Source organism: Pinus tabuliformis, chromosome 2_2 (assembly GCF_031772625.1).
Source record: "Pinus tabuliformis cultivar Carrire ecotype Pingquan chromosome 2_2, CPIR1, whole genome shotgun sequence".
NCBI lineage: Eukaryota > Viridiplantae > Streptophyta > Pinopsida > Pinales > Pinaceae > Pinus > Pinus tabuliformis.
Window position 1 is genome coordinate 1,140,376,430 of NC_142300.1, and position 288,358 is coordinate 1,140,664,787.

Sequence of the window (288,358 nt, forward strand, 5' to 3'; positions counted from 1 at the left end):
TTATCCCTAGCGGAGTTGCCAATTTTGTTACGAGAATAAGTACCTTAGGGATTTGGGTTAGAACCCCAACAGAGCAGGAGAAAAATACAACAAGAAACACTCATTCAACTAAGGGAAAATGCTTATAAACAAACTACGTAAGAGCGCCCGTCCCTGGATTTCCTTTGTTGGAGTAGCTCTCATAGGGTTCAGACCCTCTACAACTCCCGATGTTCTTGAAACTTGAAAATTTATTCAATTCGAACATACATAGCAGTATAGAATTAAAGCATATTCACGAAATTTGGCTTTATATCATATAAGAAAATGATTGATCATACATCAAAACAATGTTCATATATGAATTACAACATAATTTGATGCATAAACAAAGTTAATTTTGGAAACAAGACAACATTTATTTTATTGTTGTAAGTTATAAATAACATGGAGAGAATTCACTTGAGTCTTCTTCTTCTGGCTCCAAGCATAATCGTCCTATGGATTCATCCTATCGCAGCCTTCAACAATCTTCTTCCATAACCAACACCATGATATCTCAAGTAGGAGGGAGAATATTTATAATCAAGGCAACAGTTTCCTGAAGCTTGGGGAAGTGCATGAGGCACAGGGATTCATCAGACTCGGTCAGGAATAATCTCAATATAATAACTCTATCTCTTCTCCCCCTTAAGGCCTTCCCATAGAAGTCTATTTATACTTCTCCCAATTATTTTTTTAGTTGCAAAATAGTTGGGAAATAGTTGGGCCATGGGCAATAGGAGGTAATCAATAGGTAAAACCCGTGAACTCTACCCATAATTAAGGAAATTTATTTTTTTTTATGTGTTTTAACACATATATGCGGGTTGGGTATTGACTAACCCACGTGTACACGCTTTTATCTCAGGGAAAAGTAGCGTAGAGGGAATAAAACACTACTTTTAATATATTTGGACCAAGCTTGGAAGGAGGGGTTGCCGTAGGCCATAAACCAAGCATCACAAATACCAAGGGTGATAAATGGTGCTATAACAATATGTTAGATCAGGTGGTTGTTCATGTCTCTTTACTTCTCTCATACCATTATTGTTATAATGATTGACTTGATTTATGGAAGTCAAGTAAGAGAATGTGGCTAGGTCCTAGAGTGATTTGGTTGAAAAATTTAGTATGGTAGATATTTGGAAGTTAGGGAAGAGATTGTAATTGTCCTTTAAATATATATTCAGTTCACTAGTACAAAATGGCTAATTACTTACTAAGAAAAGACTCAAATTTGCATATAAACAACCATTTTTCAGTCGGTGGCCAGTAGTAGCTAATTTACAGTCTCTTATAACGTGACCAAATTTTAGTCTTTTGTAACTTAGTTATTAATTGGTTGTATCAATTTTATCATCTAGTAGTATATTTAGTCATAAATTTGGTCATTAATTTAGTAATTTATTTATTCATTAATTGTCACAATTAATGACCAAATATATAACAAAATATATTACTATATGATCATCCGAGGAAACCAATTAATGACCAAAGAAATATGACCAAAATGTTGGTCATGTTATAAGGTATTGTAAATTAGCTACTAATAGTCATATATATGCAAATTTTAGTCATCATTTGAAACCAATTAATGACCAAAAAAATATGACTAATTTTACATCGTGTTATAAGATACTGTAAATTAGCTACTAATAGTCGTATACATGTAAAATTTAATCGTCATTTGTAATCACAAATTTATCATATGCAATATTCATTTTTTTTTTGAAGTTAATCATGTTCATTATATAAACAACTAATTTAGTAGTTTATATTCATTTCATTTACTTTCATTAATAATTATTATAAATGACTAATTTAGTCATATATTCATTTTATTTGTGTTCATCATTAGTCAATATGAACTATTACTTTAGCAGTTTTAAATTGATTTTATGTGTTCATTATTAGTCAACATAAATTAATTAGTATGATTTTGTGACTAAATTAAAAAAAATGTCGTACAATGCACATGTTCATCTAATGTGAAAACACAAAGTTACATATGTTTATTACAATACTAAATAATATCAAATACAACTATAAATAATTACAGCCACGTAAATTACATTATATGAAATTTCAAGTATTACAATACTAGTTTTCAACTTAATATTGGTTGGAATACAATTCACACATGAAATAGTGTTTCATCAGTTCAAAACATTATCATTATTTTTCCAATGCATTGTAGGTGTTTTCACCAAATCTAAATACTTGACCATCAGTCTGTATGTGTGTGTCTCATGCGAGATATTGGATTTAAGGGCATCACTATACTGGTTCTCTTCTCTTCCTTTGTGCATTTTTCACTCTAGTTTCATTGTTCTCTTTCTTCAATTCCTGCTTCTTACCATCAATATTGAGTTCATCTTCTAGAAATAAAAGAAGATACAATGCAGAGTATAATACATCAAAGACAATGAACATTAGAATATAAACTAAAGTAAACTATAAAGGATTTATACAACATATACCTCAACATCAATAATTTCAATGCCATTTTTTCCCTAGAAAAGTAAGAAACTCAAACAAGTTTTCTTCAGTTGGGTGATAGTGTTTAGTTGGGCGATAATGGCCACTATGCGGCTAGATGACCTATATAAACAAAGCAAATAAACCTTTACCATAGAAAATAACACCTTAGGAACTTAGTATTCAACCTTTAAGAAAAGCTTAGGCACAATCGTACCAACTAAGTTACATGCTAAGAATATGAGACAATAATCTATAACTTGTGAAAACAAATGGAAAAAAAAAATCAGTGTAAAAATATCCATATTGGTTGTCCTAAAACAGTCATGTTCCTTAAATTTGGATATGTTTTTTCCCACGGTAAAATTTCTTGTCTATTATGACTATGCTTGTAGGATCATGACATTGACAAAACATCATCTTGGATTGTGGAGAAAAAATGATTCAACATTCCAAGATGAGTACCACACTTGGTCGAATGAAGGTGCTAGCTATGAGTAGTGTCAAAACCTTAGGGCAACATAACACTAAGGCCCAAGAAAATATATCACCACGATCCACTAAAAGAAAAAATTTCAATCCCACAATGACCTCTGGTAGTACATTTTGTTGGACGGATATCACACTCTAAGAGATTATTGTCTAATATAATGAAAAGTGTACATATGTTGTCATAATGCCCCTCACAGTCAGAGTTTATGTTGGGTCCCTATAATACTAGTGATTACCCCATTACTATTGTAGTTATACCCCTTATTAATGTTATTGTGTCCCTATTGCCCCCATATTGTTATTACTGTGCCCCATAGAATCCCTCTATTGCTATTTTTGTGGCTTTATATTATTACTGTTAGGTCGGTTGGATTATATTGTGATTCCTTAGACTCCTATATATAGAGAGGAGGTTTTTTCATTTGAATCATCCAAGAATTGTTCATTTATGTAATGTAAAGGAGGTTTCCCCCTCTAAGAGGCTGAATTCTAAGGCGTTGATCTATCTTTTCTATCTTTTTTTGAGCTGGTTTCATAACATTTGGTATCAGAGCTTTGGATTATAGGGTTTCGCTACTCCAAATAGGTCATCGTGGAATTTTCGCTATAACTTTTCTTCTGTGATGTTTTAGAAGTTGAAAAACAAACCCATTTGAGAAGAAATCACGCTGAACCTTGGGTCTTAATTTCGTAACTTTTCGCGCTACATTTGCGGAGATATGATCTGAGGAAGTTGGTCTTTTTGCAGACTCCTGAATTACATTCCAAACAGGTGACCTGGGGAAAATCATCATAACTGTCTCTCTGAGGATCGGATTGAAATTTTGTAAGAAGGCACATAAAGAGGATGGACTGTAGTTTCTTGTATGCATTTTTCAGATCCAAAGGTCGAAACAGTGACTCATGGCATGTTGTACAAGTTTGCTCTACTGAACTAGTCTATAATCAACTCACTGTGGGAGATTTCGCATAACTCTTCCTTGGAGAATCCAATTTGGGTCAGACTTGTGGCATTGGAAAGAGGACATAGAGGGATACTCCAGATCAAAAATTCAGAACTAGATGATTGGAAAGTACAGAGATACAGCAGAGGCAATATCGAGCTCCTACAAAGTGAAAAAAGGTGTGTAGATTTTCTTAAATTTTTGCTTAAGCATGGTTTGAAAAGTTATTGTTATCACTCAGGTTGTCCCTTTTGACTCCTAAAGGGATACGGCTGAGGTAACCACAAACCAACTTTGGACTGCAGGTCCTAGCCTACCTGCAGTCAGAGAGGGCTCTCTCTTTATGATTTAGCTTTGTTGAAAGGGATGATTTTAGGCTAGATATGATGCACAGGGGTTTTGATTGAGTTTTGGTGGGAAAACTGACAATTTCAGGTAGAGAGGCAGTGTATAGTCTAAATGTTTCAAACCATTGGGCGTGGAGTCGAGGAGGGGAACTGCCGGTGTAATTCCTTAATAACAGCGAGGGAACATGGAGCAAGATAGCTGAGGTTGAAGCAATTTTCAAGTTTAAGGGGTGAACTGAATGCTAAAGAAAGAGAGGAAGTTAAGAATCTCTCCAACAGATTAGTAGAGAAAAAACAAGGCGCTACCTAGGGGCAGTTAAGAATCCCTAGATAATTGGCCAATCACAGGTGAATTGGGGTAAACATGAGCCAGAAGGAATTCAATGTTCATAACCAATTATTTTAGAGGAAAACATCAAGAAACAACAGAAATTGAGCATAGAGAGTATTTAAACTAATTCTAGGCTATTCTTTTTTTCTACTATTTAGATAATGGAAAACACATAAACAGAGATAAGAGGCACTTATTGCTTCAGGCCGCAGCACATGAATTCCATCTTCAACTCTTCAAACATTCATGAAAAACGGACAGTTCGCTCTCCAAGCTTTAAAGAAATCTTTGATTACAGAAAAGTTCAGGTATACACAGCGAGTCTCTGGTGAAAATTCTCAATTAACCAACCCTTAAAACTATACAGAGGGTGGTATATATAGGGCAAAACTCTCTGCAGAGTTCTTCTATTACATCTTGACCTAATTAGGTCATAGAAAATGACTACTTGACCTAATCCTATCCTGAAATAAATGCAAAAATATCTTTTGAGCGGTGCTGAGGGCCGCTGTATCAAAACTGAATAAATGATGCTGTCCTTGGTGGCTTGCTGCAGTGTTTTTGCAATAAATGAGTATGGGTTTCTGCCTCCTTGCTGTCCTAGTGCTTTGAATGCCTTAATGATGATTTGAAGGCAAGGATGGGCTGATGCTTATTGATTGTGACTTTCTGGGGGCTTCATCAATGTTCAGGTGCCTCGAGCCCCTAAAAAAACTTACCTAATACTCTCTGACAAAATCTGGACTGCCGATCTGATGTGTTGTAGGTCTAATCACTAATAAATGGCCGCTGCTCGGCCTCTGCATCTTCCAAAATGGTCTTCTGATTCTTTTGGTATGCTCTGTGAAGAAAACGGATCATTTATGCGCCTTTTCGCGCTTCCTGGGGCCGCATGGTGAAAAGATTCCTTAAAGATTCCCTGAAGATTCTCCATTTTGGCCTAAAAAATCCTGCAATGGCGCAAATCGCTCATCAAAAACTACCTCAGAATTCGATTCTGGGGCTCCGAAGTGCGACTTTCGCGCCTCTGCACCAAAAAAAGTGCTGATGACATTAGCATGACGTCAGCATTGTACGGCGGGTGACGTCAGCATGATGTCAGCAGGGCGATGTGGCTGGATGACGTCATCATGTACGGATGATGACATGGCAGGTACGGTGGCGGGACACGTGGCAGTGACGTGGAAGGAGGCCATGCACGCAGGTGACTGGGCAGGGGGGTGACGTGGGTGGTGACGTCACAGGGCGGTAAGCGGTATTGTGGCGCACCGCTCATGGGCATAGGTGGTTTCAGGGGAGGGGGCTCCGCCATGCCTCAGAGCCTGACTCGTGGCGGGAGTACGGTGACAAAACGCCGAACTCCCGGACGGTAAAGCCCGGGCGCGTCGAGGATGAGGATGCCCGCCAACCGTTGATCTGCGGGGCAGGGGATCCAACGGTCGGCGGCGACGATGAGGTAATGGTGGGTTAGGGCGAGGAATATTCGCAGCATATTCCTTTTTTAATATGCACACGGGTGAGGGTTTAGACTTAGGGAAAGGGGTTTTGGGGTTAAAACGGGGCACAGGTTAATATTTTGTACATAGAAGGGTGCCGAAAGTGGGTTTTTCAGGGTTTTTGGGGCTAGGGAAAAGGTTACTAGTTGACCAGGTGTCAAACTAGCTCCTTGATGACTCGGATGGGCTAAAGACAGTCCCAGATGGACTGAGATTTCCCAGACTTAGTTAATAATATGGCTATAATGCCAGGGAGGGGATATTTACATAGGGGAATTTATATACATGGTTTTTAGTAGGGAAATGGGAAAATTGTTAGGGAGTTATACAATAAAGTTAATAGTTAATATGGAGATGAAAAGAGGGCGCTAAGGTATGAGACCTTAGGCCATTTTGGGGAAAAGAAGACTCACAGACACTGAGTGAGCAATCCTTGAGTGAAGGAGATCCTCACCAAGGCACATGTCATGGAAATGGTGAAACTGAGAGGCTCAAGCAGATCTTGACCTCTTGGGGGATGTTAGTAAGTGACTTTGGGGTGATGATAAGAAGGGGGAGGTTAGTGAATTCCTGCCTGAGTACCTCCAACTGAAAAACTGCCTTAAACAAAAATGGATCGCTTATCAAAATTGGAACACAGCAGTGGCACTTAGACTAGCACACTCTTACGGACACTTCTTTGGCCATCTGTAGCAAATATGGAGCATTGCAGCCTGCATAGTACGACATATTTGGCATGTGAAAATGTAGATCATGAAAGATGATTAACCTGGTGCAGCAGGAGGCTAACAGTGGCTCCACTTGGGGATGGCTTTTCCTTGTGAAAAGTCAAGAACAGCAGGTCAGACTGCCTTGTATTCAATTGTTGCTGTGTTCTGCAAGTTTCCCTTGGCTGGCTGCCTTATTGATGTTATCTACCTACCTACCCTAACCAGTACTTACTTTGCTGTTAGGTGAAGTGAAATAGCCAATGCAGCCACTTAAGCAATAATAACATGAGTGGGCTTTGCTGCTTGTGCTTGCTGGTGAGACCAACTGAGATTTTGAAATTTGTTATGGCTTTGTCAATTTTTTAGAAGATCAGGAAGATATTGACCCCCTTTGCAGTGTCTAAGTACTGTACAAAACTATCCTGCAACATATATACACGATTTCTAGGCTGAATTAAAGAACTGTACAAAGGTTCAGGATCGCTACCATGCCTTGGAGACGGGAGATCATCGACAACTCGATACTGAGCCTTGCAGCCTTTTACTGGATAAGAGCACTGATCTCTTTCATCATTCTGCCTGCCAGCGGATAGGTCATTCGGAACTTGCAGAGGTGCTTGCAATTTATTACAATCTGGCTTAAATAGGACTTGACTAATCTCTGCAGGCTGCTGGTCTTCTTCTTCTTTGAACAACTCAGATGGCTGAAAACAAAGAGGCAAGGGATCCACATGGATCATTTGGTCGTATGCTGTTGCTTCTGGGTCCTCCTCAATCTGATATTCAATGGCTCTTTGGGGCTGCAAAACTAGAGGCAATACCTTTGGAATAACATCTTGATTACCCTCTGGACGGTTAATGGCCACACGCGGTGACACTTGATCATATATAGTATGATAGTTATCCTTGATAAATTGAAAAGATTCAAAACAAAAGGGTAAAGTTCCTTCACTGAAATCAACACACTCTGCGTTTTCTTCCTTTTCTTCATAGCTGAGATGGGCATGCTGATCATTGTGTTCAGGTTGCTGAACCTGAACACTGCTTCCTGCCAAAATAAGATTTGATTCCTTTGTAAGGCTGATATGGTCGTAAGGTTCATAATCATCACCATACAGATCATATTTGGGCAGACCGTTGAAAGAAGAGAAGCTATTATATTCACACAGTATATCAGGAGACTGCTCCATCATGTATGGCTGAGTGAATATGTCATCTGTTTTGTGGCAGGTTTGTTCGTGAATGTCACTACTTTCCTGTTGCAAAACAGATCTGTTCTGGTGCTCTGAACATTCCACTTTCATTGTGATCAGCTGCATCATTTCCTCTGTCTTTTGTAACACACTATGAAATCTTTCTTTTTACTCTGCTTTGCACTGTTCTTCCCTCCTTCTTAGATTTTCCTCCACGTCCACAGCTATGTCCTGCATCTGTTTCAAAGTGGACGGGCATCTTTCTCTTAAACAGAATTCCATCTCTATGTCAAATGCTCTAGGATATTGCAATAGAGCTAAATCGAGGGGAGGTCTTATATTTAAAGGCATGGATTGATAAACTTGATTGAATCTGTCTGAAAACTGCTGAACAAATTCACCTGGATGCCTTTCTAAATGATTGTACTCTTCGATGAGCACGAAGAGTTTACCTTTGATCATCCATCTATCAAGGAAAAGTTTGGCACATCGCTGAAAGCGAAAATAGTCTAAGACTGACATATTCATCTTCCACTTCAAATGTATTAAGATAATCTTCAAAAGCCTAGATATGTTTCTGGGCAGTAATACCATTCTCTCCATCAAATCTAGGGAGATATTCGGGATGATTTGCAGGCAGAGGACCAAGCACCGAAGGCACAATGAGCGGCTTATATCTTTCAGGAACTTTACGACGCAGGGGAATATGTACAGGAACTAGAAGAGTGGGCTCTATTTTTGGTTCCTCCTTGACTGTATGATGATCTTCAACAGCATTTGAAAGCTGCTGCCCTGATGTGCAAGGAGGCTTTTCAACAACCTTTTCCAAAGAAAAAACACGAAAATCTGACATAAAATCGTCTTTAAAGTACAATATGCACAACAAAATCTGGTGCAAGAGAAAGAACATGATCTCTTGGATGATAGTCCAAGTCAAGAGCCTGATCTGCTTATATAATTCCTTCGGGTTCATTTCTCCAGCGGAGTCTTTATTATGAGGATGATGTGGAGTCGCCAGGTGGACGAATTAATCTTGAAGTGCCTGATCTCTGTCCACCGTCACAGATCAGAACTGATCATGAAAAACCCTGAAGAAAAGGAACACTTTCTCCAGAAAACGAGGCGAACTGGTCAAAATTGAGGATTTACACTAATAAACACATGATTCATTCCCCAGTGGAGTCGCCATTATGTTATCACTCAGGTTGTCCCTTTTGACTCCTAAAGGGATACGGTCGAGGTAACCACAAACCAACTTTGGACTGCAGGTCCTAGCCTACCTGCAGTCAGAGAGGGCTCTCTCTTTATGATTTAGCTTTGTTGAAAGGGATGATTTTAGGCTAGATATGATGCACATGGGTTTTGATTGAGTTTTGGTGGGAAAACTGACAATTTCAGGTAGAGAGGCAGTGTATAGTCTGAATGTTTCAAACCATTGGGCGTGGAGTCGAGGAGAGGAACTGCTGGTGTAATTCCTTAATAACAGCGAGGGAACATGGAGCAAGATAGCTGAGGTTGAAGCAATTTTCAAGTTTAAGGGGTGAACTGAATGCTAAAGAAAGAGAGGCAGTTAAGAATCTCTCCAACAAATTAGCAGAGAAAAAACAAGGCGCTACCTAGGGGCAGTTAAGAATCCCTAGATAATTGGCCAATCACAGGTGAATTGGGGTAAACATGAGCCAGAAGGAATTCAATGTTCATAACCAATTCTTTTAGAGGAAAACATCAAGAAACAACAGAAATTGAGCATAGAGAGTATTTAAACTAATTCTAGGCTATTCTTTTTTTCTGCTATTTAGATAATGGCAAACACATAAACAGAGATAAGAGGCACTTATTGCTTCAGGCCGCAGCGCATGAATTCCATCTTCAACTCTTCAAACATTCATGAACAACGGACAGTTCGCTCTCCAAGCTTTAAAGCAATCTTTGATTATAGAAAAGTTCAGGTATACACAGCGAGTCTCTAGTGAAAATTCTCAATTAACCAACCCTTAAAACTATACAGAGGGTGGTATATATAGGGAAAAACTCTCTGCAGAGTTCTTTTATTACATCTTGACCTAATTAGGTCATAAAAAATGACTACTTGACCTAATCCTATCCTGAAATAAATGCAAAAATATCTTTTGAGCGGTGTTGAGGGCCGCTGTATCAAAACTGAATAAATGATGTTGTCCTTGGTGGCTCGCTGCAGTGTTTTTGCAATAAATGAGTATGGGTTTCTGCCTCCTTGCTGTCCTGGTGCTTTGAATGCCTTAATGGTGATTTGAAGGCAAGGATGGGCTGATTCTTATTGATTGTGACTTTATCGGGGCTTCATCAATGTTTAGGTGCCTCGAACCCCTAAAAAAACTTGCCTGATACTCTCTGACAAAATCTGGACTGCCGATCTGATGTGTTGCAGGTCTAATCACTAATAAATGGCCACTGCTCGGCCTCTGCATCTTCCGAAATGGTCTTCTGATCCTTTTGGTATGCTCTGTGAAGAAAACGAATCATTTCTGCGCCTTTTCGGGCTTCCTGGGGCCGCATGGTGAAAAGATTCCTTAAAGATTCCCTGAAGATTCTCCATTTTGGCCTAAAAGGCGCAAATCGCTCATCAAAAACTGCCTCAGAATTTGATTCCGGGGCTCTGAAGTGCAACTTTCACGCCTCTATGCCAAAAAAAGTGCTGATGACGTGAGCATGACGTCAGCATTATACGGCGGGTGATGTCAGCAGGGCGATGTGGCTGGATGACGTCAACATGACGTCATCATGTACAGACGATGACGTCAGCATTGTACGGCAGGTGACGTCAACATGACGTCAGCAGGGCGATGTGGCTGGATGACGTCATCATGTACGGACGTTGACGTGGTAGGTACAGTGGCGGGACATGTGGCAGTGACGTGGCAGGAGGCCACGCAGGCAGGTGACTGGGCAGGGGGGTGACGTGGGTGGTGACGTCACAGGGCGGTAAGCGGTATTGTGGCGCACCGCTCATGGGCATAGGTGGTTTCGGGGGAGGGGGCTCCGCCATGCCTCAGAGCCTAATGCGTGGCGGGAGTACGGCGGCAAAATCGCCGAACTCCCGGACGCTAAAGCCCAGGCGCGTCGGGGATGAGGATGCCCGCCAGCCATTGATCTGCGGGGCGGGGGATCCAACGGTCGGCGACGACGACGAGGTAATGGCGGGTTAGGGCGAGGAATATTCGCAGGAATATTCCTTTTTTAATATGCGCGCGGGTGAGGATTTAGACTTAGGGAAAGGGGTTTTGGGGTTAAAACGGGGCGCGGGTTAATGTTTTGTACATAGAAGGGTACCGAAAGTGGGTTTTTCAGGGTTTTTGGGGCTAGGGAAAAGGTTACTAGTTGATCAGGTGTCAAACTAGCTCCTTGATGACTCGGATGGGCTAAAGACAGTCCCAGGTGGACTGAGATTTCCCGGACTTAGTTAATAATATGGCTATAATGCCAGGGAGGGGATATTTACATAGGGGAATTTATGTACATGTTTTTTAGTAGGGAAATGGGAAAATTGTTAGGGAGTTATACAATAAATTCAATAGTTAATATGGAGATGAAAAGAGGGCACTAAGGTATGAGACCTTAGGCCATTTTGGGGAAAAGAAGACTCACAGACACTGAGTGAGCAATCCTTGAGTGAAGGAGATCCTCACCAAGGCACATGTCATGGAAATGGTGAAACTGAGAGGCTCAAGCAGACCTTGACCTCTTGGGGGATGTTAGTAAGTGACTTTGGGGTGATGATAAGAAGGGGGAGGTTAGTGAATTCCTGCCTGAGTACCTCCAAATGAAAAACTGCCTTAAACAAAAATGGATCGCTTATCAAAATTTGAACACAACAGTGGCACTTAGACTAGCACACTCTTACGGACACTTCTTTGGCCATCTGTAGCAAATATGGAGCATTGCAGGCTGCATAGTACGACATATTTGGCATGTGAAAATGTAGATCATGAAAGATGATTAACCTGCTGCAGCAGGAGGCTAACAGTTATTTTGAAGGAATTCAAAGGGCATAGTAGAGCATTATTATCGGTAACTCATGCCCTGAGGAAAGAAAATGCAAACACCTAGTAAGGAACCTGAAAGCTCTAGCATGACTCATGAAGAAGAGGAAGAAATGCAACATGATATATCAAAATTACAAGACCAAGTGCAACAACTGTCCCTTGCACAAAAAGGAACAGAATCTAAGATGGATGATTTAAAGAAAGATGTAGAAGCTAAGATGGATGGTTTAAAGAAAGGTGTAGAAGCTAAGATGGATTGTTTAAAGAAAGGCGTAGAAGCTAAGATGATTGACGTGGAAGCTAAGATGGATGATTTGAAGATAGATTTGAAGACAGACATGGACGAATTGAAGATAAATATGAATAAGTTGCTACAAGAAATGGTCACTAAGGGTGAAAGGGTACTAAAGGAAACTCATGATGAGAACAAAAGAGATGTTAATCATGATTCCATAGACGCCAATCTTGGATCGAAGACTCACCATATTCCAAAAATCGATATGAGGAAGTTTGATGGCAAGGATCCTGCCACATGGCTATTACAGATGGAGCAATTCTTCGATCTCAATAATGTGCAAAACACACAAAAGGTATGTATGAAAACTTTATATTTGGAACCAAATCGGTTTGTATGGTATCAATGGCTTTGCTCTCGTAAACAATTTATCACTTGGGCAATTTTTACGGAAGAATTGATAGCACATTATGAGGATACAAAAAGCAACACTTTTTTTAGCCAATTGATAAGTCTCAAACAAAAGGGTTCAATAATGGAGCACATTGAGGAGTTCCAAAAATTGAACATAAGGGTAAAAGATATTCCAGAGGAGCATAGGATTGATGTGTTCATAGGGTCTTTAAAGGATCATATCCAACATGATGTTTTCCTTTGGGAACCTGATTCATTAGAGAAGGCATTCAGGTTAGCAAGAAAAATGGAAAGCAAAATTATGGCAACCAGGAAGGATACCACTCACAACTATAAAGACAGAAGTGTTGTTGCCCCTAGTCTTCCACAACCTATAAGGTTGACACCACAACAATTGGAAGAAAAAAGAGCAAAAGGGCTTTATTACAGTTGTGATAGCAAATACACTAAAGGTCATAAGTGTGCTGAGAAGAAATTATTCTACATAGATTGTGAAGAGGAAGAAGAAAAGGAGCAAGAAAGGTCAAAAGAAGAGGATATACTCCAGGAACAAAGCCTAGATGAAGAACAAATAAATCCAACCATATCTTTTAATGCATTGGCGGGAATTACCACTCCTCAAACCATCAAGATAGAAGGACAAATCAAGAAGAAAAAGGTAATAGTGTTGATTGATTCAGTGAGCACCCACAATTTTATTCATTGTAAGGTAGCAAAAGAATTGAATTGCTTCCTATATCCAGCACCAGAGTGTCAATTGGTGATTTCAAATGGAGGAACAATAAATTGCTCTGGAAAGTGCCATAATATCAAGCTATCCATGGGAGAATATGTATTGACTAGCCCAATACTTTCCATTCCAATGGCTACAATCCCTGGGTACAATAGCTTGTAATTTTCAAGAACTTTTCATCAAATTTTCTATGGAAGGAAAGGAAGTTGAATTAAGAGGTATTGCAGGGAAACCAGGAAAGATAATCAACTCTAATGGTATGACAAAGCTTCTAAAAAAGGAGCAAAGAGGTGTAATTGCACAATTATGCTCGCTAGATGTTTCCACATCGGAATCATCTATTTCTCCAGATCTCCAAAAAGTCCTGGACAATCATTCCAAGGTATTTGAGACTCCCAAAGGTCTCCCACCTATGCATGATCATGATCATGCTATTCATCTGATTCCAGGAAGTGTTCCTCCAAACATCAGGCCATACAGATATCCCTATGTCCAAAAGAGTGAAATTGAACGTATGGTTGCAGAAATGCTAGAGGTTGGTATAATTCAACCGAGTCAAAGCTCTTTCTCTGCTCCAGTAGTATTGGTGCACAAGAAGGATGGATCATGGCGCATGTGTCCAGATTATAGGGAGCTCAACAAGCTCACTATTAAAGATAAGTTCCCCATTCCTGTCATTGATGAATTACTGGATGAATTTCATTGATCAATTTACTTCACCAAATTGGATCTTCATTCAAGATATCATCAAATCATAATGAAGACTGAAGACATTCCGAAAACAACATTTAGAACTCATGAGGGTCATCATGAATTTTTGGTCATGCCTTTTGGCCTTACCAATGCACCTTGAACATTTCAAGGTTTGATGAATTCAATTTTCAAACCATTCCTTAGAAAATTTGTGTTAGTATTTTTTGATGACATACTAATCTACAGCGAGTCTTGGAAGGATCATCTTGAACATGTTGACAGGGTGCTACAACTATTGAAGGAGAAACAATTATATGCAAAAAGATCTAAATGTTTCTTTGGAGTCCAGGAGGTGGAATATTTGGGTCATATTGTATCTCATGAAGGAGTTAAGGTAGACCCTAGCAAAATTAAAGCCATTAAGGAATGGAAAATCCCCACATCCATAAAGCATCTAAGAGGATTTCTCGGGTTGACAAGGTATTATCACAAGTGTGTTAAGAATTATGGGAGAATAGCAGCACCTTTAACAACATTATTGATGAAAGATGCATTTTCATGGACTCCGGAAGCAACAAAGGCCTTTGAACATCTTAAAGAGGCAATGTGCCAAGCACCAGTCTTAGCTACACCTGACTTCACAAAAACCTTTATTGTGGAATGTGATGCTTCAGGAAATGGAATTGGTGTTGTTCTAACGCAAGATGAAAGACCCATTGCTTTTGAAAGTCGTCCAATCAAGGGAAATTTTTTAAGAAAAGCTATTTATGATAAGGAAATGTTGGCAATACCCCATGCACTTAAGAAATGGCGACCCTACTTAATGGGAAGACACTTCAAGGTAAAAACGGATCATGATAGCCTTAAATACTTTTTAGAACAAAGATTATCCTTTGAAGAGCAACAAAAGTGGGTCACAAAGATGTTGGGTTATGACTTTGAAATCATCTACAAAAAAGGGAAGCAAAATGTGGTGGTAGATGCACTCTCAAGAAAGGATGAGGATGTGGAATCATTGTTGTGCGCCATTTCTATTATCCAACCAGATTGGATAAACGAAGCAAGGGAGGAATGGAAGAATGACGAAGAAGTGTGGGCACTTATTCGAAAGTTACAACAAGATTCCAGTACGTCTGATACATTTAGCTGGAAAAATGATTCGTTATGGTACAAAGATCGCTTATACCTCTGTAAGAATTCCCAGCTAAAACAAAAGATTCTTATGGAATTGCACACTTCTCCCTTAGGAGGGCACTCAGGAATTTTTAAAAACTTACCACAGGGTTAAGAAAGAATTTTTTTGGGATGGCCTTAAATCAGGTATTCAAAAGTTTGTGGTAGAATCTTTGGTTTGCCAACAAAATAAAGTTGAAACAATTAAGACACCAGGTCTATTACAACCTTTATCCATTCCAAGCCAACGTTGGGAGGAGGTTTCAATGAATTTTATCACAAGTTTACCCAAGTCTGAGGGAAAGAGTGTCATCATGGTGGTAGTTGACAGACTTACCAAGTATGCACATTTTTGTGCCTTATCACATCCATTTAAAGCCAGTACAGTTTCTACTGCATTTATGGAAACAATTCAAAAGCTACATGGAAACCCAAAGATTATTGTAAGTGATAGAGATCCCATTTTCACTGGAAATTTTTGGACAGAATTATTTTCTTGTCTTCGTACTCAGTTAGCTCATAGCTCATCTTATCATCCTCAATCTGATGGGCAAACTGAGATAGTAAACAAATGTTTGGAAGGATATCTTCGTTGCTTTGTATCTGATAAACAAACACAATGGGTCAAATGGTTGCCTCTGGCTTAATGGTGGTATAACAATTCCTTCCATACAACAACAAAAATGACCCCATTTATGGCACTTTATGGGTATCAACCATCGTCCATCACATCATATTTAAGAGAAAATTCTAAGGTTCAGGCAGTGGAACATCACATCAAACATCAACAACTAGTCCTCCAACTCTTAAAGGATAACCTCGTGTTGGCACATAATAGAATGAAACAACAGGCAGATCAACATCGCAGTGAAAGAAGTTTTGATGTAGGTGATTGGGTATTCCTATGGCTACAACCATATAAGCAAATGTCCCTCAAGCAAGCTAAGAAGGATAATAAATTATCACCAAAGTATTATGGTCTGTAAAAGGTGTTGCAAAAGATTGGTACTATGGCATACGAATTGGAGCTTCCTGCAGCTTCTCGATTGCACCTAGTTTTCCATGTTTCATGTTTAAAGAAGGTTATAGGTGACAAGCTCCCAGTTCAAACAATATTGCCAGAACTTGACACGGAAGGAAAAGTTATATTGGAACTGGAAGCAGTCATAGAAACAAGAACTCGACAGCTACGAAATCATTCAATTTCAGAGTATCTTATCAAGTGGAAGAACTTACCCGCTGAAGATTCCACATGGGAGGATGAGAATTTTATGCAGAAGTATCCAGAACTACTCAAGTGTTGAGGACAACACTTTTTTGAAGGAGAGGGGCATGTTGGGTCCCTATAATACTAGTGATTACCCCATTACTATTGTAGTTATACCCCTTATTAATATTGTTGTGCCCCTATTGCCCCCATATTGTTATTACTGTGCCCCATAGAATCCCTCTATTGTTATTTTTGTGGCTTTATATTATTACTGTTAGGTCGGATGGATTATATTGTGACTCCTTGGACTCCTATATATAGAGAGGAGGTTTTTTCATTTGAATCATCCAAGAATTGTTCATTTATGTAATGTAAAGGCGGTTGCCCCCTCGAAGAGGCTGAATTCTAAGGCGTTGATCTATCTTTTCTATCTTTTTTTGAGCTGGTTTCATAACAATTTATAATTGTGTCCTATAATATTAATCATAACATACTATTTAATTTTAAAATTATGACTATCACATACTTATTAGTTGTAATAATTATTCTAAAATTTCATTTTGAGTATTTATGTATACATGAAAATATTAAAAAAAAAAACTTTTTGTGACTAGTTAATTTCGAGTGAATTTAAATGCACAAGAAATTATGGTGCCTCGATGTTTCTCTAGTGGTTATCCCCTCATTGTACCAATTTATGCCATGTCCTCTACTACTTTTGGTGAAGTCCTCTTTGATGATTTCCAATTCCAATGCAATGGAAATTTATCTTGGATGTTTTTCTGAGCCAAAGGGAAGCTCCACAAGTAACAACAAATAAGTAGCCTCAAATATATTATTGGGGGCCAAAATGTAGTAATTATATGACAAGCCAAGAAACACTTCACGTCAATCATCTTCCCTTTAATATTGATTAATAATTTCTTTGCATGATCATTTAATACTAGAGTGTCAAGGACATCTAAAGTTAGTCATCCATCAATATCACCTTTGAGAGTTCTTAATAGTTAATACATCCTATTACACACAAAGTAGACCATGAACATCAAGGATAGAAATATAAATATGACAAAAATGAAATTGAAAGGAATGCTAGGAAGTCAAACGCGACTAATCTTGAGTCAAGAAATTACCAAGCCCTTCACATTATTGAGGCATTCTTAGGCACTAAAACAGAAAATCCTTCTGTTGCATCATTTTCACATTTTCTTTAATTTCCTTAATTGAGAACACAACATTCAGAAGAAACAAATTCATTGAAAAAGATCTCAAAATCCTAACAAATGCTGGAGTGATTGTCGTATCAATTAAATAGAAAGGCAATTGTTCGATATGATTATAAATTGTCGAAGAGATCGAATAATATGAAGCATTATCATCCTTTGGTGCTAATCAAATTGTAATCTGTGGGTTCCAATCAAGTAATCACTTTCCCTCCAAGATAGTTAAGAGATCACTTTAGAGCAGGGCTTTTAGAAGCACTGGGATAGTAGAAAGGGAATTAACTAGGAGGAAAATGAAGCACTTTAGTGGGTGCTCCAAAATATTTAAAGGCAACTGAAAATGATTTTATACTCCCTCCACAAATTTTAAAACATAACCCTTCCGTTGCATCTAATATATTTTCCACCTTTCTGTAGTATGTAATTTTTTGAGCAAGAATAGAGCATTCATAAATATTCTCATGAAAGAGGACTCTTCATAATCCTAATAGGTTGGGCTCTAACAAATCAAAAATCTCATGTAGTGAATAAATCTTACAAGGTAGATTCGAGTGATTGAAATGACAACTTTATTCTTAATCTCACTACAACAAAAAAAAATTCAACCCTAACTAGTTGGGATCTAACAAATCAAGAATTTCATGTAGTAAAGAAAACTTACATGGTAGATCCCAATTCTTTGCAATGAAAACTTTATTCTTGATCTTATTACAACATAGATAAATTCAAGAGTACATACATATTTCCTTATCTGAGACAAACTTTGAACACATTCTGAGGTTTCCTAGAAGGTATAATGATACGATTTACTTGTAGGACATGAGAAAACTATCTACATCTACCACTTGACACCAGACAATAGTGTTATTGAAACACCATATCATGGTAGTAAAATCATGTAGGTAGATAGTGTTATACAGAGACCTTGCAATACAGCTTGAGTGGGCCTAATACAACTTGAGTGGGCGTAATGGTTAAGAGCACGTGTTTCCTCCTGAGAGGTCACAGGTTCAAAACCAAAGGGGGGTATAGTATGTATGCCTTTGTAGAATTAGCAGTCAAATCGCTGCATGGAGGTGGGTCCCTTGTCCCACAAATAAGGGGGTCTCATACACCAATTTGGTGTCTGGCTTGGCTGTGACTTTAAAATTGGATATTATTATTATTATTATTATTATTAACACTACCTTCAAGCTTCAAACTCATTAATTGATTTACTTCAATAGAAAATTCTAGTGACATTTCATTAAATACAACCTGAAAAAACAGATTTATGATAGTTGTCGTTGCCTTCTCTGGATCTATCCCCCTATGGATATAGAATAACTAATCTTCCCCAAATTTTGAGGTACTTGCTTCATGTTCAATGCTGGATGTTGGGTTATTCACCTGCAAAAAGTTGCAAATATTAGATGCATAATGGAAACAAGCATGCAATTCAAGATTGCTCCTAAAGTCTCTTGCCTAAATTATAAAACACCATCTAGTTAAAACTACCTACCCAAGATCCCACTTAAGATTTCAAAATGTTGCAAATAGGATATGTCTTAAACAATATTGACTATTTAATTGCATAATCACACTAAACTTGATAAACCTTTAAGATGTTGAAAAGTGTGAAAAAAATGGAATTGGAATATTATAGTTATGTCAGGGTATATATAACTACTTGAAATGTAACTTCTATATAAGATTCGAAATAACCTTTTTCAATAATTTAAGAGACTAACATTTTTTATGTTGGGTTAATAACTTAATACTCCACCAAAAATAGCAATAGTTATGAATTGGTTTTATTCACCAACCAAGGGGAAATTTTAAACCAATGTGAAAATTCTTACTCATTCTCCTGCCATATTTCTAATATTTTATTTGTGTGTGGATCTAAGCTACCAGTAAAGTAACTTCTACATATTTGACAAATTTAAATGTAAGAAATTACCCACACTAAAGTTATATGATTAACATATGCACAATAAGATACAATACACATCAGTTGTAAGTAATATGAAGTTTATATGTTATATTAAGACAAACTTTTTCTCATCTAAGCTACATCTAATGTAACTTCTACATATTTGACAATTTTAAATGTAAAAAATTACCTACACATATTTGACAATTTTAAATGTAAAAAATTACCCACATTGAAGTTTTATGATTAACATATGCATAATAAGATACAATATGCATCAAATGTAAGTAATATGAAGTTTACATGTTATATTAAGACAAACTTTTTCTCATCTAAGCTACGTGTAATGTAACTTCTACATATTTGACAATTTATAAATGTAAAGAATTAACCAGACTGAAGTTATATGATTAACATATGCACAATAAGATACAATATGCATCAACTGTAAGTAATATGAAGTTTACATGTTATATTAAGACAAATGTTTTCTCATCTAAGCTACGTGTAATGCAACTTCTACATATTTGACAATTTTAAATGTAAAAGTTTATCGAAACTAAAGTTATACAATTAACATATGCACAATAGGATACAATAGCATAGTTGTAAGTAATATGAAGTTTACATGTTATATTAAGACAATTTTTTGTCATCTAAGCTACGTGAAAAGGAACTTCTACATATTTGACAATTTTGAATGTAAAAAATTACTCAGATTGAAGTTATACAATTAACATATGTATAGGAAACTGAAAACTTAACCAAAGCACTTACAAGAACTCCACATATTTTCACATGTTTAATCCACTACCATTTAAATCAAGTTGAGTGCCCATTGCTTTTGGTTGAGTCGACCTGTTGTTGGGAAAAGTATCTATTCAGAACGCCCCTATCCCACTCTAAGGTATGACAGTGCCTTAGCAACAAACAAGGACAACTACTTGAGTATTCTTCTTTATGAAATGTAAACGAAGAGGAAGGATAAACTAACCTGTGTCTTGCGCTAGTTTGTTGATCCAATCACTCCTCTCTTCAATAGCTCCCAACTCCCTGCTCCCTTACCGGTCCAGCTTCACCAAATTCCTGCAAGATCAGAGAAGAGAGAAACTACACGAAGATATAGATTTACATTCATAAAAAGATTAGGATCAGATTAAGCTAAACATGCAAATATAACAAAACATCATTGATACACAGGAGAAACTCAATTAGTTTTATTGATATGATAAGAAAGTCCAAGAGGAGATACAACCAAGTGAGTCCCGATCCAGCATCTACCTCCCAGCAAAGGAATCCCTTCCTCACCTCCAACAAAGAATAAATCACCCAATGTACTAATCCCAATCTCAAACCAACAACAATTCTCTGTAAAGTACAAAATTCCAGCTTCCGTATCTCTGGGATGAGGGATCCATATATAGATGTTTGCAGAGAGGATGATTCAGCTTGTCATCTGACTAGTGTCCTTTCTCTCTGTCAGTTCTTGCTTCCACTTGGAGGCTAAGAGCCTCTTACTCATCCCTGGTCGAACTCAGTGAGGCAAGTGTCATGGAGGAAGATTCTGGAAGCTTCCATTATCTTTACACCTCGCAGAATGGCACTGCCATTTGTCATTTCTCGCTCAGCGCACCCTGGTAGTGCATTTAGGTGCGTTGCAACGCACCTAGCTAGTGTACTGGCAGGTGGCTAGTGGAGCCACTAAAATAATCCTGATTTGACTTTTTCTGAGTAGTTTCTGGTGGAGAACTTTTGGGAGAAGCTGTAGTTTGCTGGTCTTGTTCCTTTAGGGGCAGGAACAACACTTTTAGGGACTTTGGATCCCTTGGTTTATGGGCATTTCATGCTCAGAGCTGTAAGGCACAAAAATGTCTATAACAGTTGCCCCCTAAAGTATGAGGCCGTTTATCGGGTGAAATGCTTTATTAGGAGGATCCGAAGTTCTTTCAATGCTGGGAGGAGACCTGTAATAAGATACAATACAATACATTATTTTCATACTGTTTTCATGATCTAGCTGAGGCGGGCATTCCCATGCTCAGCTTTATAAATTCATTTTTATGTACACAGGACAGACAATCGTCTGATGGTAGACTGATGATTTTGATGAAGTCATCATCCTTTTGGTAGGATGATTATCTGTGCTGCAGTGCTGTACATTTCCATGTCTTTATTTTTCTGAATATATATCGCAGCCTGGATGGGTGAAACTAGATCCGGGGTCTTCAATCTCGTCCGATCTTCACTCTAAGTACAAGTCAATCCATGTGAGAAATGTTTTGAAGTCGAACATGGAAAGACATCGCTTGATTACCAGTCGATGATGTAAATTGTTAACAAGCGCGAGAGGAATCATCGATAAGGATGATGACCCTCAAGGTACTGCAGTACAATTCACGTGGTGTGAATAAAGGACTTGGCGTCGAACACCACGCAAAATCTTTCGGTCGAAGGTCATTGATGTATACTTGTTGCCAGAAGTGAGAAACTTGCCATTGAGGCATGCAAGCTTCAAAGTACTGAAGGGGGTGTTCGTAGATCAACTTCTTGGATAATGAGCTGATGTCGAAAAGAAGCGGTCCGTCAAAGGAGGGCCTTGATGTATCCCACATCAATGACATGGAACGGAGTAAATGATTTTGATGGAGGTGAAAACGATTTGATGATATATGGTTCAGGGTGGCGGTCATGAAAGAATGAAGTATAATGTATGGTAGTGGATGGGACACGGGTGACTTCTCTGGATGACTTCTCTTGAACATATCGGCGACACTTATGTGATGGATCGGTAGCATTTACCCCAAAGGTGGATGGTATGGCGAGACCATGGTGATGTGACCGGTGAATGAAACAACCCAACCCGACTCAGGCACGGAGTGGAAGTGTCATGTTCAAGAGTGACTTGCTACCAATAAAGGTTCTTTGAGTTTCTTCCCAATTTTTCCCCAGTCATTGCTGACCAGTACCTCTTTATTTTTGTCAAGCTTGAAGAGGATAACATATTCTTGTTCTATAATTTGCCCTTCGGGCAAACCCATCGCTATGTTTTAACGAGCCTAGCGATAGTGAAACTCGTTCTCGTCTAAAGACAAGTTTTTCGCTATTAATCTTTTTAACGAGTCTAACGAAAAAGATAACTCGGTCCTTTTCATTTTTAGAGAGTCTGAAAAGGTACGTAAAGTTAACTCCGGAATTCCTTTTTCGTCATCTAATCCCTTAAGTCCGAAAAAGTATAAAACAATACAGAAGGGATGAATTTTCGATAGTTTTAACAAGCCGAACAAAACAAGCGCTCGATCTTTTTGTGCAATAATCCCTCAGGTCCAAAAAGATTAAAATCTAGAGGAGGGATAGCTCTTCCTGTCGCTTTAACGAGCTGGAAGGCCAAAACTCGGAAATCTTTTCATTTTTTACGAGTCAGATGAAAAGAGCTTAAAGAAGACTCGTCTTTTAAGGAACGAGTGATAAAACAGGTAGCAGCTGATTCCAGGTAAGGGTTGGAATTTTCCAATCACGGCAGTGTCACAAGGATGGATAGTGAAATCACTCTTCGCAGCTGTTCCTCAAAATGGGTAAACAATCATATGGAGGTGAATGATCGGCCAATGGAAAAGTGGAGGTGACGGTGCAAACATGACCAAGGCTTTAATGGTTGATAATGTTACATTCACGGTGGTTATTTACCGGAGGTTAGTTCATTTTTTAACGAGCTTAAACGCGGGTTGAAACACTTGCTCGATCTTATGTTTATTTTTTAACGAGCATGAACTATGTGCTAAAACTGCTCGATTATCCAGTCATATGATAAGAATGTCTCATGTTAGATGCCATTTTTTCTGGAGCTTGCGCCTTACAAAGCTATGCCCAGCATCCTTTCTTTATGCAAGTTCGGAAATGACTAATCCTACGAGTTTAAAGGGTTAGAGGTCCTAAAAATTTAAAAAATAAATAGCCGCCCCTTGCTTGCACTCCAAAAGGTTTGCATGCCCCTAGGTATAAAGTACGATTTCAAGGTTACCCCTCGATTTGCAGATAAAATATTTGTTCTACCAGGAAAGGCCTACCTCTTTCAGGTTACCAAAGATTGTCTCATTTGCGCAGCAAACAAAACACTTCTTCGGCGATGTCTACTGAGATAAACAAAGGTGAATGACAACGCCCGCCGATTCACATAACTTTGACAAAAGAATCTTATTCTAGAAAAACCCCTCTTCCAATCACGGACGGGGTATGGACTAGTCATATTCTCCCGCGGAAACCTACTCTATACCCAAAGTTTTCCTACCGAAGCAGACCAGGACGCATGCCCCCTGGGTTCCAGTCATATCCTTCCGAATTACTCGCGCTCATCGGGAGGATGGACCGTGGGTTGAGACATTTCTTGCGTGAAGAGACCATTTAGGGATGGTATATGACTATTTGCGATGCGTGATCCAGGAAATGAAAGCTGGTCTACGAGCTTGACCACTCTTCCTTCGTGTGGAAAACACATTACTCTAAAGAGTGAGGAGACGATGGCTCCCATGCAATATATATAGTCTCGTCCAAGGAGTAGGCTATAATCCAAGGGTCCTTGAATGACCATCACGTTCATTTGAGCGGTCTTCCCTTTCAATGCTATGGGCACATTGGGGAGGATCCCTAAAGGTCGACTGGTTCCTTTATCAAAGCCTGTCAGATTTCTCATTTCAGGCAAAAGCGATGGCGAACCAAGCGCTTTCCAAGCAATAGAGGAAAGGATACTCACAGATGCCCCCTCATCAATGATGGTGCCAGCCATGACCATTCTGTATATTTGAACGATAATTTGGAATGGTATGCTTGCTGGCAAACAGGGTCTGCCTAGTTGGTTCTAGTCGAAGGATACAACTAGGTTGCTTGGTGGTGGGACCGAGTAGACGGCCGGGTATGGCTCTGATGAACTTCCTTCCTACGATAAAGGAATGGGTAGGTTGCCCCCGTGTTCGTCGGAGTCTGTGTTGATGAAGAGAATTTGGACAGTTTCATCCTTATTCTCCTCAGTGATTGTATCATTCGAAGATAAAACCTCTGAAGGCAAGACCGGTCAACTTCCGCCTCGACCTTTTGACTTTCGTCGAGTATGGATTCAGCGGGTTCATCTTCAATGACCGGCACTTCAGCTGACCATTTGAGCGGGCCAGCTGGATTTTCAACTAACGAAGGACTCGGCAAGACTTTTTTATATCCAGGAGTAAGTCGTAACGGTGAAACCGGACGATCATCCAAAACTCTTTTAGCTTCATCTAAGAAGGGACAACGGTGGATGGCGTGATTGCCTTTGCACAGTTTACAAGGAGATATAGCTCTCCCTTTTTATCCTGGGACTTCACTTTCGCTAGTTGACGGTGTGCTTTCAACATGGCTATCAGAGGTTGACACCACCGGATTGTGCAAACGGGGAGACCAGTCCCTTAGTATCCGAGGGATGCAGGGACAATCTCTGTGAAAGTGGTCTCCCTTGCAAATGACACATGGTGATTTAGGCCTGGTTAGTGCAGTGTGTGGATTTTCGTTAGACGACACTCGTTTGCCCCCAGTCGCTTTTGGCTCCTTCTTCTTCTTCTCTTTCTTCTTCTTTTCTTTCTTCTCCTTAGCAACTTGACTTTTGGCTTTGCCAGCCCCATCAAGCGAAGAGGAAGGAGGAGAGGAAGAATTAGAGGAAGTGGAAGGTTGGTGGGTAACTCTGGACTGGTCTAACTGCTGATTCGATTGTTCAGGAATAGTGGTGTTCTGAATGAGATTGGTTGAGAAGAGCCAGACCGGCAAGCCAATTGTCAGTCCTGGAAGCGACAATGTGGCCATATGGGGCGCACCAACATCTCCCCAAGAGGAGAAGGGACTAGGATTTCCACCAAGGGGAATTCCTTGGTTGGTAGGCTCCATTTTCTCAACCTAAAGATCAACGCAGGAAAAAGGGTATGAATATTCCGTTTAAAATAAATTTTAACGACGCTTGGACATAACTTGCTTTTTCAATTTTAAAGAGTCGAGAAAAAGCAAAAGATGACTCTAGTCTCCTTCGATTTTTAATGAGCCTGCAGTGACAAGTGCTCAGATGGACCTTTTCCGTTAAGGAGTCTGAAAAGGAACGAAAGGGACTGCTCTGGAGTTCTAGGTAGAGGGTGTGCCAAACCAATCGCAAAACTGCAGAATACTTTTTAGGGTACGGGCGGTCAATCTTCCCGAATGATGTGTTCAGTGCATTGCGATCAGTAGGGCGGCTGACACGGCTTCCTATGGATAAAGGTTTTATGCCTATAGGGGTCTCCCAATATATACTCGACGGTACGTGGGAGCACAATCCGTACTGGCACTTATCGTCTCTCAGGAGGAATCACCCAACCATCAGTGAGGCCGACAGTCACCAGGTTTTACGACGTCGGAACACGTCTCTAGCCTAGACCTCTATGTTGTGCGTTAAGTTACAAAGCGTTGTTAAGTTCATTCAATTTATTTTAGGTTGATCTTTCTTAGAAGTTTGCCTTTTTGGATCACCACGAGATGTAGATATAATTCCTAAATGCAGTCTAAAGATGATAAGCAAGCTTTTATCCCTTTTCAACAATGAAAATCCTGGCTACAAGGGGAAAAGAAAGACACAATCTTTTCTCAAAGAGCAAAGAGCACACTGTAAATGCACTTTCCCTAAATCAAACCATACAAACTGTCAAAATGCAAATGCACTTGTGCATGTATTTGTTTTCACTTTCTTAATATTGATGCCTAAAAAGAAAGTTGTTGTACAAATTTGAATTCGATTTCAAGTAAAAAACACAAACAAGCTTCTTTTCGAAATCAAAAAGACGATTACGAAACTTTATGATTTTGAAGTAAACACTTGTTTCGACACTAGAAATTCACAAATTCAATCCAAAAGACAAAAGTAAAAGTGCAATCAACTGTCAACAACAAACACACTTACTCCTAAGATCAAAACGACACTTACGATAGGTCTAGATCTAAGGGCGACAGTATGACTAGTTTACTTTTGTAATGGGAAACTGCAAATGATGTAACAAATACACAAAAACAAATACAGTTTCTTTTATATAACTGAGGTGGAATTAAGGCAAAGAAAAGGGGTTTTCAGATAGGTACACACACTGATAACAGGCTGCAAAAATCAGAGATAAAACTGAATAAAAAGAAGCAAAGAACCTCAGCTGCACAGGGCAAGGGCTGATCAGCGCACCTGTTGCACAGAGAAACTGAATTGCAGCGCAGGTAGCCCTCTCGGGACCTGCGTTGAAATGCAGAACCTCTTCACAGAGCCTGCGCTGAAGCAAAAACGAGAATTTTCTCTGGGTTCTGGGTCACGATTTGCAGTTTAATCTATGGTTTTTGGTCGGATAAAAGCTATCAGTAAGGTACAATTATAGGGATGATTTAAAGGAGGACCAAGAGCTATCACAAAGGGAAATTAGAGCATTTGTGGATCAGCTGTTCAGATCATAAACAGGCCCAGTGAATGGACTAGAGTAGCAGATCTCTACTTTGCATTTGTAAATGGCAAATGCAGTTCGATTCGCCACTCCTAAGTTTATGAGAAGAACAACAATAGAAACACAAATAAACTAACTAGATACGCTCCCCAGCGGAGTCGCCATTCTGTTGTTGGGAAAAGTATCTATTTAGAACGCCCCTATCCCACTCTAAGGTGTGACAGTGCCTTAGCAACAAACAAGGACAACTACTTGAGTATTCTTCTTTATGAAATGTAAACGAAGAGGAAGGATAAACTAACCTGTGTCTTGCGCTAGTTTGTTGATCCAATCACTCCTCTCTTCAATAGCTCCCAACTCCCTGCTCCCTTACCGGTCCAGCTTCACCAAATTCCTGCAAGATCACAGAAGAGAGAAACTACACGAAGATATAGATTTACATTCATAAAAAGCTTAGGATCAGATTAAGCTAAACATGCAAATATAACAAAACATCATTGATACACAACATGTAGGAGAAACTCAAATAGTTTTATTGATATGATAAGAAAGTCCAAGAGGAGATACAATCAAGTGAGTCCCGATCCAACATCTACCTCCCAGCAAAGGAATCCCTTCCTCACCTCCAACAAAGCATAAATCACCCAATGTACTAATCCCAATCTCAAACCAACAACAATTCTCTGCAAAGTACAAAATTCCAGCTTCCGAATCTCTGGGATGAGGGATCCATATATAGATGTTTGCAGAGAGGATGAGTCAGCTTGTCATCTGACTAGTGTCCTTTCTCTCTGTCAGTTCTTGCTTCCACTTGGAGGCTAAGAGCCTCTTACTCATCCCTGGTCGAACTCAGTGAGGCAAGTGTCATGGAGGAAGATTCTGGAAGCTTCCATTATCTTTACACCTTGCGGAATGGCACTGCCATTTGTCATTTCCCGCTCAGCGCACCCTGGTAGTGCATTTAGGTGCGTTGCAACGCACCTAGCTAGTGTACTGGGGTGCTTTGCAACGCAGGTGGCTAGTGGAGCCACTGAAATGATCCTGATTTGACTGTTTCTGAGTAGTTTCTGGTGGAGAACTTTTGGGAGAAGCTTTAGTTTGCTGGTCTTGTTCGTTTAGGGGCAGGAACAACACTTTTAGGGACTTTGGATCCCTTGGTTTATGGACATTTCATGCTCAGAGCTGTAAGGCACAAAAATGTCTATAACACGACCAAAGTTTATAAAGGCATACAGTTAACTGTAGATCTGCAACTACAAAAATGTGATCTATCAAAATGGGAATATTCATGCTAACGAAGACCCATCTCTCCACACATAAATTGTTTAAGCACACTAAAACAAGAAAATTGCATAAGGGTGATGGATCTGGGGTTTTGAGTGAGAGATCCAGCGTAGGGAGGAAACCTCCAAGAAAGGACTTCATGAAGTTCGATCCAGATTGCCTTTATCCCATCGCTGCAGATCTATCTCCAAATATCCACATGGTTTGGACTTTAGTGGCCTTTCACCAATTACCTCATTACCAGAAAGTTGTTCGTAGCTCCCAAAATTTGTGAACATTTGAACCCTACCGAGATACTTCCTAACCAAATCAAGATAGTCGTAACTTGTGAACATTTTATTTGAACCCAACGCTAAACTTGAAATATATATATATATATATATATATATATATATATATATATATATATATATATATATATATATATATATATATATATATATATATATATATATATATATATATATATATATATATAGATATAGATATATATATGCCATTTCCACGCAATATCTACACAGCTGAGCAAAATGCAGTGCTAAAATGTGATGTTGTAACTTGTGAACATTTTATTTGAACCCAACACTAAACTTGAAATGAAAAAGAAAAGAAATATTTATAATGGAAAAAATAAAAGAAATATTTATAATAGAAAAATAAAAGATATAAATTGTAATTGGGTTAAATGATTTATTTTTAATAAGATTTTTTTTTTTTTTGTGTGTTAGAGGCTAAATTAAAAAGAAGAAGAAGAAGTTAAAAGTGATATTGGGGATGAGTGTAAACATTTAAATATTGACTCAATTAATAATAAAAAGTTAAATTAATAAAAATAATAAAATTCAATTTATTATATTTTGATTTTGTTATTAACTTGTGAATAGGCTTTGTTACAATACCGTGGCTTATCAATACTACAAGCCCAAAAACCATGACATATTTCACAACGAAAATATTTTATAACAATATGACAATATTCTTAATCATGGATATTCACCCCCCACATTACTGTAGATATTATTAACTTGTAAAAAATAGGCTTTGTTACAATACCATGGGTCAATACCATGGATTATCAATACCACATGCCCTAAAAACATAAATTATTTCATAATCAAAATATTTTATAACAATATGATAAGATTCTTAACCATAGATATTCACCCTCACTTTACCATGGATATTAGCTTGTAAATAGTCTTTGTTACAATATCATGGCTTATCAATACCACATGCCAAAAAACCATAACTTACTTCATAGTAAAAATATTTTATTTTAATTTAATTTAATAACAATTTTTTAATTGAAGCTAAAAGGGAAAATGTTACAATTTGAGATATATCTAAACCCTCTATCCTCATGACTACTAAAAATATTTCCATAGAAATTAAATTAAGGTTTTAATAAAATTAATCTAAGATGGATCTATGCTAGTTAAAGAACCATATAGATGCATCTTATCTAAATATATTTATAGAACCAACATATATCCATCTTAGCTAAGGATCCAAGTGATGGGAGCAAACAAAGTGACTAGCAATAATAGATTAAATATAGTGTATGATTTTTTTAAGTTTTTCATTATTTATTTTGTTTGACTTTATTGATCCAAAATATAGCTTCAATGTTTTACAAACAATTAAGTATTTATTTTAATTTAGATAATTTCTTGAACACAATACAATGTGATAAAATTTAAGAGAGAGTTGGGAGTTGGGGGGAGGGAAAGGGAGGGAGGGATATAGTGAAAAATTTTGAGGGAAGAGAGAGAGAGAGAGAGAGAGAGAGAGAGAGAGAGAGAGAGAGATGGGGGAGAGATAGAGTGAGGTGGGAGAGAGGGAGCAAGAGGAAGGAAGAGAGAGAAGGATAGATGGAGACGGAGAGAGAGAGAGAGATGGAGTTGGAAGGAGGGAGAGATTGAGGAAGGAACAAAGACATAGAGAGATAGAGGTTGATATAGAGAGATAGAGAGTGATAAGGGAGAGATGGAGAGAGAGTGAGGGAGAGAAGAGAGTACGGAAGAGAGAGATGAGGAGAGGAGATAGATAGGGAGAGAAGGGGAAGGGAGAGAGATGGAGGCATAGAGATGGAGGGGAGAGAGAAGGAGAGGGGGAGGGAGATAGTGATAGAGTTGGACAAAAGAGACAGAAAGAGAGGGAGAGTGATTGGGGGGAGAGATAGAGGGATGTGGGAGAGAAGGGAGAGAGAGGAAGGAAGAGAGAGATGAGGAGATAGATATGGAATTGAAGGGGGTAGGAGAGGGAAGGAACAATAAAAGCATAGAGGGAGGAAGGTGGAGAGAGATGGGGGTGACAAGGGAGCCATGGAGAGAAAGTGAGGGAGAGAGGAGAGTAGGAGGAAATATAGGAAGGAGAGAGATAGAGAGGGAGATACTAGGGAAGATACTTTTGTCCGAAATCATAAATCTCATATAACACATACCTTTTAAAGAATACGAGTACAAAGATGCTTGCATAGGTTCTCATCTTAGTCACAAATTCAGATCTTTGTTTATAGGAGATACTTCAGGCTTGACCTACTAGATACAATACTTTTGTTTCTCATTTGCATGCCTAGTACATATTCTCATCAACTCATCCAGACTTTTATCAACTCAATCTTCTCTTCAAACTACCCTTCAACCCAACTCTGAAACCATGTTGATTTTCTAGGGAAAAAGCTAGAAATAAAAAAATTTCTTCAACATATAACTACTTCCAATGATCAGTTAGCATTAGTTTCACATTGGATTTAAACAATATCATTAAGGATTTATACAAAAGAAAACATCACCCAATAGAAATCGAAGTGCAATAAAATGACCATGAGAGCATGAAAAAATGACACATAAATTGGGCTTGAGGTTAGGGAAAAACCCATAAAACTTTCCGTATCTCAGAGAGGGAGAGAGAGAATTCAATTTCCATAAAAATGTCCATAAATAGAAAAACAAGTACAATAGTTGACTATAATCAAGTGTATCCATAAATTCCAAGCCTCCCTGTGATTTTTGTCTTCTTCTTTTTGTATATTCGTTGGAACAAAGCTCATGATAATGTAATTTGATGTCTCACAATGAGGAGAGTCTCTCCTATAAATAGTATTCTAATGAGGTCGATCGAGTGCCTCTAAAGGGGCCCAACTGACATGTGATAAAAGGAGGCCGACTTGTGTATCTTTTAGGAGACAAAATACAATTTCCAATTTCGAATTTCTTTACGATGAAAATACCAACCATAGCTACCTCAAAGTCCAACCCATTCAACTATTCTACCAAATATATTGTCTTAACCCACACAAATAGTACAAGATTTTATGTTTATTTGCAAACATCAAGTCAAGTTGGACCCATTAAAGTGTGGACTTATGGGGGCTTGCAAGATAATGGTGATAGCGACCATACTTTGAGCTTCGTTTGGAGCTTTTCCAAGAAAATATAGATATATTGGTAGAGGATTTGACACATTGCAATCAAGTTTAACCCGATCACCTTCTCTAAATGAACACTTATCGACAAAAGAAATAGTAATGTCACAGATCAAAATGAATTTGATTGCTAGTCTAAACATCCATGACTAACCCAATATCTAGAATTTACTAGATCTAGCATCTAAATTTATGTGCACACAAAATGACCATGCACTTGTAAATCTAAAATTCTCAATGTATAATAAAATTTGCACAATATTATATCTATAAATTTGAATATCTTGGTGAATAATTTTTTTTTCACATTATTATATTTCCAGTGTTAGTGGATCATATAAAGTAAATCCATAGATTATCATGATGTAAATGTGAGTTGTTTTAGTTTGATAGAGTTGAATTATGATGTGATTTGATGTTATATGCTCCATTATAATGTGAAATTGTGTATATAATTTCATTTATATCATGCATTGTATTTTTTGACTTCTTGAATGAAAGGAATTTTTTGATGTGTGGGGGCTCATTTTGTATCTTGACATCTCTAGCCCATTGTTGATTTTTGACATTTTTCTAGTTTTGGAGATAACATAACAAACCAATGAAAGCCTGAGAAAAAATTGGGATTAAGGATAGAGATGAATAATGACAATAGTATCTATAATACAACATTTAACATAATAAAATGAGAAACCACAAATTCATGATGTGTTATTTCTAATATATCAAAAAGTAAAGTGTGGCATATCGTTTGGCTAAAAGAAATGAAATGAACTTAAATCATAAAGGTTAAAAAGGGGAAACATACTTGAAATCCCATGCTTTAAAGTCCAAGATTATGCTAGCTATGATCTTTTAGGAGTTCTCTATCAGCCTTGAATATTCTTAAAATTAGATAGACTATCTATGGAATAAAAATTCATAATATTCAAAATAAAGAGTGTTTGTCCAAACGGATTGGGATGGGGCTCGTATGGACCATATATGGAGATAGAAAAACATGGGAAAAATAAGAAAATATAGTCCAAAATTGACCTTTACTACTCAAAAGACTTCGTAATGAAAGGTTGGTTTTCTAACTAAATGGAATATATGGAAGTTTTTTAAAGAAAAATTATTTACTTACTACAATGGGAAAGGTGTCCATTTATTTACTTGTTGGAGTCTCTCTTAAATATTAATATTTTGAAAAAACTCTAATTGTTGTAACTTCTTCCTTGATCTTTGAAAGTAATTTTGGATCAATTATTTTTTGCAAAGCATCTTTGAAACAATCCTTGATATTCTCATAACAAAACTATTGTTATTCCATACTTGACTTGAGCAACAAATAATTCCACTTCAATTTCTTTTAATTTGAAACCTATTTGGTGCATAATAATTGTTTGATATCCATTCTTATTCAAGATATTTACTAAACATCATTCAATTTCTTCTTTAAAAAAATCAGTGAGATTATTAAAATCACTGGCTCAAGAGATCCTAAATGTATCCAATTGGTCTTGAATTTGATCCTTAGTTAGAAATTTGAAATCCCTGAGCAAAGGTGGGCCATTGATTTGAAGTTGGATTAGGTGATTTCTTCCCCTTTTCCAAAATCAAATAAAACAAAACTTAGGAGTGCGTCAATGCTTTGCAAGGTTAAAAATGGGTTTTGAAACAATAGATTTTTCAAATGTTCTTCTTTTCATGAATTAGTCATCATTTGTAATTTAACATAATTATCATAACAACACATAATCCATGCGGGCATAAAGGAGAGAAAAACAAAAGGTTTTTGAAAGGAGTTCACCCCTCCTGGGCTACATGTCCGAGTCTGTCAACATGACTAGACCACTCATATATTCAGTATCAATGAAGTACATAAGCATTTGTTATAGGTAAATATGTGGCTATTACCCCTACATGGTATTTTTCTCCTACAAATAACTCTCACAAAAGAAGCAAATCAAAGCATCTCCTACAGAGATGACATGCTCCAACTAAAATGAGCTAAAAACATCATGTGAACCCCTTCAATTCCACATTGAAGCATATAATCAAAACTTCATGTTAAGGGAATTTGAACCTAAGTTGAACGTTGTTAGTTATCACTATTGTAGTAGCCTTTCGGAAGTGAGAATACCCCTACAAGGTCTTCTCCATGCCCAAATACCTCCCATAATTGTTTCAAAACCTTGACTGATCCATACGCCTTTAGTCTAAAAACTGCAAAAAGGCTCTATATATGTGTTCAAATAAAAAATTAGAGGTTACCAATGGAATCAAAACATCCAAAAACCCTTAATTAGCCTCTTTTTGAGCTCAATTTGGATAAAAACACAAAAATTTATGAGCTTCCAAGCTCTCTCATGAATTTGACTATTAACCTTCCTACAAATTTGATCTTCTATCAAACTGTTCTACAGATCTGCTATGAAAACCGCTAATGGAGTGACAATTTATCTCACTATTGGTGCATTTTTTTGGAAGACTAATTTGGCCTTTTACCCCTGGAGACTGAAAATCAAGGCCATATGACCACATAGGGTCGAGGATTGGGCCTTAACACCCAATGTGATAAAGGCAAGTGTTCCCTCTATGAACAAAGGCAACCCTTCTAGCCCTAGAGTGGGTCTAGTCACAACAAAGACAAAATAACAATTGATTCCCTTAAATCATGATTGTTGGAGGCCTACCTCAAACCAACGATTGATGGAGTTTCCATTGCGCTGCTCTAGCTTCTGTTTCTCTCTCCTCAATGAGCAATCAACCTGAAACACCACAAGAAAACAAAAAAACATGTAACCGAGAACAACAATGATCCATTTACTTATAAAGTCAAGAAATCATAAGTTATCAAGTAAATTGTGCACAAGGTATAGGAAATCATCATTGATTCTATTAAAATGAATCAAAAGCAAAGCTTACAACCAAATCTTGACGTCGCAAGCCTTCTCAGAGGGTCCAGCCAGTATGTTTCTTCAAGCATTCACTCTCAAGAATAGATCTCCCAAATAGATGATATCTCTCTCTCACTCACAAGCTCTAATACAAGGTTAAGGCACTCCACAACCTCTTACCAAACTATTAGCAATCCCACACTTGTCACACTCACACCAAAGCTATCTACTTAGTTTCAAAGCAAACTCAAAATAACTAGCCAGCACTGCCCAACTAAAGAACTAGCAGATCATAGCAATGGTGAGTGATTTTATAGGAGAAGGATTCTCCATGAAATGAGGGAGAGGGAGCTTATCCTCAAGGGAGGTTGCACAAGAGGCAGAACCACCATCCCAGAGGAGGAAAAGCAACCTAAATTGACCCAACAACCAGCTCTAGAAACACCCAGAAGGCCGACTGTTTTAACAAATTCGCCAAATCTGGATCGTCGCAAGTCATGAACTAAGGATCAGAGCCAACATCGCAAGGAGGCAATGCATGCAGACCAATCGTTGCAACAAATAGCTGGGAGCCTCGCGCTGCGCCCTAAAATTCAACCATCATGGGAAACATGTGTACACCTACGATGGTGTCGCAACAAGATATTTCATGACAAGGGATCATCGCATCTTTTAATGTCTTATTAGCGACGATGTAGAAACTTAGGAAAAAGGGTTAGTTCTTCAGCATCAAAGGGCACTATTTAATCTTTTTCCATAAGTGGGAAGATATGGACATGTATATTTGATACATGACACAGCAGAGGGACTATGATGATGACAGTGATAAATTACTATGTAACAAATGGCCCCTAAAGCATGAAGCCAGAGAGAGTGGGAGGGGTGAAATGCTTTACAAAACCATGACCGAACTGGAAGACCACCTTAAAGAACCTGTAGGTGCAAGTACAATTGATATCTTTGATAGTGAAATACATGTAGTCTAGGCATGGTGCAACCATCCAAAAGACATATGAAACTTGGTTTGTGGTATGGACGTAACCACCTAGTTGATAAGAACATATAGAATGATAAAGGTATGTTCGCAACCATCCATGAAGACTTAGGTATGGGTGCAGCCATGCAATCAAAGAGTCATGTATGTAATCACGAATCAATCCGCGTAGCTCGAACATATGTAATCTTAGTTTGGGGTCTTGAAACCCTAACAGATCTTAGTGCAAATTCTTGCATGCGAATAGATGTGCTGAAGTCGGGGATGATAGAAAGTCGCTTAATTACTGGTCCATAATGAAAACCGTTAAAAAGCGCAAGAGAAACCATCAATAAGGCAAATGGCTCTCAAGGTACTGCTAGTACAATTCACTAAGTGTGAAAAAATGGGCTGAAGTCAAACACTCGTGGAATCACCCAATCGAAGACCAATGATGAAAGTCTGTCGTCAGGCGCGAAGAACTTGCCGTTGAGGCAAGCAAGCTCCAAGGTACCGAAGTGGATCTCTAGAATTTTCCCTTGGATAATGAGCTGTTGTCGACAGGAGGTGATCCGTCGCAGGAGGGCCATAAGGTTTTCCCCATGAACAACACGAGATAAGGAACAAGTGGTAGATGGTGAAACAGAGCATCAGACGAGGAGGTAAGGGTGTGAACTATAAAAGGATTATACTCTTGAACATATCAGTGACACGACTCTGGTATGTGGCAGCATTTTGGTACCAAGGGATCGGAGGTCTGACGGACACAACATGGATCAAATGGAATGAGGCAAAATGGCAACCCAAAAAACCCTGGAAGGCCAATGACAATGTGAGGATATCCCAACCCAATAAGAAGCAAAAGTGTCGATTGTTCAAGAGTGACTAGCTACTGTAGGTAACCAATGACGACTTCCAAATTTTCCCCCACCATTGCTGGCGAGTACCCTAATTATTTTTGAAAAATAAGCTTGAAGGGGATAGCATATGCTTGTGATATAAGTTTGACCTTTGGACAAATCCAACCTAGTAATAGTTTAACAAGCCCTATGGAGGAGAAGCTTGAGTCTCGTCATGGTGACGAGTCCAATGTCGTCAGGGTTTAACGAGACATAGGGAAAACTCGGTGTCTTTTTCATGTTTGGAGATTTTGAAAAAGACACGGAAAAGAAAACTCTAGGGGGGTCATTTTTCGTAAATTTGTGTCCCTCGAGCTCGAAAAAGTAGAAAATAATACCCAAGAGAATCACTTGACCTATTATGACCAAGGAGTACTTTTCGTAATTAGTGGCTTCGATCTGAAAAAGTAAAAAAGTGATCGAAGACACGTCGTTTCATAACCAGTCTCGAACTCGAAATGATAAAATTCCGGTGATGTTTTCATGTTTATACGGTCAGAAAAGAGTTGAAAGTGGATCACCTTTTATTCCATTTAACGAGTTAAAAGGGAAAGCTCGGCAATCTTTTCGTCTTTTGTAAGTCAGAAAAGGGCTTAAATAAGACTTGTAGAAAATATGGACCAAGCATATATTAATCATTAAACGTATCTGCTATCCTGCTTCTGCACAGAAAAAACCACAGTATAAGATCCATTCGACAAAAATGCACTATACATTTGAAAATTAGGTTAAAAACCATAAAACCATGGGCAAAGCCCCAAGGCCTATAGTTTAAAACCCTAAAATTTGGAAAAAAATGACTATAAAAGGGCTTATGGTAATTCATTTTCACATTTTCACTTTGAGTTTTTACCCTTGGTAATTTTTGAGTGCATACCTGTGCGGTCTTCAGAGCTTGAATTCAGCATCGGTGATCCACCATTCCACCCAACACTCCTACCAAGTACACCATCCTTGGCACTGCATTTTCATCATTTTTAAGTTCAATTTCATGTTCCATAGGTGAGTTTTAGCGAATTTTTTGTTTCAAATCCACTCCTCGGTCGTTGCGGAAATCCCTAATGGGTTAGCGACGACCGAGCATATTAACACACACCACCATTGAGGACGTCACTAAAGACAGGTGTACTATTGCGACGATTGAGGAAAAAATGAACTATGATTTTGAGCCATTGCTGCTGTTTAAAAAATAGTAGCAACGACGCCGTAAAGTTTGATTTTTTTATAAATCGCACATTTTAGCCCACAAAACTGATTCTAATTGCATTTTTTCTTCAATGAAAGCAGTAATGGAGTTTGTATGGCAAGAGAGAACCCACGATGTCGATGACGAATGACCAATGAATGACCCTGAGTGTAGAAGAGCCTACGTGACTGTGGATTATTGGAATTCTTCCTTACACCACACCTTTGGGCACAACCAGACTTGCTCGAGCTACTAATCCGCTCTTGAAACCTGACAGAGGGCAAGTTCATCATCCATGGTTAGGACATCAAGTTTGACACAACGGACATATATTTCTTAATAGGCTTATCTTTTTGCGGTGAGAGACCAAACATGGAGGTTGTATGGGTTACCGACGAGACTCTTGATATGTTGATAGCGCGGGTGTGCCTAGGGCCGCACAAATCATCCACTGGCGGGAAACTGTAGATCCTATTAGTGGGGGATTTGACCCTTCGTTCATTATTGTTTATGGTTGCAAGAGTAGCGGGCTTTCATGCACAGTATGAGGCAACGAAGACCCAACTGTGGTTGGCCCTTGAGTGTCTCACTTCGACCATGTACAACTGGGCTGACACATTGTCTCTTAGCATGAAGAGGCAACTAACTAAGTGCCGACGGGGGGAGACCAAACAGTTTGGATATGGATCCATTCTGATATCGCTCTTGCTGGAGTGGGTACCATCACTTTAGCGATAGGATATGGACTTGTATGTGCTAGGACCGCGAGATACTCGCATCACCTAATGGGCACACATGATGCCACGAGGAGGTGGTGGTCAACCAGTATCATGGGGGGTACTATTTCGGGAGTGGATGGATCTCCAGAAGATCAACATTGAGGATTGGCCTTACGCAAGCACAAACTTCCGAGGAGATCCTGACATGCTGCTCCCACCTGGTGGGCGGTGGGAAGAGGGAGGTAAAACACTTGGTCAAACACCACACTATTTATGTGTTTTGTTTTCTATAATGTTTTTGGATTTTCACATGCATGTGTCTTAATTTTCGTTTTTATGTTATTTACAGATGTGGGACTGGAGAGACCCATGGGGCTGGCTCTTGTGGTATAGAGGGAGGGCAATAGAGAGTTTGCTCTAGCTTGTCCGAGCAGTAATGAAAAGGAGGAGATTTCCAAAAACCTCGAGGGCCTGACTGATGCCATCGCAGATTAGAGGAGGATCGAGGAGGTCCTAGTGCAGTGTCAGAGACATACTATCGGTGTGACACCTAGGATGCACAAACTCTTGAGACAAGTACTGTGGGTAGTGGTCTGCTATAGGGAGCAGAACCCACCACAGTAAACACCTAGGCTTAATTTCTTGCTACTTTTGAGAGGCATGTGTCTCAGATGTATTGTGAATACAAACTCTATTTTTGACATACACACTTATTTTCGAGCACCTCAATGCGCCACGCAATATTTATATATGCCATCTATGGTTTTTTATTGTGTCTAAATGCTTGCATACAATGTTTGATTATATATTGCGTGAATGTCTGTCTAATACATGATTTTACAATGCATCAGTTAATGTGTTTAATCGTCTTGGAATGTGTTGATATGTGATAAAATCAAAATTTCTTTCCAATAATCTGACACGTAAATACAACCTTAAAATCTGAGGATTTCTGACAGAGTAATGCCTGTTAAGTTGGAGGACAGCAAGTTGAGAATATAGATTCACAACCAATGCACGAATATCGAGGTTAACAGCCTTGGTCAATAATTCAGTGACAATGTTATATTCAGCGAAATTGTTTGTGGTACAACCTAGAAAAACACCTTGAAGGTCTACTAACTCACCGTAAGGATCTTAGATCACCCATGTCGCGGAGGAAAGATTTCAGGTGCCACGGCAAGCGCTATTAACGAAACCAATGTATGGTGTACCAGAAATCTACATAAGAAGTAAAAAGACATAATAAGTGGCAATTATGCCTACACACCAACCCACACATGCACACACACACACTGAAAACACACGTATGTACATAGCAGATGCATGAAGTTTATGTATAATATTTCTTAAGGTAAAGCCCATTTTGGGGCTTATCTAGAGGATTCCCTTCGTAATTGATCAGGTCACATGCCCCTTTGTAGAACATGTTTCACAATGTAAGGCCCATGCCATATAGGCTCGAATTTTCCTGCCCCCATCTTATCATTTGCTTGATCGTAGAGCAGGACTAGGTCTCCTTCAATGAAAGAATGAGGGGTAACAGTTTGGTCGAAGTGAGTTTTCACTCTCTTCTTTTATGCTTTAATGACTAAAGAGGCTAGTCGGTGGGTCTCATCCAATCGCTCTAGGTAAAGAATACGTTCTTCTACCGGAGTAGTGTTTGGGAGAAATTCGACAGCTAGTTTAAGAGAAGGGATCTAACATTCAATCGGGAGGGTAGCCTGTAGACCGTAAGCCAGTTGAAATAGAGTGAATCTGGTGGCATCCTTGATTGAAGTACAGTAGGCCTATAAGGTAGAAAACAACATCAAATTCCAGTTAGACTTGTGCATACCAATGGTACATTGAAGCATTGTGACCAAAACCTTGTTGACAGCTTCTACTTGGCCATTGGCCTGAGGATAATATGGCATCGAACTATCATGACGCAAGCCTAGCTGGGTTGTTAACTTAGTCATCATATGACCACAGAAATGAGAACCATGATCAGTGACAATAGCCTGAGGGACTCTGAACCGAGAAATTACATGATTGAATAAAAATTGAGCCACTGTCTTACCATCATCAAATAATGTAGGCATCGCCTCGGCCCATTTCGTAAAACAATTGACGACAACAATGATATACCCATGCCTCCCGGTTGAGCGAAGGTTACAGGTCATATAATCAACAACCCATTTGGCAAAAGGGCCGACGGTAATGACAGGGTGTAAAGGAGAGGCAAGCACATGCATCTTCCGTTGGTAGAATTGGCACGCATGACAAGAGCAGATGACGAGAATGCAATCCTTAAAAATAGATGGCCAAAAATAACTAGCGCAGAGGATCTTTTGGGCAGTAGCATACTCGGACATATGACCACCACATGCACCAGAGTGGCAGTCATTCAAAACTCGTTCGGCTTCCTTAGACATCAAACAATGACGAAGAACAGAGTCAATGCCAAGATGGTATAGGGTGTCCCCTATAATACGATAAGGCTGAGAATTATGGTGAATACGTCGCCAAGCATCCTTGGAAAAATCAAGACGAAAGGAAGATGTCCGAAGGTAGACAATAATATCCTCGTACCAAGAGGGTGTGGTAGTGGATGGTAGCGAGCAGAAAAATTCAGCAAAAATGAGAGATTTCTTAGACTTGGCCGTAGTAAAATCCAAATCAAACTCTTGAAGGTTGACAATTCATTTCGAGTATTTTCCCCCCAAAAACTGACGTGACAATATGTATGTCATCGGGTTGCAGTCAGAAATCACCGTCGTTGTATGAAATAGTATATAATGACGGAAATGTTGGACAACATGAACGGTTGCCAACACAAGCTTCTCAACATAGGCATATCGAGTTTCCGTGTCAAGTAAATTGCAACTAAGATAATAGACAACATGCTCAACACCAACATCATCGTCTTGAACCAAAACCATGCTGATGGTGCTATCGGCGGTGGCTAGATAAAGAGTATAGTCACAGCGATAATCAGGTGGACGTAACAATGGAGCAGAAACAAGGAACGCCTTGAGTTGCTCAAATTACTCTTGTGCGGCGACATCTCAAATAAAGGAGGTATCTTGTTTTAATAACTATGTATAGCCCTTGGAAACTTCAGGATAGTTCGGAATAAACGGCGTAAAAAATTTGCTTTACCCTGCAAACTCTGCAATTGTTGCAAAGAAGCAGGGGGAGGAAGATTCAAAATGGCTTCAAACTTGAGGGGATCCAAGCGGATGCCCTCTTTGGAGACACCAAACCCAATAAGTCTACTGGATTCGATGCAGAAAACACATTTATGTGGATTAAGACGGATACAGTAGTGTTGACAGCGAAGAAAATTTTCGCAGAGGTGATTTGGATGGTCATGGCACTTTTTTTAATGGGCCAGAAGGTCATCTAGGTAAGGTTGCACAATGTGACGAATATCATGAAACGTATAAGAAATTGCACGTTGGAAGGTAGCACCGGCATTTTTAAGACTGGAAGGGAGCTTCTTATAGGCGAAGGTGCCCCACGGGTAGGTGAAGGCAGTTTTCTGTTGATCCGTAGGCGATATATGGATCTGGTTGTAACCAAAAAAGTTGTCCATAAACGAATAAATCTCACTTCTAGCACAATCGTTAATGAGCTGGTTAGTGAAATGCGTAGAATAGTTATCTTTGGAACAGGCACATTAATGTCGTGGTAGTCAACACAAAACCTAATAGTGCCCTGCTTCTTGGTCACAGGGACAATATTAGAAACCCAATCAGTGAGTGGGATAGGGTAAATAAACCCAACTTTAAGAAGTTTTTCAACTTCTCCTTTAATGGCCACAGCCTTTCGGGGGTGCATGGGGCATAAATGCTACCGAATAGGTTTGGCACCCGGATATGTAGGTATTTCATGCACCATGATACTAGGATCAATTCCGAGCATCTCTTCATACGACCAAGCAAAAACGTCATGAAATTCTCTAAAAAGATCGGTATAAAGTTGAATCTCCTTTGGAGTACAGGTTACTCCGATGTGAATATTCTCGACAACCCCCAGTTTAACAGAGATGTTGATAGGTATGGTTTGCGTAATGTTCCCCATGTTTCCTCCAGAGAAAACATGATAGATTTAAATAGGTGTCTGAAGGGGTTGGGAGGGTACACAGGAAGAAAAATGCTCAAGACAAGTAATCATAACCCTGTGGCTAGGGAGAAATGAGGAGCGATGGTGATGATCAAACCAAGGAGGTTCCTCGAAATACATAGTCTCGATAATCGCTTCATCAGAAGGAAAGGTTTCCTATAAGGGATTCGAAGAAACGCTATCTCTGAGCCAAGGGGATTGTATATGTGTCGAGAGCCATACTCGAAGGAGCAGGTTCAGAAGATGAAGCCGAGGCAGAAACAATTTCGACATAGTTGAGCTTAGTAGGAGTCAACGGCATGACATCGCCCCAAGATTCTACCTGATCAATGGGAGGAAGGACCCAGGGATCAGAACAGATAGAAATCATATTGATGGCAGCGATGTTGGGAAGTGGGAGTGAAAAAACACCCATGAGGGCAAGATCTTTAAAAATTCCATCACCCACACTCTCATATGGAACGGAGGTATGCTCCACAAAAGGCACATTTCCATCGGAAGAAGAAGAAGCGAAGAAGGATAATTGGTCTACCGTGACAATCTTCCCTTGATGGGGAAAACGAAGGACACAAAATAAAGATGAAGCCATGGCTCGCATGGCATATGTCCAGCTTCGTCCTAAGAAGAAGTTGTAAGTTAAATTCGCATTGACAAATTCAACCTCAACTTCAACTGTCTTCCCTTCCAAGGTAATAGGCAGACACGGGAGGACACCATAAGGATGGGAATCTCTCCCATCGAAGGCTTCCAAGGTATTGGGATACTGACTCAGGGTTGGTGAACCAATATCATTCCAACAAGCAACAGACATGATGCAAGTGGAAGCGCCCTCATCAGTAATAGTGCGGTGAATATTCTTAGAGTTGATGATGACTTGAATGAGGAAGGCGATCTGGTGAGGTAGTCTCAGTACATGATTATCTAGATCAAAAGTGATCAAATCGAAGTCGGCGGGTCAATGCCACTAATGGCTGATAGCAGAGACTTCCTCAGGGAGGGACAACTCTGGAGGACTTCTAATGCAGACATAGCTGAAGGAGCTTGGGCTAAGTCCTCAAAAATTCTATAGTGCTATGCAGCATGAGCATTAGGGTTGTAGGAAGACATCTGAAGCACTCCTTTGGGAGGAGGTTGAATGACTGACTCGGTACTAGGCTGCTTGATATGGAGGGGACCAGTACTAGACGAAGGAACACTGGAGGGGACTTCAGTTTCCTTCCTGGCGGGTGAAGGATATTCTTTTGATTGCGTACTAATATGGATGGGAATTGTCCCAGCCATGAAGACTTGAGAGCCAAAGGTGGAAGAAGATTGTTGTTGATCAACCATCATTTGAGTCTGTTTCGAGGGAAAAGGATCTTTGAGCACAGCTGGAGTCCTAGGGGTTCCTTTTAGCAAACGACTAACCTCAGATCATCTAGGGCAGTCTTTAGTATAGTGATCCTCGTCACAAATGAGACAAGGGTACTTAGGCTTGTGCTTGGCACCTTCTTCAGTTGGAGGCTTAGGGGGATCCTGCTGTGGTTGATTAGCTTTATTCTTCCCTTTTCCCTTTTTCTTACCTTTTGAAGTTTTATCCACTGCTGTGGACTGGACGGTGATAACTTTGGAAGTTTTACTAGGATTGGGTGGGGCCTGAGAAGCATTTTCGGTTGGAGCAACAAACTTTTGCTTCGCAGGGTTCACAGAAGATTTTCTGGAGGATGCATTAACGGAACCAATGACACCATCAATAGATGCCATTAACAAAGATTTGGAAGTTCCGGGTTGTGGAGCATCAGGAAAATAATCATATAGAATACCACACTGGCAGTAAACCAAGTCAAGATACTGAGCACGCGCAATATCTTTCTCTTTAGTTACACACGCCCCCATGGCAATTTCTCAGGCTATCGGACCGATGAACGAGGTTGTAAACCAGTCAGTCAGAAGCTAATCAGGGATCCAGAACTTAATTAGATGACGACACCTCCTCCATTCATGGATATGATCAAAGATATGCGTGGCCATGTCCTGTTTCAAGGATGTCAGGAGGTGTGTTCCCATTTCATATCGAATTAGTAACTGAAAATGAGTTAAGAATGCCATAGCAAGTAGGTTAAAGTCCTGAAAAGTTTAGCGAGCTAGCTCAATATACCATTTCACGGCAGAGCTAGTGAGAGTTCGTTGGGATAGACAGAGCTAGATGGAATCGTCAAGTCATGAATTAGAAGAACACCATAGGTGATAGATCATGACATGAGCTTGGGGATCTTCTCTAAACTTACCATCGAATTTGGGACAATCATCGGGAATCTTGGTTGGAATCAGTGGCCAATATGGATTATTAAGAATAGGATCATTTTTCAATTTGGACACATCTGGTAGTTCCAAAGTCGCCAAGAAAGGTAATTGAGGATTGAAGGACATCTGAGGCCACGGGTAAGAAACATCATTAGAGTTCTATCCAGTTCCCGGTTGTCCCCATTGATTTTGCCCAGACGGATTTTTCCCATAAGGTTTTTGTCCGTAAGGGTTTTGTCCATAGGGATTATAAGTGTAACCGGATGGTTGAACCTGGTTTTGACCACTAGCGGCCCACTGATTACCAACCTGACCAACAGGAGTAACATACGGTTGTTGAAAATTCCGATGAGGATTAACTTATGGCTGTTCATAATTTTGATAGGGGCAATTTGAGGTTGTCCTTGGGGTTGCTGGAGGTTTTGAAAACCATATGGCGGCTGAGCTCCAAACTTTGTCTGGGGTCTAGGCTACATTTGATAAGTAGGTTGTGTTTGAAAGCTAACTTGAGTTTGGAGACCAGATTGGGTCTGGATCCTAGACTAGGTCTAGAAACTCGGTGGAGCTTGAGAAACCACAAGCATTTGAGTGCCCGGTTGAACGGGCCCAGACGGATGTCGTTGCAAGAACTGAGGCTGACCCATCTGGCTAGAAGGTTGGCCTGGTTGAGACTGAGGTTGACCCATTTGCCCAGAAGGTTGAGCTTGTTGGGTAATGGGTTGACCTTGCAAAACTGAAGGCTGACTTGAATGACGAGATGGTTGAGTTGGCTGAACAATCGGTTGGCCTTGCTGGATTTGAGGCTAACATACTCGTCCAGAAGATGGACCAGACTAGACAATAGGTTGGCCTTGCTGTATTTGAGGCTGACCCACTTATCTAGAGGATGGAACACACTGGACAGTAGGTTGGCCTTACTGAATTTGAGACTGACCTACTTTTCTAGAGGGGTGACCTTGCTAGGCACCAGGTTGGCCTTGTTGGATGTAAGGTTGTCTTGGTTGACCAAAACATTGCCCGAAGTAAGTAAAAGAGGAACCACTGAAGGCCGAAGGTTGTCCCTATAAGGGTTGTCCTTGTGAGCCAACAGGTTGCCCCAGATAAGGTTGCTCGTAATACGGCTAACCTTGATAGGGCGGACCTTGAAAAGTTGAAGGTTGCACTTGGCCACCATGATAACTGGTCGAGCCTCAAGCAACAGATAACGGAACGGAAACCTCAACTGCAGGCTGAGATGGAATGGATCTAGGGTGATAAATATGGGCTCCTTGAGAATCATAGTAGTGAAACGGATTCTGCGGATCCGAATTCTAAAGAGCATGCATGTACTGGTCATACGTCCACCCTGCCAGAATGGAACCGGAAGAAGGTGGGACACTATCGGTGGGATTAACAACTCCAGATGTCGATCCCGATGGACCACCACCAGTAGGACCAACTGAAGGTCTGACAATACTGGTCACTACTGAAGATGTAGCGATGACACTAACAATGGGAGCTGAAGAAGCCAGACAAATAGTCGGAATAGTCGGGACAGCTGTGATAGTCACATTATGAATCTGGGGTGTGAAAGGTTCCGAGGTTGGAGTGATGGTACGAGACTGCATGGAACTTGTAAGGGGAGATCTGGAACTCATGATATCAGCCAAAGAATGGTAGCGTAAAGGCAATGTGATACCAAGAGGGGTGACATGGAAGGGTGAAGTTTTCGTAGGTATAGGCATTTCACCACTTGCCATAAAAGTCTCTTCACTAGAGACGGGGTTTTTCTCATCCATGTTAGAGGAAGACATCGGGACCGAAACACCAGAAGGAGTAACGGGGAAATCTTCTTCGGAAGGTTCCCAAATGAGGTTCCAATGAATATCGTAAAACTCATCTTCCGAAGCGCGAAAGTTAAGTGGTTGAATACTCAGAATAACAGGAAGAGTATCACTAACAACCGGTATCTCAAAAGCGACAGAAGATGCAGAGCCTTGGTCACTTGGTACAGGAGACGGGATCGGTAATTCGGCAAGGATGATTTAACTCAAAAGTTCTAGGGAAAAATAAACGAATAGGGAAAATAATCCTATGCAAACTGAAATGTGCTCAAGACTTAACAAGGAAAATGCGAATGTGGTCGAATAAATTTTATGACACAGGAACAAAGTTGACCTTTTCATTTTTAAAGAGTCGAGAAAAGAACAAAAGATGACTCTAGTCGCCTTCGAATATTTAATGAGCCTGAAAGGAGAAGTGCTCAAATGATCTTTTTCTTTTAGGGAGTCGAAAAGGAACGAAAGTGACTACTCTAGAGAACTAGGCAAAAGGTTTACCAGAAAAACCGTAAAACTGCATATACACCTTGGTGATCAAATGAAGGAGAAATGACAAAGAACTTTCCGTATGATAGTCAATCTTCTTGAATGTTGTGTTTGGTGCGTTGCGGTTCACAAGGTGGCAGACACAACTTCCTATAGATGTAAGATGATAACCTAGTGGAGTCTCCCGATATATACTCGATGGTACTGGAGGACAAGTCCATACTAGGCAGCTATTGAGTCACAGAAGGAGGAATCACCTAACCTTAAGTGAAAGAGATAGTGACTAGGTTTAATGACGCCGAGCACGTCTCTAGCCTAGACCTTTAAATAATGTGCGTTAAGTTCCAATGTGTTGTTAAGTTCATTCAGTTAATTTTAGAGTTGATCTTTAATTAGGTTTCAATTTCCAAGCTCTACCATATGTATATCAAAAACCCTAGGATGCAAATAGAATGAGTAAAGCATCTTTCATTTCGATGAACACCTACTTATACAAATGTACAAAGTTCATTCCCAAACCAAGACAAAACCAAGACAAGAAAATGCAAGCGCTAAGAAATACAATGCATTAACACACCAATCCAATAGTTCATCGATACTACTAATGATAGATTTAAAGTTCGCTTTCTAATTTCTCAAACATGAAAATTTGAAATGCAAATGTACTTTCACTTTCGTATACTAAATGAATGCAATCTTTTGATTTCAATTTTTGTTTTTTGAATTTAAAGAGTCAAATTAGCGAGTTTAAACTGATCAACCCAAACAATTGTAATCTATGCTTGGTAGTGAAGAAACCAAATCAATCATAAGAAATTGCCTCAAGAATCGACACCAAAAATTGACTAGCAAGAAACAAGCAATGAAAAAGCCTCAAGAAAATCAATAAGACGGTTGTGGATGAACCTTGGATAGACAAGTAACCCAGAAAAATGGTTCAAAAACTTGAAAGAGCTAGGTCACAGCGCCTAAAAACACAAGACTCACTCAATGAAACCAAAGAGACAGTACCCTAACCAAAAGCAATTAAAACAAGCTGATGGGAGAGAGGAAAACAATAGGGGATAAACAAGACTGGTGAATTCAGGAGATGAAGTTGTAAAAACAACTTCCACAAGAATCATCATGTGTATATAACCAGCAACTTGTGATGATAAGCGAATCGTTGCAAGGGTGACGGCAGCAACAGAGCGACGTCGTCGTAGGAGTACACCTATCTTCCACGACGTGCCGATTTTAGGAATCGTCATGACTGTACGACAAGGAATTAGTGATGCACAGGTTTACAAAACAAGGACAAGGTGATGTCGTCATGACTGTCAAGCTTTTTTCAAAGACGAGCTTAAAAATAATGGAAAACGAATGCAAACTCCCAAACAAACACAAGGCTATCCTTCCAAATAGTAAGGGGAATTCCCAGATAAACCTAGGTAACCCAAAAAACTGATGGTTTAACTCCAAAATTCAAGAAATACTAAATCAAAAGACAAAATAAAAGTAAACAAGAAGAAAACATACAAAGGACTCCCCAGTGGAGTTGCCAACTTGTGATAAAGGCAAGTGTTCCCTCTACGGATAGAGGAAACCCCTCTAGCCCTAGAGTGGGTCTAGTCACAGCAAAGACAAAACAACAATCGATTCCCTTAAATAGTCATTGTTGGAGGCCTACTGTTAACACCCAGGTTGTTCCCTTTGACTCCCAAGGGAATACGGCCTGGGTAACCACTAACCAATCTTTGGATTACAGCTTCTAGCCAAACTGTAATCAGAGAGGGCTCTCTCTTTAAGGTTTGTCTCTGTTTTGTGAAGATTTTAGGCTAGTTATGAGTTCATGGTTTGGTTTTATGTTTTGGTTGAGGGATGTCTTCTGTAGCTAAGGTGGAAATCTTCAGATAGTCTTAGTCCATTGGGAAATGGAGTCTGTGGCTATAGGTTGTCTGAGATATTAAGTTGAGTTGCTGAAACTACAGGGCCATTCAAATACATCATGAAACAATTTTTAAAGTGTGATTATGAGCTGTGATTAACCAGTGAAAAGCAATTAAGAGTTTTCCACTAAGCTGGGGTGTAAGAAAGAGATATATTGCACAGGAGCAAACTTGAATTCCTGAAGCAACAATCACTGTGAAAGATATAGCTTGGAGGTGCAGCAATTAAGAATTACACCTTATGACTATAACTGAAGAAAAACATTTATGATAGCTTAGATTGAGTTCAAGGTATTCTGTGAATAAATCCTGGAACTATTCTTTTTCTTTGCCATTAACTTATGAAACACAGAAACATGAATGAGCTATGAAAAGATAACAAAACACATAATGAAGAGTTTTTAAGGAGAACTTATTGTGTCATGAAGTACGCAGGGATCTTGTAACTTTCAGAAAAACACCAGAATGCCTCAGATAACACAGAGCTTTGGAAATTCCATCACTTTTGTATTAATAATATGGAAATTTACAGCATAAGAAAATCTAGAAGAGAGATCAACAACAACCCCTGCAAACTTATGTGAGGGGGGTATATATACAAATGGTCATACAAAATATCTGAGGTGTTGAGTCATCTGAGAAATAAATATGTTCACCAACTTGTACAGAACAACAGATAAGAAGTTATTACAGCTTTGAATACAACATAAATGCTCTTCAATTCTGTCAGAAGACTTTTTGACCTTTGGAGGCCACTGAGTCGGTTGAATGTTCTGTTATAAATGTTGGATGACGTGTCTTTGTGGCTCTGTCCTCCTGTATCTTTTCGGCCCTGTCACCTATGACTGTCAGTGCTGCTTTAGTGGCCGAATAGTTTTGCTGAGTTGGCTCAGCCCATTCTTCTCCATGCATGCTGATTTTATCAAAATTTTCCTGTGCATGATAATTTATAAAAAAGAAAAACTTAAATACAGGCTCTGGTTTACAGTATTGTTTGTATCATTTTGGTCCAGAATTCCTGTGTGGGCAATTGATGTCTCAGGATTGCCTCTAGTGCCTCATCTGCCTCTGTGTATTTGTAGAAATTTGGAAGCACTTCAAACAAATGTTGGATCTCATTCATAATGAAAAATAAATTCTCAACCCTGTTGTAAAGACTCTTCCCTGATGCTGGCCCTGATTCTTCTGAAGTGGTGGGCCTTTCTGTAATCTGATTTGTAGCAAATGTGTTGACCCTTTTGGCATAATGTTCATGGGAAAGTAGTCTTCCTGCGCTGTTCAGTAAGCTAGGAAGACCTCTGTTTTGCAATGCCACAAATTTGTCCGTGAACTTATTAACCTCTGTCTGCATGTCCTGGCTTCTTCTTTCCAGTGTTTGCACCAGGTTTCTTAGTGTGAGGACCCTCTTTATCAGCTGGATGGCTTCAGTTCTACTGGAGATTCCCATTTCTGCCAGCTGAGCACTTGTTCTGTTATTAAGCACATTAATCATTCTATTGGCAACCTCAGGCATATTGCCTAGAGATGCCCTTGATCTCTGGATTTCTCTCTGTGCTTTTCCTATGAGCTCTATTTGCTCATGAATTGTCTCAATGTATTGCCATTGATCAGTGATTGATTGGCCAATGTTGGCCCATAAAAATGTCTTAAGCTCAGCTGTCACTTTGTCAAGTGTGAGCTCCTTCTCCAGCTCCTTTATCTTATCCTTAAGGGCCTTTATTTCCCTGCCTTTTTCTGCTACAGTCTGCTTGGATTTATCATATCTTTCATTGAGCTTGGCTAGACTCTCCCTGGCCTCATTTAGCTCTGCCATTTGGGCTTCTAGGGCTTGGATTTCATTCTTGAGTTTCTGCATATCCAGGCTTGGAGCCTGCTCTGTTGTTGGTGCAGTTGCTGATGTAGATGGTGCTGTCTGTTCAGTAGGAGGAGCCGTAGTCTGAGGAGGTTCCTCCAGGTTAATTATTTCTGGAGGAGGCTGAGAGGTCTGTCCTCCTTCTTTTTGTTGTAATGCTGCCTGCAGTGCAGCCTGTGCAGCCTCTGATTCTCCCAATTTCTCTTGTGTTTGGATCAGCTGTTTGTATAGGGACACTAGCATAGCCGATGCATCTTGGTCATGTCTCAGCTAGGCAACTTCTCCAGTTTGTGGGTGAATGGTTGCTGGGACTTTTACCATTTTCCTTAGTGCTGCCAAATCTGCATCCCTTAACTTCAATAATGCTTGTACAGCCTTGATGTCCTTGGGATCATGCCCAAGTTCTATGATTATCTCCTCCAAGGCTTTGATTCTGTTGTCCTTTGCTTGAGAGGATGCTCTCTCCAACTCAAGTTTGGCAGCTGTATTATTTAGGCTATTTTCTAGCCTGTAGTTCTCCAATGTCTTATCTGCCAAGGAGGCATACACCATCTCACCCGTTTTCTTATGTAATTCGATTTTATCCATTGGGTGGATGTCCTTGGCAAGGACCTCAAGGTTGGTCCTTATGTAATCTGCAGCTGACTGCGGCTGCAACACGACTGGCATAAAGTGGCTCATGATCATATTGCCCTCCTGGACATCAAATGCAGACATTAGTCTTTGCTGGTTAGTGGGAGCCATTTTCAACAAATGATTATATAGTTGTACTCTTATGGGCTCATTCCTCTTCTTTATGTCAATGAACTGCTGCTTGATGCCCACCTCAGCTCCTCTTTGCTGGCTTGAGGAGCTGACTTCTCCTCCTACTGTCCTCTCTTATTCCTGCTGGAAGGAACTTGCAGATGCCTCCATGCTAGGTGGGCCCATGCCCAAAGATTGCCCTATAGGAATTTCTTCCTCTGAGAGGGGATTCATTCTATGTCTTTTCTCCCCATGAGTTGTTGATGTTGTGAGGGGAGTCTCTCTGTCCCTCTTTCTGCTTATGTCTTCTTTTTGTGGGGTTTGGAGGACTGAGGCCTCCACTGTTGTCTCCTGCCTAGGAGGTAGGGTGTCCTGAGCTTGCTGCCCGGTGGATTCTGGGGCCTGTGATGTTTGCTCTTGCTGCACTGGCTGTTCTTTTTCTTGCTGCCCCCCTTGTTGCTGTTGTTGCTGCACTTCCTGCTGCTGTACCTGTTCATGAGGTGGCTGCTCTGGCTCCATCTCTTTCTCTTTGCCTTTGCTAGAGATTTGATCAGTAGCTTTGGCTGCTTGCTGATGTGCTGTGGAGGATGAGGTAGCTGCTCCCACTTGAGTGCCTGTAAGAGCAAATACCTGTGCACAAAGCTCTAAGTCAGCCATCTTTTGGAGATTTTTAACTGCTCTTTGATTTAATTCTTCTTGTGTAACAGCTTCCTCTAAGGTGCCTCTCCTCCACTTTATTTGATTTGCATATTTTTCTATATGAGGCAGCCTTACATGGTCATAATTGGCCAGCCTATACTTGACCCTTCTTAAAGTTATGAAGTGATTGGGGTCATAAGGTTTCCAAAGGAAACTGGTCTGTAGGCCAAGGGACTCTAGCATTCTGTCTGCTTCTTGCCAACCTTCCTCCCTTTTGTTGTAAATGAAGTGGCCTAATTGGTTTCTTACTTTGAGTTGTGCCTTCTTGCCTTTCCCTGAAAAATGTAGTATATCAGCATTCCCAAACTGCCTGAAGTATTCAAGGGCAAATAATCTCATGGGCACATATCTGGGCAATCTGTATGGGGGCAACTCACACCCATATATTCTAATGACTGTGTGGTGTTGGTAATAGTACCAATCCCCAATACTGTATGCCTTGGACAGCTGAAGAATCCTCTGCATCTCATCAGTTAGTCTAGGAGGAGGTGAGATCATAAGCAGAGACATGGCTGGGTGGATGAAGAGGTCTATAAACTCACAATAAGTATATGGAGAGCAAGATCTGTAGTGGAAGGCAGAGGACCAATAAACCACTGACCTTGGATTTCCTTGTGCATCCACTCTCTTCATAGCAAAGTGAAACTTCTCATGTTGATAATACAAAATTAAGTGGTAGATGTAAGAGGTGTATCTGAACACCCTTTCTCTTGCCAAGTTCATTAATTTCTCATGTATTTTATCAGATATGTAGGTGGCATAGTCATAGCAGATTGGAGACTTGCCAGGGGAAAACATGAGCATCATCACTAGCACAGTTTCATCAACAAATTCAATTGAATTATAGCCCAGAATGGGACTGATCATGTCTACAAGGTCCCTGCCCAATTGGTTGAGGTAAACATGAGAAATGGGAGGGTACTTCATAGTGTCAGAGTCAATGTATAATTGATTTAGTTTGGTGACCTGAGCATCTGTCAATTTAGCTCCTTTCTTTATCAGATCAGCCAGTGATAAAGCGACTAATTTCTTCACAGTTTTGAAGTGCAGCATTTCTCTGATGGCTTCAGGGGTGACATAGAAAACAACTGAGCCCGAAGGGTCAATCACAGCCCTCTGAGTGGCGTCGTAGGATTCAGCACATAGGTGGATTAGGTCAGGAAACTGGTTGACCTGAGGGAGCTTGAAGAGAGGGAGGAAAGAATCCCAAATGCCCAATACATCTGTTCTAGTCTCATGTTTAATCTTCAATTCGTTTAACAAGTGGATGTGGTACTTGCTGTGCATTAGCATTTCTTCTGATATCTGATAATCCAGGTCTGCTAATGGTTGCCATTCTAATTCTCTCTGAGGGGAATTTAATGGAGCAATTTTCAAGGCTACAGGAGCTACTAGTGCATCCATGGTTACTTTAGGCTTATGTTTGTATGCACTGGTGTTACTATGCAGAGCAACACAGAGGAGTATTTTTGCAATATAGAGGTGAATTGCAAGGAAGAGAGGGTAAATTGTAACAGCAGCAATTGGAATACTGCACAGAGCACTGATAGGGCAAATGCTTGGCTTTAGAAACTCTCTATACGGTGAATTGGTGCAGCTTGGGTTCTCAGTTCACGAATGCGTGAACCGACTGTATGTTTTGTGCAAACTCGGGTAAACAAGGCTTTGCAGGCGAATTTCGACTTAACAGTTGAGAATGGAGGCTTGCCACAGGGGATTAGCCGGTAAATTATAAGCTTGCCCACTCTTTTAATTTTGTTTTAGACAATTACGGACACAACCGAGTGCAAGGGAGGTAAATTTGATAAATACCTGGTGAATTGCTTGGCAAAGTTTGCAAATGCAGGTGGGAAGGAAGCGCCAGCGGTCTCCTGGTTGATTTCAGCTGGTTGGCTACGGATTTGGACGTAAAATGCATGAAGGGGGAGTAACAGTCTTTTTTGCAAAAGTAACGAAAAACATGAATTTTGGCCAAAATATAGACTTTTGGGTTATTTGGTGCTTTTTTTGGATGACGTCAGCATGACGTCATCCGGTGGGGTCAAGGTCGGATGACGTCAGCATGACGTCATCGAGACACGTGGCGGCTTAAGAGTGGTCCACGAGGATGGTGAGGTGGCAGGCAGGTTAGAGCAGTGGCGGACGGGGGCGTTGACGTGGTGGTGATGCAGCAATGACGTGGTAATGATGCTGGCATAGCGGGTTAACGGAAACCAGAAACAGTAAGTGGTTTGATATCGCACCGCCTTATATACGGAAGCGGAATTGTCAGAGGGTGTTCCGATATGATATGGGGGTGACGCGTGGCAGAGGCCTGATGTCACCCTCTGACAAATTTCGGAAGCTATCCTTCGGACGTCGGAGCCGCTCCGATATGCATGTGGGCCGTCGGATGAAAAAGGCAAGATCTGACGGTTGACGGATCGTTGAGATGCCAGGTCAATACGGATGTGGGCGGGGTTTAAAATAATATATTTTTTGGAAGATGCGCCCGGCGGGAACCTTTGGAGTTTGGCAAACTTATATGGTTTTCAATGTATTTTTATAAAAAACGCGCATAGCGCCCAAACTTTGGGTAAAATGAAAAAGTGGGTTTTTCATGTGTTTATTCAAATGAGCGGGTTAGGGGTGAAAATGGGTTTATTTACAAGGTTCTTTAGCAAATGAAGGGGTTAATGATTTAGATAACTTCTGAAGGGGGAAACGTGGTAGGGTTTGGGTTCTTAAACTGACCAGATGTCAATTTAACCCCTGACTGTGAACATATGGCTATAATGCCAGGGGGGAAGGGATATTTATAGAATTCTTGGGCTTTATACACCATAGTGTTTATAATAATAGGGAAAGGGCAACATAGGGGATTTAGATACTAAGAAGTTAGGGGTTAATATGAATGGAAGAGGTGAATGAGGAGTGATGTCACTAAGTTTATATACAAACAACTTAGCTTAGGGAGTAGATCAAAATGAAAAGAATTTTAGACAAGAAATGTGGCTTTTTAAAGGAATAAGAACCAACATAAAACTTGGATTCTCTTTCATGAACACAACTGATGAAGGGATGTTAGTAATGAATGTGAAAAGGGGGGAAAGGGAGTTAGTCATGCTCCTTCGCTTTGCTGCAACATGATGGAGAAGAGGAGCTTTTCTATCCACTGATGTTCCTTTATGCCAGACCAGCAGATTCATTTGAAATGATTGACATTTCTGCAACCCCATCTACCTACCCATCTACTTGCCTAGCATTTTTTTTGTTTCTTCATAGAGGGTGCACTTAGACTTGCAGACTCTTTTGTGCCTTTTCTTTTCTTTTGGCTTTTTTCTTTTAACTTTCTATCTAAGGCTACCCTTATTGCTTCCAAGGTCCCAGATTAAGCAGTTGGGAACCTTAATTCTCTAGCTAACTACTGGTCTGCCAAGATTAAACAGTTTGGACATACTTCTTTCTCTATTCTACAACAGAAAATTGAAACATGGCATGATCCAGATTAGGCTGTTGGACCATCCATCAAAATTGAGACAAGATCAAGCTTATGTACACACCTTGCCTTCTCATGGAAATATGGGATCTTTGAATCACCAAAGCAGAGCATATTTGGAACTTTTATCTATCAATCATGAAATATGAAACCTATTGGTATAGGTAGCTAACACCTACCTCAAATCGGTGGTTGATGGAGTTTCTGTTGCACTACTCCAGCTTCTGTTTCTCTCTCCTCAATTAGCAATCAACCTGAAACACTATAAGAAAACAACAGAACATGTAACCAAGAACAACAATGATCTATTTACTTATGAAGTCAAGAAATCATAAGCTATCAAGTAAATTGTGCACAAGATATAGGAAATCATCATTGATTGTATTAAAATGAATCAAAAGAAAAGCTTACAACCAAGTCTTGACGTCTTAAGCCTTCTCGGAGGGTCCAACTAGTATGTTTCTTCAAGCATTCACTCTCAAGAACGGGCCTCCCAAATAGATGATATCTCTCTCTCACTCACAAGCTATAATACAAGGTTAAGGCACTCCACAACCTCTTACCAAACTATTAGCAATTCCACACTTGTCACACTCACACCAAAGATATCTACTTAGTTTCAAAGCAAACTCAAAACAACTAGCCAACACTGCCCAACTAAAGAACTAGCATATCATAACAATGGTGAGTGATTTTATAGGAGAAGGAGTCTCCATGAAATGAGGGAGAGGGAGCTTATCCTCAAGGCAGGTTGAATAAGAGACGGAACCACCATCCCAGAGGAGGAAAAGTGACCCAAACTGACCCAACAACCAGCTCTAGAAACACCCAGAAGGCCAATTGTTTGAACAAATTCACCAAATCTAGATCGTCGCAAGTCATGAACTAAAGATCAGCGATGACATCGCAAGGAGGCAATGCATGCAGACGAAGCATTGCGACAAATAGCTGGGAGCCTCGCGCCAAGCCCCAAAATTAGACTGTCATGGTAAGCATGTCTACACCTGCGATGATGTTGCGACGAGACAGTTCATTATAAGGGATCGTCGCACCTTTTAATGTCTTATTAGCAACGATGTAGAAACTTAGGAAAGAGGGTCAGTTCTTCAGCATCAGAGAGCATTTTTTAATCTTTTTGCATAAGTGAGAAGATATGGACATGTGTATTTGATACGTGACATATCAGAGGGACTGAGATGAGGGCAGTGACAAATTACTGGGTAACACCCACCCCTGCTGGTTAAGCCCCTTGAACATTGAGTGAAAGAACATATAGGCACCATGGGTCCAAGGGCTGGACTAACCGCCTACCCCTCCCTCCGAGCCCCTTTACACTTTTCATCGGGTCACATTAGTTCGCATAAGACTCGGGGATGGCCCCCTTCCTTGGAACCTTCCACTGAGAACCCCAATGTCTGTGCTTATGATCATATGAACAACCATATCTCCTTGGGACTAGCCTTCCACCTTCCATCATGGGTCATGTGCAATGGCCATGTGACTGGGGCTAGGGCTACGACCCAACCCCCCTCTCCTGTAGCACCAAACTCTATTGCCAAGATTATATGGCATATGTCGTGTGGTTATTACCTTGGGCTAGGGCTAAGCCCCAAGCCCTCAAGTCCTGTGCCTATGGTCTCATAGGTGTGGGGTGACCATGGGCTAGGTTTTTTCACCAACCCCTTCTCCCAACTCCACTCAACATAAACATTATATAGTGATTTGGTTGTACATATAACAAGGACCACCATATAGCCTAATGGTAAGGTGTTATATTTCTAATTTGGAGGTCAGGTGTTTGATCCTTATGAGAAAAGTTTGACCCATAACATAAATTTTACACCAACATTAGGAGGCCACATGGCATCCATCCATTGGCCCACATGGCTTCCATCCATTGGACCACTTAAAATCCACTTTGACCATAAAAAACACAGCAAAATTCGAACCAATTCAGAGAGGACAAGTGGAAACCTATTATTGGTACGAGAAACCCAGTTAACATGTCTAGTCACACTACCCATTCAGCATACAGACTTCCCAGTCAGTAGTCTTGCAACCAATCTATATTTTTTTTACCTGTTTGGGAAAACAATCAGAACTCGATATCAGGAGCATACAATATCGGTTTTTAGCGATTCAATTTGTGTTGGATTCAGATCACAGAGATATTCAATTTGGCATTAGTTTCAAGTACTTCTGGTCACTTTTATTTTTTTATCTTAAAATTGATCACCTGATCACACCTTCCCACTCGAAACTTCTGGACTCCAAAATTTTTCTTCCCTAGTCAATATAAATAAGAAAAAATAAAAAAAAAACCCAAAAACTCACTCCAAATTGAAAAATTTTCAATCGGTTCCCTTCATGCCCCAATCAGGGCACTCCAATTATCAGCCTCATGAAGACATGTAGTCTTCTTAAGATTTGAGTCATCATTATTATCACTGTTGCAGGAACAAAATATTGATGAGTGGAATCTGAACATTCTCTCTACACTCATCTTTCCACAACTCCAAAAATACTTCATCTTGAAGTTTAATCTGTTGAAGAAAAACTTGACCCCATCTTGGAAATCAGAAACAAAATAAACTTGCTTTAACGTCTTCAAGCTGAGCTTGTACATAAGAAGCACAAAGCTGCAGAATTTTCCATGATATGATTGGCCTTGCCTACAATACATAGTCATCTTATACAATCTTAAAAAAAAAGATTCAATTCACACAAGTTTCAAATTGAATACTTGTATCAGTGAATGTATGGCAATTTGTAGACAACTTTGAACGAAAAATTTGTACATTCACAAAAGTCTTTAACATGTGGACTATAACAAGTCAAAACATGCATCAATGAAAAAAATCTACTTGTTTAACATAGTGACAATAAATGTTCACTTTTCAAAAGTACCTAAATAGGTAATGACAACAAGTATTTACAAAATTTTAGAAAACAACTTCACAATAAGTGTACCCAAACTTTGCCTCTCCTAGGCTTGTGGGTTCTCTTCTTGCACCATCTCATCTTGAAGGTAGCTTAGGATTGTGAAGAGTCCTATTTTCCACCTTTTGTTTCCCTTTCATTATGAAACATAATCTCTTTACCTTTCTTTGAACAAAGTTTCAGATGAAACTTCCAACATCATTCAGTGTCATGCCCATGCACTTTGCAATGAGCATAGAAAAACTTCTTCTTGTTTGCTGACATAGAAGTTCTCTCATGTGAAAGAAAGTCATTATGATTGATGCCCAAAATTTGGTTCATTTGTGTAACCATTATCATACGTTTCTCACATATAACCACACAATGGTCAAAATCATAACAAAATGTATAAGGGTACTAATTCCACAAATATTCAAAATTTCCATGCATTGGAAAACACTATTGAGAGTTATACTTGTCTTTAGATTCGTAGCTTTGACAATTGTCACAAGGTGGTGACATCTCATGCTCAGATGTTTGATGTACCTCAAGCTATTTGGAGCATTCTCCAAACTCCTTTCAGCTATATCCCAATCCCTGGTACTTCGGTCTTTCATCAACCATAATTGTTTTGGTAATACCTTGACCATCTTTGTCAAGACCTCCACCTTCATATCCCATCTTGGAAATAAACTTATACCTATTCCCTCAGTATGTTGTTTGAACAATGCAAAAGAGTTTTTATGCATATAAATAGGAGTGGAACTTGAGATGCTAATTACCTCCATAAACTTGTCATTCATCCTTTCAACTTTTGATGATGATGATGATGGTCAACTTGTAGATGACTCTAGCCACACACTTTTATCCACTAGCATATGGTGTGCTTATTGAAGATGTTTGCAAAATGTACATGCAACATCTTCCACATATGGTCCAAAACTACTATTTTAACCATGACCACATACTAGCCCCATTCTGGAGGTTTCCCTGGCTGGTGCAAGAGTTGAACTTTCTGCAACTTGATCATTAAGAAATTGTTACAATAGAAAGTGCATGTGTCTCTTCTCCTCTTCATCTATCTCCAACATTCTTCTCAAATCTATGTTCTCCATCCGAAAAGCCAATTTATGCTCCCCTAGCTCTTGGAGATCTTTTTGTTGCCCATTCTTGCAACTTAGTCAATTGGTATTTTGATACCAAACTTATCTGAAATTGGATTATGAGATTTCTTCCTCTTTTCCAAAATCAAATAAAACAAAACTTAGGACTTTATTAACACTTTGCAAGTTAAAAATGGGTTTTGAAACAACAAGTTTTCTAAATGTCTTGTCTCGTCATGAATCAGTCTTCATATGTAATTTAACATAATGAACATAAAAACACATAATCCATGCAGGCATAAAGGAGAGTAAAACAAAAGGTTTGTTAATAGAAATCACCCCTCCTGGGCTACATCTCTGGGCTTGTCAACATGACTAGACCACTAATATATTTAGTATCAATGAAGTACATAAACATTTTCTGTAGGTAAATATGTGGCTATTACACCTACAATGTAATGTTCCCCTACAAATAACTCAAACAACAATAGCAACTCAAATCATCTCCTACAAAGATGACATACTCCAACTGAAACGAGCTAAAAACATCATGTGAACCCCTTCAATTCCACATTGAAGCACATAATAAAAAATTTATGTTAATGGAAGTTGAACCTGAGATAGACCTTGTTGGTTACAACTGTTGAAGTAACCTTCTGGAAGTGAGAATACCCCTACAAGGTCTTCTCCATGGCAAAATACCTTCCAGAACTACTTCCAAACCCTGACTGATCCATACACCTTTAGTCTCAAACCTGCAAAAAGACTCTGTATATGTGCGCAAATTAGAAATTAGAGGATACCAATGGATTTGTAGGCTTTAACCCCATACAGAAATTACCTACATACGAATTCTAAAACACAGAAAAATAAACAATGCGAGAGCATAACACATAACACACATATACGCAGAGATTTTCCCACTGGATCCCAAAACTGGGACTAACAGCTTGACTTTTCGTTATGTTCCTTTCAATGTTACAATACATATTTATACATGCCGAAGAATCCAATACCATGGACCTAAAATCATCGCGTACAATACCATGGACCGAAAACCATCACGTCCAAAAAATATGTGCGAAAATCATGCACAAAACCATAGGTGGGTCGGCCCAACCTAACATAGGGTCCAAAAACAAAATTTTCTGGGGCACTGCTCTGGACCCCATATAGTGGGGTTACAGGTGCCCTTCAAACCCCCTGTTAACTATGTGGAAAGAATATAACACAATTCAACATTCTCCCACTTGTTGTTTTCTTTCCACAGGGGGCCACAAGAGAGCTTAGTCATTTTCCCAGCCCTGAAATGCCCATTGTCTCTTTACACCAAGAGAACTTCTCAGAGCTCATAAATTTTGTCAATGCATCTGTAGTATTCTTCAAAGTGTCCACCTCTACCAGCAACACCTTTTTGTCTTCTATCATATCCCTCACGAAGTGATATTGAACATCACTGTGCTTTGTCTTTGAATGATATGCAGGGGTCTTCGCCAATAAAATTTCACTTTGGTTGTCATTGTCTATCCATATAGCTTCATGTACTAACCCCATACTTGAACACAATCTTTGCAACCAAACTACTTCCTTGCTTGCATGAGTGGCTGCCATGTATTCTTCCTCTGTAGTTGATAGTGCCACTACAAATTATTTCTTACTCATCCAACTGACTACACCTCCAAATAGGTTAAACACACACCCACTTGTAGATCTTCTCTGATCCAGATCTCCAGCCTAGTCTGCATCAACAAAGCCACGAATATCCAACACTCTATCCAATCCTAGTCTTCCTTTGTAGCACAGACCATAATCACTAGTGCCACGCAAATACCTAAAAACCTGCTTCACTGTTGTCCAATTCTCCTTTCCTGGTTTTGACATAAACTTGCTCAATACTCCCACTACATGTGAAAAGTCTAGTCTAGTATAGACCATTACATACATCAAGCTACTAACTGCACTTGTATATGGAACACAAGACATGTCCTTTCCTCTTCTTGTGTCTTGGGACATTGTTCAGCAGATAACCTCACACCTAGAGGAATAGGAACCTTCACCGATTTACTATCCTGCATATTAAACCTCTGCAGTATTGTATCAACATACTTCCTCTGGTTTAACCAGAGCTTCCTCTTTACCCAATATATTTTAATTTCCATGCCCAAAATATAGTTTGTAGCACCAAGATCTTCCATGTTGAATTTGGAGGACAATTGGGTCTTCAAATCCTGAATAATTTCTGTCATTTCCAACCAACAACATATCATCCACATACAAGACTAGATAAATAACACAGTTACAAATTAATTTAAAATACACACAGTGATCTACTTTGCTTCTGGTGAAGCCAAGTCCCCATATAAATGTATCAAATTTCTGATACCACATCCTTGGTGACTGTTTTAACCCATACAGAGACTTCTTTAACTTGCATACTAGTTCTTTCTTACCCTTCACTGCAAAGCCTTCAGGTTGCTTCATGTATATTTCCTCTTCCAAATCCCCGTGAAGAAATGTGGTATTCACATCAATCTGTTATACCTCAAAATCAAAAGCAACAGCAACAGATAAAAGTAATCTAATAGAAGTTACCTTGGCAACGAGAGAAGAAATATCACCAAAATCAATTCCTGGCACCTAGGAATAACCTTTTGCTACCAATCGAGCTTTGTATTTCTCCAATTTTCCTTCTGCATGTGTCTTCTTTTTGAACAGCCATTTACTGCCAATGGGTTTCCTTCCATCCGGCAACTCCACCAGATCCCAAGCCTCATTTTTGTGCAAAGATGCCATTTCATCAACCATGGCCTCTTTCTAGAGTTTTCCATCCTCTGAATCTATTGCTTCCTTCACAGTTCTAGGATCATCGTCAGTAATAGATAAAGAAAAATTCGAAAAAAAAGTAGATGGACATACCTTTCAGGCTATCTTCTTTCTCGAACTGATCTTCTCACAGTCGGAGTTTGTGGCTCTTCATCTTCTGATTCCTCCTCTACTGTAGAGTCTGATTCTTCCTCCTTCAAATCATACTCTATCTTCTCAGGTTCCTTTTGTTGGACTTCATGTTTAATAACATCTTTCACCTCTCTGAACACCACATCTCGGCTGTACACAACATTCCGTGTGACTGGGTTCCAAAGCTTATAACCCTTTAAACCATCCTTATACCCAATAAAGATGCACTTTTCAGATTTACTATCCAACTTGGTCCATTTCTCCTTTGGAACATGTACATATGCATCACATCGAAAAACCCTCAGATGTGAAAGAGATGGTTTCTTACCAGTCCATACCTCTTATGGAGTCTTATCCTCCAACGCTGATGAAGGTGACCTGTTGACCAGGTAACATGTAGTATCCACTGCCTCTACCCAGAATTCATGTCCTAACCCGACACCACTAAGTATGCTTCTTGCCCTTTCCATCAACGTCTTCTTCATTCTTTCTGAAACTCCATTTTTCTAAGGTGTGTATGGAGTAGTCTTCTACTGTGCTATACCACACTTCTTACAGAATTCTTCAAATTCCTTACTGCAAAACTCTCCACCATTATCTGTCCTTAGCACCTTTATCTTCTTCTCTTTCTAGTTTTCCACCAAAGCCTTGAATTCTTTAAACCTGTCAAAGACTTTAGATTTCTTCTTAAGGAAATATATCCATGTATTCCTTGAGAAGTCATCTATAAATGATACATAGTACACAAACTTACCTAGTGATGGAACCTTCACAGGTCCAAACACATCACTGTGCACAAGCTTTAATATCTGTTTCGCCCTCTTACTTCCAGAGGGGAAACTCACTCGATTCTGCTTCCCATATACACAATTTTCACATAAATCAAAATCCATAGAGCTATTACTCATGGCTTCTACCATACCTTGAGCATGAAGTATTTGAAGGCCCTTCTCTCCAATATGTCCAAGCCATTGATGCCACAACATGGTGCTCTCTCTAGAGATGACTAGATTTTCTGCTCCACTTTCAGGAACCACAGAACTGTTGCACCCATCAACAACAGTGATACCTCGCAGCTTGTACAGAGTTCCAGTCCGAACTCCCCGCATCAATACCAGTGCTCCTTGAACCATCTTGCAGCTATCCTTCTTGAACACCATTTTTACACCTGTATCATCCAACTTGCTTACAAAAATCAAATTTCTGGCCAATGCAGAAATATGTAGAACACCCGGAAGTGTTCTAACCCTTCCACCTTGCAACTTCAACTTTACTTTTCCACGACCAATGATTCTAGCCTTCCTGTCATCCCCCAAGAAGACATCACCAACATCATATTTCTCATACTCGCAGAACCACTCTCTATGGGGAGTGAAGTGAAAGGATGCACCTGAGTCAATCAACCATGCCTCATGATATACATGTGTACTTGAAGCCAAGTACACATCCACACCTTCATCTGAGGTGGTTTTGACATCTGTAGAAGGAGCATCATCAAATCCCTTTCCTTTATCAAGAGCTTTAGATTTACAGTCCCTTTTGAAGTGCCCTTCCTTTGCACATTCCCAGCACACCACCTTTACAGGTTTTCCTCGAGATTTAGATCTCCCTCTAGATTTAGATCTCCCACTCGATGACTTTTTTTTTTTGTTCTAGGACCATCCTCGTATAGACAAGGCATCACCATTATGGCTTTTTTTTTTTCTGTTCTGTTCTAGGACCATCCTCGTATAGACAAGGCATCACCATTATGGCTCTCCAAATTTTTCCGTCTCATCTCCTCCGCCAGCAACGATGACACTATTTCATGAAAATGAAAGGGAGTTGCATTGCTACCTATTGCAATAACCAGACTATCCCACAAATCTGGTAGAGAACACAAAAAAATGGTGCATTTATCTTCATCTGAAATTTTAATATCAATAGATGCTAACTAACTTACCACAGTATTAAACGCATTCAGATGCTTTGTCACCGAGTCCCCATCTTTCATCCTTAGGTTATACAGCTTTTTCTGCAGGAACAGTTTATTCACCAGAGGCTTAGATTGGTACAAAGTCCCTAACTTGTCCCACAAAGCCTTTTCCATAACTTCCCCTGATACATTCAACAATACTGAATTTGAGACACGCAATCGTATTGTGCTCTTTGCCTTCCGATCCAAATTCTTCCATTCTTCATCGGTCACTCCCATTGGTTTAGTACCTAGATCTACCACGATCCACTAATCTTTAGACACCAACAGATCCTCCATCTTGAGTTTCCACAACTTAAAACTCTAACCACTAAATTTCTCGATCTCTATCTTTCCACCACTCACCATCTTCTTTCACCACTAAAATCGATCTCGTAGATCTCCCACTGAACAGCGTCTACCACAAGCCCGAGCAAAACCCCTCAGTAACAAAGGCGTCCCCTTGAAGCCAAAAATATCTCTGATACCAAATGTAGGTTTTAACCCCATAAAAGAATTACGTGCATACGAACTCTAAAACACAAAAAATAAACAATGCGAGAGCATAACACATAAAACACATATACAAAGAGATTTTCCTACTCGATCCCAAAACCGGGACTACTAGCTTGATTTTTCATTATGTTCCTTTCAATGTTACAATACATATTTATACATGCCAAAGCATCCAATACCATGGACTGAAAACCATTGCGTCCAATACCATGGACCGAAAACCATCGCGTCCAAAAAACATGTGTGAAAATCATGCACAAAACCATAGGTGGGTCTGCCCAACCTAACATAGGGTCCAAAACCAAAATTTTCCAGGGCATTACCCTGGACCCCATAAAGTGGGGTTACGAGTGCCCTTCAAATCCCCTATTAACTACGCAGAAAGAATATAACTCAACCCAATAGGATTCAGAACATCCAAAAACCCCTACGCAACCTTTTTCTGAGCTCAATTTGGATAAAAACTCAAAATGTTATGACCTTCAAAGCTCTTTCATGAAATTGACTGTTAACCATCCTACAAATTCGACCTTCTGTCAAATTGTTCTACAAATATGCCCTGAAAATCACAAATAGAGCAAAAATTTAGATAATCACCAGTGCATTTTGTTGAACAATCAATTTAGCCTCTGACCCTTGGAGACTGAAAATCAAGTCCATATGGCCACATAAGGTCGAGGGCTAGGACTTAGCGCTCGCCCCCACTGGTTAAGCCCCTTAAACATTAGGTGAGAGGTCATATAGGTGCCATGCGTCCAAGGGTCGGGCTAACCACCAGCCCTTCGCACCGGGTCACATTAGGTCGCATAAGACTTGGGGTTGGCCCCCTTCCTTGGCACCTTCCTCCAAGCGCCCCAATGTCGACGTCTGCGATCATTTGAATGGCCATATGGCCTTGTAGTTAGCCCCTTTCTGGGTACCTGTGGGCTAGCGCCTTCCACCTTTCGGCGTTGGTCATATGCGATGGCCATGTGACTGGGGCTAGGGCTATGACCCAACCCCCCTCTCCTGTAGCGCCAAAAGTTGTTGTCGAGGTTATATGGTGTATGCCATGTGGTTATGACCTTGGGCCAGGGCTAAACCCCGGGACCTCAGGTCCTCCAATTGTGGTCTCATAGGTGCAAGGTGACTGGGGGCTAGGGTTTAGCCCCGACCCCTTCCTTGACCTTTGGTTAACATAAACTTTATATAGTGGTTCGGTTATATGTAGAACAAGGACCACTATATAACCTAGTGGTAAGGCATTGTATTGCTAAGTTGGAGGTTGGTTGTTTGATCCTTTTGAGAGCAATTCGACCCATAACATAAATTTTACCCCATTTTTGGGAGGCCACGTGGTAGCCATCCATTAGCCTACATGGCCTCCATCCATTGTACCACTTAAAATCCACTTCGACTAATAAAACACAACAAATTTTGAACCAATCCAAAGAGGGAAAGTGGAAGCTTTCCATTGGTCTGACAAACCCAATCAACATGTCTAGTCACCCTGCCCATTCAACATACAGACTACCCAGTCAATATTTCTTCAACCAATTTGCAATTTTTTTCCATGTTTAGGAAAACAATCAAAACGCGATATCAGGAGCATACAATATCAGTTTTGAGCGATTCAAGTTATGATGGATTCATATCGATGAGATATTTGATTTGGAATTGGTGTCAAGAAGTTCTAGGAAATTTCATTTTTGAGCTTAAATTTGATCACCTGATCAACCATAAAGCTCCTTTACCATGTCGAAGGTGAGTCATCAAGATCTTTTACCATGTCATCCAATTTAAAACATAATTCACTTATTTTCATGGTGTCACATTTAAAAACAATTGACAAAGTGCGTTGACTCTCTCTAGCCAACATGCTTGTAATTGTTTAAATCTATTTTTTATTGGAAGATTTTGTTATTTCATGTTAATTTCATTCATATATGAAACTATAGAAAAAAAAGTACTCACAACATTTTTATAAAAGTGGTAAGACAAATTGAATTTCCAACCAATTCTTAAGTTTCTGTACGAATTTACAGGGTAAGTTCCTCAGATAGAACACCAAAGGACACCGCTCACAAATAGATCACAGATCAATACACCAATATTCTTGACGTAGTTAAAACCATCAAAGAGGGAAACAGTCCATGACTTGAGCCAACGCGGCCACTTCAGGAAATTTATTAATAAAAGAATGAAAATTTACATAAGCTTCTCTCATGAATGGTTACCCTACAAATGACCCTCCATGCTCTTTAAATAGAGATCATGGACCAATTGGGTGTTAAGCCACGGATCAAGTGTCGGTAATACCGAGGAGAGAATGAACCATCGGATCACTACATATCATGACCGTTGGATTGTAAGTTACAAAAGTACATAGTAAAGAAACACACACTTTACCTAACTCTACACTAGACCAAGTTATACTTAACTATTCCCTATGTGTCAGAATATCCTAACATCCCCCCTTAAGAACAGCTTGGGATACGATTGAAGGATGTACAAATATGACACAATAGGAGAAGGAAGGAGGAATTAGAGCCTATTCCCCCCTTAGTGACAACTTCCTGAACTCCAACCATAAATCGAATTTTAGTAAGCTTCGCCTTTGTGAGAGCCTTTGTAAAGATGTCTGCAACTTGATCATCTGTTGAACAATATTGCACTTCAAGAACATGGTCATGAATGAGCTTTCTAATGAAGTGCATGTGTAGTTCAATGTGTTTGTTGCGCTGATGTTGGACTGGATGTTTGCATAGTTGAATGGCACTTTGATTATCACACCAAAGTGTCGTCGGATGCTGTTGCTGAAAGCCAAACTTTGACAGGATTTGATGAAGCCACAGGGATTCCATACTAGCTTCTACGGCACCACGATACTCTGTTTTTTGCTGAAGAAAGAGAAATGACACTTTTTTTCTTGCAAGCCCATGTAATAGGTCCTGAACCAGGAGTGAACACATAACCTACAATAGACTTTCGATCATCAAGGTCACCAGCCCAATCACAATCAATGAAACCAACCAATAGAGGAGATGCTTCTGCACTGTAATGAATCCCAAACTAAACTGTACCTTTCACATAATGAAGTATTCTTTTAACTAATTTCCAATAACTTTCATGTGGGTTTTGCATAAACAAAGCAATAAGGCAAACAACAAAGGAAAGGTCAGGATGAGTATGGGTTAGATATAAAAGTTTTCCTACAAGTTGACAGTATAAGGTAGCATCAACTTCAGGGAAAGTACATGTGACTGAAAGTTTGGCTCTAGAATGAAAGGGAGAAGGGGATGGCTTACAGTCTTCCATGTGAAAATGGCGTAGAAGATCACAGGCATACTTGGACTAGGAAAGGGAAATACCTTCCTTTGGTTCCAAGACTTAAAGACCAAGAAAATAATTCAAGTGTCCTAAGTCTGTCATTTCAAACTTATTTTTAAGGCTGGACTTCACATGGTTTATAAGGTTGGGATCACTACCAATAAGGATAAGATCATCAACATAAAGAACAATAATGATAAGAGACTTGCCCACTTTCTTAGTGTAGACAGTATTGTTAAAATGACACCTAGAAAAGCCAGTTTCTAAAAGAAAGCTATCCATTTTGGCATACCAAACCCGAAGGGCTTGCTTGAGACCACAAATGGATTTCTTAAGTTGATATATAGGGCTACAGTTTGTTTGTATAAAGCCAGTAGGCTATTCCATATATATTTCTTCATGAAATTCCCCATGCAAGAAGGAAGATTTAACATCCATTTGATGGACTTCCCATTTGAAAGAAGCAACAAGGGAAAGAACAAGATGGATAGAGTTAATTTTGGCAATAGGGGAGAAGGCTTCAGTATAGTCAATTCCTTCAACTTGTGAAAAACCCTTAGAAATAAGACGAGCTTTATGTTTATCAACTTTTCCATCTAGTCCATACTTGGTTCTGTAAACCCATTTGCATCTAACAAGTTTTCGTCCCTTTGGAAGAGCAACAAGGTCCCATGTATCATTTGCCAATAATGAACGATATTCCTCATTCATTGCTGCATCCCAATCTGGATCGCCTGAAGCTTCTGTAAAGGTGTGAGGATCATAATTCGATGAAGCTTGATCCAGTAAAGAAGAGAATCTATCGAACTGACGTGTACGTTGTTGATCTGTAGGATCACCGACAAGAGCACTTGCTGCATACTGGGTAGCATGAACATATTTTGGAAGCAGAGGAGCCGAAGGAGGATCCTGAGAATTCGGGGGAGGATTGTCATCCTCACTATCATCATTTGAAGAATAAATATTTTCAGAAGTAGAAGGGATAGAGAGAGGTGGCACATTCGCCGAACTAGGCCTGTAGACCGATATATTTTCAGAAAACTTTACATCTCTTCTAATGATAACATTTTTGGACTTAAGTGGAATAAGTCTATATCCTTTGACATCTTCAGAATGTCCAACAAAAATACATTTTTCACTCTTAGGTTCTAAAGCTTTATGTTTCTCATTTGGAATATAGGCCCATGCTTCACTTCCAAAAACATGAAAGTGACTTACATCTGGTTTAATTGAGCTCCATGCTTCTTCTGGCGTGATATTCTTTAAAACATTAGTAGGAGTGCGATTTACTATGTAATTTGCACAGTTAATTGCTTCTGCCTAAAAATTAAGACTAAGTCCTTTAGATTGAAGCATACAATTAGCCATTTCCTTTAAGGTGTGATTCTTCCTTTCAGCTACACCATTTTGTTGCGGAGTATATGGAACAACATGTTTCATTTGAATTCCATTCTCAGTGCAAAAGTTGCTGAATTTGTGGTTAACATATTCTCTGCCATTATCAGATCTTAGCTTAAGAATTTGATGTCCAGATTATTTTTCAACAAATTCCGTAAAGGCAAAGAACAAGTTAAATACTTCACTCTTGAGTTTTAAGAAGTATACCCAAGTGCGTCTGGAGAAATCGTCAATGAAAGTTAAGAAATACTTGTAGCCAGAGAATGAAACAACTGGAAGTGGACCACATAAATCACTATGCACAATTTGTAAAGGGGTTGAGGCGTGCCAAGAGGCACATTTTTCAAAACTATCCTGATGATGTTTTCCGAGTACATAGTTGGAACAAACACCATCTCTGCAAGATACCATTGGAAGACTTATCACCATATTTTCTTTACATAGGTTCTGAAGCGAGCGATAGTTTAAGTGACCAGATCGCTCATGCCAAAGTTTGCTCACTTCATCATTATGAGCAACAAATTCCGTGGGAAGATTTTATGACCCAAAGTTGTTAAACTTATACAACCTTGTAGAATCATCAATAATGCTAGTAGATAAAATCTGTCTAGGATCTCTTAGGTCCTTAATTACAACATTGTGAGGTGAAAATTCAACGATTTTACCTTCACCTGAATGAGTTATCTGATATACAGATAGAAGGTTGCAGGATAAGCTTGGAACACATAATAAATCATTAAATTGACCATTGTCTAGATGAACAGTTCTAGTCCCTACAAGACTAAGAGATCTATCATCACCAACATATATTTTTGGTGTTACAATCTTTTAAAGAAGAAAACATGGCTTTGTTTTTGGCCATGTGATAAGAAGCTCTAGAATCAATGAGCCACTCATGAGAATGAGAATAAGAAGATAAACTTAGTGCATAACCATACCAAGATGCTTGACAACCACATGTAGAAAGTGCTATTCCTGAAGATGAAGTTGAAGTTGAAGAGTGCTCCAAATGGATGTTATGCTTCTTCATTGCTACTTCCAAGGCTTCCATCTTTTTAAAGCATTTGGATTCTAGGTGGCCATCTCGATTAAAAAGGTGGCAATGCCTATCAGTCTTCTTCCCTTTTTTTTTTTTTTTTTCCTTATCATTTTGTTGAAATGATTATTCATTTTGAGGCTGAAATTGCTTAGGACCCTTGTTTGGTTTAGGACCATTCTTTTTAGGATACTGCTTGTTAGGATTCTTTGAATTTATTTTCTGCTGGGTGGCTAAGGCTTTCTTAGAAGAGTTTCCAAGATTAATAAGACCAAGATATAAGAGATTTTCTTGTTCTCTTATTAAAGAATAACAAAAGGCATCAAAAGAGGGGGACTTGTAGTCTTGTCCTTGAGAAATAAAGGCTTCTCTAGTAGAATGGAAGGTGGAAACAAACACAGAGTATGATGGTCCCAACTTAGTAAGAATGGAATAGATAAGGCTACCATCTTCTTTCTTAACCTTAACACCTTCCAAGAGAAGTCTAAGGGTCTTGAACTTAGACAAAAAATATTCAATGGAAGAAAAATTATTGGGGTCCAATGTAAGCAACTGATTTTCGAGTTGATGGGCTCTAATTTCATTTTTAATTCCAAAAACTTTACTGAGTTGTTTCATTGCTTCATTAGGAGTATCAAGTTCTGCGATATGGAATCTAAGGTCTGGAGAAATAGACATCCTTATCAACCCACGTGCTTGATCTTGCCTATTTTCCAATTTGACTGCCTTATTTTCATCTTGAGGTTTGGTTTCTTGGACTGAGGATATTCTGTAAAGACTTTTACTTCTAAGTAAATCCACAATGTAGGACCACCAATGGAAGTAGTTGGTGCTGTCAATAATAACTTGGTGTGGACTTTCCATTTTAATAGAAACTAAAGCTGAAAGCTGTTTATGCTAAAACTAAGTGTTCCAATGAAAAGATCTCAAAAAAATAGGCTGATTAAAAAAAAAACAGCTTTGAAACGGCTTCTGGATGAAGAAGTTATAGCTTTTTTGAAGAAAAGTTGTTGAATATGCCGACGAAGTGCGTGAATGTGCGGAAATGAATGATAATGTTATATTTAAAAAAAAATCCCCCCTTTCCAAACATAAATTTAATTAGCTCACTTAAAAATAAATAAATTATATGGCTCACTTTTATAAATAAGTGAAAGTCATTTTTACAATGCTACTTTATGAGCTACCCACTAAGCTGTAACTTAAATGAAAGATAAAGACTTTAGAATTACAAGTGATTCACTTTTTATAATGGGTGAGAACACTTTTACATAAAGTAACTTTAAAACATAAGCTACATGTGCTTTTTGAAAAAGTAACTCAACAAAAATAAAGACTTGAACCCAAGACCGTTATTCTCATAAAGTAACTTTAGACCAAGTGAGCTAGTTTAAAAGGTTAGTAATTTTTGGAAAAGAGGAAGGGTTTTTTTTTTTTTTTTAAGTCACTGAAGCTTTGGGGTGTGTGCTTACTTGAGAAAGCTCTTTGTTTGCCTACAAAACAAAAACCACAAAACTCAACACGGACATACAAAAAAAAAAACAAACCTTATGGTTTGAAGTTAGCTTTACTACCTGGAAACTAAAAATTGTCCTCAATGTTTTTGATTTTCTAAGATCACACTAAGGCGCGGCAGGAAAGAGCATATGCATGAGAAAAATCCTTCATTTCTATTTTTGATTTGCCTAGATCGCACAGAGTTGTGGGACAAAGAGCATATACAGAAATGAAATGTATAAATCTGGTAATAGAAAAAAAAGAGAGAAATAAACCGAAATAAACAGAGAGAACATAACTAAAAACTGCAAATAAACATTGTATACCTCCACATCTTATAGCTAGGGCTACTAGAAACCTTTTCACGTGAAACGAAAGGGGTTCCTCACTGGAACAGATGCTCCTAACACAATAGAGCAGTCCCCTCGGCCCGAAAGCAGTAAAAAACAATAGATCTAGGAAATGACAGACAGATGCAGTTCTACCGACTTCTAATTTCGATCACCAATGGATGCAACCCTCAAATAGCTCTGATACCATGTAGGAATTTACATGGTAAGTTCCTCAGATAGAAAACCAAAGGACACTGCTCACAAACAAACCACAGATCAATACACTAGTATTCTTGACGTGGTTAAAATCCTCAAAGAGGGAAATAGTCCACGGCCTAAGCCAATGTAGCCACTTCAGGCAATCTATTAATAAAAGAATGAAAATTTACATAAGCTTATCTCATGAATGGTTACCCTACAAATGAGCCTCCATGTTCTTTAAATAGAGATCATTGACCAATCGGGTGTTAAGACATGGATCAAGTGTCGGTAATATCGAGGAGAGAATGAACCGCTCGATCACTACATATCGTGACCGTTGGATTGTAAGTTACAAAAGTACATAGTAAAGGAACACACTTTACTTAACTCTACACTAGACCAAGTTATACTTAACTATTTCCTATGTGTCAGAATATCCTAACAGTTTAAAAAATCAAAGTGAGTCATTTGTTGATGTTGTTCACAAAATACTTCTTTATTGCAACTAATAAGCTTGAATTTCCTTTTATTCTTGAACTTGAATCAATTTCTTCTTTAGAAAAATCATTAGGTCTCATAGTTGATAGTGGTTCTGCAAATAATAATCTTGAAAACAAGGCAACCTCTAACTCATTTATCCTCCTCTTTTATCTTATATTCTCTTCCACTTGTTCACTTATTCAATATGCTAAAGCATCCCTAAAGCCTTGGTGAAATTTCAGCACTCTTGAGGTTTAACCCCTTTAATTTCTATTTTCAAATTCCATTTTAAATAACATTTCTTACGAATTTGTAATTTATTTTGACTCATCATATTTAGCATGATGTAGACTGACCAATTCTTCTTCAAAGACAATTGATTCATCACAAACCATCTCTTTAGCGACAAACTTGCTTTCAATAAGTTGCATTTCTTCCCATTTAGACACTCATTTTACAACATCAATTTCCATGTCTTTAGAATTTATCTCACATTATTTAATATCTTGAACATTTCTCTCTATAGTGTTTCTTTTTGTAGAACATGCTAAATTAGTATGTGATATTTTGAGTTGTTATTAGGAGAATCTCCATCACCAACACTTCCAATTGTAGTTTAATTTTATTTATTAATATTACTACAGCTCTTACAAGAAACTAGAGAACTTTTTTAGAACAATGAGGGAAACCAGTGCCATTATTGGTTGTAAACTATTCCCTTTGTCTGCATTGTTTATTTGAATATATCAATGTGTTAATATCATCTTTAAATGATTTGTTTCTGAACTTTAGCATCATGAAATACTTCAATTTTTTTCAAATTATTGTCATGACTTATTGAAAGCTAAACCATAACCAAGAGAGATTATGTACATTGAAAATGTACATTTTGGATCAAATCCCTCATAAAGTTGAACCTCCTTCATTTTGAAAGAATCAAAATATGAAGCAATTTCATTCAAGTGAGATATTCCTTTTACCATAATGTCCACAATTTTGAATGGCATTAAGATGAATTGTCTCTTCCTCTTTTTATCAAAAAAATAAGCCAAAGATTTGTAGTCTATATGGAGTTTACTAAAAAAAATTATCACGAGAAAAACAAGGGAGAATGAAAGGCTTTCTATCAAATCCAAACAATCTAATTTAAGAGAATTCTTCCTAATATTCAAATATTCTCTTCCCAAGGAGAAAATTACGAGTTTCTTGAAAGACTCTATTTTTTATGGAACTAATAATCATATTTCTAAATGTTGTGACAAAGGCATTCTAAACTTAATAGAAATAAAATAGGCAGTTGTGCTTCCATAATAACATATACCAAAACTAGACTAGGTCTTAATTAAAGTCAAAATTCTATGATCAAGGAAAATCCTTGAATATGTTACAATATACCAAAGCATAAACTAGATAAGAGGTCATGAAGAATCCCTTTGTTTGATGAAAATTTCTTAATTGGTAGAAAATTTTATTTGAAATAACGTGAGCCCAATTGAAAATGGTTCCTTCATCTATAGAATAATGGAGTAAGACATGAAGTCTTAACCAAAAATTCATGCAAACAACGGTGTGAACTCTCTGTATAGGTTTTCTTGTGAGCATACTGTGAAAAATCGATAAAAATGTTGTTTATTGCAATCAACTAATAATTATCTATTATGCAACCAGCTCACACAATAGGAGAAAAGACAGATCAACAACTTCAAAATTATCCTCTTCGAGGGGGCAACCTCATTTACATTACACAAATGAACAATCCTTGGATGATACAAATGACAAGACCTCCTTTCTATATATAGGAGTCTAAGGGGCCACAATATAATCAGATCCGACATAACAATAATAATGTAAGGGAAAAACAATAACAATAGTGGGCTTCTATGGGGCACAATAATAACAATATGGGGACAACATGGGCACAACAATAACAATAATAATAAGGGAATACACTAGTATGATAGGGACCTAACATACTCCTTTCCTTCAAAAAAGTGTTGTCCTTAATGCTTGAGTAGTTATGGATGCTTCTGTATAAAATTATCATCCTCCCATGTGGAATCTTCAACAGGTAAGTTCCTCCACTTGATGAGATACTCTAAAATTGATCTATTTGTAGCTAGCGAGTTCCTGTTTCAGTGACTGCTTTAGGTTCCAATATGATTTTTCCTTCCTCGTTAAGTTCTAGCAATATTGTTTGAATTGGGAGCTTGTCACCTATAACCTTCTTTAAGCATGAAACATGGAAATTTGGGTGCACTCGGGAAGATGCAAGAAGTTCCAATTTGTATGCCATAGTACTAATCTTTTGCAACACCTTGTATGGACCATAATACTTTGGTGATAATTTATTATCCTTCTGAGCTTGCTTGAGGGACATTCTTTTGTATGTTTGTAGTCATAGAAATACCCAGTCACCTACATCAAAACTTCTTTCGCTGCGATGTTGATCGACCTGTTGTTTCATTCTACTCTGCGCCAAAGTCAAGTTATCCTTTAAGAGTTGGAGAAATTTTTTGTTGATGCTCGATGTGATCTTCCACTACTTGAACCTTCAATTTTTTTCTTAAATACGATGTGATGGATGGTGGATGATATCCATAAAGTGCCATAAATGGGGTCATTTTTGCTGTAGTATGAAAGGAAGTGTTATACCACCATTTAGCCAGAGGCAACCATTTGACCCATTGTGTTTGTTTATCAGATACAAAGAAAAGAAGATATCCTTCCAAAAATTTGTTCACTATCTCAGTTTTCCCATTAGATTGAGGATGATAAGATGAGCTATGAGCTAACTGAGTACCGAGACAAGAAAATAACTCAGTCCAAAAATTTCTAGTGAAAATAGGATCTATGTTGCTTACAATAATCTTTGGGTTTCCATGTAGCTTTTAAATTGTTTCCATAAATGCAGTAGCAACTATACTTGCTTTAAATGGATGAGATAATGCACAAAATTGTGCATACTTGGTAATTCTATCAACTACCACCATGATGACACTCTTTCCTTCAGACTTGGGTAAACCTGTGATAAAATCCATTGAAAGCTCCTCCCAATGTTGACTTGGAATGGATAAAGGTTATAATGGACCTGGGTTCTTTATTTCCTCAACTTTATTTTGTTGGCAAACCAAACATTCCACCACAAACTTTCGAATATCATATTTAAGGCCATCCCCAAAAAATTCACTTTTAACCCTGTGGTAAGTTTTTAAAAATCTTGAATGCCCTCCTAAGAGATGGGTGTGCAATTCCAGAAGAATATTTTGTTTGCGTTGGGAATTCTTACAAAGGTATAAGCAATCTTTGTACCGTAACAAATCATTTTTCTAGCTGAATATATCAGATCTACTAGGATCTTGCTGCAACTTTTGAGTGAGTTCCCACACTTCTTCATCATTCTTCCATTGATTGCTTGCTTCATTTATCCAATCTTGTTGGATAATAGAGATGGCACAAAGCAATGCTTCTACATCCTCATCCTCTCTTGAGAGTGCATCTGCAACAACATTTTGCTTCCCATTTTTGTAGATGATTTCAAAGTCATCACCCAACATCTTTGTGACCTATTTTTACTGCTCTTCTAAAGATAATCTTTGTTCTAAAAATTATTTAAGACTATCATGATCTGGTTTTACCTTGAAGTGTCTTCCCATTAGGTAAGGTCGCAATCTCTTAAGTGCGTGTAGTATTGCCAAAATTTCATTCTCATAAACAGCTTTGTGTAAATATTTTTCTTTGATTGGACGACTTTATAAAACAATGGGTTTTTCTTCTTGCATTAAAGTAGCACCAATTCCATTTCTTGAGGCATCACATTCCACAATAAATGTTTTTGTGAAGTTTGGCGTAGATAAGACCAGTGCTTGGAACATTGCCTCTTTAAGATGTTAAAAGGTTTTTGTTGCTTCTAGAGTCCAAGAAAATGCATCTTTCTTTAGTAAAGTTGTTAGAGGTACTGATATTCTCGCATAACTCTTAACAAACTACTAAAGACTCTACATAAATGTTATCATCTCTTGGTATTTTCTTGGAAATAATTTTCTACAAAATCCCATACCTCATTTCAGTAAGATATAAGCCTAGGATGTTTTTCTCAGTGTAGATTCCTTACTTGTTTTACAATTAATTCTGAGTCACTGAAAACACTTAAATTTTGAACTTTTAGACTTTTATCTAACTCAAGGTCTAGAAGTAAGGCTTCATATTCTACTACATCATTAGTAACATAAAAGTCTAACTTAAAGGAATGGGTTATGTTTTCTTTATCTAGATAAGTTAACACAATTCCTACTCCAACCCTATTTTTAGAAAAAGCCCCATCAAAGTATAACTTCTGCACATTAGTTTGTATACATTTAGGTTTGTTCAAAATCTATTAAATGCTAAGCTGAGAAATTTTGAGATCATTATATGACAATGTGAAGCATCCAAAATCTTGATCAATAGCATAAATCAGATGATTTATTTCTTGATCATCCATACAAATAATATTAATGAATCTTACCTCTCTGTATAACCTAAGATGTTCACCCCCATATAGAGGGATAGAAGCATAGGACATGTCCATTTGCGGATTTCCCCCTAATTTGGCACATCATGATCTTGATAACAACATTCTAAATTTGGGAGAGATGTTTGTGACTATAATGTCTAGTACTAGACTTTTTACATGGATTTATGCTAAAGTTATAGCTAGGTCTTTTATCAATCTCAGACAAGGAACTTTCTTGGAGTCAAAGGTGTACAAATCATGGTAAGGTCTAATAATTTGCAATTTCAGTTGGTCCATGATTACTTTAGGCATCAAATTGTGAGAGGCCCAAGAGTCTATCATATAGTTGCACAGAAAAAATTCATGAACTTTGAGAGTGACATAAAAGGGAGGAACATTCTCATCAATCATTTCAGAACTAGGACCAAAAACGACTAATGGTTTTTCATCTTGTAAACTAACAACTTCCCACTTAGCATCTATACTCAAGGATTGGATCCACTTTGATACTTGGTTTTTGTATCCTGGGCTTTGGGAGAGTTCAGACAGTGGAATGGGGATTTTGACTCTCTCTAACACTTTTTCTACATTGAAAGTGGTTGGAACAATTTTTTCAAAAGTATTATGTTCATTGGGTTGAGTTAATGGTTGCATTACAGTTGTTTGGGTTTCAGTAGTTTTTACTGGAGGCTCAATGATTGTAACATTCTTGGTTAGCCTATCAGGGCCTGGTCTAGGCCTCAAAACATACCTTTTGTTAATTTAGCTATTAGGAAGTCTGTGAAGGCTTGATATTTAGAAACTTGTGAAGTTTCTTGATTTTGAATTAAAGCTTGATCGTTGGAAACTAGAATTATAGCATTTTGTTGTGATTGATCATCAAAATAATTTATTTCATTAGTAACTAATGGTCCAGTTTCTTCGAGTTCTTGATCATAAATCATCAACAATGGTTGAATTTATTGATCGGGATTGGGCCTTTGTAAAATGTGGGGTTGAAAAGTCCTTTTTTACTGAGCTTGAGATCTATTTGATGTATGTTGAATAGTTCTAGGTTGCATTTCTATCTTTCAAATCCTATTTGAAAGATTTATAAGTAAGGAAGTAATTTCATCAATTTTGTGATCCTCAGTTTTACTTTTAGAAGAATAACCTCCTTATTCCCTAACTTTTATTTTCCTTTCAGCTTTTCCATCCTTGCTTTGAGTTTCGTTGAGGCTGATCTATTTGCCTCAACCTCAATAACATTAGTCTGCATGTCTGCTACGGTTACAAAATTTCTTTCTCTGAGCATAACTATAAAGTTATCATCAAATCCTTTAGACAACCTAAATTTGGCAGCAGCTACTGGTGGCTTACAATCAGGTGGAATTTTATTGTAAACTTTGTTAAATCGTTTTGTCAAAGCAACCACAGGTTCACCAAGGTTTCTTTTTAGGTCATCAAATTCATTCAAATAGTAAACTGAATCCTTTTTAACACCCAATTGGTTTTTAAAAATAGTAACTAATTTGTTCCAAGAATCCATTGAATTAGCTCGTAATTGTCTAAACCAAATCGTAACATTGCCTTCAAGAGATTTAACAAACAATCTCATGTAGACATATTCATGCTGTATATTCATATTATCATCAAAGTCTAATAAAGTTGCCAGAAGATCTTCGACACACAAAACCGTTTCACCATTGAATCTAGGTAAGTGCTTCAGATATCCATCTGGGAAATTATTTAGCTGGTTGGGAAGAACTAAGGCTGCATAACGAGCCTAAATGATGGGTCGAATACCAGCCATTTGATTAGATGAAGATGAGGAATATGAGGATGAGCTTTGAGAAGATGAAGATGATGAAGGGGATGAGGATGATCTTTTTGGAGTTGTATGGGGTGAAGATAAGTTAGAATAATTTATGGAATTTTTTATTTTTCTTGGTATTTGTATTATTAATTTCTGTTCTTCAGGACCAAACTTTCCTTCCCTATCAAAAAAAGGATTTGTGTAAATAGAAAAGTTATCCTCAAAGATAAAATAAGTAGATGGGTAAGTATGAATTACTAAAGAAATAATATCACTAGGTTTTAATTCTAGTAATTCTAGACCTAATTCATTTTCTGATCTAGTAGATTCTGAAAGAGGCTCAGGGATCTAATAAGCTTCTAACTAATAAACAAGGAGAGCTGACTGCAAATCAACTCCTTTAAATCGAAGTTCTAACACTTTTGGTGGTAGATCTGATAGTTCAGGAGGAATTGGAATAGGTCTAAAAGGATCAGTTTCATAAACAATTTCATATGGATATATTACAGAAGAAAAATTAGAGGCCTCTATCTTACAAAGGAAATTCTTACTAGTCCTTCAAGATATGATAGTGGAGAATAAATTTGTGGATCTGAGAGAGACCTAATGTGTCTACATGAAGCAAGTTTATTTTTGTGGAATCGGAAGGTAAATGGCTTTAACCTACTACCCTTTTATTCATCATTAAAAGGTAAGCTTTAATTATTGTCCCAGGGAAAACAATTTAAGCATTTCATTCCCTAGCAATGGCGCCATTCTGATATTTTATCTCTGTAGATAATTATAGGTTAGGAATTATGCCAGAGCATCTAAAATGTTTTGTTGGTTTTTAAAGTTTTTTGGATGACCAAAGCTTGAAGCTGTATAGGTGCAATTCTTAATTACTTATGATTAAATATAAGGGTTGATTCTTCACCTCTAAACAATAACTTAGCTTTGATTTAGATGTGTAAGGTTGAAAGTTTAGAAACTATATGATTTGTTAAGCCTCAAACAGATTATCTAACTATCATATACAATGGATGCATGTAAAATACTTTTACAGCCAAACAATATATTTTAAGAAACTTAAGGGAGGATGACAATTTTTTGATGTAGAGGATTTAAATAAAACAAACAATTTAATCAACTAATATCTATAATAGATTATAACTTCATGGGGGATTTCAGATAAATTGAAACTCAATATTATCTTACCCATAAATCCCATAAACTTCAAAACATATGCAGATAAAACAGAGTGAAAATAATAACAAAGAAATACTTACAGGAATAGAATATGTTTTGAAATGAATCCAAAATCCTTTTATTATTTCAGAAATAACTTGAAAGGATACAAGTCTACTCAAAATTTTATCACAATGGTTCAACCATTTCTAAGTCTTATTTCTAAGTATTTATAGAAAAATATTACATCTAAGATTGGATTCCAAATTAAATACATTTACAAAATAATACATGTTTTGAAAACACAGATATTTCTAAATATAGAGGAAAATAGGAAAAATTGTTGGAAAATGTTGCACTATTGAGGCTATGTAGAAATCATCTAATGATTGTTGTTGCTTTGCTGGAAATGTTGTTCCTTTTATGCTAAAAATCCTGAACTGCAATTACATTTCATTCGACCAATTCTAGCAGCTGGTTTGACCTCTCTTCACTTGGGATAGAAAAGCCAATCATATTACTGAATGTTTCATCCACCTCAGTGTAAGTGTCAAAAGTAGGTTTATTTACAGAAAGGTCGTGGACTTCATGCTGGATATTAAAATCAATTCGTATTCCCTGTATGGAAGCTTCACCACTGATAACACTTGTCTTTTGCAAACTTGGAAGCATCAGCACCTATGTTACACAACTGTTCTTGATAGTTTTCTAATGGGATCAATATGCCATTAGAATTCCTGAGTGTGGGCATTCCCTTTTTTGGCAACAAAGTGAATTTCCTGTTGAATCTCTTAACCTGCAACTCAAGATCCTTGGATTTGTTTTCCAATTGTATCATTAATTTTTTCTTTTTCAATACCCTCTTGACCTCCATGACTGTTGTTGTGCTTTCTAGAATATTAAGATCTTCAAGTTCCTCCTTAGTTTTAGAATTCAGTAGCTCGATGATCTTTTTTTCTTCTTCGACCACTGATCTAAATCCACCTTTACATTTTCTATAGTTTCCTTAACTCTGTGTACAAGCTCTTCTTGTTCAAAGATAATTTGTATGGAAGGCCACATATCTGTTATACTGGCATTTATATTATGCCAAATATTGTTTTTAGCCTCAACCCACATTTGCATTACAAAGGATTTATCTTCATATTTCTACACCTACTGCATGAGTTTATAATTTTTCTGCAATTTTGACAGATATGCGTTGTTAGTTTTGAGTTTACTCTCCTTCATCTTAGCTAAAATTGCTAACAGATTATCCTTTTCTGATTGAACAAATGATAATTCATCTAGAGCTCTAGTAAGCTCTTCTGTTGAGTCTGAAGTTATAGTCCTCACTGAAGTTTCTTCCTCTATACCTGTGCCTGATGTAGATATTCCTGTTACTTCCCATCGTTGTTTTTATTTCAACAGTGCTTCCATGCCCTGCTCCATCTTTTGAATCTATGCATTTTACTCAATTACTATAGTAAATAACTTCTCTTTTTTTATCTCTATGTTGGAAACCTCTTTACCTTGAGAACGATCTTTAGGGGCAGCTTCAGTTTCTTCCTCAATGCTTGGATATCTACTTCCTTGTTTCTGATGAGCTCCTCTACCGCTTTAACGTATTTAGGACCATATCCTATCTTTATGAAAAAATTCTCCAGGTATTTTATTTTTTTATCTTTAGTAAATGATGACATATTTTCAATAATTCAGCTGAGAATTCATATTATTTAAAAATGACTACAATTTAGAAACAATCATTGTTGAACTAGTGAGTGATGAAAAGATCAACTCCCTTGTTTGTTTATGTAAATCGATTTGATCGATTTCATGTATTTTCTTTGTGTCAATGGAAAAGATGGAGGCTTTATAGTATTCAGCACTTCTGGGGGCTGATACTAGAGGTTCCATGAAAGCCATCTAGAACTGTCCCTTTTCTAAATCAAATGCAGAAAGTAATTTGTGTTGGGTCTTAGTTGTTTTCTTCCAAAACTGTGAGTAATTAGAATCCTTCAGAGCTTCGTTCTTCAACTTTATTTCTCTGTATCTGGAAAAGATACTTTGCTGAGTAAAAACTTGTGAACTAGTGGATACTAGAGATTGGATTGTGGCTTCCACAGTCGGTGATTGTACTATTTCTTTTACTTGAGTAGAAGGAGTAATAGGTGTGTCTGATAAGATCACTATGGTTGGTTTCTCTGTGTTTCCTTCATCTACGGTTTCATCTTGAATAGTTATTATTTGAGATCTAAACAGAGGATTAATTGGAGAATCTGATTTTTCAGTAGCATTAGGGTCTTTCTTCCTTTTAAAAACAATAAACTCTGCATCTAGATTATCATAGTCTGTAGGAGACATTGCTTCTCTTTCTCTTTTCTTCTCCTTCTCTTTATAAATAGGTGTCTGCATGGATGACTGATCTCAAGCCTCAGTGTGTGTGCATAAGAGGTGCTTTTCTGCTCCAACCTGAGCTTAGAATAATACCCTGAGGATCATATGACCAGAAGAAGTTGAGCTTGAACTTCATCCAACTTAAGATTGTATCTATTTCTTTTGCAACAGCTCTAGTGTTGATGATGTATGGTCCTATATGTGTTTTGAGTTTGAATATGTCTTCTTCTTATAAGAAAATAAGTGTACTTCATCCATGTTTAACATCTGCCTACTATACTCCAATGCAAAAATCATAATAGGTACAAAAACTGGCAACCTGTAGGGAGGCAATTTTGATCCATAAACTCTGATTTCAGTATGATTTTGGTACAATTACTAGTCTCCCACTTTGGCTTGCTCTGATAAGTGAAAAATTTTCTTCATCTCAAGAGATATCCTTGGGATTACATCGTTTCTTAACAAAAATAGTGAGATATATAAGAATTTGTCAATAAAATCAGTATAGGAATACTCCTCTGAGTTATTTCTAACAAGAGAAGTACAGTGAGTGATTGGCCAAGAGTTACCTTTGCTATCAATTTTTTGTAAAGGGAACTTGAATTTGTTTTCCTGATAATATAGCATAAGGTAAACTAGGACAGACTGGTATTTGAAGACACATTCTACCTTGAAATTAACAAATTTTTCATTGATTTCATTGGCCAAAAAGTGATTGTAATTGAAAAGGAGAGAGGGTTGTTTACCAACTACAAAACTAGACATAAATCCTAACACTAACTCATCTAACCATTGATCTGTATAGCACCCAACCAATCGAGCTACTATGGAAATGACCTGCTTGGAAATTTAAGGGAAAATGGAAGTTGGGTATGGGAAAATGGTCCTGGGCAACCTAGCATTCTCGAGAAGGAAATATTCAAAAATCTAGGCTCCTTGAGGGAATGTGAGTTTGTTTTACAATTCCATTAGGATTTCAGCAGAAAAAGGGTGATGAGAATGTTGATATTTAGGAGATGGCAGATGATTTTAGGAGAAACAAAGAAAATGACTTCATTACTTCAGGAAATGATGACCTTTTAACCATGTAAATACCTAAAGTGGCACTAGACAGAGAATTCAGGGAAGAAGTGAGTCTAGGGGAAAACGAATGGTTGGAGAAAGGATTCCCAGATGCTCAATTTATCACTCTTGTCTAAATATTTTTGCTTAGCCCAATTATGTAGCTCATAGAGGTCAAACTGCGACAAGGTTTCTACAACTTTATGAAGAAAATTTTAATAGAAGAAGGTTTAAGCACGGGGTTACTGACGAAAGCTATCGATTGTACGCAGGGAGAAACACAGTTGAAATGTTGATAGTTGGCGGAAAAGAGTTCTTCATTCAGCAGAATCAATGGCGAGAATAGAAAATGAATAATTGGCGTTAAAGGTTTTTTTATAACAAGTGAATTGGTTGTATAATGGCCAATTGAACATTTATGGCGTGGGGGTTTTAATTGATTAAGCGGATATGTGGCGGGAGTAAATGATATAATGTTCATAATATTTCATGGGATATTTGAACGCTAATGGATGGGTGACGCAGAGGGATAATGATGTGGTAGGATAGGTAGCTGGAGTGGAGTGTTGAATGGTAACATCTATGTGGCAGAAGATGAATGGCAGAGGGAGAGACACTTAGCGGGAGATGAATGGTAAAGGAGATAATCATTGGCGGGAGCAAAGGTGGTATTTCCGGGGCGGGCGGGGCGGGGAATGTTGGCGTTTCTAGTATTGGGAGGTACTACTTTTCACACCCCCCCCCCCCGTGTTAACTGTCGGGAGCGTGAAGGGGGTGAAATTCCTCACCCGCCCTAGATCTCGCTAGAATAAATCTTAATTGTTGTTTGCAGCACTTTGTTTATTCACAAGTGACAAAATCATTTTATTGTATTACAACTTTACCAAATGCATATAAAAATCAAATAAATCAAATATCCAAAGTTTTAACTTTACAAAAATTTAACTTTTCTGAATCTGATAGCGGCATTTAAATGTGCATCACTAATTTTATTCTTTTCCTAGGGATTACATTTCTTTTTTTTATTTTCTCAATATTTTTATTTTTTTCAATTTTATTTTTTATCTCTATTATTTTTTCTTTCTTTCTTTCTTTGTCTTTCTTTTTCATTTTTTGACATATAAATGTAAAAATGCATAATAATGTTACAACACATTACATATAAGTGAAGTTTTGTGGACTATGCGTGAATTTCCATATTTGATATGTTTTCTACAGCCATATGAAATCACCTAACAATGGCATAACAATCAATTTGCAAGCATATCTTATCATTGACAAATCATTAACATTGTTTAGGGCTGCATCACTTATCATTTCTTTAAGGTTGTCATAAAATTCAGGTCTGATATATTCTACATAAGGTCTAATATAAACTTTACAGTGGTTTCAAAAGTGGTTGGCAGTCATCTAATTTCATTTATAATTTTTTCATTGCATCTTGTTTATCTTGAATAAGTGTCTTCTAGTGGAATTGGGTGTTTTTCTTACTACTGAAATCATCATCTTCTTGGTTGCTCCATCTTGCATTGTTGGGTAATTTAATTGATGGTTAAATTACTTCATTAATTGTCAACGAAGGTTCATGTACTTATGAAGTGCATGTGCATAATATATGCTAGGAGTTCTATATTTTGTTTTCAAGGATGGAATTTTTCTAGATATGAATGAAGTTAAATTAACTCAAACTATTCCTATGCACATGTTTTTTCCATTAAAATTACTCTTTCCAAAGAAAAATAAACTTCAAGGCAAGATGAAATCAAAATTCTAATTACTGGGTTGAACTGAAACTTTAATCTATTGCAACATGAATTTAAAATTGTTCTATCTAAACTACTTGCAAAAATAGCAACTTACTCTAATTCGTACTAAATTGAGATATTGCAGAATGGATATTCTAGTTCTAACTACAAGGAATCAAAACATTTTAACTACTTTTGTAGATTTGAAATTCTACTTTGCTTGAAAAAATAAATTGAAACTAGACTTATTCAACAAAATATCAAATCGAATTGTAACTTCAAAGGATTACTAGTGTGCATTATTGTATTGAGTCTTTCTATCCATCATTCATGAAATTAATGAAAAAGTTAATTGATTTACCAAATGAAAGTGTTTAATGGAATAAACTATGGGAAGAAAATATTTTTATATTTTTATGAGCACTAGACCAGTTGAAAGCAATTAAAATTAAACTAGGAATTGATGAACAAAATACTAGTTAAATGCATCAACAGACTACAGTAAGTAAAGTGTTATGTATTAAGTAAATTGCAATGAACATAATAAAAAACTATTCTACTCTTACAGCTCTCTAGGGGAAACTCTTGTTGAGTGCAAGTACCATTCAAATCTCAAATCACTTATCCACACATTGATCACAAGGAAACAATGTATTTATATAAATTGTAGAAGTCTCCAAGATAAATGATAGCAAGAATTAAAAACGATAATGGTTATTTATTGCCTTGCCTCAGGGATTTGTATACTCTTTTATTAACTTACTATCAAAAGAGTCATAATCTAAGAGGTAACTATGCTAATTCAACAACTAAGAAGTGAAATTGAAATAAAATACTTATGTCTCGTGATTTTCTACCAAAAGAGAAAATCATGAGGGATTCACTAGGAAACATAAGCTTCGAACTCTGCTTGACCATTTCCATGATTGCTTGATCTTTCCATGAACCGCCTTCAAATTTTTCTCATCGTTGGAGTGTCATAACCAAAGTTGAATTTTGGTTTGACTTCTATATCGTTTGAACCGTGTAACTTTCCATATCACCAAGACAAGTCGATATCCATGTATTGACCATTTTCCATCTACATGTACCTTTTATTCATTATTTAATGCACTATAACTGGTTTAACCATCAAGATAGTTGCAGAATTCTAGGTTAGCTAAAGAATGAAAGTGATTTGGTAGTTGTAGGAATGTTTAAAATAAATTTCATAAAGAAACAAAAAATTATAAAGCATGGATGATTAATACCTTTTTGGTTGTTTGAGTATGTACAAGATGACCTTTTGGCTTGAGGTTGCAACAAAAATACTATGGAAAAATATGGAAAGGAAGGAAAAAAGGGTTTTCAAAAAGAGGACAATTTCAGACTTCAACATTCCCCCACACTGAATTTTTTGCAAGTCCTCATCGATCAAAATTTCAAAATTTTCCAAATCCTTTATTCAATGTACTATTTCTAAGGCTTGGGCCAGGACATCCAAAGTAGTGATTCTCTTTCATTTCTTAATACCAAATATTTTCCTTGTCTTCTTCATTACAATATCTCCCTGTAACCCTCTAACTTGGTTTTTGAGGAATCTGTTGTTAGCTTTGAGTTTCTTGTTCTTCTTGTACCAATGGCACAAAATCAAGAGCATATTATCATTTTGAGTCCTCAAAATTTCATTCTGTACCTTTATTGGATCATGTTGTTGCTTGAGATGTTTTTTCAGTACTTCCAACTCAAATATGTCTTGTTTTAAAGCAACTTCAATTCTATGTTCTTTTTTAGGAATGCCATCTGACAGAGGAATTTCTTCATTGAAAGTATCTCCTTGATTTATGGGAGGAGAGTTTACCTTTTTTTGTGCTCTTTTCTCCAAGGATTTCACATAATCAAAAAATTTGTTGTTGGACTGGATCAATCTCTGGTGTCTTCCTTGTTGGAATTGTATTCTGATGACGACTTGACCTTATGGCTCCTTAAATTCTAATATGATCTTCCTCTTCAAGATAAACTACTTCGAGAGACTGTATACTTAAATGTTTAGAAATTAACCTGCTTCTTCTCAATTTGACCTTTGATCCTTATGTGTCTTAGATGCTTTTTCTTTTGTTCCTTTTACTTTGTTCCTGATCCACTAGTTCTTCTTCTTTTTCTTGAGGTGGCTTGACACTTGGGTTGGATTTATTTCTTCTAAAACTTTGTTTTCCATTTTTTTGTTTAATCTTTTCCAAAAACTGAGAAAGAAAAGTGTTATCTTTAGGCATTCCTAACTCAGTTTCTAGTTCCTCTATTTCATTAAGAGCCAAAACCTCTTCTTTATTAATGTCTTCAGGGTTATAGTTTGAGAGTATTCTACATCAACTCCTAATTTTTATACTTTTTTCCTCCTATTGAGCTTTTAGAAAATGATTACGGACTAGAAAACTTTGCCAATTATCGCCCTTGGCTCTTAGGTGTGCTTCGATGAGAATTTTAATGAGTCCATGATGATGGAGAGCACTTTTGATGGTTTTTTATTCTCACTGCACACTAGAGGCCATCTTCTTAAGGCTAAACGGTAGGAAGGAGGGTAAATTTATCTTATTCCCATCAATGAAATGCATCACAATTCAGACATGGTAAAATAACATGGTCCCAAACCTCCCTTCACACATTAATAACCTTTGGATGACTAATAAAAAATTCCTCCATTTAGTTTTCAATGTTGTTACTAGGATTCCCCTTTTGGAAATAGAAATGTCCATACTTTGGTTTTTGAGGAACACTTTCCACTCTTTCTCATTGGTTTTCCTATTTTTGAACAAGCTCTCTCTATTTCTAGGAAATTCTTTAGCTTCTACCACTATAGACTCTATAAGTAAGAGTTTGATGTTGCCAATTTCTGCCTCTACCCCATCAAAATCTCGTGCAAAAGATTTTGTGACCTGTTTTTTGTGACCATAAAACTTCTCAAAAGATTTGAGCCAACCCACCTACCGCAACTGTTCTCTGACTCATGGATATGCCTGAAGAAATTTTACTCCATTGGGTTCTGATCAAATAATGACACCCATGGTGGCGAGAAGCATCAGTCCTAGACTATTTCTTTTCAAAAATAGTGGTGAAGGCAATAGGAAGAATGGTTGACAAAGTTGGATGGTGAAGGGTATGGAACACAGGTTGTGTAATGGTGAAATAAGTTGCTCACGGGGTGTTCAATTCATAATAGGATTGGTTTATTATTCACATGATTGCCACAATTTTAAGATCCAATTCCATAGGATCATTAAAATTTAGTCGATTTTGAAGATATTTGATGTGGCAGGTTGGGGTATTATGATACCGTAAGGTTATAATGGTTATGATTTAGAGGTATAATAGTAGAAAATGCTACAAGGTCTTTTAATTACTCAAGATCTATATTACAATCATCCAATGAATGTAAAACATAATGTTCCTTAAATTAAAAGTAATTCAACATCCTACATATCTCATCATATTTGTAATTTCCTTTGTTAGAGGTTTTGGAGACTTTCTCAGTGTAGATTGGTCTAGATATAGAATTTGAAGTCAGCTGCAGAATTTAAGATTAGCGGCAAAATGTCACTAATTCTGTAGCTGAAAAACTTTTGTTGATGAATGGAAAAGAATCTTTAATGCTTTTGCTTCTTGATGGAAATTGAAGAAGGTTGGTCCTTAGAAGTGTTTCTTGAGAATTGTAAAATTATTAGAAAAAGAGGGATAATAGGGAAATGGGAAAACAATAGGGAGTTGCGAAAATCTAGACTACCAAGAACTTTTGGTTTTCAGTTAAGTTTTTTTGTATAAGCAAACCAACAATGTTGGTTTTCATGCTTCTACCTTTTTTTTTTCTTTTTTTTTAATCAATAAGAAAATAATATTTGATTTGCAGGATGAGAAGAAGGATCTCCTTTTCCAACCAACTTCAAATAAGAGTTATCTTGCAAATACTTGATAAATTATTCCCTTGTTAGTGGTTAATATATATATATATATATATATATATATATATATATATATATAGATAAAGTTAATTTTTAATTTAACAATATTGTTTATAATAATTTTTCATTTTATTACTTTTTAATAACATTACTAATTAGTTGTAGAATAATATTTGCTAATCCACCTAACTAAATTGTTTATAATATTCTAAAATTAGTTATATATTAGTTAATAATTGGGGTTATGAATAGGTTTAAACATATTAATAATAATAGTTATATATACATACATACATATATATATATATATATATATATATATATATATATATATATATATATATATATATATATATAATTATTTTATTAATAAGGATAAAGTTTACATATTATAGCTACATGTTTTATGATACTAATTATTAATAATAATATCACCTAAAAAAAAAAATATTAATAAGAATTTAATTTAATAATATTTTTATAAATTTTAATTCTTTAGTTAGATTCCCTTACCCTTCTTAGTCAAATCCTAATTACTAATTTATGCCTTTAGTCAAACTAGTTGTTACTCCCAAATGGCTAGTTAGCTGCTCTCTACATCTATTTATTGCATTTCTTGGATCTGGTTCCTCATCTGGTCTTGAAGATGAACCACACTGGCAGGTTCGAAATGTGTCGACGAGATTATCTCTTATGTGATTTTTATCGAAAGATGTTGTTATAATTATTATGGATCATGGAAGTCTAAATTCAAAAAATTCAACCCTTCACGAGAGATTCATTGTAATCAAGATCAATATTTTCGAGAAGGCATGTTTGCAGGTATCAAAGATGAAATCAGATCTAGTGTTCCTTAAGAGGTGTAGAGACTTATCCATTGTTCCTGTGTTCCCTAAGATTAAGCATCACCTTAATAATTCTAAGAACAATCATATATTCTTAGTTGCTAGCATGGCCCTTATTAGTTCTGAGATTTCTCGGGTGAGAAAAGGTCTTGATCTAGTCTCAATAAGGTCGCTCGCTCTTCATTTGGAGCTCTCCAATTTAATTTATGCTGCTCTTTGGTCAAGTAATGATGTTTTTTTAGCATTAAAGACACTGTGCTCAGAGGATTTTTGGAAGAGGAAGTAATCTTCTAAGTTTCTCAGGTTGTCCAATTCCTCTAGTCTTAGAAGTTTTCATGTTCCCTCATCGAACTAAGTTGGTAAATCTCCTGTCCCCTCCAGTAGCAGATTAGGTAGAGGTCAGATCTCTACTCTTCCCACTTGTATTATCAACTCGACGTATCCATTAGAAGTGAATTTTTCAGCCCTAGAGAACATTGTTCCTTATTTTTGGTGTTTGATTATTGGGCCTTATGAAGATTCATAAGGTGGTGCTCAGCTACAGTCTTCTCCTTGAATTCTTTCTCATTGTTGGAAATAATACTGAGAGGGGGGGTGAATCAGTATTATCTATCAATTTAACAAATCTTCCTTATTTGATCTTTTGAATTATTCTTGCATATCAGTACCATAAAATAATGAGCATGAACAAAGAAAATAGACAGTCACACCAAAGAACACAAGATGTAAGGTGGAAACCCAATGTGGGAGAAAACCACCTGCTGCAATATGTCTCTATCTTCTTTCAAGAAATTCTTTTTACAATGATTTTGTACTGGTGCAGTCCTTTACCAGTACGCAGGCTGCAACCTGCAGAGAGCTACAACTCTCTCTCGTTTTCCAGTCTCTCCTGGAAGGGAGCTACAACCCCCTACTTCTTTTCATGAAGAATCAAATGATCAACAAGTATACAACAGATACAGTCCACTACAGATATCAGATCAGTAATCACAGGAACAACCCAGAACACCTTATGAACAGAAATATACACTTAACAGATCATCTTAAGACAGGGACGCAATTTTTCTTTCTGTGGCCTGCGACTGGACGCAGTTTACCTTCTGCTGTTCTGCGTGCAGACGCACTGTTCCTTTAAGCTTCTTTGCGTACCGGCGCACCCAGTAACACTATCGCGCCGCGTCTTTTGCTTCAGAGACGCACCCAATAACACAGTCGCGCCGCGTCTTTCGCTTCAGAGACGCACCTGAGCCCGGTCTTCCCTGCGTCTCGGCGCACTTGTCCTTCACTGAACCTGCGTCCCTTCAGATATAAAAGATATGAGGACTTCAGAACTGACCCAACCACTCAGATCTACAGATTTGATCATGCGCCAAAGAGATCACAGTCCATTAGAAGATTCGCCCTCATAGATCTGGACTAGATCTCACCAAAAGATATTCAACCAAGATGATACATAATCCAAATGAACTCCTTTGCTTTATATAGGCAAGCTCCTCCCCAAAACATGGAACAATACCATGAGCCGACACCATAGAAACACAAAAACCGTCGGCTAGATACCACACAAGAAACCCCCACGTGCTTTTCTCTGCCTTGAAATGTGTGCACTGGGTGGACGCACCTCCTGAACGGCTGGCCTGCGTCCCTGGACGCGGGTTCTGCATGGTATACCTGCGGGGACGCACTTGCTGAACATATTTCCTGTGTCCTTCTTAAAAATAGAGAGCTGATCATCAAGAATAGTGATCTATCACCTGAATGGGTTGCCATCAAGGACAACACCTGAATCATAATGCCAACACTCATTGTTCGCTCTCTACAGGAATTTCCTCATGCGTTTCTCCTAGTGATTTGGTGGCTTCTTCAAGTTCTTATCCTTCAGACCTTCATTCCTCATGTTTGACCTCATTGGTTAGCATTCATTATAATCCCTAATCCTTATCTAATTCCCATTGATATGATCCTTCATCCGATCCTTCTGCTGAGATTCGGTCCCATCCCTCCCCTTCACTCCATGGCGGTGAAGTCTCCTCCTCCCTCTTGATGAATTCTTATTGTCTGAGCGATGAGATCCAAACCTTGTCCCCTCTCCTCACCTGTTTGACTTAGTTTCCCTTGTGTTTGTTGGTTAGGAAAACAACCCTATTCTTTGTGATTGAGTTTTGAGTCTCTCGGTTTCTACCATGGTGGATGGTCAACCATCATCATTGAGTGGAATAGATAGATTTCCCTGTAGTAATCCTAATCTCTCATCTGTCCAGCGTCCTCATGTCTTGAGCACTCTTTGTGTCCCTCTTTTTCTCTCAAATCCTTCCTCTTCCAATCCTAATCTTCCCTCACTTTTTAGTGATCAACTTTTGGTTGATTCAGATGTCTCAAATATTAGGGTTTCGAATTCTTCCACGCTCCTTTCCAATTCTTCTAAATTTGATAATTCTAATAACTATTATTTTAATAATAATATAATTGAATTTAATAATAATAATAATAATAATAATAATAATAATAATAATAATAATAATAATCTTTATTATTATTTTAATAATAATAATAACTATAACTATTATTATATTAATAATAAAATTAAATTTTTTAATAATAATAATAATAATCTTTCTTCCATTTCATTTTATTTAGAAAATATAACTAAGGATAAAAAGGCTTTTTTTTTTCAAGCAATAAGGTTGTTAATATTTCCAATTTCTCTTTTGATTCCCATGTTTTTAGTCTTTTAGAAAAAGGATTGTGTGGTTATCCTTAGAATGCCTAAACCCCCTAAGAGCAACCTTAGCAAGCCTCAGTTTGAAGCTCTCAAGGCCTTGAACAATAACAAGGACATAGTTGTTCTAAAAGCTAATAAAGGGTGCGGTTGTCTTTCTTAATAAGGAGGATTACCATGACAAGATGCTAAATCACCTTTGCAATAGTGGGAGCTACAGAAAGCTTGTTAAGAACCCCCTAAAAATGATTTCTAAAACAGTTGCTCTAGCCATAAAGTCTAGTAGCACTGTTAGCTCCCTTAGCAAGAAACTTATTGAGAGAAACCCTCTCACCCCTAGGATCTATGGTCTCCCCAAGATCCATAAGGATGGGGTCCCCCTTCACCCCATTATCAATACTATTGGAGATCCAACTTATCTTCTAGTGAAATTTCTTGTCAATAAGCTCAAACCTCTCGTTGCTCGGACTGAATCCTTTGTTAAAGATTTGTCTTCATTCATTAACGAATTAAAGGATTTTATATTTGATCATGATGATCAGCTGGTGAGTTTTGATGTGGTCTCCTTATTCACTAATATCCCTATTAATGAGACCATTGATGTCATCAATCGCATCACTGATCCTGATGTTGCTTTTTTAGTTAAAATTTGTCTCACCTCTACTTTCTTTAGTTTTGAGGGTGAATTCTATGAGAAAACCTACGGTTTGGCTATGGGTTCTCCCCTTTCCCTCGTTGTGGCTAATATCTTCATGGAGGACTTTGAATCTAAGGCCTTGTCTTATTCTCGTTACCAACCCAAACTTTGGAAAAGGTTGGTGGATGACACTTGTGTTGTCTTGTCTCATGGTAAAGAAAAGTTGGATCTATTTCACCATCATCTTAATAATCAATCGAGCTACATAAAGTTCACCATGGAATTTGAAGTTGATGGTAGCCTACGTTTTTTTGATGTTATTATTTCAAATAAGGATGACGTTTCTTTCTCTCATCAAGTTTTTCAGAAGAAAACTCACATAGAGAAATATCTTCATGCTAGTTCTCATCATTTCCTTGCTCAAAATATAGGTGTTTTCAACACCTTATCCACTCGGATGTTATGAGTTTCTGATAAAAATCACCTCGAAGATGAAAAAATCCACCTACTTAAATATTTTAATAAGAATGGTTATATTAAGTCCTAATGTCTTAGGGCTTTCCTAAATGCTGAAAAAGGTCCTAAGAATAAGATTGATCCCAAGGATTGGTATTCTAGAGTTCATCTTCCTTTTATTCAGGGGACCACTAATAAAATCGCTAAGATCTTGAAGAAACATAAGGTTCATTTTTCTTTTTGACCCCTTAACACTATTTAGAGTTCTCTTCATTCTGTTAAGGACCTAGTTAACCCCAAGGACGGGAAGGGTGTTTACATCATTCCCTGTTCATGTGGAACTCCCTATATTGGTGAGACCAGTTGATCAATAAAACAAAGGATTTGTGAACATGCTACGGAAATCAAGCATGGGAGGTCTCGCTCCCCTACTTTGGCAGAGCATGTAGAAAAAACCAATCATCACATTTGCTTTGAAGAGGCTAGGGTCATTGCTAGGATTGACCATTTTCATCATTGTAAATTTAGGGAGGGTTTCGAAATTGAAAATAGGTCTATTAATTTAAATATAGATGGTGGCTGGAGTATCAGCAGATGTTGGATCCGTGCTCTTTCATCATATATATATATATATATATATATATATATATATATATATATATATATATATATATATATATATATATATATATATATATATATATATATATATAGATATAGATATATATATAGATATATAGATATATATACATATATATACATATATACATATATATATATATATATATATATATATATATATATATATATATATATATATATATATATATATAGATATATATATATATATATATATATATATATTATATATATATATATATATATATAATTTTTAATTTAATAATATTGTTTATGATATTCTAAAATTAGCTATATATTAGTTAATAATTAGGGTTATGGATAGGTTTAAATGTATTAATAATGATAGTTATTAATATATTATATATAATTATATATAATAATAGGGTTATAAGGGGCTAAAAAATAATTATTTTATTAATAAGGATAAAGTTTATATATTATAACTACATGGTTTATAATACTAATTATTAATAATATTATTACCTAATTTTTTTTAATATTAATAAGATTTTAATTTAATAATATTTTTATAAATTTAAATTATTTAGTTAGATTCCCTTACCCTTCTTGGTGAAATCGTAATTACTAATTTCTGCCTTTAGTCAAACTAGTTGTTACTCCCAAACGACTAGTTAGCTACTCTCTACATCTATTTATTACATTGCCTAGATCTGGTTCCTCATCTGGTCCTTAAGATGAACCACACTGGCTGGTTCGAAACATGTCGGTGAGATTATCTCTTATGTGATTTTTATCGAAAGATGTTGTTATAAGGAAAGTAACATTTTCATCATCTATAGTTTTGATTTTGACTGCTCCATTATTGTTTTGGGCAAATTTAGTGTTTTATCAAACGCCTAACCCTCTAGACTTAGTAGCTAGTCTAGAAACAACAGACAAAGTAATTCACTACCTTTTATTTAATCAACAAATAAGAGAGGTAAGAAGAGAAACCATCCTGTAGCTTTCGCTTGCTCCCTCTCTCCTTTGGCCGATTTCATCACTCCTTTCCATACTTAACTCACTTGGAAAGTACCTGCACACAAACCGAGACAGAAACCCATCAAACAATACAATAAAGATATGTTAATTAAACATATCGCAGAATCCAGAATACGACACACATCATATAATAAAATGAATGGAAAAATCTTTGAATTCTTTATTGATAAAAGGAAAGATTACAACCCATGAATGTTCATGCTTGATTCAGTGTCTTCCTTCCAGTTTCGATCCCTTCTATCCTCATGAAGCAACAATTCGAAATCATTACAATACTCTTACTAATCTCATTCAAACAGCATCTCCTTAGCTCAAGAAATTCCAACCTACACTAGCCTTTGAATGCTTGGTCAATTTATAGCTGAATGAAGGAGGTTAAGCCATTATTGGCCCTCATGAATGTTCTGCCAAAATTGGGAGGTGGTTCCATGGAGGAAGGGATAATGGATTGAGGTTCATTCATCCTCTTCCTCATCCAAATGCGAGCTCAATCAACCTGGAAACTTCCAGAAGTATCCATTGGATGAGGAATCCAATGGACTCATTTAAAAAAATTGATGAATCTCGCTCAGCGTAGGTGAAACAAAGGCTAAGTGCGCTGCAGTGCACCCAGTCAGTGCAGTTTCTGCATTGTAATGCAGCCTGATAAAAGGCTACCTGTGATGATCTCCTTAGGGACACTTTTTGGATGAATGGTTCCATGGAAAATCTTATGAGGCAAGCATGATGTAGGTCGACCTCATTAGGGAATGAAAACAACTGAATTAGGGATTGATGGACCCCAATAAGACAGATCTAGAAGTTGGGGTTGTTTTTCCCATATTGACCTGTAACAATTGCCCCCTAAAGCATGAAGTCGAACATAAACATGTCGAGTGAGATGCTTTACCATTTGGAGAGAAGGTTTCAAAGTGGAAGGTGACCTGCATCAGTTACAATACAAATATCATGATAATTTGATTTTTTTCTTACGAACTAGCTAAAGGAAGGCATACCCATGCTCAGCTTATAAACTTTCATTACATGTACAAATATAGTCGTCTACAGATATAGACCCATGAATGTAAGGATATTTGTACATTTGATATAGTACTCTTGAAAACATATCGCAGCCTGGATGGATGAAACTAGATCTAGGGTCTTCAGTCTCATTAAATCTTCACTCAATGTACAAGTATAACCATGTGAATCGATGTTCTAAAGTCAAACATAGGAAGACATTGTCTGATTACCAACCAATGATGTAAGTCGTTAACAGAGGTGAGAGGAATCATAGATAATGATAATGATCGTACTATAGTACATTTCACATGGTGTGAATAAATGATTTGATGTCAAACACCATACAAAGACTTTCGGTTGAAGGCCATTGGTGTCAACCTATCACCAGAAGCGAGAAACCTTCCATTGATGTATGCAAGCTTCAAGGTACTGAAAGGGTGTTTGTAAGTAAACTTCTTGGATGATGTGCTGATGTCAACAAGAAGCGACCCATCGCAGGAGGGCCTTGACGTATGCCACATTAACGACATGAAACGAGGTAAATGATTTTGGAGATGAAACATCGACTGACGACACAAGGTTCAGGAATGGCGAGCATGAAAATGAAGGTTTACTGTATTGTAAAGGATGAAGTTTTTAACTGAATGACTTCTCTTGAACATATCAGCGACACTGAAGTGAATTGGTAGCATTGACCCAAGAAAAAGTGATGGATGGTATGATAGACCAACAGTGTGATAACCATCAAGCTGAATGACCCAACCCACATAGTCACGGTGATGAGGTGAAAGTGTCATGTTCAAGAGCGACCTGCTACCATAAAGTGTTCTCAACTTTTTCCCATTTTCCAGAGTCATTTCTGACCAGTACCACTTTATTTTTATCAAGCTTGAGGAGGATAACATATGCTTGTTGTATAATTCCACCCTTCAAGTGAATCTATTGCTATTTGATGTTTTAACAGGTCTAGTGAAGGTGAAACCCGGTCTTGTCTAGATCGACAAGTTTTTCGCTACTTAATGTTTTTAACAAGTTTAATGACAAAGATAACTCAGTCCTTTTCACATTTAGAGAGTCTGAAAAGGGACTAAAAGGAAACTCCACAAGTTCTTTTTCTTAAAATAATCTCTCAAGTCCGAAAAAGCATAAAATAATACAAGAGAGATATCATTTCCAATCTGTTAACGAGATTGAAATAACAAGTGCTCGGAAACCTTTTCATGTTTAGAGAGTCTAAAAAGAGCTTAAAGAGGACTCCATTTTTGAGGAACGAGTGGTGTCTAGGATAGCAATTGGTTTCGGCGATGTTGGAACTTCTCAAAACATGTTGATTCATGTGAAGAGGCTTCCTAATAAGACCACTTGTTTTAGTTGTTCCTCAAAAAAGGGTAAAACAACCAAGTGAAAGCGTATGGTTGGCCAAAGAGATGGTGGCGATGTAATGAAACAACCAAGGCTCATCTGATAGAAAAGGCTGATAGAATGGAAATCACAAGGGTTAAAATGGAGATGGGTTTATTTTTACACAAGCTTGAACCGTAGGGAACTATGCTTGGATTCGGTTTCATGTTTACACAAGCTTGAAACGAACAAACTATGCTTGGTTTCAGTTTCATTTTTACACAAGCTTGAAATGAAAAACTATGCTTGGATTCAGTTTACATGCCCCCAGCATGATGAAAGGGAGAGTTCTCCTGTAACCAGATGGAAGTCATTGCGGTGAAGCAGGATGGTTGTCCAACACCTATTTGGCTTCGTCCAGATAGGGACAAAGGTGAATGGAGTGATTGCCTTCACATAACCTATAGGGAAACTTAATTTTACCATTAGGTGCATGCCCCCTAAGCTTCATTACATTTACCTAACTAGACTACTCATGGCTATTAAGTGGATGGAATGATTGTTCTTTTATGATATCAAGTGAAAGACTCGACTAGGATTTTACAAGATCTAATCAAAGACTCGACTTGGAACTTTGCTCCAGGGGACCTTGTTTCATTTTTTAATGAGCTTGACACAAGACAAGGAACTATGCTCATATTCCTTGTTTCATTTTTTAACGAGCTTGACTCAGGACAAGGAACTATGCTTATGGGAGCTGTTTCATTTTTTAATGAGGTTGACACAATAAAAGAACTATCCTCAGAGGCCCTTGTTTCATTTTTTAACGAGGTTGACACAAGACCAAGTACTGTCCTCATACCCTTGGTTTCATTTTTTAACGAGGTTGACACAAGACAAAGAACTATCCTCATATTCTTGGTTTCATTTTTTAACGAGGTTGACACTAGACAAAGAACTATCCTCGGAGCCTGTTTCATTTTTTTAATGAGGTTGACACAGTAAAAGAACTATTCTCATAGGAGCTGTTTCATTTTTTAATGAGGTTGACACAGTAAAAGAACTATCCTCATACTCCTTGGGATCACAACTCATAAGTGGTCATGAAGGAGAGTTTTGGTTCCAATGCCCACAGTACATGTTGTACAACATCACTGAATTGATCATTAGTTGATGTAGGTATGGAACAAGTTGCCACATAATTAACCTGTGGCGGGGATGATACCATTGGTACAAAAGGACAATTTAGGGAAGATGGTTTACTAGGATCCATATTTGGAATGGGAAATGAAAGCTGGTCAACGGTGACAATTATGCCTTCATGCGGGAAACAAATCACTCGAAAGAGTGTGGAAACAATAGCTCCCATGCCATAAACATAGTCATGCCCAAGTAACAAGCTATAATCTAAAGGGCCTGGGACTACCATCATGTTCATATAAACAGTTTTTCCTCCCAAAGTAATAGGTAACAGAGGGAGGATCCCTAATGGTTCACTCATTCCTCTGTTAAAACCCAACAGATTCTAGGTAACTGGTACAAGCAGCGGCGAACCGAGCGCTTGCAAAGCAGTTGAGGAAAGCATGCTTACTGATGCACCTTCATCTATAATAGTGCCCGATACAATCATATTACAAATTTGTAAGTTATGATTTTGAAAGGCACATAAGAAGGAAGGCAGAATCTTGCCATTCGATTCCAATCCAAGGAAGTGACTAGACTAAATGGAGGGGGTACCGTAGAAATGTGAGGATTAACCCCTTGAGTTAAGAGAGTGGTAGGATTTTCCTCCTATCTTTATGGAACAGGAGGATGCTCCCAATCAATTTAGAATCTGAAGAAACAAAAAGGACTTGAGTGGTATCATGCTCACTCTCTTTGGGAAAGGTATGATTTATTGAAGGTGAAATCAGGTCAACTATTACCTTGACCTGCTAATTTGGGTCGGGTATAGACTCATAGGATTCACTTTCAGAGAGAGAGAGTTTGATTGACGGTTGATTTGGCTCAATCAATTCATCAACTAGTGAATGATTTAGGGATAGTTTCGTGTAACCAGATGGAAGTCGCTGCGGTGAAGTAGGACGGTTATCCAACACCTTTTTGGCTTCATCCAGATAGGGACAAAGGTGAATGGGGTGATTCCCTTCACATAACCTATAGGGAAACTTGACTTTTCCCTTCTTTCCATGAACTTTACTATCACTAGTTGATGGTGTGTCACCAACATGATCTCTAGAAGTTGATGACACAAGATGATCTAAATGAGAAGACCATTCTTCTAAGATCTGAGGAATATCAGGACAATTTTGAAGAAGATGGTATCCCGCACAAAGTTTGCATGGATATCGAACTGTGAGGCTTAATGGACGGTTTCTCATATGATGTTGCATTCAAAGCAATGGTTGCTTGGTTTCCCCTTTGGTGAATTTGCTTCTTCTTCTTCTTCTTCCTTTCTTCTTCTTCTTAGCCACCTGGTTACTAGAACCAATACTTTCATCGGGCGAAGAGGAAGAAGGGAAGGAAGAAACAACTGAGGAAGAAGGAAAAGGGTCAACTTTATGATCAACTGGAGGTTGATTTTTTCCAATTGGAGCAGTACTCGATTGTGGAGAAATCATGACATTTTGAACCAAGGAGGCTGAAAACAACCATACTGGCAAACCAATGGTAAATCCTAGAAGGGACAGTGTAGCCATATAAGGAGCACCAAAATTTTTGAAAGGAGAAAGAGGACTAGGATTCCCATCAAAAGAAATTCCTTAATCGGTGGACTCTGGATTTGTCGCCATAAGTTCAAACCTAAGTTCAACTTAAGGAGTGAGCGTGGAGGATGTTATCCGCAGTCAATTAATTTTTACAACACTGGAACACAAATTTGCTTTTTCATTTTTAAAGAGCCCAAAAAAATCAAAAGATGACTCTAATCGCTTTCGATGTTTAATGAGCCTGAAAGGACAAGTGCTTAGATGATCCTTTTACTTTTAAAGAGTCGAAAAGGAATGAAAGTGACTGCTATGGAGATTCTAGACAAAAGGGTTTACCAGACAAATCACAAAACTGCAATATACACCTTGGTGATAAATGAAAGAGAAATTACCAACGACTTTACGTACAGCAATCAATCTTCACGAATGTTGTGTTCGGTGCGTTGCGATCGGTAAGGCAGTGGACTCAGCTTCCTAGGGATAAAGGATTTCAATCTATTGGGGTCTCCCACCATATACTCAATAGTACAGGGAGCACAAGTCCGTACTAGCACTTATCGAATCAGAGAGGAGGAATCACCCAACCTCAATGAAAATGACACCACTAGGTTTAAAGATGCCAAAACACGTCTCTAGCCTAGACCTCTAGATGTTTTTCGTTAAGTTCCAACGCATTATTAGATTAATTGATGTAAATTTTAGGTTGATCTTACTTAAAATTTGCCTTTGAGGGTTCACAACGAGATGTTTTCCGAAATTCCTAAGAATGCAACTAGATTGAGAAGCACTCTTTCCATTCATTTTCAGTAATGAAAATCCTAGCTATGAGGGATAGAGCATACAAGTACTTTTTGAACAAGCAACAAAGAGCACAAACTAGATGAAATTCCCAAAACCATTCCTTTCAAGCATTCACAAACTTTAATATGCACAATGCATGTTTTTCTTTTCAATTTCTCTTAATGTGAATGATGCAATAAGAAAAACTAATGCATAAATGATTCAGAACTCTTTTCATAAAAAATGATGATTTGCGACAATTTCTTTTAAAGGGGAAGGAAGACTGTACAACACTTTTTATTTTAAAGAAATGAATATTTTGACACTTTAAATGAAAATACAAATCAAATGCACACATCAGTCAATCAATCTTTCATGAATGAATACTTTACGACAATTCAACTTTCGAAATAAAAGATGATTTTACGACACTTTCTTTCGATAAAGATCAATCAACTATATTCTAACTTTGACTATAGATTGATAATGACAAAGAAAACGTTAAAGAAATATTAATCAATCCAATCAAAGTAGGTCCGGCTGGCTAAGGAGATGAAAAGACTATTTTGAGAGATAAGACATCACTAATATTTAGCAAGCAAGCAATCAAAATAATTTTGGCAAAAACTCAATCCAAAGGTGGAAATTTAATCTAAGTTTGATTAGCGCAGGTCACATAGGAGCTAACTGCATTGCAAAGCACTGGCTCTCACTGAAGACTGCGTTGATTTCAACGATTTCAAAACTAATCAGTGTAGGTCAAAGAGGGCCAATCTGCATTGATCAGTGCAGGTCAAAGAGGGCCAATCTACACTGATCAACACACGTCAAAGAGGGCCAATCTGCACTAATCAAAATATTCCAAGCTTAATCAGTGTAGGTCAAAGAAGGCCGAACTACACTGCAGCACACTATCTCTAAGGCTAGCCTGCACTGATTCCTATGCGGCCACTCAAGAGTCATCTAACCTCAAATTTTGACCAAAATTCAATGCAAAAGGCTTAAATACAATCAACGACCACAAGTACAGTATGTAGAAATGTCTTAGGAGGCTGATAAGCTACTAAAAGGGTTAAAACGATCCCTAGTGAAGTCGCCAATTTGTTTTGGGCAAATTTAGTGTTTTATCAAATGCCTAACGCTCTAGACTTAGTAGCTAGTCTAGAAACAATAGACAAAGTAATTCGCTACCTTTTCTTTAATCCATAAATAAGAGAGATAAGAAGAGAAACCAACTTGTAGCTTTCACATTCTCCCTCTCTCCTTTGATCAATTCCGTTGCTCCTTTCCGTACTTAACTTGCTTGGAAAGTAGCTGCACACAAGCCGAGACAGAAACCCATCAAAGCATACAATAAAGATATGTTAATTAAACATATCATACAATCCAGAATATGATATACAACATATAAGAACATGAATGGAAAAAGCTTTGAATTCTTTATTTATAAAAGGAAAGATTACAACCCATGAATGTTCATGCTTGATTCAATGTCTTCCTTCCAATTTTTATCCCTTCTCTCCTCATGAAGCAACAATTCGACATCATTACAATACTCTTACTAATCTCATTCAAACAACATCTCCTTAGCTCAAGAAATTCCAACCTAGACCAACCTTTGAATTCCTAGTCAATTTATAGTTGAATGGAGGAGCTTAAGCCATTAATGGCCCTCATGAATGCTCTACTAAAATTGGGAGGTGGTTCCATGGAGGAAGGGATAATGGATTGAGGTTCATTCATCCTCTTCCTCATCCAAATGCAAGTTCAATGATAACTCGGTTCTTTTCACATTTAGAGAGTATGAAAAGGGACTAAAAGGAAACTCAACAAGTTAATTTTCATAAAATAATCTCGCAAGTCCGAAAAATCATAAAATAATACAAGAGAGATATCATTTCCAATCCGTTAACGAGCTGGAAAGGACAAGCACTTGGAAACCTTTTCATGTTTAGAGAGTCTGAAGAGAGCTTAAGTGGACTCCATTTTGAGGAACAAGTGGTGTCTAGGATAGCGGTTGGTTCCGCGCGAAGTTGGAACTTCTCAAAACAGGTTGATTTATGTGAAGAGGCTGGCTAATAAGACTACTCATTGCAATTGTTCCTCAAAAAAGGGTAAAACAACCTAGTGAAAGTGTATGATCGACCAAAGAGATGGTGGTGATGGAATGAAACAACCAAGACTCATCTGATAGAAAAGGCTGATAGAATGGAAATCACAAGGGTTAAAATGGAGATGGGTTTATTTTTACACAAGCTTGAACCGTAGGGAACTATGCTTGGATTCGGTTTCATGTTTACACAAGCTTGAAACGAACAAACTATGCTTGGTTTCACTTTCATTTTTACACAAGCTTGAAACGAAAAACTATGCTTGGATTCAGTTTACATGCCCCCAGCATGATGAAAGGGAGAGTCTCCTGTAACCAGATGGAAGTCACTATGGTGAAGCAAGACAGTTATCCAACACCTATTTGTCTTCGTCCAGATAGGGACAAAGGTGAATGGAGTGACTCCCTTCACATAACCTACAGGGAAACTTAACTTTACCATTAGGTGCATGCCCCCTAAGCTTCATTACATTTACCTAATTAGACTACTGATGACTATTAAGTGGATGGAATGAAGGTTCTTTTACGAGATGAAGTGAAAGAATCTTGCTCAGCGCAGGTGAAACAAAGGCTAAGTGCGTTGCAGTGCACCGAGTCAGCGTAGTTTATGAATTGCAATGCAGCCTGATAGAAGGCTACCTGTGTTGATCTCCTTAGGGACACTTTTCGGATGAATGGTGTCATGGAAACTCTTGGGAGGCAAGCATGATGTAGGTTGACCTCATTATGGAATTAAAACAACTGAATTAGGGATTGATGGACCTTAATAATACAGACCTGGAAGTCACGGTTGATGTGCCCAAATTGGCTTGTAACAATTATCAAATAAAATACCTATCTCATAAGGGACAAGCCAGTGAGTTTGAAATTTCCCTTGAAAATATTTGCATTTGGAATAAAAAAGAAAATCCCAATCACCTTGCCTGAACCTTTTAGCCTTAATGAATATATCATGCCATTTTGATCTTTGTTGTTGAATTATGTTGGTTCTTTGGATAACATCTTGTCAAATTTCATATAGTTCATTCGTTTGTGCTAACCTTTGTTTTTGAGCTTTAGATAGATCAAGGCCCAATTTAGTTCTTGTTCTGAAGGTCTCCACTTGGAACTCAATTGGAAGAAAAACCAACTTTCCATAGACAAGCTCATAAGAAGTATGTCTAGTTGTATTTCTCCATGTGGTTCGATATGCCCATAGTGCCTCTAGAAGATTTCCTTCACAATCTCTCTATGCAAGTGCACATTCTTGGTTAGAATTGCTTCAAGTAGCTTATTGGTGGATTCCACTTGTTCATTGGCTTGTGGATGATATGGAGTAGACTTTCGATGTTTGATCTTATATTGCTTCATTATCTTCTGTGCCAACTTAGATGTGAATTGAGTACCTTGATCTGTCACATTTTCACTTGGGACACCAAGACGAGTAAAAATATTCTTAAAAACAAATGTAACTACAACATTTCCAGTTGCAAATGGAAGAGGTTTAGCTTCTACCCATTTGTAACATAATATGTACAAACGAGGATATACCTTTTTTGTTTACATGGAGGATTGATTGATCCAATAAAATCTAGAGACAATTTTTCAAAAGGCTCTACAAGCACCAGTGGTTGTAGAGAGATCTCATCTGATGGAATAGGCTTTCTCATTCTTTGACAACTATCACATCTTTTTACATATTCTTTGGCATCCTTGAAAAGAGAGGGCCAATAATATTCCAAGAGAAGGATCTTGTAAGCAGTTCTTCTATCACCAAAGTGTTGTCCACATAGTTCATCATGACAAGATTTCATGATTTTTGGTACTTCATCTTCTCAAACACACCTTCAAATGATTAGACCAGGTACAAATTTGTATAGTTCTCCATCTATCCAACGATAAGGTGCAATAGATTTGATAAATTTTTTCTTCTCTTTGACTGATAATTGTGGGGGTAAATTTCCTGTAGTCAAATAATTAACAATATCTACAAACCAAGGAGTTTTAGTAGATACTTCAAAATCTGTATTCATCGGGAAAATTATCCTTTACCGTAATGACATTATTACTATTTTGCATTCTAGAAAGAAAATCGGCAACTGTGTTTTCTTTTCCTAGACTATCAAGAATAGTGATATTGAATTCTTGCAATAAGAACAACCATATTGTAATTATACCATTAGTAATTGGCTTATTCATTAGATATATAATAGCAGAATGATCTATATGAATGAAAGTTTCATAGCCAATGATATAATGGCGAAACTTATTACCGGCATGCACAAAAACTAGAAACTCCTTTTTGTTACAATATAATTTAACTTTGTTGGAGTCCATGTTTTTATTTTTTAATAAATAGCTTAAGGAGTTAGATCTTAATGTCACAATAGAGCTCCTAAAGTTGTATTTGAAGCATCAGTTGAAATGTGAAAAGGAAGAGACCAATTAGGTCATGTTAAAAGTGGTGCTTCAGTGATTTTCTGCTTCAATGTCTGAAATGTTTTCTGGTAATCAGAATTCCAAACAAATTCACAATATTTTGTAAGAAGTTTGAAAAGTGGAGAGGTCATTTTTGTGAATTTTTCTTCGAATCTTCTATAATAACTAGTGAAACCAAGAAAACTTCTAACATCTATTTGACAAACAGGAATTGAAATTTTAGAAATACTTCTACCTTATATGTATCCACTTTAATTCCATCACATGGAATATGGTGGCCTAAAAAAATTCCCTCATTAAACATTATAAAACACTTCTCATAATGTAATGAAATATTTGTTTCTTTACACCTAATGAGAAATTTTTCTAACTTTTCAAGGGCTTATTCAAAATTATTTGCATAGAAAGTAAATTGATCCATGTAAACTTCCACAAAATCATGAACTAGATCAGAAAGGATATCCAAAACTACTCTTTAAAATGTTGTAGGTGCATAACATAATTTGAAAGGAAGTATATTATAGGCATACGTTCCCCATGGACATGTTAAAGTTTTTTTATCTTGATATTCTAGTCCTAATTGGATTTCATTATACCCACTGAAACCATCAAGAAATGAAAAATATTTCTTCCCTGCTAAGTTATCTAATACTTTATCGATAACAGGTTGTGGAAAATGATATTTCAACCTAGCTTTATTCAATTCCCTATAATTAATGCACACTCTCCATTTATCATTCTTCTTTGGAACAATCACCAAAGGTGAGACCCATTGACTATCTGATATCGGATAAATAAGATTCACATTGAGTAACTTTTGTAATTCCTCCTTAACATTTTTTCTTGAATATAAATATGATGCATACAAATTTTAGGATTAATTCCTTTCATACCAATATATTCCCATGCATAAGAAGAGGAATGTCTTTGTAGCATCTTTATCAATTTTCTCTTTTGAAACTATTCCAAGTCATTATTTATGTTTAATGTTTTGCCTCGAAAGATCTCTACTGGAGAATTGTCAAAATTTTCCATATAATGCAAAGCCATTTGATTAGATGAAAGATATTGAATATTACATTGTTCTTGAAAACTCTGATCTTATGCATAGTATGAAGAAGAATCATTATTATTCATTAGATTTATTAATTGATCTTCTACATCCATTTGTGAAAGAGTAAAATTGGTTGAATATCATCAAAGTCTTCATTATCATCATCTATCTAGATTTCACTTTCTACTCCAGTTATTGTTTTTGCAGGTAGATACAATGTGAATTTATTAGTAGAGTTTCCATGAAAAATATATATATCACAAGATCTGAACCTTATGAATGCATCTGTTATTCTAGGTTGTCATTGGTTTCAATATAGCAGTGTTTGTGATGGCAAATTCTTTGATACAATAATTGCCCAGTAATGCCCATTGATCATAATGCTCATAGTGATGAAAATTTGATATATGATCTATAATGACGTGGGAGGTCGATTGAACAACAATTGAACAACAAATGACACAAGAGGTCGATTGAACAACAATTGAACAGAAATTGAACAACAAATGACGTAGGAGGTCGATTGAACAACAAATGATGCAAGTGGTCGATTGAACAACAATTGAACAACAAATGATGCAGGAGGTTGATTGAACAGCAATTGAATAGCAAATAACACAGGAAGTCCATTGAAAAGAAATTGAACAACAATTGACGCGGGAGGTCAATTGACTTCTATTTACTAGCAATTGAACAGAAGCAATTGAATAGCAATTGAACAATGATAACAAAGGAGTATTGTAGAGTATCAGAGTTGTTAACATATCAGAAGAGTGGGGGTAGGAAAGCACGGACTTCCTTGATCATGGCTGAACTCCCGCATCCAATCCTAGTTGTCAATCTCATAGTCAACCCTTAGATCACAGTCAACTGCGAGGGTTAAGGCCAGTTTTTAATGCATGTGGTAGTCGAAGTCACACAAACTATCGACTGAGATAACATTGTGGACCTGCTACACCATTATAATATATCTTAAAGAAATATCGCATCTGCCATACTGTAAGTGTTTAAAGTCTTTTCATGTTAAAACCTCTGAACACGATATTATTACGAACCCGATTGCTCCATTATAACATGCCATATTGAATATCGCATCCGTTGTGTCAGAATTTTCATATCGCAATTCATAAATGGATGTCACGGTAAACACTACGACTACGATATTATGGTGGACCTGACTGCACCATTATGACATAACTTATCGGAATATCGCATCCGTCACATATCGCAAGTCTTGAAGAAATGTAATGATGGTAAACTGCTGATTGTGATTAAGGTGATTACATGGCATGTGGGATCTCCATATGGGTAATGTATCTCAGGCATCTATCACAAAGAAGAGGTAACAGTTCATGAACTTGAAGGAACAGAGGAAGCCGAAAGGTTAAGCGAATGAAAGAAGAAGTTGAAAGGTCGAGAAACCAAAGGTCTAGCAGACGATGAAGGTACAAAAGAAGCCAAATATTGAGAGAGAGATAAGTGAGTAGGAGGACAGAAGCAAGTCATAGGTCCAGCAGGGTTGGGAGCAGAGAATGACTACCAAACATATCTAGACAATATACAGCAGAAGGACAGGTGTCCTTGGAGTTGGTGCTCCTAAATACAAGGTTTGTGCCTTGACAAGACAAGGTTGGTGCCCTGGAGTTTGGAGCCGCACAAAATGTCCAATTTGGTGCTTGGTAACTGTTTGAAGCCCTATATACATTGTACTTGATCTATTGTAAATAGTATATTAATAAAACCATTTATTCCTATTGTTCATTGTGTGTTTTTAAATATAAATGATTTAGCTGATAAAAATAACAATTGAAAAAGAATACTGATTCACCCCCCAAGTATTTCCAACAATTGGTGTCAGAGCCAAGTTCTTCATATCAGCCTAACAACTAGAAGAAGAATTCTTAGCCACAATGATAAATCAAGAAGTGTCAGGAAGACCTCCTCTGTTCGATGGCACAAATTTTTCTTTTTGGAAAAAAAAAATGTCCTACTACTTAATGTCCCATGGACTTGAAGTTTGGCATTTAGTTTTAAATAAATACATAGCTCCTTCCACTATTCCAACAGATCAAGATGAAAGGAAAGCTTACATTGCAAATGCAAAAGCCTTAAATTCCATCACTAGTGGAATCACTGATTCTGAATTTACAAAAGTCATGAATTTTGACTCGGCCAAAGAAGTATGGGATAAGCTAGTTAGCTTATACAATGGGGACTCAAAAGTTAAGAAGGGAAAGTTTCAAACTCATATAAGGCAATTTGAAAGTCTGAAAATTGATGATGATGAAGATATTGCATCATACTTTCTCCGAGTAGTTGAAGTGGTCAACTCTCTTAAACGATTGGAAGAAAACATTGAAGAAAGCACTATTGTTCAAAAGGTCTTAAGATCTCTCCCAGATAGATTTGACTCGAAAGTAAGTGCTATAAAAGAAATGAAGGACCTAGATACTCTCAAGATGGATGAACTTCATGGAATCCTCATTGCCTATGAGATGAGAAAAGGAACCCCAAGTTCCAAAGATGCAGCATTCAAGGCCTCAAAATCAAAAAAGGGGAAATAATCGAATACCAATAGTGATGACTCTAACGTTGAATCTCAATTGGAATAATTTGTATGAAAACTAAATAAAGGATCTAAGCTAAAAGGTAAGTACCCTCTTATTTGTTTCAAATGTGGAAGAATAGGTCATTATGCTGCAAAATGTCCTCATAAGCACGATAGTGATGGTGAGGAAAATTCTAAAAGGATGATATACAAAAAGAAATGGTTCAATAAGAAGAATTTCTTCTCTAAGCAAGATTAGTTTGATGAAGGTGAATTTGTAGTCATAAAAAAGAAATCAATTAATCAGTTCCCTCACCGCGAAGGAGGTAATGAAGAATCAGATGAAGAAAATGACCGTGTTGGAAGCCAAGAAGTATTATTCATGGCATTCACAAATGATGATGATTCAAGTCTATAAGGAAATGTAGATGAATTTTTAATAGGTTCCATTGAAGAAAATGAGAAATTACGAAATAAAATCATCTCTCTCAAGGTAGAAAACGAGGAAACAAAAAGAAGGGAAGACCTCTTGGAAAATAAGCTAAAATAAAAGGAAGAAATTTGTGAAGAACGTGAAGCTGAAATAGTATCTCTGAGGAAGGAATTGGAGCAAGTCAAAAAGGGTTGGGAAAGCTCTCAAATACTTGACTCTATCCTAAATAATCAAAAACCTCAACATGAAAAATCTGGGATAGGTTTTAAAGGAGAATCATCAAGTACTAAGAATAATGCGAAAAGCTATGCCGAAATACTTTCCAGCAACCCAAAAGAAGAAAGATATTTCATCAAAGGCCCATCTCAAATCCGAAGTATGAAGAGAGAGTAACTCCAAGGAAGAATGTTGACTCAAATCATGGCTATTACAATAGGTACAAAACTATCTTTTTTGGGGATTGTTTTTGTTGTAAAAATTTTGGTCATCAAGTTAAACATTGCATGGCCTCTAAGAATGAAACACCAAGATTGAAGGATCAAACAAACAAACCATATGGCCTCATACAGCAAGGACAAATCAAGACCTACAACTCTTTTGATCCCTTGGACAAATTTGATCCAATTTTCTCATTATGCAATGATAATGGACATAACGAACAAAATTGTCCCCTCAAAAGAAGAAAAGAAAAAAATGAGAATCCGAACATGGATAAATGTGGCCTAGATCTGTGTTCTCATAGTGATGAAAATCATTGGATTGTGGATAGTGGGTGCTCCAGACATATGACAGGGGACAAAAGGAAGTTTGTCTCATTGAACAAAAAGGAAGGAAATGTATCCTTTAGAAGTGGATCTGCCAAAATTGTTGGAAAAAGAACTGTTACCCTTATTAATGGAAATGGAAAGGCTCAAAATGCTTTGCTATTAAATAGGCTCAAACATAATCTCCCGAGTGTTAGCCAAATCTGTGACCAAGGACATAATGTTGTCTTTAGCACTAAAGATTGTGAAATAAGAAACTCTTCCTCAGGGGAACTTGTGGAAAAAGGAGTTAGAACATCAGATAATGTCTACATTTTGAACAAAATTCAAGAAGATAAAGGTTACTTAAGTAAAACAGATGAAAGTTGGTTGTGGCACAAGTGACTTGGACATACAAGTTTCGATAAATTGATCAATATCAACAAGATTAATGCAGTACGAGACATCCCAAAGTTATTCAAGCCAAATCAAGGAGTATGTGGTCCATGTCAACATGGAAAACAAACTAGAACCAACCACAAGACCAAGGAGTTCTCTACATCAAAACCTTTGGAGATCATCCATGTTGATTTATGTGGACCAACTAGAAGTCCGGCACTCCAAGGAGAAAGGTACTTTGCATTATTTGTTGATGACTATACTAGAATGATGTGGGTATATTTCATAAAATATAAATCCAAATTTTGAATGTTTTAAGAATCTTAAAGCTTTTGTAGAAAACGAAAAGGATTCTAAGATTAAATGTCTTAGAACGGATATTGTGGGAGAATTCACACAAAAGAATTTGATGAATTTTGTAAAGTACATGGAATCGAAAGAGAAATCTCTGTTCCGAGAACACCCAAGAAAAATGGGGTAGTTGAAAGAAGAAACCGAACAGTTCAAGAAATGGCAAGAACAATGTTAATAGCAGTTGACTTACAGTCAAAATTCTGGAGAGAAGTAGTTGGGATAGCTGTTTATACCTTGAATCAAACTCAACTAAGACAAAATAATGAGAAGACTCCTTATGAATTACGGAAAGGAAGACCTGCTTCAGTAAAATACTTGATGATTTTTGGAAGCAAGTGTTTCATAAAAATTGATGATGGCTCACCAGGAAAATTTGATTCTGGGGTTGACGAAGGGATAATCCTTGGATATTCTACAAGGAGAAAAGCCTACAAGTGCTACAACAATCGACTACGGAAAATAGTGGAAAGCATTGATGCGAAGATTTATGAATACCTTCCAGAAAAAAAAATTGAAGAGGATGAAGTTGACCCTCTCATTGAAGAAGAACTTGAAAAAGAGAAAAAGATCAAGAAAAACACAAGGAAAAAGAACCATCTCAATCCCCTTCAAAGATGAAGTTTCTCCAAAAACATCACCCAGAAGAGAAAATTATTGGCAATATAGATGAAGGGATGCAAACCCAAAGAAGGATTACAAGTACACCAAATAAAAATGATGTTGCTCTTCTATCCACGATAGAACCATAAACACTTACTCAAGTAGGTAAGGATCCTCATTGGGTAAAATCCATGGAAGAATAAATGTAGCAAATCAAGAAGAATGAAACATGGGAGTTGGTACCTCAACCAAAGGATAAAAATATAATTGGAACCAAGTGGGTTTCCAAAAACAAAATGAATGAAGATGGACAAATCATCAGAAAAAAGGCAAGGCTTGTTTGTAAAGGTTATTCGCAAATTGAAGGAATTGACTTTGAAGAAACTTTTGCACCAGTAACTCATGTGGAAGCTATAAGGATGTTCTTGGTAATTTCTTGCTAAAAAGGATTTAAAATCTATCAAATGGATGTAAAATCAGCATTTCTAAATGGGGAACTCAAGGAAGAAGTCTACATAGAGCAACTAGAAGGGTTTAATCTAGTAGGAGGAAAAGACTTTGTTTGTAAGTTGAAAAAGGAATTATATGGGTTGAAACAAGCTCCTAGAGCTTGGTATGCAAGATTGCATCACTATTTACAACAACATGGCTTCAAGAAAGGTGTGGCGGGAAGTAATCCCTACATAAAGACGAATGAGGATAAGTTACTAGTCACACTTGTCTATGTCGATGATCTGATTTTTTCTAGTAATAATGATGAGATGAGCCATGATTTTGATCAAAATATGTCAAAAGAGTTTGAGATGTTGATGATAGGAGAGTTATATTACTTCCTTGGACTACAAGTATCTCAAACCATGGTAGGTGTTATAGATCTAACCCAAGAATATTATAGATCTGATATGAAAATATAAGACAATGCAAATAAACCCAGAAATAATATGAAATTATTCTTTATTGATCAAACCCTTAAGGTAGGGCAACACCATACATTCACTCCTTAAGGAAGGAGAACACTCCACAAGCCATATGCCTGTTCATACAATAATCATTGACGCCCTTCACATGGAGTCTCTAGCCTCTATATAGGCCTCATGCATACAATACCATGGATCATTACCATGGTTCCCTCATACCATCAACTAATACCATGGGCCCATTAATTATTACTAACTACTTGTGGTCCCTTACATGATATGGGTTAACCACTTTATTTATTACTATGGCCCATCTCATTATTACATTATTACCTTGGGTACCTCCCTTGGTACCCCATATTATCCCCCCTAGGTATATAACCCTAGGTATATAACGTGCCACCCCCCTTAGCATGTTTTGTCCCCGAAACATTGGAAGAACAGAAATAATAAGATCTACTCAAAAGACTAGTCCACTGGTACCATGCACGTGCATATAGCCATCCAAGAGAAAGGTGAACCCTAGATCTCGCTGGTGCCTCGCTCGCTTGAGATGGAAGTTGATCGTGGTAGCTCTTCTGTGCTGATGTGTAGTAGGTGGATCTTCGCTCCTCGCTATTTGTCATACGGGGGTTGTTGTCCTTGTGGCTAATTGGTTGCCATCTTGTTGGTTGTTTTCTTGCGGGGTGATGTGGGTGATGATATGTTGAAGTTTTAACCCACGGTGTCTTTTTCTTTAATTCACCCTGCTGTGGTGCCTGTTGTGGTGTCTCCTTTTCCAATATGACTTCAACCACTGAGCCCTCATCTGATGTACCTATAACCTTTTCTGCTTCAGCCTCTGTTTCTGTTTGATTTTTGATCAGCAAAGGCTCATCATCTAATATGTCAGTCCCTAGAACATCTTCTGCTTCAATGTTCGTGAACTTTACCTGTTTATTGATGGAAATATCCTGTAATGTAATTTTCTTCTTTTTATACCATAGCTTCAGGAATTTCTTCTACACATTAATATTGATAGTACCCACCTCTTCCATCCAAGGGTAGCCCAAAACAACATATCTCAAGAAAAATATCTTAAAGACATGCTTAAAAGATATGGAATGGAAGAATGTGCACCCATGAGCACACCTATGACCATAGATTCAAAATTAAGCAAAGATGATGATTCTCCTCCAGTAGATGCAACTCATTACAGGTTAATAATTGGAGCCCTTCTATACTTAACTGCTACAAGACCTGACATTATGAAAGCAGTAGGAATGGTGGGAAGATTTAAATCAGATCCTAAGCAATCCCATTTGTTGGCTATAAAAAAAATTCTTAGATACTTCAAAGGAACTCTCGATTTCGGTCTTTGGTACCCTAAGAGCTCAACTCTTATTGTGACTACATACACCAATGTTGATTGGGCCAGAAGTGTCGATGATTGGAAAAGTACTAGTGGAAATGCATTCTTCCTGGGAGATTGTCTAGTATCTTGGCTCAGCAAAAACAAAACATCCAAATTACTATCTACAGCTGAAGCTGAGTATATAGCTACCGCAGATTGTTGTACTCAAATATTAATGGATGAAGGAAGCTATGAAAGATGTCATCATAGGTACAAATCAACCAATCACCATCTATTGTGATAACGCAAGTGCTATCAGCCTCAACAAAAAGCCAGAGATGCACTCAAAGACCAAACATATACCAATCAAGTATCATTTCCTTCGTGAACAAGTAGCTAAATAAAACATCATCTTGGAATATATCAATACTAAGGAGCAGATAGCTGATATTTTCACAAAACCTCTTCCTCGAGAAGAATTTGAACATCTTTGTCAAAAGATGGGGGTTATTTCTTTAGAATCACATTAAGTTGATTCAGAAAGATGTTGCATGACAAGGGGAGCAGTTCGACAGGGGGAGTCCTTGTGCACTCCTTTTCCATTGATGTCAAAGGGGGAGAGAAGAGGAATATCGCCATCAATGACAAAGGGGGAGATTGTTATTCTAGGTTGTCATTGATGTCAATATAGCAGTGTTTGTGATGGAAAATTCTTTGATACAATGATTGCCCATTGATGCCCATTGATCATAATGCTCATAGTGATGAAAGTTTGATGTATGATGATATAATGACGTGGGAGGTCGATTGAACAACAATTGAACACCAAATGATGCAGGAGGTCAATTGAACAACAATTGAACAACAATTAAACAGCAAATGATGCAGGAGGTCGATTGAACAACAATTGAACAACAAATGGTGCAGGAGGTAGATTGAACAGTAATTGAACAACAAATGATGCAGGAGGTCGATTGAACAACAGTTGAACAGAAAATGACACAGGAGGTCGATTGAACAACAAATGACACAGGAGGTCAATTAACAACAATTGAATAGCAATTGAATAGGAATTCACACAGGAGGCCAATTGACTTCTATTGACCATCAATTGAACAAGAGCAATTGAACAACAACTGAAGAACAATAATAGAGGAGTATTTCAGAGTATCAGAGGACTTAACATATCGAAAGAGCGGGGTAGGAAAGTACAAACTTCCTTGATCATGGCTGAAGTCCCACACCCAATCCTAGTCATTGATCTCATATTTAACCCTTAGATCACGGTCAACTACAGGGGTTAAGGTCATTTTTAATCCATGTGGCATTCAAAGTCCCGCAAACCATCAATTGAGATAACATTGTGGACTCGCTACAACATTATAACACATCTTAAAAAAATATCGTATCCGCCATACCACAAGTGTTTAAAGTATTGTAACGTTAAAACCTCCGAACACGATATTATTACGGACCCAATTGCTCGTTATAACACGCCCTATTGAATATCGCAACTACTGTGTCAGAACTTTCATATCGCAATTCATAAATGGATGTCACAGTAAAAACTGCGATTGCGATATTATGGTGGACCTGACTATGACATAACTTATTGGAATATCATATCCGTTGCATATCGCAAGTATTGAAGAAATGTAACGATGGTAAACCACCGATTTTGATTAAGGTGATGATGTTGCACGTGGGATCTCCATATGGGTAATGTATCTTGGGCATCTATCACAGAGAAGAGGTAACAGTTCGTGAACTTGAAGGAATAGAGGAAGCCGGAAGGTCAAGCGAAAGAAAGCAGAAGTCAAAGGGTTGATAAACCAAAGGTCTGGTAGACGATGAAGTTACAAAATAAGCCGACGATCAAGAGAGAGATAAGTGAGCAGGAGGACAGAAGTAAGTCATAGGTCCAGTAGGGTTGGGAGCAGAGAAAAACTACCAAATATATATAGACAATATACAATAGAAGGATAGGTGTCCTTGGAGTTGGTGCTCCTAAATCCAAGGTTGGTTCCTTGACAAGACAAGGTTGGTGCCCTGGAGGTTGGAGCCTCACAAAAATTCCAAGTTGGTTCTTGGAAACTGGTTGAAGCCCTATATACATTGTACTTGATCTATTGTAAATATTATATTAATAAAAGAATTTATTCATGTTGTTCATTGTGTGTTTTTAAATATAAATGATTTAACTGGTAAAAATAACAATTGAAAAGGAACACTAATTCAACCGCCCCCCAAGCACCCCCCCCCCCCACCTCTCAATATTTCCAACAACATCAATTGTAGCTGGCCAAGGTCTACCAAGAATCAATGGATGGCCTCCTACGTTGTTCTTTGGAACTAAAATCATAAAATCAACATGATATTCCCATGAATATAAAGAGATGGATACATCTTCTAATATGTCATCTGGTTTGATAATAGGTCTATCTGCTAATTGTAATAATGTAGGGGGTATATTGAAGATTGGGAAAATTTAATTGATCCATAGTTTGTTTTCTCATGATATTGATGGTTGCTCCTAAATTAATTAAGGTGTCTAGAATATTGATACCTGTTGGGTCCATATAATACTAGTGATTACCCCATTACTATTGTAGTTATACCCCTTATTTATATTGTTGTGCCCCTATTACCCCCATATTGTTATTTCTGTGCCCCATAGAATCCCTCTATTGTTATTTTTGTGGCTTTATATTATTATTGTTAGGTCGGCTGGATTATATTGTGACTCCTTAGACTCCTATATATAGAAAGGAGGTTTTTTCATTTGTATCATCCAAGAATTTTTCATTTATGTAATGTAAAGGAGGTTGCCCCCTCGAAGAGGCTGAATTCTAAGGTGTTGATCTATCTTTTCTATCTTTTCTTGAGCTAGTTTCATAACATTTGGTATCAGAGCTTTGGATTCTAGGGTTTCGCTGCTCCAAACAGGTCATCGTGGCATTTTCACTATAACTTTTTTTCTGTGACGTTTCAAAAGTCGCAAAAAAATCCCATTTGAGAAGAAATCATGCTGAACCTTGGGTCCAAATTTCAGAGCTTTGCGCGCGATATTTGCGGAGATATGATCTGAGGAAGTTGGTCTTTTTGCAGACTCCTGAATTACATTCAAAACAGGTGACCTGGGGAAAATCGTCATAACTTTCTCTTTGGGGATCGGATTGAAATTTCGTAAGAAGGTACAGAAAGAGGACGGACTTTAGTTTCTTGTTTGTGTGTTTCAGATTCAAAGGTTGAAACAGTGACTCGTGGCACGTCGTACAAATTCGCTCTACTGAACCAGTCTAAAAGCAAGTCACTGTGGGAGATTTCACATAACTCTTCCTTGGAGAATCCAATTTGGCTCAGACGTGTGGCATTGGAAAGAGGATGCAGAAGGCTACTACAGGTAGCAATTTTAGAACTAGATGATCCGAAATTACAGAGATACATCAGATTCAATATCAGGCTTCTATAAAGTGAAAAAAGGTGTGTAGTTTTTTTTTAAATTTTTGTGTAAGCTTGGTTTAACGGAATTCAAAGGGCATAGTAAAGCATTATTATCGGTAACTGATGCCCCGAGGAAAGAAAATGCAAGCACCTAGTAAGGAACCTGAAAGCTCTAGCATGACTCATGAAGAAGAGGAAGAAATGCTACATGATATATCAAAATTACAAGAACAAGTGCAACAAATGTCATGCTCACAAAAGCTAACAGAAGCTAAGATAAGTGGTGTGGAATCTAAGGTAAATCACGTGGAATCTAAGATAAAGGGCATGGAAGCTAAGATGGATGATTTGAAGATAGATTTGAAGATAGACATGGAACAATTGAAGAAGTTGCTACAAGAAAGGGTCACTAATGGTGAAAAGGTAGTAAAGGAAACTCATGATGAGAACAAAAGAAATGTTAATCATGATTCCATAGACGCTAATGTTGGATCGAAGAATCACCATATTCCAAAAATCGATATGAGGAAGTTTGATGGCAAGGATCCCGCCACATGGATATTACAGATGGAGCAATTCTTCGATCTCAATAATGTGCAAAACGCACAAAAGGTACGTATGGCAACTGTATATTTAGAACCAAATCAGTTTGTATGGTATCAATGGCTTTGCTCTCGTAAACAATTTATCACTTGGGCAATTTTTACGGAAGAATTGATAGCACATTATGAAGATACAAAAAGCAACACTTTTTTTAGCCAATTGATAAGTCTCAAACAAAAGGGTTGAATAATGGAGCACATTAAGGAGTTCCAAAAATTGAACATAAGGGTAAAAGATATTCCAGAGGAGCATAGGATTGATGTGTTCATAAGGTCTTTAAAGGATAATATCCAACATGATGTTCGCCTTTGGGAACCTGATTCATTAGAGAAGGCATTCAGGTTAGCAAGAAAAATGGAAAGCAAAATTATGGCAACCAGGAAGCATACCACTCACAACTATAAAGACGGAAGTGTTGTTGCCCCTAGTCTTCCACAACCTATAAGGTTGACACCACAACAATTGGAAGAAAAAAGAGAAAAAGGGCTTTGTTACAGTTGTGATAGCAAATACACTAAAGGTCATAAGTGTGCTGAGAAGAAATTATTCTACATAGATTGTGAAGAGGAAGAAGAAAAGGAGCAAGAAAGGTCAAAAGAAGAAGATATACTCCAGGAACAAAGCCTAGATGAAGAACAAATAAATCCTACCATATCTTGTAATGCATTGGCGGGAATTACCACTCCTCAAACCATCAAGATAGAAGGAAAAATCAAGAAGAAAAAGGTAATAGTGTTGATTGATTCAGGAAGCACCCACAATTTTATTCATTGTAGGGTAGCAAAAGAATTGAATTGCTTCCTATATCCAGCACCAGAGTGTCAAGTGATGATTGCAAATGGAGGAACAATAAATTGCTCTGGAAAGTGCCATAATATCAAGCTATCCATGGGAGAATATGTATTGACTAGCCCAATGCTTTCCATTCCAATGGGAGGTGCTGATGTTGTACTAGGAGTCCAATGGCTACAATCCTTGGGTACAATAGCTTTTAATTTTCAAGAACTTTTCATCAAATTTTCTACGGAAGGAAAGGAAGTTGAATTAAGGGGTATTGCAGGGAAACCAGGAAAGATAATCAGCTCTAATGGCATGACAAAGCTTCTAAAAAAGGAGCAAAGAGGTGTAATTGCACAATTATGTTCGCTAGATGTTTCCACATTGGAATCATCTATTTCTCCAGATCTCCAAAAAGTCCTGGACAATCATTCCAAGGTATTTGAGACTCCAAAAGGTCTCCCACCTATGCGTAGTCATGATCATGCTATTCATCTGATTCCAGGAAGTGTTCCTCCAAACATCAGGCCGTACAGATATCCCTATGTCCAAAAAAGTGAAATTGAATGTATGGTTGCAGAAATGCTAGAGGCTGGTATAATTCAACCAAGTCAAAGTTCTTTCTCAGCTCCAGTAGTATTGGTGCACAAGAAGGATGGATCATGGCGCATGTGTCCGGATTATAGGGAGCTCAACAAGCTCACTATTAAAGATAAGTTCCCCATTCCTGTTATTGATGAATTACAGGATGAATTGCATGGATCAATTTACTTCACAAGTTGGATCTTCGTTCGGGATATCATCAAATCAGAATGAAGATTGAAGACATTCCGAAAACGGCATTTAAAACTCATGAGGGTCATTATGAATTTTTGGTCATGCCTTTTGGCCTTACCAATGCACCTTCAACATTTCAAGGTTTGATGAATTCAATTTTCAAACCATTCCTTAGAAAATTTGTGTTAGTATTTTTTGATGATATACTAATCTACAACAAGTCTTGGAAGGATCATGTTGAACATGTTGACAGGGTGCTACAACTATTGGAGGAGAAACAATTATATGCAAAAAGATCCAAATGTTTCTTTGGAGTTCAGGAGGTGGAATATTTGGGTCATATTGTATCTCATGAAGGAGTTAAGGTAGACCCTAGAAAAATTAAAGCCATTAAGGAATGGAAAATCCCCACATCCATAAAGCATCTGCGAGGATTTCTTGGGTTGACAGGGTATTATCACAAGTTTGTTAAGAATTATGGGAGAATAGCAGCACCTCTAACAACATTATTGAAGAAAGATTCATTTTCATGGACTCCGAAAGCAACAAAGGCCTTTGAACATCTTAAAGAGGCAATGTGCCAAGCACCGGTCTTAGCTACACCGGACTTCACAAAAACCTTTATTGTGGAATGTGATGCTTCAGGAAATGGAATTGGTGCTGTTCTAATGCAAGATGAAAGACCCATTGCTTTTGAAAGTCGTCCAATCAAGGGAAAGTTTTTAAGCAAAGCTATTTATGAGAAGGAAATGTTGGAAATACTCCATGCACTTAAGAAATGGCGACCCTACCTAATGGGAAGACACTTCAAGGTAAAAACGGATCATGATAGCCTTAAATACTTTTTAGAACAAAGATTATCCTCTGAAGAGAAACAAAAGTGGGTCACAAAGATGTTGGGTTATGACTTTGAAATCATCTACAAAAAAGGGAAGCAAAATGTGGTGGCAGATGCACTCTCAAGAAAGGATGAGGATGTGGAAGCATTGTTGTGTGCATTTTCTATTATCCAACCAGATTGGATAAACGAAGCAAGGGAGGAATGGAAGAATGACGAAGAAGTGTGGGCACTTATTCGAAAACTACAACAAGATTCCAGTACTTCTAATACATTTAGCTGGCAAAATGATTCGTTATGGTACAAAGATCGCTTATACCTCTGTAAGAATTCCCAGCTAAAACAAAAGATTCTTATGGAATTGCACACTTCTCCCTTAGGAGGGCACTCAGGATTTTTAAAAACTTACCACAGGGTTAAGAAGGATTTTTTTTGGATTGCCTTAAATCAGATATTCAAAAGTTTGTGGCGGAATGTTTGGTTTGCCAGAAAAATAAAGTTGAAACAATTAAGACACCAGGTCTATTACAACCTTTATCCATTCCAAGCCAACATTGGGAGGAGGTTTCAATGGATTTTATCACAGGTTTACCTAAGTCTGAGGGAAAGAGTGTCATCGTGGTGGTAGTTGACAGACTTACCAAGTATGCACACTTTTGTGCATTATCACATCCATTTAAAGCTAGTACAGTTTCTACTGCATTTATGGAAACAGTTCAAAAGCTACATGGAAACCCAAAGATTATTGTAAGTGACAGAGATCCCATTTTCACTGGAAATTTTTGGACAGAATTATTTTCTTGTCTTGGTACTCAGTTAGCTCATAGCTCATCTTATCATCCTCAATCTGATGGGCAAACTGAGATAGTAAACAAATGTTTGGAAGGATATCTTCATTGCTTTGTATCTGATAAACAGACACAATGGGTCAAATGGTTGCCTCTGGCTGAATGGTGGTATAACACTTCCTTCCATACAGCAACAAAAATGACCCCATTTACGGAACTTTATGGGTATCAACCACCATCCATCACATCATATTTAAGAGAAAATTCTAAGGTTTAGGTAGTGGAACATCACATCGAACATCAACAACAATTCCTCCAACTCTTAAAGGATAACCTCATGTTGGCACAAAATAGAATGAAACAACAGGCAGATCAACATCGCAGTGAAAGAAGTTTTGATGTAGGTGATTGGGTATTCCTTCGGCTACAACCATATAAGCAAATGTCCCTAAAGCAAGCTAAGAAGGATAATAAATTATCACCAAAGTATTATGGTCCGTACAAGGTGTTGCAAAAGATTGGTACTATGGCATACAAATTGGAGCTTCTTGCAGCTTCTCGATTGCACCTAGTTTTCCATGTTTCATGTTTAAAGAAGGTTATAGGTGACAAGCTCCCAATTCAAACAATATTGCCAGAACTTGATGAGGAAGGAAAAATTATATTGGAACCGGAAGCAGTCACAGAAACAAGAACTCGACAGCTACGAAATCGATCAATTTCAGAGTATCTTATCAAGTGGAAGAACTTATCCGCTGAATATTCCACATGGGAGGATGAGAATTTTATGCAGAAGTATCCAGAACTACTCAAGCGTTGAGGACAACACTTTTTTGAAGGAGAGGGGCATGTTGGGTCCCTATAATACTAGTGATTACCCCATTACTATTGTAGTTATACCCCTTATTTATATTGTTGTGCCCCTATTACCCCCATATTGTTATTTATGTGCCCCATAGAATCCCTCTATTGTTATTTTTGTGGCTTTATATTGTTATTGTTACGTCGGCTAGATTATATTGTGACCCCTTAGTCTCCTATATATAGAAAGGAGGTTTTGTCATTTGTATCATCCAAGAATTGTTCATTTATGTAATGTAAAGGAGGTTGCCCCCTCGAAGAGGCTGAATTCTAAGGCATTGATCTATCTTTTCTATCTTTTCTTGAGCTGGTTTCATAACAATACCATTAATGTGAATTTTTACAATAGGGCTACCTAGATCTAGATATTTTTGAACTATTGGTTTCCCCATCATAATATCAAAAAAATTCCTACCAATTGGATTTTCTTGACATCCTTTCTTTTCCTTCCTGGTTTCCTAATGCGCAACTCTTTAGTGTTTTTTTCAAATATTGGTATTTCCTTTATATCTTGGAGCAAAGGAATTTTCATGAAAACATTTTTAGTTCATCTAGCATATCATATTCTGGTAAAATAATTTTCCTTTTTAATCATTTATCAATTTTAAGCCTTTCAAGAAAAGGTGGTTCTTGTAAGGAAATAGAAGGTTGTCTACTAGAGGAACTGTAGGAGCTGGGTTTATTATGTCATCCTTAAAATGTACAGGTACATCTTCCTTTAGAGGAGTCTTTTCTTGATCAAGAAGTGTTTCTTTTTCAAGAAACTTGTCCTCTTTATATTTTTGGATGATAATTAATGGTGACTTCATTTACAAAACCCTACCAAATCTAAGTTGAACATCATTTAGACCTAATGGGACTATCATACAAGATTAAAAATTTTGGCCTTCTATATTGTAGACAACTTGATGATTTTTATTATTTGGATTTGGGAGTGGCTGAGCAAGTAGTTAATTGGGTTCTTGGGGAAATGGAGTGGATGTTAATGAAATTGGTTATTTTGGCGGTTGAGATTAGAATTCAGGAGATTGATCTAGTTGAGGAGGGTAATATTGAGGTGGGTAAGAGGGATAAGGTTGTTGGAATTATGGTTATTGAGGATTCCTGCCATAACAATTTTTCCAACCTTGCACCCAAGATGGATTTTGGGGTTGAGGAGGCTAAGGTTTCCATGGCATAGGTGCAGTCTAATTATTATGTGGTTGCACATATGGTTGATATTGAGTGTTCAAACCTTATGTCATGCTTGGTTATTAGGTTTTTCATGGTATTTTAGCAACAAAACAAATAGATCTAGCTTGGCTTATTCCTGCTTAATCCTAAAAAACAACTTTAAGACCAGGTATTGAGGTACATTCCCTTGTATCATGATTTTCATCACATATGACACAAATTTCTACATTATCAATAGGAAATTCTCTCAGAGCATGTTTCTTGCTACACCTAGGATAGAAGATAGATAATACAACATTTTCATATTTTTGCTTGTTTTGTATTTTGAGAGCATATATTTTTCACTAAGATTCCCAAGGGTATATGTTTTAAATTTACCAAGCAAATTGCCTAATTCTTCTCTACCTATCGTTCAAGTTGCAGATTTACTAACTCTTGACATAGCTGGGTCTCGTGGATTCTTACCAGATCTAGCCTCACCTCTTGAAATATGTTTACATAACTAAATATTTTCTCCAAATGAAAGCTGGGAAACATCTCCTTTACCTATTAAGTTTAGGAGGTTGACCCATTCGTCTCTTATGGCTTTTAGGAAAACAGATTTCAATGTATCCTCATCTAATTCATGCATCCTAGCCCTTTTAACATTGTAGGAAAATATTTCTACTAATTCTTCAAGTATTTCATCCTCCTTTTGTATCATCTCAAATACTTCATCCTTAAGGTTACGGGGCATACAATAATATTTATATTTTTCTAGGAACACTCTTTTCATTCCTTCCCATGTTATGATACTATGTGTTTCTAGGCCCATAAACCATTTAAGGGCTCCATCTTTTAGAGTAGCTAGAAATAGTTTTAACTTTTGGGTATCAAGTAAGTAGTCATAAGACCTACACAATACTTCCTACTCAAACATGAATGTTTTTGGATCCTCAATTCTTAGGCTAATAAGATTAGGAGTAATAGAAGGTGAGATAATTTTTATTTTGGTTGTGGTATCTTCATCAAAGATAGGAAATTCATAAGGATTTGGTTCTCCCATACCTCCTCTACCACCTCTTCCTCCACCTCATCCTCTATTTCCTTCTTTGCCTCTCCCACCTCTAGTCCTAAGTTCACCCATTTACATTATGTACTTATCCTTCCCCTTCCCCTTCCCCTACCATTGTAGATTCTTCAAAGATAATATAAGGTTCAATGATAGGATTATCTATCTCTTCCTCTAGTTCCTCTACTAATGGTATTTCACAATAAGCTTCCTCTTCTTCACTATGTACCTCTAACTCTTGTCGTAAGATTTGTTTCTCCTATTTAAGACATAAATATTACTCGTTCAGTTGGGGATGTAGGTTTTTCAACTATAGCTTCAGTAAAAGAAGTTCACAAATCCCTAGGTTGGATTTCAGATCTATACACCTTAGGAAGTTTGTGTCTACCTTCTAAGGATGGAATGTGAGTGTGAGTGGATGGTGTCGCACTACGTGGTCTAGCAAAAGCAAGTAGTGATGTTGGTATTGAAATTTTTCCTCTACCTCTACTTACAAATATATCCCTAGAATCATTTTCTCTATTCATGCATTATAAATGATTTTTATCATGCTTTAATTATGCATATATAAGATTGAATGCATCTAAGATGATATGAAAACCAAAATTAAATCATCTATTCACTTCCCCGACAACGATGCCAAAATGTTGGGTAATTTAATTGATGGTTAAATTACTTCATTAATTGTCAACCAAGGTTCACATACTTATGAAGTGCATGTGCACAATATATGCTAGGAGTTCTATTTTTGGTTTTAAAAGATGGAATTGATCTAGATATGAATGAAGTTAAATTAACTCAAACTATTCCTACGCACATGTTCTTTCCATTAAAATTACTCTTTTCAAAGAAAATTAAACTTCAAGGCAAGATGAAATCAAAATTCTAATTACTGGGTTGAACTGAAACTTTAATCTATTGCAACATGAATTCAAAATTGTTCTATTTGAACTACTTGCAAAAATCACAACTTATTCTAATTGGTACTAAATTGAGAAATTGCAGAATGGAAATTCTAGTTCTAATTGCAAGGAATCAAAACATTTTAACTACTTTTGCAAATTCAAAATTCTACTCTACTTGAAAGAAATAAATTGAAACCAGAATTCTTCAACAAAATATCAAATCGAATTGTAACTTCAAAGGATTACTAGTGTGTGGAGTTGTACCGAGCCTTCTATCCATCATTCAGAAAATTAATGACAAACTTAATTGATTTACCAAATGAAAGTGTTGAATGGAATAAACTATGGGAAGAAAATATTTTTGTATTTTTTTGAGTGCTTGACCAGTTGAAGTAATGAAAATTAAACTAGGAATTGATGAGAAAAAATACCAGTTAAATGCATCAACAAGCTACAGTAAGGAAAGTGTTATGTATTAAGTAAATTGCAATTAACATAATAAAAAACTATTCTACTCTTAAAAACTTTCTAGGGGGCCTCTGATTGAGTGCAAGTACCAGTCAGATCTCAAATCACTTAGCCACACATTGATCACAATGAAACATAGTATTTATATAAATTCTAGAAGTCTCCAAGATAAATGATAGAAAGAATTAAAAATGATAATGGTTCTCTATTGCCTTGCCTCAAGGTTTTTAATACTCTTTTATTAAATAATTGTATTAAGGGTCATAAGCTGAGAGGTAATTGTGCTAATTTAACAACTAAGAATTGAAATCGAAATAAAAGACTTTATTCTCATGATTTTCTACTGAAAGAGAAAACCATGAGGGATTCACTAGAATACATATCGAACTCTACTTGATCATTTCCACGCTTTCTTGATCTTGCCACAAACCACCTTCAAAGTCTGCTCATCGTTGGAGTGTCATAACAAGAGTTGACTTCTGGTTTCACTTCTAGATCTTTCGAACCATGTAACTTGCTAGATTGCTAAGACAGGTGGATATCCATGTATTGACCATTTTCCATCTACTTGTATCTTTTATTCATTCTCTAATGCACTATAAGTTGTCTAAACATGAAGATAGCTACAGAATTCTAGGTTAGCTATAGAATGAATGTGATTCAGTAGCTATAGGAATGTTTAAATTAAAATTCATAAAGAAAGAACAGATTATAAATCATGGATGATTAATACATTTTTGGGCGTTTGAGTATGTCCAAGATGAACTTTTAGCATGAGGTTGCAACAAAACTACTATGGAAAAAGATGGAAAGGAAGGAAAAAGGGTTGTTAAAAAGAAAACGATTTTAGACTAAAATTTTGAGGTTTGATATATGCTACATAAGGTCTAATATAAACTTTACAGTGGTGTCAAAAGTGGTTGGAAATCATCTAATTTCATTTGGCATTTGTTCTTTGCATCTTGTTCATCTTGAATAGGTATCTTCTAGTGGAATTGGATGCTTTTCTTACTATTGCAATCATCATCTTCTTGGTTTCTCCATCTTTCTTCTCAGTGCTTTTTGCATACATTTTGCATACTCAAAGCATATCATTGTTTGCATTCTAACTAAGAACATAATTTCTCTATAGGGATAATTGAGTAGGCTAATTTAATTTCTAGGATTGGCTAATTGTTCTAAGAAATAACATTATGAAATAATGATCTCTTTCTCTCATCGATAGCTAGCATCATTGTGATATTGGTCTAAGGAGTATCTTTCATTTTTCATTTCTATTATTGAAAATGGTTATTGGATAATTGGTTAGATTACTTATGGATCTATTTTGGTAATAAACATACTATCATTGTGTATTGCAGGCGAGCTTCATATCTAAGCTTATAATCTTTTTTTTTAAGTCACTTTTAAAAGAACTTGTCTAATCATAATTGGGTTAAGAGAAATCTTGAAGTAATCTAATCGTGTTCATAAGAAATTCAATTTTTCTCTTTTACATCTAATTGGCACATTGACATTCTATTGTTATAATCTAAATAATCTCAGAAGTTGATAATTATGTTAAGAAACATTGGACTTGTTGATTTATTGTCATTTCAAGGCTAATTGTCCATTGTGATAACTGGTAATCTTGGCAACATTTTCTGGTGCCATATATTTGGTTTATTGAGAACTTTTATTTGATTAAGATTGTCCTTATATAATGTTAAGTACCTATTGGCTTGAGAGTGCCTGACCCAGTTTCAGCATTAATTAGCCAAAAAAATCCCTACACTACTAGCCCTTTCAGCATCAACCTGCAGAGCGCGCACTGAAGTCTCACCCAAAGTAGTATGGGGGGATGTTAGAACCAAGTTTCCGCACCCTGAGATGGTCGTGATTTCGGTTTATTCCTCTTATTCCTGCCTTCATGTAGGTCACTTCACTCTAGGGCTTGCAAGACGAGCCCTCTATTCTGTCTTTCAATGCCTCCACGAAAGGGTAAGATCGACCTTCATACAACCCTAACTTGCTACGTAGGTACTTTCGCGCTGCTATGGCAGCTTACCATGCAGATTCCCAAATTATTCTAAGTGTCTTACTTATCTTATTAGATAATTATAGTTAACACCGCGTAAAAAATATCTTTGATTGCGTTCAGTTATCCAATGTAATTGCATTCATTCACTCATCATATAATAAAGGAAATTAATACATAACGTATCCATATGCATCAACAAAACAACGACACAGAAGTTGAAGAATATTTCTCTTTATTGATATCTTCCAAGTGTTTACAAACCCCTGCGCACACAACTGCAGGGGTCCGCGCACTCAGCTGCGGACTTCTACCCTAGGCCTTTGGGCACTTAGCTGCAGAGCCTCTACCTACACTACAACCCAAGACTTAGACTTCTTACTTCAGAACTACGACTCCTTTACATTCTATGTCTCTAAAACTACTTAGAGCCACTACAAAAAAAAGGACATTGGTGAGGGGCGAAAAATGTCACCATAAGCTCATTGGTGATGATTAAAAGAGCATTCGTCACCAAAAACTGAACATCACCAAAGGTGGCATCGCCAAAAGTATAGGTGTTGTAGTGACATAAAATGTTCATCACCAATAATGATTTATAATGACGGATAGCGACGATCACCATTTCATATGAGAAATGGTGATGGACCATAGCCTCTGTCACCAAAAACTGAACATCACCAAAATTGGCGTCGCGAAAACTATAGGTTTTGTAGTGACAACAAAGTCTGTCACCAATAATGATTTATAATGGCAAATAATGACTGTCACCATTTCATATGAGCAATGTTGATGGACCATAGCCTCTGTCACCAAAAGTTGAACGTCACCAAAGGTGGCATCGCCAAAAGTATAGATGTTGTAGTGACATTCAAGGTTCATCACCAATAATGATTTATAATGATGGATAGTGACAGTCACCATTTCATATGAGCAATGGTGACAAACCATAGCCTCCGTCATGGAAAACTGGATGTCACCAAAGGTGTTATGGTGACATTTAAGTTACGTCACGAATATTGATTATAATGATCGATAGTGAGTGTCACTATTTCATATGAACAACAATGATTTATTGTGATGGATCTTTAATGGCCATCACTATTGGTGCATATATATGGTGATGTTCATTGACCGTCACCAAAAGCTGCATTGCCAGAAGTCTATGTGTTGTGGTGACATTCAAGGTCCATCACGAATAATGACTATATTGATGGACAATGACTGTCACCATTTCATATCAATAGCAATGATTTATGGTTACAGGCCTTTGAGGGTCGTCACTATTGATGCGTATATATGGTGGCGTTCATTGACCGTCACCATTTCATATTTTTGGTGAGGGTCGAAAAATGTCACCAAAGCTCAATTGTGATGGTCAAAAGAGCCTCCATCACCAAAAATTGATTGTTTCCATTCCATATGGATGTTAGGGCACGATGGAATCAAACCACTAACCTCCTGCTTGTAAAGCAAGCGCTCTTCCATTGAGCTAGTAACCTTTAAATAATTATACTTTTAAAAAGTATACCTCGAAACTTCATAAATTGTAAATTCTACACCTTTCAATAAATTAAAGTCTCGGCAATATTTTACTAAACAAGCAAAGCAGCATCGAAGTTGTAGGTCCCTACCTAATGGTTATTGAAGTTAGGAAAAGTGGGTGGAGGGAAAAATAGTTATGTATAAGAGAACCAATATGTTTAGTTGAATAATCAATTAGAAGTGAAACTTTGAAGACATTTATAACCTATAAATGACCTATAACTAGCAAATGCACCAAATATTGCAAAGGAAATGTCATAAGTGGATAGCATATGGAAGAAGAGGAGGCAGGGACTTGGAACCCTTATACATCTTGGCATGCCTTAGCACTTGGCACATCTTAGCTTGTTTGATATGTATTTGTACTATCTAGCACATGTTAACATGCCCTAGAATTCCCTAACACACCTTGGCAGTCATGACCTCACAACTAGCATTACATTTTTCCATGACTTGGGAACCTTACATTCACTAGAACACCTTGGCACTCCCTAGTTGTCATGCCCTCTGTTATCCTCCACAATTTCCCAGGCTGATGAGGAGATCGACGAAGGTAACCACAGACCAAGATTTTAGTTTGGTAGCTAGCCCTACCAAAACATAGAGGGCTCTCTCTATGAAATCACAACCAGGAGATGACTGGAATGTAAAGGATTTTAGGCTAGATAGCTAGGCTCAGGTGGGTTTTTCGAAACTTTAGGGACTTGGAACTCTATCCACCGATGTCTTTTCTGGAAAGGACTTTGTCAAGGAGGCATGGACTTGGAACTTTGTCTAGGATAAAGCACCTAACATGCATGACACAAGCTCCCTAGAATAGAGTACCTCCTACCTAGAAGAGTGTCCCCTACTCAAAATATACAACCCTTCTCTACTCTGCACTTTTCTTAAAGATAAATCTGTGCATAAAATAGTACTAAGAAAAACACCTAAATTAAGAAAAGGGAGAATCTAATTCAAACTATAAAAGTATACTAAATATGTGTTTATATAAGTTTGGGAAACACTAGACAAGCATGATTGCATACAAAAACCATAAGATGCCTAAAATCGATGTGCTTCTTTCATCATTTCTATACCCTCATAGCAAAACTAGAATCTGTAGCATGTACCCCAAGGCTCTATGCATTTGTTGAAGGTGTATATTGAAAGGATCTGTTGAGATGAAATACTATTGAAGGAGAAACGCCTTCAAAACAACAGATAAAGTCTATTGTGAATTCAACCCATTTGCACATAGACCAAGGCTGCTACTGGGTACACTTCTCTGCTGAATGGAAACTGCAATGAGTTGTAGTGTTGTTAAAGAAAAAACACCTTTAGTGCAACACGAATAAAATTCTAACAGATATTGTCACTGTGGCCTCAGTTGTAGATGATCTCATCAATATAGGTAACAACTTCGACAATTGAAAGACCAAAAGATGAGTTGCAGAGATCATTTGAAATGACATATTTGGGCATACTTTATTATTTTTTAGGAGTGTTAGTATAGAAAATTCAAGGTAGCCTATTGTGTCTTTATGTCACATTCCAAGGATGCGAAGAAATAGATAAAATATTAAATATCATGGTATAAGTCGACTGCAGGTTTTTTTGAAACGAGAATGGAATTCTCCTTGTGCGAGTTCTAATCTAGTGGGTATAACCTTAAATAAGAAACTATAGTCATGGGGTTGGAATTGTCTCACAATTGATGAAAAGTCCCAAATTTGTTCACTAGAAAGAAGCAGAGGAAGTCATCAGGTTTATGGAAGGGAACACCCTATTCACAGGAAGATAACTTGAAATTAGTCAGGCATATTATTTCTTGTCTTCTTATATGTGTGTGCTTTGAAAAGATAACCACATCCAAAGATTCAATAAGAGCTCTGGTACAGTTTATAGATGTGAAGCACTTCAATGCACTTTATTACATTGTTCAATGAATGAATTTCTTTTGAGGTTGTTGGATTCTGCAATAAGACGTGGAAGTGTTCAAAGAATATGTCTAATGACAAGTTAATATTTTGATAGTTTATATTGACAAGGGAGCATGAACCACACCAATAATAATAAACATGTTGGCATTATGAGACAAGCATTGTCCTTGATGGAAAATCACACAGATGATAAATTATAGTGCAGCAAAGTTATTTTCAAGTTCACGCACTTTCATGCAAAGAAAAGTTTCTTTCATGTAAAGAAAAGTTCACGCACTTTCATGCAGAGAAAAGTTTCTTTCATGTAGAGAAAAGTTCACGCACTTTCATGCAGAGAAAAGTTTCTTTCATGTAGAGAAACGTTCACACACTTTCATGCAGAGAAAAGTTCACGCACTTTCATGCAGAGAAACGTTCCTTTCATGAAGAGAAAAGTTCACGCACTTTCATGCAGAGAAAAGTTCCTTTCATGCAGAGAAAAGTTCACGCACTTTCATGGTTGGCTCATGGTATTAGTCCGACAGTTTTTGATCCTATGGCTTTGGTCCGTGGTATTGCATCCAAACGTTTTGATCCCAAGTATTGGGTCCATCATATTGAATTGTTATGGTTTTTGGTCCGTGGTATTGTGAAAGGCATAAGGCTATAAAAGAGGAAGGAGATCATTTGGCAAGGCATCTTCTGAATAATTGAATATCTGATAAAGTGCTAGATCTAGAATACGGTGATTGGGTTATGGTGCAGATCTAGATCTGAATAAAGAAGGAACCTGAGTGCAAGGAGAAGGATAAGTTCTATTGATGGGTCAAAATCTCAAGGCTGGAAGAGTGGTATCTCTATATGATTTTGATCTGTGATATGTGGCGCACGCTTGATCTATAAATCTGATAATCTGGATTGGCTAATATCTGAATGTTTGAAAGAATGAATTTATAGATCTGTACGCAGGTTTCTGTTGGTGAAGTTGCAGACTTTACTTGAAATATGTTTTAGTTGTTTTTATCTATTACTACAGTGTTCAAGGTTCTGATTTGATATCTGGTTGTTGTGTGCTGAGAAAGTATTAATTCAATTTATGCACAAGGAAGTTGGTTGATTGCAGATCTATTTGATACTTGATGGATCGGGATCTTAAGGATTGTAATGTTTATCATTATCTGGTTTGATAGACTAGATCTGAATTATTGACGTATGTTTTATGAATGGTATGATCTGGGTATGTCTGATGTATGGAACAGCTGCAAAGTTATAAGGAAATATTTGCAGATCTGTATGCGGGTTGGCTTTGGTGAAAGCATTGATTCAGTATTGGGTAATTCAGAGATTGATGATGCTAGTATTGATTGATTATGAGCTTCAATGATATTAATGGGTCCAGTATGAAAATTGGATGAAACGTGGCCTTTCAGATTATGATGTTGTGCTTCAGTGTATCCAGTCTGAAAATTGATGAAACGTGGTACCTGGAGGAAGAAAGAGAAGGTTGTAGCCTTCGATAGGTTGGCACCTACGTACTAGTACGTCAGCTAGTACAAGAGCCAAGGGGGTGGTAGCTCCCTTCTAGCAGAAGCTGCAAAACAAGTAAAGGTTGGAGCATTTCAGCAGGTAGCAGCCTGCGTAATAGTAAATGGATCGGCTAGTACAAGAGCAAAGGGGGTTGTAGCTCCCTTCCAAGAGAGTCTGGAGAACGAGAGAAGGTTGTAGCCTTCTGCAGGTAGAAGCTTGTGTACTGGTATAAGTCTGCACCAGTACAGAACTATTGTAAAAGGTATTTCTTATTAAAGAAGATTAAGACGACTTGCAGTAGGTGGTTTTTACTGCTCCGGTTTACTACTCATATGGTTAATAAAGTTCTGATGCACTCATTAGAGATCAACTAACTGAATCATATGTTTATTGGATATATACTTGTTGCATCACATATGAATCTTAATATGGAAAGTGAAAAGTTATATTGATCTGATAATACTGATTCACCCCCCCCTCTCAGTATTATTTCCAGCAATTGGTATCAGAGCAGGTCCTTTTGTAGAAGCTTGATTGCTTGAAGGAGATCCGTGGAACAATGGGAAAGAAGTTTAAGAAGAAAGCGCCTAAGCAGAAGAAGACATCTCAGAAGAACTATGACAGTGGGAGAATCGATTGGGGATTATGCAGAAGCACTTCAAATTCCGAATCAGATTCAGAATCATTTCAGAATGAAGATGAACTATCAGAAGGATATCAAATAGAGGCAGAATTTAAGAGGTTGATGAACAAAATTAGAGATCAAGAAGATCTATTGAACATAAAGGATGGTGCCTTCAAAGAAGTAGCTAGCAGACTAAAGGCTCAACAAGAGGAAGGAAGCAAGGTAAGGAAGTTATTCAAGGACAAATATCAAAATTTGCAGGATGAAATAACATCTCTAAGAAATGAAGTCAATGAAAAGAGCACAAAAATCAAGAAACACAGAGATAGATCTAGTTATTATGAAAGGCTTGAAGCTACAATCCTCTCACTAAAAGAAGATCTTGAAGAATCAAAGAAGCAAAATAAAGATCTACTCCAAGCTATTGAAAAACAGGAAAACGAAGTTATCAGCTTAAAATCTCAGCTGGAATGTGCCTTCAGAATTCGTCAAATGCAACAGGATCTGAATGAAGAACAAGAAAAGGAGATTCTCAAACTAAGGCAACAAATGGAAGAAGGAAGAAAGTCTGAAGAAATTTTGAAGAAGCAATGCCTGGAAAAGGAAGAACAACTTCAGATTGAGGTAAATATCTTAAAAGAAGAAAAGGAGAAACTGTTATGATTTCAAGATAGTACTAAAGTCTTGGATGATATTCTTAGTAGTCAAAGGTCTCCTGCTATCAAAACTGGTCTTGGTTTTCATGAATCTGCTGAAGGTGAATCTAGTTCACAAGGTGAGGCAAGGAACTCTAAAGAGAAATCTAAAATGATCAACAAGGAGAGGAGAGGTCAACCCCATCAACAATCAAGGAAAGAGATTCTTCAAAGAAAATCTTTTACTCCTAACTATGGAAGTAATAGTCAGCCATTTACTCAGATGAATAATATTGAATGTTATGAATGTCATAATCTTGGACATGTTGCAGCTAGATGCAGACGAAGAATGGCTCAAGATCATCACACAGAAAGATCATCACATTCCAGGTATTTTAATGGATATTGTTTTTCTTGTAATATGTTCAGTCACAAAGCTATTGATTGCTACAGAAGAAATATGAAACATGTAAGATGTTATGCATGCAACAAGCTTGGACATATAGCCAGGGAATGCAGGAACAAGGTACAGGCACCACACCAAAAGGAGAAAACATCATCACACTTGAAGATATGGAAGAAAAAGGAAGTACAGTCAGAAAAATGTGGCACAACACAATGTACAGGCACAACAGACTCAGAAGGAGATGAAAGTGTGAAACTTCAGCATCCTGAATTTCATACGCAAGTTTCATAAAGGAAAGTTGCGTATATACGTGAGTTGGTCATTGCACAGTCGTGTATATGATTGTTTGAGGAAAAGGAGTAGGGACAGGCTCAGGAAAGAGGGTCTGATATGATTCAGTCCATTATTTAACATGTTTGATAATGGTTACAATATGTTAATGATGTGTGGAAATGTCTTGATCCTAACTTGATGATGATGATGTCTTGGTACTTCTTGTTGATATATGTGTGATCAGATTTGACAGTAAACAGATGGCACAGGTTCAGGGGGAGCAGATGCTTTTAATAATGCATTGTTGGCATTATGGTTAGTGGTCCTTGGTGATGATGCTTACGATACATCTTGCTATGATATGATTATGAGTTGTCCATGACAAAATGTCATATGATGTTTGGGGTTACATAGTTGATGATCAGATCATATTTGTGGTTGATTCTCTGATATAGTTCTTACATGCTGATCTTTATAAGGATAAGGAAAAGTACAAATCTTGTATACACATATTCATTACTTGATGATGAGTCTATCATATGCTGCTGTCCTCATATGCATAATGATCATATAATATAGTTGATGCAAGTCTCCTATGTGGATGAGGATTGATGCGGTTGATGATCTTGAGCTAAAGATACACAATACTATATACAGTATGCTGGATACATGAATGATTACTCAAAATTGGATTGTTGGAGTCATGATGATGATAAAATGACAGATTGATACTTACATATGTTGATTGATACAGATGTCTCCGATTGATGATACATGGATGATATATAAGATCATGCAGATCTTGATGTTGATGAGATGGCTATGATGTCTTTCAAGAGGATGAGTTGATATCTATAGGCAAAAATACCTTGCTACAAGACATTTACAGGTTGTTGATCTGAATAGTGATTGACAGATGTTGCTGATATTAGTTATTGATAGCTTTCATAGTCTTGCTCTAGATATTTCGTCTCTATGTCATATATGTCTTTTGTTATCAAGGTCATGTAACGGCCTTTTTTTGGTTTCCCCACTATGCCTGGAATGAATTATGTAATGTACTTGTTTACCATGAGTAAAATTATGTTGTAAGCCCACTTGGATGGGTGGATGAGTCAATATTTGTATATCCTCACTTGGTTGGGTGATGGATGTATGTATTGAGTCTTTTTGTGGTAGGAAGGTCTTTTATGATGTATAAGTCATCGTTCTTCTTGAAGAACATATTTTTGCAGATCTTGCCTATAGTCAGGGGGAGCATGAATAGCACAATTCAGAAGTGCAGAGACTCAGCATGTACTCAAGGGAAGCATGCACAGATTCGTACACCTTGGCATATACAAAGGGGGAGCTCATTCAGAAATTTTAGCAGGCACTCAGGGGGAGTATGGACAACAAAGGAAGAGAATATCTTGGTCCGCCCTTTGCCCTTGATGTCAAAGGGGGAGAGTGATTGGTATTGTTGCCATCAAGTCCATAGAGGGAGATTGTTGGCATTATGATGCATGTGTTGTACTTGATGGAAACCAACTTGTAGAAGATCAACCCACTTATATATATCTAGATGAATTTGCGGAAGAGATATCAGATTTGACAAAATACATAGGATGCAAGACAACTCAAAGGAATCAAATGAAAATTCTCAGTATGACAAGTTAGCTTTGCCATCAAGTCCAAATGGGGAGATTGTTGGCATTATGAGACAAGTGTTGTCCTTGATGGCAAATCACACAGATGATAAATTATAGTGCAGCAAAGTTATTTTCAAGTTCATGCACTTTCATGCAAAGAAAACTTTCTTTCATGTAGAGAAAAGTTCATGAACTTTCATGCAGAGAAAAGTTTCTTTCATGTAGAGAAAAGTTCACGCACTTTCATGCAGAGAAAAGTTTCTTTCATGTAGAGAAAAGTTCACACACTTTCATGCAAACAAAAGTTTCTTTCATGTAAAGAAACGTTCACGCACTTTCATGCAGATAAAAGTTCCTTTCATGAAGAGAAAAGTTCACGCACTTTCATGCAGAGAAAATTTCCTTTCATGCAGAGAAAAGTTCATGCACTTTCATGGTTGGCTCATGGTATTAGTCCGACAGTTTTCGATCCTATGGTTTTGGTCCGTGGTATTGCATCCAAAAGTGTTGATCCCAAGTATTGGGTCCATGGTATTGAATTGTTATGGTTTTTGGTCCGTGGTATTGTGAAAGGCCTAAGGCTATAAAAGAGGAAGGAGATCATTTGGAAAGGCATCTTCTGAATAATTGAATATCTGATAAAGTGCTAGATCTAGAATATGGTGATTGGGTTATGGTGCAGATCTAGATCTGAATAAAGAAGGAACCTGAGTGCAAGGAGAAGGATAAGTTCTATTGATGGGTCAAAATCTCAAGGCTGGAATAGTGGTATCTCTATATGATTTTGATCTGTGATATGTGGCGCAAGCTTGATCTATAAATCTGATAATCTAGGTTAACTAATATCTGAATGTTTGAAAGAATGAATTTATACATTTGTACGCAGGTTTCTGTTGGTGAAGTTGCGGACTTTACTTGAAATATGTTTTAGCTGTTTTTATCTATTATTGCGGTGTTCAAGGTTCTGATTTGATATCTGGTTGCTGTGTGCTGAGAAAGTATTAATTCAGTTTATGCACAAGGAAGTTGGTTGATTGCAGATCTATTCGATACTTGATGGATCGAGATCTTAAGGATTGTAATGTTTATCATTATCTGGTTTGATAGACTAGATCTAAATTATTGATGTATGTTGTATGAATGGTATGATCTGGGTATGTCTGATGTATGGAACAGCTGCAAAGTTATAAGGAATTATTTGCAGATCTGTATGTGGGTTGACTTTGGTGAAAGCATTGATTCAGTATTGGGTAATTCAGAGATTGATGATGCTAGTATTGATTGATTATGAGCTTTAATGATATTAATGGGTCCAGTATGAAAATTGGATGAAATGTGGCCTTTCAGATTATGATGTTGTGCTTCAGTGTATCCAGTCTGAAAATTGATGAAACGTGGTACCTGGAGGAAGAAAGAGAAGGTTGTAGCCTTCGATAGGTCGACACCTACGTACTAGTACATCAGCTAGTAAGAGAGCCAAGGGGGTGGTATCTCCCTTCTAGTAGCAGCTGGAAAAAAAGTAAAGGTTGGAGCATTTCAGCAAGTAGCAGCTTGCGTACTAGTAAATGGATCGGCTAGTACAAGAGCAAAGGGGGTTGTAGCTCCCTTCCGGGAGAGTCTGGAGAACGAGAGAAGGTTGTAACCTTCTGCAGGTAGAAGCCTGTGTACTAGTATAAGTCTACACCAGTACCAAACTATTGTAAAAGGTATTTCTTATTAAAGAAGATTGAGATGACTTGAATCAGGTGGTTTTCACCCACATTGGGTTTCCACCTTACATCGTGGTGTTCATGTGTGCTTCTTGTGTGTGATGATTTTTTCTATTTTACTGCTCCAGTTTACTACTCATATGGTTAATAATGTTCTAATGCACTCATTAGAGATCAACTAACTGAATCATATGTTTACTGGATATATACTTGTTGCATCACATATGAATCTTAATATGGAAAGTGAAAAGTTATATTGATATGATAATACTAATTCACCCCCCCCCCCCCCTCTCAGTATTATTTCCAACAAAACATACCAGTGACCCAACATGATCTCCTCCTTCTTTGCTATGTCTTCCAATGCTTTCCTTTAATGCTTGAGATATGCCTTCAACAAAGGCACAAGTGGAAATTTTTCTACAAGTCCAAATACAATGACAAACCATAAAGCATCAATTTGGCTTTGACTGCACAATTTTTCTACAACATCTACAAGAAACAAGACCAAACATGTCATGCAAGACCACGATCAACCAATTAGAAGCCCATAAAGTCTTGAAACAACTTGTATAAACCACAACTTTGTAGGCAATTTTAAAATAATTTAGAGCACAAGAGTCAGCAAATTCAAGAAACCTTTATGTTGAAGGCATACTAAGCATAATAATCATCTATGTCTAAAGAATTAAATCATCAGCCAACTACTAAACAAACCTTTCTGCATAGTTTGTTTTGCAACCCACGGCTACATAGTTTGTTTTGCAACCAACAGTCACAGAAGAAGGCTAAACAAATGGCATGTGCCTAAGAAATTTGTATTTTCTAGGTTCTTTTAAGCAAGTAAATTTTAGGGCTTTGGTCCAATAATAATATAGAAAATTCTCATTTCAATCTTAAAATATATATAAAAATACAGAAGTTACAAAAACTTTTCACATATCAAATTTTTATGTGTTCAATCTGACAAGATTAATCGTGCAAGACGAAAACAATAGTCTCTGTTATAGGAAGGGACTAAAAGCAAATCTACTAAATGGGTCTAAAAATTTTTATAGATAAGACACAAAAGAATCTCTCTTCATAACCAAATATCAATTTTGGAGTTCTCGAAACAAAATAGCACAATCGATATCTTTTATTTCTTAATATTCAACGATATTCCTTCACAATCTGAACAGACATAATTTGCGTTCACATCAACATTGACATCGACATCATTGATATGTTATTCACTTACACATTTTGTTTCTTGAAAGTCTAGAACCTGTGACAAATCTCCATACTCGGGTTCATATGATGTATTATTTCCCAATCCTTTTGGAGGACATGTTAACACTACATACCAATCAGTCTCAACTGGATCTTGTACATAGAATACTTGTTTAGCTTGCGATGCTAGAATAAATCGATCATCTTTCCAATGATTTTGACTTAAGCATTTCTTTATATTCACCATTTTAAAACCCAAATCATCATTTTTGATCCCTCTCTTATTGTATACATCAATCCAATTACATTTGAACAATGTGTACTACATACAAAAATAGTCCAATGTAATTATTTCTTCTACCACCCCATAAAATATTTTCTTTTGAAGTACAACGTTTGAATCTTTGGAACTTGACCTCATCATTGTTTGAGCTTCCACTCTCTATGCTTTTTGTATGGAATCTATAACCATGGATTAGGAATCCCTTATACTTATTCATGAATTTCCTGGGGCCATGCACTAGCCATTTAGGTGTATTAGACACCTTTCCATCTCCTTCCACCTGTATAGTTTTAGATTTTTAAATGTAGTTAGAATTCATACATTAAACCTCTGAAAAGATATTTAATTTCCTAAATGACAATATTTGCATATACTGATTTTTAAGTACACTTATAATATAAATAATATTGTTACATGTTGTTTTAACCAACTAGTAAAATTATGGGTGTGGAGTTTCTGCAATAGAGCTTCATCTTTTTTCATTTGGGTAATTGAGTTGGCAATCTCAATTTTGTGCATCTTAGTTCAACAATTATGGAAAATAGATATGGTGGTTAATGTGTTTTGATAAAATATAAATAAAATATTTTTAAAGGTCAAATATGTTAATCTACCCATGGATCTATGTTTTGTTAAACAATAAACAAACAAACAAAAAAACAATAGGCCAAATATGTTACTCTATCCATGGATCAACATAGTTTGTGTGAAATAGAACCCACCTATGGGCTTATTCCCAACTAATGTCATCATGTTCTAAAGGAATTGGAGCAGATAATGGCTTTCCATCAAGGATAACTTCTTCAACTTCCTCATCCCACTCCTCATTTCGACCATGTGTGGATCCAATAGCTTCCATACCTTTCAAGTATCCTCCACAAAACATTATTGATTCCTCCACAGTATAGCTTTCAATGATGCATCCTTCAGGCCTATTTTTGTTCTTAACATAACTCTTATATACTTTCATGTTCCTACAAAATGAAAGAAAGAGAATTAAGTAATGTCAAAAGCTTTCAAAAAAAATAATCTTGTTGTTGTGCTTGATAAAAAGTAAAGTTTCACGTACCTCTCAAAGGGGTACATCCATCTATATGCAACCGAGCCACAATATCGAAGCTCACATACCAAATGTACATTAAAATGCAACATTATATGAAAGAATGAAGGAGTAAAGTACTTTTCAAGAAAGAACATTGTCTCCAAAATATCATTTTTCAACTTGTCAAGACACTCTACGGAAACTGATTTTGCATAGATTTGCCTATAAAAGTAACAAAGCTTACAAAGCGTCTTTCAGACAACAATTGGCAACACATGATGCAAAGCAATTGGGAGGATTTGTTGCATTAGAACATGGAAATCATGTGCTTTCATACCATGGAACTTAAGATATTCCATAGAGATATGATTTTTTGGATTAAAGTTGTAACCATCTAGCACCTTTAACATGAAAAGAACATGACATAGGGTCTGTTTCTCTTTCTTTGAAAGAGTATGTGGTACCAGTGGAATGAATATTTTGTGTCCTTTAACTTCTAGCCATAGTGATTTCCTCAAACCCATTTTTTGCAAGTCATCACATGATTTTTTTCCATCTTTGGACATCCCTTTTATATCCAAAAGAGTTCCACAAATGCTTTCACACACGTTATTCTCCACATGAATTACATCTAAATTGTGGGGTATTAGGAGTTTCTGCATTCCAACACATCAAGAATATCATAACAATATTTAATATGGACAAATAGATAAACAATAAATTCAACCAAGAAATCTAATCACAATGAGGTCAACTAAGCAAGTTGCATCCAATAATTAGGCATGGTTGATGGGTCTACATACCTCCCAATATGGTAGATTGAATAGAATTGATTATTTATTCCACACCACAACATTAGTCTTTTCACCTATTTTATTTTTTCTTTTCCTTTTATTTGATTCAATCTTCCCCCAAATTGCTTCCTTTCCTTTTTTTTCCTTCAAAATATATGATACTTTTACAATTGGAGGGGCATAATGATGCTCCTCCTTCCCATTAAATGGTGTCTTTTGTGAGAAAATGTTATGATGTTGAGGAAGAAATCTCCTATGTCCCATGTACACACATTTCCTACTACAACTGAGGTACTTTGATTCTGTGTTCCTCCCACATATGGGACATGCATTATAGCCTTTTGTTGTGCAACCAGCCATATTCCCATAAGCAGGAAAATCATGGATCACCCACATAAGAATTTCCTTCATGTTAAATCATGTCTTACTATAAGAATCATATGTCAATATCCCTTGGTCCCATAATTTCTTTAGTTCATCTACCAAGGGTTCCAAATACACATCAATGTCATTCCCAGTTGCTTGGGACCAGGTATTAACAATGTTAGTATACAAAAATTCCTTTTTGTGCACAACCATGGTGGAAGGTTGTATGTAACTAACACTACAGGCCAAACACTATATGTGCTAATCAATTCTCCAAAAGGATTAAATCCATCTAGTACCATTGCAAGTCATACATTGTGAGGTTCCCTATAAAAACTAGGCCAATTGTCATCAATAGTTTTCCATGTTGGGCTATCAACAAGGTGGCGCATTTGGCCATCATTGCTTGCATTCTTATGATGCATTTTTGTGACATGTATGCAGAGTTATAATGAAAAATATTTTTATCATTTATATAATATATTATCATATAATAACACTACGACAAATGGTTAAAATAATACAGGAAGGGGAAATTTGAATAAAATTATAGTGTTGAAGGTCATACTTATACATTCTTTTTAGCCTTGTTTCTATAGGAAAATATCCTAACACCTTGGCTGGAACACCTTTCCAAATCTTTTGAGATTGAGCATCCACCTTCCATCGAGATTTTCCACATGTTGGGCATTGATATTTACTTTCATAACTTCCTCGATATAAAATGAAATCATTTGGACATGCGTGTATCATATCATAGTTTAATCCCAATGATTTTATCAACTTTTTTGCAGCATATGCAGAATCTGGAAGTGTGTTATCTTTAGGAAGCACATATTTTTGCAATTTTAACATTTGGTCAAAACTTGTATCAGACCATCCACTCTTCACTTTCAGATTGTAGAATTCTACAGTGGCTGATAGTTTTGTGAAGTCAACACAACATGGGTACAATGGCCTCTTGGCATCTTCAATAAGCTTCTTATATTCATTAAGTTCATGTAGTATATTTGTTGATGCCAAACCCTCATTATCACAACTCTCATTGATGTTTTGATTAAGACATCGATTGGCTTCATTCACCATTTCAAGCGTTTGATCACCGACAATGGTTGCATCATCATCATCTTTTAGAGGTTCATTTTCGTTCTTAGATAATGTTTCATGCTTATCAACCTGATTATCATAATCATGTTCCAAAACATGTTCATAGCCCTATTAATAAGAATATTAAAATTTATCTTAATAATTTTATGGTTATTATGAAAATTAAAATCAATAGCTTTTGGTCGACCTAGTTAAATAGGGTCCTTGACTAATATGAAATGGCTTACCAGTTGAGATGAAATATGCTCAAGAACTTCATGTGGCTCATTTTCAGAATGTTGTCTGTCCTTATCAATAATAGATGGAATCTAAAGGAGACAAAGAAAAAAATTGGAGTTTGCACATATAAAAATAAGTGATATCTTTACTGTAAAACATATAAGGTTGAAACTAGATCAATTCAAAAAAATTTCAAGATACCTGACTGGGAATGCTCTCTCCATGCAAATACCAAATGTTATACTGTTCTATTATACCATCACAAATCAAGTTCTCTCGTACTTTATCAAATGTTTATACTTTCACTATGCCACATTTATTACATGGACATTTTGTGGACCTCTTATTCCTTGAATGCTCCTCGGAAAACTTTAAGAATTCCTCAACCCCATCTCTATACTCTTTTAGTGTCCTACACATAACCAGTATCATGTCATATAAATTTTATTGAGCATGAGTTACCACTGATACATCTTTTGCATATCACAATGAATAATCAAATACACAAACTATACCTATTTTTCAATTTCATCCAATTTCTTTTGTCCATTTGATAAAATGTTCCAAGCTCCTTTGAAATTGGGTCTACAAAGAACTATGTAAGTTAGTTGATACTAAAGATAGATCACAAGTAAATTAAAGATAGATGTTGCTGAAAATAAGCCTAGATTTGTAACAAAAAATTAACAGCCCTATATAATGACACATTAGATGCAATAGAACCTTCTAATGGTGTATTTATGTTGGTGCAATCCACTGTTTTGCTGGTATATGACTGCAACGACAACATTTATTCTAGACCTACTCAAGGTTATGGTGTATTATTTATCAGTCCTTTGGTATGATGTTGACCACTTATTAGACGAACCTGAAAATCTAGAGACAATCTAGCAAAGCCTGAAGTTAAACTGTTTTTGTTTCCACAAAACTGAATGGATAGCTCCCCAAATGTGTGGTTTTGAGGGCAAAGTATATAAGAATTTGATTGAAGGTTAACATTAAAAAGGCATTGCTGAATTGCGGTAATGGACTTGAAAGAGGAATTGGCATTCACTTTTAACCTTGGAAAGTATGGGTTCACTTCAGGCATCATTTTATTTCCTCAAAAGCAAGCTACAAGCATCACTATATTTGGCATCATTGTATTAGCAATGCCTCGTTATACCTTTGTCCACGATATATTCAGCATATTCATTCTTCTATGGTCTATGGCTCATCAAAATGGATCTATAATGGTGTGGCAGTGACTCACTATGACTACATATTGCCTCTATATGCACCTTCTCAAGTAGTTTGTTCAAACCTAGATGTGATTCTTTAAGGCTCGTATTTTTCTAAGGTATGGCTTATTTAAATCTTGTATGTATTCTCTAGACCTACACTCTAGACTTTGTTAATGGCAATTCTTGGTCATCCTATATTAGCCATGACACAATGAATAAGGTATAAGCAATGTATATGTCATACTATATGATATGAAAGGTGAGAACTGAGGGAAGCACTAAGGGAACATCTCAGCCAAAGTGAAAAGTGCCCTTTCAATCATATAAAATTCTTCCTCAACTTCTAAAACTGTTAGCTAAAGTAAATGTGAATCAAATTTATTTATCACAAACTTGACTTCATCTAATCTAGGAACCAAGTTGGCCAATTCCTCGATAGATAGGTTTGACATCTTGGTCAGCTAAGGTAATCTCCTGTTAAAATTCACAATGAAGTTCTAAAATCTTACTGATATACCCAACAATTTGAGGTCGTCATAGAATGGCAAAGAATGTCGCATAATAGTCTACAAGAAGATTCACCAAATAAATCCTAATGCCATATAAGCAGTGCAAGCAATTTCTAACTTTGTTTCATGATACTCAACACAGTAGATATCCTCTTGGCACTGATTTGATTATCATAGAGACACTGATTTAAGGAAGCTATTATGTGCTGACTTGGCCTAATAAAATTATTATTACTCTTATATATTCCTGAGAAAATGATTGTCACACCTTAGTTATTCTTCTCTTTCAACTATTGTTAAGTTTCCTCTACATACAATAATCTAGTAAAGAACTGAAAAATTGGCATTATTGAGGCATGGTGTCGTCTCATTGAAAACTAGCAACACTGCAAGATGCTATATATGAGTTGCAATTACCTGATCATTTTTTTTAGCATGATGATATTTTTTTGAGAATAACCACATGTATCCATTATTGTTATTTGGAGTTCAGTAGCTGGAGCCCCAAATTTTTATCCAAGATTGTAACCATAGTTGTTTTAATCCTCTCATTACATGTCCCAATATACCAATCTCATGCAAGGCATAGGTCTACTTTGCCTACTAACAAATGAAACTAAAAAGGGTAGAAGTAATCAAAAGCAGTGTGTCGTTTTTCTTGACAATCACTTAATATGTCATCTAAATGACCATTTCAATATATCTAAGTAATCAAGTTTCATGTGTGCAAGAACAGGGATTGTCATTTTTGAAATCAGGGAGAGTAGGGATGCACGAGACAACATAACATACATGTGTATGAAAAATGTAAAGTTTTAAAATCATATAAATATTGAAAAAAGCTAATAAAAAAAGGAAAATTTAATAGTGCTAAAACATGAGACGTTGTGATCCAAACTGTGAAACAAATTTTGTACCATTGGATAGTAGTAGCAGCACATTGCAATTTATATGGTTGTGCTGAAACACAGGGCAAGGGTACATAGTTGTGGGAAGTAAGGGTACATAGTTGTGGGAAGTACAAATATTCAGGAACGTTCGCTGGTGTTCACAAGTATATTTGGGCATTAGACACAATGGTCAGGTCTCTGTAATGGTTTACTAGGCAAAATAAAACACATATCCAAACTTTGTATGGCTATTGGACATAAAATAGACATATTAAACCTATATATAAGCTAGAGAGGCATGAAATATGGAGGTCAGGTGCTTAGGTTAGTTTACAGGATGGAGTCACATAGCAGATCACGGGGAATAAAACATGTAAATCAGGTTGTTTGGTATGGAGAACACAAATCAAATCTTAAAAAACAAAATTTGGGCATGGGATTAGACCATACAAATGAAAATTTCATACTATTTTAAGCGGGGCATCCCTCGATATTCTCCAAGGACATCTTCCCACACTTGAGCATAGGAGGGATGGAGATATGTGTCCCTGCAATGGCAAGACACAAGATCACATCTTCATGGGGATGAAACCTTGGTAACACAAGTACATATAGATGATATCAGAGCATTGTTTAAATTTAATTCGAAAAATGACTAGTATTTAGTATTTACACAAAAGGGAGTTATCTCATGTGAAATTGGTCCCGATAGATTTTCCCTTTCTATAGAGCCATGGTACCAAGGGAATTTTGTAATTTTTCCTTACATGAATGACTCAAGTCTATCATAGCTTTGAACAATATCTAGATAGATTTAATCAGTTTCACACCAAAACAATGAAAGACATCAGAAAGAAGATTCCCAAGTCCACCCTGGAAGAATGATTACATGATCAACAAAACCATATACACCCCTCAATTTCCTTCTAAAAAAAATCACATACAATAAATTGTAGGAAGGTGACATGTTTCTCATTTTCCAATTATCCAAAAACATTCACACGTAGAAATCAAGCTAGGGGGATAAACATACAGGAAATTATGTCTTGCATAAATATCTATTTCTAATCATAAACAAAAACTAGCTAACAAGGCAAATTCCTAGTACCAACAGTTATTAGAATATTCTAACAAACCTTCTGGGATGAAGTTACCATTTGTTTGCAGGACAGTCCCAAAATAAATGTACACTTTATTCAATTTTACCTAATATAAGTATTAAGAACAGAAAGTACATGTGTTCCCAGTTTCAAATAAGTGTCCAATGTGAATATGCAAAGGATATATATTTCTCACCAGGGTAAAAATTAATCTGTCCTTTCGAGCCTAGGGTAATTGTTTTGTGACTAAGTGTTTCAATTAGAGGTTTTATTAAGTGGTAAAGATGATTTAACACCTTATCCACAACCCCAGCTTAGATACCAAAGACTAAGAACAAGGGGAAACAAAGTAGAAGAAGAAATCACGACCACAAAAAGGAATGTGTTTGGCATTAGGTTTGGGGTTCAATATCTCTCACAACAAAATTAGAGGAAGTGATATTGGAGTTCAAGTAACTTGATTAAGATATGTGCATCTATAAGCATTCAATGTTGTCTATGGATAGTACTTTGGAAAAACTAATCAGACTTCATGCTTCTTGTTGTTGCATAGACTATTTGTTATATACCACATTGTTCAAAGTAGGGATGAGTAATATTCTCAGGTCAAAATTGTAATTTCATGTTTAGTATACTAATTTAAACCTACAAGTTACTTCCACCCACCCTAATCTGAGCATAATATCGGCAATTGAAGAAAGACACCTGCAGATTAAAAAAACACAAGAGAGCTAATACACAAGCATGAGAGAAGATTGTTGGAAATATGCCCATGCTGTACACTCCTTTGTGTTTATGCAGGATACAAATTTGTGAGGAAAGTGATCAGAGATCACCAAATCTCTAATAAAATACAATAAAGTGGGTGAGCGATTAGTTAAGATTCGCTCACCCAAAAGAGATAAGGATCAAGTACAAAGTATGAAAAATCCAATACAGTACATGTTTGCTAGACTAAGTCTCACCAATTTATTCCTATCGATAAGTTGTTGTCCTCAAATTATGTTGAAGATGAGGAAATTACTGCTCAAATGCAGATTAGGAAACCCACTTTTCTTGAGTGGCCAAACTTCCTTTGCAGCCCACCAAGTAAGTGGTGATTTGACAACACCCAGTAGGTATGGTGTGGGCATCAAAAGGTGTATCTTTATATAGAGAACACTAAAAATCTTGAATTGTGGCCTCCCAATTTGCAATTGGAATTTAGAACAAGTTCCTCCAAGTGAGGTGGTTCATACAGCTTCAACCTGTTAACATTCACTAGACCATGGATGTAAGGACTTGCGGTCCAAAGGCATCAACACCTTGCGAAGTGAAACTTGTTGGAACGAACAATTTAAGCAAGCGAGTAGCTTAATGAAGATGCGCGAAGTTACATGGGTATGCGCATGAGGAAGTTGAGCGATGGCTTGTTTATAGCATGGGGCGCATGATAACATAACCCACGGGCCAACCCTTGAATGCATAGCAGCTTGGTTGAAGATTGTTGGCCGACCAACAATCGAAGAGAAGTTGGTCATGGTAGAAGGGGCGTTTGGAACATAATGGGTGAGTCGGCCTGGGTAGCGACTTGCCCCACCATTGGTATAAGTAAACGATGCATTAAGGCATTTGAAGGCAAGCAATTCGAATGCATTCACTCAAGGTTCAAGAAGGAAGTGCGAAGAGGTGTAGGTCATAAAGAAGGCGCAGAGCTGATGTGCCCACTCTTGGGCGAACACACACGGTGAAGGCACGGTCTTGGAATATCGGGTGAGGGCGCGGGTGAAGGCACTCGCCATTCGGACGAAGGCACAAGTAAGCCTCGGGTGAGGGCACCCGCCGGGCAGAAGCAAACGACGTGGGTGGAACTCGGGTAAGGGAGTTCGACATTCGGTTGGTGGACGTGGGTGACTCTCGGGTGAAGGCGTCGGTTCGTTTGGTGAACATGGGTGGAGACTCGAGTGAGGTCGCCCACCCGCTGTGTGAAGGTGTATGCGGTGGAGACTTGGGTGAGGTCGCCACCGGTTGAAATGATACGAAGGTGTCTTGGGTGACTCGGGTGGGTCGCCTGCCCGTCATGCAAGAAGAGGGAAGGTTTGGTTGAGGAGTGCAGTTGGCAGCTCATGTGAGGGTGCGCCTGCCCAACTCGAGCAATGAACTTTGTTTGGCACACGAAGGTGTGGCCTTTGTAAAATTGGCTAAGTATGAAACTTGGTGTTTCCCAGTATACTTGTAAAGCTTTGTAAACATTGTAAAGTTGAATGATATATTCTATTTAGGCAGACTCATTGTTTAGGGAGTTTTCCCTCCCTTTATACTGTGCAATTGTGTTCTTCATGTATAATTGTTGATGATAATGAATGTGTATGGGTGTTCATTGGTATAAAGGAAACATAATAATTACTTGGTTGAGGAACACAAACTAACTAGTACAAGTGGTTAGGTGCAATCCATGAACATAAGTATTGGTGAAAAGAAAGTGTTTGGTGGTGCCGCACCTCGCCAAGTACAGTTGAAAGACTACTGTAGGCCTGGTGGCGTGACAGTTGGTATCAGAGCAGGATTGCTTGTGACGAAGTGCAGATGGTATTGAAGCTGATTTAGGGTTTAAGAAGCTTGACAGTTGATGACAGTGGAAGCAGGTACTTACAGGTGAAGGAAGATAGTTTCACATACAAGTGGAACAAGGGCTGGTTCATGATTGTAGGGAACTTGGTGAAGCTGGCGAATGGTGAAACAGGCTTAGCAAAGGTGAAGCTTAGTGCGTGGGCCAAGCTGAACGATAAGACATGGCAGTTTTGGAAGAATGTGAAGGGAAGCTCTTGCTCACCTTATACAGGTTGAAGCGGATGAAAGAGGAGAACCCCAGATTCGAGATAAGATTGAAGTCTTGGAAAAGAATGTTGAAGATGAACTTCTTCAACTTGGTTGGACAATGGAGCAGGATGAAGTTACAGATTGTGCTAGCCAGGAAGAGGAAGCCGTGATGATGAGGATGTTGCAGATGTGACAGCAATGGAGGATGAGCTTGAGATTGATCAAGTTGAACCAGGATCGTGCAATTTGCAGACATGGATGGGTGAGGACACTCCTATGGAGGAACCTCATGACGATGATGTAAGTACTATTGATACTTGTGTTTCATTTGAGCTTTTGGGAGATGAACCATATGCAAGAAAGGGAAAAATCAGTTTTCCAAGGCAAGGGAGCATCTTACCATGGATGTCTATGACGAGACCTTATATGGAGAAGCAAGGATTGTTGATTGTTGCAGGACTTGTTGGGGTTGTTTGTGACCTTATGGTAGAAGGTACAAAGGCCCATGACAAGGGAGGAACATGATGATCATTGCGGAGGAATGGGTCATGCTTTAGCCACATGGAGAATTGGCTAAGTGCCCGACATGACTCATGGACAGATTGGAGGAGGGCACACACTTGAGGTATGATGATACTTGGGTGGACTTCTCATGGCCGAGACCAAGAGCAAGTCTTGGAGGAATATTTAGTGGGGGAGCTATGATAGAAGGGATTCGTGATGATGATGATATGGTTGGGTGATCGAGTTCACTAGACCGAAGATTACAGGCTTAGATGCGGATGACCGATTGTTTGATGGGTCTACTTAGTTGGACTACACGGGAAACTTAGTCATGGAAATGAAGTTGGAAACATGGAGCATGGCAGTCTTATGCAGGGACATTATGCAGGAGCACTTATAAAGGTGTCATTCATGGGCATCCAATGAGGAGTGCCAAGGCAAGGATGTTATGCAGGTGGATTTTCTGGTGTGACATGGAGATGTTTTATGAGCCGATGGAGAGGTTGTGCACTCTTGTACAACAAGGCCATGGACTTGGATGGAGTTGTGAGCAAAATATGGAGCATTCCTACTACATGGAGAGCTGAGGCATCTTGCAGAGACCTTTGGGCTGAGACATGTATGCTTGCTGGATGTCTGTTGGAGATGACTTATGGAACTCATGATGACATGGGATTGTTGTGACTTTTGGGGACTTCATATATGGTGGGCTTGGAGGATCTAATGCATTGAGGAGCTGAGGTTAGAGACTTTGATGCAGGATGGGGTGCATACTTTTGAGTACATGTATGGGTGTGGCTTGGAAGAGTGACTTGATGAGGAGGATCAATATGAGACACTTTGGAGTGATGGAGTTACAGTGATGATGATGCCTTGGTGGCAACACTTGGGCATGGGTTAAGCCGAGACTTAACCACTTTTGACACATGGGAGCTAATTGATCTATGATCATGGGAAGCACATGGATAGATGAGACAGGTGTATACTTGTTTCTATGGTAGTGTTGAGGGATGGCACATTACAGATGTGATGGAGAGTTGATTCATGAACCTGGATGTGGCACATTGAGAGTTGGAGTTTGAGGATCTCTTCACCTTGAGGAGATGGATGTTTTGTAGATGGTTGATGTTGGGATAGATGCGGATAATTTCATGCAGCACATTGACACCAAACATCATGGACAACATGTTGCAGATGAGATGGAGACTACTTCATGGACCTAAGCATGGCTTACTTGTATGGAGATGGATTCTTGATCGAGTTGAGGATGTGATGGGATGTTCTGAGAAATGACTGATGGTGGCATGAGGATGTGAATTCTCATGGTTTGAGCGTGATAGTTGGACTGATCACCCGACTAGTTCAAACATGAGGGAGCTCAATGTGCGGAGATGTGTTAGCATTGTGTTGGAGTATCATGGCAGTAGTTCACACAAGGATGACACATGATGAGGTCATCACGAGATGTTGTAGGAAGCATGTAGCTTAAGATGGAGGGGCCAACCTTCCACGATGAGGAACAACATGTGGAGATTGTGACAGGGTGGTTGATGATCATGGATTGAGATGATATTCGATGTATGCCATACCGATGGGGTGTATACCCTGGTATGGTGATCTTGGTGATAGATGGTTGCCAGGACGAGATATTGTCGAGGAAGACAATGATTTTAAGTGGGGGAGGATGTAAGGAGATGCAGTCCGAAGGCATCCCCGTCGTGCGAAGTGCGACTTGTTGGAACGAACAAGTTAACCAAGAGAGCAGCTTAATGAAGATGTGTGAAGTTACATGGGTAAAATGCGCATGAGGAAGTTGAGCGATGGCTTATTTATAGCATGGGGAGCATGATAACATAACCCACAGGACGAACCTTAAACACATAGCAACTTGAGCGAAGATTGTTGGCCGACCAACAATCGAACAGAAGTTGGCGACGGTAGAAGGGGCGTTTGGCACATAATGGGCGAGTCGGCCTGGGCAGCGACTTGCCCCACCATTGGTGTAAGTAAACGATGCATTGAGGCATTTGGAGGCAAGCAATTCAAACACATTCACTCAACGTTCAAGAAGGAGGTGCGAAGAGGTGTAGGTCATAAAGAAGGTGCAGAGTTGATGCACCCACTCTTGGGCGAACACACACGGTGAAGGTACGGTCTTGGCATATCGGGTGAGGGCGTGGGTGAAGGCACCCGCCGTTCAGACGAAGGCGCGGGTAAGCCTCGGGTGAGGGCGGCCGTCGGGTAGAAACAAATGATGCGGGTGGAACTCGGGTAAGGGCATTCGGTGTTCGGTTGGTGAACGCGGGTGACTCTCAGGTGAAGACGTTTGTTTGTTTGGTGAAGACAGGTGGAGACTCGGGTGAGGTCGCCCGCCCGTCGTGCGAAGGTGAATGTGGTGGAGACTTGGGTGAGGTCGCCACCAGTTGAAACGATACGAAGGTGTCTCACGTGACTCGGGTGGGTCGCCCGCCCACCGTGCAAGAAGAAACAAGGTTCGGTTGAGGAGAGCGGTTGGCAGCTCATGTGAGGGCACGCCTGCCCAACTCGGGCAAGGAACTTTGGTTGGCACACGAAGGTGTGGCCTGTGTAAAATTGACTGTATGAAATGTGGTGTTTCCCAATATACCTATAAAGCTTTGTAAACATTGTAAAGTTGAATGATATATTATATTCGGGTAGACTCATTGTTCAGGGAGTTGCCCCTCCCTTTCTATTGTGTAATTGTGTTCTTCATGTATAATTGTTGATGATAATGAATGTGTATGGGTGTTCATTGGTATAAAGGAAACATAATAATTACTTGGCTGAGAGACACAAACTAAGTAGGACAAGTGGTTAGGAGTAGTCCATGAACATAAGTATTAGGGAAAAGAAAGTGTTCGGTGGTGCCACACCTCACCAAGTACAGTTGAAAGACTACCGTAGGCCTGGGGGCGTGACAATGGATGCCAAGGTAAGGTGGGAGATACAACTTGAAGGTATTAGGACCGATGTACTGTATGATGACATATATACCACACTGAATGGTCTTGAGCTTGTGACGCTGCTCATTTTTTATATTGGTGCTTATTCAAATGCAACATAACTCAGTCACAAACCTAAAAAGGTGGAGAAACTTAATGCCAATTATAAAGTATATTATACTTAGCCTGTGTCCAATGAAGGATGCATGAACCTTGCTATGGATCATGGACAAGTTCTACATGAAAATTAATATACAATAATTAAATTAAAACCAAAAATAAAATATGTGACTAGCTCATTCTGATGGTGGGATGTGGTTGGAACTGGAAGAACAACTTGAATCTCGCAAAGAGCAAGACCAAAAAAGACAAAGCATAGATCAAAATGAGAGTATCCTGGAGAGGCATAAGTGGCTACATAGTTGTTGTGCTACAAAAATATCCAACTACTGATACCACTATCTGTTCTGCTAATGAGAAAGTTTGTTAAAGACATGAGCCCTTTTTTGGTAGTTGTGCTACAAAATATGCAAGTGATAATTCCACTCTTTCTTTTGCTATTGGTAGATGTAAAGAGGATGAACCAAGGTTTTGTTCACTGCCTTGATTTGACCATTAGTCTATGGTTGAAATGGAGTGGAAAATAAAAGCTAACAACCTAAAAGCTTCCCAAAGATTTCCAAAAGTGACTGAAAATCTGGATTCATAATAAAAAATGATGGTCAATGGTAATCCAAAATGGTTCCAAACACATTGGAAGATAAGTACTACAATTGTAGATGAAAAAATAGTTTTGTTGAATGCTATGAAAAGTTAAAACTATCATCCTGGAAAATATGCATATTGCCACAAACATGCAATTGTGTTTCCATTGAATAGCTGGTAAAACACTGATGAAATCCATGGCAAAGGATTCTTAAGCCCCGATCTCAAAAATTTTGGATGTAATTTTCCACTTGTTTCCACGTGAAAAGCCAATAGAAGTACCTCTGCAAATGAAATAGAGTATTTTGCACACCAAAAATCCCTCAATAAGATGAGGGGCACAATCTTAATAAGAAGATAATAATCAAGATGATCCAGCTAGAACACTCATTTGATTCAGCTTGTAAACAATGCCACTGTGGACTGTGTAGTCTAGGAAGAGTGTCTAGTTAACCATGGTAGACTTTTGGATGGAATCTATCACTGGAATAAAGCCCATAAAATACTGGGATTTTCAAACTCCGTAGATGGAAAAATCTAAAGCCTAAAATGGAAAGAACCTTGGAAGGGATGTACAAAGCCCATTTTTAGTGTCATGTTAATCTAAAAACAGAAGAGGTTTAAAATAGTTTTTTTACCAAATTTGTTGTGTCACCATTTCTCAAGTACTCGGACGGTGCACATATCATTCCCGGGAAAAAGTGTTGTGGTTGGGCTTATAATGAATGCCATTGTGGACTACATAGTCAAGGAAGAGTGTTTGGTTAGCCAAGGTAAAATGTTAGATGGACTCTATCACTGCACTAAAGCCCATAGAATATTGGGAGTTTCAATCCCCATAGGTGGCACATCTATAGCCTAGAATGGAAAGAAACTTGGCAGGGATGTACAAAACCCATTTTTAGTGTCTTTTGAATAAAAAATTAGAAGAGGTTAATGATCAGTGTTGAAGTAGCCATAATATTGTGCATGTCTAGTAGAATGATATGGCCTACCCTGGATCAAGTTAGAACCACTAAGATAAGTGACATTAAACTCTGCTATTCCACAAAGAAATCCAATAACAAAAGTGATGGAAAACTTCCAAGTGATAAGGCTAGGTTGTTTGCACTCCTCAACCCACCCTAGAAAATATGACATAGTACAAGGTGTTGTTTGTAGCTTTATGTCTACAATCAACTCTTAGGCTACCAAAATGTTTTCACTAATAGTGTTCATGATGATGGACACTGACCAACCTTTGATCTAACAGTTTTGAGTGAACAGAGCTTCTTCATCATTTTTCTATAATTTGTGGCCATCAACACTACATATATGTCTCTAGAGAATTGGTGTTATTCATTGAGAAATGATTGAGCCTTCTTAGTGATCCTTCCCTAGAAAACCTTGCACTCATAATTTGAATTCCCATACCTTTTGTGGTGAGAGTTCCTCCTGCTTTGTGTCCTAACAAAAGGGGTTGCACAAGAAGACTCCAAGTTTTATCCACTAATATTCAGTTCACCCTTGGAAGTGATAATGGGTTGAGAAGAGAAAACATAAGTTTGTTGGCTAATAATATTGGTTTAGGGAAACTTAACATCTATTTTGGAAGCAAGCTGGAAGGTCTAATTCTTGACTTTCTGAGAACGACTAGGAGTCATGGAGAGACCCTCTCCTGAGGGTCCTGTATGATATGGATATTGAGCTCTGGGAGCTCCAGGGCACTTGGGGTACTTCTTGGAGCAATTAGCAACCATAGGGTTAGTAGTTCAGCCTTCCGCTAGTGGTTTACTATGTAGGAAAGATGGGTGGTTCATCCTTCTCCAGCTGAGACACAATCATAGGTTAAGTGGTTCAGCCTTCCCCTGGTGATTTGTTATGTATAGGGTGAGTGGTTTAGCCTTCCACTGGGATACCCCTAGTGACATGTAGGCAGGATGAGTGGTTCATCCTTCTCCTACTGAGAAATCCTACCCATGGAGTTTGGGACTCGTGGGAAGTACCTCTCATCTGGCCAATGAGCATGGAAATGAGGATAGGGACAATAGTACTATCTATCGACACATCGTGTACTACCATACTCCCTATGGTAGGATGATATTGATCTGGGACCAATTGGAACTAATTTCATATCAGTAAGAGTGGTATGAGACACTCTCTTTATATGGGATTGACTTTGGATCAGTAGAGAATGGTATGATACATTCTTGATCACTTCTTCTTCTTCATAGTTCAATAGAGCATAGCAGTGTAGGGCATTGCATTGACGGTAGAGAATACAGACAGACAGATGGATTACCAGATGGAGTTCTCCCTAGTTGAGAGGAAGTGTTAAAATTGGAAACTAGGGACAAACTCCATGTGGGTCTTCTTATCTATAGCAGCTGATATTTTTCTTGGAGTCCTCTCATTGAGAAGTGTAGGATTGATCTAAAGATCATCCGATTCTGACATGTATTCATGGAGATATGAATTTATTTATGTTATTTGACAATTTGTCAAGGTCGGCCAACAACCAAATTACCCCAACTTATCCTCAACAATTTATTATAAATAGAAGAGGACTTCAAGTCATTTTGTACACACACTTCTCCTAAGATCTCACTCCACTCGTTTGGGTTTGGTGGCTAGAGAGATCAAGAGGGAGAATCCCTAGACGCAGTGAAGAAAGGGTCTTCTAAGAGAGCCCTAGACATAGAACTAAAGAGCCCTAGTCACAGTCTTATGAGGAGATATTTTTGCACGTAAGAAGAGATCAATACATTGTCAAGAGGGAGTTATATTCGCAACTCAAGGAGGAAATCTAGCAGTTGTAATAAGATTCCCTAGCAGCAGTCGAAACAAGAAGTTCAAGTTGTTGTTCAGTTGTGCCCTAATCCGTTGTCAAGGAAGGACTAATGTTGCCCTAGCCATAGTCCTAAAGGAGGTGATCTTAGCCGCAGTTGAAGAGGCCCTAACCAACAACATGTGAAGGCCTAAATATGCAGTTAGAGAAGCCCTTATCACAGCATGAAAGGGACCCTTAAACGTAGCAAGAAAAGTGAACCTAGCCGTAGCAAAAAGGAAATATCTCATTAGCATGAAGGGTCACACTGTTGTAGGTCAAAACATGGACCGTTTTGGGCATGATCAAGATGTTCATGAATTCGGTATGCTAGGTAGGAGAATTCGCACAAAGGAGGAGCTAGGGGTTGTTGTGTAAGAACTATTTGAATACTTGTTTGAAGGGACCTAAGCTTCAGTCCACTGTTGGGCTAGGTCGCAGGCCATAGCCAGCAGTTGGAGGTCTTTAAGTGTTGCGTTCAAAAAGATAGCAGCCTTATAAGGCAGCATGTGGTTGGATGGATTGTATGAAAGCTAGCCACAGTCAATAAGTGGACTATGGGGTGTGTTTAGGGTGTTGTAGCACACTGAGTTTGTGCCCTAACCAGTGACTAGGTCTGCCATGAAATACATCAGTCCTTGTTGCATATGAAAGGTGCCAGATTAGCAACCTTGTCATGATCAGTGAAGCAGCGAAGGAAGGAGAATCTTATTGAAGGAAAGCCTCAGTATTTTTGGGTAATTGGTTGAGTTGTTCTAAGCCTATCATCTGTTGCATATCTTCAGTCCTTGGTATCAGATTTGCAACCTCATTGTGTCATCGTTACGGAGAAGATCTTTGATCTCCTATTTAGCAAGTCAAGTATTGACTTCAAATCATTGTACTCTCTCTCTCTCTCTATTGAACTATTGAAGAATATAAGAAGAATTGATCAAGGGTTTCCCCACATTATGGTTTGTCCCTGGCTGGTGCCACATTTTGTGTCCTCTTATCTTGTCTTGTCTTCTACTATTTATGTATATGTTCTATCAGCACTTTAATGTCATGTTGATGTGATTGCTAATCTGAATATTGTCATTGAGATAAAATGAAAAATTGAAGTAAATTTATCTAAGCATAAAACATACCTAAATTTAACACAGGTTAAGTCTGTCATCTAAGCGAAGGATCAAAGTCTATTCTAAGACAATGGCATCTATAGTTAAGGGCTATATCATGCATTGAATGGTGATAGAAGAAGACCGAAGATAGAGAGGCTATCTTGGACCGAAATAAGAGATCAGTGAAGGTCAAGAAATGTGTGTAGGGTTGAAAAAGAAAAACAAGGAGAAAGAGACTCTCCTAGAGATAGTGTAATAACAGTGCGAAGAAGGACTAAAGTGATACAATGCGAAGGAGGAAGATTGTGAAGGTCAAAGAGTGCAAGAGATAGTGACAAGTGTCTTGAAGAAGAATTGAGTCAAGAATTTTTTCAAGGGTCTTGGTATTTGTCAATAAAAGAATCTATAAAAAGAGATTAAATGGTTTTCCTCTTAAGGGGAGAGGTTTTGGCCCTGGCAGAAAACCAACATCATGTGTTCTTGTCTCTTTGTTTTAGTAGCTATTTGATGAAGTAAGAAATACACATACTAACGATATCAAGAAAAGATTGTGCTAATAAGATAAAGATAAAATACCTCACAAATAGTTATCATGCTAACAAGAATCACATAAACTACATTTGCCTTATATTCTTCAACAGCCCTAACTAGGCCAAAGTTGATAGCAGAGAAATAGACACTTAAATAGTCAACGAAGGTATGTACTTTGTTACGTTCTTATAGGTGTTAGATCCTTGTTATTGGATCAGTTTTGGATCATTTTGACTAGAAACCTGTGGGAGAGATTTGGAGGACTTTTCTTGATGGTTGAAAGTTCCTCCCAGGAGAAAATCTTGCAGTTATTGGATTGGTTGCTATTGGAAAAACAGAGGGAAGCTTGTTGGCTACCCAAAGTAGTCTGTGACTGGCAGTCGTAAAAAGAGTTTGACCACTGAAGTTTGGGGACCCTATGTGTAGCTCTTTGATGGACAAAAGAGACTACTAGAAGGTAGATTTGAGCTCAGGGATTGGCAAACCTAGAAGAGCAGATTGGATCAGCCTGTGTTCATTGAAGCAGAAGTGACTTGTAGCAATGATAGGTTTTAGCCCTCATGGAGATTCTAAGATTCTATCCTATAACCAAGATCATGGAAATTCAACAGTATTCCTAGAAAAATTGTCTGTTAAATCCCTATCATTTACTTTCTCAACCGAGGGCTTTCGTAAATTTAGAATCAAACATAAATATATGGGACCTCAGATGAAAAAAATGTAGGAAGTTTTTTTAGAATGGAAACGCATATTACAAATGTTTGATCAATGGAATTAGTTTACTTTATAATATAGAGAAGAGTCTCTTGTTCAAGAGTCCTGATTGTCCTTCTACAATATTTCTATAATAACATTGTTAAACACCTAAGAAAGCAGGAAATAAATCATATAAATGAAAGGAAGTAAATATTGTTTTCAATTCAGTTCTTAGCTCATGAAGAAGAGTCTCCTAACTGATGAGATCCTAGTAGTCCTTCTCACATAAAAACTAGCTACTGAAAGGAAATTAATCTTCACATAAATGTAATCTAGGAAATCATATAAGAAAGTAAATCTTGTTTTATTTCAGTCTAGCTCATGGACAAGAGGCTCCTAATTGAGGAGATCCTAGTTGTCCTTTTCACATAAAAACTAGCTACTGAAAGGAAATCAACCTTCACACAAAAAAACATGGCCATAACATGAATTCATATTGAAATTATCTACAAGTATTTACAACAAAGAAATAAGATGATCATCAGAATTAAAATTAATATATTCACAACATTGCTCTACAACAAAGTGTACTTATCTCGGTATGGGGATCCTTCCATTCCTCAATGAGCACACATGAGCAACTATCACACCTTAAGAATCAAACAACACTCATAACTCATGATTTGGAGGAAATGATATTATTCATGTTGAATGAACATAAATCTGATGCTAATTAATAACTGATAATTGTTCTCCCTTCCTTTGAAGGATGCTTCTCTTATTTATACATGAATTAGGGATATCTACTCAATAAATGTAGATCCCTTAAATATCTACTAGATCCATACTTATCTCAACTTATTCCTAAATATTAGATACAAATCCCATGACACATCAAGATCTCCATGATCTTTCTCCTTGGAATATGGTCCACCTCTTTAGTTGAAATTCGAATTTGATCTTGGGAGGTCACATAAGGGTGCCTTGGAAGCTTCCAAATGATCTACACATGTCATCAAACTCAAGCCACTTTTAGGTATAAGAAAATACATGTTATTTCTCTAACTTTTAATCATAAATTCACTCTAAATACATGAAATTAATAACTTTGGAAAATGTAAATGTGAACTCATGTAGTAATGATAATGTAGGTTTATGTAATGATAATGTGATGGAATGAGGTGACAAAATGAGGATAAAGGTGAAAACTAGAGTGAAAGTGAATCTTAATTTGGCAGTCCAGCATACCCCCCAAGTTAAGTTATTGCATGTCCTCATGCAATCTATTGCATTGATTCACTTACTCATGATTTAATATTTTAGCATTGTCTTGCTTTTATATGGACTTTCGCTAATATCAATTTTTTAACTTCGCATAATTTTCTTTTTGACAACTTTGTTCCTTTTTGCAAAGTCTTCTTTCTGAAAAACATTTGATTGCAACATATTATTTTGGTTGGTTCTTGTGTTACGACCAAAATTTTATTAGTATTGGTTCTTGTGTAGCAATAATTTTGTTGTTTGTGTTTTGCATCAAAAGACTTTGAAAACATTTAAACAACCATTCATTCTTCAATCATTATTTGCAAAACATGTAATGTTTGAATCATAATGCAATAGTACTTGTTTGGAAAAAGTATGTTGGTTAGAATGACATGTGTATAAAGGACATATATGACATATGAAAGGCGATAATGGAGTATGAATGTGAATATGAGGTATGAAAATGAACATGGTGAAACATTTTCCAAAAATTATAATTTCAATATTAACAAAATTGTATGATAAAAATCTAGAAAAGAACATACCTTTACTTACCTAAGTGGACAAACTCTGTATATGTAGAAAAGTGTAGCTCCTATTACTGAATCATGGAATGAAGAATACAAGAATGTGATCTGTGTCTTGGTTGCATACATGATGGATGAAGTCATGAATGTGGATCATTTATTACTGCTACTGAATATGTTCCAAAGTATAGAATATTGTTGAATCTAGCACTGAATCATATAGTCTTCATGTCGTCCCATATCTTGGCACAATTCTTTCCATGTGAATAAATGTGTCGATGTCGAACATGGAAAGAATTCATTGGATTATCGGCCATTGATGAATGTCGTTAACCAATGTGAGACAAACTCACCACTAATGTCAATGAATGCCAAGGTACCCAAGTACATCTTGCGAAGTGCGAATAAATGAGTCAATGTCGAGCCACTTGCAAGATCCAACAAATAAGGGACATTAATGTATTCCTATTGTTCGTTGGCGAGTAGACTTATCGTTAGGGCATGCAAGCCTCAAGGTACTAATAATGACTCTAGTATTTATCCCAGATAAGGTGCTGAGGTTGATGGGTCAAGACTTATTGAAAGGTGGGCCTTAAGGAATCCAGCATGAGTCAATGTGAGTTCATACAAAATGATTGGTAGGACTATAGATACAAGATGTTATGGTCAAACAATTTTTATGGCAAGGAAAACAAGGCAATGTAGAGAGATGGATGGTTTATTCATGAGGCAAAAAGATGAACTCAAAGGAAGGCAAAAATGTATGCAACTCAGAAAAGTAGACATATATGAAGTCATGATGGATAAGACAATGAATCAGTGGACTTTAACATGGATGCCTGATGAGGATTTGAAGGAGAAGTGTAGGTAAATATATCATGACACAAAATATTTATGTTTAGCGACAAACGTCACGACATATGTAATTAGCTCCTTCAAGCTTTCAATGATGTATGTGATTTATGGAGATCGCATCTGCATGAATTTGGTTCGCCTACACACCTATAAAATCTTAGTACAAATCCTACATGAACACTGTATGAATGATTAGCAATCAAAATAAAATGAAATGAAAAAAAAAAATTACCCATTACCTTTGCGTGCAAGCTCCTTTGAAATAACTCCAGGAAAGCAAGTTAACATAAATTGTTTTCAAAAGTTATGAAATGACCATTTGAGAAATTTTTAATTTTTATTTATTTGTTTGTTTTTTTTTAATTGTTTTGATGTTTGTTTGTTTGTTTGTTTTTTTAATTGAAAAAACTAAAACACATATATATAGAGTGGCAATTCCTATTTCATAGACTATTGAATAGTTAATGCGGCCTGACATGCAGGCATTTTAACTTTCGCCCTCCCTCTCGAGGCTGCTACTGCTATCTCGATGGGCGTGCTTTCACTGAAAGGGTGAAAGTTAAATGCCTGCATGTCATGCCACATTAACTATTTAATATTCTATGAAATAGGAATTGCCTATATAGAGCATAAAACAATAATGTATTTTAAGCTGAAAAACTAATGATTATCACCTGTCAAGCCATATTTTATGAAGTGTGTGGATACCTCACCACATGCTCTCAATCACGATTCACAACTTCACATTATTGTTATACAACTACAAATAACAATTATTGCAACTTTCTTCATATTGTTTTTTACCACGTCACGCAATGCCAGGGACATATCGTTTTTTCTCAGATTAAGCTACCTGCGATGAATGTTTTTTTTAATTCGATGGTCCAAGCTTTCTTGGTTCTACTCAACATCTCCTAGAGGGTTTCCAAGCAACATCCAAGCCATCATCCAAATCCGAACCCCGCTAGTCAAAGCACGAGAAGTCCAGGAGCTGTTTCAAGGATTCGACAACAATCCTGATTCTGATTCTGCTTCTGATTTTGAATAAATTAGAGAGTGGCCTGCAATAGCTTGTTTGAATAAATTAATGGAGTAGCCATCCAATAGCTTTGTAAGTTAGGTCAGTTCACTTGGATTTTAGAATCCGATCCCTGAGGTTTTTCTTTCTAAATCAATAGAAAGATCAGAATTTATAATTTAATTCAAAGAACAATAAAATTCTGAAACATATTCTATTTTCTTATGATCAAACTTGTCTTCATAAGCACAAACCTAAAAAAAAATCTCTAACAGAGTCTCACAACCGACTGATTTAACTAACGAAGTTTAATATCACGTACTTTTTGAAAACGTTTAAAAAATTCATGTATACTAAACCTGGGATTTCTGAAAATTAAAAAAAAAAAAAAAACAAACTTACACTAAACATGGGATTTATTTTTAAAAGATGTGCCATCAAACAATTGTTACTTTAACATATAATGACATTCTTATTGAGTTTTGTTTTATTTTGCATTTTTTATTATTATTACAATATTTTTTATTTTTTATGGTGTATTAAAAATTAAAATCTTGAATTTTATTCCTAATTTTTATTTATAATTTTTTTTCCAATTAAAATCTTTTAAAAAAATTTGAATTTGATTTTTTTTTTTTATTTTTATGTTCTTTTATTTTTTAAATCAATTTTTTTTAAATAAATTTTATTCTAACTCTAAAACAATCTAGAATTTTTTTATTGATTTAGGATGAAGAAAAATAGATTTTAGCAAATGGAGACAAGAATATTGCAAACCCTGAAAATATTTATAGACGTCTTACTTCCGGATCCTCGAGATCATGCAAAGATGCAGGAGGAGAGAATACTTATTTGAAACATAAAATATCATCCTACCTACTCTATGTTATTTGAAAATTATAAACTATTAAGTGTAATTAAACTTTCAATATAACCATTATAGCAATAGTAGTAAAAATATATTCATTTTCAATTTCGCAATTTTAAAATGAAAATATACAAGGATGATTGAATCTAGTTTCTGTGAGTATGATTTAATGAAATAAAAACGAAATTGATCTAACCTCGTACTTGTTTGAAACTATCGAAACCACCTTTCTATAAGGCTTTCATAGGCATGATTTCCACTCTGATTCAGATCATGTTGCAATTTCTCTTCGTCGTCCTCAATGTCTGTTCAAATAATTGTTCATCATTAGATATACAAGATTCTTCAAATGTTAACTCATTGTTTTCTTCTAGAGGAGTAGTTAAGCTTTTGGCTCCTGTCAAGATCGCTTCTTCACAAGAAGAGGAGATCCTGACACTTGCTAGGATCTGAGTGAGTTGTTCCAAACTTATACTCATCGTTCTTCCATATATACATATGGATTTTTGTTGTATTTTTGTTCTTTTTTTTAGTAAATAGGGTTTTTTGATTTGTGTTCTATTTCTATGTTTTCTATATGAGAATAAACTTAAATGAAAACACCTAAATGCAATTAACCCTAAATAAAAATGATTCCTAAATAAAAATGCTTCCTAAACAATCCTCCTAACTAGCTCACATCTAAGTTTGCCTCCCTAGAAATGGGGTCAAAATTTTGGGCGATTTAATTGTCTGTTAAATCTCTGTCATTTAATTTGTCAATCAAGGGGTTTCGTAAACTTAGAAGAAAACCAAAATATATGGGACCTTAGATGAAACAATTGTAGGAAGTTTGTTTAGAATGGAACGCATATTACAAATGTTTGATCAATGGAATTAGTTTACTTTAGAAGATAGAGAAGAGTCTCTTGTTCAAGAGTTATGATTGTCCTTCTACAATCTTTCTATAATAACATTGCCAAACACCTAAATAAGCAGGAAATAAAGCATATAAAAGAAAGCAAGTAAATATAGTTTTCAGTTCAGTTATTAGCACATGGAGAAGAGTCTCCTAGTTGAGGAGATCCTGGTTGTTCTTCTCACATAAAAAATAGCTACTAAAAGGAAATCAATCTTCACATAAATGTAATCTAGGAAAGCATATAAGAAAGTAAATCTTGTTTCAGTTCAGTCTGGCTCATTGAAAAGAGGCTCCTAACTGAGGAGATCCGTTGTCCTTATCACATAAAAACTAGCTACTGAAAGGAGATCAACCTTCACACAACAAAACATGGACATAACATGAATTCATATTGAAATTATCTACAAGTATTTACAACAAAGAAATGAGATGAACATCAGAATTAAAATTAGTATATTCACAACATTACTCTACAACAAAGTTTACTTATCTCAATATGGGGATCCTTCCATTGCTCAATGAGCACACATGGAAAACTATCACACCTTAAGAATCAAGCAACACTCATAACTCATGATTTGGAGGAAATGATATTATTCATGTTGAATGAACATAAAGCTGATGCTAATAAATAACTGATAATTGTTATCCCTTCTTTTGAAATATGCTTCTCTTATTTATACATGAATTAAGGATAGCTACTCAATACTTAAATATATACTACATACATACTTATCTCAACTTATCCCTAAATACTAGATATAAATCCCATGACACATCAAGGTCTCCATGATCTTTTTCCTTGAAATATCGTCCACCTCTTGAGTTGAAATTCGAATTTGATCTTGGGAGGCCACATAAGGGTGCTTTGAAAGCTTCCAAATGATGTACACATGTCATCAAACTAAAGCCACTTTTAGGTATAAACAGATAAGTGTTATTTCTCTAACTTTTAATCATAAATTCACTCTAAATACATGAAATTAATAACTTTGGAAAATGTAAATTTGAATTCATGTAGTAATAATAATGTAGGTTTATGTAATGATAATGTGATGGAATGAGGTGACAAAGTGAGGATAAAGGTGAAAAATAGAGTGAAAGTGAATGTTAATTTGGTGGTCAAACACTTTTATTTAATTATGTTTTATTCTGCTGCAATTAGAAATTATGTGTCTTGGTGTTACAATTTAGTTTTAGAATTGTTCACTACAGCAATGCAGCATTTTCAAAGATTTTTTAAATGGTATTAGAGCAAGGAACATAGTAAAGACCAGCATAAGTAGATCCATATATCACAAGAAGCAACGCAATCATAGGAGAACTTCTGAAGCAATCGTAGCCTCTTGATCAATCCACATCACCATTGAATTTCCCAAAAAGTTTTAAGATCATAATTCCACAGGAGTGGCTGGTCTTGCTAATCACAAAATTTTTTTATTGAATTTATAAACTCTAGTTGACCCTAACCCTTCCTTCTTCTCCATAATTCGGTATACAAGTTTAAATCATTTGAAATTTTAACAATAAAAATCATAGAAATGAGATCAGAAAAATACCTTTCAAAGGTATCTATACACCTCGGAGTTCTCGAAGGTTGCAATTTTATCTTCATATGCGGACGACATGTTTTCTGCTCCAAATTGCAGCGAAAACCTCCAAATCCAAATCCATGGAAGAATATCTCAATTAAAGCTCGAGCGAACCCAGATCCGATATAATAAATACATTTTAAAAATCTAGTCTAATCGATAGGGCAGCAAATAATTAAATATCATAGCAGGGTATGGAATTTGCTACGAAAACATAAATATTATGACCAGAGAAAGAGCGAACTCAGTCCCAAACCTGGCAAAGGAGAATATCCGCATCCAAAACCTGCAAAAAGAGAATAGAATCTAGTCTAATCGATAGGGCAGGGAATAATTTAATATCATAGCAGGGTATGGAATCTTCTGCGAAATCATAAATATTATGAGCAGAGAAAGAGTGAACTCAGTCCCAAACTTGGCAAAGGAGAATAGCCGCATCCCAAACCTGGCAAAAGAGAATAGCGACGGGAAAATAATTTTTGATAGGACATTTAGATTTTAGAATAGCGGCCAAATTAAATTTTAATTGGTAGTAAAATCTTATAAAGCAATTTCTATGGTCCCTTAGTTTTTCATTAAGTTTTATTTCTATTTGAGCAAAAGGAGGTCATCTCGTAGAAGTTATATCTAATGATGTTGAAGATAAGTGATAATGTTAGTTTGATGAAGATATCAATAAAAATTATATGAGGCTTAGAATAAAAATTATATGAGGATTAAGTATGTTTATATAAGGAGGGAAAATGGACCAGCTTTACAGATAAGGGAAATATTTATCAATTTTTAAAGAGGTGAAAAATATGTTTAAGTTTGTAAATAATGTTATCAATAAAATTAAATAGTTATAGATAGTTCATTATTTTTTAGGAAGTTTACTTAGAGTTTAAAAATACCTTATTAGAAGCTAGCTATAGCTTAGAAGGCCTTCACATGTGTTTCTAAGAGATACATAGAATAAATTTTGACTGAAGCAAATAAGGGGTACAATAAGATCAATGTATAGCACCTACTCAAATCACCAAGAATATACCCAAACCATTAAGATGACACACATCTATGAGAAAAATTATGAAACACCATGGAACAACTCATATTAAAACTTACAACCAAAGCATCAAGAGTTAGAACAAACTATTTAAGTGAACACAATAACAATAGTACACATTGGACATAATATCATATACACATGGATCATACATATCTAGCTAAATGTGGTAGCTAAAGGAACCTCTTCCTACACTTAGTGTCTTAGATGGTTAAGGCAAGGTGTGATCAAACCAATCATACATACATGAATTACATATAGATTTGTATACCTTAGATGGAAAATTATCAATGTGACAGGAATCGTAGGGGTTGTTATGAAAATCTGTTAATTTTAGTTAACAATGGTATGTTCTATGCTTAGCACATTTACTTCAATGTTCCTTCAGCAACCCAATAACAATTTCTATCTAGATTTCTAGTAGCAATCACATTAACCATTAATCACATTAAAAGTAAAAACAGATAGAACATAAAAAAATATTGTTGGGTCCCTATAATACTAGTGATTACCCCATTACTATTGTAGTTATACCCCTTATTAATATTGTTGTGCCCCTATTGCCCCATATTGTTATTACCGTGCCCCATAGAATCCCTCTATTGTTATTTTTGTGGCTTTATATTATTATTGTTAGGTCGACTGGGTTATATTGTGACTCCTTAGACTCCTATATATAGAAAGGAGGTTTTGTCATTTGAATCATCGAAGAATTGTTCATTTATGTAATGTAAAGGAGGTGGCCCCCTCGAAGACGCTAAATTCTAAGTCGTTGATCTATCTTTCCTATCTTTTCTTGAGCTGGTTTCATAACATTTGGTATCAGAGCTTAGGATTCTAGTGTTTCGCTGCTCCAAACAGGTCATCATGGCATTTTCGCTATAAATTTTTTCTGCGATGTTTCAGAAGCTTAAAAAAAAAACCATTTGAGAAGACATCGCGCTGAATCTCGGATCCAAATTTCAGAGCTTTTTGCACTATATTTGTGGAGATATGATCTGAGGAAGTTGGTCTTTTTGCAGACTCTGGAATTACATTCCAAACAGGTGACCTGGGGAAAATCATCATAACTTTTTCCCTGAGCATTGGATTGAAATTTCATAAGAAGTTGCAGAAATAGGACGGACTGTAGTTTCTTGTATATATTTTTCAGAGCCAAAGGACGAAACAGTGACTCATGGCACATCATACAAGTTCGCTCTACTGAACTAGTCTATAATCAGGTCACTGTGGGAGATTTCGCATAACTCTTCCTTGGAGAATCAAAATTGGACCAGACTGGTGGCATTGGAAAGAGGACACAAAGGGCTACCACGGGTTGCAATTTTAGAACTGGATGATCTGAAAGTACAGAGATACATCAGAGGCAATATCGAGCTCCTACAAAGTGAAAAAAAAGGTGTGTAGATTCTTTTAAATTTTTGCTTAAGAGTGGTTTGAAAATTTATTTTGAAGAAATTCAAAGGGCTAGTAGATCATTATTATCGGTAACTGATGCCCCGAGGAAGGAAAATGCAAACACCTAGTAAGGAACCTGAAAGCTCTAGCATGACTCATGAAGAAGAAGAAGAAATGTTTTATGATATATCAAAATTACAAGAACAAGTGCAACAAGTGTCACTTGCACAAAAAGCAACAGAATCTAAGATGGATGGTTTAAGGAAAGATGTAGAAGCTAAGATGGATGGTTTAAAGAAAGGTGTAGAAGCTAAGATGGATTGTTTAAAGAAAGGCGTAGAAGCTAAGATGGATGGCATGGAAGCTAAGGTGAATGGCATGGATGCTAAAATTGATGGCATGGATGATAAGATGGAAGAATTGAAGATAAATATGAATAAGTTGCTACAAGAAATGGTCACTAATGGTGAAAGGGTACAAAAGGAAACTCATGATTAGAACAAAAGAAATGTTAATCATGATTCCATAGACTCTAATGGTGGATCGAAGACTCACCATATTCCAAAAATCGATATGAGGAAGTTTTATGGCAAGGATCCCGCCACATGGATATTACAGATGGAGCAATTCTTCGATCTCAATAATGTGCAAAACACACAAAAGGTACGTATGGCAAATTTATATTTGGAACCAAATCAGTTTGTATGGTATCAATGGCTTTGCTCTCGTAAACAATTTATCAATTGGGAAATTTTTACGGAAGAATTGATAGCACATTATGAGGATACAAAAAGCAACATTTTTTTTAGCCAATTGATAAGTCTCAAACAAAAGGGTTCAATAATGGACCACATTGACGAGTTCCAAAAATTGAACATAAGGGTAAAAGATATTCTAGAGGAGCATAGGATTGATCTGTTCATAGGGTCTTTAAAGGATAATATCCAACATGATATTCATTAGAGAAGGCATTCAGGTTAGCAAGAAAAATGGAAAGCAAAATTATGGCAACCAGGAAGCATACCACTCAACTATAAAGACGGAAGTGTTGTGGCCCCTAGTCTTCCACAACCTATAAGGTTGACACCACAACAATTGGAAGAAAAAAGAGCAAAAGGGCTTTGTTACAGTTGTGATAGCAAATACACTAAAGGTCATAAGTGTGGTGAGAAGAAATTATTCTACATAGATTGTGAATAGGAAGAAGAAAAGGAGTAAGAAAGGTCAAAAGAAGAGGATATACTCTAGGAACAAAGCCAAGATGAAGAACAAATAAATCCGACCATATCTTGTAATGCATTGGCGGGAATTACCACTCCTCAAAGCATCAAGATAGAAGGACAAATCAAGAAGAAAAAGGTAATAGTGTTGATTGATTCAGGAAGAACCCACAATTTTATTCATTGTAAGGTAGCAATAGAATTGAATTGCTTCCTATATCCAGCACCAGAGTGTCAAGTGATGATTGCAAATGGAGGATCAATAAATTGCTCTGGAAAGTGCCATAATATCAAGCTATCCATGGGAGAATATGTATTGACTAGCCCAATGCTTTCCATTCCAATGGGAGTTGCTGATGTTGTACTAGGAGTCCAATGGCTACAATCCTCGGGTACAATAGCTTTTAATTTTCAAGAACTTTTCATCAAATTTTCTATGGAAGGAAAGGAAGTTGAATTAAGGGGTATTGCAGGGAAACCAAGAAAGATAATCAGCTCTAATGGTATGACAAAGCTTCTAAAAAAGGAGCAAAGAGGTGTAATTGCACAATTATGTTCACTAGATGTTTCCACATCGGAATCATCTATTTCTCCATATCTCCAAAAAGTCTTGGACAATCATTCCAAGGTATTTGAGAGTCCCAAAGGTCTCCCACCTATGCGTGATCATGATCATGCTATTCATTTGATTCCAGGAAGTGTTCCTCCAAACATGAGGCCGTACAGATATCCCTATGTCTAAAAGAGTGAAATTGAACGTATGGTTGCAGAAATGCTAGAGGCTGGTATAATTCAACCGAGCCAAAGTTCCTTCTCTGATCTAGTAGTATTGGTGCATAAGAAGGATGGATCATGGCGCATGTGTCCGGATTATAGGGAGCTCAACAAGCTCAATATTAAAGATAAGTTCCCCATTCCTGTCATTGATGAATTACTGGATGAATTGCATGGATCAATTTGCTTCACCAAGTTGGATCTTCGTTCAAGATATCATCAAATCAGAATGAAGACTGAAGACATTCTGAAAATAGAATTTAGGACTCATGATGGTCATTATGAATTTTTGGTCATGCCTTTTGGCCTTACCAATGCACCTTCAACATTTCAAGGTTTGATTAATTCAATTTTCAAACCGTACAGCAAGTCTTGGAAGGATCATGTTGAACATGTTGACAGGGTGCTACAACTATTGGAGGAGAAACAATTATATGCAAAAAGATCCAAATGTTTCTTTGGAGTGCAGGAGGTGGAATAGCTCGGTCATATTGTATCTCATGAAGGAGTTAAGGTAGACCCTAGCAAAATTAAAGCCATTAAGGAATGGAAAATCCCCACATCCATAAAGCATCTATGAGGATTTCTCAGGTTGACAGGGTATTATCGCAAGTTTGTTAAGAATTATGGGAGAATAGCAGCACCTCTAGCAAAATTATTGAAGAAATACGCATTTTCATGGACTCTGGAAGCAACCAAAGCCTTTGAACATCTTAAAGAGGCAATGTGCCAAGCACCGGTCTTAGCTACACCAGACTTCACAAAAACCTTTATTGTGGAATGTGATGCTTCAGGAAATGGAATTGGTGTTGTTCTAATGCAAGAGGAAAGACCCATTGCTTTTGAAAGTCGTCCAATCAAGGGAAAGTTTTTAAGCAAAGCTATTTATGAGAAGGAAATGTTGGCAATACTCCATGCGCTTAAGAAATGTCGACCCTACCTAATGGGAAGACACTTCAAGGTAAAAACGGATCATGATAGCCTTAAATACTTTTTAGAACAAAGATTATCCTCTGAAGAGCAACAAAAGTGGGTCACAAAGATGTTGGGTTATGACTTTGAAATCATCTACAAAAAAGGGAAGCAAAATGTGGTGGCAGATGCACTCTCAAGAAAGGATGAGGATGTGGAAGCATTGTTGTGTGCCATTTCTATTATCAAACCAGATTGGATAAACGAAGCAAGGGAGGAATGGAAGAATGACGAAGAAGTGTGGGCACTTATTCGAAAGTTACAACAAGATTCCAGTACATCTGATACATTTAGCTGGCAAAATGATTCGTTATGGTACAAAGATCGCTTATACCTCTGTAATAATTCCCAGCTAAAAAAAAAGATTCTTATGGAATTGCACACTTCTCCCGTAGGAGGGCACTCAGGATTTTTAAAAACTTACCACAGGGTTAAGAAGGAATTTTTTTGGAATGGCCTTAAATCAGATATTCAAAAGTTTGTGGCAGAATGTTTGGTTTGCCAACAAAATAAAGTTGAAACAATTACTGCACCGGGTCTATTACAACCTTTATCCATTCCAAGCCAACGTTGGGAGGAGGTTTCAATGGATTTTATCACAGCTTTACCCAAATTTGAGGGAAAGAGTGTCATCATGGTGGTAGTTGACAGACTTACCAAGTATGCACACTTTTGTGCATTATCACATCCATTTAAAGTCGGTACAGTTTCTACTGCATTTATGGAAACAATTCAAAAGCTACATGGAAACCCAAATATTATTGTAAGTGACGGAGATCCCATTTTCACTGGAAATTTTTGGACAAAATTATTTTCTTGTCTTGGTACTCAATTAGCTCATAGCTCATCTTATCATCCTCAATATGATGGGAAAACTGAGTTAGTAAACAAATGTTTGGAAGGATATCTTCGTTGCTTTGTATCTGATAAATAGACACAATGGGTCAAATGGTTGCCTCTGGCTGAATGGTGGTATAACACTTCCTTCCATACAGCAAAAAAAATGACCCCATTTATGGCACTTTATGGGTATCAACCACCATCCATCACATCATATTTAAGAGAAAATTCTAAGGTTCAAGCAGTGGAACATCACATCGAACATCAAAAACAAGTCCTCCAACTCTTAAAGGATAACCTCTAATTGGCACAGAATAGAATGAAACAACATGCAGATCAACATCGCAGTGAAAGAAGTTTTGATGTAGGTGATTGGGTATTCCTACAGCTAAAACCATATAAGAAAATGTCCCTCAAGCAAGCTAAGAAGGATAATAAATTATCACCAAAGTATTATGGTCCGTACAATGTGTTGCAAAAGATTGGTACTATGGCATACAAATTGGAGCTTCCTGCAGCTTCTCGATTGCACCCAGTTTTCCATGTTTCATGTTTAAAGAAGGTTATAAGCGACAAGCTCCCAGTTCAAACAATATTGCCAGAACTTGATGAGGAAGGAAAAATTATATTGGAACCAGAAGCAGTCACAGAAACAAGAACTCGACAACTACGAAATCGATCAATTTCAGAGTATCTCATCAAGTGGAAGAACTTATCCGCTGAAGATTCCACATGGGAGGATAGAATCTTATACAAAAGTATCCATAACTACTCACGCGTTGAGGACAACACTTTTTTGAAGGAGAGGGGCATGTTGGGTCCCTATAATACTAGTGATTACCCCATTACTATTGTAGTTATACCCCTTATTAATATTGTTGTGCCCCTATTGCCCCCATATTGTTATTACTGTGCCCCATAGAATCCCTCTATTGTTATTTTTGTGGCTTTATATTATTATTGTTAGGTCAGTTGGGTTATATTGTGACTCCTTAGACTCCTATATATAGAAAGGAGGTTTTTTCATTTGAATCATAAAAGAATTGTTCATTTATGTAATGTAAAGGAGGTTGCCCCCTCAAAGAGGCTAAATTCTAAGGCGTTGATCTATCTTTTCTTGAGCTGGTTTCATAACAAATATGCAGAAGACATGCCAAGGCAAGAGGACACCAGATTTGGTGGATGTCAGGGAAAAAATCCAATATTGGGAAAACCCTTTGATCAATTCTTCTTATTATTATATCAAAAGTTCAGTAGAGAGACTGCAAAAGTCAAATTGACTTTCCCAATTCAAAGTCAAAACAACCCTATCAATTATGTAGTCAAACTTCAGCCCTAACCAAAAATTCAATGTTGGTCAAATCAACAATAAATCATCCTCAAAATAGCTCGGTCTTCCCCAGTCACACTCGACCTGGTGAGGAGGTCAAAATCAGCCTAAAATAGCTCGGTCAAACTCGATGAAAGGAGAGAGAAAACTGATTTAAGTTTTTGCAGTCAAATTGCAATCAACCATGATAACAACGCATCCAAATATTGATAAAGGCAATAGAACATCCCTTGAATCTCATAATAAATGGGGGCATCTACATGTGAAGTGATCCTATAATTTTACCTCGTGTATTGGAAAAGCTATCAGATGTTACTAAGAAGAGGAATGTCATTATGATTAGTTTCAACTAGACGCAAATGTAAACCCACTTTGAATGCACCAAGGGGGCTCTAAAGTATAGCATTCGATGCTCTTGTGCATATGTAGTTAAACAAAAAGGCCCCCTTTCATTTGCATGAAGTGTTCCTAGTACAAATCGATGTTAGAGTCGAGACCCTGAAAAGATGAAGTCTAAGTACATTGAATGTATTGTCTATAAATAACCTCTCTAACAACCTGACACAAACATACAATGATGTCATTTACATTGGAGCTAGTGTAAATCACTTGAATTGTGTTACAACTTTAATCGCCCCCCCACAAAAATCTGTCATGTTTCTTTGTTAATTATGATGCTTCAACCCTATTGGAGAAAAACCTCACAATTTAAAAGGAATTTAAAGATGATGTAGCTTTAATAGTGCCCCACATTCACCCCCTAGCTCACCACTCATGGCTAATTTAAGGTTATTTCAAGCATTGATGTGGATAATATCATTTTGTTTTCTCTTATGTATTTTATTCTACATTAACACAATTGAGTTTAGTAGTTAAGGACTTAATATTTTGGGGATTTCAGTGTCAGTGGTTAAGGGGTTAGTAGTTAAGGTGTATAGGTGGTGAAGGGTTAGGGGTTAAGGGTCACATGTTAAGATGATAAGGAGTTATGGCTTAGGAGCTGGTTCATGGATTATAGGTTGTGGGTTATTAGTTTCTTAATATTTAATGAGTCAAGGGGTTTATGGGTTACGAGTTGTGAGTGTAGGGGTTAAGGGATTATGGATTAGGGGTTAAGGGGATAGGGAATTTAGTGGTTATGGGTTAAGGGCTTATGGTTTGTGATAATTGGACTCCTAATCCCCTTATTACCACTTTTGGGGTTTCCCTATACATTTCTCTTGCTACCTTCCATCTAGGTCCCCTAGACCTTATGAAACTAATTCCTCAGCCCCTTTCTCATTCTCTAATGCTAGGATTATAGATCTTAGTAAACCATGCTTTTACCTCCGATCGAATTCTACCATCCATGCTACCCTTGTGTCCCCTTGCCCCGTTCAATACACCATAACATACACCTCCCCCCCAAAAACAACCCTTTTGGTCATGCCATTCCGCTTTTCCTAATATTATGAACCTCCAAATTTGGTCCTAATGTCCCTACAACTACACCCTTGGCTAAGGGATTAAACACATTAGGGTTTATGGGATGTGATAAGGGAGCCTCTAATCCCTTATCAAAAATATAAATAGTTCATGAACACCATCAATATCTATTGGAGGTGTTGTGATGAAAGAAATAATGAATACAAAAGTTGTGGTCAATAAGACAGGGATCATCAAGATGTTAAACCTTCCAATGTAAAGATGATTTTCAATGCTAGTGATCTAGTCACATAAAAGACCCCATAAATTTTTTCTTTGGGACACCCCTAGGATTCAATAATTAATCCAAAGTGAGAGGATTCATTGCTAAGGTGACAATGGCAACAAGCTTGAGTTGACGCAAAGTGACACTTTGTGAGCCTTGCACAACTAGGGTGTTGGTTTCATCATCAACAAGAGGCACAATTGACAAGTGGCAACATCTCACATTTAGGGCACTTGGTCACAAATATTTATGCATGTTTTTCCACTGAGGGTACCTTTCACATTTCCCAAGGCACAAAATTACATATTTGGATGAATTTTGGATAACTTGTCACATTCCACTAGCTTCATGCATGAAGAGGAGATCCCATCCTTTAAGAAGATTTTGGAGGATTTCATGGCATAAGCAAGGGTCACATGTATAAAAGAAGAACACCATATCTAAGAATAAGAAAATTTAAATTTGTATCACATGGTGTAAAGGAGAAGGACATAGGTGAAGAGTACTCCATTTGGAAACATAAAAAATCTCGTTTATGTCCTCTTTCCAGAGAAGAGGAGATATCTTATGAAAAAAATCCCAAATTGACAACAAAGGAAGACTCAAGTAAGGGTTTACTTCTTTCACATGTTGAGAGAAATCCATGTATTTTAAGGCATCACAAGGGACAACTAGGTAAAAATGCTTGGAAATGAACAAATAAGAATGTTGTGTGCCACAAGGAGTGTCAGCAAATTCCAGGTGCCTCAAGGACGAAGTTTGTTACGACAAGTTCACAATAGGACTCGCAGGAGGCAAGCCTATGGTTGTGATAAGATGTGTACAAAGTAGTTTGAAACAAAGGGAGAATTTGGGTTGGGCACAACATTGTTTTTTCAATGACTTGGTTCGGTTCCCAAGTCACAAAAAAGGTAAGGCTATCTATGAGGGAATGACAGGTAGGGAGTGCCAAGGTGTTCTAGGGAATGCCAAGAAGTACTAACACATGCTAGACAGTTCCAAGAAATTTTAGGCATGCAAAGACATGCCAAGTGCGAAGGCATGCCAAGAAGTTCCAAGTGCCAGGGTGTGGTGCAAACACATGCTAGGGAGTGTTATGGCCAAGTTCCAGGGAAACACAAGGGAGCAGTAGTTTCAAAAGCATGGAAATGATTTAATAAGAGTGAGACAGAGAGTGTTAGATAGCGAGTACAAGGTGTGCTAAGTGTCAGGGAGTGCTAGGGAGTGCCAAATCATGCCAAGAAATGAGGGGGATGCTAACATGTCCTGGATAGTGCCAAGGGATTATTAGGTGTGCCAAATGTTATGGCATGTCCATATGTAAAATTTGTTGCATAGTTGTTTAACTTTACGACCACGGTTGGATGTGAACCTTGTCTTCGTAACTTGTTAAGTTGGATAAGTTGAAATTATACATGAGTAGCCTAAGATTCATAGCTTCATTCAGAGTCAAAGGCCTTCATTTTAAGATTATACCTCCTTCATCATCCTTCACTGGCCATTCTCCATCATTCCCCTCATCAAAATCCTTTCATTTTCTTATTTTATGAAAAACCCTAGAAATTTGTTGCGCTTTTACTGATAGGTCTGTGTTTTTACCTTTTTCCCCCATTTTTCTCACTATTTTTGAGAAATTCCACTTCTAGTATTTTCCTAACACCCATACCTATCCCCCATATTTTTCCCATAATTTTTCCTACCTCCCTTCCCTCTCATTCCCTTCCCCTAAGTTGCTGCTCTTTTGCACTGCGCTTTTACCTAGTCACCATGTTCTCATCATATCTCTTAAACCTCACACCTGTTTTCCATGAAATTTTTATAGGAGATGAAACTCGATGAAATGAAAACACCCACTCAATTTTAGCTCAAAATGATTCACAGTTTTGGAGAAATGAGCCATCATCATCTACAACAATTTTGGGATTTTCTCAAGATTTGTGATTCTAATTCGGCTGAAATGTTTTTTGGAGGTGAATTATGATTATATTAAATTTATATAAAACACTTAGCCAATTTGGATTTACCGTTTGGTAGATATTCCCAAAATACAATCGCTACAGGAGAGTTTTTGCGCTTTTGACTATGTTTTTATCATCATTTTCAAAAGATATTTATGACCAAATGGAGATTAATTTTGGAAACCCAAAGGAGGTGTTTATTAACCATGGAACCAAGCACAATAACCTCCTTAAGTATTTTCACAAGTGTTTTAGTTAAAGAGATATGACCTTGTCTTCCTTGTTGCTCTTTTCCCTGCGCTTTTGGACAATCAGTTTTGGAATCATGCATGAAGAGGATAAAATTATGTTTTTGTATGGTTTAAAGGCTCCACAGTGTAGTGGGAATTTCCAATTTTCTTCACGAGTCTTCAGAAACACTCAAAACTTCATTCAAGTAATCAAAATTTCAACTCAACTATTTGGTGTGCTTCTGCGACGATTTGTTGCATTTATGTGCGACCAACTTCAAGCTCAAATTTTGAACAAATGGGAAAGTATTTTTGAAAATGGGAGGAGGTTTTTGTTCATAAAATACCCAAAAACAAAAACCTCTCTCAATTTGTACACATAAGTTACTAACTTGGAGTTACAAGTGGCACTTTGAGACCCATGTTTCATAATTTCGCTAGGCAATAATTGCTGACAAGGTTCTAGAACTTTTTGAAATTCAACTTGGTGGACCTCCAACTTGGAATGGTTGACATAAAATATATTTGGATAATGAAGTTTGAGGATTCTTCTATCATATCCCATGATTATATCTTCAGTTATCACATTTTTAGTTAGTTAAAATCCAAACCCTAGATAGTAGGATATGGGCAAATTTTGTAAATATTTTATCCATGCATGCTAGAGAGTGTGAGGGCCAAGTGCCAGGGAAAAAAAAGGGAGCACTCATTTCAAATGCATGGAAATGAATTGTTAGTGAGTTCTAGGTGTGCTAAGGAGGGAGTGAAAAGGTATACTAGCCAGTGCCAAGGGAGAACTAGGTCAAAATGCATGGAAATGAATAAATAAGAGTGTCGTGTCCCAAGGAGTGTTATAAGCGAATTCTAGGTGCCCAAGGAAGAAGTGTGTTAGGATAACTTCAAAATAGGACTTGCAGGAGGCAAGCCTATGGTTGTGAAAATGTGTCTACAAAGTAGCTTCAGACAAAGGGAAAATTTGGGTTGGGCACATCGTTGTTTTGCCAATGACTTGGTTGGGTTCCCAAGTTGCAAAAGAAGTGCTACCTATGAGGGCATGACAGCTAGGGAGTGCCCATTTGTTTTAGGGAATTCTAGGAAGTACTAACACATGCTAGACAGTTCCAAGGCATTTTAGGCATGCCAAGACATGCCAAGTGCTAAGGCATTCCAAGAAGTTTTAGACATCAGGGTGTGGCGCCAACACATGCTAGGGAGTGTTATGGCCAAGTTCCATGGAAACACAAGGGAGCAGTGGCTTCAATTGCATGGAAATCAATTAATAAGAGTATTGTAGAGAGTGTTATCTAGCAAGTACGAGGTGTGCTTGGTGTCAAGGAGTGCTAGGGAGTGTCAAAGCATGCCAAGAAATGCAGGGGATCCTAACACGTGCTACATAGTGACAAGGGATTATTAGGCGTGCCAAATGTTATGGCATGTCAAGAAGTAAAATTTGTTGCTTAGTTGTTTAATTTTACAACGATGGTTGGATGTGAGCCTTGTCTTCATCCTACTCATGGCAGGATGTTCTAGGTACAAAGATGTTCCAGGTACAAATATGTTCCAAGACATGCGAGGTGCCAAGGAATGTTAGTGTACTGTTCCAAAGCATGTTAAGGTGTGCCATGAGTATTGAGAAGTGCTAGGTCTCTCTCATTAATAGAATCGATAGAGCTTGATTATGTATTAAATAATATAGTTCCTACACACACTAGCGGAACTTTATTTAAAGGAAATTTGCTAGATAATAAACCTAATAGAGATGAATCATGTGTTGACTCATAGGAAAACTATATTCTTATGACTTGAGGGAAATGATACACATTAATTACTTCTTAAAAAATTGACTGACTATTATAACCACTATGACCTTGGACACATAATGAAAAAGACTCCATAACAGTGGTCTTAAATCATTAACTTTTGACAAAAAACATAGTAATAAGTACATAGCGTCATCGAAAAATCATTGGAATGATCAATGATGACAAACCCTTTTTGACCATCACCAAAAGTAACCAAAAATAGAATTGGTACGGGTCAATAAAATATCGTCACTAGAAGTGTAACCAAAGAGAGAATTAATGATGGGCCTTTAACGACACTCACCAAAAGTGTCACCAAAGAGAGAGTTAGTGACGGGCGTTTAACGAACCTCACCAAAAGTGTCATTGAAAATGGATTTGGTGACAAACCTTAAAAGACCATCACTATATACATTTACAACAATGATTTTTTAAAGATCATCATCATATGTGACATTGGTGATAGACATTAAAGGTCCATCACAGGCATGAAGCGTCATAAAAAATTCATTGGGATGATCAATGATGACGGACATTTATTGTTTGCCACCAAAATTAACTAAAAAGATCATTGGTGATGGTCAATAAAATATTTTCACTAGAAGTGTCACCAAAGATAGAATTAGTGATGGGCCTTTAACGACCCTCACCAAAAGCGTCACCAAAGAGAGAATTATTGAGGAGCCTTTAATGACCCTCACCAAAAATGTCATCGAAAATGGATTTGGTGACAAACCTTCAAGGACCATCACTATATACTCTTACAACAACGCTTTTTTAAAGACCATCACCATATGCAACATTGGTAACAGACCTTAAAGGTGTGTCGCAAGCATGACCCTCACCAATGACCTTTTTTCTTGTAGTGAGTTTAGCTCTTTTTATAAAATCCCATGGTACATGGACCATGGATAGATCTCTTACAGCCGACTTTACTTTTACAAAACTAAAGTCAGACAACCCTTTATGAATTATGACACCTTCGCACTCCACGACCACAAAATGCAGAGACTTTACAATTCTATTACAAAATGTGACTCAAACATGGGCTTTTAGCCCCAAAACTGTCCTTGGGGGATCCTGCTCCCAACAGGCCCCCAACACAAACATTGTGACTTGCCCTCGAGTCACTCAGTAGGCACGGAAAGCTTTGCGTGAAGCCCTTCCAACTCGACCCGTATGACCGCTACCTTGTCTGTGCACTGAGCTGCCTCCTGCTTCAGATCTTCCACTATCTGCTTGGTCACTGCTCTTGCACTCTCAGCCTGAAGCTTTTGTTTCATTTCCTGCAGAGTCGCAAGCTTGCCTTCGATATTTCCAGTGACTGTGTAAGCCTCCTCCAGCCAGGGCTTTACTCTCTCCTTTAGCACTGCTTCCTTATGCAGCGCAGCGTCCACCTGTTCTTTCAGTTGCTTGGCCTCCTACAGCTTGGCTAGTCTCTATGTCAGCACAACGGTTCGCGTTGTGCCCTTAACCTAATCATAGCACTGTTGTAGCTCGCGTGCTTCTGTTTCTTGCCTCTGTATATTGGGTTCCTCCTGTAAGCTTATCAGGACCTCAAATGACTGTTCAAACAACTACATGCAGTTTGCTACTACATTGTCAACCATCGCTACTGCTTCTATGACAGTGGTCGCTCACTCCATCTGGCCTCACTTCTGTTGTCAAATCATGAACAGTAACTTTAACAATCACTTTCTGACTGACCTGTGCGATTTCTCCTTGGGTAACATAGCTCCCTCCGCTTTGTCGCAGACCCTGTGACACTTCCTTGCTTCGCACCATCCTCCAATCACGCAGCTCCCCAACCTAGGTAGTGTAGTTTATAGTCTCATGCCTCCTTTCAGCTGCCTGGAGCACTAAGACTGAGCTACCTCCATTTAGTCACATGGCTGGACCGCCGGTGTATGGCTTCAAGAAACTGTCATTCACCTTTCTTGGGAAGGGTTCTCCATGTAATTTGACTAGCTGTACCGCTCTTCCATCGGTAATTTCCTTAATGACATAGGGCCCTAACCATTGCATTCTAAATTTTCCTGGAAATTTATCAAACTTATTGTCATATAGCAAAACCAGGTCATTTACCTTAAATGTGCACCTCTTAATGTGTCGACCATGTCATGCCTTTTCGCACTTCTTTTGGACCTGTTGGTAAAATCCAACTAAAAATATCTCTTTCCCGAGCTCATCCAGTTGTGTGAGCCTCTCCTCCAGGGCTCTGTGATCTGTCATACCTGTGAGTGTCGATATGCGTAGACTGGGCACAATATATTCCATAGGCATTACCGCTTCAACACCATAGACAATCCTAAAGGGGGTTTGTCCAGTCAACTTCTTGCATGTCGTTCGATAAGCCCATAGTACTGCAAGTATGCGTAGGTCCCATTCCCTTCACTAAGCATTGAAAACCTTGGTCAGTGCATTTTCAAGCACTTTGTTGAATGCTTCCACCACCCCATTGGCCTTCAGGTGATAAGGCATGCTCTTCTGGTGATATACCTTAAATTCCTCCGTCATTGCGCTGATCATCTCGTTCAAGAAGTGCATATCAGATCACTCATCAAGATCTTTAGACATCCAAATTGTGTCAATACATGCTCAAAGAGGAACTTTGCAGCAGTCGCGCCTGTGTTATCCTTCACAGGTTGTGCCTCCACCCAAGGAGTCAAATACTCTATCACGATAATAATGTACCTTGCTCTTGTCTTTCCTTCGGGTTGAATGGGTCCCACAAAATCTATCGCCCACTTCTCAAAGGGTTGTAACGTCATCTATGGATTCAAAGGAATCTCATCCCTCCGTGATGGCCTGCCAGTCCTTTGACACATATCACACGGCTTGAAATACGCTTTCCAGTCCTAATGGAGGGTTGGCCACCACACCCCTGCGCGTAGAATCATCAACGTGGTTGCTCTTCCTGCATAGTGTCCACCCACGATGCCCCCATGAGCATCTGCAAGGATGCTTCTTCTTTCAAAGTCGGGTACATATCATCGCAGTATCTCATCAGACCCCATTTTGTACAAGTGCCCAGCAATGACAGAGAAATCTACCACGCGCACCACCAATTCCTTCTTCTGCTATATAGTGTATCCTTCCAGAGCAGTTCATGGCGTTAGGAAGTGTATTATATCCTCAAAATGACCATCTGCGATGCGTACTACAAATATTTGCACGTCAGGTAATCCTTCTTCCAAATTAGTGTGTTCCTCCCCTATTTCGATGCATGACAAATGGTCGAGTCCCACATTCAGTCGTTCGGGATTTACAATAAATTCAAAATCATACTCCTAGAACAATAATAGCCACCTACAGATTCTCTTCCCCAACACAGGCTTATTCACTGGGTAATTCAACGCAGAGTGATTTGTATACATCTTAAAATGGCCACCCAACAAGTAGTGCCTAAACTTCTAGAGTGCATGCACCATGGCTAACCCTTCGCACTCAGTGGTGGAATAGTTCTTCTCTACTTTGGATAATCTTCAGCTTGCAAATGAGATAGGATGGTCCAAGCCTTCTCCGCCAGCCTGTGTCAGTACTACTCCCAATGCTATACTTGACGTGTTGACATGTACATGAAACTCCTTCCAATTTGGGAAGAATAGAATCAACGCGATGACCATATTTTCTTTCAATATATCCAATCTCTTCTTACAGTCCTCATTCCAGTAGAATGTGACATCCTTCTTCAACAATTTCTCCATAGGTGCGATGATCTGGGCATAACCTTTGATAAAATTTCTATAATATCCTATATGTCCCAAGGTAGAGCGCAGCTGCTTCACACTTCTTGGTGCTTCCAATTTCAGTATCACCACTATCTTTGTGGGATATACCATCAGTCCCTATTTACAAACCACATGCCCCAACACAGTCCCAAAAGGAACACAAAACAAACGCTTCTTTAGATTGAGCGTGATCTGGTATCTGCGACAGGTATCCAACATCAAGCACAAGCTTGCTACATGGCGTTTTACCTGCCCAAACATAGTCCAGTCATCAAAATATACCTCCAGGAACTTATGAATAAATTCCTTGAATGCAACAACGACTAGGTGTGAGAAGATCGCAGGCGTATTCTTCAATACAAATGGCATTACAGTGTACTGAAAACAACCCCACTCGGTCACGAAGGTTGTCGTGCTCCTATCCTCTGGTGCGATTTTGATCTAGTGGTATCCCGAGAGCCCATCAGCAAAGGAATATGCTTCCTGGCCACCTACATTGTCCAACACTTCAGCAGTGAATGGAGTCGGGAAAGGATCATGTACACAAGCGTCATTCAGCTTTCGGAGTTCCACGCATATTCTTATTTCATCCTTTTACTTCTTCTCTTGTACCACCATGGGGCTTACCCAACCAGATTCTTCCATAGGTTCAATGATGCAGGTCGTGAGCATCTTGTCTAGCTCTAAGTGGACCTTCTCCTTATACTTCGGATTATGACGCTAAGGTCTTTGCTTAACTAGCTTTGTGTTGGGATTTAATGTGATCTTCATAACACCCAGGTCCCCGATTATCCCCTTCAGATCCATAAACTTGGTAGGGAATAATTCCTGGTACTCGCGGAGCAACTCAACAACCTTATCCTCCATCGCATCATCCCTGTAGTCTCCAATATTCATGAATATGGGTTCTACCTTCGTACCAATGTTTACTTGTTTCATTTTCAATGACGCGGTTATATCAGGGTTCTCAATCTGTGGTCCTTTAACCTCACAGTGACCCTCTATTTTTGGAATGTTAATTTTCTACAGATCCTCATCTTCTTCTTCAGTGGTCACATTGTAGCATTCTAGTGCGTGACTTAGCTGAGTAGCCTAGAGTGCGGACCGAAGTCTCACCCGAAGCAGTATGGGGGGATGCTGAAACCAAGTTTTTGCACCTTGACATGGTCGTCATGTAGGTTTATTCCTCTTATTCCTGCCTTCGCGCAGGTCACTTCGCTCTAGGGCTTGTAAGACGAGCCCTCTATTTTATCCTTCAATACCTCCGTGAAAGGGTAAGATCGACCTTCGCGCTGCTATGGCAACTTATCGTGTAGATTCCAAAATTATTCTAAGTGTCTTACTTATCTTATTAGATAATTATAGTTAACAACGTGTAAATAGATATCCTTGATTGTGTTCAGTTATCCAATGTAATTGCATTAATTTGTGCATCATATAATAAAGGAAATTCATACATAACATATCCAGATACATTAACAGAACAATGACACAGAAATTGCAGAATATTTCTTTTTATTGATATCTTCCAAATGTTTACAAACTCTATCCACCCTATGCACACCACTGTAGGGGTCTACGCACTCAGCTGCAGACTTCTACCCTAGGCCTCTGCACAGTCAGCTGCAGAGCCTCTACCTATGCTACGACCCAAGAGTTAGACTTCTTACTTTAGAGGTACGACTCCTTTACATTTTGTGTCTCTAAAAATACTTAGAGCTTAGCTCTTTTTATACAATCCCATGGTCTGCAAACCATGGGTAGATCTCTTACAACCAACTTTACTTTTACAAAACTAAGGGTGAACAACCATTTATGACTTATGACACCTTCGCACTCCGCGACCAGAAAATGTGGAGAATTTACAATTTTCTTACAAAATTTGACTCAAACATGGGCTTTTAGCCCCAAAACTATCCTTGGGGGATCCCACTCCCAACAATACCTCATTGTTCCAAATTGAATATCATCATAATTTATCTCTAAGTACTTAAAACATTTAACAATTTCACCTTAATATAAGCACTCGTACTTTGCACTTGCATTCTAGGATTATCATTGCACTAATTAATTTACCTCCAAGCATAATCTTGGTTGATATAAAGATAAGACCACCTTTATCATCTAGCTTTCAAAGTCTATACCCTCCTTAGTGGTTAACACGGTGACCTTGTAGTCGTTAGAGCCATAGTCTCTGTAGCGCCGGAGGCATCGGGTGGTTAGAATTCCAGGGGAGGTATCATTAATATAGCCATTGCTATCTTTCCTTTAGCTTCTCTCCAAAACTTACTCTAGAGACTAGTTTCAAAATAGCTAAGAGAACGGATTCACCTAGTCAGGCATATAATTTAAAATAAACCAAGAACTTGCATTTCAATTAGATTTCAAGAATTGAATTTCATATAGGATAATGAACCATCCTAAAACAACAACTCTCCATCTAGTGCCTTGATAGATGATTCACTTTAAGAAATTATTTTGACTCCACTAAAGCATTGCTCTTTCGAGATAATCTAATCAAAACTCTAAACTTGTTAAATTAACCAAGTTGCTAGGCCATTCAGTAGTGTCTCCTAGACTTGTCGGCTGTTGATGAGTCTTGCATCTTCACATTTCATAGGGACTACCCCCATAGCCTATTGTAGGGAGATAGCTAGAACAGAGAGAGCGGGGATCAGAGTGACAACCCCCATCTTGAGCATTGTCACATCTTATCTTTAAAATATGGGTGAAAAGAGGCCTCTATTGCAAACCTGCGATTTTGGCCCTTCTTGCAACCCAGAATCTCCCACATGTGAGCTATAAACAAGAGAAAATGAGTTCCTTTTCTTCGCTAGGGTTCCTCATTTCTTCGTTATGGATTCTTTTTCTTCTTTAAGCATTTGTCACCTCCCTTTCTTACCTTCACACTCCTTTTCAGTTGCAGATTGAGCTCTTCTTGGTTGGATACTCAAATATGTAGAATGCACTGCTAATATATATCCTTTTTGTGTGGTCAAATTCCCTTTATGAGGTTGAATTTTCTTCTCATGAGGCTAACTTGGTGGAGGAGGCAAAATACATTTTTGACTCAATTGAAAAAAAAACCCCTTAATACAAAATGGCCTAAAAAAACTTTATTACATGATTATAAAAGCTACAAGTAATGAAATTCTAGAAGCACTCAATGAGTACTTTAACCAAAAAAAAATAAAAATAAAGCATGAAACCCATACTAATAAAAATAAATTCTAATCTTTATAATAATATTTCTTTTTCTTTCTTTTAACAAATACATGAAAATTTCATAATGTCATGAGCTAAACAACAATTATGAAAACCGATACTAATTATATTTCTCAACAATAATTATATTGTGCTATATAGTATATATTATGTTTTCAGATCATTGTGCGTTGAATTTTCATCATGTGAGTTGGCTTCCTGATTAATTCTCAAACTAGGAGTGGGATGGTCTTATTCGAATGGCACAACAGTATACAATTACAATGACAAAAGACTAGCCAATGAGACCTTGACATTTCCACTCAAATGGTACAAAGAGTTTCCAAAATACAAAATTTAGGACTTGGTCATCAATGGACCAGGCAACCAGCTAATAAAATGTTGAGACATAACTTGAATTCAAATGCATATATTTTCAATCTCAAAGCAATCATGATTGGAAATCCTTTCTTAAGTTATGGCATCGAGGATAGAGTGCAGACCCGCATGTGTACGATTTCTTCTCATTGGAATCATCCTCTGCATAACTCCTTAGTCGATACGTTGCCATTAAAACCACTAACATTCTTTCTCTAATAACCTGTTGTGCACAAGAATCACTATATTTCCCAGAAATTCATACTGAATTCTTTTCTAACAACAAACACCCTTGGCCTTGCTTCACATTCCTAACATTCTGCTCCCACGGGTATACTGCCCCAAAATACTTATTATATTTATGTCAAATACCAAAAACATCCCTTGAGTGTCCTACCTCAACCTTTACTATGACATTCCTTCCCTCATCCTTACTTTGATTTTACTGGGGAAGTTGTTGTTAGACCAGAGAATACATAACACACAGTGGATTTATACTCAGAGACTTAGACGGCAATAGCAAAGAACAATTTCAGAGATAGACAAATGGAGAAACAACAAGATTACTTAGTCAGAAACAGCGGAATAGATAAAACAATCGCTGGAGAAAAGAAATCACTTTGCATTACATAACAAGTTTGAGCCTTGGCTTACTCTCCTTGGCCAAAGAAATTACAAATTTATAGAGGTAGAAGAAGGATCTAAAATCGTGTATGTGATTCATATGGAGATCTAGAATGATCTAGAAACTAATGGTGGTGTAGAAGAATCTAGAATCCAGCATGACTTTGTCTTCACACTTAACATTCTCCCACTTGAAGCCAAATAAAAGTCATCAAGTCACACCGAGTCCTACCATGCCTCTACATAACTCATGTTTATTTCATGGTAGAATCTTAGTGAGCATATCAGTAGGGTTCCTATCTGTATGGATCTTTTCTAAGGATAACTGTTCTTCCTCCAACACATGCTGGATCCAATGGTACCTTAAGTCAATGTGCTTGGTTTTTGAATGAAATGTTGGGTTTTTCGCCAAGTGAATGGCACTCTGACTATCACAATATAACACATACTTGTCTTGTTTTATTCCTATCTCTACTAGGAATTGCTGCATCCACAACATCTCTTTACAAGCTTCTGTTGTAGCTATGTACTCTACTTCTGTTGTAGAAAGGGCTACTATTCTTTGTAGCCTTGACACTGAAGATACTATTGCACCTAAAAATGTATACAAATAACCTGTAATGGACTTTCTGGTATCCATATCTCCAGCCATGTCCACATCTATAAATCCTTCAAGCACAATCTCATCATGAATAAAACATAAGCAATAATGACTAGTACCCTTGAGATACCTCAAAATCCATTTTACTTCTTGCCAATGTTGATTTCCTGGATTGGAAAGGAACCTGCTCACTACTCCCACTGAATGTGCAATGTCTGGTCATGTGCATACCATGGCATACATCAAACTGCCAACTGCTGAAGCATAAGGAATCCTGCCCATCTCTTTTTTCTCTTTGTCATCACTAGGACATAATTCAGTACTTAGCTTGAAGTGGGATGCAAGGGGTGTACCAACTTGCTTGGCATCCTTCATATTAAACCTGTCAAGCACCTTCTTGATATATTTTTCTTATGACAACCACAACCTTTTGTTTTTCCTATCACGTATAATCTGCATGCCCAATATCTGTTGTGTTGGTCCCAAATCCTTCATTGCAAATTTTCTACCCAAATATTTCTTCAATTTATTGATCTTATTCTTATCATGCCCAACAATCAACATGTCATCCACATATAACAATAATATGATATACTTTCCTTGATCATACCTCTTGATATAGACACAATGGTCAGCTTTCAACCTCTAAAAACCATGTTCCAACATGAATGAATCAAATTTCTTGTACCATTGTCGAGGTGCCTGTTTCAACCCATAGAGACTCTTCTTCAACCTACAAATAAGGCATTCTTTGCTTTTTTCTATGAAGCCTTTTGGCTGCTCCATATAAATTTCTTCCTCCAATTCACCATGAAGGAAAGCGGTTTTTACATCTAATTGTTCACATTCTAGGTCTAAAGCAGCAACTAGACTAAGAATGACTCTAATGGATGACATTTTAACAATAGGTGAGAAAATTTCAGTGAAGTCAATACCTTCGGTTTGGGCAAAACCTTTCACCACTGGCCGTGCTTATACCTCCCCTTCTTTTTGTCACCTTCATGCTTAATCATGTACACCCATTTGTTTTGTAGAGCCTTTCTACCTTTCGGGAGGTTTACCAACTCCCAAGTTTTATTTTCCGGCAAAGAGTTCATTTCTTCTTCCATTCTTTATTGTGCTCGACTTTACAAGCTTCTTGAAAACAATTAGGTTCACCTTCATCAGTCAACAAAATATATTTTGGAGGATACCTTTGTGAAGGCTTATGAGGCCTAGAAGATTTGCAAACCAACTGTGGTGGTGCATTATTAGGTTAAATATCCTGTAAAGGTTCCTGCAACATTCCTTCTTCTTCTTGTTCATTATTTTCCACTTGTTGTTATTCGTGCTCCTGAATTTGTTGTTCATTTTCTTGTATTGGTGGTATGTTTTCCTCCTGCTCTTCAAACTTGTCAATAACCTTCTTGACCTCCAACTCACCTACAATCCTCTTGAACATTTCTAACTCATTAAATATAACGTCCCTGCTTCTAATAATTTTACATTTGACTGGATCCCATAGACAATAACGAAAATCTTCATCTGCATATCCCAAAAAAATGCATTTCATAGATTTATCATCTATCTTAGTTCTATTTTCTTTGGTAATGTGTACAAATGCTTCACATCCAAAGATTTTCATGTGAGAATAATTCAAATTCTTACCAGTCCAAACTTCTTCATGGATACCGCCATCCAAGGTAAGAGTTGGACATCTATTTATGAGGTAGCAAGCGGTCCTGACTACTTCAACCCAAACATTCTTCTCCAAACCATAATTGGACAACATAATTCACACATTTTCCATAATGGTGCGATTCATCCTTTCTGCGACACCATTCTGTTGAGGAGTACCAGGCACAGTCTTCTCATGCTTTATGTCAAACCTGTTACAATATTCCTTAAATGCATTTGAGCATTATTCTCCACCATTATCTGTTCTTAAACACTTCAGCAATTTGTTAGTCTCTCTTTCAACAGCAACATGGAATTTTTGAAATATTCCAACCACTTCAATTTTATTTTTAATAGGATATTCCCAAACCTTCCTGGATGCATCATCTATAAATGTTACAAAATATGATGCTCCTCCTAATGATTTGGTGTTAACAAGTCCAAACACATCTAAGTGTACCAATTCTAACACATTTTTCTTTCTGTCATGGCCACCTCTAAGGAATGAAACCCTTCTTTGTCTACCATATATAAAATGCTTACAAAGATCAATATTGTAGGATTTCAAACCTGGCAATAATTTTTATGAATAAGTATTTTTAAGCCCTTCCCGCTCATGTGACCCAAACTCTTATGCCACAGATCTGCTAAATTTCCTTCATTTGTGACAGCAGTCAAATTTGATTTCCCTATCAGTGTCTTCAATGTGTATAATGTTCCTGTCTTGGATCCTTTGGCCATGACCAATGCACCTTTGCTAATTTTCCAGCCTCCTTTTCCAAAGCTTGTCGAAAAGACTTCATCATCCAGTTGTCCCATAGAGATTAAACTCATGCGCATTTCTTTCAACAAGATATCTTGTCCATCTTTCATCTTGATTTGGACATCTCCCACTCCAACAATACTACAAAAATGATTATTCCCCAAATGTACTCTACCATAATCATCAGGATTATATGAAACAAAACTATCTTTGCATGGGGTTACATGGTGAGATGCCCCAGAGTCAAGGATCCAATCAAAGCTACTGCTAGATGTATATACACATGCATCCTCTACTGAAACAGTAAACAACACATCACCATCTGTGGCTACAGCAATAGTCTCACCTTCATTTTTGCTGGATGACTTGTGATTTGTACTAGACGGTCTCTGATCCTTTTGTCCTTTCTTCCAGAATCAACATTCTTTCTTCATGTGCCTGGGTTTGCCACAATGAAAGCAGATGATCCTACCTCTCCTTGATTTTGATTGACCTCTTGATCTTGATCGCCCTTGCCAGCCTCGATCCATTCTCCTACCACGATCAGCTAGAGCTAGAGCCTCTCCTCCCTGGTTTTCCGCAATTGACTTGCGTTGCAGCTCCTCATTCATTAAATTGACACTAACATCATCAAAATTTAGGGTCCCTGTAGTTGCTAAAGTGCTCATAGCTACAATTAAATTTTCCCAGTTGTCTGGCATAGAACACATTAGCAAAATAGCTCTAATTTCATCATCTAAAATGATTTTAACAGAGGCAAGTTGATTAGTAATAATATTAAATGCATTCAAGTGCTCAGCAACTGAAGCACCCTCCTTCATTTTTAGATTATAAAGCTTCTTCATCAAGAACACTTTTTTTGATGCTGTGTTCTTCTCATATAGATTATGGAGCTTCTTCCATAATCCTTCAGCCATGTTTTCTTCGGACATATTGAAATAAACATTCTTTGCTAAATATTGGCAGATTGTTGCAATCGCCTTTCTATCTAGCTTATTCCACTCTTCATTTTTCATCGATGAGGGTTTATTTGTTGTGCCCTCAATCGGCAAATACTGTTCCTTTAAAATCAGTATATCCTCCATCTGTGATTTCCATAGGGAAAAATTGGCCCTGCTCAAATTCTCCATATCTATAACTGTTGTCTCCATTTTCAATCAAATTCATGCCACAAAACACCAAAAATCCACTTAAAAATAAAACTTTAATTATTACTCTTTAAAATTTAGTAATAATGACCTTCCTCCTTTTAAAATACCCTTTTCAAAAATCTTGCTCCATTTTAAAATATACTTTTCAAAATTCCAACATATAATTATATATGTTTCATAATAAATATAAAAACATATATAATGCTTTAACCTTTTCACATTTCAAACATACATATGTTGGTTTGAGAAAAAACTTGACGTATGCATGCAAGCTTGATGTGAAAAAAAACTTACGAACACCACGTTTCAAATCCAAACTCCTTGGATCTCCACGTTTCAAAGTCCAACAACACGTACAGATATCCACGTTTCAAACTCCAACAACACGTACAGGTCTCCATGTTTCAAACTCCAACAACACGTTTCAACATAGGTCCACGACCTTGTTTTTCTTGCAACAACTGTCTTTTAGTTCCAGTGTTCCTCAACTATTCCCTGGATAGATCCGTCAACAACTCCAGGGGTGGCAACCAATGTTTTAACGAACACTGCCAGAGTAAGGTGATGGCACTAAGTGGCTTGCATAGTGGATATTCGACCCTAGCTCTGATACGAGTTGTTAGACCAGAGCATACATAACACACAGTGGATTTATACTCAGAGACTTAGACGGCAATAGAAAAGAATAATTTCAGAGACAGACAAATGGAGAAACAACAAGATTACTCAGTCAGAAATAGTGGAATAGATAAAACAATCACTGGAGAATAGAAATCACTTTTCATTACATAACAGGCTTGAGCCTTGGCTTGCTTTCCTTGGCCAGAGAAATTACAAATTTATAGAGGGAGAAGAAGGATATACAATCCTGTATGTGATTCAGATGGAGATATGGAATGATCTAGAAACTAATGGCGGTGCAGAAGAATCTAGAATCCTACATGAATTTGGCTTCACATTTAACAGTTGTTACAGTCAATATTGGATGCCCAACATGTATGGCAGTTTTCAACGTAAGTAGTGAGTTAATTGTTTAGCTGGTTTACGCAGCGTATTGTCGAGTGAAGTGATAATCGGAGTAACTGCGACTTGCGGAATAAGCCTTTTAATTGTTCATTCTAATCATGGGAGGAATCTCACTCCATAAGAGAAATTTTTTGTACAATTGTTTAGTCAAGTTTCCACATAATCGCAATAGGCATTGCTCCTACGTAAGTTGATGACACATCAACTCGATAGGATCAATGTGTGTATCAATTATGAGATCACGTAATATTTCCACCGGTGCAAAGTTCAAAAAGCTTTCCATGCAAACATTACATGCCCATGCCCTCCATATTCATGGGAAGATTACAGTGGGGTATTTGATTAAAAGTTTGAGGATCAATTGCAAAACATGTTTTTTTTAATTCATTCCAACCTTTTTGAAGTAGGGTTTACCTATATGGATCTTTAGTGGAGATCAAGATTCAGTGGTGCCATTAACTGAAAGCAGAAGTCAAATGAGACAGCTCATTAAATATTTGAGCCTCTTACCTATAATACCATATAGTTAGTATTCTCATGGACAAGTAGGTAGATGGGCTGAAGCATATAAACATCTTGTTTATACGACAATGAGAGATGCAATGAGGATTCCTATGATTAACCTCAAAGGGCATTGATTTTATTTCAGAGGTTTTTATCTACAAAGCCTTTTTCTCGATGCTTATCTTCTAATATTACATGCATCACATCCTAAGATCAGTCCATGGGAGATATTATTGATGTTTTCCAATATTCAATGTCATATTTCTTTTGGTTTAGAAGGTTACATGAAATAAATGCAAAGCTTATAAAGTGTGAATGTTTCTTAAAACTACTACCAAGCGATGTAATGAAAATTAACAACGCGATGAAAGATAAAGATTTTGTGGAAATGGTTTAGGGTACCCATTATGAGGATTGATTCTGTTATAGACTTGAATATTTCATGAAAAATAGAAAAAGGGAAGTGCATATGAAGAACAAAAATTGAGAAGTTTAAACAACTCTAGAGTTTTCCTCATTCTTCAAATTCCTTGTCATTTATGTCAAAGGGGGAGGTAAGCAAAGGTATGGAGAATAAATTATTTTTCAAGACAAAAGGAAGAGGAACAATATGTTGTCATCAATGCCAAAGGGGGGAATTGATTGAATTGTTGTCATTAATGGCAAAGAAGTAGCAACAAAGCAAAGAAGTAGCAAAAGAGCAACAAATATGTGATGGAAAATGAGCAACAACAAGGAAAAGAGAAGCAAATATGTCATGGCAAAGGAGACGTAAAAGATGTGATGGAGAAGGAGCAGCAAAGGCAAAGGAGTAGCAAAAGAGTAGCAAAGGAAAAGGAGCAACAATGGAACAACAGGAGCAACAAGGTATGTTGTAGTAATGTTTGACAGCAAAAGGTTATGTTGCATGTTGTTGATGCTTGATGAGAATGCAATACAAACATGTGACACAAAGGGTGATGGCAAAGGAACAATAGGAGCAGCAACGCATGTCTATTATCTTTTGATGACTTGGAAGAAAAAAGGAGCAAAAAATACCATGGCACAGTTGTGTAAAGGCATGCATTGAGTTATTCTTACATATACGTTGTGATGATGATTGATGCTTGCATATGTTTTGTGTAAGGCTGATTTGAAGGTTGGTTTGTTTAAGGAGATTGTTGTGATGCTAGAAAAAGGAAAAGACATGAGCACTCTTGTGATGTGAGGCAAAGGAAGGACAAAGACATGATGTAAGGCAAGGCAAGGTAAGATGCAAGAAAAGACTAAGGCAAAGGCATGAATAATTTGTAATGCAAAGGAGGTGATGGCATGCTTGCGTTGATGCAAGTATTGGAGGTGAAGTAGAATAGCTTTTTGAAGCTTGCAATCATATGGTTGGCATTGATGGCATGGTTTATTGGATCTCTTGCATTAATATTGGACTATATTAATGCATGTTATTTGAATATGTTGAAACATGTTTTCAAGAATATGAATGCATGTCATTTGAATATGATGAAATTCTTTTATGTATTTTAATATTTAAGAGTTTAAACAATGTCGGAATTGAAAAGACACCTTTGGAATGCAAAGAGACAAGTTTTACCATTTTAGATTCGTGTGTGTTGAATACTAACAATCATCAATGTTCAATTATAAAAGTGTGTGAGGTTGGAGAGTTGACTGGATAGAAAGTTAGAGAATGTGAGAGTTGATTGAGGTGTTATGCATTAGTTACTTGGCACATATACAGCAAATGTGATGCAGATTTAAGGAAAATAAGAAGAAAAATCAGAGATGGAGGTATTTAGAGTTATAAACCAAGTAACCCAACATATTGTTTTCATTTTCTATGAGGGGATTGTGGTATCCTTTCAAGTTGTAGCTTGATGAATAACATGTTGGAGCCTGTTGAGGCAGTAGCCTCCTACGTGTTGTAGCATGTAGAAAAATTATGGGAGTTTGAGCTTCCTTGGATGTTGTATATTGCAAAAAAATTGAGGTATTGGCCTCCTGTAGGTTGGAGCCTATAGAAAATCAGATGTAATAAGGGAGTAGGAGTTGGCCTTTGTATCATAGCAATAACAAAGGTTTGGTTCTCTCCCTTTATGGTTTTCCACTTTTATTTGGTGTTCATATGTGATGCTTTTATGTGTTGATGTCATTTTTTGGTTCACATATTTCTTGTTGTTCACATATTAAATCTAGTGTTCATTATGTGTTAAGATGCTCATTTAATGTTTCAATTAATCAGTTAAAAGAAAATAATTTTAATGTCCACGAATGTACTAAACTAATTCACCCCCCCACCCACCTTAGTTTAGTCAAGTCTCCATCATGGATTGCTAACTAAAAGGAATATCTAAAAAAAAAAAAAAAAAATCTTTACTTATGTTGACCGCTCAACTGTCAACTACCCCATGAGCACAGTACATTTTAGAGCAGTCAAAAAAGAATTTAGACTTCATCATCATCTTGCAAGTTTTGGTCATGTTGTAATCCAAATGATGCAGGCCTATGGGCCATTGTGTAAATATGATTCTAGTATGTTATAAAGCCATGTAACACACTTAGGTAGCTTAACATGTTTGCTAGAGAGATTTGAGTGTACAGGTGTTGCATGAAATCAGTGATCAATCCTTTCAAATTACACAATAAATTTGGAGGAAATTCCTAAATAATAGGGGATAATTTCCTTAGGATTTACGAAAGGAAATAGGAGGCTAGGTGAGCTAATATTTGGCTAAGTGTTGTCCAGAGTTGTTTATTGAGCAAAGATAACAGCTATTCTTTTGTAGTTTGAGCTCATAACTAGAGCTAGCAATTGTAATAGATTCTATATTCATCTAATTAATGCAAAGAGGTTTGAGGGGTTTTTCACAATTGGGTTCCCCTAGAAATCATTGTGCATTTGTGGTTTTGATTATTGCATGTCTATGTATGTTGTTCTAAATTGTGAATTTCTTTCCACAGATCAATGGAGTAGAATTATGTCTCTTGATTTTAGATTAAATTTCTTGAGCAGTTGCAATTCTTGTGAAAATTCTATCACTGCAACAACTGATTCATTTTACCTACTTATTTCGCAATAGGTTATTTATCAAAATCCTTCAGTACATATTAAAATAAATTATTTTGCAGATATCACACCATAATATAGAAACAAACACATGCACAAGAATTAACTCATCGACAAAAATATTTTGGACAATCAGTTCCTGGAAAAACCCAATGTGGGAAAAGCGGTGTAACAAGGGAGGATTTTATTATTAAAAAATTCTTCAGTACAACTGGGTACCAAACTGGCTTACCCAATAGAGAGAAAATTCTTTAGCACTTCTCCCAGTCTCAGAGTCAGCCTGGATGACCTCTGTGTAGCTCCCAGATCCTCTGTGTTAGCCCCTGCCTCTCTACATCACCCACGCAGGCCCTCCAATGACTGCGGAGTTTGTTGCCTCTGTGTCTGCCTGAGAGGCTCTGTATCTACCTCTCTAACCTATGCGTTGTTCCCTTGGTGTTGTTCTCGACTCTCTAATATGTACTTGCTGCCTCATGCTGCTCTCTAAACCACTAGTTCAAATTTATCAGCTAACCTCGCTCTAGAAATGGAACTGACTGGTCTCCCTCACTATGTTCTCCAACCGACCCTCAAGCCTCTTCTTATACTTTTCCTGTCATTCCTTCAACAGTCAAGATTAAATATATAATCAATGGCTAAGATGAGATTTTGCTTGATCCATGATTTTTGGAACCTTCTAGCCTAGTTTTATATTAATACCCATTAATATTTTATTTTTCCTAAGTTTAGGCTTAGGAACTCCATTAAAAATATTAATTATTTTAATATCTCCCAAACCAGTTAGAATCTGCCCAAACCATTTCCAAGTCTTTCATATTGTAACAGCCCCGAAATTAAAACATGAAACTAATTAGATCAATTATGTGATTTACAATCAACACACCTCTCTTCAACTAACTGGCGTTCTTCTGATCTCTGCGGCTGCGTTCTTGCAGCCGCGTTCTTCTAATCTTTGTGGATGTGTTACTTTAACAAAGCGGATTAATGTTAGCTCATCTTCCATCTGCGGCTATTGATCTGAAGTTTCATCATATTTTTGTTTATCTCTGCGGCAGCATTCTTCCAGCATATTATCTCTGCGGCTGCATTACTTTAACAAACATCGACATAAGATTATCTCTGCAGCTGTGTTCTTCCATCTGTGGCTGCGGTTCTCAGATCTGCATTGTTTTTTATATTTTTTTATAATCGGTGAAAATAGATCTGTGAGCAAGTCTTCCTTTACGTGGCCATCTCCGGATCGAGTGGTTCATGAAGCAAGTCAGTGATTTATTTTTTCCTGCTGGGTTCTAGATCTAATCTTCTTTGGCTAGATTTAGATCTAGATCTAATCTTCTTTGCCGTTGGGTTCTAGATCTAATATTCTATGGCTAGATCTAGATCTAATCTTCTGCCTTATTTCTCTGCGGCTGGGTCTCGGCTGTCTAAAGGCAAATATGGCTCCCAACTTTGCGAAAATAGTTGTTGGCTCGGTTCCGTCCACTTCTGGAAGGCATGCTCCTACCCATATCGTCAGTGAAGCCCCATCTCCCACAGTCCAAGTAGTCCAGGCCTCACTTAATGAGGCTTTGAAGTTTTCTGAAAGTGCCCTAATCTGTCGGTTCAATGGCTTTTGGCTGCAGTTGACAACTCTCCACAATTGGATCTCGGAGGTATGGAAGCCTATCATTTCTGATGAAATTAATATCTACCCCTGTGCTAGGGGTTTCTTTATAGTAGATTTTGAAAATCCTGAAAGCAGACAATGTATTCTAGATTCCGGCCCTTGGTTTTGGGAAAACTCAGGCCTTTTCATGAAGCCATGGAACCCATCATTCAATCCCTCAACAATTGTCATAACTTCAGCACCAGTTTGGGTGAGATTGCCAAGCCTACCCTTGCATCTCTGGAATCTCTCCTTGCTAAAAGCCATTGGAAATGCAATTGGGAAATTTTACTGCAGGTGCCCAGAAACAGAGGAATATGCCAGAACCACCTGCGCACGCATCTGTGTGGAAATGGACTTCAGCGCCAGATTCCCAGCTGAAATAAACCTAACATGTAAAGACTATGTGTGGAACCAGAAACTTGATTATGAAAGTGTCCTCTTCAGATGTCGATCTTGCTTTGAGATGGGCCATCTAGCCAAAAATTTCCCAAAAGCCTCCCAGAAAAATTTTGCTAGAAAAAACCACCACAGATCTACATGGTGGGAAGGAGCACAAAAAGAACACTACACTGTCATCAAAGAAGAATACTCTAGAGAAAACTCTGAGTCACAAGAAAGAAACAACTCTCAAGACAAACAGGGAGAAAGCCCTGCCCCGCAACAAAAAAGTGAACTCAACAACCCCTCAAGCATCAACAATTATGGGGATTCGGATACCGCACAAAATAAATCTTCATTTAATAGCAAAGCAGATCTCTTAGACCGAACTTCTTCTCCATCTATCTTCAAGAGGATGAACACAATAGATCGCGAAGCTAAGACACCAATGTCCCATGAACCAGAAGAGATGAAGGAGATGCAAGATATAAGAAGTTGGAAGACTGTAGAGAAAAAAAAGGAAATCTACAGCATCAATCTCACCAAGAAAGACGAGGAGCCATACAATTAAAAACTAAGAAAAATATAGGTCCAATAGACCAATTTGGTCTTAGTGGACGTTAACCACTATCATCGTCATCATCATCAGCATAGAATTTTTAAGAAATAGGAGCAAAAGAAACTTACCTATAGCAATGACATTCCTTACTTTTCATTTCAGAGTTGAACATTATTTGAATCCTGCTAACCTCAACAAAGTTTTGGGGACGACTCTCCACCCAACCATAAGCTCAATTGCACAAAATCTTGCTACAACTAGCCACCCCCAAGCCATCAATCAACGTACTACTGTTAGGGAATCCTTTGTCTCACAACACTTTTCTTCCAAGAGAATGGATGATGGAATCATGGAATGATCTCTCATCTTCCTCACCGTCTATTAAATAGAGCAAACATTGGGAAGGGAACCGCATGCACACACTCCATGTGTCAACATGCAACTTTTATTTCTTTATTTTAAGTTTAACATAATTTAGTATTTATCTTAATATAATTCTTTCTTATTTATTCCTTTTTACCTTTTGATAAGTTTACTTATTTTGACTATTTTTATAGTTCTCTTAATTTAACTCTTTCTTATTTTATTGTACTTTTTGTTAACTTTACTTATTTTTACTATTTTTATAGTTTATTTTTATTTATATTTATTTAGAACTCTAGTATTGTTATTTACTATTTTATTTATTTATTATTATTATATTTTCTTCATTATTTATTATTTATTTACTATTATTATCTTTTCTTTATTGTTTATCATTTATTTTCTTATATTTTAATATTATATTATATTATTTATTATTATTATTATTATTAGGGGGCATTACATACTCCCCCTCTTTAAGGAATTTCGTCCCGAAGTTAAGTTGAATTATTTGATATTTTATTTATTTAGTTATATATTACTTCATGTTTGCCCTACGCCCTCTACTAAACTAGTATAACCAGCAGGCATCGAAAGTTTTCACAACACCCGAGAAATCTCAAGGAATCTCTGTCCTTTTTCCCACTTTTGGAACCAGGCATAAGCCTCCCCAGTCTATATCCTAGTCCAAGGCTAGCCCTAAGGCTCGCGCCTAACTTAGACCTCATCTACCCTAAGGCAGGCATCCAGTACAGTACTCAATGACTCCGGGCATCTCGCAAGGCTGGCCCACTCCCTCCACAACTACTGAGACACATAGCCCTAGGCATCGAAGTCCTTACACCCCCACGAGACTTCGGCATCCCAATCCAATACTAGGCACCTAGGCTACAACCTCAAGAGCTATCCATCAAGAGCTATACAAGACAAAGGAACCACTGGCATATGTAGTGTTGATTGAGTATGTCACCAGCCCATATGGTGTTAAATATTCTCCCTGGTAGGTATGGGCTCCTACAAGATCATCAAATAAACCAGCCCTCTCACCCATTCGTGGATTTCATGTCCATCACCACATCTCAACATACATACAATGCATTAGTTATAATCATAACATCATAGAAAATAATCCATATGCCATATCATGCATACCACCATGAGAACATAGCATCATTGTTATCAAAACATTATAAATAGTAGAAAGAGCATGTTCATGCATTTCATAAATTTGCATGCAAGAACCACATGCTTCACACCATATCATCATAAAGTATAACATCAAATGTAATCATGACGTCACATAATAAATGGAACCATATGTAACCATATGTAAATATAGCCTCATACCATGAGAATCATACATAAGCAATCTAGACTAGTTGACACATATGACAAAATAAATCTAGATGATGTTATTTTTTTCATGTTCAATAACTCATCATACTATTTTCCTTCGTCCCTTCATTGTATTATTCATCCCTTCTTTAAGTAGCAACATCAATGAAACAAAGTTAAATACTAATTTTAAACGTGGAAACAAATTGTTTCTCAATCAGTTATGTAATACCCAACTACCAATTCCAAGCATTACCTTGAGTTAATGCTTGTGCATATTGTATTTATCAAGATAAAAGACATAGTAGCCACATGGGTCTTAATTAATATTTCTAATCCTTTCATGCAAAATGGGGTTATGCCAATTATGTTTGTATATCCATGAATCCACTAAACTCTACTCAAATATTTATAGTCAACATTTATTATGCCAATTTAGCATTGTGCATTACAAACTACAATGATTAAGAATGTTAATCCTCAACATTATTATTCATTAAACTTTTCTTTGCCATAATTAAGATATCCCCCTACACTAAGTCAACATGCTATGATTCTTATAACATATACACTTATATATTAAGACCTTTAAATTCATTTGTTATTCCATATGGTAACTTTATCAATCTACATTGCTAATATTAGAACCATCTTAGAAACTTTCATTCATTTCTTAAAATTGTTCTCTTTATACTTAATATTATATCCGCTCATTCTAATAATATAATTATTCTCCTTCCACTTTCGACTTCAATCTATGTGTACTATTGGAAAATTGTATTGGTGTTCTCTCAAATTGATCAAGTTCCTTATCATTCTTCCCTCTTGAAGAGACAACGTCCATAGAGCAAGGTCGAGCAATGAGCTAAACAAGAAAACTATTCATCAATCTTACTAACAAAGCTTGTCACCCCTTCACTTTTCATACTAGAGATTCAAAATTTATTCCTATAATAATTTCAACTTCTTAAAATTCCATATCTTCTAACTTCATAGATACAAACTTCCTTGCCTTTTGAATTTAAAAAACTTATTATCATATTAAATTTGATTTCTTATCTCTCACCAACAAAATAATATTTATATCATCTCTTATTATTCTTTATAGCATGTATTTTTATATTAAATATTTAAATCATGATTTCCCATTTAATATATAAATTTAACATAAAAATAAACAAAAATATTCCTTATTTAATATAGAAGGCTATAAATGTAATAAAAAGAAAAGAAACCATGCTCTATCATTTTTTTTAAATGTACTTTATCTTCAATTATTTTTGTTCTATAAAAATAAATTCGTTAGAAAGACTTATGGTGTTTCATTTTATTTTATTTTTTTTTAAATTAAATACACTTAAATTATATTTAATATTGAATTGAGTTTTTACTTTATTCCTCAATATTCAACCTCATCCTCCTTTGATATATTTTCAAACATAAATATATAAAATTTATTTATAAATATTTAAATATTGAATAATTTACAATGAAATATGATTATATTTTACATACTTAAAATATCGATACGGTCGATTCGTCTTGGCACGAGGCACATTAATCTACGGTCATTGTTGTTTAAGAGGTCCCTTCGCCATGGCTATTGTGACCCTGGTACGCACATAATTTGGAATAACAACGGACTCTAACTCATCGTAGCAGTGAGTTTTCATTCAAATAGACCCTAAGGAAAAACGCAAAAGAAGAAAAAAATCTTTGAAAAGGCTTACCATGAATGCACCCGTTTCCATTTTTCTTAAAATTTCCTCCTTTCTTCTCACAACAAAACTTTGTTCACTAATTGAGCCTCATGCTTTTCTCAACACAAAACAAGCCGGGAATACCACGCTCCTTCCCAAAAGTTTAATTCTAGCATAAGATCATAGCTAAGAAGAGATTAAACAGAGTTCCTTTTTTTTTTAAATAAAAAAAATTATATTATATTTAGAATATGCATGTATCCACTTATCATGATGGTAAATAAAAGGTGTGTAAAGTTTACTTTTAATAAAATTATTCTTAAAAGATATATAATAGCATATTCAAGGGTAGGCATGCATATATACAAACAAGAAGTGCCCAAAGTTTATAATAACATATTCAAGATTACTCATGCATACTTTTACATGCAAACGAGAAGTGACCAAGGTTTATGTTTAATGATTTAAATAAAGAAAGTTTATCTACTATATTAAAAGAATTGATATTTATTCAATAATTTATATAGTAAAAAAATAGAAATGGTATTTATTTCTCAAATCTACGTTGATAAAATTTCTCTTTGTCATTGCAATCAAAATTATTGATAAATTTAATTAAGTATTTTTCTCAAACTTTTACCCAAAGATCATAGAGTCGAACCTCACTTTGATAACATATGTAACAACCACAAAATTAAAACATGCAACTAATTAGATCAATTATGTGATTTACAATCAACACACCTCTCTTCAACTAATTAACATAGAATTTTTAAGAAATAGGAGAAAAAGCAACTTACCTGTAGCGATGATATTCCTTACTTGTCATTTCGGAGTTGAACGTTATTTGAATCCTGCTAACTGCAACAAAGTTTTGGGGATGACTCTCCACCCAACCATAGGCTCAATTGCACAAAATCTTGCTATAACTGGCCACCCTCGAACCTTCAATCAACGTACTATTGCCAGAGAGTCCTTTGTCTCACAACACTTTTCTTCCAAGAGAATGGATGATGGAATCATGGAATGATCTCTCATCTTCCTCACCATCTATTAAATAGAGAAAACATTGGAAGGGGAACCGCATGCACAGACTCCATGTGTCAACATGCAACTTTTATTTCTTTATTTTAAGTTTAACTTATTTTAGTATTTCTGTGAATATAATTCTTTCTTATTTATTCATTTTTACTTTTTGATAACTTTACTTATTTTTACTATTTTTATAGTTTATTTTTATTTATATTTATTTAGAACTCTAGTATTGTTATTTACTATTTTATTTATTTATTATTATTATATTTTCTTCATTATTTATTATTTATTTACTATTATTATATTTTATTTATTGTTTGTCATCTATTTTCTTATATTTTAATATTATATTATATTATTTATTATTTTTATTATTATTAGGGGACATTACAGAGATCTCATGTGTTTTAACTTGTCCACCAATTTTCATGGATAGAGCACATCTGATGCTACCCCAAATCAAAAATTATATCAAATTTCTACATGGTATCAGAGCCTCATAATTCACATTTGAACTAGTATTTCGAACTTGTCTCTTAAAGAATTTTGAATTTGCATCTTTTGTGTAGTAGTGTTTCTTCAGGATCAGGAGGATTTATTTCAACAAACTGAGATTAGAGTATGCCCTGGAGGGTAGCTCGAATTTCATAGCCTGGAAGGATAGAATGGAAGCAATTATCGATGAAAATGGTGTGTTATAATATTTTAAAACTGACATTGCAAAACCTGTACATTCAGATGCACAGAAATTAGCCCAATAGAAGAAGGATGTTGCAAAGACTAGGAGAATTCTTCTAGAAGGTGTGAGAGACCATGTGGTCTCAAATCTCCATGGCAAAGAGAGACCATTTGCTATGTGGAAGGCATTGACTAACCTATTTGAAAATTGTAGTGGCCATAGAAAATTGGCCCTAAAAGATAAACTTTGAAACATTAAGATGCAGAAGAATGATACTATTCCGTAGTACCTCTCCAGATTTGCACAAGTTTGGGATGGGCTTGGAGGGGTTGGTGTTAACATTTCATAACATGACCTGGTGAGCCTAGCTCTTCTAGGCCTTATAAAACCGTGGCACAACTACCAGGACTCTATGAATGGAAGGGAAAATTTACCGAATTCGGAAAGGTTGTGATCTGATTTGGTTCAAGAAGAGTTCAGGAGAAATAACTGGGATGGAACATCATCAAAATATGAGGATGAAGATAATTTTGCATTGGTTGGAAAGGGGAAGAAGAAAAATTTAGTATACCTAGGGGGGATAATATGGGGTACAAAGGGAGGTACTGAAGGGAATAATAAAAAAATAATGGGATGGGAAATAGTAATAAATAAGGTGGTTAACCCATATCATGTAAGGAACTACAAGTAATTAGTAATAATGAAATGGGCCCATGGTATTAGATAGATGGTATTGAGGGAACCATGGTAATGACCCATGGTTTTGTATGTATGAGGCTTACATAGAGGCTAGAGAATCCACATTGAGGGATGTCAAGGAATATTGTATGAACATGCATATGGCTTGTGGAGTGTTCTCCTTCCTTAAGGAGTGAATGTATGGTGTTGCCCTACCATAAGGATTTGATCAATAAAGTGAATCATTTCTATCTATTTCTATCTTATTATTTCTGGTGATTATTTACAGTTATTGGTTATATTGGTATCATTTCATATATTTGCAGGTCAGATCTATAACAAGTATCCCCTCTATGGATAGAGGTGATCCCTCTAGCCCAAGAGAGTGGGTCTAGTTGCAAACAAGACAATCTAATGTAAATTTTCTTAGATTAGAATTAAATAAGATGGCCTACCTCTTATAACACTAATCCACTTGATGGTGATCTTGCTTCCTTGCTCCAGCTTCCTTTCGTTCCTTTTGTTCAAATACCTAAAACAAACATGCAAGAAACAACAACAAACGTGGCATCATAAAATCGATTTCAATCTACTTAAAAGGTCAAGGAGTTCTAAGCTATCAAATGTAATATTACACATGATATAGGAAATAACCCATTAGTTGTATTAAAATAAACATCAAAGAGAAATACAACCGGAGCCTTGACGTTGCAGGTTCCCTTCGACATGTTCTAGTTCCAGCACTACTATAAGCATCTCATGATCCACCCTCAAAACAATGGAAGTTAAAGGCTTCTTCCTCTTTAATCCAAACTAAACACTACAAGCTTATTCTCCCTTCACACACAAATTAGAAGGCTAAGGTTCTCAAGATGGCTATCAAAATTTGCATATTATTTCAGCCCTTTCATTAGCTAGCTGAGGTTGGAAAATGAGGAGTTTATATAGCTTTGATAGAGGGGAAATGGATCCTCTTATGATGGGATAGGCCTTATCCCTTTTGGTTTGATCCATTTTAATAGGGGAAAAGAGCCCAGACAACCTCTCTCAGCTCTATCTTGCCCAACCATTTACCAATACCATACTTTCATTCACGAAGCTTCTAGACCTGCATGCTTCGACTCCATTTTTAAAAACTTTCCAAAAGAGGGCCAGCGCGATTCGTGAATGACTTATCATTGTCGTTCAACACTAGGCCTAGTGTTAGACTCTGCAAATTGGTGTAGGGAAGAAACTGAGTGCTATCACCGGTCTTGAAAACTGAGTTTGAAGGAATATTCTTAGGAAATGGTGTAAGAGGGAAATTCTATGAAGATGAAGAGATATGTAAGGACATGTTCTTCATGACATGGAAACACATGAGGGTCACTATAGGGGTCCTCCAGGATCAAGAAACAGGGAGTACATGGACAGTGAAAAAATGTTGTGTGACAGTTACGATTCTAATGTATTGGCTGAGATAGAACATGAGATGCAGATCATTAAAGTGAAGTTGCAACAATGGACTTTGGGGTAAGAGCAGATCATGATACATGTTTGTACGGTGGGAAAGTAGGTATGTTGGTTAATGTTTGTCATAAGCATTAGGATTACTCATATGCTTGTCATTCTATTATTATTATTATGGTTACATGTATGATAAATGCTAGTTGATTAGTGGTCATATGCACATGTGTCGGATAGTCATGAATGATAGTAACATGTGGTTGTATGCATTGGTGTTGTTGTTTTATGATATTTAAATTGATGATTATGTTATATGTTTTTTATGAGCATGTTATATGTTAACTTGTTGTTGGTATATGTTAGTTAATGATTAGGGTTATTGCATTAAGATCTTGATGTTATATGTATCATGCTAAATTAGATTGGCCTATGCAGATGGTTAGGGTTATGGCATTAAGGTATGAGTTTGACTGTGTCATCTATTTGATGTTTGATTGTTTGATTATGTAATCTAGTTTATTTATTCAGCATGGTATGTTTCCAGGTTCATTGAATGTTTCATGAATTGCATAATATGAGTATGTGTTCAAATGATCTTTTTTTAAGATGATTGTACTAACATAGATGTGTTGAGATAGTTGATATGTACTTGAGTGTAAGTAGGTGATAGTTGTAGTGTTATGTCTAATGACTATGAGTTGAATATGAATTATGACATTATTGTTAGTGTTGATTTCAAATTAGTAGATATTTTGCCTTGATTCTTGGAACATGTGGTTGACATGTGTGAGTAGTTGCAGGGAAACATGTTCGGTGCAACAAAGTGAGGTAATTAGTGTAATGCTATGTTCACTTATGCACTGCCAATTATGTGTTATGGCAGTATGATACAGAGAATTTTATGGAAAATAAATTGCCATGAAATCTTGAAGTAGGCTCAGGTTGAGATTTTCCTTGGAAGCACTCGGAACCCATAAGGATTGAGTCATGGTGTCTGTTGAGAGTCTTTTTCTTTTGGTACCTTGTCATTTGCTTGCGCTTGATTTGCAGTTTTGTTATGTCTAGTGCATGATCATGCCACTTTGTTTACGGTGTCGTATTGTTATTAGCTTTCATGATTTTTTTCTTGTTTGTTTCTTGTTCTTGCCATTTATGTTTTGAGGGTCTTGGGAATTGGTTGGCAAAGAAGAAAGTTGATGGAACTCTTGGAGAGATGCGTGGAACCCATCAAGTAATGAAAGACTAGGATGAAGCAAGTGCATGCGCAAAGGAAGCTAAAATTAAGAGCATGACAGTCGGCTAAGTTGGTTGGGTCTATTAGTGTAAATAGATGGTGGCGGGATAATCATGAGAAAGCTAACAAGAAAGGTAAAGTGAATGGATGTGAAGCATCTGACTCCTTGCCTATGTTGGGAACGATTGTTCTCAATGTTGTGCATGGATAAAAAAATTCTCTTAACCTGGACTTTATGATATTTGGTAATTATGTTGTGATCATGTTTATGCTAATGTTTATATATATCCATGTTTTTATGTATGTATGTATGTATGTTGTTGTCTGACAACATCATGATTGTTTTAGGTTGATGTTTATATATATATATATATATATATATATATATAGACAGATAGATATATATATGTGTGTATGTGTGTGTGTGTGTGTGTGTGTGTGCATTTTGTTGTCTAATAGGTTCATCAAGAATCGTTCTTGTGGAGGAATGATTGCTTATGCAAGTGAATGGCATGAAGAGATTCTTGATTCATGAAGAATCAAGTGGGAAGAGTAGTCTTACAGATCTTTGAGGTTAGTATCATGTGGATATGAATTGATATTATGTGATTATACTATATCTATGTTTATGTTATGGATCTATAGGTTAATGTTGAGAGATACATCAGCGAAATCAAAACAACGTGATCCACGACATGCTAGGGTAAGTATGGATGGCAGAGAGACACATGAAGCTAGGTTGCTTGTAGAGGCAATGCGGTCTTAGATGTGCAATGTTATTATTGTGTATATGTTGTGAATATTTTATATTCAATGATTGTACCTATGGCGTTGTGTGCATATTGCATATGCAGTGTTGGGTTCATATGGTGCTATGTACAAGTTGGATATGCAGTGTTGTGTACATATGATGCTATGTACATGTTGTATATGCAGTGCTATGTACATATGGTGTTGTGTGCATGTTGTACAAGTGGTACTATATACATATAATGTTGTGTCCATTATTGTACATGTGGTGTTGTGTGCATGTGGTGTTGTGTACATGTTGTACATGTGGTGTTGTGTGCATGTGGTGTTGTGTACATGTTGTACATGTGGTGTTGTGTGCAGTGGGTGCTATGTACATGTCATGCATGTGATGTTGTGTGCATGTGGTGTTGTGTGCATGTCGTGCATGTGGTATTGTGTACACGTTGTACAGGTGGTGTGGTGTACATGTGGGATTGTGTACGTGTTTTGTTGGTGGTGTCGTGTACATGTGTTGTTGTGCACATGTGGTGTAGGTGGTGTTGTGCACAAATGGTATTGTGTACATGTTGTACATGTGGTATTGTGTGTGTGTCGTACATGTTGTGTTGTGGGCATGTGGTACTATGTATGTGCATTGTGTACTCGTGGTATCGTGACATCTGTATTCGTTGTGTTATATTATGTGTACGTATATGTATTGTGTTGTACATCAGTTGTAGGTGTATGTATTGTGTTGTGGTGTACACCAGATGTAGGAGTATGTATTATGTTGTGGTGTACACTCTGTGTAGGTGTATTTGTGGTATGTTAGGTGTAGGTGCATGTATTGCATGGTGTTTTATGTCATGTGTGGTTGTATGTGTGTGATGCACACTATGTGTATGTGCACATGGTTGAGGATAAGACACTGGGTGTATTTTGGGTGTGGCAACCGATTCAATGTGCATACAGAATAAGGACAAAGGTAGAAGCTAAGGATTGATTAAAGGATAAGTATTAGTTTTTTATTTCAATTTTATTATGCATGTGATTTATGATTTTGGTCTATGATGATTACATGTGATCTATGATTATGGTTTATAATGGTTACATGTGATCTAATATTTTGATGTATGATGGTTGTGTTTTGAGCTAACCTGATGTGATATGTTTATACATGATGATTTGGTCAAAGATGCTAGTTTGACTTGTTGGGACAGGAAGTGAACAGAATTGCAAGTGTACCTTGTTAACGGACCACCAATGAGATATGATTTGAAGTTATTCAATTTATTTTGAATCTAATGGAAATTATGTGCTTGATATAGGAAAGAATGAAATGCTCAATTGGGTGTTCGAAATTAATGGAAAGAATTAGCAGCAGGAGTGAAAGGAATTGGAATAGGGAGAAGTATGTTGGTAAATAATTCAGGAGCAAGGTCATTGTGGTACACTGGTACCCAATAGTGTCCATTGATTTCCATGAGCATGTTATGAACAGTATCATGGTTTTGAGGTAGATATATGCCATGGTTCTTGACCTTTCGATGCAAGGAAGCCTTGCTAAGGGATGGATCACTCGGGATAGCGGATGATAGGGAACTTGGAAGGTGATTGATTGCATGGAAGGGGGTGACCAAATTTCAAGAGGGATTGTGTAGTAGAAAAGGGAAGGTCGAGGATGGATTTGTTTTAGTCATTAACATTTCTAGATGGAATCAAATGGACATTGGGAGTGCACCCTGGAACAATGAGTCGGTAATTGTTCTTTGAGAGGCCAAGTGGTGCATGATTGTAGCACTAGACATTGGATGCAACTATGACTTTAGTAGTGGATTCACAACTTCCTTGGAAGGAAGTGAATCCTGGCATTACTTTTAGGGTGGAGGTGTAAGCCTCTCGATTCCCTTGTTTTGGATGTAGGTATCATATCTTTTTATTTGTTGGTTTAGAAAATGTGTATATGTGGTTGTTATAAATACTGTAATGAGCTATGTTATAAATCTCTAGTAAAAGGTATGTTTGTCATGTTTCAGCAGTTGTCATTGTAAATACTTCAACAAGCTCTGTTATAAATATCCATGGGAAGTATGTTTTGTTTTAAGCGGTCTTGATGGTTATAGGTGTCATGGAACACCGAGGACATTGTTCCCCCAAGGGGGAGGGTTCTGTAACAACCCCGGTTAAAAATCCATGTAAAACTATATAAGACCACAGTCATGGGACACGTATTCCAAGCTAAATAGTGGGTAAAACATCCTAGTGTGGGTGTTCATTAGTTTATTATGGCTAAGGAAATTGCCAAAAGAAATGAAAAAAACTTTAGAAAGGAAAAATGGCATTTTTGGCACAATTATTTATGAAAAATAATGGAAATTAGGACAAAAGGAAGGTGAAAGGTCACAGGTTGCATGTGAGGAGGAAATTGAAGGAAAATAATGTAAAATGAATAAAATAGAGGCCTCATTAATAAAAAAATATTTTTAGGATTAGTTGGAAAGCTTTTGCAAGGGCTTGGTCAGTGTAAGCTTTTGTCAGTTCAATTTTGGAGCTTTTGTCAGTTCAGTTTTGGATAGTGATGGAGTTTGGAGGCATTCTCTCAGTTTGGTTTTGTGATCTCGGTGCCGGTTTTGGTGAGGGTGGAGGTGGTTTAACCTCTAGATTCCCTTGGTTGTTTTTGGATTGGTTTATCCATGAGATCCCACATTCATGCTTGGAATATGGCACAGGGGTGACTGGCTGAAAGATATTGGGTTTAGCCATGTCTATGGTCGGGTGGTATGTAGAAGTCCCAAACCTTGTTGGCTCTTGCCTATGTTTAATAAAAGCTAAGTTCTCTTGATTTTGTACTTGTTATTATGTGTCCTTAATGGATGTTATCTCATTATTATTTACATGGTTTAATGTTGGTTATATGATTGATTATAGTCATGGTTATTTCATGTATTTACTTGTAACTAAAAGGATAATGGATGCAAGACCTAATGGACGTCAAAACAATTAAGGGAGGAGGGTGGTGATCCTTGTTGTCAAGTTTCATATGAGTCATTAGTAACTTATGCTTTGCCTTGTACTCATGTCCTGTAGATTGCATTGATGCCAAGTTTTTGACAGAATTTTAGTCTCGGTTGGGAATGGTCAGGCCTAACCCTGGAGCCAATTTTTGGCTTGCAAGCCTTGTTGTCATGTAAATTATGGATCTAAAAGATATAGGGGTTTCTAAGCAGTGGCCTGGATTTTTGGCTCGAAAATTGGCACGAATCCCAGAGTCACAGGCATAAAATTTGGGAAAAAAGTGCTCAGAAGCTCCCTTGTCATTGTTGTGGGAGCTTTTGGAGCCTCCTGAACACACCCTTGTCCATATCAAGGGAGAATCTAGGGGTTTGATGCATTGAAACTCAATGTGACGTAGGGAATGGTCATGGGATTGACTATGAAGGCTTCTAGGAGTCCTGTAGCAGGTATAGAAGGTCTGTGTTGTGGGTTTCTGTCGATTCCACTTCCTTAACTGTCACATAGGGAGTCGAAACATAACATAGTAGCCCCTCATCTCATCTTTACCGTAGGTAAGTTGGTGAAAGTGGATAGATATGAGGGGAGGCATCATTACAGGGTGGTATCAGAGTGGGTTGCGCTCTCTTTTGATCACATTTGATACCACAGGGTGGTATCAGAGCGGATTGCTCTCTCTTTGGGTCATATATGATAGCATAAAGTGGTATCAGTGTGGGTTCCATTCTCTTTGGGGAATGTCTAGTTTATGTTCTCTTTGAGTCATATCTCATACCACAAGGGTGATATCATAGTAGGTTGCATTCTATTTGGGTGGTGTTTGGTTTCCGATCTCTTTGTGTGATATCTGATAACACAGAGTGGTATCAAAGAATAGTTCACCCCTTGGCCTGGATGGGTGGTTTGTTGGTCATCCATTCATGTCAGTTGCATATGTGTTCCTTATGCTTGTAGTTCATGTGCTTATTGCATTTGCATGGTATTAGTCATGGCTGTAGCGATGTCGCCATATGAAGGTTCATGGTGTTTTTGTGGGATTTGTCATCATGAGTGTATGGCTGTATATGAATTTTTTAAGCATATCAGTGTCTATATGTTGTTATGCATGCATTTTCATGGTGAAGGTTGTTGTGCATAAGGTCATTGTATGAAATTAGGTCATCATGATGATATTGGTATGTTATGATGCTAATTTGTTGGCTGAGATAGAGCAGGAGATGCAGATCATTAAAGTGAAGTTACACCAATGGACTTTAGGGTAAGAGTAGATCATCATATAAGTTTGTATGGTGGGCATGCATGTATGTTGGTTAATGTTTGTTATAAGAATTAGGGTTACTGATATGCTTGTCATTATATTATTATTATGATTACATGTATGATAAATGCTAGTTGATTAGTGTAGTCATATGCGCATGTGTCAGATAGTCATGAATGATAGTTTCATGTGGTTGTATGCATTGTTATTGTTGTTGATGATCATGTTATATGTTAGTTAATGATTAGGGTTATTGCATTAAGATCTTGATGTTATATGTATCATACTAAATTGGATTGGCCTATGCAAATGGTTAAGGTTATGACATTAAGGTATGAGTTTGACTATGTCATCTATTTGATGTTTGAGTGTTTGATTATGTCGTCTAGTTTATTTATTTAACACATTATGTTTGCAATTTGGTTGAATGTTTGATGAATTGCATAATACATGTATGTGTTCAAATGATCTTGTTTTAAGATGATTTTCCTAACACATATGTGTTGAGACAGTTGATATGTACTTGGGTGTAAGTAGGTGATAGTCATAGTGTTATGTCTAATGACTATGAGTTGAATATGGATTATGACATGATTGTTAGCCTTGGTAAAGGTTGATTTAAAATTAGTAGATATGTGCCTTGATCCTTGGAACATGTGCTTGACATGTGTGAGCAGTTGTAGGGAAACATGCTTGATGCAACAAGGTAAGGTAATTGTTGTAATGTTACGTTCACTTATGCACTGAAAATTATGCGTTATGGTGGTTTGATACAGAGAATCGCATGGTAAACACATTTTCATGGAATCTTGAAGTAGCCTCAGGTTGAGATTTTCCTTGGAAGCACTGGGAACCCATGGGAATTAAGACATGGTGTCTATTAAGAGTCTTGTGCTTTCAGTACCTTGTCATTTTCTTGTGCTTGATTTTCAGTTTTGTTATGTCTAGTGCATGATCATGCCACTTTGTTTGCGATGTCATATTCTTATTGGTTTTAATGATTTTTTTATTATATGTTTCTTTTTCTTTCCTTTTATGTTTTGAGGGTCTTTTGAATTGGTTGTGAAAGAAGAAAGTTGATGGAACTCTAGGAGAGTTGTGTGGAACCCAACAGGTAATGAAAGACTTGGATGAAGCGGGTTCATGTATAAGGGGAGCTAAAGGTAAGAGTATGACAGTTGGCTAAGTTGGTTGGGTCTATTAGTGTAAATGGATGGTGGCAAGACAATCATGAGAAAGCTAACAAGAAAGGTAAAGTGAATGGATGTGAGACATTTGATTCCTTGGATATGTTGGGAATGGTTGTTCTCAATGTAGTGCATGTTGTGCATGGATAAAGGAGGTCATCTTATCCTTGACCTTATGATATTTGGTAATTATGTTGTGATCATGTTTATGTTAATGTTTATATATATGCATATATATATATATATATATATATATATATATATATATATATATATATATATATATATATATGTATGTATGTATGTATGTATGTATGTATGTCGTCATCTGATAGGATCATGATTGTTTTATGTTTATGTTTATGTTTATATGTACACACACACACTCACACACACATATATATATGTATATATGTATTCATACTATTCTCTAACAGGGTCATTAGGAATCGTTTTTTGTGGAGGAATGATTGCTTATGCAGGTGAATGGCATGAAGAAATTCTTGGTTCATGAGGAATCAAGTAGGAAGAGTAGCCTTACAGATCTTTGAGGTTAGTATCATGTGGATATGAATTGATATTATGTGATTATACTATGTCTATTTTTATGTTATGGATGGGCTAATGCTGAGAGATACATCAGTGGAATGAAAACAACGTGATCTGCAACATCCTAGGATAAGCATGGATGGCAGAGAGACACAGGAAGCAAGGTTGCTTGGTTGAGGCAGTGTGGTTTTGATGTGCAATGTTATTGTGTATATGTTGTGCATATTTTATATTCAATGATTGTACCTATGGTGTTGTGTGCATATTGCATATGTAGTGATGGGTACATATGGTGCTATGTACATGCTGGATATGCGGTGTTGTGTACATATTGTACTCTGTGCATGATGGATATGCGATGTTGTTTGCATATGGTTTTGTGTGCATGTTCGATATGCAATGTTGTATACATATGATGCTATGTACGTGTTGTATATGCAGTGCTATGTACATATGGTGTTGTAAGCAGGTTGTACATGTGGTGCTATATCCATATAGTGTTGTGTGCATGATTGTACATGTGGTGTTGTGCACATGGTGCACATGTGGTGTTGCATGCAGGAAGTGTTGTGTACATATCATGGATCGGATGTTGTGTACATGTGGTGTTGTGTACATGACGTGCATGTGTTACTGTGTACATTTGGTATTGTGTACACATTGTACAAGTGGTGTGGTGTACATGCGGTGTTGTGTAAGCGTTGTGTAGGTGGTGTCGTGTATATGTGATGTTGTGCACATGTTGTGCATGTGGTGTTGTGTATAGGTGGTACTGTGTACATGTTGTACATATGGTACTGGTGTACATGTGGTATTGTGCACATTTGATACATGTTGTGTTGCAGGCATGCGGTACTATGTATGCGTATTGTGTAGTCGTGGTATCATGACATGTGTATTCATTGTGTTGTACTATGTGTACATATATGTATTATGTTGTACATTGGGTGTAGGTGTATGTCTTGTGTTGTGGTGTAAACTAGATATAGGAGTATGTATTATGTTGTGTTGTACATTGGGTGTAGGTGTATGTGTGGAATGTAAGGTGTAGGTGCATGTATTTCAAGGTGTTGTATGTCGTGTGTGGTTTTATGTGTGTGATGCACACTATGTGTATGTGTACATGGTTGAGGAGAAGGCATTGAGTGCTTGTTAGGTGTGGCAACCGATCCAGTGTGCATACAAAATAAGGGCAAAGGTAGAAGCTAAGGATTGATTAAAAGATAAGTATTAGTGTTTTATTTACATTTTATTATGCATGTGATTTATGATTCTACTATATGATGATTGCATGTGATCTGTGATTTTGTTTTATGATGGTTACATGTGATTTATGATTTTTATCTATGATGGTTGTGTTTTGAGCTAACCTGATGTGATATGTTTATACATGATGATTTGGTCAAAGATGCTAGTTTCACTTGTTGTGACAAGAAGTGAACATAATTGCAAGTGTACCTTGTTGATAGGCCACCAATGAGGTATGATTTGAAGTTATTCAATTTATTTTGAATCTAACGGAAATTATGTGCTTGGTATAGGAAAGCATGAAATGCCCGGTTGGGTGGTCAAAATTGATGGCAAGAATTAGTAGCAGCAGTGAAAGGAATTGGAACATGCAATAGTATGTTGGTAAAGCATTCAAGAGCAAGGCCATTGTGGGACATTGGTACCCAATAGTGTCCACTAATTTCAATGAGCATGTTATTACCAGTATGATCGTTTTAAGGCAGGTATATGCCTTGGCTGTTGACCTTCCGATGCAAGGAAGCCTTTCCAAGGGATGGATCGCCGGTATAGGGGATGTCGAGGATGTTGGAAGGTGAGTGACTGTACAAAAGGGGGTGACCAAATTGCTCAAGGGACTGTGTATCATAGAAGGGAAGGTTGGGGATGGATCTGTTTTGGTCATTAGCATTGTCATATGGAATTAGATGTGCATTGCGAGTGTGCCCTAGAAAAATGAGCAGATAACTATTCGCTGAGAGGACAAGTGGTGCAGGATTGTAGCATTGGACATTGAATGCAGCTTTGACTTTGGTAGTGGATTCTAGACTTCCTGGGAAGGAAGTGAGCCTCTGGATTCCCTTGGTGCAGATGCAGACATCATATCCTTTTGTTTGTTGGTTTAAAAATTGTGTATATGTGTATATGTGGTTATTGTAAATAGCATAACGAGCTATGTTATAAAGATCCAGTAAATGATATGTTTGTCATGTTTCAATAGTGGTAATTGTAAATACTACAACAAACTGTATTATAAAGCTCCATGGGTAGTATGTTTTGTTTTCAATGGTCTTACTGGTTATAGGTGTCATTGAACATCAAGGACGGTGTTGCCCCAAGGGGGAGGGTTCTATAATAGCCCAAGTTAAAAATCCACGTAAAAATATATAATACCACGGTCGTGGGACATGTATTCCAAGCTAAATGGTGGAAAAAACATCCTAATGTGGGTGTTCATTGGTTTATTATGGCTAAGGAAATTGGCAAAGGATTTCGAAAGGAAAAATGGAATTTTTGGCACATTTATTTATGAAAATAAAGGAAATTAGGAGAAAAGGAAGGTGAAAGGTCACAAGTTGCATGTGAGGAGGAAATTGAACAAAAATAATGGAAAATGAAGAAAATAGAGGCCTCACTAATAAAATGTATTATGAGGATCAGTTGGAAATTTTTTTCTCAAGCTTGGTCAGTGCGAGCTTTTGTTAGTTCGATTTTGGAGCTCTCTCATTATTCTCTCTCTCTCTCTCTCTCACGCTCTTGGACATAGAGTTTCCTTGGAGCATTCTAGCTTTGGAGCAAGGAAGGGAAAATCAAGAAAATGACGTACAAGGAAAAGAAAGGAAAGCAAAGAGAAAGAAAGGAAGACCAGGATCAAGTAGATTTAGCATAAATACTTGCAGGTAACATATTGCATGTGTGATTTCCTAGCTGGTTTTGACATGCATGGCTTTGCATGTTGATATTTGGTTCTCTGGTTATCGGTGGGATGGTCTTGTCGGGTTATGACAGTGCTTTTCAGACTTGCCTTGCCTTTTTCCAGATAGCCATGGTGTGATGGGATTGTTTCTTAGTTTTGACCTTTGGAATTACCAAATGGTTTCAGAATCTGAGGTGAAGATGGTCTCCGGGAAATTACCAAAGGCATAGGAATCCCTTGATCAGTTTTGGTGGGATACATGGTAAAGCTTGAGGGTGGGGTCTCAGTTTAGGGCCTTGTGATCTAGTATGGATTGCAGTAAATACTGAGAGAAAAGGAGATAGAAAATTCCTCAAGGATAGCGATGGAGTCTAGAGGCGTTTCAAGCTCAGTTTGGTTTTTTGATCTCGATACTGGTTTTGGTGAGATCACGGTTTGGTGAGGGTGGAGGTGGTTTAACCTTTATATTCCCTTGGTTGTTTTTAGATTGGTTTATCCATGATATCGCACATTCATGCTTAGAATGTGGCTTGGGCATGACTGGATGAAAGAAATATTTGGCTCAACCATGTCTATGGTTAGGTGGTATGTTGAAGTCCCAAACCTGGTTGGCTCTTGCCTTGTTTAATAAAAACTAAGTTCTCTTGCTTTTGTACTTGTTATTATGTGGCCTTAATGGTTTCTATCTCATTTTTATTTACATGGTTTAATGATGGTTATATGACTGGTTATAATCATGGTTATTTCATGTATTTACTTGTAGCTGAAAGAATAATGGATGTAAGACCTAATTGATGTCAAAACAGTTAAGGGAAGATGGTGGTGAACCTTCTTGTCAAGTCTCATATTATTTATCAGTCATTTATGCTCTATCTTGTATTCATGTCTTGTAGATTGCATTGATGCAAAGTGTTTGACAAAATGTCAGTCCCGGTTGGGGATGGTTAGGCCTAGTTCTAGAGCCAATTTTTGGCTTGGAAGTCTTATTGTCATGTAAATAATGGATTCTAAAAGCTACAATGGTTTCTGGGTAGTGATCTAAATTCTCGGCTTGAAAAGTGTCACAAATCCCAAAGTCACAGGCACAACACTGGGGAAAAAAGTCCCCAGAATCTCCCTTGCCCTTATTGTGGGAGCTTCTGGAGCCTCCCAGATGCACCCTTGTTCATATCAAGGGAGCATCCAGGCGTTTGATGCACTAAAACTTAGTGGGACCCAAGGAATGGTCATGGGGATAACTGGCAAGGCTTATGGGAGTCCTGTAGTAGGTATAGAAGGTTTTTGTTGTGGGTTTCTATCAATTCCACTTCCTTAACAGACACATAGGGAGTCGAATCAAATCATAGTAGCCCCTCATCTCACTTTTACCCCCGGTAAGTTGGTGAAAGTGGGTAGATATGAGGGGAGGCATCATTATAGAGAAAAACTATGCTTGAGAATAAGAGTTCTTTCATTTTTATACAAGCTTGAAATAGAGAAAACTATGCTTGAAATTGATTGGTTTCACTTTTACATAATCTTAAAACATGGGAAACTATGCTTGAGATAAGTTTTCATGCCCCCAATATAATAACACGATTCTAGGAACATGCTCCCCAAGCTTCATTTCATTCACCTAAGTAGACTATTGGTTACTAATAGGTAGATGAAATGAAGTTTCATTTACGATATCAAGTGAAAGACTCAACTTGGAGAGCGATTTGTTTCATTTTTTAATCAGCTTAATACAGGAAAAAACACTATGCTCATGGGACCTTGTTTCATTTTTTAACGAGCTTGACACAAGAAAAGGAACTCTACTCTGAGGTTTACCTTGATCATGGACCCGAGGAGGCTATGGCTTCGAAGAGGTTCTCATAATATGGGAGAACAATGCTTTGGGAGGGATACATATCAAGGGAACGAACGGAAATATCAGGCTCCAATGCCCCCAGTAAATGATTCATCATATCACCTATTGGATTCAGGTCAAAAGAAGGTGAGAAAACAATAGAAGGTTCATCTTCAATAATATGTTAATCTAGGTTGTCATTGATGTCAATATAGCACTGTTTGTGATAGCAAATTCTTTGATACATGATTTCCGATTGATGCCCATTGATCATAATGCTCATACTGATGAAAGATTAATATATGATGATATGATGAGATGGAGGACCCAAGTGGATTGAATAGAAAGAGGTCATTTGAACAGAAAATGACACAGGAGGTCAATTGAACAGCAATTGAATAGCAAATGACCAAGGAAGTCAATTGATCAGTAATTGAACAGCAATTGAACAGCAAATGATGTAGTAAATCTAGTAAAGAAACAGGAGCAATTGAACAGCAATTGAACAGTGATAAAAAAGGAGTAAAGAAGAAAAATATTGAAAGAGCGGAAGAGTGAAGAGAATTCACAGTATCAACAGTTATCAGAAGAGCAAGGGTATGAAAGTACAGACTTCCTTGATCGTGGTTGAATTCCCACACTCAATCCTATCCGTCGAACTCATAGTCAACCCTTAAATCATGGTCAACTGTGGGGGTTAAGGCCGTTTTAATCCATGTGCCAATCAAAGTCCCGCAAACCGTCGATTGCGATAAGGCTATGGACCCGACAAATTTATTAACAATTGTTTATTGGAATATCGCATCCATCGCTTCACGAGTTTTGAAGCCTTGTTGTTACACTGAAATCCTCTGATTGTGATATGTAATACAGAGGAAGTAATAAACCATGGGAACCCTTTCGACAGTTTATAATATTAGTAGAAATCATATCGGCAGCTCTATTTTATGCCACCACTCAAAACTTCTGATTACGATATGTAATACGGACCCGATAGTTCCATTACATACACCTTAATATGATATCGTGTCTGCCACATCACAAGTCTCTTTAAAGCCTTGTCATGTTGAAACCCTCGATTGGGATTTGAGCTGCGAACCTAATCTGTTTATGAAAACAATCCTAGTCTTCTATCACATCCGCCTATCGGAACGATCATATCACATGTCATAAATGGATATATATCCAAATCCTCTGATTGCGATAACATTGTGGACCTACTGCACCATTATAGTACGTCCTAAAGAAATATCACATCTGTCGCATATGGCAAGTCTTGAAGAGATGTAATGATGGTAAAACCTCCAATTGCGATATCATATTGCAGAGCCGCTACACCACTATAACATGACTTTATACAATTTCACATCCAAAGTATCGCTAGCTTCTAAGCGACGTTAAACTACTGATTGTGATGGGTTTATTAACAACTGATTAAGATCATATCGCATCTGCTCCGTCAACTGTAGGGGATCGACTATGTTATGAGAAGACCTCCGGAAGTTGCGATTGTGATTAAAGGTGATGACGTGGCATGTGGGACCTCCATATGGGTAATGTATCTCAGGCATTGTTATGAAACCAGCTCAAGAAAAAGATAGAAAAGATAGATCAACGCCTTGACATTTAGCCTCTTCGAGGGGGCAACCTACTTTACATTACATAAATGAACAATTCTTGGATGATTCAAATGACAAAACCTCCTTTCTACATATAGGAGTCTAAGGAGTCACAATATAACCCAGCCGACCTAACAATAATAATATAAAGCCACAAAAATAACAATAGAGGGATTCCATTGGGCACAGTAATAACAATATGGGGACAATAGGGGCACACCAATATTAATAAGGGGTACAATTACAATAGTAATGGGGTAATCACTAGTATTATAGGGACCCAACATGCCCCTCTCCTTTAAAAAAGTGTTGTCCTCAATGCTTGAGTAGTTCTGGATGCTTCTGTATAAAATTCTCATCCTCCCATGTGGAATCTTCAGCAGCTAAGTTCTTCCACTTGATAAGATACTTTGAAATTAATCGATTTCATAGCTGTCGAGTTCTTGTTTCTGTGACTGCTTCTGGTTCCAATATAATTTTTCCTTCCTCGTCAAGTTTTCACAATATTGTTTAAACTGGGAGTTGATCGCCCATAACCTTCTTTAAACATGAAACATGGAAAACTGGGTGCAATCGAGAATCTGCAGGAAGCTCCAATTTGTATGCCATAGTACCAATCTTTTGCAACACCTTGTACAGACCATAATACTTTATTGATAATTTATTATCCTTCTTAGCTTGTTTGAGGGACATTTGCTTATATGGTTGTAGCCGTAGGAATACCCAATCACCTACATCAAAACTTCTTTCGTTGCGATGTTGATCTGCCTGTTATTTCATTCTTTTCTGTGCCAACACGAGGTTATCCTTTAAGAGTTGGAGGACTTGTTTTTGATGTTCGATGTGATGTTCCACTACTTGAACCTTAGAATTTTCTCTTAAATATGATGTGATGGATGGTGGCTGATACCCATAAAGTGCCATAAATGGGGTCATTTTTGTTGCTGTATGGAAGGAAGTGTTATACCACCATTCAACCAGAGGCAACCATTTGACCCATTGTGTCTGTTTATCAGATACAAAGCAACGAAGATATCCTTCCAAACATTTGTTTACTATCTTAGTTTTCCCATCAGATTGAGGATGATAAGATGAGCTATGAGCTAACTGAGTACCAAGACAAGAAAATAATTTTGTCCAAAAATTTCCAGTGAAAATGGGATCTCTGTCACTTACAATAATCTTTGGGTTTCCATGTAGCTTTTGAATTGTTTCCATAAATGCAGTAGAAACTGTATTGGCTTTAAATGGATGTGATAATGCACAAAAGTGTGCATACTTGGTAAGTTTGTCAACTACCACCATGATGACACTCTTTCCCTCAGACTTGGGTAAACCTGTGATAAAATCCATTGAAACCTCCTCCAAACATTGGCTTGGAATGGATAAAGGTTGTAATAGACCCGGTGTCTTAATTGTTTCAACTTTATTTTGTTGGCAAACCAAACATTCCGCCACAAAATTTTTAATATCTGATTTAAGGTCATCCCAAAAAAATTCCTTCTTAACCCTGTGGTAAGTTTTTAAAAATCCCGAGTGCCCTCCTAAGGGAGAAGTGTGCAATTCCATAAGAATCTTTTGTTTTAGCTGGGAATTCTTACAGAGGTATAAGCGATCTTTGTACCATAATGAATCATTTTTCCAGCTAAATGTATCCGACGTACTGGAATCTTGTTGTAACTTTCGAATAAGTGCCCACAATTCTTCGTCATTCATCCATTCCTCCCTTGCTTCGTTTATCCAATCTGGTTGGATAATAGAAATGCCACACAACAATGCTTCCACATCCTCATCCTTTCTTGAGAGTGCATCTGGCACCACATTTTGCTTCCCTTTTTTGTAGATGATTTCAAAGTCATAACCCAACATCTTTGTGACCCACTTGTGTTGCTCTTCAAAGGATAATCTTTGTTCTAAAAAGTATTTAAGGCTATCATGATGCATTTTTACCTTTAAGTGTCTTCCCATTAGGTAGGGTCGTCATTTCTTAAGTGCATGGAGTATTGCAAACATTTCCTTCTCATAAATAGATTTGTGTAAAAACTTTCCCTTGATTGGACGACTTTCAAAATCAATGGGTCTTTCATCTTGCATTAAAACAACACCAATTCCATTTCATGAAGCATCACATTCCACAATAAATGTTTTTGCGAAGTCTGGTGTAGCTAAGACAGGTGCTTGGCACATTGCCTCTTTAAGATGTTCGAAGGCCTTTGTTGCTTCTGGAGTCCATGAAAATGCATCTTTCTTCAATAATGTTGTTAGAGGTGCTTCTATTCTCCCATAATTCTTAACAAACTTGCAATAATACCCTGTCAACCCAAGAAATCCTTGCAGATGTTTTATGGATGGGGGATTTTCCATTCCTTAATGGCTTTAATTTTTCTAGGGTCTACCTTAACTCCTGCATGAGATACAATATGACCCAGATATTCCACCTCTTGTACTCCAAAGAAACATTTGGATCTTTTTGCATATAATTGTTTCTCCTCTAATAGTTGTAGCACCCTGTCAGCATGTTCAACATGATCCTTCCAAGACTTGATGTAGATTAGTATATCATCAAAAAATACTAACACAAATTTTCTAAGGAATGGTTTGAAAATTGAATTCATCAAACCTTGAAATGTTGAGGGTGCATTGGTAAGGCCAAAAGGCATGACCAAAAATTCATAATGACCCTCATGAGTTTTAAATGTTGTTTTCGGAATGTCTTCAGTCTTCATTCTGATTTGATGATATCCTGAACGAAGATCCAACTTGGTGAAGTAAATTAATCCATGCAATTCATCGAGTAATTCATCAATGATCGGAATGGGAAACTTATCTTTAATAGTGAGCTTGTTGAGCTCCCTATAATCCAGACACATGCGCCATGATCCATCTTTCTTGTGCACCAATACTACTGGAGAAGAGAAAGAACTTTGACTCAGTTGAATTATACCAGCCTCTAGCATTTCTGCAACCATACGTTCAATTTCACTCTTTTGGGCATAGGGATATCTATACGGCCTCATGTTTGGAGGAACACTTCCTGGAATCAGATGAATAGCATGATCATGATCATGAATAGGTGGGAGACCTTTTGGAGTCTCAAATACCTTGGAATGATTTTCCAAGACTTTTTGGAGATCTGGAGAAATAGATGATTCCAATGTGGAAACATCTAGCGAACATAATTGTGCAATTACACTTTTTCGTTCCTTTTTTAGAAGCTTTGTCATACCGTTAGAGCTGATTATCTTTCCTGGTTTCCTGGCAATACCCCTTAATTCAACTTCCTTTCCTTCCACAGAAAATTTCATGAAACGTTCTTGAAAATTAAAAGCTATTGTACCCAAGGATTGTAGCCATTGGATTCCTAATACAACATCAGCACCTCCCATTGGCATGGAAAGCATTGGGCTAGTCAATACATATTCTCCCATGGATAGCTTGATATTATGGCACTTTCCAAAGAAATTTATTGTTCCTCCATTTGCAACCATCACTTGACACTCTGGTGCTGGATATAAGAAGCAATTCAATTCTTTTGCTACCTTACAATGAATAAAATTGTGGGTACTTCCTGAATCAATCAACACTATTACCTTTTTCATATTGATTTGTAAATCTATCTTGATGGTTTGAGGAGTGGTAATTCCCGCCAATGCATTACAAGATATGGTCGGATTCATTTGTTCTTCATCTAGGCTTTGTTCCTTGAGTATATCCTCTTCTTTTGACCTTTCTTGCTCCTTTTCTTCTTCCTCTTCACAATCTATGTAGAATAATTTCTTCTCAACACACTTATGACCTTTAGTGTATTTGCTATCACAACTGTAACAAAGCCCTTTTGCTCTTTTTTCTTCCAATTTTCGTGGTGTCAACGTTATAGGTTGTGGAAGACTAGCGGCAACAACACTTCCGTCTTTATAGTTGTGAGTGGTATGCTTCCTGTGGTTGCCATAATTTTGCTTTCCATTTTTCTTGCTAACCTGAATGCCTTCTCTAATGAATCAGGTTCCCAAAGGCAAACATCATGTTGGATATTATCCTTTAAAGACCCTATGAACACATCAATCATATGCTCCTCTGGAATATTTTTTACCCTTATGTTCAATTTTTTGAACTCCTCAATGTGCTCCATTATTGAACCCTTTTGTTTGAGCCTTATCAATTGGCTAAAAAAAGTGTTTCTTTTTGTATCCTCATAATGTGCTATCAATTCTTCCGTAAAAATTGCCGAAGTGATAAATTGTTTATGAGATCAAAGCCATTGATACCATACAAACTAATTTGGTTCCAAATATAAAGTTTCCATACGTACCTTTTGTGTGTTTTGCACATTATTGAGATCGAAAAATTGCTCCATTTGTAATATCCATGTTGCGGGATCCTTGCCATCAAACTTCCTCATATCGATTTTTGGAATATGGTGCATCTTCGATCCAACATTAGAGTCTATGTGTTAAGTTATGGTATGTTCTATGCTTATAACAGTTTACTTCTTTTCTTATTATATTATATAGATTAGCAATCACATATACATAAAGTAAAGTGTAGATAGAACATTAAACGATCGACAGAAAACAAGCCAAGACAAGAGACACAAGATGTGGCTGCTAGCCAGGGACAAACCCCACAATGTGTAGGGAAACCCTTTGATCAAATCTTATTTTATCTTCAATAATTTAGTAGAGAGAAATAGTACAATAAATATGATTCATATCAGTAGTAGCAAACCCTAGATCAGCAGCATCAGCATTAGCGGCTTCATTATCAAACTAGGGCAGACGCTATCTCACAAACCGACCGTCGGATTGACTTCATTCCACCACCAAAAGTTTTGACTTCCAGAGGAGGTTCAGATGAACCTACAATGTAGTTCAGATGAGGAGATCTTCTAGGCCACGCAGGTCAATCTTTACTTCTGCAATTGCAGCTTCAGTTTCAACAGTTTCCGGCTTCAAATTAGGGCAGTCGATATCTTGCAAACCGTCATCGGATTGACTTCATTCCACCACCAAAAGTTGCAGCTTTCAGAGGAGGTTCAGATGAACCTACAACGCAGTTCCAAAGAGGAGATCTTCTAGGCCACGTAAGTCAATCTTTACTTCTGCAATTGCAGCTTCAAATTCAACAGCTTCCGGCTTCAAATGTGTGAGAGAGAGAGACCCATTTCAGCGCAGTAGAGAAGAGACTCATTTCTGCGTAGTAGAGAGAGAGAGATATGTGATGAGATGAGTGAGTGCAAATGAGGAAAAGTCCTCTTATATTTATACACAACGTTGGTGGGTGAATAGATGTGACTGTTGGGCTTCTGAGCCTACATGAGTTGTAGGTTGGCTTGATAATAATTCCATAATCAAAATAAATTCATATCTCCATGAATATTTATCGGAATTAGATGATCTTTATATCAATCCTACACCTCCGATGAGAGGAATCTAATAAAAATATTATCAGCCATGAACAAGATGACCCACATGAAGTTTTTCCCTGGTTGCCAATTTTAACACTCTCTCTCAACCATGGAGAACTTCATCTGCAATCTGTGTATCGGTCGTTACTATTCATCCATCAAATGCACTGCCCTATACAGCCTGACCCTTGCCCTGCTCTGCTCTATTCTGTCTGTTCTGCTTTGTCTTGTTCTGCCCTGTACTGATCGGTACTGTTTTTCTCTATTCTGCTCTGCTCTTGCATTGTTCTTGTTCTGCTCTACTTTTGTCCGAATTATGAAGAAGAAGAAATGATCCAGGATGTATCATACTAACTCAAAAGTCAGTCTCAGAGTATGTACCACTGGTCCTAGACCAGTCTCAACCAACCCGAAGTCAGCTTCATAGTAAGTACAACTCCATTGGTCCCAGACCAGTATCATCCTCCACTGACTCAAAGTCGGTCTTAGAGTGCGTACCACTAGTCCCAGACCAGTCTCAGCCGACCCGAAGTCAGCTTCATAGTAAGTACCACTCCTACCACTGGTCCTAGACCAGTATCGCAGTCTCAGAGAGTGTACCACTGGTCCCAGACCAGTCTCAACCGAACCGAAGTCAGCGTCATAGTATGTACCACTCTCACTGGTCCCAGACCAGTACTGCACTGACACGAAGTCAGTCTCAAAGTATGTACCACTGGTCCCAGACAGTCTCAACTGACCTAAAGTCAGCGTCATAGTATGGTACAACTCCTACCACTGGTCCCAGACCAGTATCGCAGTCTCAGAGAGTGTACCACTGGTCCCAGACCAGTCTCAACCGACCCGAAGTCAACGTCATAGTATGTACCACTCTCACTGGTCCCGGACCAGTACTGCATTGACACGAAGTCAGTCTCGGAGTATGTACCATTGGTCCCAGACCAGTCTCAACCGACCCAAAGTCAGCATCATAGTATGGTACAACTCCTACCACTGGTCCCAGACCAGTATCACAGTCTTAGAGAGTGTACCACTAGTCCCAGACCAGTCTCAACCGACCCGAAGTCAGCGTCATAGTATGTACCGCTCTCACTGGTCCCAAACCAGTACTGCACTGACACGAAGTTAGTCTCGGAGTATGTACCACTAGTCCCCGACCAGTCTCAACCGACACAAAGTCAGCGTCATAGTATGGTACAACTCCTACCACTGGTCCCAGACCAGTAGCGCAGTCTCAGAGAGTGTACCACTAGTCCCAGACCAGTCTCAACCGAACTGAAGTCAGCATCATAGTATGTACCACTCTCACTGGTCCGAGACCAGTACTGCACTGACACGAAGTCAGTCTCGGAGTATGTACCACTTGTCCCAAACCAGTCTCAACCGACCCGAAGTCAGCGTCATAGTATGGTACAACTCCTACCACTAGTCCCAGACCAGTATCATTGATCCCATATCAATGGAGGTCATCCTAGCGTAGGGAGTACGGTAGATACAACGATGCATCCATCAGTACTACTATGGTCCCTAACTTCATTTCCCTACTCATTGATCAGATGAGAGGTACTTCCCATGAGTCCCAGAATGCATGGGTAGGATGCCTCAACAGGAGAACTAATCAATCCTGTCCTCACAGGGGAACACATCAATCTTGTTACAATCGCCATGGAGAAAACATCAATCCAGGCCACCATGGAAAACACATCAATCCAGGCCTCACAGGAGAACTAATCATCCTGCTACACAGGAGAGCGAATCATCCTGTTCCACAAGAGAGTGAATCATCTTGTCCCAGTGTGCACCACTAGGGGAGGGTGAGTCACCCTGTGGTCGTATGTTGCTCCAGTAATAACCACAAGCCCTCAGAGCTCCCAGAGCTCAATGTATGCAACATGCAGGACCCTTGTACAAGGGTTTCTTGTCGACTCCAAGTCATTTGGGAAAATCACAGATTAGATCTTTCCTCGGGGCTTTGACAAGGTGTATCAACCTGTACATCATCTTAATGCGATGGAGCTTCCTTGCTCATCGACTTACCATATCCTAGATGATGTCTATCTGCTAGAGAAATCAATGAATACGGTATTTCTCAATAATCGAATCCCACCTCTGGTTGTTACAGAGAATCAAAGTGGTATCCAATTTAAATCCAAACAGCTCACTGAAGAGCTTTTGCAACCAGACTGCCTCACACGAGGTCATGCTAGCAGCAATATATTCTGCTTCGGCGGTGCCCAAAGCCACCGACTTCTGCTTCCTGCTCATCCAGGATATCGAAGCAAATCCCAAGGTGAAACGACACCTGGAAGTGCTCTTACGGTCCACCACACTGCCTGCCCAATCAGCATCAGTATATCCAAGTAGTCTTACATCTCCAGCAGTGTATCTTAACCCATTGTACCACGAAGATATCTCATAAGATTCTTGGCATCAATCCAGTGAGGTTCAACCAAATATGAGCTCACAATGCTAACTGCAAAACATATTTTCAGATGGAGGTTCACCAAGAACATCAATGCGAATGAGTTTATGAAACTCAGAAGCATTTCCCAAATCTGGTCCGACATCACTACCATATAACTTCTAAAAGTTAAGATCCTCGAGGTAGTCACAGGCTTGCAGTCCATCATACCGAATTTTTCCAATATCTTCACCACATATTTTCCTTGAGATAGGAAAGTTTCTCTTGGCTTCTGCCACACTTCAAGTCCTAGGAAATAGTGCATCAGTCCTAGGTCCTTCATTTCAAATTCAGAAGCCAGCTCCCTCTTACATTTGTGAATGAGAGGGTCTGCACCTGTTAGAAAGAGGTCATCCACATATGACACCAGTATGAGAGGCTTGTCATCTTCAACCTTAAAGTAAAGGTTAGGATCAGCTTCATCAAGTAGCTATTGATCCTCTCATACCATGCTCGGGGTGCTTGCTTCAGCCCATAGGGAGCCTTCTTCAACCTGCATACATGAGATTTTCAATCATAAATCTCAAATCCTTCAAGTTGCTCCACATAGACCTCTTCTTTGATAGAACCATGCAAGAATGCAGTCTTGACATCCATCTGATGTAGGTTCCATCCTTGTGAAGCCAAAAGGGCTATGATCAAGCGGATGGTCGTATATCTGGCAACAGGTACAAATATCATAGTCTATACCTTCCTTCCTAGATAAACCACGAGCAAAAAAATGAACCTTATACTTTTCCATACTTCCATTTGTTGCATGCTTTATCTTGTAAAGCCATTTTGAAGTAACAATTGTCTTGTCTAGGGTTGGGGAACTACTTCCCAGATATCATTCTCCATAATAGACTCATATTCTATGGTCATAGCATCCTTCCATAGTTAATGCTTGAAGACATCTGAGAATGATGAAGGCTCATTTTTTATGATCGTGCTCATGATGGTTAGGTATCCCTGAAACCTGTTAAGTTTCTTACTTTGATGGAAGGTTCTTCAAGGTGCAGCATGTCCTTCAGAATCATCAAGTATCCCCCTAAGCCATGAAGGCCTCTTCCTAGAAGAGGAAGGCTCATGTGGATGATGATCAATCGGATCCATGGGTTCTTTTACATCAGGAATTGATTCATCATCCTTTTCTTCCAGTTCCCTCGTGTCGGCTTCTTAAGAGCTACTCAAAGTTAGCAGATTGTCCACCTTGCTGAGAGCCATATCTTTGTCAAAGGTGACATCATGACTAATCACGACTTCCCTTTGACCGTGGTGAACATTTCTTCAAGAGTTTAGGAACCCAATGCTTGATGAGGGCATCGATTTTGTACATATACGGCGGTGATTGTAGTTTCAGCCCATAGAAAATTCAAAAGTCTTTGATCATGTAGCATGGCCCGGACAGCTTCCACAATCGTATGGTTCTTCCTTCCTGCCACACCATTCTTCTCAGGAGTCTGTGGTGTAGTAGTCTCCCTCTTAATGTCGGCCTCAAATATGCCTGAGTGAACCAAATGTAATACATCAGAGGTCTTGCTTTGACTTGAAGGGAATAGTCTGCTTTTGAGCTTTCCTTCGGCACATCCTGGACATACACCTTCTTTCTCTACTTGGAATTCAGGCATCCCTGTCACCATTTGTTTTACACCAAGTAGAGCTTTGTAATGAAGGTGGGAAAACCTCTGATGCCAAAGTTTGGACTGAAGAGTTGTGTCACAAGGCATGACACCCAGCAAACTTCCATAGACCTGATATAATGAATCAACACTAAACCCAAGAGTAAAGGCATCTTTAGCATTATTTTTCCATATACGTACCTTGCCATCGCTGAAGGTTACCTTGTAGCCTTTGTCTTCCATTGCCGAGATGGACACTAGGTTCTTTTTGAGGTCAGGTGCATTTAATACATCCTGGACTTTCTAGCCTTCTTGAATGGTTGTCCTCTTCCTCGATCCCCAGCTCTCCTCTTACCTTTGCTGTTGAATTTGTCATTCCTTTGATTTGCTATCAGAGGGATTTTGATCACCGTCCCGGTGTGAGTCCTTTCTATCAGGGCACTCCCTTGCATAGTGACCTGCTTTATCGTAGATGTAACATCGTCCTTTTCTTCCACCCTTAGGTCTAGCCTTTCCTTTTGATTGAGAAGAAGAGGCAGTAGGAGGACCTTTAGGCATGGGCATTTCTTTCACTTCTTCCCTTGTTTCTTCTTGAATGCATCTAGCCATTAATTACTTGAAACCAGGAATTACATTATAGTTCAGAAGAGTAGTCCTGAACACATACCATTCAGATGGTAATCCTCCAAGAGTTGTGAGTGCCATTTCTCTGTCAGTAATAGTTTCCCCAATAGATAGGAGATCATTCTTGATCTCAATGATTCTTAAGAAGTATGCTTGCATACTTTCATCTTTACCCTTCTTGATTTCCCTCAGCGTATTTCTAAGAAACAAAACTTGATTTGCATCATTAACTTCAAATAAACTCACCAGTCTATCATAGATTTCCATGGAGGTGTCCAATTCAGAGATGTAGGCCACCAAATGCTTGACGATAGAGTCCCAGATGATCTTCTATTGTTTTGACTTCTCCATTTTTCCATTTGTTCCAGGTAGCAGCGGATGCATTTGATGGAGGCTCAACAATATTGCCTCTCACATGATCCAACACTCCTTGATTCTTAAGGGTTAGATCGATAGACATCTTCCATCCATGATAGTCAGCTTTCTCACAGAGCTTGTCTTCGGTAGGAAAGAGTGTTGAGGACCCCATAGTTCTTTTAGGATAGCCTTGCCAATCTTCTCTTTGATGATTTCTCTTGCTCTTGCTCGGGCTTTGTCTTCACCTCAGCTCTGATACCATGTTAAGTTATGGTATGTTCTATGCTTATAACAGTTTACTTATTTTTCTTATTATATTCCACAAATTAGCAATCACATATACATAAAGTAAAGTGTATATAGAACATTAAACGATCGACAAAAAACAAGCCAAGACAAGAGACACAAGATGTGGCGGCTAGCCAGGGAAAAACCCCCCAATGTGTGGGAAAACCCTTTGATCAAATCTTCTTTTATCTTCAATAATTCAGCAGAGATAAATAGTACAATAAATCTGATTCATATCAGCAGTAGCAAACCCTAGATCAACAGCATCAACATTAGCGGCTTCATTATCAAACTAGGGCAGACGATATCTCACAAACCGATCGTCGAATTGACTTCATTCCACCACCAAAAGTTTTGGCTTCCAGAGGAGGTTCATATGGACCTACAACACAGTTTAGATGAGGAGAACTTCTAGGCCACGTAGGTCAATCTTTACTTCTGCAGTTGCAGCTTCAGTTTTAGCATTTTTCGGCTTCAAATTAGGGCAGTCGATATCTTGCAAACCGTTCGTCGGATTGACTTCATTCCACCACCAAAAGTTGCGGCTTTCAGAGGAGGCTCAGATGAACCTACAATGCAATTCCAAAGATGGGATCTTCTGGCTTCAAATGTGTGAGAGAGAGACCCATTTCAGCGCAATAGAGAAGAGACTCATTTCTGCATAGTAGAGAGAGAGACATATGTGATGAGATGAGTGAGTGCAAATGAGGAAAATTCCTCTTATATTTATACACAACGTTGGTGGGTGAATAGATGTGACTGTTGGGCTTCTGAGCCTACATGAGTTGTAGGTCGGCTTGATAATAATTCCATAATCAAAATAAATTCATATCTCCATGAATATTTATCGAAATCGGATGATCTTTATATCAATCCTACACCTCTTGACAAGAGGAATCTAATAAAAATATTATCAGCCATGAATAATATGACCCACATGAAGTTTTTCCCTGGTTGCCAATTTTAACACTATGAAATCATGATTAACATTTCCTTTGTTTGCATCATGAGTTTCCTTTCCTCCCCTTTCACCATTTGTAAGTATTTCTTGTAGAAACTTTGTCAAATCTTCCTTCAAATCTATCTTCAAATCGTCAATCTTGGCTTCCATGCCCTTTATCTTAGATTCCACTCCATTTATCTTAGCTTCTGTTAGCTTTTGTGAGAGTGAAATTTGTTGCACTTGGTCTTGTAATTTTGATATATCATGTAGCATTTCTTCCTCTTCTTCATGAGTCATGCTAGAGTTTTCAGATTGCTTACTAGGTGTTTGCATTTTCTTTCCTCAGGGCATCAATTATCGATACTAATGCTCTACTATGCCCTTTGAATTCCTTCAAAATAATTTTTCAAACCAAGCTTAAGCAAAAATTTAAAAAATCTACACACCTTTTTTCACTTTGTAGGAGCTCGATATTACCTCTGATGTATCTCTGTAATTTCGGATCATCCAATTCTGAAATTGAGACCTGTGGTAGCCCTCTATGTCCTCTCTCGAATGCCACTAGACTGACCCCAACTAGATTCTCCAATGAAGAGTTATGCCAAATCTCCCAGAGTGACCTGATTATAGACTAATTCAGTAGAGCGAACTTGTACGACGTGCCACGTGTCCCTGTTTTGACCTTTGGCTCTAAAAAATTTATACAAGAAACTATAGTCCATCCTCTTTTTGTACCTTCTTACAAAATTTCAATCTGATGCTCAGAGAGGAAGTTATGATGATTTTCCCCAAGTCACCTGTTTGGAATGTAATTTAGGAGTCTGCAAAAAGACCAACTTCCTCAGATCATATCTCCGCACATATAGTGCGAAAAACTCCAAAATTTGGACCCAAGCTTCAGCACGATGTCTTCTCAAATGGGTTATTCTTTTAGCTTCTGAAACATCACAGAAAAAAATTTATAGCGAAAATGCCACGATGACCTGTTTGGAGCAGTGAAACCCTAGAATCCAAAGCTCTAATACGAAATGTTATGAAACCAGCTCAAGAAAAAGATAGAAAGGATAGATCAACGCCTTGAAATTCAGCCTCTTCAAGGGGGCAACCTCCTTTACATTACATAATTGAAAAATTCTTGGATGATTCAAATGACAAGACCTCCTTTCTATATATAGGAGTCTAAGGAGTCATAATATAACCCAGCTGACCTAACAATAATAATGTAAAGCCACAAAAATAAAAATAGAGGGATTCTATGGGGCACAGTAATAACAATGTGGGGACAATAGGGGCACAAAAATATTAATAATGGGTACAATTACAATAGTAATGGGGTAATCACTAGTATTATAGGGACCCAACAAGCATCTATCATAGAGAAGAGGTAATAGTTCACAACTCGTGAACTTGAAGGAACAGACGAAGCCAGAAGGTCAAGTGAACAAAAGAGGAAGTCGAAAGGTCAAGAAGCCAAAGGTATGGTAGATGATGAAGGTACAAAAGAATTTGAAGATCTAGTGAGAGAGAAGTAAGAAAAAGGACAGAAGTAAGCCATAGGTCCAGCAGGACAGAAGGAAGCTGAAGGTACAGTAGGACAGAAGGAAGCCGAAGCAGCAGGACAAAAGGAAGCCAAAGGTCCAGTAGGACAGAAGGAAGCCGAAGGTCCAGCAAGATAGTAGGAAGTTGAAGGATGAAGAAATTTTGTTGATTGGGTTAATCTTTGAAAGGCTTAGACCTGTGATGAATTAATCAAGTACATAACGCAACCTGAAGAACAATTATGTGAAGGGGAAAAATAATGTTTCATTTGACATCATTTGAAGGGATCAATAGCCAGCACCAATATTGAAGTGTTTGTGAGTCTGGTTTTGGGAAGTAAGAGATTGCGATAGGAAGAACAGTGAGAAGCAGTCATGCTTGAAACAGTTACCACAATAGTAAAGAACAAAGGCTTGAAAACAGAGAATTTCTTTTGTGCATACATTGAGGCTTAACGCAGATATATTGTTGGAAAGCTTTGACAAATCTTGGAAACTTTATTCGAGATCATGATGCCTATTCGAAATGATCATGAGGTAACTTTGTAGACTCTTTTAGGGCAATATGAAGAGTTGTGAAGACTCCTTCATATGAAGATAGGTTGTCATTGATGTAGCAATGAAGGTGTAGATAGAAAGAATTCAGTAAAGAAGATGTTGGGAGAAGAGAATAACTACCAAACATATCTAGAAAATATATAACAGAGGGTTGGAGCCCTTGGGTTTGGTGTCTCAAAATTGGAAGGATTGGTGTCCTTGGAGTTGGTGCTCCTAAATCCAAGGTTGGTGCCTTGACAAGACAGGGTTGGTGCCCTGGAGGTTGGAGCCTCACAAAAAGTCCAAGTTGGTGCTTGGCAACTGGTTGGAGCCCTATATACATTGTACTTGATTTATTGTAAAGATTATATTAATAAAATCATTTATTCTTGTTGTTCATTTTGTGTTCTAAATATAAATGATTTAACTGACAAAAATAACAATTGAAAAGGAATACTGATTCACCCCCCCCCCCCCTATTAGTATTTCCAACATTTGGTATGAGAGCTAGTACCTTCACTCAAAAGCCTAACAGCTTGAAGGTTGATCATTAGAACACAAATGGCGAAGCCAAGGAAAAAAGTCTCCAATCCTCCTAAAGATGTGTCTCCCTCTAACACTGAAATAGAAGTCAATCAATTTGTGAAGGTTCCATGGTTCAATGAAAGATTTGATATATGGGAAGCAAGAATGAGGAATTTATTAAAGACTCAAGGCATTGAAGTATGGGAATTAGTAATTACTAATAACATGATGAATGGAGAATCTGAGTACAACACAAAAGCGATGAAGGTAATCTTGAATGGGCTGCCAGATTCTATAAAGAACAATTTATGAAAATGTTCATCAGCGAAGGGTATATTGGACAAACTTCATGATCTTCACTCAAAAGGAGCATTGACAATGATCTCTAGTCAAGAAAATGATGGAAAACAAGAAGAAAATCTAGAGCCTGTCAAGAAAGCTGAAGATAAGATTGATGACATCAAGGCTAAAGAAGACCTAGAAATTGAAGAGAATGAAAAAGACTTTGTAGAAGATCTCCTCACTAAATTTATGGCTGCCATGGAAGAGATTATCAATTTGAAAAAGGAAAATGAGGAACTTAATAAGAAAGCACTAGCTAGTGACCAAGACTAAACAAGGAAGAAAGTTGACATTGTCAAGCTTCAAGTACAAGAAATGGATGAAGAGCTTGCCAAGATTAAGAAGGAATTTCATCAAAGCAAAAGAAAGCATCATGAAGAAGTCATATCCATGACAAATCAATTGGATAAAGCAAAGAAATGGGAAGATACCTTGTCAATTCAACTTGAACAAAGGCACAAGAGCTTGAACAAAGTTGAAGAAGAGATTGGTCAGTACAAGGTAGAGGTCTCCTCTCTCAAATCTCAACTACAAGAAGCAAGAACGGTAGCACAAGGAGCTGAGAAGACAATGGAAGCATTGGAAATCATAGAAGGACAGGTTGATGAAGTAGAAAAGGAGAGAAACACCTGATATGTCAACTAAAAGCAAAGGATGGAGAAATCCTCAAATTAAAATCTAACATCAACCTTCTCAAGGCCACAACATGTAAAGCTACAAGGATCAAGGAAGAAATGGAGAGTAGTCTAGCAAAGGAAAATGAAAAAATCTTCAAAATGAATTCAGATATCATCTCCCTTAAATTAGAAGCAAATGAAGCAATAAGTATTAAGGAAGAGATTGAGAAACAACTTGCTAAGAAGAATAATGATTGTGAAAAATTGGAAGAAGACATTGTCTCCCTCAGGAAAAAGGTTGAAAGGATGGACAAAGCCTTGAAGAGCTCTCAAGCCTTGGATGACATGCTCAACCATCAAAGATTTCCATTTGATAAATCAGGTCTCGGGTATGCAGGTGAATCCTCAAGCAAGAATGATAATGCTTCAAACAACAAGGATATGAGGAAGTCATAAAGAAATGTTGATGCTCCCAATTTCAGCAAAGGTAAAGATAAGAGTCAAGGCGATAATGAAGGAAGTCCTATTCCAAGAAGAAATGAAAATGTTGTCAAGGATGCGAGAAGAAATAATTATCATCAAAGGATCTCAAGGCAGAAAGGCTTCAGAAGTACATCAAGGAAATATCCGTCTCCCAGGTATCAAAGTTTATTTCTTAGTTATTGTTATTCTTGTGTAAACTTTGGACACATGGCAAAAGATTGTAGGGCTTATAATGATCCCTGTCAATCTTCGAGAAGCAATTTCACAAGAAGAAGTCATGAATTATTACTCTTGAACAACATAGAATGCTTCAAGTGTCATAACATTGGTCATATGGCATGTAATTGTAACTTGATTTGGGCACCTTCTCAAGCTAGAACCATGTCAGAAAAGAAAGTTACACAAGTATGGAGAAGAAAGCAAATACAATCTGAAAATCTGCTGAACCCTCCAGCCAACAACACATGTTGTTGACTTGATGAAGATATTCTTGATATTTCAAGTGCTTGATGATGGGATTCTGCCAAAAAGAGACCATGCATACAGTCCGAGGGAGCTTGTGATTCTTGATCATTATTGCAGAAGTTATTCATGAAAGGGTCCTTATGAAATCCTTGTTGAGCTATATTAACAATCATCCTTTGATAAAGATCATTTTTGAGGAGTAATACATTGAAGAACATGATATTGTAACCATTCTTTGGACTGTTGTTGAAGATGTTTTCCACTTGCTCACTAAGCAGAAATTGGAGCAGCAGAGAAGGCCATCCAATGCAAGAGAAATAGGGAAAATAACTATGTTGTTGGTATTACAGAAGTTGAATGTCTCGACTCAGGGATATAATGTGAGAACAAGTAAATCGAGGAAAGTAATAGAGGCAACCTTCAGGAAAACAACACATCTGGGAATGGAGCTTGAATCAAGAGGATTTAGAAGAATCTAGCATAATTAAAGCATTGCAAAAAGTTGTCAGACAATAAAAGGATTTAAAAGACAATCACATATTGGATATCAAAATTTGCTAGTGGAGATAACTTGCGGATACCATACAAGAACACAAGGAAAAGATGGCTCATCAAAAGGACTATATAAAGGAGAATGTTGTGCGGTCGAATATAGCTCAGTAACTTAAGGAGAAGAACAGAGATACATAGGAATCCTGATTTCATAACTTGCAGAGACTTTTACAAGAACACAAGGAAAAGATGGCTCATCAAAAGGACTATAGAAAGGAGAATGTTGTGCAGTCGAATATAGCTCAGTAACTTAAGGAGAAGCACAGAGATACATAGGAATCCTGATTTGAAGAAAGATAGCAAGAATGACAATTTCAGTGGCATATTCTCCTGATTCAGAATATAAAGACTCCTTAATTCTGACTGTGAATACAAAAAAATTCGGATTGCAGAAGCATAAAAAACATGGACTTGAACATTTGGTGTATGCCTATTTGAAGCCTATTTGGAAGCATTGAAATGGAGCATCTTTAAGCATTGTTGAAAGAATTATGAAGAAGTTCTGAGACATGAAGAGGGGATAATGTGCTAGTTTATGATGAGGTAGAAATCCTTCTATCTTGAGTAAAAAGAAGAGCACCACGACAGGGGGAGTAACATACCCATAAAAATATACTATTCATAAAGAACAGAAGCAATTCAACAGGGGGAGTCCTTGTGCACTCCTTTGCCATTGAATTCAAAGGGGGAGAGAAGAAGAATATTGCCATCAATGACAAAGGGGGAGATTTCTAATCTAGGTTGTCATTAATGTCAATATAGCAATGTTTATGATGGAAAATTCTTTGATACACGATTGCCCATTGATGCCCATTGATCATAATGCTTATAGTGATGAAATTTTGATATATGATGATATGATGAGATGGAGGACCCAAGTGGATTGAACAGCATGAGGTCAATTGAATAGCAAATGACACAAAAGGTCAATTGAGCAAAAAATGACACAAGAGGTTAATTGATTAGAAATTGAACAGCAATTGAATAGCAAATGATGCAGTAGATCCAATAAAGCAACAGGAGCAGTTGAATAGCAATTGAACAACAATAATAGAGGAGTAAAGAAGAAAACTATCGGAAGAGCGGAAGAGTGAAGAGAAGTCATAGGAGCAATAGTTGTCGGAAAAGTGGGGGTAGGAAAGTATGGACTTCCTTGATCGTGGCTGAAGTCCCACACTTAATCCTAGCTGTCGATCTCATAGTAAACCCTTAGATCATGGTCAACTGCGGGGGTTAAGGCCATTTTTAATCCATGTGCCAATCTAAGTCCCGCAAACTATCAATTGCGATAAGGTTGTGGACCTGATAGATCTATTAACAACTGTTTATTGAAATATCGCATCCATCGCATCACGAGTCTTGAAGCCTTATTGTTACACTGAAATCCTCTGATTGTGATATGTAATACGAAGGAAGTAATAAATCTTGGGAACCATTTTGATAGTATATAATATTAGCAGAAATCATATTGACAGCTCTATTTTATGCCACCACTCAAAACCTCTGATTGTGATATGTAATATGGACCCAATAGCTCCATCACATACGCCTTAATATGATATCGCATCTGCCACATTGCAAGTCTCTTTAAAGCCTTGTCATGTTGAAACCCCCGATTTTGATTTGAGCTGTGGACCCAATCTATTTATGAAAACAATCCTAATGTAATATCACATCCACCTATCGGAACAATCATATCACATGTCATAAAGGGATGTATATCCATATCCTCCGATTGCGATAACATTGTGGACCCACTACACCATTATAATACGTCCTAAAGAAATATCACATCCATAACCTATCACAAGTCTTGAAGAGGTGTAACAATGGTAAAACCTCCAATTACGATATCATATTACAAACCCACTGCACCATTATAACATGACTTTATACAATTTCACATCCGCAGTTTCGCTAGCTTCTAAGTATGTCAAACTGCCAATTTCGATGGGTTTATTAACAACTACTTAAGATCATATCGCATCCACTCCGTCGGCCGTAGGGGATCGATTATGTTATGAGAAGACCTCCACAAGTTGCGATTGCGATTAAAGGTGATGACATGGCATGTGGGACCTACATATCGGTAACGTATCTCGGGCATCTATCCAGAGAAGAGGTAATAGTTCACAACTCGTGAACTTGAAGGAACAGAGGAAGCCCAACGGTCAAGCGAATGAAAGAAGAAGTTGAAAGGTCAAGAAGCCAAAGGTCTAGCAGAATATGAAGGTACAAAAGAAGCCAAAGATCAAGTGAGAGAGAAGTAAGTAGAAGGATAAAAGTAAGTCGTAGGTCCAGCAGGACAGAAGGAAGCCGAAGGTCTAGCAGGATAGAAGGAAGTCGAAGGTCCAGCAGGACAGAAGGAAGCCGAAGATCCAACAGGACAGAAGGAAGCCGAAGGTCCTGTAGGACAGGAGGAAGACGAAGGACAAAGCAATTTTGTTGATTGGGTTAACCTTTGAAAGGCTCGGACCTGTGATGAATTAATCAAGTACATAACGCAACCTGAAGAACAATTATGTGAAGGGGAAAAATAATGTTTCATCTGACATCGTTTGAAGGGAGCAGTAGCCAGCACTAGCATTGAAGCATTTGTGAGTCTGGTTCTAGGAAGTAAGAGATTGCGATAGCAAGAACAGTGAGAAGCAGTTACGCTTGAAACAATTACCACAACAGTAAATAATAGAGGCTTGAAAACAGAGAATTGCTTTTGTGCATATATTGAGGCTTAGCTCAGATATCTTGTTGGAAAGCTTCAACAAATCTTGGAAACATTACTGGAGATCATGATGCCTATTTGAAATCATCATGAGGTAACTTTGCAGACTCTGTTAGGGCAATATGAAGAGTTGTGAAGACTCTTTCATATGAAGACAAGTTGTCATTGATGTAGCAGTGAAGGTGTAGATAGACAGAATTCAATAAAGAAGATGTTGGGAGTAGAGATTAACTACCAAACATATCTAGACAATATATAGCAGAGGGTTGGAACCCTTGGGGTTGGTGTCTTAGAATTGGAAGGATTAGTGTCCTTGGAGTTGGTGCTCCTAAATACAAGGTTGGTGCCTTTACAAGATAAGGTTGGTGCCATGGAGGTTGGAGCCTCACAAAAAGTCCAATTTGGTGCTTGGCAACTAGTTGGAACCCTATATACATTGTATTTAATTTATTGTAAATATTATATTAATAAAATCATTTATTCCTATTGTTCATTTTTTTTTTTTAATATAAATGATTTAACTGACAAAAATAACAATTGAAAAGGAATACTGATTCACCTCCCCTTCTCAGTGTTTCCAACAAGGTACCCAACAGAAATAGGTTGCCACATAATTAACCTATGGTGGAGTAGATGACACTTGCATATTTGGAACACTTAGGGAAGTTCGTTGGTTGGCAGTGAAATCAGGACCAACGAATGAAATTTGATCAACAATCACAATTTTTTCATCGTGTGGGAAACACATCACTCAAAAGAGTGTGGACACTTTTATGTTCTTATACCAATAGGTGCCATAATTTATGATTGACATAGTTTATCTCTATAATATGTGCATACCTTTACTTTCTGCAAATGTTTTCCATATTTGTAAAAAAGTCAAAAAAAAAAATGTAAAGAGGATATATCCTAAAAGAAAAATCAAAGGACAAAAAAGAATGAAAAAAGGTCAAAAAGGATGAAAAATGAACCCCAAGAAAGAAAAAGACCATAAAAGTGTGCAAGTCAAAATGCCACTACCATTTACTTTGATGTAGAATAAAAAGATTGTGTGTAGCTTGTTACCTTTGCCACAATCCATGGATAGTCAAACAGTGTAAAGTTGGTTATTTCATGTCTTGAATTTCTTGTTTATAGATAGAGAATAAAATCTGACAAAACTATTTAATCTTGGTAGATAAGTAGATAGGTAGAGTTAATAAAAGGAGCTTAACAGTTTAATCTGAGCCCTCGGATGTAATAGGGATATACTTAGATAGATTTCCATTGTAAAAGAGAAGAAAAGTTTGATAAGGGTTTGCGAGTTCAAGTGCACCCCAATAAAAAGTAAAAAAAATGGTAGGATGTGTGAGTGGGTAAGTAGATGAATGGTTGCAGAATGGTGTATGATGAATGATTAGTTGAAACTCATATCATTTACTTTCATCATCATATTACTCTAAAAGTATGGATAACAAGGAAACATTTACAGAGTCGAGTTTTTAATTTCCTCATTCCTCTTACCCCTAATTTCACTAATTTCCCACAAATAACAATCAAGAGTACCTAAAACCTTAAGTTAAAGGGGCTCAAAGCATTTCTCTGACTTTTGGAGGGACCGGACCCTTGGCCCAATGACTTATAGGTTCCAAGTGCTAAAACCCCCTCATTAACATTCACCCCCTCCATAATTCATTCATTTTCCCTAAAACCTCCTTTTCACAAAGTAAGATCACTATTTGCTTGGGAAAAGTAATTATTCCCATACAAAACCCCTTTTCACAAAAAACCCACAAAATGTACTTAAGCCTAAGTTATGATGTTCAAATGCGGAAAAATCAATGTATCTCTAAAGCATTTACTTAGCGCATCTTTCATTTCCATTTCCATTTCATATTAACATCTAACCCTAATTTATTATATTTAACTCCTCGAAAGTACACCCCTTTTCCCGTATATATTATTAAAATTCCCTATGTTAATATCCCGCCCCAATGGTTTGAAATATAAACCTTAAATTAAGACCTATAACCCTTTGCCGCATTAAAAAGGAATTAATTAATCAACATGTGATTAATTAAGAGCCTATCTCCCTAATCTGCATTTATTGTCCCATTGGGCCCCTCCATTAAATCCCGATAAAATCCCTTCCTCGACCACCATACGATCTGACCCCTTCAGATCTAACGGTTGACGCTCACATTGGGCGACCTCCGACGCTGACCTTAGCCACCCGATGTGAGCGGTTTTACTGTTTAACCCGCTGCTACATGTCACCCAATGAATGGAATCGTGCGGACCTCTCCCAATACTGCCAAGCACGCAAAAGTGGTGCGATAGATTCCGCTTACTACCTCTGCTTACCCCCTCCACTATATGACAAAACATCACCTCTGCTAGTTGGCGCCAACTATCGCTTTCATTATACCCAACAAAAGCATTGACTTCGCAAATAAAACAAAAAATACTTATTATTTTTTTCTTATCATGAAAGAACCTTCTGTTCTCCATGCACATGCAGAGTACGTTCAAACTGTCACCCTACATCCAACCGTCAACCTCCAGAAGCGCTGAACTCCAGATTACCATTGCAGACCCGTGTGCTCCTTATGAAAGTGCACCAGTGACATTTGTCCCTTCATACAACCAAAACTAGGTATTTACCCATTTTCAACAGAGAAACCCTATCTTTCATACTAAACCTGAACTAAATTGCTGTAGAAATTAAGTAATTTAGTGAAATTAAGTTGTTCGATAGTCTTGAAACTCTCTCAGACGAACCATTTTTCCACAGTTCCATGAAATTCTCTACCCTCGTCCTTGAATCCATAAGAACCAAGGATGGATGCCCTAGTCGCATTAAATATCATGCCAATTACCACTCCCCATAGAGATATAGACCATCTTCCCCTGGCTGACAAAGATTTTCAGATAAAAGACCTCACCTTCGATGAAACCCCTCTGAAATTGTATTGTAGATACCGAGACAATTATTTGAACCATGCAGATAAGATAGGCCTCTAGAAAATCAAACCTACCCAAATATCAACTCCCCAGTGTTCATGTCTTCCCAAAAATTATTCACTATTGTCATGCAAACTATGACCCTACCATGAGAGCTAAGATGTCCCCAAACCAGAAAGTTCGATTCACCATCACTCCTAAATCCATAAATGAAATTTTATAGTTACAACCTGGTCAAGATCTCACCCCCCTTACCATCGTTGATTTGCTTGAAATATTCTTTAAGCTATCAAGTTCCAAAAGTACTCAAATCCTCCAGACTTTCATTATTGAAGAAAAGTACATGCCAAAAGACCCTCCTCCTTATGTGTCAATTGTCTTTTCTGAGCTGGGAAAAGATATTACAACAATGATATCATACATTTTAGATTTTACCACTAATGAATATGTAGATGATATTATTTTTGCCTACATGTCTATTTTTACCCATGGTCAACCTCCTACAGTCAAGTTCGATTATGCAAAATTCATCGCAGATAAAATGCATGATCAGTTTATGAGATTAGAAAATGAAAGAGTGCTCAAATATTCATCAATCCTGTATCATTTTTTTCTCTACTACCAAACTGATAAGTTTCCCTTCTCTGTCCAAAAACTTGTTACTAAAGGGAATCTTAGATCTATCATCTTCTGGACCTCTCTATTCCATAGGTCAAGTTCTTCTCAGTATCCATACACAGATTTTATTGACCTATTTGTACATCCAGTGACTACAATGTTATTAGGAAGTCCCCCTCCCAGGACCAGTGTAGACATTAAGAGAGTTCTCCAGCTGTCCAAACAATATAAAGTAGGCGATTGCTACTTGTACCAAAACCATATTGAAATAAGAATTTATGGGTGCGAGTTGCCTCCTTACAAATTACCTAGATATCTCCCCATGCGATTATTTTCTCTGGAGTACTACAGGAAAATGATCAATTTTGATGAGATTCACTTTGTCAAAACCAAGAAGAAGGCCCATCTAAGAATAAAATATCACCTAGGCCCATTTATTTGCAATAATAGAGGAGCAGGAAAGGAGGTAGATGAAATCCTCCAAAGAATGAGATTAAAACAAGTTTCATCTGGGTCTATGAACCCCACAGCTTCATTTTTAATAGAAGGTATAAACATAAGCCACCATATATCCACCATAGGATCCTAGAAATTGAAAAATATGCCAATCAATCTGAATGTGTGGAAGGCACTCTGGTAGATCAAGATAGCACACAAGTTGCAGTTGACAATGTTTTGGTGGATTTAGAAAGAAGGCTTAATGAAGATTCATTTGTATAGGTGTCAGGAAAAACTTCATCACAAAGATAGTCACAGGAACACAGTGGATGGACTTCAGAGCAAGCAGGACCATCAGGCCAACCAGAATCATCAAAACAACAGGAGCTGTCAGAACAACAAGAAGAATCTGAACAGCTAGAAATCTCAGAGGAGCTTGCTCGACTTGAACAAATCATGAGCAACCCTCCTGTTTTGCAGACTCCTTTCAATGAAGAAAGAACTCTTAAAAGGGATAGAGAAGAGGCCACTCCTTCCAGCTGGCCAATTAATCAAATCTTTGCTAAAAGGCAAAGGTTAAACCCCTATGTAGAAGAAGAGTATACTGAGGAGACCACTGGTAACACAGTGACAGAAAAGACAGATAGTATGCAGACTATTCCAACAAGTGGGACACCATCCACCTCACAGTTCCAGGTATTAGAAAGACAACAAAGCACAAAGGTGTCTTCATTCAGAGCTCCCTCTGAACAAAGCCTGGACATTAAAGGAAATTATAAAGAGATTAAAGTGAGAAATGAGAAATTAAAAGCTCAAACCTATGCTCACTACCTCAAAATGGCTCCAACTAGCCAGACCAGGCTTATGTCAACTTTTGACATAAAGGAAGGAAAAATGCAGATGAGCTTCCTCAAGCCAACTGTGCAACAACCAAGATCCATGGTTGATTATTTAAAGGCTGATTTTGAAGTTTTGGCAAAGGATATCCATCCTATTGACGAAATAGAACTGCACAATCAAACTAGTGAGATGGTCTATTCCACCTTGACTAATAAGGCCATCACAGCACATCAATTGCAAAACTCATTGCACAATACCATGGCATAGTTGCAATTGGAAAATGCCTTCTCTCAAGCTAAAGACACCAGGCTAAAAACTCTAGAAGACTTGGTGATAGAATTGGGCCATGATCCCAAAGATGTCAAAGCAGCTGAACAATTGACTAAAAAGAAAAATGATGATATAGTTGCACTAAATAAGTAGCTCAAGATCCCTCCTCTCCACCATCCTCAAACTACAGAAGTCATAGAGAGACAAAAGGAGGAAGAATTTATGGACTTAGTCCTTAAGTTAAATGATCGGTTAAAAGAAACTGAGAAGGAATTGGAGAAAGAAATATAGTCCAAGAAGAGTGAGCTAACCACTGCTCCTCACACTGTCATACGTATAGTTTCTACTGCAGTACCCTCCACTCTGGAAAATTCCTTGGCACCAACACTTCCACTTGTGACAGCATTACCAGTAGCAGGGACTATTTCATCCACAGGTACATCAACCAGTGCAAGGACAATAGCAAAAAAAACAGATGAAGTGATTAAAGCCATGGAACAAATGAGTATCCAGGCTACAGAACTGAAAAAGCTCAAGGAACAAATGTCAAGTTTGGAAACAAACTATGAGCTAGCACAGATTCAAAATAAAGAAGAAGAAAGAAAAAACAAAAGGATGGAGGAAAGAATCAGAGTCCTAGAGAAGGATTTTACATTTGAAAGACCATTGAGAGATATGAAAGATATTTTGTGGGCCAATATCATTGATTCCATAAATGATATTTGGCCTTCAAATCAGGTTATTTTTTAACAGATGGAATTAATCAAAGTAGCTATAGAAGCTATGCAGAAAGCTAAAGATGAACTGCGAGATAAACTTGAAGAGGCAAACCAGTTAATTGATTTCTTGAGCAGCAGGAATAGGCACCAGCGAGAGCAATTAGAGATCGAGGATAGAACAACTACAATTATTGAGATAAAGAAAGTTCTTACTAAAAGGAACTTAATGCTTAATCTAGAAAAAAGGTGTCAGAGTATTCAGACAGACATAGATAGCTTCATGTTGAAATATGGCATTCTGAGAGAGAAAGGCCTTCCTAGCCCACTGGTCATACATGACAAGTTAATGACACATGAAGACTATATTGAGAGATTAAATAAACAGGCTAGGAGCCAAGTAGGTTCTTCAGGAGTGAAGGCATTACCTACAGGAAAGTTACTTTATGATGTCTTGGAAAATCTATTCTACATAGAACATGAAATAAAACATTTATTCACCGGCCAACCCAATTTTTCTAAGTACACAGATGCTGATGAAGTTTACAGGAAGATGATCAGGATGAAAATACTAGATAACGAATGGTGGACCAGTTTGACTGATTTACTATGAAGTTACTATAGTAAATTTCTGAAGTAAAAAATGTTCACTATGGTAAAGTCTGGTAACACAGGTAAAGAGTATCAGTAGGTGAAGATAAGAGTGAAGTCCAGCACACAACTACTAAGGCAACTACAAGAGGCAAATCCAAGTTCCAGTATCCAGCACATTCAAAAATAAAGGGACAACAAACAATCTATTTTCCATCTGTCTCTATCTTCATGTGGAAGATCGCTTTTGTTTCCTAAAAAAATGTAATACAGTTATGAGATAATTTGTATTAGTTTTTGTATAAATACTTCACAAATTGAAGTAATTAGTGTGGATTAAAAATCATTTCTATAGACTTTTGTTTTGAGCTAAAGGAGTTGTTGTAATCAAGGCTGCACTGGTTTACTGGATTAAATAAAGCTAAGGACGTTTCACTTGATTCATGTGCACTATGGGAAACAAATATGTATCACTTCTCCGAGTTTGAATATTTTTTTCCTTTATGTTATGAAATATCATATGTGTTACTTATAATTCTTAAAAGCAAGCGAGGAATAATACTATCAAAATTAGCTTAAATTCTCTTTGTTTTAACTGTTTGCTTATTTAATGTTTTCTACTAAATTGCTTAAGTCTGGGAATTCTTAGTTTCTCCCTTACTTCTGTAATTCATTCCCTTAATTGGGCCTTAGTATAGAATTCTTAATTTCCCTTGATATTTTCCAATCTTCCATTCTTCACCTTGATCCCTGCTAAGGATCCTTCATTGCCCTCGGCCCTGGTTAAGTTCTCCATCCATTGAGACCTTCAGATTTGTCCTTGTTATGCTATCTTGCCTTGTGAACTCTTACCTTGGTGATTAATCAAATCCTATTAAACCTTTCCTACTTGAATCCATATCCCAATGGCCTGAATACCTGTTCTACCCATTTGTTTCCTTGATTCCACCAAACAAATCAAAACAAATTCCTTAAGCATTAATAACTAGCCTAATATCGTATCAAAACAATGCTAAATCATAAAGAGAGAGGCCTCTCTGAGTGTAGATTGGCTAGGATCTATACTTAAAATATTGGTTTGTAGTTACCTTGGATAATTTCCTTCTTTTTAATAACTTCTAAGGAAATCTGAATGATAACATAGTGGCGACCATACTGGGGATTGAACAAATCCTCAGTTGAAGTAAACCATTGAGAAACATAAAGTTTAATTTTGAAGCATCTTAAAGGATGATTAGAAGTTATTTTTAACATCCATAAAAGAAAGCATTTATAAAACTCTAAATCTGGCTTCAAGGAGAACTCATTACACTAGGGCTAACCCTGATCCAAATCCTCCCCCTGTGTTTGAAAATCCCAACCTGATTCTGAGAATCATCAGAAGACAAGAGAGTTCAGTCAGCCCTAGACCTTTGTTTAGATCACATTCATGCCCTGTTGAGTGGCTTTTCTTAGAAGACCTTCCTTTTGACGAGTACTTTGAAACTTCTCTGTTTAGAACCACATCTGATAGTGAACTATTGGACTTATTCCAAGATCCAGAGTTCATTAGAGAACTTGAAATCCAACAAGCCAACTTGTCAATTGAGCAACATCTATTGAACTCCCCTCATTCATCCCTTACCACTGATAGAGTCCCTGAACCTTCTGAAACAGCTTCACTTTCTTTAAGTTCATCATTATTCCCTCACCTTTCTGAATTCCAATCCACCCCTCCATTCATTCCTTCACTTCCTCTTTAGCCAATCACTACTCAACATCCCACCACCACCTCTATCTTCCTCCACAACCCAAACACCCCTTGTTACCCCAACTCCAGTTCCCACCCCTACCCAACCTAGTATCATGGCCAATAGATATGCTCCCCTTGTGATGCCTACTACCCAAGATACCATGCCACAGGACTATCAGAGTAAATTGTTACCTTTGATGGCAGTGGAACATACACAGCACAACAGCACACTAGGAAAATGACAGACTACTTTGAACTTCATGAGATTGACATAGCAAATGTCCAAATGAGAATTTTCATCCAAAGTCTGGTTGGGGAAGTGAAAACATGGTTTATATCTTTAACCCCTCAGAGCATAGATAGTTTAAGAGTCCTTTACCAACAATTCTTGAATACGTGGGAGAAGAAGAAGGACCCCCTTTAAATTTTATCTTAATATGAAAACCTTAAAAGGGGGCAAAATGAAACTATTTAGGACTATTGCACCAGGTTTAATAATGTATATAATGCCATTCCCCTTGACCTTAGACCTCCACTTGGCTTAGCCTTGATCAAATTTCTGGATGGATTTGATACAGATATGGATTTTCAATTAAGAGAAAGAAATTCCCCTACTCTGGAAGAAATGCAAAGTGTAGCAGTGAGCGTTGAATCTTACCTGCTTTCCAAAAGAGCCAGAGCTAGAAGGGAGAGAAGAATACCCTTGAAAGAGGAAACTTCACCCTTTGACCAAAAAATGGATGCTTTGGCCAAAGGAATGGGGAGATTGGTGGACAAAATCAAAAATATTGAAAGAAATCCTCACTGGGATAACTAGCGGGCTCCCCCAGCAAGAAATCAGAACTTTAGGAAAAACTAGAACCTGAATACTGGAAAGAATATTCCTGATTAGAATATCAGACCACCTTTTCAAGAAAATTATGCTGAAACTTCCCACCAAGAAGACCCTGAGATAGACACACAGATCAACCTTATGGGCCTAGACAATGAAGAAACCATATTCCCAACTCAAGATGATCAAGAACTATATATGCTTCAATAGTTACAGACCCAAACAGGAGAATCCTTCAACTATAAGAAATGGTATGACTCTGCTATTTTCAAGGTTCATAAAAAATATAACTTAAGAAGTAAGAAGAACATCGATGTTCCTGATCAAGATAAAAAAGCAATACCTAACCAGCATAAGAAAGTGAAAGCTACAAATTAGAAACTTCAAGCTACAAAAACCTTACAAATCCTTTCTAGACCACATCAAAATCCCCCTAGCCCCACCATTGAAGTTGTAACTAATAATCAGCCCACTGATGAATGACCTTCCACTTCATTTCCCTCCAAGGAGACAGTGGGAAAATCTCCAAAGATTATATTAGAAAACCCAACAAAAAATGCTCCATACCTTGAAAAAGAAGAAAACATTGTGGCCAAAGTTTCAAATTCCCCAATAGATAAAGCACCTTTAACCTTCAATCTGGGGTTAGAGGTGGCCAAACTCAAAGTTTCAGTGCCTCTGACAGAATTGGTTAAACATGAAACTTATGGATCTCAAATTAGTAAATCTTTGAACTTTTTTGAAAATGAAGATTCTGTGAATTTATTTGATGACCAACCTGAGTTAATTTTTGGACCAGATGTCAATGGAAATCCATTTGAAGGAGGGGCACCACCCTTCTACATCAACCTTAACATCCACGATAAAATCCTACACAATGCCATGCTAGACTCTGGAGCCTCACACAATCTTATGCCTAAGTCTGTAATGGAAAAACTCAGCTTGGATATCAACAGACCTTATTAACATCTATTCTCCTTTGATTCAAGCCAGGTTAAATGCTTAGGTCTCATAAAAGATTTGTGTGTCTCCCTAGTTGAATACCCTACCAAGACCATACTTATGGACATAGTTGTTGCTAATATACCACCCAAGTATGGCATGTTGTTATCTAGATCCTGGGGTGCTAAACTCCAAGGATATCTGCAATTGGATATGTCTTATGCTACCATTTTAGTCTTTGGACATCCCAAGAAATTGTATAGAGAAACTTTGATGAAGCATGTAGTGAGTAGTCAGGAGAAGCCTCAGAACTTTCCTATATATTCAGTACATACTGACATGGATTCTTTTATTCTTTACAATGTTGAAACTAGTCAAGAAGATACTTCGAGTGACATAACAGCAGAACCAAAAGAAATTGCAGTATTAAAAGAAAATCAAAATATCCATATTCATGAAACATAAGATAACAAATAAAATCTAGATACATTGGCCAAGAAGGATTCCACTACCCTAGATGAAAATTATGAACATGAAATCTTATGACATTTGGAATTTGATGGTTCGGTAAACAAGTTAGGTGCAGGAGCAAGCGTATGGATTTATAACTTAGAAAATGATCATGGAGAAGTTCATGCCTATAGGTTAAACTTCAAATGCACAAACAATATGGCAGAATATGAAGCACTCCTGTTAGGTCTTAAACTGGTTAAAGTGTTAGGAGGTATAAGGGTATCAATTATGGGAGATTCTGAATTGATGGCTAAACATATTAATGGTTTTTACTTGACTAGAGACCCTAGACTAGGATTTTATAGAGGTACAATTGTAGAAATCCTTAACGCTTTTTTAGAAACCAAGCTTGCTACTATCCCCAGGAAACATAACATGCAAGCTCACAGTTTGGCTATGTTTGCTAGTACCTGTAAGTTTCCCTTTCAGCCCAACTATCAGTACACTGCTGAGGTTAGGCACAGACCAGCTATTCCTGACAACTTAAAGAACTGGCAAGTATTTGAAAATGATAAATAGATTAACAATTTTTTAGCTTTGGAAAATGAATTTGTAAATACCAACATAGACACTGACATAACAATAGATTTTGATTGTTCTAACGAAGTAGAAATTAATAAACTAAAATAAGATCAAATAGACAGACTTCATCCTACTGAATTCACAAAAACAAATATTCAAGATTTAAAAAAAATGGAAATTGATGAAGTAATGGATGATGAAACTGAAGTCATAAACCTCAAACATAATTTCTTACCCAAGGGATTAACGCCTTTGGAGGACTTATTCGACTCCAATGATTTTCCTAAAAAGCCTAAAATGGAACCTTTGAAATTAGACATTGAGGAATGTAATATAGGATCTAAAGAGAATCCCAAGCTAATAAAATTGTCTAAATCATTACCTCCCAATGAAAAACTGAAATATATGGAACTTATGAAGGAATTCTAGGATGTTTTTTCCTGGATTTATGAGGACTTAAAATCCTATGATACTAGCATTATACAACACACTATCCCTTTAAAAGAAGATCAGAAGCCCTTTAGACAGAAGCTTAGAAGAATTAACCCTGTTCTACTACCTTCTATCGAAAAGGAAATCAAACGAATGTATGAAGCTAAGATCATTGCACCCATTAGGTTTTCGGATTGGGTATCCAATCTTGTCCCTACAAGAAAGAAAACTGGAGAAATAAGACTATGTGTGGATCTTAGGAATTTAAACAAAGTTTCACTCAAAGATAACTATCCCTTACCTAAAATGGATCACATATTGCAAAGGGTAGTAGGTTCCACAAGGATCTCACTATTAGATGGCTTCTCTAGTTATAACCAAATACTAGTCCATCCAGATGATCAAGCAAAGACTGCTTTCACTACCCCATGGGGTACCTTTATGTATGTTAAAATTCCTTTTGGATTGAAAATGTAGAGGCTACCTTTCAAAGAGAAATGGATATTGCCTTTGCTAAGGAAATCCATGATTTCCTAGTTATATACCTTGATGATATCACAGTGTTTTCCAGATCAGATCAACAACACCTGGATCATCTTACACAGGTATTTATTAAATGCAGGAAATATGGCATCTCTCTGAATCCAAAAAAGTCTTTATTTGGTTTGGAAGAAGGCAAATTACTAGCCCACATTATCTCTAAAGATGGGATTCGGATTGACCAAACCAGGATTGAAGCTATTTTGCAAATACCCCAGCCCAGAAACATTAAAGAACTTCAGGCATTTTTAGGAAAAATAAACTTTTTAAGAAGATTTATCTCTAACCTAGCTGAACTAATTAGACTATTAAATAACATGTTGAAGAAATATTCGGTTATCAAATGGATAGTAGAGGCTAAAAAATCATTTGAAGATATAAAATTAGCCTTGACTCAAACACCAATCCTCATAAGTCCAATGTTTGACAGAGAATTTATCATCTTTTCTTTTGCATCTGAACATAGTATTGTTGCAGTTTTACTACAGAAGAATGATCAGGGATTTGAACAACCAATAGCCTTCTTTAGTAAAGCTCTAAGCGATGCATCCTTAAAGTATAACATAATGGAAAAACAGGCTTTTTCTTTGGTAAAATCTATCAAAGATTTCAGAGTCTATATCTTGTACTCTCACATAGTAGCTTATGTTTCGAACGTTGTAGTCAAAGACATTCTAACATAAAATGGAGTTGATGGCAAAAGGGGAAAGTGGATAGCTACCATATAAGAGTATGACATAGATATCAAACCTAAAAAATTAATCAAAGGCCAAGGGTTGGCCAAACTAATGGCTGAAACAAATTGGCGGGCCCTAGGTATAAATTTTATTGCAGAAATGGATAACAAAGAGCAGATGGCGACTCCATAGATCAGCCAAGCCTTTTTAGATTCACCTTGGTATGCTGATATAATATACGTTTTACAAAATTTACAAGCTCCTCCAGGGTTGTCTAGAACCAAGAGTAGGTTTTTGAAAATGAAATATTTGAAATTTTGCATAATTGATAATACTTTATTTTGGAAAAATCATGAAGACTTTCTGTTAAATTATTTTTTGAAGGAAAAATCTGACAAATTACCCCAGGAATTTCATGCAGGTGATTGTGGAGGACACCTCTACTGGAAGACAACAGCTAATAAAATCTTAAGAGCTGGATTTTACTGGCCAACCTTGTTTTCTAATGTAAAAAAAGTTTGTAACCTCTTGCCACAAGTGTCAGATCTTTGAAGGAAAAAAGAAAACTTCTGCCTTTACCTCTAAAACCCACTTTTACTGAAAAACCTTTTCAACAGTGGGGTCTAGACTTCATTGGTGAAATTAACCCCCCTTCTTCTTCTCAACATAGGCAGATCTTGACTGCCACAGATTACTTTACAAAATGGATAGAAGCCATTCCCTCTAGACAAGCCACTAATATTGTCATCATAGGTTTTCTAGAGGCCAATATTCTGTCCAGATTTGGTTGTCCCAACAAAATTATCACAGACAACGCTGCAGCTTTTAAATCAAAGAGGATGATTGATTTCTGCCATAAATACCATATAACCCTTGGTCATTCTACAACCTACTATCCCCAAGGAAATGGACTTGTAGAATCCTCCAACAAAATCCTGATGAACATTATTACAAAATTGTTGGAAGACAATAAGAAAACATGGAACAAGAAACTGAGCAATGCTTTGTGGGTAAACAGAATTACAACTAAGAAATCTATTGGTACCAGTCCCTATCAGTTAGTCTATGGGATGGAAGCAGTTTTCTCTTCATCATTAGGAATTCTAGTGATTGAACTACTCCAAGAATCCCAGGTTGAGCCAAATGATATTCAGAGGAGCATCAATCTGACCATTCATTTGCAGCAAACCAGGGAGGAAGTTAAGCCCCTATACTACTAGTGTAACCCCTTATTGTTATTAGTACAACCCCCTTATTATATTTTTGTACCCATGCAGTCCCCATATTGTTACTATTGTGCCCCATAGAAGCCCATTATTGTTATTATTGTGCCCTTACATTATTATTGTTATGTCAGCCCTGATTATATTATGACTCTTTAGACTCCTATATATAGAAAGGAGGTGTTGTCATTTGTATCGTCCAAGAATTTTTCATGTGTGTAATGTAAATTAGGTTGTCCCCTCAAAGAGGCTGAATTCTATGATGTTCAACTATCTTTTCTATCTTTTTGTGAGCTGGTTTCATAACATTTGGTATCAGAGCTTTGGATTCTAGGGTTTCACTGCTCCAAATAGGTCATCATGGCATTTTTGCTATAACTTTTCTTCTGCGGCGTTTCAGAAGCGAAACAAAAAACCAATTTGAGACGAAATCTCGTTGAACTTTGGATCTAAATTTCAGAACTTTTTGTATTATAGTTGCGGAAATATTATCTGAGGAAGTTGGCCTTTTTGCAAACTCCTGAATTACATTCCAAACAGGAGACCTTGGAAAAATTGTCATAACTTTTGTTTCGAGCATCAAATTGAAATTTTGTAAGAAGTTACAAAAAGAGGATAGACTATAGTTTCCTGTGTATATTTTTCAGATACTAAGGTCAAAATAGTGACACGTGGCACTTCATACAAGTTCTCTCTTTTGGAAAGGTCTATAATCAGGTCATCTTGGGAGATTTGGCATAACTCTTCCCTGGAGAATCCAATTTGGATCAGACTGCTGGCATTGGAAAGAGGACGTAGAGGGCTACTACAGGTTGCAATTTTAGAACTAGAAGAACCAAAATTACAGAGTTATAGTCGTTTCACGATCAAGCTCCTAATATCAAGAAAAGGCGATATGAGGAAGTTTGATGGCAAGGATCCGGTAAATTGGATACTTCAGATGGAGCAATATTTTGATCTACATGGTGTACCACTATTACAAAAGGTATGTATTGCATCTTCATATTTAGAACCATATCAATTTTTATGGTATAAAGGGCTTTGTTCTCGTAAACAACCTGTTACGTGGTCAATTTTCACAGAGGAAATGATAGCGCATTATGAGGATACAAAGAGCAACACCACAACAATTGAAAGAGTAAAAGAGCTTTGTTACATAGTGGAAAGTAAAATTATGGAAACAAGGAAGTCTACCCCTCACAACTATAATAATGGAAGTGTTGTTTCTCCTAGCCTTCCACAACCTACAAGGGTTGCACCACAACAATTGGAAGAGAAAAGAGAAAATGGGCTTTGTTACAATTGTGATAGCAAATGCACTAAAGGTCATAAGTGTGCTGAGAAGAAATTATTTTACATAGATTATGAAGAGGAGGAAGAAAAGGATTAAGAAACATCAAAAGAAGGGTATATATATACCATGAACCAACCCTAGAGAGAAGAAATGAATCTGACCATATCTTGTAAAGCATTGGCAAGAATTACCACTCCTCAAACTCTCAAGATAGAAGGACATATCAAGAAGAAAAAGATTCAATAAGTGAAAGATCACATTGAGAAAGAAGAAATGAATCCAACTATATCTTGTAATGCATTGGCCGACCACTAAATTATCAATATAGAAGGACATATCAAGAATACACATTGAGAATCAAGAAATGAATCCGACCATATCTTGTAAAGCATTGGAAGAAATTACCAGTCCTCAAACTCTCAAGATAGAAGGACATATCAAGAAGAAAAAGGTTCAAGCAGTGAAAGATCACATCGAGCATCAACAACAAGTTCTCTAACTTTTAAAGGATAATGCCACTTTGGTGCAAAATCGAATGAAACAATAGGTAGATTAACATTGTAGTGAAAAAAAATTTGATGTAGGTGATTGGGTATTTTTATTGCTACATCTCAAGCAAGCTATTTATGAGAAGGAAATGTTGGAAATACTACATGCACTTAAGAAATGGCAACCTTATCAAATGGGAAGACACTTCAAGATAAAAATGGATCATGATAGTCTTAAATACTTTCTAGAACAAATATTATCTATAGAAGAATAGAAAAAATGGGTCACAAATATATTGGGTTATGAGTGTGACATCATCTATAGAAAAGGGAATAAAAATTTTGTTGCAGATGCACTCTCAAGAAAGGATGAGGATGTGGAAGCATTATTTTGTGCTATTTCTATTATCCAACTAGATTGGATAAACGAACCAAGGGATGAATGGAAGAAGGATGAAGAAGTGTGGCCACTCATTCAAAAGTTGCAGAATATCCCAATTCAAACAATATTTCCAGAGCTTGAAGAGCAAGGAAAAATCATATTGGAACCTAGAGCAGTCACAGAAACAAGAACCCAACAGCTACGAAATCAATCAATTTCAAAGTATCTCATCAAGTGGAAGAACTTACCCGCTGAAGATTCCACATGGGAGGACAAGAATATTCTATAGAAGCATCAAGAAATGCTCAAGCGTTGAGGACAACACTTTTTCAAGGAGAGGGGCATGTTAGGCCCCTATACTACTAGTGTAACCCCTTATTGTTATTAGTACAGCCCCCTTATTATATTGTTGTACCCATGTAGTCCCCATATTGTTACTATTGTGCCCCATAGAAGCCCATTATTGTTATTATTGTGCCCTTACATTAGTATTGTTATGTCGGCTCTGATTATATTATGACTCCTTAGACTCCTATATATAGAAAGGAGGTCTTGTCATTTGTATCATCCAAGAATTGTTCATGTGTGTAATGTAAAGGAGTTTTCCCACTCACAGAGGCTGAATTCTATGACATTCAACTATCTTTTCTATATTTTTGTGAGATGGTTTCATAACAGAGGATGTATACATCAAAGCCCAAGTACTACAGGAAAAACTCAAGAAAGTTTTTGAGAAAAGAACCAAGGCAGAAGACTTCTATCTTGGTGATAAAGTTTTGAAGTGGAACTCTAGAAGAGAAGACAAAGGAAAACATGGGAAGTTTGACTTACTGTCGAAATTTCCATACATTATATATGCCTTTAGAGGTAATAATGCTTACTTTCTCAAAGAATTGAATGGTACAGAGGTAGAACGAGGACCAATCAATGGTCGAATGTTGAAGCACTATATTGATCCAAGTTACTAATTTTACCAATTTTAGTTGTACATACTATATCCTTCATATCATTTAAAGTGGATTGGATGGTAAAGTTTTGGAGTTGAAGATCGAAGAGAAGGCCCTAAACTTCAGAAGTGTCATTGTCATAAATATTAATAAAGCAGAAGAACAAAGGAAAAATTGCATAATAAAATCACAGTCTTCCAAAAGGCCATTGATCTACAGTTCTTGACTTTCCATCAGGGAAAGCCATCCCCAAGTGGAGCCACTGTTATATTGCTATACCAATAGGTGTCATAATTTATGATTGACATAGTTTATCTCTGTAATATGTACATACCTTTGCTTTCTGCAAATTTTTTCCATATTTGTAAAAAAAGTCGAAAAACAAATTATAAAAAAAATGTAAATAGGGTATATCCTAAAAGAAAAATCAAAGGACAAAAAAGAATGAAAAAAGGTCAAAAAAATATGAAAAATGAACCCCAAGAAAGAAAATGACCATGAAAGTGTGCAAGTCAAAATGCCACTACCATTTACTTTGATGTAGAATAAAAAGATTGTGTGCAGCTTGCTACCTTTGCCACAATCCATGGATAGTAAAACAGTGTAAACTTGGCTATTTCATGTTTTGAATTTCTTGTTTATAGATAGAGAATAAAATCTGACCAAACTATTTAATCTTGGAAAATAAGTAGATAGGTAGAGTTAATAAAAGGAGCTCAATAGTTTAATCTGAGCCCTTGGATGTAATAAGGATAGACTTAGATAGATTTCCATTGTAAAAGAAAAGAAAAGTTTGAGAAGGGTTTGTGAGTTCAAGTGCACCCCAATAAAAAGTAGAAAAAATGGTAGGATGTGTGAGTGGGTAAGTAGATGAATGGTTGCAGAATGGTGTATGATGAATGATTAATTTAAACTCATATCATTTACTTTCATCACCATATTACTCTAAAAGCATGGATAACAAGGAAACATTTACAAAGTCAAGTGTTTAATTTCCTCATTCCTTTTACCCCTAATTTCACTAATTTCCCACAAATAACAATCAAGAGTACCTAAAACCTTAAGTTAAAGGGGCTCGGAGCATTTCTCTGGCTTTTCGAGGGACCGGACCCTCGGCCCAATGACTTACAGGTTCCAAGTGCTAAAACCCCCTCATCAACATTCACCCCCTCCATAATTCATTCATTTTCCCTAAAGCCTCTTTTTCACAAAGTAAGATCACTATTTGCTTGGGAAAAGTAATTATTCCCATACAAGACCCCTTTTCACAAAAAACCCACAAAATGTACTTAAGCCTAAGTTATGATGTTCAAATGTGGAAAAATCAATGTATTTCTAAAGCATTTTACTTAGCACATCTTTCATTTCCATTTCCATTTCATATTAACATCTAACATTAATTTATTATATTTAACTCCTCGAAAATACACCCCTTTTCGTGTATATATTATTAAAATTCCCTATGTTAATATCCCACTCCAATGGTTTGAAATATAAACCTTAAATTAAGACCTATAACCCTCTGCCGCATTAAAAAGGAATTAATTAATCAACTTGTGATTAATTAAGAGCCTTCCTCCAATCACATCGGCCCCGACATCATTTATATCCCTAATCCACATTTAGTATCCCGTCGGGCCCCTCCATTAAATCCCAATCAAATCCCTTCCCTGACCACCGTACGATCTAATGAAGGCACGGCTTGCAATACCCAGGATCTTCCCACCATGCATATAAAGAATGCATCTCAACTATTTTCTCAATAAATTCAATCTGGCAATCTCAACTTTTCAAATTTTAGAAGCTCATAGGATTTAAAAATCTGAATCCATAATAAAATTCTTTTATTGTCTCTCAATTCCCATTCAATTCAACAATAAAACCTCCATACGCTACAAGGTACTTACCTCAACAAACACCTCCGCAAATTCATAATTTACCCCAAAGAATCCAAACTCACACATTCATGGTTAAGATGGAGTGCGCCTGATCTTGTAATCTTTGTAATTCAACCAAAACTTCATAATTCTTCTGCTACATCCACTTTAAGCACTTTCATCTCCTCTAGATCGATTTTCATCAGTTCTGTTCTCTGTCAAACATGTATTACAGCTCCAGATAGCATTTCAGAAAATCGATGTCCCTTAACATTTCTTCATCGAACTTCATTAATGAGTATTGAAATAGCATGTTCAATGTTCAGCTCGACATTTTCATGATTGGGTTTATAAAAAAACAACCTACAACAAATCTTGCCATAAATTTGCGTTCATAGCAATGTAATTCAAAACCAATAAAACTTCACTTACCCAGAAATTCTTTTATGCATTCAATCACTGATCAACATATCTCCAGAACCATTCATGTGGTTTATTAATCTCCCAGATCGATTGCTTGAATCGATTTCAATTCATCGAAACATTTAATTTAAGCCAAAGTGTGTCCTCCAGAACCCTTCGCTCAGACATTAATTCCTCCATGTCTTGCTATAACAAAAATCGACTTCTGAGATTACTGTTTCATTAACTCAGAATAGACACAGTCTAAAATTTCTTCAGCGCTAATCGATCTCTCCACAATTCAACTCGATTCCCATCGATTCTTCAGATGCTTCTATGTTCTAATTTGAACACTTTCCCTTCAACATTTTACCGATCAGTCTCCTACTGATGTTCTTTCATTATAAACTCTGGTTTCACTGCAAACACTGCCACTGTTTCATTTCGAACCACACGTTCTGATCTCATTTAATACATTTCTCATTCCATTATTAAATCGACTCACCATTCCAGTTTTAATTCTGGTTCCTCGCCTCTACAGTTCGATCTTGATATTGCGCTATGGTACTTATGCCATCGATTTCCCAATGCGCAATCTACTATGGTGTTAACACGCTCCACTACAACATACAAGCCACTCCATTTTGCAATTAAGTTATGTTTTATTTCAAATTAAAATAACCAGCATTTCATTAACGCTCCATGAGTTCATTTCAAAATTGTGAAGAGCATTCCTTTCAATGACAGCGTACTGCATTTTCAGAGACTATAAAACAAAAACATTCCAGACAGAACTTTTGACAATAGCACCCTCTTTCAAACAGTGACTGACAATTTACTCATACAGAATTCTTCAGCTTGAAATCGATCCATTGTAATCGATTTGTTAACTCCATGATTTCAATTAAGGCGCAGTCTAATTTGCTAACTCCACGATTTCAATTAAGGCGCAGTTTCACATAATAAATCGATAATACTAATGGACCTCTGCAGAAATTTAATTCCTTTCATAAGGACTACACACCATTTCTTTGCACATAATAACCCAGAATTCAAAGAGGAACGAATTTCATTACACAAACTCAATCTTACGCAAGCTTAATAATTGACATTCAGTCAAAAAAATCAATTTCTGTATTAACACACAAACCTCTTACAATACGATTTCCTTCCTTGGCCTGTTTTTCCTGTCAATTGGCCCTTTATAATTGCCTGAAGGCTTATAGCCTTGGCTCACTCTCTCCAACTATCCCAATGTGTCTTTCTCTCAAAATCCCTTCCTATTTATACAATTTTTAAAAATCTTTTAATTAAATGCTCAATCCCTTCAATTGCTCAACAAACCCTTAAATCTCTCAACATCTCTAAAGCATAGATCTTTATCCCTAATACCCTTCAACTAATTCTAATTATCTTAAGGCTAATTTCTCTCATGTTTCCAGTTGGTTGGAGACATTTACAAATTCTCACAAATAATTAATTAAAAACATAATTAATCACTCAAAACTAATATTAATATTTATATGGAATTTATAAATTCTCAAAAAATATGAGACCCCTATTTCTACTAAAATACAATGATAATATTGTGCTGGATGCTCCTGCATCAGAAAAATGACGCAAGTTACCCCGCCAAACCCAGAATCTCTACTTTGTTATGCATACAAAATTGCATTTCTTGTTTCATCATTTCAACAAAGTCCATTCACTGGCAAATTCAATCTTGCGGAAGCTTTAATTTTACAAATATAACAATGGTTACAAAAAACCATTAGCATTCCCATTTCATCTGCATTCTAATTGTAATTAAAATCACACTTCACATTGATACTCCAATAAAATTACCCACCTGGCAATTCATAATAATATGAGAGCTTATCTCTATTAAATTCAAACACCCAGATTTCATATGCGCTCTTCACTGTTTATCACCAATCACAAGTAACATTTGTCTCATGGTAACCATTCCATTTAATAAATATGCTACAGGTTTTAATGCAATTGGGCTTACCTCATAAACACCATGCAATTCAAAAATTTTCGTTCTCTATGCCATTAAACCGTCATCGAAGCTAATTTCGATTTCATGAAACCATTTTCCCGTTGTACCCATTATGCATTAATTATTCAAATCTGGCATTTAGCTGTTAACTCACCCATTTTCCTTTGGCTCTACAGCCGCTTCAACTCACTATGCACCTCTAACATTTCAATTCAATCAAACTGCTTTTCGTTTTTCGATCATTCAATTGATAAATACCAATCTGCAACTTTCATAAATAGCAATCACAGCGTTCAGATTTATAGATCAGTAAAACAAAAATAAATGCTTACAGATTGGTCTTAATCTCAATGCTATGGGTTCTGTCTTTTTTTTAAAAACTGTTCAATTCCCATGCCAGTGATTTCAGAACCTCGGCCTCTATATAAAAAAAAATAGTGTCTTCAATTTCTTGCTGAACTTCAACATTGACAATCTCTACGTAGTCACCTTTCACAACGCCTTCATGATACATTCAGATCCAAAACCCAGTTAATATTAAAATCAATTTCATCATTCATAACCATACATTTGATTCAAAACTTCAGGCTTTTACATGGTTTCAATCAATCAAGTATCACAGTGTAAGTGAATTCAAAACCATATTTCATTGATGTTCTTGTTGCGTTGTTTATAACCAATAGTTGTGGATTGATTTAATCGATCTCAAACTATCCCAATTGACCGTATTCATTTAATTTAGAAAACAACGTTGTTCATACCTGAATTTTTCATCACACATTAAATTTCCAATGCTGCTCAGAAACTGTTGTTTCTCAAAACCGGAATTGGATTGCTTTGAAGCTAAATTATACAGGCTTTTAAATTGATTTAACCCAGAAAATTAACGCTCTTTTCTCACACGGGAATTCTGCACCAAAGTTTGAAAACGCTTCTCTATATCGATTTATCAGTGATAACAATTTGTCTCCTTACTTGGCCTGATTTCCCAATTGTTGGCCCTTTTACAATATGCCCGAAGGCATCCAAGCAGAAAACCTCTCACTCTCTCACTCCCACTAACTCAATGTATTTTTCTCTCAAAATCCCTTCCTATTTATACAATTTTTAAAAATATTTTAATTAAATGCTAAATCCCTTCAATTGCTCAACAAACCCCTAAATCTCTCAACATCCCTAAAGGATAGATCTTTATCCCTAAAACCCTTCAACTAATTCTAATTATCTTAAGTCTAATTTCTCTCATGTTTCTAGTTGGTTGGAGACATTTACAAATTCTCACAAATAATTAATTAAAAACATAATTAATCACTCAAAACTAATATTAATATTTACATGGAATTTATAAATTCTCAAAAAATATGAGACCCCTATTTCTACTAAAATACAATGATAATATTGTGCTGGATGCTCCTGCATCAGACTCCCCATGTAAGAAATTTTATGACCACCTGGTCATAAGTCTCGATAATTGTTTCCTCCAGGATCCCAAACTTTATTTTGTACTATTTCCTTGCTTGTCAATTGCTTTATTGTTGTTGTTATCTGCTGTTGTCCTCCAGGTTTCCATATTTTGTGTTGTAATGCTCCACTTGCTCTGCCTTCCAAGTCTGCTACAGTCTTTCTTTTGTTGCTTCTCTTTTGTCTTGCTACTACTGGTCTCTTCTGGGATTCTTTCGCATCAGTCTTCTGATACTTTCAATCTCTTGGTCTAATAAATCTCCCGACTGTTGATTTCTTGTTGCCTGTTGAGCTAAGATGGCTTGCTCAGTTTTTACTTTCTCTATCTGTACTGTCACTTGTTGACATCTTGCTTCTTTTCTTGTTTCTGTTCTGACTACCACCCAATCATCCATACCCTCTTGTCTTCTGGAACAGAAAACTTCTTCTTCCTTCATTTGACTGCTCAACTGAGTCAAATGTTCTGCAACAATACCTGCATTCACAAAACACTTGTTAGAATAAAAATCAGAAGGCATCAGTGCCTTGTCCTCCTTTGCCAGCACTTCAGTATGCTGTTCTGAATTCTCCTCCACTATCAGCACATCAGTATGCTGATTCTCTTTGCCCAAAGAATCCTCTGAAGAATTCTCAAGACTGTGAACCAGTATTTCTCTCACATCATCTGCTTCCATGATATCTTTCTGCACTCGTTCACTGTACTGAACTCTTTCTTCTGTCATCTCCTTGTCATACTCCGAATTTTTCAACAAATATTCTAGCAACGCAATTTCTCTGTGACATTGCTGAAGCATAACATCAACATCACCATCACTTACAGTCCCTGCATTCATACACAACTTGTCAGTTTGAAAACTACAAGTCTCAACAACTTTAATCGTCGGTTCATATACCAGCTCTTCTAGCTGATCATCTTCTTCATTCACATGAACTTCCTCTTGTACTGTAACAGCAAAAGCATCACTGCTTTCTTCTTTAAAGTATTTATCTCCCGAGAGATTCTTTTCCATGCTTATGACAGTTTCACAAGACTGCACATCCTCTTCAACAAAACCTGTAATCACATCACAACTGTCAGCTATAAAAATACAAGAGTTCACATTATCCAGCTGATCTGGATCTGCCCAGTAATTCAAGAAATCATAAATGATCTCCTCCTCTATTTGATCAATGGAAACCTCCTCTTCCAACTCAGCTGCTCTGAGTTGCGTACACTTCAGCTGTACATCCATCATCTGCTCGAGCTTCTTCAACTCTTCCACTAACTGCATGTTTATCTGTCGATCTCTTTTCTGTTGTAGCTTCTGCCACTTCACTTTCTTTCCCTTCAGTGGAAAGATCCATCCTCTATTCTGGTTTTCCTGCTCTTGCAGCCATTCTTCTAGTATCTGCAATTGTACCTTTATTACTGCAATCTCTCTTCCTCGAACTTCTGCAGTCATCTCATCTCTGTGGCATTCCTACGAACCTCTTCTCTAATCCTCCATGATCATCTTCTCCATGAGTTTCTCACTCACCGTGAGTTGTACTAGCCTTTACGACAGCAATCTCTTCTGCTGCCACTTACCTCACCAAGCTCTCCTCACTCAGTCTTTTGGTAAGTACTTGGTTCACTGCCTCTGGAACCTTTTGAGCACTTTCCTCTGCTCTCTCTCTGGGCTATCTCTTCAACTCACCTTCTTCTTCAGGACACTGCAATTGTCCTCTTTATCCAGCCTTTAGCTGAATGCCAGGTTCACTTCCATCATCTTCTCTGCAACTATAAACTCTCATCACAAATTTCAAATCAGAAAAATCATCTCACCTCTTAAGATCTTGCATGATCTTTTCCTCCCTGCAATCTTGTTCACTTGTGTAGTTTGCATATCAAATTTAAAACTCTGATCTTCCTTTCATCATTCATCATACAGTCAAAAATACATTTCAGTTCTCATTCAGAAAATAAACATTTTTCAATTCAACAGAGCCAGGCTCTGATACCAAAAATGATGCAGGTTACCCCGCCAAACCCAGAATCTCTACTCTGTTATGCATACAAAAATGCATTTCCTGTTTCATCATTTCAACAAAGTCCATTCACTGGCAAATTCAATCTTGCGGAAGCTTTAATTTTACAAATATAACAATGGTTACAAAAAACCATTAGCATTCCCATTTCATCTACATTCTAATTGTAATTAAAATCACACTTCACATTGATACTCCAATAAAATTACCCACCTGGAAATTCATAATAATATGAGAGCTTATCTCTATTAAATTCAAACACCTATATTTCATATGCACTCTTCACTGTTTATCACCAATCATAAGTAACATTTGTCTCATGGTAACCATTCCATTTAATAAATATGCTACAGGTTTTAATGCAATTGGGCTTACCTCATAAACACCATGCAATTCAATAATTTATGTTCTTTATGCCATTAAACCGTCATCGAAGCTAATTTCGATTTCATGAAACCATTTTCCCGTTGTACCCATTATGCACTAATTATTCAAATCCGACATTTAGTTGTTAACTCACCCATTTTCCTTTGGCTCTACAGCCGCTTCAACTCACTATGCACCTCTGACATTTCAATTCAGTCAAACTGCTCTTCGTTCTTCGATCATTCAATTGATAAATACCAGTCTGCAACTTTCATTTATAGCAATCACAGCGTTCAGATTTATAGATTAGTAAAACAAAAATAAATGCTTACAGATTGGTCTTAATCTCAATGCTATAGGTTCTGTCTTTTTTTAAAAATAGTTCAATTCCCATGCCAGTGATTTAAGAACATCGGCCTCTATATAAAAAAAAAACAGTGTCTTCAATTTCTTGCTGAACTTCAACATTGGCAATCTCTGCGTAGTCACCTTTCACAATGCCTTCATGATACATTCAGATCCAAAACCCAATTAATATTAAAATCAATTTCATCATTCATAACCATACATTTGATTAAAAAATTCAGGCTTTTACACGGTTTCAGTCAATCAAGTATCACAGTGTAAGTGAATTCAAAACCATATTTCATTGATGTTCTTGCTGCGTTGTTTATAACTAGTAGTTGTGGATTGATTTAATCGATCTCAAACTATCCCAATTGACCGTATTCATTTAATTTAGAAAACAACGTTGTTCATACCTGAATTTTTCATCACACATTAAATTTCCAATGCTGCTCAGAAACTTCTGTTTCTCAAAACCAGAATTGGATTGCTTTGAAGCTAAATTATACAGGCTTTTAAATTGATTTAACCCAGAAAATTAACGCTCTTTTCTCACACGGGAATTCTGCACCAAAGTTTGAAAACGCTTCTCTATATCGATTTATCAGTGATAACAATCTGTCTCCTTACTTGGCCTGATTTCCCAATTGTTGGCCCTTTTACAATTTGCCCGAAGGCATCCAAGCAGAAAACCTCTCACTCTCTCACTCCCACTAACTCAATGTATTTTTCTCTCAAAATCCCTTCCTATTTATACAATTTTTAAAAATCTTTTAATTAAATGCTCAATCCCTTCAATTCCTCAACAAACCCCTAAATCTCTCAACATTCCTAAAGGATAGATATTTATCCATAAAACCCTTCAACTAATTCTAATTATCTTAAGGCTAATTTCTCTCATGTTTCTAGTTGGTTGGAGACATTTACAAATTCTCACAAATAATTAATTAAAAACATAATTAATCACTCAAAACTAATATTAATATTTACATGGAATTTATAAATTCTCAAAAAATATGAGACCCCTATTTCTACTAAAATACAATGATAATATTGTGTTGGATGCTCCTGCATCACGATCTAACCCCTTCAGATCTAACGGTTGATGCTCACATCGGGCGGCCTCTGATGCTGACCTTTACCTGCCCGATGTGAGTGGTTTTACTCTTTACCTTGCTATTACGTGTCGCTCGATGAATGGCATCGGGCGAACCTCTCCCAATACCGCCAAGCACCCAAAAGCGGTGTGATAGATTCTACTTACCACCTCCACTTACCCCCTCCACTAAACGACAAAACCTCACCTCCGCTAGTTGGCGCAACTGTCGCTTTTATTATGTCCACATAAAGCATTGACTTTGCAAATGAAACCAAAACTACTCATTATTTTTGTTTTACCAAGAAAGAACCTTATGTTCTCCATGCACTTGTAGAGTACGTTCAAATTGTCACCCTACTTCCAACTGTCAACCTCCAGAAGTCGTTGAACTCCAGATTACCATTACAGACCCATGCGCTCCCTGTGAAACTGCACCACTGCCATTTGTCCCTTCATACAACCAAAACTAGGTATTTACCCATTTTCAATAGAGAAACCCTGTCTTTCAAACTAAACCTGAACTAAATTGTTGTAGAAATTAAGTAATTTAGTGAAATTAAGTTGTTCGATAGTCTTGAGACTCTCTGAGACGATCCATTTTTCCACAATTCCATGAAATTCTCTGCCCTCATCCTCGAATCCACAAAAACCAAGGAAGGATGCCTCAGTCGCCTTAAATGTCATGCCAATTACCACTCCCCACAAAGATATAGACCATCTTCCCCTGGCTGACAAAGATTTTCAGATAAAAGACCTCACCTTCGACGAAACCCCTCTGAAATTGTATTGTAGATACCGAGACAATTATTTGAACCATACAGATAAGATAGACCTCTACAAATCAAACCTACCCAAATATTAATTCCCCAATGTTCATGACTTCCCAGAAATTATTCACTATTGTCATGCAAACTATGACCCTACCATGAGAGCTATGATGTCCCCAGACCAGAAAGTCTTGTTCACCATCACTCTTGAATCCATAAATGAAATGTTACAGTTACAACCTGGTCAAGATCTCAACCCCCTTACCATTGATGATTTGCTTAAAAGATTCTCTAAGCTATCAGGTTCCAGAAGTACTCAAAATCCTCCAGACTTTCATTATTGAAGAAAAGTACATGTCAAGAGACCCTCCTCCTTATGTGTCAATTGTCTTTTCTGAGTTGAGAAAAGACATTACAACAATGATATCACTCATTTTAGGTTTTACTACTAATGAATATGCAGATGAGATTATTTTTGCCTACATGTCTATTTTAACCCCTGGCCAAACTCATGCAATCAAGTTTGATTATGCAAAATTCATCTCAGATAAAATGAATGATCAGTTTATGAGATTAGAAAATGAAAGAGTGTTCAAACATTCATCAATCCTGTATCATTTGTTTTTCTACTACCAAACTAATAAGTTTCCCTTTTCTGTCCAAAAACTTGATAACATTATTATAGATTATTTTTCCTTCCAAAGTAACATGCAACTGAGGAAGAATCCCTAAAGGTTGATTGGTTCTTCTATTGAAAGCCAACAAATTCTGAGTAACTGGAACAAGTAGAGGGGAACCTATAGCTTCCCAAGTAGTCAAGGATAGAATACTAATAGAAGCTCCCTCATCTATAGCAATGTGATGGATGGTTTTATCACAAGCCTCCACTCTGATTTGGAAAGGAACGTAAGAAGGGAGATGAGGTTCTATCAATTGATTATGATCAAAGGAAAAGACCTCATTACTTGCAGTTGGTTTTGTGAAAACAAGAGAAATTCCCCCTTGTTTAGTAGAATAAGAAGAAACAAGAAGAACCTGAGCAATATCATTGTCACTATCTATGGAAAAGGTGTGATCAACTGAAGGTTGAATTGGGTCAACCATTCTCTCAACCAATGGTTGGTTTGGAATGGACTCGTAGGATTCGCGTTCAGAGAGAGTGGAATTGAATGAAGATGAATTTGAGTCAGTTACTTTATCAAATAGTGGAGGATTTGGATTAAGCTTCTAATAACTAAGCGGAGGTCGTGGCTAAGAAGCTGTAAGTTTTTCCAACACTTTTGATGCTTCATGCATATAGGAAAAAAGTTCAATATGATGATTCCCTTCACATAACCTACAAGAAAACTTGACGTTACCATTTTTCTCGTGGACCTTACTATCACTAGTTGATGTTTTATCACCAACATGATCTTTAGAGTTTGATGACAAGGGCTGATGTGAGTATGTAAACCACACTTCTAATACCTCGAGAATACTGGGACAATATCTAAGGAGGTGGTCACCCTTACAAATCTTGCAATGGAATTTAACTTTGCAAGGCTTTGAAGGTTTCTTAAAATTAGCTGCATTCGTAGTAATGGTTGTTTGGTTGGCCCCTTGCTTATTTTTTTCTTCATCTTCTTCTTCCCTTTTTTCTTCTTCTTAGGTTCCTGGTTACTTGAATCAAGATTTTCACCAGGAAATGAGGAACAAAGGGATGAAGAAAGAAGGAAAAGGGTCAACTTTAGGATCAACTTGAGGTTGATGTTGTTCAGGTGGAGGACTACTTGGTTGAGAAGTGGTTTTGACATTTGGAACCAAGGAGGTCAAAAATAAACAAACTGGTAAACCAATGGTAAATCCAGGAAGGGACAACTTTGCCATATAAGGAACACAAATATTTCCAAAAGAAGGAAAAGGACTAGGATTCCCATCAAAGGGGTTTCCTTGATTGGTAGACTCATGAACTGTTGCAATTAGTCTCAACCTAAGATCTACTAAGGAGATGTTCCACAGTGAGGATGTTATTCTATGGTTAATTAATTGATTTTAGAAATTAAAGAAACAAAATAAAACAAAATGGTAGCTAGGTAGATAAGGATTACCAAGTCACTCTGAACTATGGAATACCATTTCTAGTACGTGCAGGCAATCTCCCTGAATGTTGTTTTTGGTGTATCATAGATAACAAGGAAGTAGCCTCAGTTACCTATGGAAAGATATCAACCTATAGGGGACTTCCAAAATATACCCAGAGGTATGTGGAAGCACAGTTCGTGGTAGTGTTGCCTAATGCATCTTGTACGATAGGAAGTATTCTGATATACTTTTCATAGGTGGAGCACAATCTGATATACCCAAGGGTATGTGGAGAATTATATGATATGCTTACATATGTGGAATACCGACTACCCCTAGAATGTAACACAGACAAGTAAAGACATCTCCTACATTTAAATATGTTAGAACACATCTCTAGCCTAGACCTCTATGTGTGTCGTTAATGTTCCAAATTCTCCTTAGATTGAATGAGTAAATTTTAGAAGTTGATCTTCAATTATGTTTCAGTTTCAAGGCTCAAAACAATGTCACATGAACTCCTATGATGCAACTAACATGATGAAAATAACTCATTCATTTTGATGAAGATCTATTTATGGGAAGGAAGAAACAAGCAATGATGCAACAAACAAAGAGCTTCCTAACTAGATATTTCAATTTAACTATTCTGATGCAATTCAAAGCCTTAAAATATTCCAAACCATGCAATGTAATCTATGCACAATACCCCTAAAAACTATGCAAATGTAATTTATGCAAAATTTCCTTTCCTGTTGTGAAAATGAGACTTCTAATTATGCAAATGTAATCTATGCAAGATAATTCTTCAAAAGAAACACAAGATGATTCCAAATTAGTGAAAGAACAATATAACAAGACTACTTATGAACATCAATCCCTTCCTTTCACTAATGCAATGAAAGAAGCAATCAAGTGTAAAGAAAATTCCTAATGGAATCAAATGTAATATGAGATTTCATTGACAGAGGACTCAAACTGGAATTGGAAGAGAATTACAAAGATCAAAAAGAGATGGCACTCAAAGGTGATTAACAAACAATTTTACACAACGGATTGGCTTTACAGAGACAATGACCAGTTCAAAGAATCGGGAAAAATCATTGAAACAAAACAAAAATTAAAGGAAAAGGAATGTAAAATTTGGCATCCTACATGATCCACACAGGTGTAGAATAGACACCAGTGCAGATCAATGCAACTACAAAGAAGAGTAACTACGTTGGGATGCTTTGTCTCAGAACATAGACTGTGCTGGGGAAAGTTTGGTCAAAACACAACATGAGAAACCCAACCAAGCTCAAAAATGTGTTTTCTTGAGGTCAATTACTATCTGAATAAGTCAATTAAGGTCACTTTGAAAGGTGAAAAACTGTCAAGGCCAAGGAAACCACCAAGGGAAAAATCGATCCTGAGTGGAATTTCCAATTTGTTATATGGAAAATTGACTTATGCAAATAAAAATGAACTTCCTAGATCTAGTGGTCTAATCTAGAACAATAGAGGGGAAAAATATCAATGTTTTCCTTAGAGAGATTAGACTACAAAAAAGAGACCTTCTTGGAATCCATAGCAAGTCCTCCTCTTCTCTTTGCTTGTAATCTCCAATCCTAGCTCCACGCGCTATAAATGGAACCTACAAAATTGACTAAGACAAGCAAAGGAACTACAATATCCACATAGAATAATCCAATATCTGTGTTCAATGAGTCAACATGGAATTGAAATACAAGAGCATAAGCATAACGCAAGTATAGGAAAACAAGATGTTTTTTGTATTAATAAGTAAAGGAGAGAGTTACAACCATACATATAAGCTGACTTTGTAGATGTCTCCCCAATTGACTTATCCGTCCTTTTCACAAACCAAACCTTCACACTTGACCCTAATGCAAATGGATGATGATTCCTTAAACTCAAATCAGGAGCATGAGGGCACTAGCAATTTCCAAAGTCCAACCCAGACTCCATGGGAGGCAGTAAATTTATAGGGTAAACATTGTAGTTTAGGATTTACCAATCTAGGCTAGAGATCCACTTATGAGGGAGGATAAGCTTAAGGGATAAGAGATAAGATCACTAGACTAGGATTAGATGGGAATTCGATATCTCTATCCATGGTAAATGATTAAAACCACCTCAAAATATTCTAGAAGGAGAAGATTCAATTTTTTTTCTCGAAATTCTAGAATAAGCACACATGCGGAAAGGAGCAACCTGCTCTTCTCAGGGCTAGTGATCAGGTACACAACTTGCACCCAATGCAAGTTGATAGGAATAGAGATTTTGTTGGGCCTAAGAACATGGTTTTTTACCAGATAGACCCTATTGTCTTGTTGGGGCCTAACCCAGCTTCGGAGTTAGATAGCCAAACAAATCCCTTTACTACTGGCCCTTTCGGTAATAGTCCGCGAAGCGCAAACTGAGGTCTCACCCGAAGCAGTATGGGAGGATGTTGGAACCAGGTTTCCACACCCTTGAGATGTCTGAGGGGTCCATTTAGTCCAACGGTGAACACCTTCATGCTGGATGCTTCCCGCACTCTGTTATCCTATGACGCCTTCATGCCCTTGTTATACTCGCCCTCACGTAGCCCTAACCAAGGGTTGTGGGGCTTTCACGTTGTTGGAGCAGTGATCTGCACTGTTTCCCCAAGTCACACCAGGGATCTTACCTATCTTCTTATGATTGTTAGTTATCTTCGCATACACAAATGCCTTATATTTTATTTACTTATTTAGCACATTCATATAATTTCGCGCAGTAAATAGACAGTAAACTTGCAATTCATACCCAATATAATTAAATGCATAAAACATGAAAAGATACATAGAAATATGGTAAAACTTATTCTTTATTAATGCTTTCAACTAGTTACAGACTCAACCTGCCCTGCGCACTTAGCTCCAGGGGTTCACACACTCAGTTGCAGACTACTAGGCCTCTGCACACTTAGCTGCAAAGCCTTCTCCTACTCTATGACCCAAAGACACGACTTACACTTCGACTTAATGCTTCATTGATTCCTTAGATTCATTGATCCATCCTTCGATGATCTTTCTTTACACCTAGAGTCTCGCTCTATTTATACAATCCCATGGTTCGCAGACCATGGGTAGATCTTACAAACTGACATTACATTACAAAAACAAGGGTGGACAACCTTATGACTCTATTATGACTTCACACTCTGTGCCCACAAATCACAGAGTCTTTACAATGGACTTAGTCAAAACTTCGGTTGTAAGCCCCAAAACATGCCTTTGGAGGGATCCTATGCCCAACAGGCCCCCAACACAAACACCATGACTCGCCCTCGAGTCACTCTGTCAGTGCAGAAATCTTCATGTGGAGAGCCTCCAAATTTGCTCGAATGACTGCATGGTTAGGAGTGCACTCAGTAACTTCCTGGTAAATCTCCTGTAATCATTGTTCCGAGACCGCAATGTCGGAACTATTTCCTGGATCTGGTCATGTCGGAACTATTTCCTGGATCTGGTCTTGTGTCCCCTGCATCTATGCGAGCTTGCCTTCAATTGTTGTTGTGATTACGAAGGCCTCATCGATCCAAGACTAAACGTGCACCTTCAAAACGGATTCTCTATTTTGTGCTATGTCTACTTGCTCTTTAAGCGCTTTGGCCTGTTACATTCGCGTGAGCTTGAGTGAGGGCCACTATCTATGCAGTCCCTTTGACATTGTCATACTACAGTTGTAGCTGACGTGCCTCTGTTTCTAAGCGTTGAATGTTCAGGTCCTCTTGCAGATTTGTGAGGACCTCGAATGATTCTTCCAACATTTTGGTGTAGTCCCTTACTACACTGTTGATCTCCTCCATCCCCGATGTAATGGTGTTGGCACACAGTTCCCTTACTTCTAGAGGAGTGGACAGCTATGCTTTCAACCGCAACTCTGTTATCTAAAGGTTCAGCTCCAGTTGAACCTTGGCCATTTCTTCTTGCACCTCGCACACCCCTCTTGCTAATCTCTGGATGCGTGCCTCTCCTAGTGCTTCCGTTGGGATGGACAGCTCAAGGACCATTTCGCAAGCTTCTCCAAGTACCTTCACCATCTATCGGTTCTGAGACATGACCTTGTCATGCTGCAAGCTCAGTTGTTCCATGTTGATCTTCTACTCACTCAACACCTACAACACGTGGCTCTCCCTAGCCTGCAATTTTGCGGTAATCTCATAATGTAGAACATAGAGCATCTCCCACAGGAGTGCAACCATTTTGATCCCTATCCCCTGCAGTGTACTAACCATAGGTCGGTTAGCCTCATTTGTTGTAACTAGTGCCCCTTCTGGCAGCACTATTGTGTTGGTTGTACAAGCACACATCATTTATTCAATTGCGGTTGTCCCGATTGTGAGGTTGGTCAAGAGAGTACTAGCCTAAGGAGCATGCACCTAAAACTCTGAATTTGTGCTCGAAGGGCACCCAACACAATCTGATTCTCCACCGCGAAGTTTTGGAGGGCCTCTATGGTGACGTCATGCACCATCTCTCCTATATCATGCGGATCACCCTCAGTAAGGGTGATCATGTCGATTGACAGATTGGATGCTTTCACCTTCTTGCGTGGCCCTGTCCGCTCACTCAAGCACTAGTGCTTCAATTGTGTTGACGCTATTTGTGGGTCCACACCACCCTCCTTTTCCTCTGTTTCCATCTCTTTCTCCTGCTCAGGCGAAGGCGACTTCTGGCCCTCGCATGCCTTCTCTACTACCTCCTGTGTTGCTACTACTGCGGCCTTTTTTTGTTTTGTTGCTATCTGCACAGTGTCCTACACCTCCTGCGCTTTTGTTGTTGCTGCTTCTTTCCTTCTCTTTTCCGCCAATTGTGCCATGCGCACTTTGGCCTCCTCCTTCTTCTTCTATGCAACAGACTTTTCCACCACGGGGATGTCTGGGGCGTACCATTCCGATGGCCACATCTCCAGTACATCAAAAATCACATCATCTGTGGCTATGAAGGGTAGCTCGCTCGATTTCTTGGTCGAGTCCTTGTGTGCTTTGAGACAAATGTGATGAAAGTCTGCTTTAAACTCTATGAAAATTTCCAGGTTGTTATAGACAATGGGTGATAATCGCGGCTTGCCGTTAATCCCCATTTTGATGTTCATATGCATGAACACCCAAAATATCTTACTGGCACAGATCTGGTTTGTGTCCTTAGTAGCCCATAGTGAAGCGTACTTCGCGGCCTCCGAGGTATCCCTTGCAATCATGGGGAACTGGCTATCCTTTGGAAATTCCCCTACCACCAACACTATGGATAGCAGAAGCCATGCATAGTGGAATGTTTTTCCTTGTTCCTATGCCTCGTGGAAATTCTCCAAGAACTCTTTGCACAAGAATTTGGACCAGTTAAACTGGACCCTTTCTGCGCACTTTTTAGCAAGTTCCACTACTAGCACGGGTACCTCATCCACGCAGCACTTCCACATGAGCTTACTTGCTAGTATCTGGGTTACAACTTTGACTGCTTTTTTTTGATGCTGGATATGGCATAGCCTCTTTTCTTCTTCTCCATCTTTTATTTATTTTTCATGGCCTCCGCGATGGCCATATCACTGCTCTTACCCTCCGAAATGTTTGTGGGGTCCTCTCCTTTACACGAAAGCCGGGTAATGCGATGGATTAATTGGTCCATGACGGGGATGGGCTCCTCCAGCCATAAACACCCACCATGCAGCAGGCAAACAAGTTTCCTAATGATGAAGATCATTACCCCACCACCTCATGGCTGTAGCATGCAGTACCCATTTCAAAGCCTCGAAATGTTGTTGTTTTGACACCTCTCTTTCAAATCTATTCAGAAAAGCATCTACCTCACATAACCCATCATAAGTTGGCAAATCCCTCACCTTTACTGCTACATATTACAATAATCTCATCATCATGTTATAGTTTAGCGTGGTTACCTCGTGTAACTGGTTCTGCCATCGTTCTATTTCCTCATCCAAATCTAATGTACAAGAGCTTTCGCACTCCCATGGGATTCATCCATCCATGGTGGGATTTATCGAGGCTTTCTCTTGCGCAGTTATCCTATAGATGCAATCTAAGTCATCATCTTTTTCATAGTCACGCACTTGCTCCGTGTAGCGGGATCCTTCCACAGGGTCCAAAGGGATGATTACGTGCAGGGATTTTTTCTCAAAGATCATCTTGTGCTTCTTTAGGTTTATCATCCCATTCATCTCAGTGGCCCAATCTATTCCTAATAGCATGGGGTAAGGATTGTTGTCATCTACAATCTATATCACTTCGAAGTTTGCTAGCACGCTCACTCCTTCAATCTCCACTGTGATTCCTGCAATCTCCCCATAGGTATTATATTTTGTTGGTTCACCATTCATAGTTGGATAGAATACCATTGCAGTATAGGCCTTCCCATGCACTCCCATGTCTGCTTTGGCAGAACATTCGCATCTGATCCTAGGTCCAGAATCACTTGGTCCATCTCATATTCCCCAATCTGTGCGGTCAACCTCATTTCTCTTCTTGTCCTCGCCGTGTGCTTTCCAATATTCTGGACTATGCACGATTCTCCTAGCATGGTCCCAACGCATCTATTAATGAGTTCCTGTAATCCTTTTACAACCTTACTGTCGCGTAGTAGATTCATGCATGTTTCTAGAAATTTCATGAGCATAAATGGATCCATTTTTGGCTCCGGTCTGTCTTTTCTTCCTAGAGTGGGGGCATCAACGAAGCTCTTCTTGGCTTCCATGAAAGTCTCCTTAGCACGCTCAAACCAAACTCTGGTTCTTTTGTCAAATCCTTGCGAACCCAAGTACTATCTTCAAGCTATGTGCCTTTATAATCCCCTGTCGTAATTCCACTTTGGAGCACAATATTCACGTTAGGGTCTTCCTCATGCATCTTAGACCTCATCATCTGCAGGTTCTGACTCAAGGGAGGTTGGAGCGCTCCCTTGTCACGCAACCTAGCTATCAGTGTGGGAAAATCCTTGTCTCATGGTAAAGAAATGTACGATATAGACATGATGGCCACGTTGGATTCGTACAATCATGGGCATAATGTCCTAGCCCTCCGAAATTGTAACATATCAGCTATCCACGACCTCTTCCAGGTCCTCCTCCACCTTGGCTCATCCGCGCCCCTGAAATCCGGTTCATGCCATTCCTGTGTTCTCGTTAAGGGGTTGTATTTTGACCTGAACTCTGTAGGTGGGAGCCCTATCCATCATGAGCTCATAGCTTCTATAGGCACACCCACCATGTCCCATTAATCTATAGAAATTATAGAACAACTGTTGCGAATTCCGCATGTACTTCTACAACAGATGACATTTGTCACTAATATGCTTTCCCCCTATTTGACAATTCACGCACCAGAAAGCAGGCACCGCGCTAGGTACTGCTTGTGCCTCTGGTCTTAATGGCATTGTCCCTCCTCCCACGAGGTAATTCATGAACATTGGGTAGTGGTCCTTGTCATGACCCTGACCCTTACGTTTAACACACCATACCTCCTCACGCACCTCGTCCTGTTTCAGACTTTGCATCTCAAGGCATAAATTTTTCAATTGCACATGGATATGTTGAACTACTAGGTTCGAATCTTGTATCGGGGTCTCATGTAGTCTCATTGTGATCCCCAAGGCCTCTTCCTAAGTCATTAACCTCTGTTGTGACAGCGCGTTTCTCAAATGCGGCGTTAGCGATGCTACAAACCATTCGCGATGATGTCCATTTGCCAAATTCATATTGGCTTCACGAATTATGCACTTTAGTCTTTGATCCAATTCCCAAGGAGTCTTTCTTTGTAGCATTTTGTTCTCCTTGAACCCAACGATCAACTGTGCCTCTGACTTCGGTCTGCTAAATTCTTTGTTCAGCGCAATTTGGATAGCCGCGACCCCAGCATTCGGATTGTCATTAGAATACTTAATATACTAGGTCAATGCACGATCCTGTAGAGTGCTGACCAGTGTCGCTTTCTTTATATTATCATCTATAACTCCCTGTGCTTCCCATACAGCCCTTATCACAAACCAAAACTGGTTTGGATCGTCATTTCCTATTCCCTTGAATACTGGAAAATTTATCACGCTTACCATATCGACTTGCGGTGGTGGCGGAGGTGGTATGGGTGAAGATGGGGGTGAAGGTGGTGACACTGGTGGTGGTGTAGGTGGGGGTGATATGTGTGGAATCCTCTACCTTATCATATTTATCGCACTTCTTAGTGAGACCTTCGCGATCTCTTCCTCGCCCCCTCACAGAAGTGAAATCAAGGGGCTAATTTCTAGTTCTGCACTTCCTTCATTTCTATAAATTTTTCCACTTCGCGTAACCTCGAACATCAATGTATTCACATAATCCACTTTTCACACAGTAGCATTTTAATCTACTGCTAACCCAGTAATGAATCCTCCTATAATCTGATCGATCCAGTGATCAATAGCGTGCGCACTAATTCTAGATTCCACATAATAGTATTATCAAGTTTCCACCTTCCTTGGCTATCTGCTAGCTTCGTGATCCACTCGTACAACTCAGTAGAGAAATATGCATAGAAAATTTTGTGGATTTCCGTGTACAGGTAGTAATCTAACCACTTTTCCTTTGATAGTCATAGATTTTTGTTCTCCTACGCCGTGAATTCATGAATCTTCCTATCCAACCAGCCTTTAATTTCTTTCTTAGTCAGATTCCAGTGATACAACATCAAACATCTCTATGTATATTCCGGTCCCAGCAATGGAACCATTTGTTGGCTTGTTGGGGCCTGACCTAAGTTCAGAGTTAGATAGCCAAACAAATCCCTATACTACTGGCCTTTCGATAACAGTCGGCGGTGCACGAATTGAGGTCTCACCTGAGGCAGTATGGGAGGATGTTGGAACCAGGTTTCCACACCCTCGAGATGTCTGAGGGGTCGATTTAGTCCAACGGTGAACACTTTCACACTAGGTTCTTAACACACTCTCCTATCCTATGAGGCCTTCACGCCCTTGTTATACTTGCCCTCGCGCAGCCCTAACCAAGGGTTGTGGGGCTTTCACGCTGCTAGAGCAGCGATCTGCACTGTTTCCCCAAGTCACACTAGGGATATTACCTATCTTCTTATGACTATTAGTTATCTTCGTGTACACAGATCTCTTATATTATATTTACTTGTTTAGCACATTCATATAAGTTCACGCAGTAAATAGACAATAAACTTACAATTCATACCCAATATCCTTCAATGCATAAAACAACAAAAGATACATAGAAATATGGTAAAACTTATTCTTTATTAATTCTTTCAACTGGTTAGAGAATCAACCTTCCCTATGCACTCAGCTACAGAGGTCCACGCACTCAGCTACAGAATTCTAGGCCTCTGCACACTCGGTTGTAGAGCCTTATCCTACTCTACGACCCAAAGACATGACTTACACTTCGACTCAATGCTTCATTTATTCCTTAGATTAATTCATCCATCCTTCAATGATCTTTCTTTACACCTAGAGCCTTGCTCTATTTATACAATCCCATGGTCCACAGACCATGGGTAGATCTTTCAAACCGACATTACATTACAAAAACAAGGGCGGACAACCCTATAACTCTATTATGACTTTGAATCGCAGAGTCTTTACAATGGTCTTAGTCAAAACTTGGGCTGTAAGCCCCAAGACATGCCTTTGGGGCGATCCCATGCCCAACAGACCCAAAAATGCATACTTTTTGGAGAAATTATGCTTAGGGCTTTACAAAGGGATTATGTCAAAGTGTTGAGGGATGTTTATTGATCTAGTTTTCAGGCCTTTTGGGTTGATCTGACAAAATGGCCTGTAACACTTATAATAGAGTTTTCAATTAAATAGATTTTTCTTGTTTTCATTGAATAAATCTATTTTTATATTCATTATAATAGAATCCAAGAGCTTTTATAAAATAGGTTTAGAATAAGAAGGGCAGATAGAGTGGGAGGGGTAATCTATAGCCGCAAAGCACAAATGGTTTATAACTTTATGTCGAGCTTAGGAATAGCAAAAAAAATCAAGCTAAACTCTAGACATTGTGGAAAGGACTAAAGATCATCATAATAAAAGGGATAAAGAAACTAAAGGTCCTGGTGGATTCTATTGTTGTTATTAGAAAGATCTCGAAAGTGACATCAGGAAGTAATTCTTGTTTCTCTTCAATTGTCCATAGGATATCATTGCAATGGAAATTTTTGAAGAGATATCCCTTTGTCATATACTTATATTCCTAAATGATGAGGTGGAAAAGCTTGCTAAGCTAGGATTAGAGCTTGAGAAAGGAACTATTGAATCACATGACGAAGGAAGGAATTTTGCCCCAATCCTGGGAAAATCGAATGGACTTAGTGAAAATGGTTTGGTCGATGCCTCGAAAGAAGCTCATGGTAACTGGAAGAAAATAATTAATGAAGCTTTCCAAGTAGAGCTTCACTCCTCTGGCATTGTCACCTCATATGTCCATCTATGTGGATGGGGTGAGATCACCATGTATCATTCCTCATCTATAAGTGAATGCATTCAATACAAATGGCCAAGAGAGAGGATATATTATAATGGTGGGTTGTTATTTTTCCTAATTCCAGTTATCCGATTGAATTACTCTGAAGCCTCTGCTATAAATGTTTTGCAACAAGCCCTCTGCTCGAAGTTATTCAGAGTGGCAGAGGCAACTAGTTTGAGATCTCACTTAATGCTAGAATTAATATGCTTTCTCGGGATCGTCATGGATAGAGTGCAAAAACAATGTTAAATTGGCGAGAACCCTGGACAATTGCACTATCTCGTTGTTATTCTTTGTGTTCAATTCAGTGGTGTTGTAGTTGGTATCTTATTTTTATGGTTTCCATGGAGAGTCGGGTTCTAGAAGGTGGATCAAATTGTAGGAAACAACCAGTGGAGAGGTTTTTCAAGATGATAATGGGATTTTCTAAAATCTCTATCATAATCTTGGATCTCATGGAGCATGAGAAGGAGGAAAGGTTTAAGCTCATGGAAAAAAATTGGTTGGTTGTAGACTTGAACAAAAAGGAACTTGTTGGTTAAGAGACATATCTCGTCCTACTTAAGGCACATTCAATTGAAGTTGCAAGGACTGTAGAGAATCTTGATGACATGCATGGTTTCTTCAATTTGGCACCCGACTCTCAAAAGGTTGATGTGGCTAGTTTGGTGCCCTATAATGGATAAACCCATGGAAAAGAGGTAGTAGTGGAAAACAAGTTTGAAGTTGTCCCCTCTAGGGAATCCTACATAATATTATTATATGTATTGTAAGTTTGAACTATTTTTGGGGCAATTTTGTAAGATCTGTGGGAGGTTTCAATGCAAAATAGTAGTGCAAAAAGCCCGTAAAGGCAAGCAAATTTTGTTGTGATTGTATTGGAATGTTGAAGTAGCAGAAGTCACAAAAGCTTGTAAATGGTTATGGACTTGAAATCCATGTTTTATAATATAAAAGATAACCATTATGTTTAAAAAAAATGGAATAAGAACTTTGAATGCTTTCATAGAAATATAAATTAGAAGCCTTTGATAGAGTAAAGTTTGATTGCTTTCATAGCATAAGAATATAGTTCTCTTTCATAGCATAGAGTTGGTTATTGTAACACCCCACCCCACATTTACCCATTTTTACATGCTTACTAGGGTAAATTTGAGTTGAGAGTTACTATGCATGACCCAATCTCCAAGATGTAGTTACAAAAATGGGGTCCACTTGTCTATAATTGACTGCAAACACCTAGAGACACATGATCACATTATTATCAAAGCCTAACTTTCCTTGGTGATCATTTTCCCTGAGCTTAAACCACTCCTTGTCCAAGATTTCTTCTTAGTCATACAGATACAAGACTATCAATGCATTTAGAGACCTCCAGCCACACAGATAACCCATCCTCAGTGTGGTTGTGGCCGAGATCTCCCAATTCTGACAGTGTGGCCATAGACCTTGTTGTAGAAATTTAGGGCCAACATTCAAGCTAATTGCCCAAACGTTTCTAGAACTCTATCAACAATGTGTATAAGCCTTTATTTTTTTTTTCTTAGGCTGTGTTATGGCTCATGCTTGCCTAACACATATTATTAATTTATACAAACACTTTGTGACTATGGTACATGCAGGTCATGAATGCATAGTTTTCTCATTGTTTTCATTAGTTTCATTAAATGTTCATAAATAAGATTTATTACCCTCTCATACTAGTTGCAATAAAACACAGATTAGCTCATGCATCCATATAAATCATCAAAGAACATGTCGAACCATGACACAGATCAATAACAAGAGCAGTTCACATAATAAGAAATTCCTTATGCATGTAACACCCACTTAACAAGAATACTGAGAGGGGGGTGAATCAATATTTATTTTTCCCACTATTGTTTTACTAGTTAAAACATATATATTCAGAACAAAAAATGTACAACAAGAATAAATTATTTTATTAATATAACTGTGCAGTAAAATAAATACAATAAATAGATGGTCACAATTGGTTGCCAAGCTCCAACTTGAACTTTGGTGAGGCTCCAACCTCCAGAGCACCAACTCTACTTTGCCAAGACACCAATCTTGGACTTAGGAGCACCAACTCCCAATGACTACAATCCTGTTCGATTCTGAGGCTCCAACCTCTTTGGAATACTCTGGTGTGCTGCTGCACTCTTTTCAGCTTCCACTGCTTCTGCTGCCCCCTTAGCTTCTGCTACTTCCACTATCTCATACTCAGGTTATCCCATCTGCCAACAACAACAACAGTTCTCTGTTTTTGCTACTTTTATATGCTCCATGCCCCTATCCATTCATTTCCTCTTACATGTTAGCTCTTTGGCTTCCTCCTCACTTGATCGCTTGACGCTTCGGCTTCCATTCCTTTACTTATTCTTTCTATACAAGTGTTCCAAAATCTAAGTAGAAATAAAACCAAACTCCCTTTTTTAAATAAAACTTGGCCCTTGAACTGTGGTTAATACCTTACAGGCTTTATCGGAGGCATTTAATCACCCATCGGAAGCAACCACCCGAGCATTTTAATCAACCATCGGAAGCCACCACCCGAGCGTTTTAATCAACCATTGAAAGCCACCAACCGAGCCTTTAATCAACCATCACCGAGCGCTTTAATCAACCATCACCGAGCGCTTTAATATATACCTTAACCTCGCGGCCATGTATCATATAATACATGGAAAACATTATAAATCCCCGCTCTAATTCAAATGTCAGACTTCAATTTTTATGCACCCGCGTTTACAATTATCGGCGGGTCCGGATTTCGGCGATCGCAATAACTCTTAAGCCCAGACCTCCGACGAAGTGCGGACCCGATATGGCTTTAGAATCCCTTTAATATTGTTTCGGGTCCGATGAACATTGGCGTTCGCTGTAAACAATAGACCCATTCCTCCGATGTAACGCAGAACCGATCTCCCATTCAACCATCCTTTATATAATTTCGGCTCCGGATGATTTCGGCGATTTCGCTAATCGCTCCCTCCGCTGCTCCGATGCGCTGTAAGGGTTCTGCGGACCCGATCTCCCATTCAACCATCCTCTATATAATTTTGGAGCTCGTCACTTAACCGCGCTGAGGTTCCTTTCGGACCCGAAAAGGTTTAGATGCCATGCTATATATATTTCGGCGGGTCCGCTTATCAGCGGTCGCCACAGACAATAACACTCCCTCCTCCGAAAAACGACGGACTCGACGCTTTATAGAGAGCGCTGAATAATATTTCGGCTCCGATATATATCGGAGCTTTCACATGATAGTTCCAAGCCACTCCTCCGATGCGATATTTGGGTTCCGGACCCGATATGGGTCTGGACCAAAATTAATATTCTTTCAATTCCGCCACAAAGGAAACAAGGCCTTTGATTATTGTAAATGCATATATGTAGGTTTGGGCGCTCAAACACTCCCGATAACATTAATACATGCATATGTGGGTTTTCATTGCCCGAACAACTCCCGATAATGTTGATGCATGCATATATTATTGTATTGCTTCATTTGCTCCTCCGATGGCTCCTCTTGCTCTGATATGCTCCGATAGCTCCTCTTCTTTGGCATATATATGGCATATATATATGTGGCTCCTCCTATAGCTCCTCTTTGCTCCAATGTGGCTCCTCTGGCTTGGTCTACTCCTCTTGGCTCCATTTGCTCCTCTTGGCTCCGTCTGCTCCTCTGATGGCTCTGTCTCCTCCTCTTGAATATTGCCATATTGACATCAATGACAATCTGTGTCCAACATGCTTTCCTAACACATATTATTAATTTATACAAACACTTTGTGACTATGGTACATGCAGGTCATGAATGCATAGTTTGCTCATTGTTTTCATTAGTTTCATTAAATGTTCATAAATAAGATTTATTACCCTCTCATACTAGTTGCAATAAAACACAGATTAGCTCATGCATCCATATAAATCATTGAAGAACATGTCGAACCATGACACAGATCAATAACAAGAGCAGTTCATATAATAAGAAATTCCTTATGCATGTAACACCCACTTAACCAGTAATGAAGCCATGAGAAACCAATCACATAGTCAACACATTAAACCAAATCTTGTGCTCATTGATCTTCATTAAAGTACACATATTAACATATGTGTAGTACCCACTAAGTCGAGGAGTTCCACGTTCCACCCAACCATAGATTGGGCTGACCAATCCTTTCTTCCAGTCCAGTCACCATCGTGCCATATTTCAAGCCTAAATTTAGGAATACATGGATAAACCAAAACATAACCATACAAAGAATCCAGAGGAAAACCACCTCCACCCTCAAGCCACTGTGATATCACCTAAGACAAGGTCCAGAAATCACCAAAACCAATACAAGCTTGGATGTCTTAGAATTTCTTCATCATACCGATAGGATTTTTCCTGCCCCCACCCACCTATCAAGGGCTAACTCAGAGAAAACCATCTCCACCCTCAACCCTTGGGATTTTCCTGAGACCACCTCAACTAGGATCCAAAATCTATTGGCATCTAAATCTCAACAAAACATGGAACCCACTACATCATGTTTATCCAGGAAATGACATAAGGAAATGTTGTACATGACTTTCAATCTAGGAAAATCTCCATGATAATGATAGCAAAAATGACTAGCAAACCAATGCATGAACCATCGATTCAAATACCAGCAAGATAATCAAACATGCACATTGTTACCTGCAAAAATCCTCTTGTTGGTTTCTCTTTTCTCTATTCTTTTCTTCCCTTGCTAGCTATTGTTCAAACCTTCTTCTTGGCTACTACTCAAATTTGTATTATGTTGCTTACTTTCCTTGCTTGTCTCTTGTTTGTGTCCTTTTGTTGTAGTTTTCTCTCTCTCTCTCTCTCTCTCTCTCTCTCTCTCTCTCTCTCTCTCTCGCTTCTTCTTGCTGCCACTCAAATTCATTGTGTTGCTTACTTTCCTTGCTTATCTCTTGCTTGTCTCCTTGTGTTGTAGCTCTCTCTCTCTCTCTCTCTCTCTCTCTCTCTCTCTCTCTCTCTCTCTTGCCAAAGATAATGCTAGAATGTTCTCTCTCCAATTTTCTTTTGTTTTGTTTTTTTCTTCATTTTTTCCTTGCTTGCATATCATTTTATTATTTTTATCCTTTTCTTGTCTCTTCCCCTTCCCCACCTATTGGAGTGGAATTTCTTTCATTTTCCTTTATTTCTTTTGCATTTTTGTCTCATATCCTTGTTGGCCTATAATAATTAATTTGCCATTTATTTCCTTTTGCCTCTTGCTATTTCCAATTTCCATAGCCAACAAATAATTAACCACAAGTGGATCATAATGTTATGTTTTTCCCTTCATTCATCTTGGAATATGTGTCCCATGACCTTGGTTTTACTTTTGCTTTTATAATGTCCATACATTATTTATTTACATGGAAATTCAACCCGGGGTTGTTACAGTTTCATAGAATATAATTGCATTTATTCTTCATAGATTAGAATTGCGCTTTCATTTCACATACATTAAAATTCCGTTGCTTTCTCAATTTAGAATCTATTGCTTTCTTTAGATTGAATATTATTGTATTCCTAAAATAATTTTCATTTTGCTTTCATAGAATGAATTTATGGTTTTCATAAGAAAATGTGTGTGCTCATTTTGGATATCATTTCATGAGTAGGATTTTATTTAAATTTCAATCTTGCAATTCCTTCAATAGATTAGATTTCCTTTTAAAATTGAAATTTAATTTCCTAGCATATATTGTGCAATTATGTTTCACAAGTGTACGAACCTTGATTGATAACTTAATGCTAGTCATTTAACTCACAATTAAATTACCCAACAACATGTATCAAACATATGTAATCATTGATTTTTTTTTGTTATAAAGAAAAAACAAAATGCAACCCATTCAACACATAAGATGGGACAACAAGGCTACATGTATTGTTTATGAATCGCTTGCTACTATGGTACATTTTTTTATTAACACAATCATTTATACTTTTCCATAAATGTAGATATATGCACTACATTTTATTTATATGTTTGTAGATGGAACATGAAAAGGTCAAACAAAATCAAAACAATAGACAAAAAAATTGACAAAATGACCCAAGAAAAACATCCATTAGTAAGATAAATAAATGAGGGATACATGCAACTCATTGAAGAAATAATGGAAATCTGACTGATGAATGATAATCAATATAATTGAATGTCACAAGTTCCATATTTTGGTATGTTTGTTTGTGAAAATAAGACATGTTGTTTAATAGGGACATACTATCCCAATTCAATGATGTCATGTTACCAATAATTGTACAATTACTTATTGACATTGGATTATCACATACTTTTCTTCTATCCCATTTTGTATGACAAAGGGTGCATTATTCATATATAGTAAAATATGTTTTTAATTCTATTGCATTGTCCAATATCATAAAATATCACTTTGTGACCTAAAATATGGATGATTGACATTGTTAGAATGAATTAGTCGTAATTTACTGGCATATGTGTTTAAATAATACAATATATTAATCAGTTAAGTGATTATATCCAAATGCAATAATTAAAATATGAAAATCAATATTGTTGTAAAAAAAATGATTTTAGGATGACTAATTTATTTTTTCTTAAATAAGAAGCTATATTTGCATTATGCTAATATGGATAATTTCAACACTTAAATATTTGTGCATTGTATTCATTGATTGCAACAATGTGGACCAAACAAATTTATGCAGTGGTGCATTTAAATGATTATTACACACCAATTATTTATACATGTGCAAACACATTATTGCTAATAATTGTAATACGAGCATTACTACTCCTGATGACGAAGATTAAATGATTACAATTACAAGACTTTATGGGGCACACTGTAAAATATACATGGTTCTTTTACACATAATATGCTTAGGCGTTTTTACAAATATAATATACATATGTTTTTTTACACACATAATACACATTGATTCTTTATAAATATACAATACACAAAGTACATATTGATAATGGGTGCATTGGTGTGCCTTATTGACTTAAACACATTGAAAGAAAAACCTCATTTAGAACCTCAACTACTCAATATTTCTAGTTATAGTAAACATCCATTAAATCCTACACTAGAACCTTTACTATGAATATTGCAAGTTTGTTTTATCATTTTTCCCAATCTTGTTTAACACTAAAAACCTCCATTAAAACATTTTCTAGTTGGTGTTTCCCTTTTAGTGTGGTTGCGTGATCTCTTTCTCCCATCGTCTTCTCAATTATATTCTATTATTGTACATATTTTAAAATTCTCATTAACCTATGATTCCTATATAATACTTTAATTTTCCATCTTGTAAATTCTTTCTTACTGTTGTTGTTCTTCTATGCTTCAACATCCCTCTATACTCTCAAAGTTTCCACATGCTTATATGACAATGTGTTATAATTCATTATTTTTTTGCACACCATCTCATTTACTTTTATCCTTTTATTCAGCTTTGGTTGATACATTCTTCTTATATCTATGCACATTGCTATGTGTGTTTCTTCATACCTTCATTTTGGTATTTTATTATTGTCAACCTCTTCACCACTGGAATCATTCTAAGATGTAGCGACACCTTAAACTCTAGTCACTATCTAAGAAACAATGAAACTAGCATGATCACAGTATTACCAACATGTCCCTAAGAACATATGAGATAAGTATTTATTAAGGAGACCTTTCCACTACATTTTCTTCATGTAACCTATTTAAATACATTGGTATGGTCAAGGAACCTACTCAGAAAACAACATGAAGTTATCTCTTCCTCTCCTATGTTCGAACATCAAAAGGGTGGCCCTGATACAACCAACGCTTGTGCTTCCACTTTTAAATCATACAACTTGGAGTCCAAATGCCCCATTGTTTCTTCATATTTCCTTCCTACTCACTTAAGTTATTACCTCTT